At 37.0% G+C, this 207,916-nt stretch overlaps 9 protein-coding genes across 10 annotated transcripts; 4 read left to right on the forward strand and 5 right to left on the reverse strand.

The window, feature by feature from the left end:
• The first annotated feature begins 585 nt into the window (after positions 1 to 585).
• LOC139135787 (RNA polymerase II-associated protein 3-like) lies at positions 586 to 13,450 on the forward strand. The gene is made up of 12 exons (XM_070703487.1): positions 586 to 674; positions 4,197 to 4,391; positions 4,782 to 4,928; positions 5,880 to 6,008; positions 6,460 to 6,587; positions 7,198 to 7,319; positions 7,620 to 7,789; positions 8,813 to 9,075; positions 10,560 to 10,764; positions 12,026 to 12,123; positions 12,549 to 12,643; positions 13,147 to 13,450. Exons 2-12 carry the CDS (start codon positions 4,239 to 4,241, stop codon positions 13,233 to 13,235), a joined length of 1,599 nt encoding a protein of 532 aa, XP_070559588.1. The 5' UTR covers positions 586 to 674; positions 4,197 to 4,238; the 3' UTR covers positions 13,236 to 13,450.
• A 3,625-nt stretch (positions 13,451 to 17,075) lies between these two features.
• On the reverse strand, positions 17,076 to 64,582 carry LOC139135788 (general transcription factor 3C polypeptide 1-like). 2 transcript variants are annotated; one of them, XM_070703489.1, is made up of 35 exons: positions 64,442 to 64,582; positions 63,388 to 63,605; positions 61,932 to 62,074; positions 58,099 to 58,339; positions 57,335 to 57,508; positions 53,805 to 54,018; positions 53,257 to 53,354; positions 50,139 to 50,257; positions 49,720 to 49,868; positions 49,191 to 49,298; positions 48,338 to 48,489; positions 47,922 to 47,986; positions 47,198 to 47,282; positions 46,636 to 46,785; positions 45,986 to 46,210; positions 44,626 to 44,748; positions 44,068 to 44,577; positions 42,340 to 42,531; positions 39,923 to 40,097; positions 37,593 to 37,788; positions 36,770 to 36,915; positions 35,390 to 35,551; positions 34,372 to 34,457; positions 33,083 to 33,181; positions 32,821 to 32,934; positions 31,519 to 31,622; positions 30,845 to 31,007; positions 29,132 to 29,260; positions 28,666 to 28,825; positions 28,136 to 28,221; positions 24,159 to 25,216; positions 22,516 to 22,721; positions 21,107 to 21,299; positions 18,842 to 18,929; positions 17,076 to 17,883 (listed from the first exon to the last, which is right to left on the reverse strand). In XM_070703489.1, exons 1-31 carry the CDS (start codon positions 64,500 to 64,502, stop codon positions 24,197 to 24,199), a joined length of 5,667 nt encoding a protein of 1,888 aa, XP_070559590.1. In that variant the 5' UTR covers positions 64,503 to 64,582; the 3' UTR covers positions 17,076 to 17,883; positions 18,842 to 18,929; positions 21,107 to 21,299; positions 22,516 to 22,721; positions 24,159 to 24,196. The 2 variants fall into 2 exon arrangements, with proteins under 2 accessions (XP_070559590.1, XP_070559589.1); XM_070703488.1 differs by having other exon boundaries at positions 44,068 to 44,748.
• Positions 64,583 to 64,780: 198 nt separating this feature from the next.
• Positions 64,781 to 73,679, forward strand: LOC139135789 (transmembrane protein 115-like). Its single transcript, XM_070703490.1, has 4 exons — positions 64,781 to 65,423; positions 69,944 to 70,084; positions 70,378 to 70,501; positions 71,234 to 73,679. The coding sequence occupies exons 1-4, from the start codon at positions 64,817 to 64,819 to the stop codon at positions 71,472 to 71,474; spliced, it is 1,113 nt and encodes a 370-aa protein (XP_070559591.1). The 5' UTR covers positions 64,781 to 64,816; the 3' UTR covers positions 71,475 to 73,679.
• Positions 73,680 to 78,398: 4,719 nt separating this feature from the next.
• On the reverse strand, positions 78,399 to 89,306 carry LOC139135790 (inactive selenide, water dikinase-like protein). Its single transcript, XM_070703491.1, has 7 exons — positions 88,905 to 89,306; positions 87,150 to 87,253; positions 85,438 to 85,587; positions 84,621 to 84,733; positions 82,416 to 82,606; positions 79,465 to 79,677; positions 78,399 to 79,111 (listed from the first exon to the last, which is right to left on the reverse strand). The coding sequence occupies exons 1-7, from the start codon at positions 89,101 to 89,103 to the stop codon at positions 78,936 to 78,938; spliced, it is 1,146 nt and encodes a 381-aa protein (XP_070559592.1). The 5' UTR covers positions 89,104 to 89,306; the 3' UTR covers positions 78,399 to 78,935.
• A 3,606-nt stretch (positions 89,307 to 92,912) lies between these two features.
• On the reverse strand, positions 92,913 to 103,564 carry LOC139135791 (GATOR1 complex protein NPRL2-like). Its single transcript, XM_070703492.1, has 11 exons — positions 103,061 to 103,564; positions 101,803 to 101,894; positions 101,064 to 101,232; positions 99,944 to 100,052; positions 99,420 to 99,556; positions 96,468 to 96,565; positions 96,021 to 96,057; positions 95,343 to 95,436; positions 94,503 to 94,620; positions 94,076 to 94,186; positions 92,913 to 93,334 (listed from the first exon to the last, which is right to left on the reverse strand). The coding sequence occupies exons 1-11, from the start codon at positions 103,142 to 103,144 to the stop codon at positions 93,220 to 93,222; spliced, it is 1,164 nt and encodes a 387-aa protein (XP_070559593.1). The 5' UTR covers positions 103,145 to 103,564; the 3' UTR covers positions 92,913 to 93,219.
• On the forward strand, positions 102,702 to 108,104 carry LOC139135792 (transmembrane reductase CYB561D2-like). Its single transcript, XM_070703494.1, has 4 exons — positions 102,702 to 102,896; positions 103,560 to 103,760; positions 104,599 to 104,636; positions 105,111 to 108,104. Exons 2-4 carry the CDS (start codon positions 103,595 to 103,597, stop codon positions 105,627 to 105,629), a joined length of 723 nt encoding a protein of 240 aa, XP_070559595.1. The 5' UTR covers positions 102,702 to 102,896; positions 103,560 to 103,594; the 3' UTR covers positions 105,630 to 108,104.
• A 1,051-nt stretch (positions 108,105 to 109,155) lies between these two features.
• Positions 109,156 to 134,536, reverse strand: LOC139135793 (protein-glutamine gamma-glutamyltransferase K-like). The gene is made up of 14 exons (XM_070703495.1): positions 133,136 to 134,536; positions 126,611 to 126,820; positions 123,147 to 123,410; positions 122,440 to 122,558; positions 122,056 to 122,160; positions 120,218 to 120,392; positions 118,673 to 118,811; positions 116,737 to 116,846; positions 115,555 to 115,809; positions 114,443 to 114,730; positions 113,685 to 113,786; positions 113,200 to 113,363; positions 111,830 to 111,972; positions 109,156 to 111,533 (listed from the first exon to the last, which is right to left on the reverse strand). The coding sequence occupies exons 1-14, from the start codon at positions 134,340 to 134,342 to the stop codon at positions 111,392 to 111,394; spliced, it is 3,423 nt and encodes a 1,140-aa protein (XP_070559596.1). The 5' UTR covers positions 134,343 to 134,536; the 3' UTR covers positions 109,156 to 111,391.
• A 12,656-nt stretch (positions 134,537 to 147,192) lies between these two features.
• On the reverse strand, positions 147,193 to 166,626 carry LOC139135794 (protein-glutamine gamma-glutamyltransferase K-like). The gene is made up of 13 exons (XM_070703496.1): positions 166,225 to 166,626; positions 164,598 to 164,798; positions 163,538 to 163,798; positions 159,161 to 159,282; positions 158,480 to 158,584; positions 158,024 to 158,198; positions 157,443 to 157,581; positions 157,107 to 157,210; positions 156,396 to 156,650; positions 153,641 to 153,931; positions 152,206 to 152,372; positions 149,459 to 149,604; positions 147,193 to 149,117 (listed from the first exon to the last, which is right to left on the reverse strand). The coding sequence occupies exons 1-13, from the start codon at positions 166,463 to 166,465 to the stop codon at positions 148,976 to 148,978; spliced, it is 2,349 nt and encodes a 782-aa protein (XP_070559597.1). The 5' UTR covers positions 166,466 to 166,626; the 3' UTR covers positions 147,193 to 148,975.
• Positions 166,627 to 171,580: 4,954 nt separating this feature from the next.
• LOC139135795 (echinoidin-like) lies at positions 171,581 to 180,106 on the forward strand. The gene is made up of 5 exons (XM_070703497.1): positions 171,581 to 171,673; positions 172,877 to 172,936; positions 174,850 to 175,255; positions 175,584 to 175,663; positions 179,898 to 180,106. The coding sequence occupies exons 1-5, from the start codon at positions 171,616 to 171,618 to the stop codon at positions 179,921 to 179,923; spliced, it is 630 nt and encodes a 209-aa protein (XP_070559598.1). The 5' UTR covers positions 171,581 to 171,615; the 3' UTR covers positions 179,924 to 180,106.
• Positions 180,107 to 207,916: the final 27,810 nt, after the last annotated feature.

Here is a 207,916-nt window from a genome sequence, read left to right on the forward strand (position 1 = left end):
TCGGTAGCTCACTGCTCTCAGTTTTGCACACTTTGGTAAAATGTAGCTAGGAATTCACAATTTGTATACTCTCTCATGATTGTCATTTTGTGTGCTGTTCAGCTGGTGTCATTCACCTGCCCAGAGTTGGATAAACATAAGTCGGCTTAGACTGATAAATCCAAAAAGTCCACTGATGCATTAAAAATGAATCAATTTAAGAACTTGCCTTTAATTGGAATATGGCTCTACAACCTGCTGATAGGAGGTAGTGTTGAACATCTGCGTGCAGAAGTAGCTATACATGTTTATTTTTACCTTCGAGCATTCCTAATAAATATGCGGCTAGTATATGATAAGAATATTTTGGGGACCTTACACCTTGCAATTTTTGATCATGTAGACGGAGGGGACTTGAAAATTGTTTAGGGTGTTGAGGGGGAATCTGAAAAAACAATTATAAATTTCAATCGCAATTCCTTCCAGCCTCCCCCCCCCCCTCCTTTATATTTGCCTGGTCACTCCCGGAGCTCCCCGGTCTATGGCCAATCCGTATGCTTGGATACTTGTATGACCTTTGTTGACCTTCTCTCTGGCTGACTGCACAACTTGGAGGAAGTGCCAACGAACTACCAGACATATCAACATGGCCGCCTCCATGTTTTGACTGGCGACAATTGTTACTGGAATTTTCGGTAAGTATTACAACGTAAGAAATTCAATAGGGTTTCACCTGGTCATACGTAACAGTAAGAAAGCTCAAGTCTTTATTTGTTGACTCCTGATCCGCACTCAAGGCCCTTTTTATCTCATCATCCATCCACGCGCGCATCCATGCGACTGCCGCATGCAGTAGCTATTTCGCAGCCCTACCTAAGGCTAAGCCAAAATACTGTTGCTAGAACCACGATCGCCCCACAAACGTCAAAACTTTAGAGAACCCGGTACCATGACGTACCTTAAGCCCATTTTGAGCAAGTCAAACAGCTCATGAATATCGCCGATGTGTTTCCGACGATGATTGTGTTGATACATTACTTTGATTTCCGAACGCTATGCCGACCTAACCAAGCCATGCGGACCGGACAATTATGTGGCAGACCTAAATTACAGTTGTTTGTCAAGTGTGGTAACAACCGGTCCTACTAAAAACTGCCCGGCAATGCCCGGCACTGCCCGGCGACACACAGGGCACTGCCCGGCACGAAATAAGCGCGTCAGTTATCACAAGAAGTTTATATCTACATACCACAGACCACTAACTCTTATTAAAAACCTAAAAAACGATAGTTCAAGCCTCGAAAACGTCGATTTACTGGTTTATAGTTACGGCGTTCGTAACCCTACGCTGGGCCGGCCCTACGCAATCTTGTTTACAGAACCATACTATTTACTGAGAGAAGGGGTAGTAGCCTATCGAAATTTAAACCAAGCTTCGCCTTGTACTTTGAAGTCTTGCTGGATGGGGTGTCCGAAAGCAAGTGCTTGCATATTGCATTTGACAGTTCCACATTCCCGGTTCTTTTTTTTCCACTTTTGATGTTATCGATGTACAATTCATTATTCTGAGGGCCCAGCGTAAGGTTACAAACGCCGTAACTAAAGACCAGTAAATGCGACGTTTTTGAGGCTTGAACTATCGTTTTTTAGGTTTTTAATAAGAGTTAGTGGTCTGTGGTATGTAGATATAAACTTCTTGTGATAACTGACGCGCTTATTTCGTGCCGGGCAGTGCCCTGTTTGTCGCCGGGCAGTGCCGGGCATTGCCGGGCAGTTTTTAGTAGGACCCCTAACAACTAATCGTGGGGCGTTAGAACCAGTTGCGGGAAGCAGTTCACTTCGACCCCTGTACGTTTCCCACGCGAGTAAGTTAAACCCTGTCGTTGCTGGTTGTGGTCAACTCAACCCCGGTATCGGGTGTAGTCACTTTGAACTCGCCACTCTTGACAACACTTTGCTTGGAGAAATGATGTTTCTGTGAAAAAATCTTCTTCCAGTCAGCCATTTTTTAATATGCAAAAGGTGATTCATGCAACCATGGAAGTAGTTTCCATGATGCAACCAAAGCAGTTACTGTAGTGATTGAAAGTGCTGATGTCTTACCAATGCCTGTAGCCCAAACATTGGAGCACAGTGCTGTGTGTTCTCCATGTATACTTGCTTCACCGCACTATGAGCATCAAACAAAATTGGCGACTTGATCACAAGATAATGACATTTGATTTCCATTATACCATAGACTAAGGTCTAGGGTCTATATTAATACACAGACAGAAGAGGGGAAACCCGTTACTGTCTATGGCTAATACCAAAGGAAGGTATGAGGGGGTCAGAGTGACTTTGGTGGAAGAGTCAAGTTGACAAGGGGTGACTGGGATACATTTGACTAAGACTTGAATTCTCAGTCACGTACATTGACTCACTGGTTTCATAACTGTAAATTCTGCCCCTAATACATGTACTTCCATATTCACATTTTACAAGTGACTGACATTGACAATAGGGCCACTTAGGCTCCCTAACATGTGACTAACAGGTGTCAGGCTGTAATGGCAATACTGACCCGAAAGTACGTCAACTCACAGTCCCTGCCATAGATTCAGGCCCAAGTTGCTCACTTGGCTTTTCCTGGGCATATACAGCAGTTACTGGGCCAAGCGGCTATTTGGGCCGTCATGTTCACCCAACAATCTACACGATAGTCTGCCAAACTATATCACTTCAATTTTGTAATCGCCCTATCACTATTGCAACAGTGTGCTGAATTTAGTTCCTTCAATTTACCCTGTTTGGATGTAAATTGTATGCCCACAAACTTTGAACAAGTCTGTCCTTCCAACAGTGATGTAGTTGATGATAATGATATGAAAATAAATCAGCTGGAGAGAGAATAGAAATTACCAGTTATAATTGCCCACTGTCCTCAACAAAATGGAATGTGATTTAGGTACAAAACACATCCAAATGTTGTTGTCTCTGTTGACAGATAAACTAAACGTCAACTCACTGGCAATTTAAAATACTGGAATAAAATGTGAATTGCACAAGCAATGAGTTTGCCAAACAGCTTTGCTCTTGTTAAATTCATATATCAAATTAAACCTTGTGACATTAAAGCTGCATAGTCTTTGAGGTTTTGAGAATGACAAACTTAAGTGAACTCACAGGACTTTGCATTTATCTGATGCTAATGGAGGAACTGTAAAATTTTGGTTGATTCTCAATTTCTATAATTTATGTTTATTTTATGGCTGTCAAATATCAATGATATGAACAAGCAGACAAATAAATAAATAATATTGCCATTATTCATGGTTCAAAGACAGTTTTCTTACCTTAAATATCAAAAAACGAAAGAGTTGGTTCTTAATAATGGCAGAAAGCTAGAAAAAGTAGAATCTGTTACCATTGACAACCAACAGGTTGAAATAGTATCATCATTCCATATCTAGGGTCCATAGTAGACCAGAAGTTAAGTTTCAAAGAGAATACAGACGAAATTTATAAGAAAGCTCACCAACGAATATTCATTCTGAGGAAGCTAAAGAGTTTCAATGTTAGCAGTCACATCCTTGTTTCTGTATATCGTTGCTGTATGAAAGCATTCTAACTATAATATTGTCACATGGTTTGGTCATATTTCTGTTAAAGAGAGAATGCGATTAACGAAAATCGTAAACATATGTAGTCGACTTGTCGGGACAAAGTTAAAAGATCTTGGAGAACTGTATACTTGTGCTCTTCGTAGGAAAGGTTTATCCATTCTTGGTGATATATCTCACCCATTGAATGACAAGTTTCAATATCTGCCTTCGGGATGCCGTCTACTTGTGCCCAGGGCTAGGAAGAATCTTTTTAAGAGTCATTTATACCATCAGCAGTTGCTGTTTTAAATATGAATATGTCTGATTCCATCCGGAGAACCAGAGCAAACACCATTTTAAGTAGGAACTTTTAATATAGTGTTGTGTTTGTGTAACTGTTGTATTGTGTTGTATGGTGTTGTCCGTATTTGGTGTTTTTATAGCGGTCCTGATGTTTAAAGACAATTTTCCATGTTTTTATGGACAATAAAGTATATCTATCTATCTATTAAACTGATGTTATCATTATGGTATTTCATTACATCATATTCATTCCATTTTCACATGAATCACACAATATGATAATCTATTGAATTGTATTGTTTCCTTAAACTCCTCGTTCATACATAACAGATTTCCCAGAGCTGTAAATATCCCTACACTGATTTGACCAAAATGGAAAAAGCAATTCAGATGCAGAGCCAAGTCCGGCAAAATGCTGAAGAACTTAAGGATTTCATCAGGGATATTGATGCATGGACAGATTCTGTCAAAAAGAAAGATCAAAAACTGCTGGAACAGAAACATGGGACAGTTACAGAAGAAAAGGTGAGAATGTGGTTTATGTTTCTTTAGGAGTAATATGCCACTGGGTTGATACATGATGACATCACAGTTCAATCTTAATATTTAAAAACACATATTTGTTTAAAAATTGTGACAAGTCTTTTAGAAATAAATCTTACAGGAATTGTGGAAATGGTACTTCAATACCAACCACATTCCAGTTGAAACTATGAAAATTATATACCAAACGCGAGCAGTGTTAATATAGACAGGTGCACAAAGACAATCTTGTCAAAGTTCTTTCGGCAACATCAAAATGCCATATTTAGTAACAAACCTACAATCATGATCTGTGCCATTAGACTACCACTGTCTGATATATGTATACAATCTGTATGTGGCATTGAATGTGTCTCTTTGGACAATTACTAGGATCTTCCACCAGTCAGGAACTCTGCCCAAAGACCCAAGAAGAAAAAGAAGAAAGACAAAACGATAGATGTTCCTAAATCTGCAGATGTGAAGAAGAAGAAAAAACTCAAGGGATATGATTACAGAGCATGGGATAAATTTGATGTGGTAAGATTTTGCATTCATGAATTATAAAGCACTGTACCTTTATACACAAATATGTTTTCCTCAAAAACTTTGTTGTTGTTACTTTACTTTGAGATAGCTCTTTATTTCTCAATCAACATTGAGAAAGAACATCAGAAAATCATGATATTTGATGTGTTTAGCTGAACCATACTTTTCACTAGTATTCTGAATTCAGCAAATTTTCATGTTTGCCATTCAGATTTATGTTTTTGTCCAGCCTCAGTCTCATCATCTGCCTGACATCAGGTGTGTATTTCTTGTATTTTGCAATCATCCCTGTTCCCTAAACAACGACAGATAATATGTGTTCATTATTGTATTACATCAACCAAATTGACATCTAGTAGCATAAGAATGAAATAATGATAATAATAATAATGGGTTCTTATATACACACATATCCACAAGTACATGTGCTCAAGGTGCTTTTAATACAATTATTATTACCCCTGGTCACTGGACCTAATTTGATACCACTCAACTCACTGGGGAGCAAACAACAGCCCACATGTGCAGCCAATCAGCGCAGCAGAGCTAAACGCACATATTACAACCACTGTCCTACCAGGTACCCATCTCTCCTGGGTGGGGAGAAGACAGTGAGGAATAAAGTGCCTTGCTCAAGGACACAGCACCATGGCCATGCCGGGCTCGAACTCTCCATCCTGTGATCGTGCGTCCACTGCTCTAGCCACTGCCCATGATGCCTCCTCAGAATGCTGTTAAAGATAATAAAAAACTTGAGTGAAAAATTAATTCTTACAAGTGAACATTTATTTCTCTTCAGCAGCATTGATGTTATGGTTTTAAATCTACCATTTTAATCACAGTCCCCTGCACAGCTGGGATGAGCAGTTTCTAAGATTTTGCTGAAAGGTTACTGCCACTGTGATGTGTATAGCTTTTAGACACTTTGGATTGCTTTGACAGGAGAAAGAATGTGCTGCCTTAGATAGTGACAATGAAGAGAATGACAAAGACTCTGAATATGAAACAGACAGTGAAGCGGAGATGGAGGCAGAAAGGAAAAGACAAGAAGCTGCATTGGAAAAGGATAGGGTAGGTCAAGTGTAGTAAGCACTTTGATTAGTGTTTCCACCATAGTACAAGTACGGTACAATCTGTTGGTAGATCATTAGTTTGCAGGGCCAATACCTGTTTGCACTGAGTTGCCAAGTTTACATTTCTGCATATAATTCTTTATCATACAATTCCATTTATAGTAAACCTGGTCCATAAGACTTGAGAAGGACAAATGCATTGATCTGAGATTGGAATCTATTGTTATGGTCTTCTGATTTTCCTCATTCATGTTAAAGACACGTGTGTAACTATGGAATACTATTTGTTTGATAGAAGTTGACGTCTGTTTTTCTATTGAACATCACTTTGTTCCACGTAGATGATTTTATGCAATCTTGAAAATAGCAGAATAAAATTTTAACCCTACAAACTGAAACAGCAGCAAGGAAATATTCCAGATGCCGACTATATTGGTTTATCTTTTCAGGGCAATGCATTTTTCAAGCAAGGCAAATACCAAGAAGCTGTGCAGTGTTACACAACTGGTATTGAATGTGATCCATACAGTGCAATTCTTCCAGCAAACAGAGCAATGGCATATCTCAAGATGAAAAAGTGAGTATTGACAAAAAGCCAGATGGTAGCACCAACAGCTTCATCCCAGGCTATTGGCTAGAATAAAGTTTAACTTTCACAGTTGTTATAATGAGTGAAGGTCGTTATACTCATGTGAGTAGCTAAAGTATTAATCAGTGGTCCAAAGGTCAATATAAAGGATACCAGGAACAGATTTGAATCCTGTATTTATTGAATCATATTAACTTAGATGACTGTTGGCCATGTGTTAAATTCAAACTTATGATGAATAAGATGCACTGAGTATTTCTTCAGGGAATTCTGTGAAATTTTAATCAAGGTGAATTTTAATCCAGGTGAATGTTTCATTGGCAGTACAACATACATTTTGAAGCCTCACTCAAAATGCAATACCAACTTCAGTGCATAGAACTTTCTAATGTGTATAAATATAAATTTTGAAAATGTCAAGCTATCAACTGAATATGACTATCTTTATGTCTATTCTCCTAGTGTTTATTGTTTCTCTTCAAAGATCAAAGCTGACAATATGAACCAATGTACTGACAACATAAATACAATTCTTGGTGGTTTATCACCATTTTCAGAAATGTTAAAACGGACTGAAATTTTTCTTTGTTAATTATAGATATGAAAATGCTGAAACCGATTGCACTACAGCACTGTCTATCGACTACACTTATGTAAAAGCATATCATAGGAGAGGTACTGCCAGAATTGAATTAGACAGACTTGAAGATGCAAAAAAAGGTGAGAATTCTTTCTTGGTGAGATTTTTGTCCTTTTAGAACAAAACCTTTGACCTCATTTCCACAAGTTATATACTGTGATGTCTTCACTTTGTGGCTATATCCTGAATCTGGAATGGTGCCTCTTGAGTGGACAACATGTGCACAACAAGACTCAATATGGTGAGAAAAGATCTTAACGTCAGACAAAGGATACTTCTGCCATTTCAGTCTTTTGAATTCAGCAATATCTTTAAAAGGAAAATATTTAAAGCAAGTTTTGTTCCGCCTTCCTTAATATTTTGTACCTGATTTTATTTAGATTTTGAACAAGTTTTGAATTTAGAACCATCCAACAAACAAGCAGTGACAGAGTTAAAGAGGATACAAAAACTGACACTTATGAAAGAAGAAGAAGCAAGAAAGCAAGCTGAGAAAGATGCCTTGGCAATTGTAAAACCTGTAGAAAAGAAATCCCATGAAAGATCAAAGGTAACATAATGGACTACAAACCCGCAATTGTTTATGTTCTCTTCACTGACCACATAGTACATTAGTGTTGACAATATTCCAGTATATTTGTAATGATCAGTAGATATTCCCTATTATATCTGATCATACCAGTATATTGATGGTGCAAATGCTGCAATCTGATTGGTCGAGACACATAAAGAACCATGGTATATTGGGGATATTATACCACGGCTGGCATACGCGTGAGCTCTCAGCTTGAGCAAAAATCCTTTTATGACTTTCCATGCCAGAATTTCAATATACTGTTATGATATAATAGCAATAAATCACACCCAGCGACGGTATACCACTTGATTTTGACCAGTTCACTTCATATATGCACTCGCTATCCCTCATGCATATATGTCATTAGGGTCTATTCAAAAACAACCCTGACATTGGCGACAAAACTAAAACACAAAGACTCGACTTAGTTTGCCAAGCGGATGTATTCTGTGAGACTAATAATTATGACTGATGTTTATGAAATTTTCACATCAGACAAATTAATCATGGGAGCAATATGGGCCACCATGTAATTTGTTTACATCAATGAGCACATCAAAGATCAATGCAGATAAAGTTTTTACGTACCAAAATTGATGACACAGACTCTGTATAACCAGAGTATAAATCTGGTATTTTTTGTTCAGAGACAACAATCGTGGCTTGTAAATGTGGTTACAAGTTAAATGTATAATATATATAACTGAAACAATACTAGTACCGGTATATTCTGATATGCGTGGAGTACTGAGATACAAGTATCCTGAAAATCTTTCAAGTCTTTTGAACATTATGAAATCATAACCTTGACAACAAAAAAGTCTTTCATTGTAAGGTTTACTTTCTCAAGAAGATGCCAAATCAATAATTCAAAATAGAGTGTGAATTAACAAAATGGACAACTTTAAGAACATGGACAAAAAATTGCTACAAAACAGTATTAGACTACCTTGCCAATGGCCTTCAAATCTGTTTATCATTTCAATTCTTGTTTAGAAACCATTAAAAAGAATGGTCATTGAAGAAATAGGAGATGATGTTGTTCTTGTGGAAGAAGAAGAAGAAAGAAAACAAAATGCTGCAAACAAACAAACTCCCCCTGAAACTTCAGAAAAAGTAGCAACAAATTCGTCAGATTTAAGACCAGTTCAATTTTCCAGTCCAGCTGATATTTTAGCAGCGTCCAGTACAAATGCAGAGCCATGCGTTAATGGGAAGGTTCAGGAACTGCCGGAGAAAGACAGGAATAATGTCAGCAGGTGTGTAGGGTTCTTGTGTTTGGGTAATTGGGTGCAGTTCAACAGAATCAGAGAGACTTATGGGTCTTTTTCCTGAGTGTTGTAATTTTCACAATTACTGTCTGACTTAACCCCTTGACTACCAAGGCCAATGTATTCCTATATACCAGGCCCCCCTTATGTAAATATTGGATAAAATCTTGGTTGTGGTCATTGCATGAACACTGCTTAGAGTAAAAATTAAGTAAGTACCAATAAACCATATATTTTCTGAATCAGCATGAAATTTTCAACTTTTCATACATAAGTTTTGTATTTCCAGGTCACGTGACTGATCACATGACACATCACGTGACCAGAGTTAGCAAAGAATATGAATATTTGTAGCATCAGGACGTGTTTTGAACCCATAAAATGACGCAAATTTGAATACAGTTGCAATTTTCGTGGCATTGTCTTAACACATATGTAATATTAACTACCCTTTACTTTATTTATAGATGTACCTATTCAAGATTTTTCTCAAAAAAGGCAGAGTAAATGAACCACAAACATCAGCATCTGACATGATTCTGTATTTGAAAATCAACACATTTATATTTGTAAACACCTGCCTTATGTCTTCCTTCAGAAGCAATCATTTAAAATGGTTATTATTTATCGAAAAATAATTCATAATATTTAAAAATAACATTTTAGGGAACAACATATCAAATGACCAAACACATGACCAGTCATGTGACCAATCATATTGATAATATGGCTGCTATAAAAGTTCACTGGCTTATAGTAAAAATTGTATTTCCTCTAGTTTCATTCACGAATATTGCTGTTAACAGAACTATTTACATATAAATCATTTGTTTCCATAAATAAACATTTCATTTCATTAAAAAACTAACCATAAACATCTTCGCGATCGTCCGTACTTCTGAAAAGTGTAAACAATCAGCGCGACGCTTCTGTGATCAGTCTGACCTTTTAAGGTCGAGGTCATGGGTCACGACATTTGCTTCCGGATTTTGGCCATACTCGGACGTACGGGGGCGCAATCACATCAGGCCAGATCGGAATACATCAATCTATAGTTGCGCTGCGTGCCGACGCCAAATTACGGGATTTTTAGCGACAAAAACGTAGCAAATACGCCTATTTAACTGTGCCGGATATTTCCGGCACTCAAGGTATATGGTAATTCAATATGGCGCCGGATATATCCGGCGCCATAGGTAGTCAAGGGGTTAAGTAAATTGGCAGCTGTACCGCTTCCCAAACCTGCACAGTATATCACTGTAAATGTTGTCGATGAAATTTTTTTAAAAGTGAAATGTTCAAAACTTTAATTGATGTTTCTTAAATTGTAGATTCTGAAGGTTTTGTAGTGATTGGCCGTAAATTGAAACTTTCTGAATTCGTCAATTAAAATTTCCTGAAGCACAGTGTGTTGCACTTGTCCTTTACATATTGATGATTTATAATTTTAATTTGTACCTTTCCTCTTTCAGCACAGGCAATAAGACTGAAGATCTCGTTTCAACAGCAGAAGTTAAAACTTCAAAAGAAGACAGTAAAACAACACCACAAAATGTGCCAATTCCTGTCAGCAGCCAGATTCCAGCAATTCCTGATTGTCCAAGTACATCATATCAACTGCAGACAGATTGGAGAAAGTTACAAAACTATCCACTACAACTCTACCAGTATTTCAAGGTACTGTGACCCAGGAGATGGTGATACTTGACCAGAAAGTACATACACTGCAAACTTTTCACCAGTGAATTATGAAATCATAGAATTATGTCGCTAAAATTGCATTATTATCTTACAGTTGGTAATCTTGTGAATATGTACTCACTGTCATTTTACAGCTGTAACAATGGCAGAGTACTCGGTATGAGCAACAAGACTCATGACTGAAACAGCAAGATTTTCCATCCAAACAGCACAGACACTTTAAGAGCTCATTACAACAAATATTCAGGAGCAACCATAGACAATATTTGGTATCCTAAAGACATTTTCACTTCTTTTTGTGAAGAAATTGTCACTACTGTTAGTGAGTTAGTCTAAGTTAGTGAGGCAAGGATTCTCAGAAAGTAGATTAGTGAAATCATTTAAGAAGTTCTACGTAGATACGGAGATGTTATATCAAAATATGACCTGTCTGTTTCTCAAATGATGAGTGACAGCATACCAAATTTTGACTCACAAAAGTAATTTGGTGAATTCACCAAATAACAATGAATTTGTCACTTTGGGTCAATCTTGACGGGTGCGGCTAGCTGGCAGGGTACGCTTACCCATTCCGGACACCTGGTACCACCACTATTTCATGGTTCAAGATGGCCCCATTGCCTTTGTCATCATCTATATGTTCCTTGGACCTGGTAAATTTCATAGTTTACCTTGAATGATAACGATTATTGGACCTGATTTGATGTCTATTACCATTTTGGAGAACTCGCCATTAAGCCTCTCACAGTGTGTCGTTGCAATGCACATACATCAAAGACATTAAACCTCTCATAGTGTATCGATGCAGTGCATGTACATCAAAGTACACTAAAAGTAATAATATAGAACAGCATGAAAACACCTATAACCGGGTCTTTATTTTGGCTGTAGTGTCATTTTATTCCCCCACATTAATGTGCATTACTAGAATCACATCACTGTATCCCTCGGCCTTTGGCCTGTGGGAAAAATGAAGTATTTCTGGTAATGCTTTGACCCTCAGTGTAATAAGTGGGTAATATGTGTTCATAAGTTATTACAATATTCATCACACTGTATTTGGCACAAAGTGTCTAACATCATACAGAGACTCTCTCCTCATCCTGCAGAGCACAGTTGAACAGAAAAAAGTAGCGATAAAGATGGATCCTAGCCACTTAAAAAAACATTTGTATTGTCGGCAGTCTATTTAGGAAAGTCCTGTAAACAGCTGTAATGTTTCAATTTTGTTTTTCAGAGTATTCCACCAGCTAGTTACCCTAAGTTATTTCAGCAGTCACTAGATTCTGGAATGTTAAACAAGATTCTTTTGCTGTTGAGAGACAATTTTATTGTGTGAGTATCAGAAAAACTATACATTGTATCCTTGATATCATCTCTTACATTTTGAAGTCAAGTCTAGAACACTGCCAGAATATCACTGGTCATAACAAGGCATGTTTCCTTGGTTTGGAGAGATTGTGCTGCAGTAGTGTCGTAATGACAAACATCTGAAAATATATTTTTATCAAACTTTCTGATTATGTTGCACATCCTAGACATTCAATGGTAATTTTGTTTTTAATATTGTCACACTTTGCCATGTAGTAGTAAACTGTATCTTTGCAAAGAATAGTGTACATTGCCATGTATTGGTAGTATAATGTATCTTTGCAAAGGATGGTGTGTTGTGTATTTGTAACTTTCTGACAGGTCAATGCAACCTTTTGAGCACACTTTGTTTTAAGTTCTCATTGTTCACTTGATGTGTTTCCTTACAGAAATGAAGACCCAATCTTTGATATTCTCCATCATCTTTCTGAAGTCAAGCGGTTCAGCATGAATGTGATGTTTATGTCATCCACAGAAAAACAAGGTAAACGAAGTCCATCTTGGTTGTCTGGTCAGTTTTGTCAAAGAAATTATGAACTTTGGCCAGTAGGTGTTGTATGTGAAATAAACCATTAACTTCAACGAGTGGGAGTTGTCAGGTCTGCCAAGCCAACTTCACCAAGTGTTTGTTATCAATTTTGTCATAGAAACCATGAACTGCACTCTTAGGGCATTAAATGTCTGGTCTGTCAAGGAAACAGTGGTGTAAAACTATATAACAGTAATACAAATATAGCTGCTTTTGTCTCTTTGAAGCTTTCTGCATCGGCATAGAGCATGCTAACTGATATTTAATAAGACATGTATGAATCATAAGAATGATAAGACAATTCATGAGATAATCAGGTCATTTTATCTGTAACCTATCACTGTTCAAAATATTCTGCAACAGGTCACATCAGATGACATTGATCTTGTGAAATACAAGTACATGCTTCAAATCATTTTGATTGTGATGCATTTTCTTGCCTTATTTTTCTCTTCCAGTTGTCAATGATCTGTTTAGTTACATGGAGTCAAGACTACCTGATAAAGCTGCAGAAATTAAACTCCTGTCCAAGAAGTATGGCCTCTGATGATGTTTCCGTAGAAAGCAGTTTTGTGTTTTGAGAAAAGAATGAGATCCAATCACAGATATGCCTGATGCCTTACGAAGACTTTGTTAAAATCATGAACAGTTTATTCATATTTGCTTCATATAATTTCATAACTGATTATTCTGATGCATAGAAATCTTCCACTTTTGTTTTGTAAATATTGCAAATAAATCATGGCTACTTTGAATATCCAATTTGTTGCTTTTTTCTAAACGGGAACTTACAGGACCATGGGCGCACAATAGGGGGATTACTTATGAGGCAATCATTTGCATACACTGGGTGGGAGTTTTTGAATTCTCATAGCATCGCTTTGACCGTATGATAAATTTGAATAATCATGATGGGCACGTTCGTGACATATGCAAAGAGGGGTTAAATGGTCGTACAGGGAACACATTATGAAACATGTGTTCTCTGACAAAAATTGGAACATTTTTTCAGTTTATTTTTGACTCAAGTCACTATACCGGTATATTCACAGACAACATATGCAAGATTCAATGACAATGATTGCCTGAAGCAATGGCATAATTATGGGATTCTGGCACCAAACATGGCACGTCTGATCAGTAGCATGGCTTTTTGGCATTTGCATAGATTTACGATAATCCAGCTTTTATAGGGGAAGTTCCTGTTTAAACTGACAGGTTTTTGAAGGTTTCTGTCGTGTGAACGTATGTTACGCTGGTTATCTCATTGAATATAGTTGATTGATGTCTACACAGGAATTTATAGATGCCACTTTGTCCAGCTTCTATGGCAAGGAATTACTATGTGCTTATTTGTTCAATTCTGGACATTGATGTACCTAAAGCTGAGTTTCAGGGGCACCCAGTTTTGTTGCCGCATATATTTCAGTTTCTTCAGTTTTGCGTAAAATTGACTGAATGTCATTATTGTTCATGACTTTTGTTTTCATCATGCATGATTTTTAAATGTTACACTTTTTTTCATAGATCCTTTATCAATCTCCAGACAGAGATTGTAGCGGCGTGGAAAATTATAACATAGCTAGGGAGTCTCAGCAGTAGCCACACTAATCTCTGCCACAGGCGACGGTTTTCACCAACTTTTTGGGTATTGCGTGTTTTCCATGATATACATTTTCGAACCAAAAAAAATTAAATAAAAGAATAAATACACTAGTTTCAATATCGATCCTCGATTCCGTGAACACTTGCAAAACATAGACCTTGCTCTAGGTTACAGGGATGTAAATTGATGATTCAAAATGTATGCCCCGACGGCTGTCAGCTTTGCAGACGCGATTGCCAAAGTTTTAGCAGATTATTTATTATTTTTATTAGTGTATAATGTATTATTTTTGCCAGTGTGCGGAAAGTGCGATCTCTAGCTGGATTGCTCCCATCCGTTTAATATTTCCGCCACGTTTATTTAGCCAGTTGGGCGCGCGCAGGACTGAAGGAAGTCCGAGTTTGGAATATTTAAATTTGCCTGTAGCAGAGATTGGTGAAGGCGCGCGGTCAACGACTCGGAGACCCTCTAGCTTGGTTCGAATTATCCACGCTGCGCTGCTGCCCCACTGCGCTTCAATCTGTGTGTGGAGATTGATCCTTTATATCTCTTCAGAAATTTCAGTGTGAATTTGCCGTAGACAAAGTCTTTTTGAGTAGGGTTATTTCCAAGCCCAGTGCTTTCATTTAAATCCTTACAGAAATGTCAACATGTGCAATGTCAACCAGGGGCAAGTTTGATATATCTTCAGCAACGAAGCAAGGCAATCCTTCAGTTTCGGTCTCATGGACAAATTTAATAATATTCCAGATGTTGCTACCTTTATGTTTTTGTCTTTGAATGTGTCATGTTTGGTCATTTGAGCACAGACCATTTTAGCATGTTTAGTCTCTCCATTGCTGAACTGTTCTAAAAACACTTTAACAGTAGCGTACATCAGATTTAATTAAATCAATTTTGTCAACAGTATCGAACAATAGCTCATTAATGATGATAAGACTGGAAGCTAAGAGTGGGATGGTTCACCTTCATTTCTGCTAATGTGACTGTTACTTGCACTCCCCAAATCATTTCAGTTGGGCACAGATAAATCTCCCCTTGACAACAAGTTAATCTATGTGACGCTTCACCACGGTCTTCACTTTGCAGTGATGCATTGCATTCAATGAGAATCTAGGTAGCGCATTATGGAATGCTCTTCTTGCTGACCACCCCTGTCAGTCAGGAGAGGTGGTGGTTTAGCAACAAGGAAAGTGCTTCAATCTCATTTAATGCCACAACAAGCGACCTAGCGGCCGATATAGCTCCGCTGTGTTTATGTAGAGAATAACTATTTTTGACACATGTTGATGAAGAAGGTGGAAATCTTTGATAGCTCATTTCAATGGCCAGAAAAAAGTGGCTAAAATAGCTGCAAAAATACACAATTGAAAATTTCATCATAATTTGGATATATCACATTGGACCATCCCTGAGAACATGTCAACCAAAGCTATCTAACGAGTAGTTTTTTTTAAATGAAATTTTCTGACCAAAAATGGCAAAAATTGCCCCAAAAATAGAACTTGCAGATTTCACCATAATTTCAATATATCATATATTAAAATAATCCCTTGGAACCTGTATACCAAATATCAAAGCTATCGACTTGCAGTTTTTGAGAAATTTTTTGACCAAAAATGGCAAAAATTGCCCCAAAAATACAAAATTGCAGATGTCACCATAATTTCAATATATCACATTGAGTTCATTTGTAGGAACCTGCATATCAAATTTCAAAGCTATCGGACCAATACTTTTTGAGAAACATTTTTTGACCAAAAATGGAAAAAATTGCCCCAAAAATACAAAATTGCCGATTTCATCATAATTTCAATAAATATCATTAAGTTTATCTGTAGGAACCTGTGTACCAAATTTCAAAGCTATCAGATGGGTAGTTTTGGAAATACACATTTTTTGACCAAAAATGGCAAAAATTGCCCCAAAAATACAAAATTACAGATTTCATCAGAAAATCAATCTATATTAGTTAGTTCATCTATAGAAACCTGTATACCAAATTTCAAAGCTATCAGACCAGTACTTTTTGAGAAACACATTTTTTGACCAAAAATGGCAAAAATTGCCTTAAAAATGCAAATTTGCATATTTCTGCACAGTTTGAAGAAATCTGAAATAGATCATCCCTAGGGACATATGTACCAAATATCAAAGCTATCTGACTAGTAGTTTTGAAGAAGGAGATTTTTAAAGATTTTTTTACCAAAAATGACAAAAAATGCCTTAAAAATACAAATATGCAAATTTCACAACAATTTGAACAAATCTATCTGAGGTCACCCTAAGTAAACTGCATATCAAATTTCAAAGCAATCGGACTTGCGGTTTCAGAGAAGATTTTTTTACCAAAAATAGTAAAAAAAATGCCCCCAAAATACAAATATGCAAATTTCACCACGATTTGAACAAACTTAAGTGAGGTTACCCCAAGTGAACTGCATATGAAGTTTCAAAGCAATCGGACTTGCGGTTTCAGAGAAGAAGGCAATTGTTGACGGACGCTGGACGACGACGGAAAATCAACCTACTTGATAAGCTCCGCGCTAAAAAACACACCAAAAATGGGTGGGTGACTGTAAGAAATTCATGAACTTTTTCATGAACTATAATGCTACACACTGTTTCAAGTTCTTCATGAACTTTAATACTACAAATTTTGTTTCGAGTTCTTCGTAAAGTATAATACTGCAAGGTTTTTTCAAGTTCTACATGAACTATAATACAAGTAAGAAAGTGCACATGCAACGAAGTCTACAATACAGAAGCTGATACACAAAGTTTCTTAGCACTCCACTTTATTTCAATTATTTACAAAAGTTGAAAGGATGATATTACATTACTCTCCTTTACTCTGTAACACCAATATGAACTTGATGTGAGCGTTTCTGTGAATAATTTATTCCCTGTTCACAAGTACATTCCTTCAGAAAACTGGCAGTGACAGGCAGAACCCACTACTATCTGGAAGATGAAATCAACCACTAGGGCTTGACAGGATGGGAAATAAGACAAGACAGATATTTTCCCACATAAACTGCAGAGAATACATAGTCTTTGGTATCATCATTATCCCTATCATATTCCAGATATGAGAATGTTGTTTGTTTATGCAGCAAGAGGGCAAAATTGTTCCCGTGTTTTTTGTAACCCTTCTCCAAAGATCTTACAGTCTTTCCCATGGAATCTGAAGCACCTATCAAATTTCCCAAGATTCTGAATGTTGGAATTACTGATGCAGCATACTTGCCAAGTTTAGTTCCTTCCATCAGTCAACATGATAACGTTGGAGGAAACTGCACCTGATCATGGTGGCACTTTGTTGATGCCAAGATTCTTAAATACAAGAACTCTATACACCTGTACAGTAAGTATAGACATACATTTCAGCAAAAGTTACCCTGTCTGAAATTCACACTCAGATTGTATCTCAGCACATTTGGAAGAAGGCCTGCTCAGATCACAGAAAATATAACTTGAAGCAAAGGCCAACATCAGAACCATGCATGTGTTCACTGTTTTGCTGTTGCTAGTCTGAGAACACAGTCCACAGTTGGTTCATAGTAGTCCATTTTCTTTCCTCCAGTTTCTGAAAACAAATGACGAAACATTGCTTTAGATTATGAAGACCTTTTTACTCAATTTTATGAATATCTGATAAATTAAAGTAATTTGTTCTTTCTGGATATGAGTTGCACCTGAATGGTTGGTGTTTGGTTCAAATCCATATTCTTTTCCACTAAGATATATTCGATGCATCTTTCATCAAGTCAGTAGGGATGCAATAAAAAAATTCAGGGAGATACAATTTTCCTTCAGTGACCATATCTAATCCAGGGTCAATATACTAGAGTCACTTAAAATTCAAGGATTTTCTTTTCAGCAATTTTCAAGGACTTTTGAAATTCAAAGTACCATTTTAAAGATATCATTTTTACAATTTATCATTCTTATATATCATTTTACATATCATTTTTACAATATCACGACTGATCATCTAGTTAGTTTTGAAATTGTGGGTTGATTATCAATTTTCCAGAACTTTCCAGGACTCAATTTCATTTTCAAGGATTTTTCCAGGACTTTCCAGGAGGCTTTAAAATTCAAGGAGCATATTTACCCTGCAAAGCATGGACGTTGGTACATTTCATTTTCCTCTCGCTGGTAACTGTTCCAGCTTCAAATAACACTTTGGGGATTCAATTTTTAACATCACACATAAATGCTTTCTATCAAAGCATGTGAAGTGCCGTAGTTGAAACAAACACATATCTGATCCCAGTCACTATAATGCTCTGCTGTTTTCATATCAACAGTCAATGTATGCCAAAAATTTTCTTGAAGTATGCTTTTGTGCAATAAAGAGACGATACTTCAAAACTATTGCTTTGGTGACACACACATGGGAAAAGAAGGTTTTCAGTTTGCTTCATCAGAAAAGTTCTGTCAGGTATGAGGTGTATCTGTAATTCTGTGAACAGAGTTGCTGACTTGAGCTGTGTGTTGATATGTGAAAAATACCGGAGAGTAGGATTTATCATATGTACCTTCTGAACTCTTCCATGGATCTGAGAATAGTGAACACTTCCTCATAGTCCTTGTGAGTTTGGTGATGCATCCTAAATCCAGTAACATCTAGAGACAAATGAACAAAGAAGACAAAACTGAAGAGCAGGACTTTCAATGTTTTCCTTTGAACACTCTGCTAAAATGAGACCTTTGGTTTGCATACATGAATTAAAGCAAGTTTTCCACATATAGCTCAGATGATGAATAATAGCAAGAGTTCCACACACAGCTCAGATGATGAAGCTATGCTACGGGTAATGGTATACCATTGTTTACTATTATTATTGTTATAGTTTTCTATGAATCTTTGACATATGAAGGGGTGAGCATTACCAACAAGACTAAATGTCTCCCACCAAAATTTCATAAATATGACAGATTTCTCCAATAGCAGTCATTTTTTGGGACTACCATCTCTTATGGCTTCTATGTTTTTCCACACTGTATTTTTAAAACTGCTCTCGATATTACCCAAATTTTATTTTCTATATTTACTTTAATGACATGGCCTGTATGAAATCCTAACTCACAGATCTACCTACAATCATGGACTTGCTGAATGTTGAATAGGTTGTTTATCATGCCCTGTGATCATTCACCTCATTAGTAACATTGTTCTTTTTCTTGCTTTCTTGTGAACAAGTTCCAGAAAGTTGGATACAACTAATAATCAAAGTAATAAGGACAAACAAACATTCAAGAGTGAAACAAATATTAAGTTTATCGAGCTTGTGACTGTTCGTGCATTGACTACAGGACTACCAACCTGTAGAAGTTGTGACTGTGAATGCATTGACTACAGGACTACCAACCTGTAGAAGTTGTGACTGTGAATGCATTGACTACAGGACTACCAACCTGTAGAAGTTGTGACTGTGAATGCATTGACTACAGGACTACCAACCTGTAGAAGTTGTGACTGTGAATGCATTGACTACAGGACTACCAACCTGTAGAAGTTGTGACTGTGAATGCATTGACAAAAGGACTACCAACCTGTAGAAGTTGTGACTGTGAATGCATTGACTATAGGACTTCCGATCTGTAGATGTTGTGACTGTGAATGCATTGACTATAGGACTACCGATCTGTAGAATGATGTTGTGACTGTGAATGCATTGACTATAGGACTACAGATCTGTAGATGTTGTGGCTGTGAATGCATTGACTATAGGACTACCGACCTGTAGATGTTGTGGCTGTGAATGCATTGACTATAGAACTTCCGATCTGTAGATGTTGTGACTGCGAATGCATTGACTATAGGACTTCCAATCTCTAGATGTTGTGACTGTGAATGCATTGACAAAAGGACTACCAACCTGTACAAGTTGTGACTGTGAATGCATTGACTATAGGACTACCGACCTGTAGGTGTTGTGACTGTGAATGCATTGACTATAGGACTACCGACCTGTAGATGTTGTGACTGTGAATGCATTGACTATAGGACTACTGACCTGTAGATGTTGTGACTGTGAATGCATTGACTATATGGCTACTGACCTGTAGATGTTGTGACTGTGAACACATTGACTATAGGACTTCTGATCTGTAGATGTTGTGACTGTGAATGCATTGACTATAGGACTTCCGATCTGTAGATGTTGTGACTGTGAATGCATTGACAAAAGGACTACCAACTGGTACAAGTTGTGACTGTGAATGCATTGACTATAGGACTACCGACCTGTAGATGTTGTGACTGTGAATGCAATTGACAAAAGGACTACCAACCTGTAGATGTTGTGACTGTGAATGCATTGACTATAGGACTACTGACCTGTAGATGTTGTGACTGTGAATGCATTGACTATAGGACTACCGACCTGTAGATGTTGTGACTGTGAATGCATTGACTATAGGACTTCCGATCTGTAGATGTTGTGACTGTGAATGCATTGACAAAAGGACTACCAACCTGTACAAGTTGTGACTGTGAATGCATTGACTATAGGACTACCGACCTGTAGATGTTGTGGCTGTGAATGCATTGACTATAGGACTTCCGATCTGCAGATGTTGTGACTGTGAATGCATTGACTATAGGACTTCCGATCTGTAGATGTTGTGACTGTGAATGCATTGACTACAGGACTACCAACCTGTAGAAGTTGTGACTGTGAATGCATTGACTACAGGACTACCAACCTGTAGATGTCATGACTGTGAATGCATTGACTACAGGACTACCAACCTGTAGAAGTTGTGACTGTGAATGCATCGAGAAAAGGACTACCAACCTGTAGAAGTTGCTGTGTTGATACTGGATGAAGCACACTGTTGTATTTGTCAAGGATGTTGTTGTGACTGATTCCAGGTGAGTTCATTATGTAAAGCAACAATCCATTCAGCATTTTTCTGAGGGAAGTTGGATTTGGTTTGCCTTCCACTGTTAGCCATGGATGCGATACAAATTCTACTGGTTCAAAACAACTGCAAGGAATTTGATATTATAACTGGTACATTAGACTTGGTGAAATTGCTGCTCTCCTCTGCTGAAGGACATATATCAACAGGTCAAAGGAAACATCCTAAGTAAAACTGCTATGAGCAGTAGCTCGGAAGATCATACCTGATAGGAAGATTTTGGTTATTTAAAGCAAATGAAGGAGTATGAAACTAATGCTATTGAGCAGCTGATTGGCTATTTTGGATGATTCACTGGTGATGATCGGCTATTTTGGAATGATTCACTGATGATGGTTGGCTATTTTGGAATGATTCACTATTGATGATTGGCTATTTTGAAATGAACCACTGATAATGATTGGCTATTTTGGAATGATTTACTGACAATGATTGGCTATTTTGGAATGATTCACTATTGATATTTGGCTATTTTGAAATGAATCACTGACAATGATTGGCTATTTTGGAATGATTCACTACTGATATTGGCTATTTTGAAATGAATCACTGATAATGATTGGCTATTTTGAAATGATTCACTAATGATGATTGGCTATTTTGAAATGAATCACTGACAATGATTGGCTATTTTGGAATGATTCACTAATGATGATTGGCTATTTTGGAATGATTCACTGATGATGAATAGTCAGCCAACAAATAAGGTGCAATCTTCTGACATGCTGCTCATTGAAAAACAGAAAAAGATTTTGTAAGCAATGACTGGGATCTACTGATATCTGATTGAAAGTGGTTTGCCTTCACAGTGTCCTCTATGATTCACTAGCAAGAGTATTAACTTGACATCAATTCCAAAAAGACAGATTGATTGACTGGCATATCTCTGGGACATGAAGTCTGTCAAAGTTCAGTCAGTTTCCTTGGGTGGCAGAAGTCTGGATGTGTCCTATTCCCAGCGAAAAAGTGACAAATTGTTCATAAACATATCAGATACAGTTGAGCCAAGTCGGGGCTACAAAACTGGAGAACCAAGTTGGGGCTACAAAACTGGAGAAATCACAACTGGTTCATGGATAACAGAAGCAAACATTTCTGTAGTTACAGAATCATGAGGGGCATCTGGGACAGGCTTGATAAACGATGAGTACAATAAATTTACAAAATTATTTCAAAACTATATCTGATCTGATGCTATACAATCATGGCAGAAAATTGAGGTACAATGTCGACAGGACTTGAGATAGAATAAGAAATAAAAAACGACATGAGATGCACTTACTCCTCCTCATGTTTGTCTTGTTTGCTATCATCTATCTTATCTCTCCTCTCTCCACTGTCAGTGCGTGCCTTCTTCTTCTGATGTGATGTTCTATCACTCCCACTTCCAACTGAGGTAGCTTTGGAAATTTTCAATGAATGTATCAGCCATGGTGAGGCATACTCCTTAGCCACAAGGGTGGCTATACTTATGCCAACCTTAGTCACCTGTCAGAATGGTGAAATGGAAAACTTAGAGATGTGCATTTCACAAAGTTCTTTCTTAATTTAACCTAAATCATGAAGTGTAATATCATCATTGGAATAACTGTTTTGAGATTGCCATCATAGGTTTTGAAGATGAGAAATCAACATTAAAGATCTATCTTCCTTTTTTTTTACTTTATGCAGTCAGTGTAACTGAAAATGAAAAGTTGGTAGATTCTATTATGGACAAGTCATTTGCAATGATGTATGGTGCAACTGGATTCAAATGTAACCAAATGAACGTCAAAAACTATGTACAGTGTACTGATTATAATGTGTGATGTCACAGTGCATTATCATAAACAAACCTGGCCATGCTCAGTGGTATGGCATACAAAAAAATCAAAATATGACATAATGGTAGGTTGCTGTCCTCGCACACTAATTTTGAAATAATTCAGTTCAGATAATGCTGTGCTATTACTCTAGATATGTAAAAAATTGCAACAAAACAAAGCAAAATCAACATGCACCAGTATGTTTTAAAAAAGTTGGTTCTGGAATAGCGTGGTGATGGTAATGAATGTGTAAAATCATATTGTGATTCAAAGTAATTTGTATACATAAAACATGCAACATAGACTGATATCCTTGTACTAACTTTGAAAATATCAGTCAAGGGATATCTTAGTTCTGGCTATATGTAGACATGAAAGAATTGTAACAAAATGGCCGCCTGGCAACCATATTTGATCTTGCAGCGAAACAAGTTATTGCATATACATATGACATACACTTATATCTATGTACTAACTTTGAAAGAAATTGGTCTGCACATCTCTAATTAACGCTTATGGGTGGACAGATGGATAGACACACGGACCAACAGATGGATGTGAGCAAAAAATGCCTCTGTCTGACTTTGTCTGCAGGGACTAATAAAAATTGGGGTATGATATGGAATACTGCATTCTACGTGTATATTATATATTATTGCCTGGATACGTGGGTTTATGTGCCCGAGAGCAGGTGACAATTTGCCCAACGACAGGAGGGCAAATTGTCTCCTGCTGGGAGGGCACATAACCCATGTATTCAGGCAATACCGGTAATATTTTCATGACATGCTTCTTCACAGTTAATGCTATATAACATTTAGTTACATGCAAGGCATTTTCAAACAATTTTACCATTATAAACCAGCATCAAACATATTTTAACGAAGTCAAAATAGGAGTGCATGCATGGATATTTTACATCTAGCGTTAATTGTCTCCTTTGACGTCGAAAACGTCGAAGGGCTTCGCTGGACCAGGTAACCATGGAAACTGGTCAGTACATCATTCACCGGCCCGCTAAACTTCCCAGATGTTCCTATTCAAATCAATGCACTGATTTAGACTCATATAGAGGCATGTAATAAAAGAAAACAGAATATTGTCTGTGACTTGTACATACCAAAGAACTATTCAACAGTTCATTCACTGATTTATCCATCACATCTTCTGAAATGCCATATTTTGCTGCCACATGGTAAGATCAGATACTGGTACCCCAAACTCTTTCTTTTCCTCGATGAGCCCATAGACAATTTTCAATGCAACTGTTAGAGCTTCCTCATCCTTGTGACCTTTAACCTGTTTGATGACATCATCAAGTGTTGTAGCCTCAGTTTTGACCATGGTATCTTTGCAGTAATCTACAAGTTTTCTTGATGTTGGCAACTGTAAGATGTCTCCCACATCACCAGATGATTGAAGATCTTCTAGACAGCTCTGGTCCTTTTCAAACCTTATCCTAGCCTTGTTGTCTGATTCAGATGTTGCTATGGCAGTGGATACAGTACAAGAATTGACAACTATATTGTCTTGTGGGTTCAAGTTTCTCTGAGTGACGATCCCAGGGGCATACTGACCCCGATACAGAAGTAAGTTTGACCTTGAAGCCTGGCGTGGAGTCACATCAAATGTTATGTTTGGCAAACTTGACACATTGCTGGGTGTTTCCCTGCCTGAAGTGTTTGTTGGGGGTTCATAGTCCTTAGATGTGCTTGGCTGGGGATCTGAAGTGTTTGTTGGGGGTTCATAGTCCTTAGATGTGCTTGGCTGGGGATCTGAAGTGTTTGTTGGTGGTTCATAGTCCTTAGATGTGCTTGGCTGGGGATCTGAAGTGTTTGTTGGGGGTTCATAGTCCTTAGATGTGCTTGGCTGGGGATCGGATATCTTGGACACAGTTGCTGTTTTTGACAATTGGGCAGCTGGAGTGTCTGAATTGGTTGCAGAAGACACATAAGTTGCTTTTAAGGAACTCTTTGCTGCTGATGTACGAGCAGAGGCACGTGTTAACGTGATCAGTTCACTGATGTCGCTGTTACTAACCACACCATCACTGTCATCAGATGCACCTGCACTGGTAGTATTGCTGGCTGACTGTTTGCCACCAGCCACAACTTGGCTTTCCAATAATTCACTGTCAACCACAACAACTTGATCTGGAACAACTACATCCATGGCAAGCTGAAAAGACAACAAACATTTGAAAACAGCGTTTAATTTCAGATGAATGAACATCCTATTTAACAAGTCTTTGTAAATGACATATTCCCTGCTATTGACGGAAATCATGGTGAAGTGAAATTGATCAAAGCATATCCAGAAAATGGCTGAGAAACTATTATAGGGACAAAGTCGGCCATTTTTCATGAAGTTGGTTTGATACGAGACACTACTTATATTGTTTGGCATGTTGCAAGATACTGAATGAATGGGTGACCATGCATATCATTCGACCCCGGTTTTAGACACGATAAACGGACCCATCGTGAAAATGAATTAATGGTCATGACCATTAATTCATTTTCACAATGGTTTTATTTGTCTTAAACTGGGGTCGAAGTATCAAACAAAATTCATGAAAAATGGCTGACTTCGTCCCTTTAACCTTGTATTGGTATACCAGTACATGACATGTGCAATGTTGATAATACAAATGGAATTAGATTAGCTAACTTTGTGTAATAGTTGGGTAATAGATGTGGCTATATTTATAGTGAGTGTGAAACAGTCAGAACAAAATGGCTGCCATATAATACTGTATTGCAAAGAAATTTGGTCCAGATGTGAGTACTGGTTTTGGACAAGGAAAAATCAGAGCAAAATGACTGCCTAGCTACCATATTGAATCATATTGCTAAAAATATTAGACACACACATGTAGTATGTCATACCGTGTTGTCTTTGTGGCCAATTTGAAAGAAAACAGCTAAAACATGTCTGTGTAATGGCTAGAGACATGTAAAAATCAGAACAAAGTGGCCACTTGGCAAACATATTGGATCATACCATAAAATGATTCAATGTATACAAATGTATATATGAGTCACAGTGTATTGTTTTTATGCCAAGCTTGAAAGCAATCAGTTGAGGCATATCTGAGTAATGGCTTTAACCATGAAACATAGGGCCAAAGTCCCTGAAGCTACTATAGACATGGATACAAAATTAAGTATTTCCTGACTGTATGAAATTATCTCACTAAGGTCATCCTGGGGAACCAAATATTAAAGCTGTCTGACCAGCGGCTTTGAAAAAACAAGTGACTCAACAGTTGACAGAGCTCTGCTGTGTTATGTAGAGAATAACCTTTTGTGACACATGTATTGATGAAGAAGGTGGATATCTTTGATAGCTCATTTCAGGATGGCCTGACCAAAAATGGAAAAAAATTCCATAAAAATACAGATTTGCACATTTCATCAGACTATATTAGTCTATAATAGCAAATAAACGAGAGTTAATTACATTCTAATTGAAGTAAAAAAGGCTTGCTTAAATCAAGATTTACGTAATAAAAAAACAGCATATCTGTCAGGTTATAAAGACTCTTAAGCTGGTTATCTTTTAATATATTATTTTCATCCTATTAACCAAGCACATTTTAACTTTCACATTAACTTGTAAGTAAGTTCTGTTGAATAAGTTGAGACTGTACGTACTCAGAGAAAGCACACTGAAGAGACAAATGTTTGAAACTTAAGAAGTTCAAGGTCATCAAAAGCATTATAAGGAATCACGTTACACTTTCATTGCACTGTTTACACAGATTGCATAATTGCTATAAATAGCACATGAGGAATCTTACAGCCCAGCTTTACCATAAAAACCCTATCACTTTGACCACTCTTTTAATTGACCACTCTATTTTTTTCCTCAAAAAGTAATCTTATTTTATCCTTACCAAGTCAACCATAAATGGAAATTAGAACTTTCTTTATCTCTATTTATTTGACCACCCTATCATGACAAACTATTATGAGCAATTTCTTTTAGATAACATAAATGGTGGTTCAGAATATATCAAAGTTGGGATTCAGGAAAGTTGCCTTTACATGTTTAATCCTCCAAGATGGTAAGCATTTCACTATGAACTGTCAAATAAAAGTTGAACCTTCTGATAATTGCACACTAAAATTATTTTGGCTTTGATGATTTCCTAGTTAATTCAATTATTTTTCAATTATTTAAATCATATTAATTATTTTTTTCTTGGTGAATTGATAGGGTTTATACAGTACAAGAATTACATACAAATTTTGACCAAAAATGACAAAAAAATTCCTTAAAAATACACATTTGCATATTTCATCACAATTTGAACAAATCTAAGTTGGGTTATCCCTAGGGACCTGTATACCAAATAACAAAGCTGTCTGACCAGCGGTTATGAGAAGAAGATTTTTTACCAAAAACACCTTTTTTGGCATTAATTTGCCTACTTTCAACAATATCAAAAATAAAAAAAACCAGTTTCTCAAAATCATATTTTTAATCTACACAACAAATATCAAATCAGTAAGTCTGCGGTTCTCAAGATATTTGAGTGGACGGACGCCTCACAAACGGACATACATACATACATACATACATACATACATACAGACTGACGACTGACGCCGGACGGATACCCATCCAATAGCTTCTATAGACTATAGTCTACAGTAGCTAAAAACTGGAAACAAAATGGCCGCCTTATGGCCATATTGGATTGTATTGAAAAACAAATTGATGTGCATTATATTAAACTTTTTAAAGAAATCAGCCAGGGAATGTCTGAAATATATGTGTGGATGGACGCACACATGCACACAAACAGCTAATCTATAAGTGCCTACAGACTTTGTCTGCAAGGACTAATTAAGTCATAATGTACCACATTTTGTGAACTGGCATCTTCTACAGATTGGTTTCCAATTACAAGAATCTGATGTTGAGATGTAATCAGTGATGAGCATATCCCAAGAATAAGCACAAATGAATCCAATGTGTCTGTATTTGCAAGTATTTCACTGTCTGTCTTTTCGTAATACGCTACTCAGTCTCTACTATGGCATACATGTAAGACACTTTAGCTAAATATTAAAATTATGGTCTGTTCACCTTGTTCATGCTCATAAGTGTTGCAATACAGCAAACAGTGCCCCCGGTGGCCTGTGTTGGAAACTTCAACCACTGATTTGATTTGTCTGCAAGAAGTAAACACATGTTAACCCATGCGATAACATTCAAAAACTGAATCTCTGATGAATTTCTTCTTTTATGAATGACAGTCATACTGGACAACCACATGATAAATTTTGTGCAATGATTTTTTGCAATAAAATGAAATACATAAGAAGATGAAACAGGCCTAATTACTTTTGGTTAATGTAAATCATTACAAGACAAAAGGAATTCTTAATTGTAATGCATACATAGTAACTCCTGGGTATTCAAAACTTTTTGATAGGTAGGTAGGCAAGAAAAGAAAGGGTTTTACAGAAAGTGTATTATCCTCCATGGATGAGAAAACTTGGAAAGAGTTTGCCAACAGTGGAGAGTATCCAGTGTCTGGCTTACAAACTAACACTCACATTCAAAGTACACAGAAGTGAAATGTGAAAGAGATAATAAAAAAGCTGAAAACTCACCTGATGAGCCTTTAAGTAGTTCTTGAAAGAAATTGTTTGTTTCTTGGAATAAAGTGACTGGTGTAAGACTCAAAAAATACCTGTGGTATTTCACAGACAACTGGTAGGACATGGCAGCAAACGGTACATGACGAGTGGTCTTACAACCTTCAACAGGTCGCTGAAATAAAAATTCTGAGATTTATTTGTCATCACATGCATGATACGGAAGTCACAAAGCAGGTTATACCCAAAAGGCACTACTTTTGAAAATTTTATATGAATTACATTTTTTTCTTGGGTGTCTGACTTGGATTTTCCTTGTCATGAAATAGCATTACCTTAATGAATCTACACACTACAATCCTGATTGGATGACAAAACCAATGAATAATTGAATCAACCAATCATAATTTAGAAACAATGTCAAGTAGCACCTGTGAAGTAAACTGTATAGAACGTTTGGTAACAGTGTAGAGTAACTGACCTTTCTGTTGACAAGGCCTTTGTTCCGGAGTTCATTGAAAGCTGCTTCTAACTGTTCACTTGGATATTTCTCATAGACTTTAAAAACTTGGTGAGAATTGTATTCACTTGAGTCCATGGCCAGTGTTATCTGAAGTACAAATAAAGTTGGTGTGTGAAATATGGTAAAAAAAAATATACTGCAAAATATGAACAAGAGACCAAACCAATAATATGAGCATCGGTTGACTGTGCTCTGTTACAATGAATGTGTTTAAAACACTTGAGGGCCAGTGGCTGTAACTTTTGGGTTTTTTTTTTCACTATTATTGTTTCTTATGTCAACTATAAATTCTTGTTTTATTAACTAGAGTAGGTAGAGATACAGGTTATTCAGCATCAACTTAGTCTGTACATTATTGTTGACAAGTGAATTCTGGTCCAGACCATAATCAAAGAGCATTCTGCACTTATATATACTGTGTTGACAAGCTAAATGATTGGAGTTTTGGCATGCTTTTGGTAATAGAAATAGAACTTGCAGTTTAGATGCGAAACAAAAATTGTGTAAAAATCATTACAAATGCAATCCGAACTAATTTTGGAATATCCGATCAAATTTTGGAATTTCGTTTGAATTTCATATTTTCTCGACAGATATTAATGTTACCATAAAACTGAATATAATTGTACCATAACTTCCCAAATAAGAGATTTCACATCCCAAAAAATGACTTTTTAAAATTCATATTCACAAAACAATTCAGCTGAATTTTTGGATGAACATTTTCTTCAGTAAAAAAATTCAGCTGATTTTTCAGAAGGACACATTGTTAAGTAAAAAATCAGCTAAATTTTCAGAAAGACACATTGTTCAGTAAAAAATCAGCTAAATTTTTGAAAATTGGCTGAAATTTTCAAACAATATCTAAAAAATCAGCTAAATGTTTGTATAAAAACTAGATATGCGGCTGATTTTTCAGATAATATATAAAAATCCAGCTGATAATTCTGTTAACAAAGAAATATTCACCAGAATTTTTCAGCCGTTGCAAATCAGCTGAAAAATCAGCTGAATTTTTGACAGATTAATGTAATCCCAAGAAAATTCAGCTGAATCAAGAAAATTCAGCTGAATTTTTTGCTGATTACATACTTTTGGAACAGTGTGGCACAAAGTCTAGGATTACAAATTTAAATCTAGGGTCATATTTGTAAACCTTCTACCAACATAAACTCATGACATAATATGGATTCAAGTAAGAGTGGTATTATTTTTCAGACTTCGAAATTCCAAAATTAGTTTGGATTCTGTTTACAATGTATGGCTACTGAAGTAGTGTAGCATCAACAAATGATTATTTTGAGCGCTGTCACTTTCATTACGTTCGTCTAAGTCTCAGTCTCTAAATCATGTACCTCTTCCCTCGGTATTTGTGTTTCAGCAACATGATTTCAAGCACTATAGAAGTATCTGACTAGATCCAATGACCTTTCCAGGTCAAGTATCTGATGCAATTCTTGACTACACCCTATGACCTTTCTAGGTCAAGAACCTGATGCAATCATTGACAAGATCCTATGACCTTTTAGGTCAAGTATCTGATGCAATCATTGACAAGATCCTATGACCTTTTAGGTCAAGTATCTAATGCCATTCTTAACTAGACCCAATGATCTTGCCTGCTTGATCCAATGACCCTGTTTCAATCCAATCAATATCTAAACCACTGACCTGTATCAAATTCATCAACTGAGCCTTGATGATGTCATCTCTACTTTTCAAGGATATAGCGTCACTGGCTTCTGATGTAATACCTATGGGTACAACTTTGTAGCGCTTGTAGAGTTCATCTAAGGTATCTGGTATGGCAAAGCTTGCCCCTCCAGGCAGGGAACTGTCAGATAAATACAGAAAATCAGTTACAACATACAAGAACTGTCAATATGTTCAAATATACTAATGTGACTGATATCTTTTACAGTGCTCTGCCCCACACTCTGATATCTTTCAAAGTGCTCTGCCCCTCACTGTGATATCTTTCAAAGTGCTCTACCCCACACTGTGATATCTTTTACAGTGCTGTGCCCCACACTCTGATATATCTTTCAAAGTGCTCTGCCCCACATTGTCAAATCTTTCAAAGTGCTCTGCTCCACACTATGATATCTTTTAAAGTGCTCTGCCCCACATTCTGATATCTTTCAAAGTGTTCTGTCCCACACTGTCATCTAGTATTTCTTAATTCCTAACACTAAATTGCAGTAACATGTCACACAGTTATGACAAAAAAATGATGGAATCCTAACATTATAATAGTTGCTATAAAATTTCATTGTCTCTGCTGGCATAATCTATGAATGTACCACATCTTTTTCACAGTTGTGATATAACTTAGCCCACCGTACCTGAATTTTTCTCTCGTCTTTTCTACAAGGTCTTTGTATTCCGTTGCACATACCTCAGGGTTGTCATAGTCACCTTTGATTTCAGCTATGTCCAGTAGTAATTCCTATGAATTAAAGATTGAAATAACACATGGAGTTTATTTGTGTGTGAGGGACACTGGACATTGTGAGGGACAGAGTGTATGCCGTCGCCATATACATTGAAGTGTGAGGGACACTTTTCATGCTGTCTACACATACATATTTGTTCAAAAGGATTTATTTGAATAAACTGAGAGACTTAATCAAAGGCTGAAATATTTAAACCTACAAGTTGAAAATTGAAAATACATCATGAAATTCGAGACTCTTACTTATATTCATTGCAAATTTCTATCTTTTCGTTGACTGTGGTGGTATCTGTAGGAGAGCAGAGAAAGTCCCAGCGTTGCATTCTACCAAACAAACTATTAATTTCTACTGCTCTATTTGACTGCCGCTATCTCTTTTGAACAAAGATTTTACATTTTACCACTTATACTCCAAACACAGGCTGAAACAGGAATTTCTCTAATTTCAGTCAAGATGACCTGATGACTAAGCAATCCAAACGTCTAGTTAGTAAATGAACAATATTTCATTCAAATATTATGTTTACGTCAGACCACGGTCAGTCAAGTACAAATTTTGGTGGTGTTGAATTCCTATTAATTTGATGACTTTAAATCATAATTTATTTTTTCTGATCAAATTCTAAGAGTTTCCTGCTAATACGTTGACCCGTCCTAGGCGTTGACAGGCAATGAAAGTCCCTGTGTTGCATGCTAACACATTGACCCATCCTAGGCGTTCACAGGCAGTGAAAGTCCCTGTGTCGCATGCTAACACATTGACCCATCCTAGGCGTTGACAGGCAGTGAAAGTCCCTGGTCGCATGCTAACACATTGACCCATCCTAGGCGTTGACAGGCAGTGAAAGTCCCTGTGTCGCATGCTAACACATTGACCCATCCTAGGCGTTCACAGGCAGTGAAAGTCCCTGTGTCGCATGCTAACACATTGACCCGTCCTAGGCGTTGACAGGCAGTGAAAGTCCCTGTGTCGCATGCTAACACATTGACTTGTCCTCAAGACAAAAATACACCATTGCAGGCATGTTGGTAAACATAATTTGAAGTACGATGTATTTCTTTCTCTGTGCTTTGATCTTTCAGTATGTCTTATAATAAGTTCTAAAACCAAAAAATATAACAAATATCTGAACATGTTATTTCCAAAGTATTTCTCTTCACATTAAAGAAACTTCTGAGTCACTTTTCTCACCTTATCTTGATAAACTTCAGCAAGGCAGATTTTGAGATTCAGAGCTGTCTGTGGATTGTTAAGGATATACTTTGATCTTCTATTTACAGCTGCTGAAGTTTTGTCTTTGGAGCACTACATAACAAAATAAATTCAAATACATCAGAAAAACTATGCACTGCAAATATTGTAACTGAATCAAAAGCTGATCATCTGCATTGTTTATCTCTGGCACAAAAGAATGAATTGACAGAAAGTGAAAAGCTGAAGCAAATAATCTTACCTCATAGCTTTCATGTAGGATGTCTCGTACAACACTCCATGGAACAAACTCTTTCTTCTTTTTGCTGAGAAGAGTGGATGCCACTTTACAAAGTAACAGCTATGGAAAACAAAATGCAACAATCAGAATAGAAAAACAACTATACTGTAGTAAATAGTCAACAAATGCAATAAAAGCTAATAGACTGAATAAACAAACTGACTCATGAAAGAATTTGAGATTTTGGTTTCATTCACACAAGTCAATGCTCTCTAAAAAGGCACATACATTTTGACCGGTAGTAGTTTTCAGGGTCCATACACAATAAGTCACAATTCAAGAATTTTCAAGGACTTTTTCACCAATTTTGAAGGACTTCTTGAGGTCCAAACTGCCATTTTCTGGGAATCATTTTCACAATATCACTTTTTTTTATCATTTAACATATTATTTTTTATAATATCATGACCCAATCATTTCATAGTTTTCAATAATCGTGGATGACTGGTCAATTTCCGAGGATTTAAATTCACTCTTAAGGGACTTTTTAAGGACTTTCCAGAAGGACTTTCTAGGAGTGTATGGGCCCTGAATTTTACACAAGTCAATTAAACACTCTTCTTGATAGTCAAGCATTTTCAATTTAGATATTCTTAGGTTATCAACCAGACAGAAAAAACATTTTATGAACCTGGTGCAGGGATTTAGAAAATTTGGTTGCAGTAGCAAAATAAAAGTACAGACAGTTACAAGTATTGTGTAGACATATTCAATTTGTGCAAACTGTCTGAGATGTTTCAGTAAACTGATATTTTCACAGCCAGTAAATTTTAGTTGACTGACAATCACTTTTGCCAGCTGCATGGTATTTTCTACATCCCAGCTGGTGGCAGAGTTAACTCATCAACCAGCAATTCACTTTTTGAATCTCATTCCAATAGTATACAAGTGCTTTTATCAAAGATTGTTAATTTTAATCTTTCTGTTTTGAGTTTTAGGAAGAAATGCTGAAAGCATTTATTTTTCATATAATGTCCTCATTGTTCATCCCTTGTTTTGTCTATCTACTTTGTCTTGTTACCACTTTTTGTTTCTTTTTAATAAAGCCTCCTATTAGTGCAGATGTAGATATGGCATATCATATCTGTGTTGACGTTTAAAAAAAAATAATTAAACAAATAAATAAGTAACTACAGTCTTCTTGAGTTTGAAACAAACATACAAATGAATAAATAAATATAAAATAAATAAATAAATAAATAAATAAATTTTTAGACTACTGGTTGTATGGTATGCTACACATTGCTTACAAGGCTATCTTCCTGTGCTGTCCATCCCACTCTCTGCTTTGTCATCTTCGCCAATGCTTTCACATCTGTGGCATCCTTTGGTCCTCCTTGAAATCAAGTCCATGAAGTAATCAAGTCAGTAATATAGAAATAACTGGCGACGCGCTGACCATTAACGTTTATTTGTGGGCAAGGGCGAGAGAAAAGCCAAAAATTAACGGCGAGGCTTGCCGAGCCAGTTAATTTGGCTTTCCTCGAGCCCGCGCCCACAATAAAACGTCAATGGTCAGAGCGGAGTCTGTTATTTCCATTATATTATCAGCGAACACAAGAAAACCGTCAAAATTTGCGTCAGGAGCGAACGACAACTGGGCCCCAGAAACTGAGCAACACGCGACGCATTGTCACGCGCGCTGTAAAAAATTGGCAAATCCGGAGATGTTTTCAGAAAAAAGTATCTCAACTTGACCTACAAGTGCTCCATTTTATATGATTTACGTTGAGCTGTAAAAGTTACGATACTTTGAGTTGTCAATCTTATTATTCATTTCACAGGCATGTAAACAAACCATTACTGTGTATTTGTGGTCAGTCACGTGGTTCAGCTGGATCAATCAAAATGTGACGGACAGGGCATGGTAATATAATACATAATATGGCATTTTGCACCTGTATGCCTGATTTGCCTTTTGTGTTCAATCAATCAATCAAATAATTCTGAGTACTAATGTACCATGCATTCAAACTGCATGGTTTCATCAACATAAACTATTACTCTATAAAGAAGGTGGAGTTTTTAATATGAATCTGTTCTGGAATTTCTGATAGCATGCATTATCAAATAATGGCATCAAAGTTAACTCAAAATTCATGAATCAAATATTGCATTAGAACTGACCCACCATGACATGCGGATTTATTGAATTAACACTGATAAAATTAGAATCTTCGGTCCATATGAAAGAATAAGAAGTCTGACTGTATATAAACCTGGGTAGTATCCATATCACCTCAATAAGTTACATAAAAAAGCTCTCACTTGTTCTCTTTGAAAGTTTGGCTATCTTTGGTTTCTTTCTAAAGAGAGCTTTGCCAGATGCTACTGCTTTCTTCCTTTTCTTTCCCGGTTCACTGACTGCCTTCACAGTCCGTTTTCTTGGTTCAGATACTAATTGGATGAGGGCATCTGGAGTCAATTCACCTGTGAATTTCCACCAACATAAATGCAGACTCATTAATATAAAGAACTTGAGGTACAGTTGATCTCAAAGACCCTCATAACTGATACAACTTTGCAAGTTTCAAAACAGCATGTACACCAAATGTAACATCAAAAGATTTCATGATATCTTTGCCTGGCATTTGAATCAACCAATATTGCTTAAATTAAATACATGTGTGTGCATGTTCAGGTCCACATATGCAATTTTCAAATATGCATACAGGTAAAGCCGTGAGTTATACTGTTACACGACATCAGATAAAACATTGCCTTACTATGAAATCTCCAGGGGATTATATAAAGGAAAATTTTCCACAAGTTTTATGGTGTTAGTGCAAACTTTGGAACAGTTTCTCTTACATCAACATGAATAAAGGGTTCAAAATTTATTTGTTGTTAGTGGTCCATGTAGACTACCAGATTCCAATTTTTGTAGTTGATAGCAAATTTTTATAATAATAATAATAATAATAATAATAAAGTACATTTGTAATGCGCCTAGGCACAGAATGTAATTCTGCCTCAAATGGTTGAGGTCCATTGCTCAAAAGTGGGCCAATTACTTATTTTTGCACCATTTCACCCCATTTTTATATGTGTATATAATACACGCAGTATATGTATATATATGTTTCAATATATATAGTAGAATATATGTTGGAATCTCTCTCTAGAAGTCTATTACTTATACGTAGTGAGGCACTTTTGATGTCACAAAAATAAATTGAACATTTAAATTACGTCCTTCTATGTGAGCCCCAGCCTATATTTGAGTAAGGTTGGTTTCTAGCTCGGTATGTAGTTTACTGGTGCAACCGCCAAAACATGGTGTGGTCAATGCAGACAACCACAAATAGAAACTGTTGGTCAAAAACAGAAATTTGGTGATCATTTGACACATGACAACCTATTATTTTGAACCCTTGGATCACTATGAACATTTGTAAACAACCAAATTTCTATAGTTTTAACATCGGCATCAGCTAATCTATGCCTTCTGGGAAAGAGTGTTGATTTTTGTGGGTTTTTGGAAGAAATATTTCCTAAGTCTGTTCCTGATGCATTTATACGTAGACCCTTTCATCCCTCATCTACAGAACAATTGAAAACAGTGGAGTGAAACAAAAATGAAACCAATGACGGAACATTATACAATGTTCAGTACACAGCATATTTATATACTATACTCTCTCTTACCAGAAGTGGATGCTACGCCCTCCATCAAGACATCTCTCATGGCTTTTGATGATGGTGTTGCACTAAGTGAACTGCCAAATGTTGTAGCAGAGCGTGGGTGTTTGTCAATCTTTGGTACAATCCAGTGCCAATTTCTTTTCAGATGCCTAACAAAATCCACATGTACAAAATACAAGCAAAAATTCATACAAGCAAAAATTCACTAAGCATATCTTTTGTTTTAATTCCTCATAATATTCTGTTTGGAGTGAGAATGAACAAAAGGGCAAACAACTTACTTTACTTTCTGCCACAAATTTTTCACTTAAAGAGCCAATAATTCTTCCTTTTTTATGATTTTTTCGCTATTTTTGTTTTTAATGTCACCCATAATTTCTTGTTTTACTCCCCAAAGCATGTTGATATATACAGTATTCAGCTTCTAAACTCAGCCTGTACATGTGTAAACTGCATTGTTATTGTTGAAAATTGAGTTCTGGTCCAGACTAGAATTCAAATGTAAATAATAATGGTGCATTTTACACATATCGATGTTATGTTGACAAGCTATATAATGGGTGTTTCAACATTCTTTTGGGCATAGAATAAGAACTTACAATTGACATATAAGATATAAGTAATGAAAAAATTGTCAAAAGTTAGCGTTACTGGCCTCCTAAGAAGGTAAATGATGGAAAGAGCCGCTTGTTGAAAGTTTTCCACTGAGAAGTCACATTTGAACTCACGTTGCACAGACATTTTATTCTATTTAATGTTGCAGTATTGCAACTTGTCGACATAGTAACTTTAAAATACTGTCCAACTTAATGTTCAAATAACGTACGCATAGAAGCTGGAGTCCATGCCTCCTGCTCCTTGTCCATCTCCTGGAATGGTACCATTATCCTGTAGGGGTGGCCGGCTGATGTCATCTACTGATATCACTAAGTCTTTTATAGTGTTTGCCAATGCACCTCCAGCACTGCTTGTCTCAGGCTCTGTGTCATTAGCAGTTTTCTTTCTAGCCTTACGCACCACACCTGCCAAGTACATAGATGCAAACATGGTATACATAAGGAAAATATTCGTAATTCAAAAGAAATGTGCTTCTTGTACCACTGGATATTTTATATTTAGGGATTATGTGTGCCTTAACTTTTAGAGATCATGGTTTACAGAGAATTCCTTTATCCTCTATCCTGCCAAGCTATTACTTTCCCAGCTTGGCAAATCAGTAAAAAGTGTTACTTGGCTAAAAGCTATACATAATATATATTTTCACCTATTAGGTATGGTGTATCATGTCATCTCACGCACAATCCGAGTTTGTCCTCTCTTGACTAAAAAGATACCAGATTTATGGTCTGACTGTTCTATGTCACGACAACCTGCGTCCATATCATCAATTTTGCTGTGTTGAAACTTTTTGGAGTCGATCTTCTATGTGCTCATTGGTGAAGTCAAAGTTCTAGGTCTATGCTATCAAAGGTCTATGCTATCAAAGATATGTGTAGGCCAAACGATTGTTGACATTTGTCCCTACACATACATGTACATGAATTTATGTTCTTCCTTGCTCGCTTTGTTCCTACCGCAACCAATTCAAAATGATTGACAACTTGCTCACAGTGTATTGATATTATTCCTAATATTTAGAAGTTTAACATGGAATCCTGCAAGGAAACTATATTTATTTTGTAAAAAATAACAAAGTCATGGCTGGTGCATGTGATAAGTATATAATTCCCTGATATTTTCCTTCATTTAGTTAAGAAAATACTAATCATGTAATTACCATGTCGCTAGGAGTCACACAAGGTCATTACATCAATGGTATTTTCTTTGGCTGAAGGAAGGAAAATATTTAAAAAATAACGCACCCCTTGCTGGCCCACAATGGACTAAAACAAACTTTGCAAGACAAATGTGTCGTTCAGATTGACCACTTTGTGTCGGTGTAGCACCGGTGCTGGTCCTGGGCCGAACGTAAAATAACCAATGTGGACATGCTGAGTCGGCCTAGAAAAGGGGTTCAGGGCCCACACAAAATTTGTGCCGACGCAAATTGGTGTGTGTGGACAAGTTATGTCAGCCCCTGGTCCCAGTTGACCAGGCCTCCGCCATGGATTGAAGTTGAACTAGTCACCCCAATGTAGGGTACATATACCCTACGCTCATCCAATAAATAGTGAAGATCTCTCCGATGATTAAAATTGCTAGTGGTGGTCATATTTGCCCTTCTTGTGTGTAAAAAAAGCAGGAAAATCATGAACAGTAGAAACAGCGTGCCATTATTCAAATCCGCCATTTTAAACTTTGACAGGTCAGAGCTTTTGTGGAGGAACCGTGGTCAGAGGTCACAAAGGATGGTAAATTTACGTCGGCCCTAATTCTGGTACTGGTAAGTGTGGATAAGTGCGGACGCGGCCAAAATCTATTCCCAAAAGGACAATTATTTTACGTCGGTCAAAATTTCAGTTGGCTTGCAAATATGTACGAAGTAATAAATCTACCAGGCAAAAAATCAAGTACATTATGGAGTGCTATGTTACATGTAGCTTGAGTTCAGTATGGGCTGGCAGGGGGTACATTATTGCTATTATTTTACAGTTTTGGCACTATGTGTGAATTTTTAAATATATTAAACGTTTGGGGCCACAACATTGGATAATTGGATACATTATCAGTAATAATCTGGGGTATGACGTCAAAAAATTCACTGGTATTGACAAAGCTGTATAATAGGGCATAATACAGGTTTAGTACATAATAATCAATTGTTCACATTGTGTTTTCGTGGGGCTCTCAAATGTCCAGGTTTTTAATGAAATGCAACAAACCGGGTATGTGAGGCCTTACTGGTTTTAACCAACTTGACAGGGTACTGGTTTATGATGGAGCAAAGACTAATAGACAGGTTCTGCATAAGGAATGGGCACAAACACTCGGCATTTTCATGTCATTTATTGTTCAGAAAAGTATGCCAGACAGAAGATGTAACGTAGCAAAGAATAGGCTAGTCAAAGATAAAACATTGCATTTTATTAGAATATGAGAAAAAAGGCAATAAATATATCTCAGAATGAAGAAGTACTCAAAAGGACTATATTTCTGTAAATTTGTGCTCAGATGTATGGTTTTGAGAAATGGTTTGTGTTGATGGTGGGTGCTTACCTAATGGCGTGCTCAGACAGATACACTGCAAATCAAACCAGTACTGTTCTAGTTGCTTCTCCGTGTGAAACTGATAGGACTTCTTCTTGAATGGACCACCCATGGCTCGGTTGTAATGAGGAAGACAGGGTGCCGTGTCAACCACCATAGAATGCTGGCACACATAAATGAAAACCTAGCAAAAGATACAGTGTCATGTAGTTGGTCACAACTTGTTGGAAGATATTACATCATATCGGCAGCTCGATATCAGTGTCATGCATGTACATGTAAAACATAATTCTTCATGCTAATTCTGAAATTATTGATACATAGCCTTGGTAATATAACGTTATTCACAAAATACCAGAATTTATGTCTGAGTACATCACAGAGCAGAGGTATGTGGAGTATAGCCAGAAGAGTACAATGTACAAGGAAATCAACTGTCATATTTATTATTACAAACAGTTTAAAATCAAATTATACAAGCAAAGCCAAAATATAGTATATTATTATACACCTACTGCCGTAACCTATGGGAGTTTGACCGTCCAATAACTTTCCGTATTTTGTATAGTACGCGGGAGTCCCGAATACGGGAGACGCGCGACGCGCTGTTTGACCTTTGACCTAGCGATTATCGGATGTAAACAAACTATTTACGGTGAGTTATAGTATAATAACAACTTCCACCAAAATGTATTCGTAGTATAAGGTTTAAAACACGCTAAACACAAAACTGAGTCTAAATGCAATCGATTTTTATTTTAAAAAACTAATTAAATTGAAAACATTCAGCGAAGTTTGCTTGTACTGCACTGAAAATTAATTGGCTTCGTGCCAACGCAACAATCGCGCGCGTTTCACTCATATCGCGCGTGCCGCATCCCTCAAATTTTACCATAGAATTAGTTTATACGAACGATTAATGGAGCGAGGTGTATAATAATAGGGTTATACACAAAATACGGCCCTGTGTGGACTCGGCTCAGTGAGTGACGTATTGGACTCGCCTTCGGCTCGTCCAATACGTCACTCACTGAGCCCTCGTCCATACAGGGCCGTATTTTGTGAATAATAGTATTTCAGACTGCCCTATATGTACACTGGATCAGTTCAGTTCAGTTCAGTTCAGATCATATAGTATTTCAGACTGCCCTGTATGTACACTGGATCAGTTCAGTTCTGTTCAGTTCAGATCATATAGTATTTCAGACTGCCCTGTATGTACATACACTGGATCATATGATCACATCCTGACTAGGTATGCGGCCAGTGCATTACTTTAGCCTACAGAATAAAAAATTCCACCTATGCAATGAAGAAATCATAGTCCAGCAGAATGAATTCCTAAAACTTCATATTTTTAGACTGGTTTGCTGTCAGTGTGTAACTAAAAGTTATTATACACCTACTGCCGTAACCTATGGGAGTTTGACCGTCCAATAACTTTCCGTATTTTGTATAGTACGCGGAGTCCCGAATACGGGAGACGCGCGACGCGCTTGTTTGACCTTTGACCTAGCGATTATCGGATGTAAACAAACTCTATTACGGTGAGTTATAGACGTAATAACAACTTCCACCAAAATGTATTCGTAGTATAAGGTTTAAAACACGCTAAACACAAAACTGAGTCTAAATGCAATTGATTTTTATTTTAAAAAACTAATTAAATTGAAAACATTCAGCAAAGTTTGCTTGTACTGCACTGGAAATTAATTGGCTTTGTGCCAACGCAACAATCGCGCGCGTTCCACTCATATCGCGCGTGCCGCATCCCTCAAAATTTACCATAGAATTAGTTTATACGGACGATTAATGGAGGGAGGTGTATAATAATAGGGTTATACACAAAATACGGCCCTGTATGGACTCGGGCTCAGTGAGTGACGTATTGGACTCGCCTTCGGCTTGTCCAATACGTCACTCACTGAGCCCTCGTCCATACAGGGCCGTATTTTGTGAATAACCCTATATTATCATGAGATGTATATTTTTTAAACAGAGAGAATATCTGATTTCAGCTGTGTTTCGATAAGATGACTGTCAAATGTCAAAATATGGTCTCATAGCACACAAAGTTATTGGGTTGCATATTCATGTTGTTTTTCCACTGATACCGAAATTTACCGTACAATGGAGCCGATAGATTGCAGACCCACATGTATGAAAATCACATTTTGCTGTACCTTGTAGACAGACAGATTTTGCTGTACCTTGTAGACAGACAGATTTTGCTGTACCTTGTAGAGAGAAGACATGTCATATGAGGGCACCTCACGCTTAGAAGAAGACAGAATGGGAAATCCCTTAAGTGCTGACAGTGCCATTGTATGACAGATATCCTCTTCTATGCACCATGTGGCAGACAGAGAGAGCACTGACAGAATATGCAGAGCAGTATTGTTAGAGACTGAAACAGATCATATTACCTGGTCTTTGGTGTCACTTTTTTGAGGCCCATAGATCACTAATCCCATAGATGAAAGTCTTCTTAGATTCTCATCAAAGGTGAAGACATACTTGCGACGGTGTAACAACTGAATTCTCATGTTTCTAGGCAGATGACCAAGCAGGGTATGTCTCTTTCTTGGATGGTCTAAATATTCCTCCAGATTATCGACCTAAATCATTCATAGTAAAACTTTTCAGACACACAAACCTTTTTAATCTAATTGGTATCATACACGATAGATGTACAGAATGTACAGTCAGAATACTAATGCAGAAACCATCACCACTGAAGATTTCATTAAGGCACAATACATCTACAGGACACATCTTTTGGTTCTAAAAATCTTAAAATTCTTTGCTGATCTACAGCTTCTGCACACTCATTTCATATTTGATGAAGAACTTAATGTTCCGCTATCCTATTTTTATAGTTAAATCAGACTCCTAAATTTTCCCTGTAGAATTAAGTAGAGCATGTTGGTCATTTGGAATTTGAATAACATTTTTTATACCTTTCACTTCTCTGTCAATTATAATATGCTTAGCTGGAATCCGGCAATCTGATTGGCTGGAGCCGGGGTTTATATTCTCAACAAGAAGACCTGCGCGCCGCGTAACATTTTTGAGCTCGCACAAATTTCGAACGCCAACTTGAGAGCTCAACGCGCCATAATGTCGAACAAGTCTATGGCTTCAGATTGTTTTCCTTGTTAATTTTAGTCTAATGCAGCTTGTCGTGACGAACCAACAAATGAAGAGTTTCTGTAAGCAGCGGAGGCTATGTAACAACAACATAATTTTTAAAAGTTTTTTGAGCGTTTTTTTGAAGTAAAATTCTTCAATTTCGATGTCTAATCGCGATATCGATGCGTTTGCGTAACCGTATTTTATGAATTCAACTGTGCACGTGCGCGCGTTCTGAAATGTTCTATCTTAGAGTTTGTATGAGGCTGGGCGCTCCTGAACTCTCGTTCCAACTTCGGCCCTAAATAACGACATTGTCCACTTGTTTTTAACTTTAGCATATTATAATGAGGTTATAAACGGTGCGCTCGGGTATTTGGTTGCGGATATAAGACCTCTGGGGTGAAAATTAGATATTTGGGTGAAATAATATCACCTCGCTTTGCTCGGTGATTATTTCCCGCCAAATATGCTAATTTTCACCCCAGAGGTCTTATATCCGCAACCAAATACCCTCGCTTGCCGTTTTAACCTCTAAAAAATGTACATGTTGGTCAATGATTTTTGTTCTTGATGACGAAAGAGAATAGCCTTAAAGTTTCTTCAAGAAAAGTATGAGTTTCTAGGTGCAAGCAACAACTTTTAGACTGAACCTCATTACATTACTGGAGAAATTCATCACCATTTGACCTTGTTTTCTTTGAAATATGAAACCTTCTTATGCAAGATTTAAAATTATTTACAATAATTTAAATCCACATCCACAATCATAGTGAGTGGTAGAAGCCCTCCTTTAATAAGTGCATAATAAATGAGATCTGTGATATGGTTTTTTCTTGTCCTTGTTACCGCGTAACATTCCGGTTGTCTGACCAAATCATCAAAGAGCACCGGTACTGCCTGTGAATCCTGGATTTTTATCATAAAATAAAGTTTTCACAATCCCCTCAAAATAATATAAGTAACACTGCAATTACCATTAAAGTTTACAACAGAGTTAGTAATTGACATTTATTACTTACTTTATATGACAGCTGTACAATATTGCAAAATATTGACAGCGGCATCCATAACAGCAGATCGCTGACAAGACACCATCCTTTTCCACAGTCATTATATTTTGGCAAAGGTGGTAAAAATCTACGCCAGTCTTCTTCATCTACGTAAACTTTTGCTTTCATATTAGTTGTGTCTTGTTTGAATTGGTGTATGTCTGGTTGCCTGGCAGAGTCAGTTTGGGGATGTCTTTCGGTATCTGATACAAAAATTTTTTCTTTACCACCTTGAGATTCATCTTCGTCAGTTTCTTTAGCTTCCAGACTTTTCTTTTCTTCCTTGGCAACATCTTTGTTATTTCCTTTCTTTTCTAAAGACTGTTGTGAGTTTTCTTGTCCTGACATTCCTTCTGGAAATTTGGAATCACCTGTCTTGACACCACCACTACCCTTCACTGCATCACTGCTTACACCTTCCTTGTTTTCTGTTGTATTTCCCTCACCTGCTGCTTTCTGATCTTTAGGGTCAATGACCTCCTCAGTATCTTTAGGGTCAATGACCTCAGTATCTTTAGGGTCAATGACCTCAGTTTCTATGATTTTCCCCTTGTACCCGTAAACCAGATACCAGATGTACTGATGAATGACCTTTAACCTTGGCATCTTTGGAAGATACCCATACTTTCTTGCTTCAACTCCAATTGCGCCCTGTTTAGAAAAATAATCATGTTGATGTTTTAAAACAACTTCAACTTGTTCAGAAGAAACAGATGCTTGTGCAAAATAATTGATAAAATGGAAAGAAGTAAATCTTAACTCTGACACATGCTGGGAACAGTATTAAAAACAATAAAGTCAAGGTCATTGTGCTCACATTTGATCAGATGTGATAGGTAAAAATGTGGTGTCTTTAAACCCTAGTTACTTTAAACCATCCAATCTGGCAGTGCTAACAATGCTGCCATACCTACATAACAATAGTATGCACCATACTGCCTCCAAGTTATTTCACAAGGATTTCATCAAGCAAACTCAGAAAATGTCCACCACAAATGTATTTTACTTTACAAACCAAATTTCAATAAATCAAACAAAGGATGTGTGAATTTAAAAAATAGACAATTCGAAATATCAGCAAAAAAGTGACCAATACATATGAAGTCTACCTAAAGTACTTGCTTACAAATTTTCAAAGCAATCTGACCAGTAGTTATTGACTTTTAACCAATTTTACACTTTTGCTGCTCATTTGCATATTTATGGTAAGTGATGACCACATTTGAACAAGTTTCCATCTATACTCCACCATGCACCTAACACCAAATACCAGTACAAAGGTGAAACATGCAGCTGTTTTAAAGTTTTAGCAATTGGACTTGGAAATTATAAGAATGGCACAATTAGTATTTTTTTGACCAAAAACATTGCTCCAAAATACAATATTGCAGGCTTTTTTAACAATCTGAACAAAACATAACATGTCAACTGTATTTTGCTGGTTCATCAGTAATGAACTACATTTGGCAACAATGGTGACGTTAGCCCACAAATCACATTCAGCAAAGACATTGCAAGCAAAAATTTCCATTTTAAAGCGGTTAATTTTCAATGTAGGAAAGCATATCACACATGCAAACAATAGAACAGGAATTATGACCAACACAGACCCAGCTGAATTCACGGCGTGTTTTGGCCCCTGTGGCCCCACCCTGAAATTTGTTAGTGGGTTCCGACACGCTTGTAGCTTTCGAACCACTAACTCTTTGTTCAGTCCTTTCAAATAACCAAGAATTATTTTGGCACTCTTGGGTAGCCTGCTTGGCCAGGTCTGGTAAAGTGCCAGCAAACAAGTTCTTTGGGGCAAATGGAGCTAATCAAGCCTTCCCTTTTAACTCATTACTGTGAAAGATATAATCTTTTATTGATGCTAGGACTAGCAACTTACTGTGGTATTCTTGATTCTTTCCAACTTGACATGGTCATCATTTTCACAGCCACTGCTGACATCATCACTTTCATCCACCTCTTCTGAAGATTTCCTCTTCTTCATTTTACCAATTCTCAGTTTTGGTTTATCTTTCAAGCCTTTTCCCTTCTTTTCTACTTTCCCCTTCTTTCCGAGTTTCTTTGCTTTGATTGAAGATATCTTGGCTGACTTGGAATCAGCTGACTGAAAAAAGTAAATGCAAATGCAAGACAAAAGGCGAACCGAAGAATTTGGTGAAAACATGAGAGTTTTACATAAAATCTGGCCATGCTTTCAAATGAAATATGTTCTGAACTTAATAGACATTACTGGATCTTTTTATTTATTGCAGGATTAAAACTGTTTGGAGTGTGCAGTGATGACGTAACACTGTTACTTACAACATCAAATCAACTTGTGTGACACAAACAAATGTGTCATAATCTTCTTTATCACTGAAATCTGCAATATACTCCTGACAAAGATAAATTTTCATGAGTAACTGTGTGTGGACACTGAATTTTACATACACGTGTAACTGTCACTGCAAGAAGCTATCCTGTGTATAATTGTGAGTAAATTCTCACATCATGGAAAGAAGGAATGAATGATGATAGGCAGGTCCTTACGATTTGTCTGGCTTTCAAAGCCTTTTTCAGTCGTTCCATTTTTTCTTGTTTCTGTTTCAGTACATTCTCCATGTGAAATTTTATTTGTAAGGTTGCACTTTTCACTAATTCATCATTTGGCTTGATATTAACATCAGTAATGAACTCCACCTGTATTAGAGAGACAACTACAAGTCAGCATTCATATTAGAGAGTTACTGTTAATCTTTCGTTTGACACTTTCAATTTATGAACTGTTTCAATGCCATGTTGTGGTACTCTCCTCAAGTTTACACTGTATCTAGTCAGCAAATACATACAAATAAGGAAAAGTCTGGAATCAGGTGCTCAAGAACCAATGAAATGTAATAAAACTATGAAATCATACCACAGTCTATCACAGACACCTTCAGCTTAGGCATTTGCTTTTTATACGATGAAGTAAAGATTGTAGATGGAATAAATTTGGAATTTCCTGAATTTCAAGACACAGAGAAGAATCCGGGATAGACACAAAAAACTGAAAATAAAAGGGTTGCAACTTGTGAGCTAAACTGGGATGAAGTTTGCCTTGATTTCATACTTTTGTCCTGGCTGATCCATCATCTGTTTCTACCATTGTTGTAAACTGATTCATCAGTCCTTCCTTGACTAAAGCTTTCACAAGCCTGCAAATGAAAATTAAACTACAAGTTACCATACAGGTTCTACTACACCCTCTTTGATAAATTTATTTACCTTTCTGGATTTGGATTTGTAGAATAGAAAACATTATAATGCAGTGAAATGAAATCTTTCTTGTCAAAATCTGGGCGCTACATATTATGCCAGTAAACAAAATCCACCATGCATGATGCTGCATGCACTGAATTTAAAAGAGAAAATCTTACAACTTGCTAGCAGAATCATATTATTTAGAGTGATTTTAAATTCTCAAATACTGTTGCATAGGTTTCTGAAGAGTAGTGTAGCATTACATTTGCTGTTAGTAAAAGATGATTCTCAGAACGCTGCACTTAGTTGAGGCATATTTATTCCACTGAAAACAAAAATATTTAACCCTCTGAACGCTGCAATTTTTCCTACCAAAATTATTGTGTGCAACATTTTACCAATTTTGTGAATTTTTCTGTAATTTTTTGACAATTTTGGATCAAATGAACATCACATTTTATTGGCTTCAGATTTTTAGCAAAATTTTAGCAAAATTTAGGAAAAAGTTGACTGGTGTATATTTTGATATAGGCGACAAAAACTGACTTTGACGCTCAAAGGGTTAAAAATCTATTGATATTTTCACTTTGTACCTGATGATAGATTTCTTGTCACATCTGTAACTAAGGCCCTCTTCTCTTTCTGCATTCAACACAGCCTGAAAAATTTCAGAACAATTACGTATGACCTTTCGGTTCCAAGAAACTCTCTTTGCTATTATCAACACCTGACAATAACCAAGTTTTACCTGCTGCATTGGATACTGGCTAGACTGAAAGATCCCTCGCTCGAGGGCGCTCTCTACATTCCCCTTCAGATAGCACCCTCGAGAGACGGATCTTTTAGTCTAGGTGCTGGCATACTATTGAGGAAAGAGAGGGAATTGTAAAACTTTCACTTATAGGAACTCAACCAGTTGTGCAGTCTCTTCAATTTATCACAGACTGTCTGACATGATTATTGCAATCTGTTGCAAGGAGATCCGGGAAAACAAGCAACAAGTACAGACCTTGAGGAGTGAGAAGACACCTCGTACAACTTTACAAGTCCTGACAGTTTCAATGATAATGTTACGTCTCTTGAGCACTCTAGCAGTTAGCATCTTCCCACTGTGCCCTGGAATTACACTGTCATTCTCCTTAGCTACAATTTCTTTCTTTCCTGAAATTGGAAAGTTAGTCTTTAGTGAGTATATTTCATCCTTCTCTTGTATACTTTGTAAGCATTAAAGGTATACTGTCACCTGTTCCAATTTTGCTATAGTTACCATGGAAAGAGAAAATCTAACCAATCACAGATTTTAAGTGGATGGCAGCTTTTTAAAACAGCGCCCAAGGAATGCCCCTTTGACCACATATGGGCATACTTAGATTACACGTGACTGTATACCTTTAAAGTTGGTTTTTCAGTTTGTATTTGCACTATTAAAAATGCCAAGAAACGATAGACAGAATAGACTTTTCAGTTTTTGTGAAGGCATATAGACATATACTGAGTCCTCTTTCCCAAAGTTGCATCTCTATCACTTGTGTAGTACATGCACATGTGATATCTGTCAGTTCCGAATACTACAGGTGTGCTTGCATTCAAGTTCAAGTTCAACATCACTGCCCTCCGCTAAATGCATGAAAAACAGTCTGTAAATCATAATGATTATTCCAAACCTACACAAATATTCTGTTGGAAATAAAGCTCTTGCAAAATATAAAATAAAAAAAACCGAATGTATACACTCTTATTCAATATTATAGAAATTCTTTCTTTCTATAAATTGAGTGGCAATCTGGTTTTTGGTGAAAGAGTTTTGGAACTGTACAACATTTTCTATTACTGAGGAAACATGTCCAATATTTAATACTAACTTTCTACATCATCAGCGGGTTCTGGAGTACCAGCTCTTGATGGATGAGCTGACTGTACTGGTGATCCAGCTGGAGTCATTGATGGTGTTGTTGCCACACTACTGGCTCCTGTTTTGTAGAAACAAAAGAACAAACTAAAAATTTCAGCCCCTTTAATCTTGGTGCTGTACATTAAGAGATTAACATTTTATAATACACAAATTATGGCAAAGGAAAACTAACTCCAACTCAGTTCTGAGAGTACAATTTTGAATTCTCTACAGCACTTATTTCATTGAATGTGTTTGATATGTATGAAGGTTTACCTTCACTACATCAGAACTGTTTTCATAAAACCTGAGTTGCTGCTATAGCATGTAGAAGGCAGCAATACTATGACAAGTTTCTTATGCCAAGACATTTATACAAAGCAATAACTGCTGTAAAAGCCCACGAATACACAATTGTCCAGTTTCAGTTTTTATGTCAGTTCTTATTTGGTGGATGTAAAGTACTATACATGGCGGTCCAAATAAAAAACAGTCCTTACCTTGTTCAAGATCACCTGAGATGACTTCCTGAATTCCAGAAACTCCAGCTACCTTCTCTGTGGTTTTCTGTAGTTGTATACTTCTAATCTTTTCTTTTTCTAGATCTTTCTTCAGTTGACTGCCTTCGATGTGTTTCACAGAAACATACCTGGGGAATTCATTTTAGAGACATTGCAGAGAGTACTTTGTTATGCTCATTCTAGTCAGAATTTCAGATGCAAATTTCGAATTATCAAAATATCAGTAATATGTGATATTGATCAATGAATTCTAGCAGAGATTGTTCATTGGTTTGTCCATTTTTCTAGAAATGTACCAGTAGGGTTAGCTGAAGTTGTTTGAAGTTAAGTGGAAAACAGTAGTCTGACATCTAGTTGGAAATTTTTTAAATCCATCCATATCACACAATTTTCCTTACCTATATGTTCTCTGTCTTCCTTCATCATGCGGTATTTGTTGTACTGTTCCACTGCGTAGTAAGTTTTTACCCAACTGACGCAATTCCAGTCTGCCCAAGTTCAACATTTTTCTTATTTTCTGTTGGTTGAATGGAAGTTTTGATTCACTATCACAAAAAATTAAACTGTGGAGATTACAGTACACTGATGTAAATGAACATGTCAAGGCACAAGGGTCCTTGTCTTTTTGAATGTATTTGAACTTGTCAGATATATATATATTTTTGAAAATTTCAGCAGAAGCATAGTTTGTTATTTCAGTATTTGCAAAGACTTGTGTGAAAATTTGTTTTAGGGTGCTTGCTGTTAAAAAATGTAAACTTGATGGAGTAATTTCAAACAATGTTTAGTTAACAAGTCATTGACAATGACATGGTCCCCTTGTAATTGGGAATTTTTCACCCGAAGTGACTAAAAATTGAAGACGATGATGCGCATACCAGAAATGAGTGTACCAAAGCCCTGTCTGTGACTGATATCCATACTGGATTGGATTGTAAACAAGTAAACATTAGTAATTGTATAAATAACATAGGGTTATGTCCTTTTACCAAGTTGGACAGAATTAGGTATGTCATGCCCTGGCTCTTGAAATGTCCAAATTCAACTAATCTGAAAAAAACTTGTCCAGGCATGTCTGAGAAATGACTCTCGACATAAAAAAGTGAGAAGGTCAGATGTGAACAAAAAATGCCTACATGTACAGTACAGAAGAGACTTCCTATAATTAGCTATTGATACTGCGAAATGCCTTTCTTGGCTGGTAAATTTTTGTATGATTAACATCTGCAGCAAGTGTCATCACATTTAGTGCAGTCATTCACGATATAGATCTCTAATTACAAATATTGTTTCCCCGTTTAGCTAATCTGGGCTACCACTCTAAACACAAAAGATCATTAAATAAGTCAATTAATAATTCATCAACAGGATATCGCTATATACTTTTACACTACTGGAAGATCAATATCTGTACCATGTTTCATAAAATTTGATGCCATATTTCTGGACATATGACACTAATTAAGAAAGTTCATTAAATATGCAAATTAGAAATTAATGAACATGATACTGATAAACGTCATTATACACAGTTAAAGCAACATGAGCTCAACATCTACTGTATACCAAGTTTCAACAAATTCGATGAAGTATTTCTTGACATATCAGCCTAATTACAAAAATTCATTAAATATGCAAATACACAATTAATTGACATGATACAACTAAATGTCTTTGCATGCTACTACAACACTTTGAGATCAACATTGCTAAAAATTTTCTCCACTGTTACAACACTAACACTATGCGCTAAACATCTGTACCAAATTTCATCAAATTTGCTGTAGTATGTCTAGACATATTTCCTTAATTATAAAAATTCATCAAATATGCGAATTAGTAATTAAATTAAATGATTCTGCTAAATATTTTGTTCACAGTTTTAGTTTTGGTATATGAATATCTGTATCAAGTTTCATCAAATTTGAGTCAGTCCTTATTGAAATATTATCAGAATTATGAAAATTCTTTAAATATGCAAATTAGCAATTAAATGGCATGTTTCTTTGCACACTGGTACCGGTATATCAACAGCTGGACCAAAATCAAATTTGAGTTGGCATTTCTTGACATAACACCGTAATGAATCATAGCACCTCATCAAATATGCAAATTAGCTATTAATTTTCCTGCTAAATGTCTTTGCACAAAGTTACAGCTCTGGTATATAAACATCTGTAAGAAATTTCACCAAATTTGTGTACGTATTTATTGAAATATTACAGGAATTATGAAAATTCAAAACATATCCAAATTAGCAGCTAATTGACTAACAACTGACAAGTCTCTTTGTGTGTCTATAAGAGCTCTGTCTGACCAACATGTGTACTAAGTTTCACCAAATTTGGTGCAGTCTCTTAAGAACAGACCATTTTTTCCAAAAATCACTAATTATGCAAATTAGCACTAATTATGCATGCCACACCAAAAACAATGGACATGCATATGTATGCCATAGTGTATTATCCTTGTACCAAGTTTGAAAGAAATTGGCTCTGGCATGTCTGAGATATCTGCGTGGACAGACGCACAGACGGACGGTGCCCAAACCATAAATCCCTTGACTTCGTCGGGGGACTAATAAGTGTTATTAAAAACTATCTACTGTTGATTGACCAATCAGAGTGCTCAATTCAGGGTGTTTTATCTACTCGTAAAGCCTTGGTCACCAAATTCCAGAAACGAATGACAGCGCCGTAGTAAAGTACTGTCCAATCAAAAGTGAACATGTCATATTCTGTAGACATCTGGTAGGTTTTAATATTCAAATTTGGTAACACAGCGGAAACCAGCTGCAACACACAATCTGCTGTGGTACAAACATAAACTAATGTGCCCTAGGGCATTTATAGGATGTTCCATTACATTGGAAGGCTATTTCACAAATAAAAGTTTGAATTCATATCCTAAACATGTTACATTGACAAAGGGGACTGTTGATGTAAACACATTGAAAACGAAAATATATCAATTAGGGTTGATAGTTTTTAAGTTGGATAAAACCCTTGTAGTCGGGCTCTTCTGATATATAAAGCCCAACCCTACGATAAAATGTCTCGGCCTGCGGCCTCGACATTTTATCGTTAGGTTGGACTTTATATACCAGAAGAGCCCTCGTACTTGGGCTTTATCCTATACATAAATACTTTGGTTGCCAACATTTTGACTGAAAAATGTAATTTGAGTTTGAGATTGTTATTTGTACCGAGATTTTGGACTGTAGCTTGTCATTTCAAGAAAAATGTTTGGTTATTAAGCATCAGTAAGTTTTCTACAATGAGTAACTGAGTTTAACTGATCCTACCCAGCACAAAGTGAAACTTTTCTTTGATAGAATCATAAGACACATGCAATCATAAACCCAAAAAGTGGGCTTCTATATGTACTTTCCGATCATGTATGACAATAATATTCCTCAAAAATTACAAAAAATCAGTAATGCTTCCATCCTTGAAAACCATGCCACAACAGGTTTTCTACATTGTTTATACAGAAAAACCAACTGATGTGACTCACAGTGAGTGGAATGCCATCTGAACCATGTTGTTCAACAAGATTATACACTTGGTTTAATAGAGGCAATTCATGGACTCTTGGTACAGTAGGCAGTGTATCTGAAAATAAGCAATGACACTATTCGTGAAAACTTTCACATACACAACAATCTAACAATCTGTACTCTCAAATCATGCATCATTGCAAATATAGAAAGTCAGACATAGAAGATCAGTGTTTGTGTCAGTAAATTTCATGGAGTTCCTGAGTAATGTTTCTGAGGTTGTTGACCTATGGTTAATCAATACAAACACATTAGGTACCATATCCTGAACCATGTACTTACATGTATGTTCTTAAACCTTAGCAAAAACACTGCAATAAACTTAAGCTGAAAGGAAAAATTACCAGAAAGGGACAATTTCTTTGTAAGATAAACATGATTAAATTAATTGGAGCTTGAAAGTACGTTTTTTAATTTACTTGTGATTTATATCAGGGCATAAAGTTCATACTAACTGTACTTTGATTGAGAACTTTTCATATTTTGACAGAGGTTTTTCTCTCACCAGTACTTTCATCCTCATCTTCATCTTCTTCATCACCTGTCTCATCTTTCATGGCTGCGTAGCTTTTCTGCAACTTCATGTGCCAAACTGATTCCATTTTCTTTCCCTGCTTGCCCTTGAAGACTTCCCTCCTGGTGGAGTAGGTCTTCACCAAGTTCAACCCGATCACATGTTTTAACATTTTCTTGAATGTTTGACTGTCATCATCAAGACCCTTTGGGAAGACAGACAATAACATTCAAATTCGCCGACAAACATTTTCACACCACAACAGGGGTACTTCTCAAAGATAAATAAGAGGAAGTTAGATTAACATTATATAAATTTGGGTCAGTCACAATCAGGGTGGTGCGCTAGATGATTTTCATTTGTCATGGACATATATCTGCTATTCAGACAGATATTATATTGCTTATTTGTTTCTAATAAATAGTAATAGTTGTAATTAACTTGGTCACATAAAGAAATATTGCATATATTGTGCAGGTTTGGTTGTACATCCACAAAAATGCCTTTAAAAACTAAAAAGTGGCGTTACGCTGTTTCACTTCAAAATGTACTTAATTTCAAAATGTTTTTTGGAACACAGTGTTAAAATTGTGGAATTTTTAGCTTACAATGTTATTGCAGAATACCTAACCTTTCTTTCACAAGTTATTTCATGTGATTATGTGCATGGGAACAGAAACTGTGGTATTTTTACCAAAACTGTAACATCGTTATGACCATAAATACATATACCTTTAGTTTATATGTAGAAAATGGATAAAATATTGTAATATTGAATTTAATTCCAACTTCAACATCCATGGCAAGCATTTTATACACGAAAATTTAACTAAAATTGCATATTGTATTGTTTTGTGAATAAATGAAAACGGAGATCGTTGTGGTCGGAATTTCTTGTAGCGTCCGTGACACACTCATATCTTAAGGACAACAGGAGTTATAAAAGATCTGATGTCACAGGCCTAAGTGTCAATAGGTGCCTACCTTAAATAAACAAATTATATAATTACTGTCCCTTGCGTTCACTATTAATATTCCTAAAATATGGAAATGTAGCATCCGTGACGGTGTAGCATCCGGGACGGTGTTTACTACATAGTCATAATTAATAACTATTTAAAACATTTTAAAGCAGTTAATCCACTGAAACATATAAATACTAGTGTGTATTGTGTGTACATACATGGAGTTGGGTTACAAAATGTCTTCAAGGCATAAAATTGTAAATTTGCATAAAATTGATTTTTTTTAAAGTAATAAAACACTCAAAAAGTTATGTTGAGCCTCAACTGTAACACTTAAATTGGTGTTTTTAAAGAATGCAGTAATTATATTGAATATGTTATTAGAATTCTAGTGAAAAGAACAATGAATTCTGTGCTGTATATGCATTTATTATTGTGTATTCCATTTCAATTCATTATGTCACGGACAATAAAATGCAAACATTGTTTTTCAGATTATAAGCCAATCTAAATGTGAAATAACCACCATATTTCATTGTTTTGTTATCACATTTTGAATTTAAAAAAATCAAGGTGTAAGAAATGACATTTGTGTTAACTCTGTCTCCACCACTTTCACATATTTAGAAGGCAGAGAGTACAGATACATTATAGAACAGAGGTCAAAGGTTGGCAGACTACATCTCTGATCTCCAGCCTCACCTAGGTGTGTGTGCGCCCCATCCTGACAGGTGTTAGAACAGCTGCAAGCCATTTGGATTTCTGGGGTGGTGTGTCAGGTACATTGTAGCAAATTTTATTGTGGGACCACAGGTCAAAGTTTAACAACCTGTCGCTCTGGCCTGATCTAGGTGTCTTGTTTTATCTTGGTTTTACACTTTAAGGCACAAGCAATGTTAACTTCTGTGTTTTTTGACGTATTGAAAGTTTATTACTGGTATAGACATTTTTCACATACTCCAACTGATTTTTGCAGTAGTTGCTATAGCTTTCTTGTTCAATTTAAAGAAATTGTCAATGTTTTGACACAATTTTCACAATTTAAATGTTTGACAGAGAAAGGTTTTGGAGAAGGAAAAAACCAGATTGTTAATTGCTTTTTATATTTCAAATTGACCTAACTTTCAAGTTTGATTTTGGTAGCGTCCGTGACAAAATTACATGTCATACTAAACAGAAAATATTTTAGAAAGAAGTCCATTTTGATTATACTAAATGGTATTAATATTATTGCTATAGCATGGTTAATTCATGACAATAAAACTTTAAAGTACAGCATAGCAGCGGAAGGACATAGAGAAGTTGAAAGTCCTATTAAAAAATATGATCAATATTGTTGTATTTCTCACTAAACTTGAGGTTGTGTTTATTCATGGAAAAATTACGTAAATCATACCAAGTATAGCTTATTTTAATGCCAATATGCATATTTTATATTGTAATAACATAAGAAAGCATTAACAAATCATTGTTTAAAATTTTATTATGACATTTGTGTTTCATGTACAACATTTCTGTAGCGTCCGTGACACTGCGTCGACCATATAAAACAATGTGCACTGTGGTAATACCAGTGACGTTTGCTTCACCAAATTTTAGGAAGATATGCCCCATACCATAACCTTTCAACATATTATTTAACTGGACAGTTATCATGAACTTGAAATTTTGACCTAAGTGACACACTCTAGCGCACCCTGATTGTGACTGACCCGATTGTATGTCTTCAGCAGACAACAAATGTCAAATACAAGGACAGAAGCAGGGAACAGTGTCCAAAGTCAACTGAGAGTGCTTTATTTACTGCTTGGAGTTTTTCCTGAAAGCTCCACATTCCTTTGTGTTTGGTGTAAAAATGGGGTAGTCAAACTTATCTTCTTTGTGTATTGAGACTGCACTGGTGTTTGTCATCAACACAGTTCCAATACAGATCAAGCAAAAATTTACGGAACCCTACCTTGTGTAACTACGAATTAAAAATCTGAGCAATTTGACCAGTACTTTATGAGTTCTAGGCTTTTTACCATTTTCACCATTTTTCACCTCATTTGCATGTCTTGACACAAAAATGTTTATTTGAATAAAGTTATATCTCCACTCTATGATGCATTTGCATACCAAATATCAAGACAATAGGTGCTGCAGTTATGAAGTTTTTGATACATTACATACATACAGGTACATTACATACATACGAACATACGTATATATGTATTTATGTATGTATCAAAGACTTTATACAAACATAGATACATAGATAAATATATACATATATACATACATACATACATACATGCATACATACATACATACATACATACATACATACATGCATACATAAATACATACATACATACATACATACATAGATGATGCATGCATACAGACAGACAGACAGAAAGACAAGCAGCCAGACAGATGACAGACATTTTTCTAGCCAATAATTGTGATTATGGACATGTTCACAGGGAATTTGGAGTGTACTGTTTAATATAGAGGATTTATGAATACACAGTAAACCTTGGAAAGCGTGTCACTCCAGTGATAGATACATACCATTTCTTGTTTGACAGTGACAAACGTTGCTGTCTTGTCAGGTTGTGCAGAGAGTATGTTTGATAGCTTTTCAGCCAGCGTTTCATATTTACTGCGATAATCTACATGGAATCTCTTCAGAAGAAGTAAAACAGAGTTTTGTAATCTACCACTTGCTAATCTTATTGCATAATTCTGAAACAAAAAAACAGAACAGGGAAAAGAAAATTTTAATGCTACACCATTTTTTGGCTGAAGGCAGCAGGCAGCAAAATCTTTGCCTGTAGTCTGTAGTATTAGTTGAGATAATGGATCTTAGTGATCAAGTGAGTATATGTTGTGTTTAACATGTTGTGGAGGGGTTGTGTCCATTTTGTCCCACTTGATTGTAACACCACAAACAAGTGTGAAGCAAGATTACTCATACTAAATGGATCACCTCAACTACATGATGAGCAAAGTACTGATCTGTGTCATGAATGATTCTATTTCAATGTAATCCACCATCCAACAGGAAAAAAGGTCAGTAGACAGGATGAGGTACCCACAGTCAATTAACAATGACACAATGAGTAAAGTGCGGGATTTTCAACAGCACAATATTGCAAGTGAGTCTTGACCTCACCATCCTCCAACAGTGTGTCCACTACCGGTACCTTTGCTATACCTGGGTCTTGAACACACTGCTCTCTGGTAGTTTGTAGGCTCAGTCTGGTACCCCACCCATTGTCCCATGATGCCTTGCCACATATACCGTAAGTTATATGTTCATATTGATACCATACCTGGCTTGTAACATAGCTTTTAGCAAACAGCTTCTTCCTCTGATAGAACATATTCTTTGAATCAATGTTCAAGGAACTGCATATCTCAGTCTGTAACTGTCCAAGATATCGGGATTTTCCAAGTTTCTCCAGGATGACATAGTGTAAATCATTGAGTTCTATCTCCGGATCTGCTTCATTGCTGAGTAAAGCTCGGTTGCGGAGATACTGTGAAGCCACTAGGACAAGCTTGTCTCCCCATCTAAAATGACAACATCATCTTAAAGGTAAGCTTTTGCTGATTTGTATTATCAATGCATAGAATCTGTGGTTGACTGTTTTTTGTAAACACAGGGACCGCTTTAGAGGTCAAGGAATAAAACAAAGAAAAAGCTGACTTTGCCAGTCAAATGTCGTCACAAATACACTAAATTATTCACAGTCAATTACAAACACGATAAATTCACCACACCATCATTTTGTTAGCCTAGGATTGTTTAAGCAGTTTAATTTTGAAGAGTGCTAACAAACATCATGTCAGTAAGGCTGGGAAATTATCACTGTGGTTGCCTGTCACTGACAATGTACCTGGACTTGTAATCATGTACGTACAACTTCCATGATTTGCGAGAATAGTCAATCAAATCTTGCCCGTGCAAGTTTTAGTACCTTCTAAAAAAAAATTTACTGAAGTCTAAAGTTATGCTCAATAAACATGAATAAATTAGCATAAATTAGAACTGTCGGTGGAAAACATGGGGTAGTTAAATTTTAAGATCCCTCTTGTAATGACATCCATTTCATCTTGCAGACCCAGGTATTATACAACCATTTTCAGTAATAGAGCGCGAAGCCAATGCAGTGAACTGCAATAAAACTGCTCACACTAATTAGTTTCAGCTGTAGCCAGCTGGCAAAGATGACAACATTGTATCTCCCATGCAGACAGTTTGTCTGGGGAAGTTGAAATAAAAAAGATTTGTACATGGACCAGTGCATGGTATGGAAATCCGGTCACGACATGCGACATGCGACCTGCGACTTCAAAACTGCGACCTGCGTCCTGCGAGTTTGAAACATGCGACCTGCGACTTCGGCATTTAGACCTAGGTGTAACCTGCGACTTCACAACAGCGACCTGCGTCCTGCGTGTTTGTCAAACTGCGACCTGCGACTTCATAACTGCGGGTTTAACAACGGGGAATCTGAATTTTTTTAAATTTGTCTCCATTTTATTATGCCACAACTTACGTATAAAACCGAGATGCAATCGGTCATCGAATTGGTACTACAATCAACCAAACTGAAAAGATGAGCAATACAGAAAACATCATTTGGCAAAGAAAATCAAAAACTGAAAGAGCTGTCATATAAGTAATCAAAGTTGGCGGCATGAATTAAATAAACAAATACTCTCCTCAGACCAAACCAATTTCAAATGCCATTTACAGCAAATATTGTTAACGAAACCATGAAACCTGGGAATGGTTTAACACAGAGAAATAAGATTTATTTCTTGAAACAGCCTTTCACAACATGCTTTTCAAACACCGGAAAGCAGGCACCAATATCGACCCGAAATCTATTACAAAGTCCATGAAAAATTGACACAAAAAGTTCGGATAATTGATTTCAATGCCCAAAACAAACTTATCATTGTCAGATTAGTACAACATTTACAGTTAACATAACGAGCACTAGCAACGCTCAAAATATGCCCTAAAATAAAAATCCTTATAAGCGTCTAGAAACTCCGGTCGATGCTGGGTCATGTTAATCATAATATGACACCACACACCGGATCGCTCACTACAGAGTCAGTCAATAGTGGCTAACTCTCTCAATAACGAATCTGGCTTCTCCTCTTCGAGGACGAAGATGACTTCATCACACAACCAAGCGCAGGGGATACAAAACAAGAGAGCGACTGATGAAGGGACCCAATTTTTGGTTCCGAAACACCGTTATAATTAAGACGAATCACTCAATTAACAAACCGGTTTACCGGGGATCCAGATCACATGACTAGGGTCAAAGCACTATCGATTCACCGGTGTCTCGCCATGTATTCCACACAAAATAAATGCAATGATCCTTTTATTCACCATTTCGTAATATTAAACAAATTAAATTGGTAGAGCCGATGTGTGGAGTTGCCCTCATTTTCCTTTATATTTATAATGTCTAGGGCTGGGTGGGGTGCATGGTCACCGAATCGAAGTACAACAACCACAGAATACTTCTTTAGGCCTAAACTAGGTCATTTCGATCTGTGAAATAGCCACCACTTTAGGAAAAAACATATATAACAACATGCTTGTTGAAGTAGGCCTATCGAAACAAATTTTATTTATGAAAATCGGTGATCAGTTGAGCATTGTCCCTTTGAAACCGGACTTTGAAAGCAAGTGAACAACACGTAGGCCAACTCAGCTGTGTCATCGAAGCTCATCTCTTTCCTAAATGACACCACCTATCACTGATATTACTTGTGACTGCTTTTCATACTCTCAATAAACACCAAATACCTAAAATCATGGATCAGGTCGTGATCTCGCAGGTCGCAGTTTCAAACTCGCAGGTGGCAGCTATGCCAGAGCACCCGGAAGTCGCAGGTTGCAGTTTGACAAACACGCAGGAAGCAGGTCGCAGTTTGACAAACACGCAGGACGCAGGTCGCAGTTTTGAAGTCGCAGGTCGCATGTCGCATGTCGTGACCGGATTTCCATAGTTAACACATGGTAATGTTACATTGTATCTTAATCTTGAACACAGGGTACCAATAGTAAATCTCATTTACAGCCCGAGCCTCAGACAGAGCTAGTTTTGCCTTTGTACAAGCAGACTTTTTGTCTAATAGGTATCAAGTAGCCTTGTTCAACACCAAAGTGGCCACGGCTACAGCTGAAACTAATTAGTGTAAGCAGTTTTATTGCAGTTCACTGCAGTGGCTTCGCGTTCTATTACTGAAAATGGTTGTAATAGGACAAATATGGTACTGACAATGATGAGGAATAGTATTGATAATTGAGTTTCTCCTGTCAACGATCAGTTGAAGCCTTTTGTTCCTGAATGAATCAACAAATAAATTATAACAAAGAGCATCTTAAAGTTATGACTTAATTCACAAAGTTTTACTACAAATCTTGAGTACATAGAGTGGAACAAATATGTTGCATTAGGGAGCTATTGCATTTCTTTTATTTTTCTTTTGAAAGGAAAATTTATTCCAATATGATTTACAAAGTCAAATCTATACAACGATGAAAATGAATTGTTAGGTAAACAAACAAAAGTACAAAGTATTGGTATGAAAAAGTAGCCGTTTGCTTGAAAGATAAGGGAAAAAATATCTATTAAAAATAATAGAAATATATGAAAACATTCAAGAAGCACCCTTTACTTTCAATTCGAATACCGCTAAAAATTTTAATCATAAAGTTATCAACTTTGTTGATCATCTTGTAAGTAAAGTACAACATATTTATCCATAAAGACAGTTATGCTGAGTTCCATAACATAGGATTGAAGGGTAAATTTGATCTCATCACAAGTAACTTAATTTACTATATTCATATTACAGTTGGGAATATCTGATGTTGCATTGATGTCAGTTTAAATTCCTGATATTGCTAATCTTTTATAATTACTGTTGATTATGATATATATTATGTTTTCTGACATAATAAGAAATACATCACTGCCAATATTTCTTTCACATGTTTACATTCAGATAAGATGTCTTCCCCTTGCATCCATACTATGTCTGTGATGGAAGCGCCCTCGTGTGATGCATCTTGCCGTCCAGTGCATATATAGTTCAACTATTTCAAATATAAATGCTGCTGACTTACTTTTCCAATGCTTTTGACAATGTGTAGTCTTCAGATCTTAGTTCAGAGGTTAAATTCTTCCTGTGTTCATAATTTGCACAGAGTCCTCTGATGTTATTGTCTTTGTCATTAACAACTGCCGTCAACTCATTTGTTTTTGTTTGCTGTAAAATAAGAATTTATACAATTTTAACATTACCAAAGTAATAAACATTCACACTGCACAAAATCTTTGACACAAAGAGCTATGTCATGACTCAAATATCTCTTGATGGACTTCCTATTTTCTCCATCAGGCTCTTGAAAATTCAGATACTTGTGTCTAAAAATTGACCTAGAATGTCATAATCTATTTGTAACTTGTAAGTACAGACAGATAATAATTTATGTTTTGCCTATTCTCCCACATAAAGTTAAAATGTTTTGGGGGTTTGGGGGATTAAAAATGTTTTAGCTTAAGTATAGTGGTGAAACAGTAGATAAAATGCATGACTACAAAGATGTGGATAACGTTTCTCTTAGTTTACAAAATGTATCTACATAGCAAAAAAGCAACAGATACATCACATCTCTGTTCTTTAATTGCCGTAAAAGTGTTGACAAGTTTTTAAGAATCCACAAAGTTAGCTTTGTTTAGGAACAGTTTCTATGATACAGAGTAATATACTTTGTTTAATTTTAAGCTGTCAGGATGTTAAAAGTGTTTACAGGTCATATCCCTTACAATTCCAGCAAATGTTGAAAGTACAACACCAACCAAATGTCAACTACTGTGACAGAAGACTGGTTGGTGTTATTGCAATCACACATGCAATGAAAATTATAAAACAAATAAATGTATTTTGTATGTATTGCTTTATGGTTTTAAATTCTTATTTTATAAATTTTTGTAAATTTGATGAACATTTACAACAGTTAGGTCTAACAAAAAATAGTATTACATTTGTAAAACAACTTGCAAACGCACAGAATACAAGTACAAATACATGCATATTTAGGTATCTATTCATATTCGGGTGTAATTCATTCAGGCCTTTTCAGAGCCGTTGAATAATAATAACGAATCCGTGAAAGCTGGGCCTATGATACGGGATGGAAGATACTTTCCACAAATGCTGCCGTGGGTGGCACTTTGTAAATGCCTCAGTAGGGAGCAGCTCAAAAGACCACTGAAGGCAGTGATTCAACCATCAAAGGGTACATGCCTACAATTTTTTTGCAACCTTCTTTGAAGCAATTTTCCCCCACCTACAGACAATTGTTTTGCTTGTAAATGGCCAGCAACAATCTTTTTTCTCATAAATCCTCCAGTCCCCTACCCCCAGAAATCAAATTATGGTTCATCCTTAACTCTGTAGTTGCACTTCAAAGATTAAAGATTTTCTGAGGAGCAAATACTGCAGTTGAGTACACAATTAAAATTCAATTCAAAGCATAGGTATTGTGATTGGACATCACTATGATCTTTTTTTTTTACCTTAGGTAGGCCAATCTCCAAACCAAGCTCAGGGTCTCTAAGTCTGTATCTTGGCAATGTGTCAATTGGATCTGGGGATGTGGAGACTTCAAAACATTCTATCTGATCATGAGCAACAACACACTTCCACAGAAATTCTTTTGAGGAGTCATCAAGTTTGCCAGATGATTCAGAAATTCTCTGTTCCACTCTGATCCACAGCCCAGGTATGTTGATACCTGAAAGACATGAGGTACAGAAAATAAGCATACGGCCATTTTCACAATTGAATATTCTGTAACAGTAGATCATGTTCATAGAATTAAGTACCGAATTGCCACTGTAACTTTTTTCGAACAGAACATCGCACAATATTGCATATAGCTAAAAATTACAGGTTTTAAGATCATGTAGAGGTTGAAAAAAATGGCCTATTTGCCATTACGCAGATCAAGCTAAAATGGGAAATCTACATTACCTGTCCACAGACACACACACGCACATACACATATGCACCTGTAGGCACCCTCTCAGTTGGGTAAAATGCTTGATGCAAAAGTAACAATGCACATGAGTTTGAAAAGTGCAAATATAATCACTTCCAATCCCAAAGAATACTTCTTGTCTCCATCAGTAATTTTGCTGCAGTAAAGGATGCTTCTCTTTTCTTTCTCACTATACAGCTATCTGAAGTAGATGCTGTTTTCCTATAGCTCAATGTAAACTCTGTGCTGCTTTACATTTCTTTCCTTATTCAGTGTTGTCATGTCATATGGAAAAAGAATGTACAGCAAATATTGGCATTTTACGTGTACGTGTAAAAAAAATCCTCTGAGAGGAGAAGTGAAAAAATAAGATGTTAGAATTCATACAGTTGAAAAAAAAACTCCAGGTGAAGTAAGGAGAAAAAATAATAATGCTCCAGTAAATTTTACAACCCCCTCCCTCCGAATATCAAATGGTCCGCCCCTAAGTTATAATGATAGTTGATACAGTTCGCTCCGCAGTTGTGAGTAGAGTTGTTGAAAACAGGAAGGAAACAGTGCACAAGCAAAGCAATACACGATTGACATGCCTTCTAATCCCTCAAGAGCAATTTCATCCAGGGAACATTCCAAAATTTCACCAATTTCCATATTTAACTTCGATGTCGCGTACTACCTCTCAGTAGCTTTAGCTGGCAGCATGTTTATGAACACTTCGCCATCTTTGACCTAACCCCTGACCTTTTGCCTTTTGTCAAATTACCAAAATAATGACAATATGTTACAATAATTGCTGTGCTTACAGATGAATTAACATGGATTAATTTCAGGACTTATTCTTAGGTGAATGACTTATAAATGGGGTTCATTCTGATGAAATTCAAAGCATATTTCAGAATTTTTGCAACCCGATTTGTGGGGGCGCTGTAGCACCGTCGACGTCATCCTCAGCCACGACGATCAAAATGGCGAACACCATCAACATCTCCCAGGTTCAGAAGCAGATCACCGTTGTTTTAAGAAATTCCAGCGTTGTCGTGAAAGCCATTTTGATTTCAGTATGTCTTATGTATTTATTGTCGTTCCTAGGCGAACCAATATTGAATACTTTGTCTATAACTCCAGGATATGTCGTTCCTCCCAACTTCAGAATATGGACCTACATAACCCACGGTTTTCTGGAAACTCATCTTTGGAACGTTGTAGCTGATATTTTAATACTCGCTGTCGGTGGCAAGTTAATTGAACCGTTATGGGGCGCACTAGAGATGCTTTTGTTTTTCTTCATCGTAAATATTGGAGTTGGCCTGGTCTCCGCGGTGTGCTACCTTATTATATACGTGGCGACCTCCAACGTTGACTACTTGTTTGAAGTTCATATCTACGGACTCGCAGGTTACATTGCAGGCATTGCTGTTGCATTGAAACAAACGATGGGAGACTACGACATTGTGAATGTGTCTTTTATCGGGATGCGTGTAAAACAGTTACCGCTGGTCTTGATGATATGGTCCGTAGTGGTTGCACTTTTGGGCTTCGCGTGCGCTGTATACCCACTTATGACGTGTACAGGTACAGACATTATTTATGTTTTGTAGTAATAGTATGTGTATCAATGATACTATCATGTCCGCAAATATTTAAGCCACGGAATCAGTGCTTAAGAAAAAAACATACATCCATAAAGATGCCCTAGTGTCAAAATAACGTTGACCAGGCAAAATGAAAAGACTTGTCGACAAAATAATTAGTGGTCTAGCTCATGATACATACTTAAAACTAATCCAAGTGATTTGACATTGAATCTGATCAGATTTATTTATTGTACCTTAAAAAGATCCATTTACTGTCTTTATTGTCCACCTCAAAAAGCCAGGGAACATCTTTCATGATATCTGTGAAATGTATACTGGTACTGAATTGTCCTTTTTTCCCCTTTTAAACACTTTTTTCTGTGATTGTCCACTTTTTGCTATTCTGTATTGCATATTCTACGTGTCTTTTTCTACTTTCAGTTGCTATGTAAATGTATGTTGCAATTTGAGCTGGTGGTAAAATGCCATCTGATATAAAATTCTGTGAGTGACATTAATTGTCTATACAAGAGGGAGGGGGCAATGGACATTCCTCTTGAAAAATATCTTTCTTTAATATAAATTTTAAAAGTGCCACTTAATTATTCTGGGCTGTTGAAACAGTCTGTGCATACAGAATATGCTTTTCATAGTGGACTGGACACTTCTGTTACTATATTCATGCAATACTCATTCCAACCAAAGTAGCTTGGTACTTACTGGTAACTCACAACAGTTATGATGCTGTTAAGTCCTTTTCATGCTTTATCCGCTTGATTCACTGTAATGATTTAGTAGGTATAATCATACGTGTGGTCAAGCTGCTGTTCATATGCTTCAATATTAATATCATATGAATATGCTATTCATATTGATGGATGACTGACTGTTGGGCAATTCAATCACAGTAATGATATTGTTGAAGTGTATCAGTCAATGTGCAGATGTCAGTGTCTGACAGTGTTCATAAAACATAGCCAGTTATGTGCCTCATAATAAATGTCAGTGTGGTGCAACTGCACATTGCAAACAATGACAGCATCATGATACAGTCAGTGAGAAGGCAATTCAATAATCTAGGTATGAAGATTATAGAAATATCATGGGTAAGCAAATCCATTTTGAAACTGATTGTCCAAGGACAATATCAAAATATAGATCTAGGGATCCTGTCACTTTGTCTGCTGGTACTGCTTTCATTCTAAATAACTAAATCTAAAGTGAAACTTAGATTTAGTAAAACACAAAACTTGCAAAGTGTTTATTTAATTAGCATAGACGTAGAAAGCAGTTCCTTTACCACTCGACTCCTAAGGTGTACCCCTGTAAACATGAAAATGTCATTTGTAAGGCATGGGCCAGTAGAGAATTCAAAGCAAGGGTTGCAGCTTTCTGCTTTGTTTGCATGACAATGTCTTTTTATCCAGGTCATGCAGTAAAAATCTATCAAGCTTGCAGTAAGTATAAGTAGAATCATTGTTTTTAAAAGACTATTATCATTGTTTAGGAATATTAATATGGATGTACACACCAACAGCCACACCTATCTGTCTACGACTGTAGACTTTACAAATTTAAAACATACTACAAATCGTAAAGCTGGTATTTTCCTATCAATTGCAAGCTGTGCAAGGGATTTGCATATAGGCTTATAGTCTTACTGCTATCATAACAATGCTTTCAATGTGTGTATGGCAGCACACTGCATGATGAAAATAAAACATTTCTATTTCCATCTATCTCATTATCAACATGGATCACAGTTTGATGGGACAAGCCATTTGCAATTCAATCCTAGGAAAAAGCTGTCTCACTTTTCTCATAGTATTTACTCCAGAATAAATTTTGTTGCTGCGATCAACAACATCCATTTTGGAATTGAATCTTACAACATTTTAACAATCCTTATCCTACTAAGTTGAATTTTGTTGAGGTTGTCCAGCTTGTCTTTTCGACTATCAACTTTTCCAAGAATATGAGATGTTCAAATTGAGTCCACCTGCTGATTGTAAATGTGTTCATGATATTTCAAAATTAAACTTTCATGTTCAGACTTTTGATTGACAATGAATGGAGCATGACTTGAACATATCAAACAAAATGGAAATTATTTAAGATAGTTTGATCTGCAAGTTGATCAAAAATATGAGCGCATTTTCAACCAAATTTGGTCTAGTAATTCTGAAGCCCCAAGGGTGAAGCAAGATGAAATTCTTGCTAACCTTTTTTCCATTGAAGTGCATGCAAACGTCATTCTTAGTTTCCAATTTAAATGGATATAGTCGTCGGAACTGCGCCTGTGCGAGTTTCTTGTTTACAAACAATGTATTTCGTGCACGATATCAAGATGCACCTCATCATCATAGCTGCAACATTTAAATTATACGATGATAGATTATGACAGACATGTTTTAACTGTCATCAATCACCATTGTGCCTTGGATACATTGTTGCCATGGGTCGTATGGGTCCCATACGACCTTTGAGCGCAGTTCCGACGACTATATCCCTTTAACCCTTTCACCACCATGGTTTGTCCCAAATCCATTGTTTTCTATGGTAGAGTTGGACCTGTATACAGGGAACTGGGGGTGAAAGGGTTAAGATAGAATATACCTTAGTGACAGATATTAGAATACTGAAACTTTTGTGATACTAGTTTTGTTTACCACTTATGAGGGTTCAGTTTCAAGCTTTTGGAGTAAATATAGTTTTTACTGGTTTGTTTTTGAGGAAATTGCAAATGTGATTTTTCTTCATGACTTAAGAAATGGATGGCAGCCATTTTTAATTGCAATTGTCGGGAAATATCGGGGTTTTTTTTTCTGTAATACTACATTTTGCATAGTGACCCCTAATAAAAGGAATGATTTGTAGTTGCATTTTGTAAAGTTAGGGCAAAAGTTTAAGTCATAAGTTTCAAAAATGTCTACTGCCTTTTAATATACCGTATACATAGTTTGTCTAAGAGAGACAATGATGATATGTGGTACCATCTAGCATGTTAAAAGCTAAGTTTTATACCATTAATCAATTCAATCCCTGCAGCTGACTCTAATACATAATATATCAATGACTATATTTTGGATGCCAGATTTCCTCTCCAAGGACTCTGTCACAGATTTGGACACACTTGACACAATTTGTGCATGCACCTCTCTTGAGTACTTTCCCTTTTCAAATATTTGTCTTCATTGTCTGAGTACCAAATTTTATTTTTTTGCCATAAAAGACTTTCACAAATAACCTAATAAGCAAAATAATAAAAAGTTATATATATGGCCTCTTCAATTAGTTTGCCTTAAGGATCAAATGCAAATGTATGTCCTATAGATATTTGCTTGTTCATACTTTCAAAAACTTTGTTACAAAAAGATTCAAATAGTAGTATACTTATATTTGCCCAGTAATGCCCTGGAATAAATTTAATATTGTTAGAAACCTCCAAAAAAATCACGTAAGACTGATGTTACCACAAACTAACAATGTCCACAACTTTCAAATTAGTGAAGCAGTTTACTTTGTATAAGCAGGATGCTTAACTGTTAATAACATGATGACAAGTTACACTTCCTTTTGCATGATTAATACTTGTCATGTTGTAGAAACGGAAAGTGTTTTACGCTAGATAGTAAACCAGTGATCTTCATAAGAAAAATTGTTTTTGCTGTATATGGATTTCCAAGCTTCATAGTATTCAGTTCAGTTCAATATGTTTTATTATGTATATTTGCGTGATGTATGATCTGTTTATGCAGCATTTACACAGTGAACTTGCAAAGTGTTTTGTGCATTTGAAGGCATACTCAGTGTTTTTGCTAAGGTTGGGGAACACTGGTAAATGATTGGGGAACCCTGGTAACATTTCTGCTGTCTTCTATATGACTGCACTGGTATATCAAGGGGAACCCCAGTAAAATGACTGGACGACCCTGGTAACATGTACCTGCTTACCGCACCAAGCAAAAACATTGATACTTACCCAGACACTGAAAAATTGCCATGTTAAGATAGATTGAAAAATTGAGTTCAAACGTATAGTTTGTGATGCTGCATTTATTTTAGGCTAAAAAAGTTTAGTGTTATGAAACATCACATTTAGTCCTTTACCTGTCAAGTTCATATTTCACCATTAGGTCAAGTAGGTTAAAACTAGTGAAGCAAAACATGCCCCATATGGTGCATTTTAACAAAGACTTGAAGATTTTAAGGTCCCTGATGATAGAGATACTGTAAACATAATTTTTATAGACTAAAGCTACTACAACATACCAAGCCAAGTGGATGAAAAATACATATGGTTTTGGCTGAATACCACTTTTTACTGACTTGGCAGATGGGCAATTGGTACTGTCTGGCAGGTAAACTACTGGGTTTGATGCAAAATATGACAAATGGTATACCAATATTCACTCCAGGAAAAGTATCTGAAGTACCATATTGAATTATCCATGTGAAAACAAAATTAGCAGTTTAAGTTGCAATCTTCCCTAATCAGGTGTTATTTTTCCTTCACAGGAATATTCGTCAGTTGGACGTATCTTCGATTTTATCAAAAACAAAGCGACAACTCCAGGGGAGACATGTCTGATACCTTCACCTTTGCTAGTTTCTTTCCTGAAAAAATACAACCACCAATTGCTATTCTTGCTAATACAGGTAAGTATGCCCACTCTGAACAAAACAAAATTTAGTTAACGATTCCTTTTGACTGGACAATACTTCCTTACACAAGTGTCCTATCAGAAATCGTAAATCATACAACTACCGGTATTTCAATTGGACTCTGCAAAATATGAAAACGCAAGGCTTGTGTTCATTGACCATTACCACAGAGTAAGATTTGATAAATTTGGTAAAAATTCCATGAAAAGTGTGCAAGTGAAAGAAATGCTTGAACGATTTAAAAGGTATGTATTGACATATATTTGCTTTCTTGTTGTCTTTCTCAGTTCACAGTGGTCTTGTAAAAGCAAAGATTTGTAAGAAGCAAGTTCGAAAGTATGATGTTGGAGCACCATCATCCATAACGATAAGCTTGCCTGGAAGTGATCCAAATGATGCAGAAAGGCGAAGGTAAGAATTATGTTATATCCTGCCCATCCATGACCAGTAGGAACCAATAATCTTTCCCCCAATTATTGAGAATTTTGTTTGCTGAAGTTGGCCAAAGTGGAGACAGTTGCTTACATTTTCATTGCTGTAAAGGGGATTGAGTGGGTAGTTAAGTGTTTGGTCTATGTAATTTTGAATTGGTAGGTAATACCGGTAGATCTGAAGGTATGAAGATACATACTGCCCTCTGCAGTCAAGTTTCGTAATTTCATGATGCAACATGGTTGATGACTGTGGTAGTCCAGTCCACTGAAATCCAACCAAGGAGATAAGTTAAAACAATTATGATGTATTGCACCCAAAGTTTTTAAAGAACTGAAGAAATTGTCTTTAAAATCTGCATTTTACACTTTTGAAAATATCCCCTTCCACCTGAAAACAAGGACTCACGTTCCCAGGGGCAGAGTGTTATGAATATGTACATGAGGATGATAAATACCAGGGCACACTCACACCCTGGGGGTAAAAGTAGGTCCTTTTAGTAATTGACACACAGCCACAAGTCACATAACCCCTAAATCTCCCAACTCTAGTATGTGTTATCTATGGTCATATATCGAAAACAGAGTACTATGTAAATGAGCAACATTGTATTTCTATAATATCCTCTTCTTAGTGCCCTTGAATATTTTAGTTCCACAATATACATCAGAAATTATAAAAATAAAGCATTTCAATGTTCACCAATTTCAGGCAACTAGCCCTTAGGGCCCTGAATGAACGTCTGAGTCGTGTTGAAGAGCAGACTTCATGGCCAAGTATGGAAGACCAACCACCAACCCCTGGATCACCTTCAACTACACCTACCATGACAGAGAGCCAACCAGCTAAAAATAATGGTAAACTTACAGCAGACAATGGAAGACAAAATGGAGATGAAAGCCAGATCACGGTGGAGGATGAAACAGCTGAAGAAACTGGTGATAGTGACTGAAATCCTAGGTTGCAGTGAATAGGACCACTGGGATAGTCAAGGTGCTTTGTGCAAAGAAAGTTGGGATCATAAACAGTAGACTTTTTCACATCAAATACATACAGTGCTACTATGCTTTCTACAATCTGTTCAGGCACCATCACTAAGCCTAGCACCTCAGATAAAAAAAGAAATTTAATATATGGTAAAAGAGACAACCTTTTTGGTGTCACTTGTGCAAGTGAAGTTTAATGGGCGTTTCAGGAATGGAAATGGATTTACAGTTTAGCGATCAGGTCTGGGTGAGAAAAGCCTGAGAACCTTTTTGGTTACTGATACTTTAATCTAGCAAAGACTAGATATGAAATAGACAACTATTGTCAAAGGTACCAAGGCTTGTGTCGGGAACAGTTCCATTCTCTGCTACCTTTTCCATATTTTCTATTTATTTGTCAGTCGTTTGGAGGCATTTGTGCAAAACAACACAATTTAAACATTTTAATTTATGCTATTGTAATTAATGCAAGGATACAAGGTAAGCCATTGTAAATAGATACCCATGCCAAATGTGCTTGATAATCTAGAAGGATTTTCAAGATAGTGTTTGTGGTTAAATGAAATCAGGATACCAGTGTTTTCTTATGGCAGTGTGATTTTCCAAATGAGCAATGGTATATGTCCTTGGAAAATTGTACAGTGTGCACAAAATGCCCACTGCATGTGTAATCATTAACATGTGGCAAAGCAGTACAAGACAGTTTTCTGTTGTTTCAAATGATACTTTTGCTCAAGAAAAGATGAAAGTTTTTTGAGCTTCCAGACACACAAGTGAAATTTAACCTTGACATTTTGAAAGTAGAACTTGAACTATTGTATGAATGCTGTATCTCTGGAAAATTCCATCTTCAAACGCTTTTCTGACAAATGAATTGGCAATCATATACAAATGCTTGGTCACCATAATTTTAATGATTAACTTTTCAAAAACACCAAGATTTGCAACCCCACAAACCTTCAAATCCTTCTCATTTTGCTAAATTTCACAAAACAATGTCCCTTTTGCTGGACATTATGAGAGTTTGTAATAGTGAGACAATTCCAAAATAAATAACAGTATCACATTAAACTTTCTGTCAATTTTCAGTTCAACTGTACTCATGTTTGCATGCCAAGCACAATTTTTACCACTAGAGCATGATGTTAGTAGCTGTTCAAATGTATCGTAAAGTCTTTGTTTAAGTATTGACCCTTTGAGACACTTTTGTGAAGATTTTGTTTCTCTCATGACTGACAAAGTCACCTTGTATTGAAAGAATTTTGATGTTACTGCAGGGAGAATGAACACAATGCAAAAAAAGGCTGCTTCGAGAGTAGTGTCTCTTGTATAAAATGAAAACTGCCTTAGGGTTCAAGCATTTTGATATCAGCCGGGAGACTTGTCCAAAGATTCATTGATCATAAATATGTGACAATGCCAGTTGTTACACATAGAAGAAGTACAAGGTATCTTGTCTTTTGACACTTAAGACTGGTGAATTTCTCTTTCCAACATCAGAAATATAGGCATTGATTCCCATACTGATGTTGGCAAACATGAAATTTCATGAGTACTGCTGAGTCTTTAAAGCCATCGCTAATGACCCCAGTGTTTTGGGCTATTACCGTGGTCAGTTTATTCATTTCCAAAGTGGGCAGGGTTGGGGAGACATCATAAATTTTGTTACAGAACAGGTATTTTTGTAGAGGTTATTTTAAGGCAATACTTAACAAGAAATAAAACTGGTTTGATGAAATTCTTCATTCATGTCCCATGTTACAACTTCAAGAATGAACTTTTCTTGGGCTTGTAATATTACAAAAATACATATTAATTTTGCTTTTTTTTTGTAAAAGAATATGGTTTACTGCATGGAAATATTGTAGCTTTAGCATTTGTACATTTCTTTTCAGTCCATGTATTTTGTAAGTTTCCGCATATTTTTTTCATTTTAATTGTTAATTGTCACTCTTGAATTTGAGTTTTTTTCATCTTGTAAACTTATGGAGCTATTATCTATATGCTGGTAAAGGTCAATGTTGTCACACATCAGTGTGAGTGTAAATACTCTTAAGAGCATGTTTAATTTGGTATGTAATGTGATAGAGAGAAGGGCCAATTTCATAGTGAGGAGGGCTTATTGTGAGCAGAGAGAAGAATACATCAAGAAATAAATCCTTTCAAACAAATTTAATGATGTTCTGATTTGTCACACCTATTCACAAGTACTTGCCGTGGTCTAACCTTCAGTTTGTTCACCTTTTCTTCACTGTCAATTGATAAATCAGTCCCTTTCTTGAATGTGTTTTTGATTCTAAGAAGAGACAGTATGTGATATGATAATCCATGGCATTATTCGGGCAACCGTTTTTTCACACTGAAATCAAAAACTGACAGTCAAAATGTGGCAAATTTCATTATTTTATAGGTTGAAATGATCATTTACTCTAAAATCAGACTAAATATCAAACTTGATTGTGCTTTCTTGGTGCTGCATTTCTGAATCAAGAATAATACATTCAACATGGTATATTTATCGGCCAACCTTATTCCCAACCAATAAATAAAAGTAGAAATTATGAAGTATGTAAAATACTACATACAAATAAGGTGTTGGTTTCCCTTAGTACGCAGAACTACTGTAGTGAGAACAAGTCAACGCTAGTTGTGCTATGTTAACAGCAAATTGAAATTAGAAATTGGTACCACATGATTCCAACTTTTTCATACATTACTAAAGATGGATTTAGGGAGATGTATTTTACATAGGCTTGTGGAATTCTGGCAATAACAGTAAAGTTGAACAAAATGTATACACAACAATGAATCAGTGTACTTTCAATAGATAGAATACAAGTACAACATTAGCAGTTGACAATGTTTGTATAACTGTCATGGATTTCCGTATGAATATAACTGCAGCACTTGTTTATACAACAGTTACTGTGGCAGTTTACAAATTTTCTATAAACAGAACTACAGTTTTTGAAACAAACAAGAATAAAATGGTATGTACACTTCTGGTTATGACACATGCCTACAATTAATTGTTTGATTCTGACAAATTATTTTGAATGTCAAGTTCATGAATTTCAACTCCCTCTGTGGGGGTAGTGAACTTGACACTAAAAGTGACCCTTTGAATCAAGTGATTAATTTTAGGCAACTGTCATGTCTAGAAACAATCAACCAGCATAGACTTTTGTGTTGTCAAAATAAAACCATGTTCTATTTCTGTGATGTCATACACATTTCATTCAAAATTATTGCCATATAAATATTACCAAAAATATGACCCACCTAAGACTGTCTTGTTCAAAATTTGACACTCACCATAATACCCCTTATTTCTGCCCCATTAAAATGGAAGCTTCTCAAGTTGAAATCACAAGTGGCCAATTTCTGATTTCTATTTCAATTTGCTATTTCCCTTGCACAGCTAGAGCAGCTATTTGTACGCAGGAAAACCAACACCAATATAGGGTAAAATCATGGAGATACCAGATAGCATTTTACCCAATTCAACGAGTTATTCTTAATTCAGAAATATAGCACTAAGAGAGCACTTTCAAGATTTGAAATTTGGTCTAATTGAGTTGCGTAGGATGAAATCGTTAAAAAATGGAAAACATGTGCATTATAAGTCGCACCCCTTTTTCAGCACATCTGTCACACTACCGACCACCATTAGGGTTGGCTCTGTTCATCAAAATTTGAGTAAGACTATAATCACCCCCTCTTGTACTGCCAGTGTACACATACTAAATGGCCCTTTTCAGGGCCACCACATCCTCCCGAAGAAAACTACTGTAATCAAACTCATCTTTTGATTATCTTTTTAAAGTTAATATTTTAATAAAGCCAAACCCCCAAAAAAATAAAATGAGAATTTCCATGTTATCAGTGTCATGCCCACTTTAAAAAACATAAAAAGTACATATTATAAGTCGCACCCCATCTCTGCAGAAATAATTTGAGTTCAAAATTTGGATCATCATAAAAAAATACAAATCTCACATAATGACCAATGAGAGGACGAGTGATTTCAGAGGAAATTATTGACCAAAAATGGGAAAAATTGCACCAAAAATTACAAATATGAAAATTTCACCGCAATTTAAAGACACTCAACTAATATTTCCTTTAGGTACATGAATACCAAGTTTCAAAGCAATTAGAATAGTTAGTTCAGAGAAAATGATTTTTTGACCAAAAATGCAAAAAATTGCCCCAAAAATACAAATATATGAAAATTTCAGCACAATTTCAACAAATCTAACAGTAGACAACTCTAGGATCAAGAGTATCAAGTTACAAAGCAATCCAACAAGAACTTTTGGAGAAGATGATATTTTGACCAAAAATTGGAAAAATTGCCCCAAAAGTACAACTATAAAAATTTTACCATGATTTGAACAAATATAACTAAAGTCACCGTAAAGGAACCAGCATACCAAGTTTCAACCAAATCTGGCCTGTGGTTACAGAGTTTTAGCAATTTGCTGGATTTTCCCTTTTTAATGTCATTTGCATATTTTTGAGACTGACATGTTAATTTGAACAAATTCACATCTCCGTCCCTGCGTGCACCTGTACATCAAATACTAAGATGGTAGGTGCTGCGGGTTTGGAGTTTTTGATGTGGACGGACATCTGCACATACTAAGACATAAAGGCGCTACCGACCAACCATATACCGGTAAGCTCTCTTTGGTATATATACATACACAAAATGTGAGCTGAAGATGGAATGCTGGTTTGTAAATGGTATATTGTGATAAACAGACTATCCTGTGGCAGTGAAATTTAGTGTATGCCAACGTAAGCAAATTTTTCAATAAATTTGCAAGTTCCAGCATATTCAATGAGAAACAAAGGCTTACAAAATTGTTGCACATTGTCTATTGATTGGTAAACTGTTTCTTGCCATCCCCATGACTGATATCACTGATTCAATGGTTGGTATTTCATATCAGGAGGCATGTTCCTGTAAGGTAGCAGCTCGTGTTCATCGTCACTTACTTTCAATCCCACATTTTCACATGAAAGATGAGGTTGCATATCCAATATGTGCTACTTTTTGTTTAGCTCTATCATTGAAGAGCTTTAAAATTTTTACAAAATTGTGCAAATATGTTAGTTTTACTCAAAAATTCATGTTGTTTTAGTTTTTCATACAAAAAAGTTTCAGTTCAAATAGCCAATCAACCCAGATGATTTGTTTACAGTAGTCAACAGCAGGGTATACTGGTTAAAAAACTTGCCGTAGAATTTTGAAATTTGTGAAATTTGTTTTCACACAATGATCTTTCAGTGTGTCAGCTTGACAATTTTAGCATAAATTATCAGCTTTTGTCCAGATTTGTCAAGATATCTTCATTTCTTGGCACTTTACAGGCAATGTGAGACAGTCTTTCAGATATATTCATTCACTGTCTGCAGGTGAAGGATTGGGTAAATTTTTCTTGTTGCTGCCGCTATTGAAACAACATAGCCGTCCTACTTGCGCATTATTTCTGTGAAATTTATTCAACCAGAACTAAGATGAAATATTTAGTGTCAGTTTTGTGAATTTAGAACATATTTGGAATTGCAGATTGTGTAAAAAGCAAAATAATTTTAAATCGAAACTGCTATTGCTTGGCATAAGCATGGGATGTATTTACATAATAAAAGGGAAAGTGTATTTCATGGTCTTATCTTGTTAAACACAAGCATAAACTGTACACTGTTGTCTAAGGGTTGCAAACTGGTAATTAGAGTTCAAGGTCAGTATGAAGAATATCATAACTTGTGTACAGTAAAAGAGTCCATCAAATAATTTGTACTCCTATAAACCCGAAAAGCACAAACTTGCTTGCTGTTGTTGCATCGGGTGTATGCTTGTGAGCATGATGTTCAATTTCCCGTCTCACAATTGACAATTTATTCTGGTACCTCGTGGTGAAGACAATAACATAGATCATCGTATTGGATGGACGATGGTGTGTTTAAACCATAAAGAGTTGTGTGGCAACATGCGCAGACTTCTAGAACACTGTTCACTTTTTGGCATTACAAACTCAATGTATATGTAGTCAACAGCTTAACTTTCTTTAAAATGATATTTTCGGGACATTTTATACTGCTACAACTTTACTGGACGTCATTTACCGGTATTCACACGAGCTGTTTTAGTATGGACATGTTTTAGACTGTGAAGTACATAGTTTGTGTGATTCAAAAGGTAAATTCTCCACACTACCAGATTTCCCATCATACCATCCTACATAGTCACTGACAAGGATGCACCTGGCCTTGCTCTGTATAACTGTGAGTTGTAAACAAATAAACTCATGCCATGTTTGTGTTGATCAAGAACAGATAGTTTCCTTTCAGTGTCACGTTGAATGAACAACAACCTTCCTGTACTACAAATATATTTCCCATAGTTTTTATTTGTTCAGTGATTCCATATTTCCATGGCCCTGGTAATTTCACCCAACCATATGTTGCTGACTTTCATGCAAACAAGACATGATTTGCTAGTTTCCCATCCTAAGATGATGGAATTTTGTTCTCCTCCGCAGTGGCTTTCTTTTTCATTACGGTCAGTTCATCTTTTACATGCCAATATTACTGAAGTTTATTTTCACATCAAACCCCTGCAGTATCTCGTCACTGTCTGCATTTGCCAGACAGTGACAAGATGTAGGTTTACTATTCTTATAGATCAGTAAGTGGTAAAAATACTATCACCGGCACTGCTTACAGTGCTAAAAAGGTGTAATTTTAGAGGCAGTGAGAGAGCAATTGACAAATACATCCTATTGATGGAAAAGTGCACAACAACAATAGACCATACTATTTGTGTATTTTTGAAATTGTGTGAATATGAATTTAAAAAAGCAGCATGTAAAAACACAGAGTGATGAAAATATCCTTTAAAATCTTTATTTTTCTTTTCAATCTACAATATTCTTTGAAGAGGTACTTGGTAAAGCAATGGAAGTCTATTGAGATAACACACTTTCAGTTTGTAGACACTTCAAAAATCCACCATCCCTGGTCACCTATAGGTGCTTTGTCTGAGATAGTTTCACAAACAGTATCAACAAACGAGTAATGCATCTCAATTCCATGACAGGCTGGGACAGTGTACTCAATTTTAAGAAAGCTGCTCAATTCTTTCAGAAATTAAGTCACATTTCTTGTCCTGTCAATGTTGAAGGCTGCCAATGCTCTACAAAATACTTTCCTACCTCTACATGACAGAATCTATGTCAGTTTTCATAATTGGCAGTTGTGACACAAAGCTTAATTGGAAATGTACTCATCAGAAATCATCATTAGTATCAATGCTCTTTCGTAAAATTTCTGGCAATTCTGGTTTTTTTTTCAGCAACCACACCTTTGCTTAAACTTTGAATGTTGAGATGATAAAAGTTGGAAAGAGTTCTACACTTTTAGCCATTTGTCATCTTTGTTGTTACTTCAATGCATCTGGGTTTGTCGATGATGCGAGCTGTACGTGTTCCTTTCTCCACAATTCCAATGATCCATGCTGCGTGGCCATCTTTTTTCTCAATATCTTTACAGAAAGCAGCGGCTTGCTCTCTTGGCAGACAGATCAACAGACCACCTAGCAAAGGAGAAAGCATAAATCATATGTCAACCAGAACAAACATTCCTGTGTTGTGGAAAGTGAACATATGAACCACTAAAACAACTGTCAACTTTTGTTACTGTCCAGTGAATGATATTCACTGACCTTGTGCTTAATGCTAGTGTTTCCATCAAAAGACAGTTGTCAATAACTGGTAAAATTGATCAGTGCCAATTCACTCAGCATGAGAACAGGCGGCTTGGTGAGCTTTGTGTTAATTTTATTTTTCCTTCTGAATATTCATCATATTGTTACAGTCACTGGATGTGTTCATTATTGTGATTTAGGTTATGAACAGCACAAATCAAGCTTGACCATTACTATCATACCTGATGTCTCTGCTGACATTCCCTGCAGGAGACTAAACATGTTACCACATGCTTTTCCAACAGCTGACATCTTGGCGATGATCGGCAAATTGTGGATGACAAAGGACACCTCATTTTTCTGATTACGTGCCAAGTTCTTGGCATGACCAAGGATGCCAAAGCCTGTGATATCAGTAGCACAGTGGGCATTGTACTTGTGCATCAGATGGGCAGCTAAAAGATGAATAAAAGATTTGGTTTTGTTAAACAGGTACCAAGACCTTTTTAAACAATCTCCCGTTCACTGCCATTCTTAAAATGCCCATAAATTGAAGATCAATCAATCAATCAATCAAATTTATGATGCTCCAGTATCCAATAAAATTGTTAAATGGCACTGTACATAAAAAAAGGCATTGCAGTGCTTTAGGTTAAAATTTACACTCTACCACAGTTCATATGTTTGCAATAATAAGCTGTACTTGGCTATGGACTTATAATCTTATATCAATAGTTGTCACCACAGTAAGAGGTAAAAGGTTGTCTCAAAATCATTCAAAGATATTTGACACTTCAACATCCCCCCCCCCCCCACAACAAACACACACACACTCATCTATAACATAATGCAGAGATTTTCATCAAAACAGCTGCTTAGAATCAATTCTACAGTTATTGCTGAAACATACTGCATTTGTCTGAGTATAATCCCTAGTTCAGCAACACAAAAACTACAATTATACCACGGTAGGGCTGGGAAATTATCACAGAGTTTTGCTGTCTTTTGGCCATGGTTGTCTCTCAATACTAATGTGGATCTGGCATCACGGATTATGATATCATGAGAATACTCAATCAAATCTTGTCAGTAATCTTTTTTCATTTAAAATTTCTTTTGATATAAATAGATCTTAAAAATGATTGAAAGTTTGTGGGGTATTCCATAATCTTGCATAAATTAGCATTAATCAAGCACATGTGGCTCAAAACAGTGCATTGCTGGAGTGTAAACCCCTACCCCAGTATACAGTCTGTAATCAGTTTTTGTGTTGCTGAATTAGGGGTTATACTCAGACAAATACAGAATATTTCAGCAACAACTGTAGAGTAAATTCTTGGCAGCTGTTTGAATTATAAACATAGGGCCAAAGTCCCTGAAGCTACTATAGACATGGATACAAAATTAAGTATTTCCTGACTGTATGAAATTATCTCACTAAGGTCATCCTACGGACAAGTAAACTAAATATTAAAGCTGTCTGACCAGCGGTTTTGAAAGAACAAGCAACTCAACAGTTGACAGAGCTCTGTTGAGTTATGTAGAGAATAACCTTTTGTGACACATGTATTGATGAAGAAGGTGGATATCTTTGATTAACATTGTGAGTTCTGTTTAATAAGTTGAGACTGTACATACTCAGAGAAAGCACACTGAAGAGACAAAGGTTTGAAACTTAAGAAGTTCAAGGTCATCAAAAGCATTATAAGGAATCATGTTACACTTTCATTGCACTGTTTACACAGATTGCATAATTGCTATAAATAGCACATGAGGAATCTTTATACAGCCCAGCTTTACCATAAAAACCCTATCACTTTGACCACTCTATTTTTTTCCTCAAAAAGTAATTTTATTTTATCCTTACCAAGTCAACCATAAATGGAAATTAGAACTTTCTCTATCTCTATCTCTATCTCTATTGACTATTTTGAGCAATTTCTTTTAGATAACATACAGGGCACAATAAATGACGGTTCAGAATATGTCAAAGTTGGGATTCAGGAAAGTTGCCTTTACATGTTTTAATCCTCCAAGATGGTAAGCATTTCACTATGAACTGTCAAAAAAAGTTGAACTTTCTGATAATTCTACACTAAAATTATTTTGGCTTTGATGATTTCCTAATTAATTCAATTATTTAAAATCATATTAATTATTTTTTTCTGGGTGAATTGATAGGGTTTATACAGTACAAGAATTACATACAATGTAAGTCAAATTTTGACCAAAAATGACAAAAAAATTCCTTAAAAATACAGATTTGTATATTTCATCACAATTTGAACAAGTCTAAGTTGGGTTACCCCTAGGGACCTGTATACCAAATACAAAGCTGTCTGACCAGCGATTATGAAGAAGAAGATTTTTTACCAAAAACACCTTTTTTGGCATTAATTTGCCTATTTTCAACAATATCACAAATTAAAAAAAATAGTTTCTCAAAATCATATTTTTCATCTACACAACAAATATCAAATCAGTAATTACTGCAGTTCTCAAGATATTTGAGTGGACGGACGCCTCACAAACGGACATACAAACATACATACATACATACATACAGACTGACGACGGACGCCGGACGGATACCCATCCCAATAGCTTCTATAGACTATAGTCTATAGTATAAAAAGTAAACTTGGAACAAAGATGTCATGTATGCTGCTGATTGGGATTGATTAACAACATAATGTGAAAATGCATTGGCAGTACGTAAAGGCAACTGAACTTGCCAAGATCAAACGGTCAGCATCTTGTGAAAACAACAACCGTAGCAGTGAAATTTGTAATAGTCAGCAAAAAAACTATTTACATATGAAAAAAATAACTTTCAAACAAATAAAATTGCATGTTCAGAGGATGAAAAACAATATTATGGCAATCAATGGAAATGAAAAATGACAGGTGTGATGTCTTACGACATGTAGGAATGTTCTATTAGGTAACAGAGAACCACTGAGGGCTATCAGAATCATAAGGCACTGGAAACATGCCTTTTCCTTCCATTACCATTATGGGAAGTGTAATGTGACATTATTTACCACTGTTACCATTTTCTTTTCTAACCATTCCATGTTTGAGCTAAACTGGGGTAGGAGCTTACGGAATGTACAGCATTTTCCAAAGTTCTTCACAAGTAGTAGAGGGACTTCTGAACAAGCAGGGGGTTATACCAAGACAAGTACGGTACCTGTTCTATTGAGTCTTGCCATGTTATACATTGCCTCCTGGTATGCCCTTTCAACGTCTTCAGCTGTAACAACCAATCTAATGCGGTTCCATTTGTCAGGTATTTCCAACCACTGATGTGCATTCACTGCTACCTGCGTACCCAGGGGTTTTGTTAACACCAACACATCACCAAACACAGCACCATCAGGACTTAAAGAAAACAGTACATTTCACATATGAATATCACATACTGAATAAGCATAGAAACTTTTGCCCTTTTTAACAGCGCCCTCATGTTGTGAAACAACTGCATGTGTAATCTTAAAGCGCAGTGGTCGTCGCGCTGCGCATCCTCCTGAGGGGTCCCCCTCTGTTGTAAACAAATCCAAGAACGCCGCACATGTTACGGTTGATTGTAATGTTTGCGATATTGCCGCTTGTTAAAATGGCGGCTGATCTGTCACAAGCATACCAACTAACCAAATGTAACACGCAAAAAAAGGTCAATTAATCTAAGTTAAACATCTGCTGAGTATTGAACAATAATTGCACGCTGGATTGAGATCACATTTGCTCATGATTTTCTTGAATCAGTTGAATGGGGCTCGGCTACTGTTATCGCTCGAGCCATAGAGCTAGACGTACGCATGTACGCATGTATACGCCAACAGACTATCAACGACCGGGCTCTAGTTTTCGACATCGCTAGCAAGGACGAGAGCTTTCATTTCAAGAGGCCCGACAGGAGTACAACAAGTTGTACAAAGACAACAACTCAAACTACAGAAATCTACAGCTCGCAGAGCAATGCCCGCTGCAGCAAGAAGCATCTCTGCATCTGTTCCGTTCCGTGGTCTGTATGAACGTCCGTGTCAAACCGGGTATATGGCGCGCTACACTCGGCTGTGGAGAATCCAACTCAACTACAACAAAGTTTACCCCGTTTTGGGGTGCAAACGAGAATTCTGAGTACAGGTATCAAGTCAAGCGAAGGACCTTTCATAGGTCTTCTTGTTATGTGGGGGTTATCTCACTTGAAAGAGGATTCAGACCTACCCGGCAATCAGGAGGTACAACAACGAAGTTTGCCCAGCACCGGTAGGCCTACACCAGCTAGCGGTTGGATCACTGCAATGACCGTGCACAGGCCAGGGGCACAGATCTCTCGATACGTCTATGCACGGTGTAGCCGTGCAATTTTCCTGCCAAATGCCGCGAAAACCCGCTCGTTTTGTCTATTGTTTCCTGACATTTACTATTTCTTACCACGTAATACTAGGAGAAGTAAGACATGGTGATCAACAGTTGGTTGTGGGCCAAGTCGTCGCGGGCCGGCCGGTACGTTGTGGGACCGGATTCTCTATATCCGTGTACGTCAACGCGGTGACCGTCTCCCAACACATCTCCCGTGTCCTGCTCAGGCTAGCCGATCACGGTCTTGAGTGTAATTTTTGTGTTAGGCATTGTGCTTGTTGCTGGTCTACATATATAGGCAATGTTGATCATTTTAGTTATGTATTTTCACTGTACTGTACATAGCATTGTGTATAACCAGCGTGATCGCGCGCGATCAAAGCTTTTTGTTCACTGTGTCTGCGTACAGTGAACTCAGCGACATAATGTGCTGAGTGTAGTGTCCCAATGCACAGTTACGAGTGGAGTGATACATACCGGCCGCCGCGTACTATGCATATAACTTCTTATATGCATAGTACGCGGCGGCCGGTACGTATCACTCCACTCGTAACTGTGTCCCAATGTTCGTAGCTCTACACGAGTTTATACCACTGAAGTTCGTTTCCGATCTTAATATTTTACTATTGCATGATGTTGAGTCTTACAAAGGCCTTAACAAAGTGGGGGACTGCTCCCATCTCACTCTATTGAAGTTGAGAAGACTTATGTTTACAAAAATTTATGTTTATCAACAAAAAACCCACGCAAGCGCGGCGCGACGACCACTGCGCTTTAACAATTCTCTCTCATACATGCTATCAGCTTGACAGGTTTACCATCAGATAAAGCTGGTGAACAAACTTTGGCTATTCAGTAACAGTTGACTTTGTCAAGCTTTGATCTTCCAATTTTAGTTATGATCAAACACAACTATCAGCTGTGACAGTGTTTATGATGCAAAGCAACAATCAACTGTTCACCATGATTACATGACTAAAGCTGAAATATTCTGTGATGATTATGTATGAATAAAGGCAGGCATACTCACGAGATGAATTCATTGGGTTGGCACACTGTTGTTGCAACACCACCTAGCATGCACCATGGGCTGATCACAGTTTGTCCTCCAGTTACACTACTACCACCTTCTTCAGCTGCATCCTGAACACAGTGAAGACAGTACCAGGCATTAACAAATGTAGATTGATCAACTGCCATCAATCAAAGGTTTTTTTTGCACCACCACCAACTCTATTTTCTACTCTTTGTAATCAATCATTTGTTCAGTATCAGATGAGCACTGAGGTTTAACTCAACCGAGTGGTTACAGACTAGTCTCCAAGTCTTCTTCAGCCTCACTTTGAAGACACTAAAATACTTAAAGCATTTTAGTTTGATGATTTATACTGTAACAGTAATTGTTCCATGAACAACTCAAATGCACAGCTTATTCTCGTTGAAAATGAACAAAAAACAATTTTTAAAATAGAATAGAAATCCAGTTGAAAGCAGGTATGTATAAAGTGTTAATTTATCATACAATTATGTCAATGTAGATGTAATATGTCATGCAACTTTAAAATACTACAAGTCAAGAGGAGAAGCCTCAGGAAGATTGAGCTATTCCAACAAACCCTTTAAAGGTATACAGTCACCTGTAATCTACATATGCCCATATATGGTGAAAGGCGCGTTCCTTGGTATTCAAAATGCCCATGTGAGGGCGCTGTTTTTAAAAAGCGGCCACCCACTTAAAATCTGTGATTGGTTAGATTTTCTCTTTCCATGGTAACTGTGGCAAAATTGGAACAGGTGACAGTATAAACCCTTTAATATCCATAATTATCAGAGTGAAGATGTCTTACCTTAAAGCCTCTCATCATTAAGGGTACAACAACATCCCGCTCTTTTTCTGAAAACTTCTGGGGTATACCAAGCAACATCAGCATGTTGTCACATTCAGTGACACCCATTGCATACAGGTCACTCAAAACATTAGCTGCTGCAATCCTACCCTGTGGCATAAACAGGAGACAATTGTTCGGTTACTCCAGCAATACCACTCTATGGTATTTGGAAAATCATAAAATCAAATATCAGCACACTTATTGATATTTATGCTTGCATTATTTCAGCTATTGGAATGTCTTTGATATGTATTGTCTCAATATTTCCAGTCTCTCATTTTTTTTAGATTTTCATATATCTGTCTGTATCTTTGAAGTCTTTTGCAGTTTGACTTTTTTCACATATTTATCTTATCTCACAAAAATCATCTGTTGTCCCGCTTTTTTTGGTCAGCGGGACAAAATGTCTCACAATATTATATATATATATATATATATATATATATATATATATATATATATATATATATATATATATATATATATATATATATATATATATATATATATATATATATTATATAAACAGATTATCTTCAAGTACAAAGTAATGAAATCTATTACTTAAGTTTCATGCATCTTGCAATCCTCACATATATATATATATATATATATATATATATATATATATATATATATATATATATATATATATATATATATATATATATAATATATATACATATGTGTGTGAGTCTGTGTGTCTGTGTAATTACAACAAAGGAACAAAAAAGCTAAACACAAAGGCAATTGTATGAAACAACAGTGACCTGTGTCAGAGTCACACGCAAAAAAATTGATAAATATGTAGGCCATCTGATAACATAAGTGATAAATTACAGGACAATCTCTAGTTAATGCAAAATATTTTTAGTTTGCTCAGATAAATTCTGTAAATGTGTCCTATTATGTTCAAGATTTCCAGAAATTTCTATGTTCTGCTTATACATATCATAGAGAAACTTAAAGGGTAAAAGTTGCAATCTTTTCAAATTACTTGGTTACTTTTGTCATGATAGCAACTATTCATGTTTTTTTTGCTGACAGTATCAGTAAATGCTTTGATAATTTAAAGGCATGCATTGGCACCAGATTGTCTCATAAGAAAATTTACTCACAAGATTACAATTTCAATGTAAACAAAAGGCTATCACACCTCCATAATCCTCTTACAGACTAGAACAAAGGCGATCCCAGGGATCGCGAGCAGTGCCTATAAGTACATACCAGAAATATATCATCACCATAATTTACATGTTATGTGTCTATGCAAGGTATGAGTACAGCTCTGATGATTGATAGTTCAAGGTGTTTAAGTAAGCAGCATGACATACATGTACTGTATTTCTCTTATGAAATTAAAATAATTGATAAAGACTCCCCAGGGCAGTTTACCAATTCACTTTTTAGGTTTCTGAAATCTTTCAGTCTATTGAGAATATCTTGCATTTTTCTAAGTTGGCTCTACACCATTATTTAAAAATATTTCAGGGTCAAAGAGAATGCTCTTGTACCAGTGGCATACACAACAAGTTTGGATAAGTTTGGTTGAAATACAAGTGAGCACTGTTGCATGCAGGAAAGAATGATCTGGATCAGACTCAATCTGTAATAAGGTCATGCCTAGTTGGAGGCCAATTAGCTTACACAAACTGCAACAGGGAACCTACCATCATATACGGATCATCAACCAGCGGGTAAAAGAAGTCTGTTGTCTGCACTAGGGAAAGACCACCATGACGCAATGGAGTAACACTACAGTCCATGCCAATACCTGCAAAGCAATTCATATATTGTAGAATACTTTATTTTCACTTGGAATTCATTTTCACTGGACCCTTTTTCCGTTAAAATAGAATCAAAAGTGACAATTTTAATTTTCTATACTTTGCATGTAGTCAGACAAGACGAAGTGAAAATAAGATCATAGTGAAACATTGAAAATCTGTTTTCAGCTAAAATAAACAGTATAGTGGAATATCATTACTTAAAACACAGGTTTACACGTGAAGGAGTATTTACACACCAAAGAATGGCTTGTTTCTTCAATCAGTAACAGAAAGGACTCATAAAGTAACGCAGAAACAATCAATTCACATCACTAGGGGAGACATTTTGAGAAATAAATTGAGCACCTATATTTTTTTTACGCTCACACACCAATCTTTCGCCAAATCAAACATGGGTCAGTTTCAGTGCTTTATTGCTGTCTACACAAATTGATTCCACTCATCTAGCAGCTTCAGTGTCCCTGATACTGCATACCAAGTTTGGTATCAACAGTTGGAAATCAAGCTTGGTCCTAAAAAGCACTAACTCTTGAGAAAACGGAACCAAAATTGCATTTGGCTTCATTCTTCACACTGAAAGTGTTTATTGTCTAATGTAAAAGTAAAGTTTCAAAGTAAGATGTCGATGATCCTGTGAACAATACTGAAACACGAAAAAGCAAACACACTGTAACTTTTCGATTCTCTGCCACAATCTATCAGCCCGAAAAATAATGTTGGCTTGCGAGCAATGATGTATTTACAATGATCACAACATTAGTTTTTGTCACTTTTTATCAAACAAACTCAAAAAGCTAGATTTTCTGTAGCTCTCTCTCTCCATGTTGCTTGGTCGGAAGTATCTTGCATAATTAGTGTCGCCACCATCTTGCTCTTTTTTATAGCCTACCCACCCCTTTATGAAGTATCAATAATAATAAATAATAATCAGATAACTGTAAATATTCAAAATTTGTGAATACTGAATGACTTCGAACAGCAAATGTGCATTATGTACTCTGTTTTATCAGGTTTTCCCTTTTCATCCAGTTAGTTTCACTATTTAAATGATTTACCCAAATTCCTGAAATGATTTTTCGTTAGCATAGCATCCGCTGGATTACGAAATATTTCAACATCTTTCTTTGACTGGAATTACCGAAATATCAAATATGTATTGCATTCCCATTGCGTAACCATAACGCAACCTCTTAAATCTGAAAGGCTGTAAAATTCTCTATCACTCAAATGGTGCCATTGTAATGTGCGATGTTCATCTGTCTGTCCAGACGACGCCCTGCATAATTATGCAAATCAAATCCCAGGGATCAGACATTTACGCAGCTGGGTTGCCTTCCTGAGGCTGCCTAGGCGCCATTTTCTTTGTCTCACAACTCCGACTCCTCCATCACGTAAAAACAATCCTTTTCCCTTTGAAAATTCCAGGAATGTAGAAATGTTTAAAAAATTCTCAGAATTTTGAAACTTATATACCAAATTCTGACAAATTTTGTAAATATTAGCCAATTTTCAGGGTCTACCTGCGCCCACTCGCGCCACATGTTTACCGAGGACATCGCCTTCCCGGGTAAGCACAGGACCTCCCAAGACCAACACCATGAAGTCACTTTCCCGGTGGCACACTCTCACACTTACCGAGGCGTAAGGCAGCAGGACTTAGATATTGTTGGTGTTCATCAGGGACCTGTTCGTCCTGTGTAAGTCCCTCTAGGAGTTTGAGCAGTGCCTCCTGAGGAACTTTACACCCTCATCCTTTCAATTCGGCAAACTTCGTCAGTCGAAAATTCTTATCCAGCTCGTGGGCTTCAGGATCAAACGGGCGCCGCTGGGCCATCGTTGTGAACTTTTTGACTTGATCACGATATACCTTGGAAATCTACAAAGATCTGACGGGTGATCGGACGAAACAAATGGCGAAATGCGCCAAATTAAATGCTTTCAAAGTGTGCCACTTCGAAACTCACACTTCTGACGTTCTCTCGGTGGCACGTATTTTACCTCTTATCTCTGTACACATCATCGAACTTCCCACATTGCACTGCGTTACCGTCCTCGTTCAGGTTTTTGTAAGAGCATTAAAGAAAAGTCCCCGTTTGTAACAATATTAACCAAACGTGTGGAAATATTTCTTAATATTTCTATTTTAAAAGACAATTTTATTTATAACTTGCCTAATTACTGATTTAAGACTGTGAAATTAGCTCTACATTACAGTAACTGAGTGGCGATATTTTTATGGAACTTATGGGGTCATTTGTCTACATTTGCGGCCTAAGGGAGCTTTACCTCGTTCTCCAGAAACCTCGCTCAATTAAGTATCCGATTGGTTGACTAAGTTTACAACTGCAAGTAAATAAAAACTCGCGATGAGAATAAGGGAATTTAATTACTTCTTCTGTTCAGTTTTACATAAAGGGGCAAATAATTGTACAACTTTGAGTGGGTTTACAAGGACTAAACCGAACAAAGAAATTCAAGAGAAGCAAATATATGTACATTATGAAATTTGGAAGAACTATTGAAGTATTCCGTCCACGAAGGTAGTAATAGACTATTTGCTATATATGTATTGTACTATCATGATGGGCCACCGGCGTCAATTTTCGAAGATATTGAAAGTAACTCTCTCACTGATCTCATTAACAACTTTAAAATACAAACTTTGGGGACAAGAACAAGAAAATTCAAAGTAAATATGTTAACCCAAATTTATTACTCATGATAATTTTAGGTTTGAATAGCCTTAATACAATGAATTTAACAACTATTACGTGTATCAGTATAGGTGTTGAACGATAGAGAGTGATAACCCACACGTATTGGACCGGAATACTTCGTCTTAGGTTTGCTGCAAAGATTTAAGCGAGAAAACAAAGTAAAACAAATTACAACATACTTCGCTATGAGGGCGCACTCTGAGTTTCTTAAATTTTTTTCTGAGCTCACACTACTCACGCATAGCTGACGGCGACGCATACTTCAAAAGGTTGCTCGGTCAAAAGATAGAGCCTAGCGAGGAAGGGAAACTTTCATCAGAAGACATTTTTGATATGAAAGTAAATGTATTCTGACGTTTCAAGAAAAACGTCTAATCGTCACGCTGTTCACCAGCTGCTGTGGTAATTCTGTGCAGAGGAGCACACCAGATCCTGATACAGCAACAATATTTTTCACTCTTTCATATATAACCGTCCGTGGAAAAACATAAGAACAGAGGGATGATTTTGTTTTACTTCAAAGGTTAGTTATCCACGTAATGATTAGTAATGAAAGGACAATATACACGCCTAATGGAGGTTATTGATTAGCTAAAAAATTATAAACTTGACAAAATTTTGAAATGAAAATACAGGAGTTGCATCACGTAACAAGCACTAATGTTAATACCAGGGAACGAGGAAAGCCACTTTGAAAGACTTTCTTTCAAGGATATCAGTAACCAATACTCATGTAAAGTTGGCATTACTGATATGGCATTCATCAATACATACATATCAAGCATCACTGTATTGGAGTACGAATAGGTATTTGCCCCTCTGCCATACAAATAACCAATTACTTTGCCTAATTCACACCACAGGCTAAACCCAATCACAGAGCAGGTTACAAGCAACCAAGGAAATTTAACTTTTCAAACATCCATCAATATCTGCATGTTCAGATTAAATTGTTCTGTGACCTTCCCCTGTCAGTTCATAGGCCAAGAGGTGCACTGCGTTGCTGGGATGTGGCTAGTGGTGCTAGCTACCTTCTACCCACCTTTTTTCTGGTGTGGGGTTCCCCTCCTAGGTGACACATTCTTTTTTTCTCCATCTCCTTCTGTTTGTTCTTCTCTCTCTCTCTCTCTCTCTCTCTCTCTCTCCATACCCTTCCCTCTGGCCCCATCTCCGCCCCATTTCTCCATCCCCTGAGTATCCCTTTAAACTGTACATTGCCTAGGCCTCACCTTTCCTTTTGATGGACTGAACTTTGTGAAAACAAAATCAACTTGTAAAAAGGTATCATCTCATGCTATAATCTTGGATGTCAACTTTACAGTGTAAGCACTGCGATACGATGCTGAAGCTGCTATGCTGACAAAAAAAATTCTATAAAAATGTAAGTTTGGCCTATGCCACTAAAAACACATAAGCTGGACTATTGAGCCTGCCTGCATACCATTCTATGAAAGAGAATATACAGGCTACATGACATAAAAATTGGTATGTGTGTGAGTCCTACCCTTCCAAAAATTGCAGTTAAATGCCTCATAAACACACTGTAGATCAGGAGAAGAAAGAACTTGGGCCTTTCAATGGAACTTTCAGCCCTTTACAGTGGGACGAATGAGAAATTTTCAGTCTTTATCCAGATTGCTGTGAGTGAATAAGAAATACATTTCGTATTCACACAGCTGCGTAGCGAATAATTGGAATATTCAACAGTTTGGATAATATTTACAGATTCAACGTAAACACACATCTAATGCTATGACATTCATACCTCAATTTTTTGCATATGCAAATGAGCAGTTTACCAAGGTATCAATATTCTGTCAGATTCTGGTGTTGTTCACAGAAGTTGATACTTGAAGGCTAATGTTATGCACCTCTTGAATTAAACTTTTGCTAATAAGTGATATAAGTACAACTGAGTTGGCTGACTTGGCAATTGTAATGACTTTAGTGAAACTGTATTCACGAAATTTGAATTTTCAAGTAATTTCTTGTTGCAGTCAACCAAGCCACTGTCTGAAGTCTATGGTGAGTACTTGTACTGGTTTACCTACTATCAAGTCCTAAAATATCTTTGGTGAAAATTAAAAATAGCTACATTGACCTTGATGCAATTTTATATGAATTTGTACTTTTACAACCTTGTGCTGGCAGCTGCAAATGCATGTGGTGCAGTCAGTGTACAAATATGCATCATTGATGATACCGTAAAATCATTAATACCAATTAATTTGTATCCTTATAACCTTCAAAAGTGCACTTATCAAAAAAGAATTCTTGTGTCACATTTCAGGCATTGCATGTTGTCAGTGTTTGACAATGAAGACATTTAATTCTACCCTCATTATCTTGTATCTGCTTTCAAAAATATTAGAGTCAATCATAGGACAGTAGAAGCTATACGTCTACTCTCTATGGGTCAAGATATGTAAATTCCCATTGGGCACTATTGCTTTAGAAGAGAACCTTATACAGCTAGTATATGGCGCATTACATTGCAAAAACACATCAATGACAGCAAAGCTGCTTCAGTGACTGTGGATGTAGATATACATAAGCAGAATGAAATGTTAAGAAATCTAAATGTACAGTGATTGTTTCGTCATAGTTCTTTGACAGACAAAAATAACTGATTTGATACTGAAGCACATTTAACCTTTTTAGGCGTGACTTTCTTGTAACGCATATGCACCACGACTGATTCTAATAGCTTCCTTGGTACTTTGGAGCAAGAAATAATAAAAATCTTGACGATTTCTATATGTATTAGGGAGCTCTAAATAAATATATACACTGGTTTTGGTGGAAGAAATTAATATTGATGGAAATGCTGATGTAACATACTCGATTTTACGGAGGGACATGGGTACAAATAGACTAATAAAATAAATTGCTATCGAACTTGAAACAGCAAAAAGACAGCAAAATGCTCAGCATTCAAGTTATCTTTATTATCTTTTTTCATATGTCAAATGGAATACATGATGACCAAGATCAATTGACCTTGTATAACCAGCAATGCAATACTTAATTCAATCATAAATTCCTGGGACCATATTTTTTCATTGACTATGCTATGTTCAATACAGCTTTCTAAAAGAACAACATATCACTACTGCCATGGAAACTGTTTTCTGATTGGAAAGGCTACGACAATGACGACATGTAAGTATTGCTTTTGTCTTTGTGACAGCAATGTCTCTTTATTCCACATCACAGGGGGATATTTTTCCATTTCACTTCCAGCATATAACAATGCTGGGATGATTTTCAAGTCGTTCCTCCAACTCTTGATGGGTCATGCCAGTCTTACAGCAAATTTCATCATAATTATGTACACCATTCAGGTATCTAAGCAACAGACAAATGCAAACGACAAAATGGTTAATCACAAATTCTGATTAATCAAAAATGCTGGTATGGGATAATTAATTGTGTTCTCATTAGGCCAAAATAAGTAATTTCTTTGCTTTCATCCACTAAAAATTCTAAAAGGTTTGTGGGTAAGAGGGTAAAACACAAAAAACTTTAATACGAAATCAATTTGACTTTATTTGACACTTTTCTCATAAAATATGCACATTTCTGTACCTCTATATACCCACTGGTATTTCTAGAGATAACACATGGTTCAATATGACTGCCAAAACAACATTTTGTCACAATGTAACAGTCACGGCTTGGCTTTGAGACAGAATTTGACAGAAAATTCTGTGACAAAACTTTCTGGGGATTTTCCTAAAAAGTACAGAAAATCATTTATATTAAATTTATACAATTGTATGACATGATTTTGAAAGATGATGTAAAATTCAGAGATGTCATGCAGTGAAATACTGCAACCCTTCTGTGTTGAAATCTAACAATACTAACAGCTGTTGCATCGCGTCTGTTGTGGAGTTTACAATAATACCATTTCATTTTTTTACATCATTACTTCATCGTGCACCATTTCTCAACGTACAGTTTTCTTTTGACATTGCCAATCCTGGAAGCATTATTTCCTATGAAGTCTGTAAGTTGAGCATGCAGTCTGTATGGATAGGCACAGTCCCTCCACCCACAGAGGGACTGTGGGATAGGTTAACTTACCTAGTGAGGGGTCTCAATTTGCTTGAGTCGCCAGATGCACTTGGTAATTTAATTGGGTATTTGTGAAGACGTCTTATCAATCCTTTCATCACTCCAAACTGAATAAGTCTCCTGTAATTTTGAAACAAAAACTTTTGAATTGTAATGATGCAACATTTCTTTCTTTGATTCTTTACTGTCACTACCTTGTTTAATAGCATAGAGATATCACAGAAGTATGTGTTTGAAAAAGTAAAATAGTCAATTTTGACCAAAAATACACTTTTGGCAGCCTGTGACTCTTGCTCAAAGCAGGATGACAGAGAATGTTCTTACAAACATTTATTCAGAAACAAATCAAAACATGCCATGGCTTCTAAGGCATAAAAGACTGACATTGAGATGATTACTTGTTCAACTTTCGGAAAATATTTGGCGCTATCCTTACCTTTCATCAACATTGCAGTTTTGTGGATTGTGTCGTTCACAAAAGTTTGTCACTGTTATGCCTGACCCTAACCCACAATACAGTTTAAAAACGTCTCGAAACTTTGGTAGCTCATGATCTGAAATAAGGCAGATGATAAGTCCAATAACATCCAGTAGCAGTGTAACAGAAACCTGAAGAACAAAACAGCTATTTAGATATAATACAATATATTTGTTTTGGTTAAACTAACAACAAAATGACATTGATATCCACAACAAACAGTAGCTTTTCAATCTTCACAATGATTCAATTGTATGATAACCTAGATTGTAGTCATTGGTAACTTTTACACAGAATTTGTGCAAACAGGGCTTTTTGGTTGATATATTTTCATTTATTAGTTCAGATGACCAACAGGAGTGAATTCCAAATTACAAGTTCTGCAGAACATAGAAAATACAAGCAATTACACACAAACATACAATGGTGATAAAACAATGCCAATGACCACAAACCGTACTTGCTTACACCCTGTAATCTGTTACTAGTTTATGCCAAATCTGATTTCACAAAATTTGATGCATTAGTCCTCTTTGCATGACCTCATTTTTATTAAACAACCAAAGAATAGTAGAAACAGAAAAAAGCATAAACTCACTGGTACAAAAGTCATGAAAATTACATGTTGTCTTCTTTATGGCTGTAAACTGTTCTGTTCCCATCGCTACACACTAAGTAATGTTTCTGCAGCTGTTTGATTTCTGCATGATATATGCACTGCCGACAACTTCAATTAATTTTTTTCAAAGACAACATCCTACAAAAATTACATTCTAATTTATATCACATGACAAATACCTTTCCTCCTCACATAATGAATACATTCCTTTTGTAACTGTGGATTCTGCATGAGTTTGTTGATGTCTGGAGTAGGTGTGTAGACATTAGAGTACTGCAAAACAACAGAGTAAAGTGTCTTTAGAGGTCAAATAGATTTCCTGGTAATCTCTTCACTTACATATCTCTTAGAATTCTATGTATGTATATTTTCAATAGCGATGCTGATCTATTTTACTTACTACATCCTCCTGCCCATGTTCTGTCAAATGTATCTATACTAACATAAAGTAGGTACTAGGTATGGAAAGTGTAACCCTGAAGTTCCATCCATGGAGTACACTGTAAAAACTACCCCTTTAAGGTAGAATTGTATTAAATATGGTGATTTTGACAATTTAAATGCCTACGGTATATATTATGGAGACATAATGTCTAGACTCAACATTTTATTAAGACATGAACTGTGTGAGCAGTTTTTGATCGACAATATATAGTCAGGAAATTGATCAAAGTTGCATATCTATAATAGTGTGAGCAAGAAGAAAGTACTAAATTTTCAAATGTTGCATTTGGATGTTCAGCAATTTGCCGTTAATCAGATACAATACAAAAATACACTACCGGGAGAGAAGATTCACTATTATCAAACAATGAAGTTTCCACCAGCATGAGGGAAAATGTCAATCTATCACTTACCTGAAATATTGGCACCAGTGTTACAACACCTAAATACCTGATAAATGAAAAAATCACGATGGATAATGAACAAATGAATCATCATTCATAATATTTTGTTTCTGTACATTCAAACTGAGAAACAGTTACTTGTTCCTTTTAATTGAACATCCAAATTTCTATTACGATATTGTTACTTATGTAAAATTCAGGCTTTGTTGGTCATAGTAGTTTGAAGAATTTCCTGACATGAACAGTAACACTGTTTGACAATCCACTGAAGAGAGGACATCCAGATCATTTTCGTGACAAAAGAACTTCTGATACAATGGTTGGCAATGTAATTCTGATACAATGGTTGGCAATGTAATTCTGATACAATGGTTGGCAGTGTAATTCTGATACAATGGTTGGCAGTGTAATTCTGATACAATGGCAATTAAGTTGAAAAAGACTAACAAAACTTACACTAGATTCTGTACACACATTCTAACCAGATTCATGTGAACATCAGCCTCCACTGCAATGCGCTGAACATGATTAAAACCATCAATATACGGTATGATCTGAAATATTTAAAAAAGGAAATATTTATTTCCTAAACTGAAGCTTTTTGTATCAGAACAATTTTTTAACAAAAACAGGAAGCAGAAATATGGTAAGGTCTCCACTCTATTTATACACAGTTTTTTACATCAACTCATGCCGGTTTTACTCCAAATCCTATAGTGATATGGTGACCAGTCAGTATTCTAGAAATTGACACTCTTTTGATACAGTTTTACATCAAATCCTATAGTGATAGGATAACAAGTTAGAATTCTACGAAGTTTTGATTTCCACTCTTTACATACAGTTTTACTTCAAATCCTACAATTATATGATGACAAGTCATCATTCTAGAATTCTCCACTCTTTTCAAACAGGTTTACATCAAATCCTAACGGTACAGTGATAAGATGACAAGTTAGCGTTCTAGTAGTCCAGATCTCCACTCAAAACTGTTATATGAAACATGTTTGTTTATTTATAGTCCCCACGGACACCGTCCGGGGGGACTTATAGGTTTGGTCATGTCCGTGCGTGCGTGCGTCCGTCCGTCCGTCCGTTCACGCAGATATCTCAGAGACGCCTGGAGCGATTTCGTTCAAACTTGGTACAAGGATAGTACCCTACCTCATACAGATGCACGTCGATTTGTTTCACAATGCGATCAAATTTGGCGGTGTTAGAGGACTTTTTAGTTTTCACCTCCATAGACTCCCATGTATAAGGCAGTCAATCCATAGACTCCCATGTATAAGGCCGTCCATAGACTCCCATGTATAAGGCCGTCCATAGACTCCCATGTATAAGGCGGTCCATAGACTCCCATGTATAAGGCGGTCCATAGACTCCCATGTATAAGGCGGTCCATAGACTCCCATGTATAAGGAAGTCCATAGACTCCCATGTATAAGGCAGTCCATAGACTCCATGTATAAGGCGGTCTATAGACTCCCATGTATAAGGCAGTCCATAGACTCCCATGTATAAGGAAGTCCATAGACTCCCATGTATAAGGCAGTCCATAGACTCCCATGTATAAGGCCAAGAAAAATAAAAATTTAGTTTCTCATAGTATTCATATTGCAAAAAGGATGCAGTGACACAGTTTTTAGTCCCCACAGATAAAGTCCAGGGGGCTCATAGATTGGGTCATGTCAGTCCGTGAGTCCATCCGTTCACGCAGATATCTCAGACACTTTGACAAATGTCACGTGACCTTGGTGACCTTTGACCTCAAATATACATATTTGTCCATAACTCAGTAATCACTAATGCTACACCCTTCATATTTGGTATGATGGGACAGCTTATGACGCCACATATTGTTCCTCATTAATTATGTGCATATCTCATTTTGAGCGAGCCAATAGAGCCAGAGGTCTGATTTTTGGTTTGTAGGGATAACTTAGCAATACAATTTTTTGACAAAATGTCACGTGACCTTGGTGACCTTTGACCTCAAATATACATATTTGTGCATAACTCAGTAACCACAAGTGCTACACTCTTCATATTTGGTATGAAGGGACACCTTATGACGCCACATATTGTACCTCATTAATTATGCGCATATCTAATTTTGAGCGAGCCGATAGAGCTAGAGGTCTGATTTTTGGTATATATGGATAACTTAGCAATACAATTTTTTTGACAAAATGTCACGTGACCTTGGTGACCTTTGACCTCAAATATACATATTTGTCCATAACTCAGTAACCACAAGTGCAAGACCCTTCATATTTGGTATGATGGACAGCTTATGGCGCCACATATTGTTCCTCATTAATTATGCACATATCTAACTTTGAGCGAGCCAATAGAGCTAGAGGTATGATTTTTGGTATGTAGGGATAACTTAGCAATACAATTTTTTTGACAAAATGTCATGTGACCTCGGTGACCTTTGACCTCAAATATACATATTTGTCCATAACTCAGGAACCATTAATGCTACACCCTTCATATTTGGTATGATGGGACACCTTATGACGCCACATATTGTACCTCATTAATTATGTGCATATCTAATTTTGAGCAAGCCAATAGAGGTAAATGTACGATTTTTAGTATATAGGGATAGACTATAGGATAGACATTTTTTGACAAAATGTCATGTGACCTCTATAACCTTTTACCTACAATACACGATAATGTCAACAAATAAGTAACCACAAGTGCTATGTCCTTTATATTGAGTAGGATGGAAGACCTTATGACAAACATGCTTAACCTCGTTAATTATGCCCATATATAATTGTGGCCAAGCCAATAGAGCTGGAGGTCTGAATTTTGGCATATATGGATTAATTAGCAATACAATGTTTTTTTTTTTTTCAAAATGTCACGTGTCCTTGATGACCTTTGACCTTCAATATGCATATATGCATATCTCAGTAACCACAAGTTCTTTACGCTTTGATTTTGATAGGATAATAGACCTTAAGATGTCACATCTTGTACCTCATTTATTATGCACATATGTATTTCTTGGCTGGCCAATACAGCTAGAGGTTTGATCTTTTTTCCTGATTTAGAACCATAACTTATACATGCCTCTTGTTTCAAATTGGGAACAATGACATAGACCTATGTGTCCATAGATCTGAACATATACACTCCAGTGATACTTCTTAATGACCTCATTTCCCTGCCCCATCAAGACTAATACTCCTATTACAAGTGGGGACTATGTCATTGACAATGACTTGTTTATTTATGTTTATTATCTTTTCAAACAGGTTTACATCAAATCCTAACGGTACAGTGATAAGATGACAAGTTAGCGTTCTAGTAGTCCAGATCTCCACTCAAAACTGTTATATGAAACATGTTTGTTTATTTATGGTTTTTTTACAATCTATGGATACATACCTGTTGTGATGTAAGATCCCATGAACTTGTATTGAAGAGTCGCTTGTCTTCCACAAACATTGGTACATGATGTTCTAAAACCACAGGAGGATCTCCACCCATTGAGACTACTTTAAGATGGATGGTGTTGGCATCATCTGTGAGCAGCATAATCACAAAAATGAAGCCAGAGAGAGATCTGTTTTCATGGATATTAATATTCATTTCACAGCCAGATATTATTTCATTTGTAGGATGTAATTTTATCAATAGTCGGAAATCTTTTTCCATGCATCAATGTCCTCATCATTCCATCATATAAATCTCATCAGGCCACTGATTCTGAACACATGACAATTCAAGACTTAGAACATTCCAAGTTATGGGTAAATCATTTCATACTTATAAAACTCTGAGAAAGCTTGTACTTTTTCTAGGAGACTACACTGCTACAGCCATATCACATTTAGTCATTTATTAAAGTCAAACACTTTGTACAACTTTTGACACCAAAGAAAAGAGAAGTTTTGACATTGTTCACTTACTGACTGGTATTGAACATTTGCCATCTGTATTCAACTGCTCAATAAGTTTCGATAGGAGACTGGGTAATGTTGATTTGCTCTCTTCATTAGATAAGAACCCACTCTCCAACTGAGAAAGAAAGTGAAAGTGAGGGAAAGAAAGCACTCATATCAAACAGCAGGCATGACATCATCATCTGTTCATGACATCATCATCTGTGAATGATTTCATCACAAGTGCTGTGCTAAACATTTCGAATATTTGTGTTTTGTATTACAGTGAACCAAGAAATGTGCTTTTTGTCAAGGTAAATAAGTGATTCAAATTGGACAGTGACACATATCCAGAATTTGCAATGCTAGCCTTGGTGTTTGATTTTGTGTTTAAAAATCCCACACCAGTAATGTCATTGCAAAATAATTAAGATGTGAAGGAATTCATACCGTACATATCTTATATCAAATAGATGGTATTATCACTTCATATTTAAAGCTACTGGAAACAGTTAACAATGCCAATTTAATGAGCAAACACCAGCTTGCACTTTGCTATATAACACACATCCATCTTTCAAGGTAATTTCAGTCACTGAATAACATTGCCATTCCTCATTACCTAGTTCATTATACTGAAACCATTACATTGGACATACAAACATATGTATTGCATTACAAGGTTCACTGTATCTGAATAAATACTGAAAAAGAAAAACTGAATGAAAGAATAAGGTACCACATCCACTAAGAAATTCTACAAATACATTACATGCTTATGGGTAACAAATTCATATATTATTTGCTGGTCCTCAGACCATTATCAATATTAATCCACTAGATATAAGTTTAACATTCTAATCGTACTAACAATCATTACAGGTGCATCACTGGTCTGTCAGACCAGAGTAATAGTGTAGCATCACTGGTCTGTCAGACCAGAGTAATAGCGAATTCACCGATGTGAAATTTTGTCAGTCTTGACATCTGACTGCTGGATTTGCTCACAACTGATACTAGAGCTTGGTCTCAACTTCATGGTGTCACAAAAATGTTCAATATTATTGTGAAATAAAGTTGGATGTTCAGTTTTATCTTTACAGAAAAATGTAAACATTTTACAAAAGCTGCTTAAAGTCAAACTCACCTCTAATGTAATGAGATAGCTGGCTAGTTTCTTCACCACTGGTTCATAAGGTAATGTAGTTGAAGAGGAATCAAACACAAAACAGAGGTTGAACAATAATGCATTTCTTGAATATTTTGCGCTTTCAATACCAACGGGACATCCAATGATTTTTTGACCAACCGCATTGCTGAAATGAATATATGATAATTAGAAATTTAGCTTGCAAAATTGTTTTGTTGCAGAGTTTTGACATAAAACTGACACCAACAGAAATTCATCAGTGCCTCATGGTTATACTTTTGTAATTTGGTTTGATCAGTATCATGTGTGTACATGTACATTAAACAAGCAACCCTAATCAGCAAATACACAATGCAAAGTTTTAGTTTTAGGCGATTTAGTTTCACCAATCTGGCCATGTTGAATAAGAGTATACACAACAAATTTTAAAAACTGCAAAAATTCCGCTGTCATGTTCTGTGATGAATATCGGTCTGCTTAATAGAACGTAAGAAGTATATTCCTGATTACAACTTATACATCAATATGTTTTAATGACCAGAATTGTGAGGGCCCTGGGGAAGATAAGCATCTAAACATCTTTACTGAAGCTTACCAGGCTACCCTCGTAAACAAGGTGTAATAAAATAAAATAAAATAATAATAAATGGCTGCATACGACAGAATACACTAGCTCAGATGCTGTGGGCTCCACCTTAGAAAGACTTCATTCTGACAAATAGTAAAGAATACTCACACTGTGATGAGCTTATTGTGAAGTTGTGGCTTGGTAATGATGTAAACATGGAAAATATCAAATAATTCTTTTGATATGTAATCTTCAGGTACCTGAATAGAATGGGGGAAAATCAAAAGTAGGAAATATTGGCAGAGTTTCAATATCTGTATGTTCATTTATTGAGGTTCTTCACATCAAATTGAGCATTGATACTACAAAAATATTGGGTTTCAGTAATACACACAATTTCTTCTGCACTACAGTATGAGGTGCAATAATTGTAGCCCTATGTGTCTGTTGTCCTGTGGGGGGATAGGCTGGGGTGGGGGTGTAAGGGTGTTAGGCCACCAAGCATACCACGTCAACAGGGCTCACTGTTGCAGCTGCTGCAGTACTTAGCTAATCCACCTGTTTGCCATATCATTGGAGTCAAGAATATTTACTTTCTGTGTCTATCAGCCAAATTTGGATTATCCATGCTTGATAATTTCAGCAAGTTAACCTTGAGGCAAGGTCAGTTCTTTGAAGCTTGAAGTGCCAACACTAACATAAGATAGAATGGTTTTGCTTTCACTTTCATTGCCTTGTAAATCTACACATCAGTATAATAGCAGATACTAGTTATATGTATGCAGATACATCTGTTTAAGATTTGTTTTTGTACAGCACAAATTGAAATTTGAATGTAAGTATAAAGTCAGCCATGTATAGACATGTCGGTCATTACAGTGTGTTGCGTACATGTATTGTGGTACAGAATGAAAGTGATAATGTATTGACAGGAATAACTTCCAGCGAAACATTCTAAATCTTGCAATGATATCATCTACATCATTTCAGAAATAGTATCTGACTCAGAAACTTTTCCCTAACACAATCTGTTTGCAAGGTAAAATGAAAATGAAAGTCATTGTCATGTAAACAGAGGAGTGACTCTATTTTCAGAGAATTCTATTTTCTCATCGAGGTATTATTCTTAAAGTGGCATATTCTACAGATCATATTGATTGTCCGAATACATCATAGGAACAGAATAGCGGTAGGATATCTGCAGATCACTGGACAATCTGTTGCTGTGTGCCTGGGCAGCCTCTCTATCGGTAAACTTTGGGGTAGGTATGTCAATTGTGCATGTGGTAGAATCACATAACTGCCCTGATGCTGGTAACATTACTTTGAATCATCCCTCACAATATGCCAAAGACTGTATGCGGACAACACTTCCTTAACACAACTACATACGTGTTCAATCGGCGTCAAACTTATTGTTGCCTACCTGATAAGTGATCTTTGGTCCTGCAACAGGATGAAATTCACTGAAGAAAATGCAATTTATTTTGCTGCCTTTCTTGGTATTCATTGCGCTTGAATGATTACGTCATCTTTACCAAGAAGGACTGAGCACATGAATTATATGAAAGCTGACGAGTCTGTTTTTATGTCAAGTGAGCTGGATTAGCGTCAACGTTGTGTTAGTTTTACCTCACGGCACAACATTTCACAACGCTCCAGCCTTCAATGCTCCTTGGTCGACGCTCAGGTAGTAACCTTTCACCTCAGAGGCGAGGTCATCAGCTGACCTTTTGGATCATTTCACTGTTAAATGCAGTGGGGCGGTCCGTATCATGCGACGACTTGTAATGTTCTTATATCTTTATTTGCAATAATACTAGATACAGCTTTACTTAACTTTATTAGATCATTTCAATACTTGACAGCAAATTTCGATGAAATTTGTACTCAAACTTAGTTTCTATCGTCCCTCATTTCTTCAGGGAACAGCTCAACCCTACTGGCGTTCAGCTTTAGTATGATCTTCACTGCATGTATGGCGGACGACAATAACACGGATAAACCATCTCTGGTGAAGAATTCGTCCAGCTCAATCGGATTTTGTGGATTTTTAGGCATGGTTGCTCACTTGGTCTCAATTGTGTTTTGTGGTATCATTATATACCACGCATGGCCTGGTTCAAGTAAGTGTGATGGATAATCAGTAAATTGTACCGTAGCACAAGTAGGATAGTCGTTTTGACCGCAATGTGTACCAGTCGAGGCATGCACGACCTGTAATACGTAATTATCTCTGAATATTTTGAGTCAGGGGAGTACTTTCTTTCTTTCGGTTTCACTACCTTTGAGTTCGAAACGCATTTCTGCAAAAGACAGAGCTCAGTGTAGATTAGCAAAATTCATAAAATGTTCGTATTATGCCTCGCAGCTTAACAGTTGACCCATATCAAAATTCAATTTTCTACATCCATCCAATTATTAATAATGTATTAGGAAGTTCGTAATGTTTGAAATAGGAAAGCCAGTTACTCTCGGCAACTTAAACCACTGGGTGTCTTTTGTCAAAGAAGAACAGATTGCAGTGCAAATAAATGTGGACATAAAAGTCATTTGTCACCCACAAGTAGTGTAGTTGATCATCAATCAAATACAACTCTAGCAGTAACTGTTAGGTGTTCGGTACGTTGGTAATAGTAGTCTGTGCTAGCCTAGCCCTGCGTACGATGCTAGTGCTAGCAAAGTGTCTAGCACTAACCCCTTGAGCACTGTAATTTTTCCCCAAAACTATCAGGGCGACATTTTATCAATTTTTATGAATTTTTCTGTAATTTTTTTTCATGATTTTGGACCAAATGAACATAAATTTTTATGGGATGCACTTTTTGACCAAAATTTTGGGGAAAATCAGAAAAAAATTGTCAAGATCTGGGACAAATTGTTTGGCACTCAAAGGGTTAACATTTGACTTGAAATCATGAACTGCGTGTCATCAACAAGCTTATTGTTTTTCTATCTCTGTAGGCTTATTTTCATGGCATCCAACTTTAATGTGTGTTTCTGTAAGTATAAAAGATTAAAATGGCATATTTAAATATCCATTGTAGCAACTGTCTTCGCGGAGTGTTGTTTCATGAAGAGTTGTTTAGAGTTAAGATGTTTTGAGTGAAAATCAAAAAATGTGCAATGGAAAAAATACTGCAATATAAGTCCACATCTATTCTGTGAAAAGCACATCATGGAAATGAACTTTAAAGTTCAAAAATACTTCATCATTTGTTACTTAAGATAAATATGTTTTCATATTTGTGCAACACTTCCATTAGCCAGCATTGGTATGTTATCACAAGGTTTGGTTCAAGTTCATTGCTGCACTATGAGAACTCTTCATTTTTACTGAAAATCGAAAGCAAACAAATATACAAAGTTTCTCTTTCAGAAGGGAATATTAGTGTGGCAATTCTATATGGTATCAAGTCATATATATGGATGATGATACCAGTTCATGTATTAATTGCATTAATTAATATTTTCAGTTTGCATTTTTGATGGCGGAGGCAATCCTGTTCTTCTCACCTGAAAGCACACTACTGCCCAAGGCTATGAGGAAGACTAAAGTGAAATACCATTGGATTAACATGGTAACTGCAATAGCATGTGCAGTAGCTGGCCTGGTCATCATTTTCATCAACAAAAACATCCATGGAAAATCCCATTTTACAAGTTGGCATGGAATCCTAGGGCTCATCACTGTGATTTATTCCTGCCTACAGTCGACAGGTGGCACATTGCTTTTGTATCCTAAAGTGGTCTCTGGTATGGTCAAACTGGCAGACCTCAAGTTATACCATGCTACCTCCGGTCTTCTACTTTTCACTCTAGCATGTACCACTCTAATACTGGGGCTCTATTCCAACTGGTTTGTATCCCAGGTCAGTGACACTGTCTGGTACATAAGCTTCTTGTGTCCTGGCTTGATAGGTCTTGTGGTGATGAACCAAGTCACTACTGCATATCTACCAAAGGCTTTCAAAAAACCATCACAGCAAATATGAAAGTATTTTCTGTATTTACAAAGGTATGGTAGAGATTGTCATTTTGGCAAAATATAAAGGCAGTTGAAAACCCTTTGGACTTATTTTACCATGGACAAACCGTGATGCAGTTGAAAAAACTTGTAATATGATGAGATAATGATCACTTTTGTAGTTAGCAAATTTATGAATAGTTATTTTGCTCATAATTAGGCAGGTCTATGAAGTCTACAGTCAGTGCCTGCACTTTCTTACTTTGTAGCATCACAGCACATGTTTGTCTTACGTACAGTATAAGATATTTGTATGACATCTAAGCATCTATAAGTGTTTTTGCTGAGGTCTGGGAAAAACGATAAATGTATAAGTACTCTGGTAATATTTCCACTGTTAACCAACATTACTTCTTTGCTTTCAATTGATTACAAAAATAGTTGTCTCTGCTGAGCATTGACATATCATGTGAAACTCTAGTGACATTTACAGGCATACTGCCCTCAACAAAAACACTTACTGGTAACTTAGGCAAGAAAAGACTACTTTCTCTTTCTCATCATTACATCCAACGATCTAAACAAACCACGCCAGTCTTTTTTTAATGATCACTTGTAAAACGTATATAAAAAAAGACAGTATTTTTTATTGCAGTAGATGCAATATTATTATCTTTAGGATCACATGCTCCCAATGTACAGTTCTTAACAGTCAAGTTTTCACCATTACAATGCTTGATGTCCGAATTATCATTACGTCTAAACATTTCAGATTGTTTTGCATGTTGGGAGCTGGATCTTATGAGGTGGAAAAAGAATGAGAATAAAAAATCATGTCGCCACATCATTTTTGTATGGGACCTTAGATGAGAAACAAACCTATTATTATTTTTGGCCTAAGTAACTATTCCAAATATGTAGCTATGTACTGTGACTTTAGAATGATAATGTGATATGTATGACTGCTGTTATCTTGTACCTCCATGACAAGGACAGCAGTTTCTTTGTAAAATATAGATATTTGATCTTCCAAGCATCAGTGCACCCTCCAGTGTGCAATATTTCTTTTAGAATGCCTAAGGGATATGTGCATCAGCCATTAATTGAATATATAATATAGAAACTTCATGAAAGCTTGACATACATGTAGGTGAATCAAAATAACACTCACATCAGTTGGACATTACAATTGGTGTAAAGAACACACTAAGTGGAACTTTCCAATGTGGAAAATGGAAAATAGATGAATTTATTCTTGAACGATTTGACAAACATACATGTTTTTCTGTAATTTAGTATGTCCATATTAAATCATTCTATTAAAAAATGTTCATATGAACTTAACAGTGACCCACATCCAATGATACTACTTGCTGCTAGTTTGTGTCATAAGGTTTAATAAGTCAAGCAAGTGTTCATAGCAATGTAAAAATTCTGTGCATTGGACATTGACCCTCATTTGTCTGCAGGCCATTTCATATCATTGTGTGAATGAAACTAAATGGGAACATAGGTCAGTGGGTTGAATTTTGTCCAATATTTCTGTTGTCCTCTGCTGCGATTGATGGCCTGCACCGAGGGGGATGCAGATAACATGAAATGAGAACATTTATTAACTTGGTACTTTAATATTGGCTTACTGCCATTAGGAAAAATTGCACTATTTCTTCAACCAAATACACTGCAAACAATCCCATGCATTTGATCTGAATATGTCATGGCCCTACAAGTTTTGACACTTTCATCCCATGTTTCAGTAAGTTTCTCAAGTCAGCAAGTTAAAGGGTGATAGGAATTCTTTGCTTTGCTTGTGTTTTCCCATATTTCTATTCTGTCTGTAAAATATTACTTGTTTTGCATTCAAGAACAAAAAATATTTCTTGTTCTATGCCCAAGAACATAAAAGATATGTTCTAGGCCCAAAAACGTAAAAGATTTCTTATTCTAGGCCAAAGAACATAAAATATTTCTTGTTCTATGCCCAAAATGTAAAATATTTCTTGTTCTACCCCCCAAAAAAGTAAAATATTTCTTGTTTTACACCCGAGAATGTAAAATATTTATTGTTTTGCTCAAAAACTTGCCAGAATGTTTTGTAGTGGACAGCTTGTCAATACAGCCACTGTTTGTCCAGAGTTTATTTGTTCAGTGTCTAACATTATTGTCACAATTGGTATCTTGACTGTTATTCATTTGTCAAAATAAACATTGCATATTTTACACAATGGGCGGTGTTTGCAATTTTTGCAAGTACTGTGTATTTTATCATGCTTTAGAGGGAAGTAGAAGAAAATAAATGTACTCATTTTCTTGATTAGATGTATTGAAAATATTCCCAATAGCTATAGCTATTGTTTCTAAGTCCTTGTGAATAAATACACATTGTCCTAGGCTTTACAGCATGTATGTTTCATTTTATGTAGTAGCCTTGTACTACCAGATATTGATGGCTTTGTAAACTTTCAGCCACCAATTTGAAATAAAATGTATAATTATACACCTACCATTGAGAACAATAGAATTCTGTGTGTGCTTAAAAAGCTGTAGGAATGCCCATTCCATACTATTTACTGTTTCCAGGTGTCCCCCCCCCCCCCATGTACAGTGCATTAATGCAGTTGCATCTGCGTGGCCACTTTTGAATGGTTTCAAGGGACCCCAATGGACAATTGCCAGAATTCATGTCTGGCGTTCTATGCTCTGTACTATTACATGTAGTAGATAAGCAATTCAGAAGTGCGTCCAAGACAGAATTCCATACCTTTGCTATAATTCAGAAGAAAATTGTGGACGTTGTACAAAAAGGTCGATACTCTGTCCATTGGGCACGCGCCATCCCAGTCACCAATGCAAGGTGTTATATATAAAGTTATTATGGAAATACCGCCAGTGATGCACAAAGACATTGGTGCTGAATATTGCCCACTGCTTCCCATCGGACAATACCCTGCACCAATGTCACCACGTTTCCTTTGCAGTATTTTCATAATAGCCTTATACTGTAATCTTGTGTCTGACAAGTACTCTTCTGTTACTGTATGTGTCAAAAACACATTTTAAGTTCCTATAGTATATTTCCCATGTACAAAGTTCAAAGTTCACCTTTTAGAAAACAATTTCTGAATGAAAAATGTGGAGGCAAATGATAGGTTAGGGCCACTTTTGAAGCTTATGAAAACCTTCGATAATTATGATGTCAGACTTGTTCATTTTCTGTATGTTAGAATTCAAAGAATTGCAGCAATTGTTTTGTTCATGAATCCTCCCACATTTTATGAATTCATCAAAAAACACCATTTGGATTTTTCTTTCTTTCAAGTCTTCGAAAAATTGTAAAATGTAACTAAACATTAAGAAACAATTTGATGAAATGGCAGTTTAATACAACTTTGATACTTGTATGCACTGGCAGCTTCATTTGGATTTGAAAATGGATGACTGCATCTTGTATCTGCAGAAATTCAAACTTTATCATCTAGATAGTTCTTGATTGTGTTTGTTTTTGTTGTTAGATATGTTTCAACAATCCAAAAGATAACAGAACACCTCAGCACTGTTGCAGAAAAAAGCTTTTTTATTTCCAATCACATCCATGGCAGTACAGGAAGCTATATCCTAATAAAAAGTTTTAAAAAACTCAGATTAAAAATTCTACACTAGTTTTTAACATGTGCTAAAAACAAAAAGTTGACAAGATCCCCGAATAAGCTAGACAAAAATTATACTATTTGAACATACATGTATCAGATGACTTATCAATAAACTGGAAGCATTGTTAAACCATATGATGCCCCAAGTAATGATTAAACTAAAAGGTCAAGGGTGAACAGGGATTGCACGCAGTGTTTACACTGGTTAGCAGGCATACTAGCATCAGTTAGCAATACATCTGAAACCCACCACTGAGAAAATGATTAGTTTTACTTGTAATCCAAGTAATAATTTCCATGTATCGCTGTTTAACTTTGTTCACTTGATATTCACTTTTTATCTTAGTATTAAATTTAGACAACTGTAGGATGTAAAATACTCTATATTTTGTTCATTTCAGTGTTTTAATGTTTAAAAATCAAAATTGGAAGAGCTAACTTTTCACATATTTGTTCCTCTCTGGCATTCTGTCCAAGAATGCATTGACAATGCGTTGTACATACGATGGTTTGATTGAGCAGCTAGTACGCCCATAGAAATGTCAGACATTTGAAGCTCCTTGCAGTTTCAGCAAAGATATACACAAATCAAACTTTGATTTTCTAATAATCAGGACAGAAAATACCAAGCAGTAATAGATCAAAAACTCAGCCATTAACATGAATGTTTTCAAAAGGAATTAATAACTCAGCACATAGGAACTGTGAAAGTGCATAGCTAAAATTATTTTTTTACAAAAAATTACTAAGGGGCACTCCAGCCATCACAAAGTTGAGATGGTAACACTGGAGAAAACTTGGCCCATGATATGCTGTAGTAGAATTTCATATTATCTTAGGGGTTCTGTATGTATTCATTCACCATTAAAGGCATCCTCAGACAGGCAGTGACTCTCTACAATCAGGATGTGGCACTGTATTCTCCCAGGGTACCATGGCAATAGTAAAACTATTCAGGTTCATTGGAGCCAATATGAAACAGTATGGCTTCAGAGATCAAAGATTTCAAATGATATTGTACACTGAACTTACTTTATGATACTTTTAGATAAAAAAATTCTAACTAGCCGTGGGATGGCAAGAAATGGAACATCCTTATTAGCTATTCAACCTTGGTTTGAATAGGGCATGGATTGGCCTTTTTGTTATGTTATTGTACAGTATATCTCCTATCCACCTCTAGCTACAATTATCTTAACTTACAAAGAATAGAAAGACCACAACTATCAAGCTTCTGTGTCAAAAAGTATATGTGAATAAACATGTTGAACCATGTTTAGTACGTCTTTCGTTTCTCCTTGTGTTGCATTCTTTGGTTTAAAAAATGCACCAATTCCTAAAACACAATTGAAGCTATACACGAACAAGTAATACATTTAATACTATTCTGATTGTAGTTGTTTCTTAGGAATATGAACTAAGTACATTACATTTAACGATTGTGTGTTTTCAACTGCACAATACATTTACAATAACTAATACTAGCAGCTGACACATACTGTGACCCTCCTATCTGCTAACACTCTTCTGGACATTTAACTGTCAAATGAAAACAAATCCTGACATATTTTTACACTGGCCTTGTTACACCAAAATTACAATTAAGAAATTGCATAGTAAAGTGCAAAACTTCACGATCATCAATACACAACTGTTTTTTACTTTTTGCAAGTTTATCATTGTAGAAGTACTTTTTCCTTATAATGAGTTGATTTTTCTTATTTAGAAAAAAGTTCAGTACTTTCTTTCAGCTCATATGTTGATGAGCAATTACTCTTCAGTAACTGCGTATATGCTGTTCATTTGTCAGTTTCATTAACAATTAAACCAGACATTTTAGAGTCTTTCACTGTATTTCTGACAAAACTCTGACAAAACTTGATTTACCTCCTGTTTCTGCTTGTACAGCAGGAACATAAATTCAAATTTTTTTTCAGATTTTCTTTTCAAACCTTGGAACCTGCTTCAGTAGTGTCCTTTTCCAATATGATTCTATTAAAGCCACTTTTTCCTGATCATTTCTAGCAAATCTAACTCAACAAACTATTTTAATAATGTGATACTTTGATATAAGTTACTATCTGGTGCAGACATAAATACATAAGACTAGCAGAGTATTTTGTCCTTGAGGTAGAAAGATTTAGAGTTGTATTTCCAACTGTATAGCTCCACTGACTCCGTGCAACTCTTTGGATTCTAAATTGGCCACCAAAACTTTTCTTCCGGCCAGTTTGGGCGTTAGGTTGAAATTCACTTTGATATCATTCTCTGGACCGATATCTCTGTGAAAATTAAAAGAGTTACAGCATCTGTAAATATTCGTAGTATTAATAGATTCACTTCTTTGTATGATATTATGCACAAGTGAAGAATATTATGTGGTAAGGGAAGCAAGATCTTGACTGATAACCAGCAAATGAGATCTTGCATTCTAACATACCACTGGAAGATCTCACTGGGAATTTAGCTAGAGTATCAATATCAGTGTTTCTTCAGATCTTAAAGAAACGTAACAAAATTTGGAGCTTCTGGAAGTCATAATCATATGCAACATGTAGACTGTGTTAGATATCCTCACCCGTGTTGAATAGTTTTTGTTTGTTGGAATCGAAGACCTTCAAGTGTGAATCTGACATCAGTCAGATAAATTGGAAGTGGATTGGTAAAAGAGATCTCCATAGTGAATTCTTCATCTCTCTTCAATTTGGAAGGATCAGCTACCTGCAAGAAAGCAATCATTTCAACGATAATCTTTATACAAATAAAGATTAGACGATTAAAATGGCAACTAATCATACAAGATAAACAATATTGAAATGGACACAACGATACACTGTTGGGAAAATTCTACATAAACAACAAACTCTTTCATTTAAATCCCTGACTGCAGAAGGAATAAATGAAAACTGTTGATTAGACCTGCAAAACTGCAATCTAATTTGTCAATTATTTATAATCGGAACGAATTTCAATTCTTTATGTAAAGACGATCCTTTGATGTTCAAATAGAATGAGCTTTTCTCAGAAATTATTATAAAATATTGATCACTGTTTTTTGCTCTATTGATAACTTTAGAAGATGATTGTTTTCTCTTGTGAATTCCTGTTGTGTTGTACTGACAGATTTGGCAATATCCTGTTAAAGAGAAAGTCAATCATGACACTTTCAAGAGTGAGGATCTCAGTATTAAACCTGTAAGGAATGCAATTATTTCAGTAATACAAATGTTGCCAGTCTTTCGTCAGAAGTAAATCAGTGTTATGATTCCATTTTAATTTTCTATAAGAGATTGTATTGAGATAAAAACAAGGATTATTCCAAGGAGAGCTGAAAACGTGTCAGTCATAATTTAATGGTAGAGTAATTTGCAGTGACAAGCGAGAAGACTGCCGTTAGACAAAGACAGTCACTGTAAAATAGCAGCATGAAACAACAAACAGAGTAACAGACTGAGGATACAATGCTTTTTTGCTTGATTTCTGGTATTTTCTGGGTATTATAGACCTCATACTACACATTTACAAGTTGGAAATGATCTCAAAGCACCAAAAGATGATTGAAACTATAAAGGACTCAAAGATGAAAGATCCAACTTGAGCATTTACTTTTGCCATGTTTTAATCAAATGTTTGGGTGAAAGTGATGATTGCATGTCCAGGGAAAATTCTCTGTGCCACAAGTATTTTAAACAAAATTAGTATTACACCTTACACCTCGTGCAAGAGCTATAAAAATAGTTCAAATAATCATGGTTCTGCCTGAAGCACTGATAGCCTGCCAGTTCCATAAAAGTTGCATATATAAGCTTACCTAACAACAACAATAACAACACAACGAATTTTGATATTTCCATCGAACCATTACAAAACTTGCATATGAAGATTTAATTTATATCTACCGACATCAACAATCACTAGTGAAAATTTCTGAAAAAGGAATGTCCTTACCGTCATCTTTAAAGTTGGTGTTTGCAACATGATTTCATCTTGAAGGGCGATTTCATGACGTTGTGGGGTTTTTCTAACAGCAACGATGAAGAACTTCAACGCAGTATGATCTCGGATAAACGACTTGTAATCCTCAAAGTAGACTGCCATGGGAACATCGACAACTGGAAATAAAGTTGTAAGAATTCTCAGTAAAATTTGCAAAGTTTTAGCATAGACCTTAAACCTTAAAAACCGTTTTTATGGTCTATGGTTTTAGCAATTCAGAGAAAGGCAATGAATCCAATAGGAAACAACGCCCTCGGCGGCCGTACATCGAGTAATATTTCTACATCGACATATGCTGGAACTGAGACGGAAAACGAAAAAACTCAGGGAAATTAAACAATTAAATAACGTTGACACCGTATTCTCAATTCCATGATTGACTTCATTGTCTTAATGGTTGCAATTCGTGAAGAAAAATAATTTAATACAATACTAACTTCCGATAGGGTCCGGTGCGGGTTGTGTTGTTCGTCGCAGACTGCCAACTGCGGTCACAACGCCAGAGACAATCTTATCCTTAGGACTCACTTTGTTCTTTGCTAGAAGACAAAGATCGCATACATTATACGTAATAGGGGTGGCATGGGGTGGGTGGAAAGACAGTAAAAGGTTTTAGAAGACTTAAAAATGAGTCTGAATATCCAAGTTATGGATTTTTGTACATGTTTGTTATTGATTTGTAGATAGATAGATAGATAGATAGATAGATAGATAGATAGATAGATAGATAGATAGATAGATAGATAGATAGATAGTTGGATAGATAGATAGATGAATAAATGATGAGGTTGCACTTCTTTGAGTATATGCTTTTGGAGGTTTTCACGAAAAACCTATGTAGAATTATTTGATAAGGACTTCACCGCCTCCTACGCTTTTATGCCTACAAATTTTATTTAGAAAATGAGTAAGATCTCCAGAAAGCGCCTGCAGAATGTCACATTTTAGTGTAAACCATGATCTGTTGATTCTTTAATGGGCATTCATGATAGAATAAATCGAGCAAATTAAAAACTTACTCAGCAGTGTAAGATTTTCTTTGTGCTTTGAACCACTTACTGAACAAAGATTTAAGTAGACTCAAAATAAGCAATGTATTTACTCTGGCCTTAGATATTTATACTGTGATGGAAATTTTACCAAAATTATGCAACCCTAAGAAAAATATGATAATATGATAAGAGTAGATTCTTACCTTTGTGTCCAGGGGGCAGAGTTGCTTCCAGTTTCTCTTTCTTGCACAGGTCTTGCAACACTCCCGTGTAGTAGGCACCGTAACACTCAACGTAAATGTCCACGAGTTGCTCCACGTCTGTTCTGTTTCGGAGGTGTATCTTCAGGTTCAGATCATCACCAATCTTCACATTGGCCGGGAATTTTATCTTCATGTCGAAGTCCTTAGCCTTGACCGTTTCGAAGTACTTCTTGTGGACGGTGCCAGAAGCGCTAGCACTGGATACGGCGCGACGTTCCTCTTTGGAACCTAGTAAGGGTTTAAACAGACAGTTGTATGATGATATTCTCGTATTCGGCAGAGAGGAGGCTTATTACGAAAAATCAATTAGGAAAGGCACTTTCTCGAAGGAATATCAAGAAGATGTTGTTTCACAGGGCGTGGAATTAGTGTTATAGCAATAATTAGTCTGGATCGACGTAAAATCTCAGCAGCAAGACTAGTTTCAAATACAGTGACATGGCGGTGCTTTGGACGGAATGTTCTGCAGCTCACACCTTACGGATTCGGAACTCGACGCTCGAAGCTCCATTGGTGACATATAGTACTGTCTGGGAAAATGGGTAAAGTTATCAAGTTGCATGCTCCAGGCTGTAATGAAGGTAAGCTGGTACAGACAGCAACAGAAGACTACATTGATTTAAAGACAAACTCATTGCCCTATACAACACTGGCACGATTGTGTCTTTTCGATAATCTCACCCACTCCTATATTTATTAATAGATTGGCTTTTTTCTGTTTATTTCCCTATTTTTCTTATAATACGGGTGCCTTTCAGTTGAAAAATTCCTGCCAAGGAGTGTTTTAAAATTTTGCGAAACAAAAGCATTGGTACCTAGCCTCTCCAGTGAGCAATACACTATGCCATCATCGGGCTCGAAGCTTAATATTCGCTGGTTCGTTTGACCGACGGCATTGTCGGATTGATTTAATGTTAACAGGCTTTACAAAGTACATCACTAAAAATCAGGTTAAGCAACTATTACATGAAGTACAGTCTCGACAGTCGAAAGTAATAAAACTCCTCTCTTGTTGTAAGGGCGATGTAACTGAAATTATTACTTTCACTAACCTTCCGGGTGTTTATACAGTGACGTCACATTATCGATATCATCACTACCGATCGCCTTTGTTACTATTCTTCGCCCGATGCTGCTTGGCTCTTTGTGCAATATTCTCTTGTCAAATATCTTGCCGCCACTTTCCTGTATCATCCAATGGACGCGATCGGCGTTCACCATGGCGAATGAATACTCCGTGTCGTACTTTACGGAAACATTGCCCCGTTTGATGGCGTTCACGGGTGCAGGACCGGTTTGGAAGATCCCTGTCAAGTAATATGTAGGAAGAAATTTCACTGCGATCAAATAAAAAAGACTAGCAGCACTAAATAATGATATGGAAAATTCGGGGTATTTTTACCACGGTGAGAGTTTTGTAAGCCGATATTACAAGGGTGTCCACAAATTTAGAGTTATGTCTTAGAAATGACGGATATGTCAGTAAAAATGAAAGTGTAAAGGCTTTTCAACCATTGTGTGTACGATTTACATCCGCCGAAATTTGTACGAAGTTTGCCCCGATAACATAACGAGAACAATAGAGGGCGCTGTACTGATAACGAGACAGAACAAAGAAAAGAACAGACGGGAATCATCCTGAATGCATTCATATGATGATCTTTGTAATCAAATAGCTAATTATTTGTTTTTTCACACAAGACGCATTGTAATTTTAACGCATTCACAGTTATGTAGATTTGTTTTATTTGTGACTATGTTGAAATAAATTTATCTTTTTTAAAAAAAAAGAAAAAAAGAAAAGAACAGACGGGAATCATCCTGAATGCATTCATATGATGATCTTTGTAATCAAATAGCTAATTATTTGTTTTTTCACACAAGACGCATTGTAATTTTAACGCATTCACAGTTATGTAGATTTGTTTTATTTGTGACTATGTTGAAATAAATTTATCTTTTAAAAAAGAAAAAAGAAAAAAAGAAAAGAACAAAGTCATTTAAACAATATTCATGAAGAATATCGAAAGATCGGATGTGACATGAAGAAGAGAGGTGTTTGAGTGATATGACGGCCAGTGTAAGACATGATTTAAGGGTAACTCGAGCGATACAAGCGAAATGCTATCCGATGACGAATTTCTAAATATGCTCACAATATGATATTGACATGGAAGATGCGTGTGTGGCAATGGTTGGACCTCAGCTAACGTACGCACTTTAAATATGCTTACCGTCACTGCGTTCAGCAGGTGTGCCGTCGATCACCTGCCAACCTCGGAACTTCTTGCCCTTATGTAGGTCAGGACGCGCCATGTAACATTCATTGTACACATGATGAACCCTTGAAGAGGAGAGACAAATATATTTCATCAAAGTTTTAGATGGAAACAAGATAGAGGGGGGGGAGCGCAGGGCGTGTCCGTAGTACGGAGTTGCATTCACTATCGCTACGAGTACAATGTATATGATGAAGTGATGTCGAAATGACGGTCAGGGCAAGGGTTTGTAACATATCTTATCGACTGAAGAGAAACTCGGATACTTCTTGACATATTCCTGTCCACTGAGTTTCTAATACCAAAATTCGAGTCTTGAGTTACAGCAGCCTTGCCTTCTGGCTCATAAATCTGAATGAAGGGCAGGATTGAGAGAAATATGATCGTGCACCTGTTATGGTTCGGTTTTTGAACTCTACATGAACTTATATTTTGTTTTTCTGATAGTGTGATGAAGGAATGGCCTGTTTGGAATGTCCGCCATGCCATTGGGTCAAAGTGTCACAATTGTGGGCTATATGGTCATTGAATTGACAGAGAAGTATACTGGCTTCTGTCAGTGTCCCTGTCACCTCAGGTTAATGACCTGCAGTCAGCAATTTCGAAAAGCCCATCAAAACATAAAAACTGTTGATAATTTAGTGCGGAAGAAAGGACCGGTAGAACTATACTGACATTATATTTTTGGAGTAGTAAATATTAAGTTGTCGACAGCCCTGTTCCGACCCCATGCTGACTAGCTTGCACTGAGCTCATGATATGATTGGCGCATGTAGTAAAAACGCTTTCAGTATATGCAAATTTTATCTACCCGTACCTGAATGACACCATTAACTCGCTTGCTTCCCTAGGTTTGTGAAATTAAAGGCCAAAGTGCACATCTAAGCAGTTTTGCAGTGAACAATAAGCATACCATGTTATTTTTTTCATCTTTTCGAGTCAGTTTTCATTGAAATAATTTATTGCTCTGGCAAGGAGAACGTTGCCTCACGTACGAACGCGTTAATTAGAACACTTATTTTTAAACATGACTAAACGAATTCTTGAACAACACAAACGTCACGTTTACGGAACGAGCATGACGAATCACTCATTATGTCATTGCTAAGATTTCATCAAATTATTGACGATCCGAAAATACCACTCACAAGTTTATGGAATCTTCACACATGGATTAGTATGGAATTTTTTGAACAGCCCGGTGTTGTGAAATATGAGTGTTGTGAAAGAACTGCTTTTTAAGAGGTGAATCATTCGTTCTAAGGAAGGTATGGTAAGGATTAGAATCTACATACATATTCCTTTCAACTTCGGTACACAGTTGGAGGGAGAGAACATGCATAGACTTACTCCCTGGTACATTAAATACCTTTTGCTCAATGATATGGTCGAAATGCTTGAAAAGAATTTTTCACATCGGAAATTTTGAACACCCCTCTGAAGAGCTTATGGTTCACCCTTTACCGTGATTGCGCTAGCCTTCTCAAGATCCCCCCCCCCTCTCGGGAATATCGCTAACGCCTGCTTTATTTCAAATACTAGTATGGTGGGGAACTCGGGATTTGTTTTTTGTTTTCGATGCGGATAAACTGAAGGATACTATTGTGTATTTGTTCGCGTTATTTCAATATTGTTTTCGACGTACTCAACATATTACATCAAAAACAAAAAATTCTAGGTTCCAATGTTATGTTGACGAGAATGCCTTCATCTGCAAAGTTTAACGCGTTGGAACCGTTATCCTTGCTTGTTGTATTGCTTCTGACCTAGATAGCAATAGGTCAGGTGCCATATGTCAACGCAACCCAGTAAAAAGGCGGGAAGAGAGGCCAGTTTGGCTGATGGGGTCGTGAACGTATCCACGAATGACGTCATTATCACCACAACTTACCAGACAGTATCAGTGTTGTACTTAGCGTAAGGCTGATAGTTCTGATCCCAGTGTACATCCACTGTCATGCTGCCGTCTGTATCTTGGGCTGCACTGTAAGCTGTCACGCTGCGTGTTGGTATGCCAAGACATCTTAAAACTGCGAATAAAATTGTTGAAGATCATTCATCATAGATACCTACTTCACCGTCGCCAGATACTGTGTTAACAGGGCAAACCGCGACATAGAAAGTGCATTGAGTCTTCTCCAATCATCGCACCAATGGGTCATTCGGGTCAACCCAAATCACTCTAAATCAGTTCTTATTACAAACTCCATTAGTTGTGGCACAGCCTATCAAAATGGTATGTGTGTACAGTCATTTTTCACAACGTTTCATCAGCAAGGGCATCTGTTGAATTTTAAAGCCCCATTAACTTTATCTTTTAGCATTTTTTCGATGAGATGGTTTGAAACCCAAAAAGCAACTTATGTAAAAACGCTTACCGAAGTGTGACCACAGAACGTCTTTCAGACGAACGTACAACTTAGATTTACATGTAACAGCCGAATAATTTTCGACTTGCAAGTCATGTATGGCTGGCGAGAACGAGTACACATAAACTGTGACCGAATCTATCGCCAAGGATTGAAACTGTGACATTTTCAAGCCGTAGTAAAGGGAGTCTGAAACATCTCTGGAAACATTGGCTATTTTTTAAATGCAAAATGTAAAAAGATACTGCTGATGGGGCTTTAACTTGTATGTTGATCTAATATAGAGGCGACTTGAAAAAAATCAGTTTAATATAGTAATCATCGCTCGTGAAGTCGACCAATCAAGATTTTACTCAATCGTTACTTTTATTGTACATTTTTATTGTTGTCATTTTCATTTTCATTGTCATTTTCTAAAGTGCATTTAGATATTTCAATATGTAAAGCGCGATGTAAGAGATGATGATGATGATAATGATGATGATGATGGTGGTGGTGTTGGTGGTGATGATGATGATGATGATGATTATCACCAGTATGAGGGCTCATCCGATCCTAGTTGTTACAACCACTTCAAAATTAAAGGTTAAAATTTCTCCTTCACATTCTGCATGATTTACAATTAAAACACTTCATTGTATTCGAGTCAAGGCTTGCATAAAGGTTTATTTTCTCCTGTATTTCCCGTAATCAGGGCTTCGTTTTTGTTTATAAATCCCAGACAATGGGTGTTTTGAGATTTTGCGAAACAAAAACGGGTACCCAACATTTCCTGTGAGTGCTATTATTTCATCAAATGCGGGCTTACTCCTTGCTAGTCGCCTGAATATAGATGGAATATTCTACGTCCATTCAAATCATTTACCCCGGGACTGTTAGACCTTTAGAGCTGTTGACTTCTTCAAAGCACAGCAGCACAAATAAAAAGAAATTCTTTTTGTCTGTGACTGCAGGGAGTTGTTTGTCTGGCAGCCCAAGGTCTCCCAAGATCAAAGGGCACTATGCAAACACCACTCGATTTGAGAGGGGGGATTCCGAGGTGTTGGAATTAGAAAAGGGAATCCTACCTGATGTAAGTACACCCGAATATTCAGCACACTGGGCATATCCGACGGGTCTCTCTGACGTCTTATAGGTCGATAGTATTTCCACACTGCCGGCCCATTCAGACGGTGCTTTACCCTTACTGTAGTCACCAGACCAATTTCCGATGAGCACACCATCGTTGTCCTCGGCGTTGACCTTCAAAAGGGAAAATTACACATTAAAATCATGATTGCAGTGAAAACCACTGCACAGACTTTATAATTCGGCACCCAAAAGATTTTGTGTACAACATGAAGTTTCGTATGGATCGTTTGTGGAACCCTTAAAGATCAAGGCCTCACTGATCGGCTGTATCCTGTTTTCAGGCTGTACCCTTCCCAAATTGTTGTAATAGCTTCGATTTCCATCAATTACTTGAAACTTGTTGCCATAGTGCTAACGAAGAAATCTTTATTTCTCTGTCATATGAAATTCCACAAGTAGTAAATTTGAATGTGGAAATAAGGGTGTAGCCCTAAATATGACCGCTTACAAGCTAAGCAAAGCTTCTGACTATACGAGCATTTTCAGTGAAAATATTAATATTAACTCTCCTTCTGCATCTAAACAAACCGAGTGGAAAATCATATATATATATTACACTGACTGATGGCTTAATTAAAGATTAATTTTTTTATTGAAAATTTGAAATCATTGACTCGTCAACGTCGACGCATTGAGCAAAGTGAATTTAAAAAGTGAGAGTGAAATTGAATAGCCGTGAAATTAATGATATAAAAAGATGCAGGCAATATCGGGGTTTTAATCTGTCCAATCCCTCCTGACAGACTCTACATTTTACAGTTTTTACTTACTATTATGCAATGTTTTGTCCTTGGACGAAAACATTCAGAGTGTAAAAATTACTCAACGATGAAGAGCCAACAATAGGCACAGATGTGCAATATAATAAAGCGATACATGACAGGCTGGAGTTGTCATACCCCTATTTTTTACGCCTCGTACAGTGAGCTTAGTATTTAACTCCACAAATGATGAATGAGGAGCTGCAAAACATCAGAACCGAGTACATGACACTCCCTAGTTTATTTAGGAGACGATAATCAGTTTTATTCAACATCTACAGCTTTCGTATTTCAGAGTTTTGCTCCATCCAACGATGGATGACTTGTGGTAAAATAAAAACAAAGATTTTATCCTATGCTTAACAAATAGTGGCTATCTTTTGAATGAATACCATTAAATTATTTGCTATAATGGTTGTCGTGAAAACAGCAGTTGCCTCATAGATAAATATAGACACCGCCTCGGGCATGATGCATATGGGACATCCAAGGCAGGATAGCAACACCATGCACCAGCGAAGCGGGTGATCACTTCAAATATTTATTTGACCATACGCGATATTCAAAAATCACAGAAGCGAAATTGTCAAGTTTATTTGTACAAATGGATCAAATTCTCTCACAGCCACTGTAAAAGTACAATAATATAGACCATTTTAAATCAATAACTTACTGTCGTGTTTATTAACACAAAGCATTATTGTATTTTTATTTTATTTTCCGTTACTTAGTCAACACTGAATCCCAGACATTATTTAATTATTGGCACCTAATATTTGCTTGTCTATATTACTTCATTTGTTTGACGATCTATAAATCGATCGGGTTAAAATTAACAATTGGCCATGGAAATAAAGATCAAAGTTCAGAGGTCATACACGAAATGGATATCATTCAAACCCACAAATGTTCATAAAATATTCTATGCCTGGAATCAATAAAATCTAAACGTTCCAAAACGTAGAGATTAAAAGGAGCAAAGTGATTCAGCTCTGACATCTGACAAACCTTACCATAGCTGACATGGTTCGTGCCACTTTGGCTGAACTGGAGCGGGCCGGCATGGGCAAGCCTGTTTCTAATAAGTGGAACGTCGCTAAAACAACAAAAGTATCAAACTGAAATCGAAATAACATAAATGTTATGTTAAATTATGTCATATGATTCATGGTTGGCGTAATTACTTTCAAATCAATTTACACGGAGAGTGTTGTATTTCATTAGAGTATTCATCACATCACTTAAGACATGCAGATTCGAAGGACCCTGCTGCAAAGATTGAAACAAGAGCAAGTGAAGAGATATTTACTTCTGATAATACGAATACAATATAGCAGCATCGCAAGAAAAAGTAAGCAGTCCATGTGAAGACATTTTGTATTTTCATGACTTCTCACCTGTCCAAAATTCCATGGACGTTTTTTCGGGTTGCTATGTGAACCCTCAAAGAGAATGCCACCATCGTTTAGCACGTATTCCTGCCTTGCATCATCGTTGTCAAGGAACACTGTGTCATCTGTAGCGACAAAGGTCATGACATTGGATGGATGTTAAATACACGGTTCACTTTCTTGAAATTGTCGGTTCAGAGTTACTGAAGCGTAAAATTTATTCAGCAAATAACATATTTCAAATTGCCCCTGTTACTGTCTATGGCTCATGTCGATAATATAGTTCAATTTCGAAAGTTTCGAAAGTTTTGAGTTTTCTGTTCATAACATCGGGGAAAGACAGACAGTTTATTTTGAGCAGTAATAGATGAAAGAATGTTAAACAATCTTTCTGTGACGATTATTAATGCTGCTGTTTTGAAGTAACATGAATAAACACAATACTATTCACATAAGACTTCTTTTAGGTAAATGGATCTGAGCTTTGACAGTTAACTCCGGCACCCCTGTCACGAAATTACATAAAAACAACTGAGACTGTATTCCAATTGAAATTAGATAGGCGATCAAAGGCATAAAGCATATTTTTAGAGAAAGGTTACCCGTGAAATATATCATCACGCAACGATGGATTGGCGTCCCATGAGGCATCGCATATTTTGTTTCTGATATTAACGGAATAATTACAGGTCATCTTTGACCTATGACCTTACCTCGACACCAGGGGTTGAACAGCAGATACAGGTGTTCATCATGTTCATACAGATTCACATACTTCCATTGTAGCGGATCGTCTGACGGTTTCAGCATGGCGCCTATTCCGATGTTTAATTTGCCCACTGGAGCATCTGATGGGGACTGTATGCGAAGCGACATTTCCTCCTCTTTAACCCCGATCACATCGACTCGCCATCTTTTCACGGTGGTTCCAACGGGAATGTTGATTCGTGTATCATCGGTTACTTTCGGAGATTCACCTGTTTTCAAAATTAGCAAGGGACAAAAAAGATAAACAATATGAAGCGTTTACAGCACATTGAGATATTTTTTATATATTTATTATTGCTGCGGTTTCAACTCTATTTTATTTTATTCCCTGCTAGGGAGCCGTCATTTTTTATGGGTGGGGCGGTGGAAATAGGGGGGCAGGGGTTGAGTTTTACAAAACGGTTATGGAAGGGTCAAATTTTAAATATACAGTTTGAGTGAGTATATCTCACAAAACTTTTGCATGAAACTACGACATTACCAAAATAGAATCGAAAACTCAAAAAAAAACTGGAAAAGGATATGGTTTATTCCGTAAGAAGTCTGGGAACAATATAAATAGGATGCTATCAGCAACAGTGCTGGTTGTAATGGTAAACAAGCAACAAACTGCATAAAGTCAGGATCTGGGATCGTAAATATTGGCTTCTTGTGTTACTATGACACTTATGGCCAGAAAAACGGGTAAAGAGCCTACTACAATCTGCATATTAAAATCAAGTAAGTTTGAAAACATCATGATTCTTAGCAGTTTACAATCTCGTTACAGATAGTGTCCATAGAGCAAAGTTATGCATTCAAGTACCACATCTTAATGGCACATCATGGCGACATTATAATATTTTAAGAAGCTAATGAGATAAATAATTTTGACAGGGGATCACGTGCACATTTTACTATTGATGAATTGAGGAGTCATACTTTCGAATGTATACTAAGAGGGAGGTCAACTTTTACATTCCTAACGTTTCTTAAATTCCACCCCTCCTTCCCGATCCCTCCTTCCCGATAAAAAATGAAGGCTCCCATAAAGCAACCCCTACATCTGACTTCGTCAACGGAATCAGTGACAAATATAATTACGTGTTGCAAAGAAATGCCATTTGATATCCTTGGACGACGTCTACAGTTACATCGCGGTCGTTGAGTTACAGATCTCAGACACTATTAAGTTGTAAAGTAACAAGGAGAACTTAGACAACATGGAAGAGTTTTCATAAAACCCTTCAATTTTCCAATCCCTCATTTTGAGTGAAAGTCCACTAGACATGAGAGAAATTCACCTTTCATTTTATGTACTGCTTTCAAACGAACTAATGTGCCTCCTCCAAAGGCGAAACATTTATTTTACATTCAACAATTTCAGCATGACAGTCTTTCCCTCGGCATATCCGCTTCGGTATTATGAGGACTTTAGGAAAGGCGGTGAAACATTGAAAGTAAATGAGCATGTCAAAAACGCACACGAACCTTTCACTCCAGGGGAGTGTGAAATTGATTTAAACCAACAAGACACATATAGGTCAGTGTGAAGATAGCAAAGCCTAAATGTGGAAAGCATCTGCATTCCAGTGCCGACGTCAATATTCTCAAAATGTCTCCTTCAAAGTGGGTCAAGGTAGCTGCACGGAATTTTAATCTGACATACTGATAACCTTAGAAGCAATTGCTGTCACTAATACAAACCATACACCATCAGTCTCTCAACACTATGGGTGGATACCAATGTGGTCGAAGTTGTCCGAATGGGTGGATACCAATATTGTGACATCGCAGTTGTCCGAAGTCATAGTGAAGTTTGAATTACGTTCAAATGTGTCGGCTTAGCGCTTCAAAACAAGTAAAAATTGACAAAACATATTTGAAAAAAATTGTATGAACGGAAATCAGAACCATCTTGAATAATCGTTTGCGACACGATTCTTTCAGTCGTTAACTTTGGATGATTATGGTATCAAAGCTGTGCATATAGGACAGTTCTGGACATATAGGACAAAGTTAATCGACGCGTTCGAGAAACTTGACCAATAGATGGGCGAAACCGAGAAGAACCAGTGTCACTACGCCGTAAACACCCAAATAACTTGGCCTACTGATCCTAAACAACTTACAGCCGTTAGGTCACTTAAGGCGCCACTTGCCGTAAAATTCCTATCCCTGGAAAAATGTCAGTCTATCTCCGATAAAAAGTCAAAAGTTATCAGAAATGACCTGCTAGCACTTTCCTAGTAAACGTGTGCGCCACCTGTGGTAGACTCGGTACGTACTGACATGGTCAAAACAAGGAATGTCCGCGGGTAAATCTTCTGATTTTTGACATGAAACTTTTGAAATGGATAAAACCATATCAAATTCTGCAATTTGTCGGTGAAAGTAAAAGGCATGTAGGGTTAGCACTAGGAGAGTTCAAATAATGTGCAAAGGGAGATAACTATACTTTCCACGGGGATTGCATTATTGTCGGATTCAATTTTTAGTGAATAAAATTTCAGTATCTCTTACTCTTTAGAGTAAGAAAAATTTCGAATGTCTTTAGTTTTTTTGCCGAAAGGAGAGGATGGGAATATTGCCTTGCGATTGGCTAGATTTGTGTCTATTTTTATTGAATATTAAAATGACACGTGAAAGGAAATCTGAACATATTTCCTCATATTACTACCATGGACCTGGCGCCCATCGATCAACCCAAGTCGACACAGTCCTATTGAGAAGTTTTAGTCAAACCGGTCATATTATCCTGCGATCTCACGACATTAATATTGAATTGGCTTTAGGCTTACTGAATTAAAACGCTGATTGCAAACTTGAGAACTATTGCTATCATTTTATCGATGCATATTGCGATCCTCATGTACGTATGTCTGGCTGTAGGGCTATCTATCTGTCTGTCTGTCGGTCTGTCTGTCTGTCTGTCTGCCTGCCTGTCTGCCTGCCTGTCTGTCAGTTTGTATGTATGTATGTATGTATGTATGTATGTATGTATGTATGTATGTATGTATGTATGTATGTATGTATGTATGTATGTATGTATGTATGTATGTATGTATGTATGTATGTATGTATGTATGTATGTATGTATGTATGTATGTATACACCTGAACCAGGTAAGTGGACTGAATACCTGCAAAAATTGGTGTCATTTTGTGACAAGATCTGCAATCTGTCTGAAGATTACAGGATGCATGAATAGATATTATTACTTTGTACATGAAGTAGTTTGTGTTTTTATTATATATATATATATATATATATATATATATATATATATATATATATATATATATATATACACATACATACATATATATATATATATATATATATATATATATATATATATATAGTGTGAGTGTGAGTGTGTGTGTGTGTGTGTGTGTGTGTGTATAATATTATCGAAATTTGTACTTACCAAGACATATTACTAAATATATCTCATTCTCGTCGAGTTTAATCGCGTGTTCGAAACCAACTTTGACTTCAAATTGTTGTCCACGACGGAGAACCACGTTGTAGACGTCATAGTCGTCAGTATGGTGAGCTTTCTGGTTGCTATAGGAACGCAAATCGATGCTCTTTACCTTCAATTTATTCTTCAAAGCTTCGATGTCTTCATCGACCACTGAAACAATTGAAGAAAGATGATTGAGCCCTGGTTGCCAATGTTCTGGTCTTTAAAATTCCTAAATCACGCAGGTAGTGAAATTGTAATTTATCATTTTCGGGATGCTAGACCTTGATTTGCATACTCTGATGCAGCAGTTATTCTCAAAGAGTGCATAGCAATGGCATTGGCAACGCGGACTGCTTAACACGAAGCGAGAAAACCAAATGTATAATTTATCTTTTTTCCGTTGAACAATTTTTAGTCATTAAAAATTGCAGCTAAATTCAAGCATTCAATTCGTCAGCATAATATATTTCCGTTTGTTTTTGTTTAATAAAGTTTTCAGCAGAATCCAAACAGCTTTCAAAGTGTTCACGATTATGTAGCTTTTAAAGTAAACATTTCCTTGTCAACTTTGGCTTTCAATAGTGTAAAATACGGTCATGTACACTATCCAATGTATCAATTCGCTGCGGATTCAACCACCAGGGATTCACGCGTTTTGAACTTTGACCTCTTGACGGGAATAAATGTGATGAATGGCTTGAATGCAGTTATTTTGCTAAGAATGGCGTTTATAGCGACCTAAGGTCGCAGCGACGTTCCTGACGACTTGCATCTAGGCACACATGACTTGAGCTTTTTTTCAAAAGGAAGAATGACAAGCTTATCTTGCATTGCAAAGTAATGATAGTGAATAGAGTGAATAGACAAGCCTGCAAATAAGAAGTTATCATTGTCATTGAACAATGGATGATGGTCTGTAGAATGACGCTTTACTCTCTCGCTAAACCTAGACAGGCAATACAGGCAATTGTCGTGCATTAAGACGCCTTTCAAGAAAACTGAATGTATATATTGTTCATTTCGACGGAGTTGGTGATAAAGGACAGAATCTTGAATCACAGTTCATTTGCAATTTCGAAATCATGACAAATGCTAAATTGTGAGTGAAAGAGTATCGCTTGTAAGTGGCCGTGTAAATAAGGCTGCGTGTCTCTTATTCCTGCCTATTCTGATATTATTGCATAAATTTGATCAATAATTTGAATATTTGTTCTTTGAAATTAAGTTTTATCAAGGTAGCCTACACAGAGGCGCATCGACCGACAAATAGGCACAAGAATACAATGCAAAACAAAAACAAGAGGCGTGGATGAAGATTCTTCAATTTGTGAGGAATAATAACCTTGACAAGGAGAAACAATAGCGTGCCATTTGGGTCAAGTTGATACTTGTCACAGATAAAGTGACATCAACCTTGCATCATGAGGTTTTCTTGACATTGCCATGTTACAATATAGATCACAGGCGCTAGGCAAGGTTAGTTACTATTTTAGCCCAGACGATGATTTCGCGTGAGCCGTTGCTGCCAATTCTTTTGCTCTCAAGATCGGATTACGCGTGAACTGGTAGTACTGCAGCTAAGAGGAAATAGCATATCGACTAATTCTAGTCTTCGTTTATATTAAAGTTGGTGACGAGAGACAGAACATTGAATCTCCGCCTACAGATCGCTTAATATATCGATATGAAAACACACGTGATAGTGTGTTACAAATTATAATACTGTCTTCCTTTAGCACTCATGCAAGACGATTTTGTGATTTAGATGTAACAAGGAGAAAAATACGCGAATTTTACTATAATATAATTGTCAAATCGTAGAACCTTCTCTTTCAACAAGAAAAATGTATTGTGATCCATTGTGCTGTAGCATTCATTAAAACGTTATTACGTTTACCGTAACGTTGTCGAAAGATTGAGCGCAGTGACGATAACTAACAGTAAGTAACACAAATAGGAGTGATCCAAGGCTTTTATCTGAAAAGCATCTCCCGTTGATAAGCTCATACATATGGAAGGTACACTATCCACAACAGAAGACATTATCGAGACGATTATCTTATATCTCGGAGATCTCGGCGCATCAATTGAAGTCAGTAAGCTCGCTTTCTGAGGGTAGAAGCATGAAGCTTACTAAAAAAGTATCAGGTAGCTACAAATTGTATACACAAACACACTAAAGAGGGTAAGTTTTCTGTCTTTTTTGGTCTATTTAGAATGAGAAGGGGTTCATTACTTCTGCTGATCCTAGCAAATGAAATTATCATTTACAGAAAAATATTTGTTTCTGTAACAAAACCCACATTCAAAATATACCACTCCCTTATATTTTTTTCCGGATGTAAACAACATTTCATATTTTTATTGTGTTGCAGCCGCCACCCCACCCCCAAAATCAAATTACAATCGAACGCTCTAAGTCCTTGCTCGGCAACCTAAACCAGAAGCCACGTTATATGTAGGAAACATGTTTTGATTTTGGCCTAATTGTGGCTCTACTGTGTCCACGATGCTCATGAAAACAAGCAAGCTAAAATGTGGTAATTTTTATTTAATGCAGATTTGTTATACAAACCACACTGTCTAATTTAAAAACTGACTGACTGACTCTTCAGTACTCTTATATAAGCTCAATGTTGGCCTAAACATGTGACTGAAAAATGATGGCAAAATACTCCAAACAGAATGATATTTGTGACAGGGCGCCTTATTAGCTCGTAAAAATCATGCATTGACCTAAGTGAGATTTCTACACACACGATAGCATGGTGATCTCAGTGAGATTTCTACAAACACGATAGCATGGTGAGCTGACCTCAGTGAGATTTCTACAAACACGATAGCATGGTGATCTCAGTGAGATTTCTACAAACACGTTAGCATGGTGAGCTGACCTCAGTGAGATTTCTACAAACACGATAGTATGGTGAGCTGACAGACGAGAGTAAAATCAACGCAGATGCTACTTTTTCAAACATGCATTATGCACGTTGTAAATGCTTGATTAATTCTATTATTTCAAAATATGCAATTACCCCCCCCCCCCGAGACTTTCCTGACTAATTTTCGCACTCTATGTCTCGTAAACACAATTTTGTTTCTAATAGCAGAGCAAAACACTTGCACTTTCATTACCCTGGCATGTAAATCTTTTAAGTTGTTTCCAACTCTGTGTGATATGGCATCGGCTGTCACAATAGCATAATCAAACTGCCGAACCTAATGGCTTGTCTAACCGTCTAGCTGACGGGTTGTACATCGGCGTTGGACATGTGATCAGCCAATTTGAGTGGGGATTTGGGTTGCATTATTCATGACATTGCTTAAATGCCATTATTAGTCTGGGGGAATCGCCGAATGTGATGAATATCGTCAATTGCTAGGAGTCTGAAGGCGATGACGACGGAGAGGTTGCTGAGTTTACTAGCGCCATGTGTCAGTGCAGAACAATCAGTCGATACTAATGCTCCCTTTAATAGGTTGAAAATTTTTAAAAAAGGTATGAATCGTTGAAACTTACTCTTCTAAATACTGTTGAATGCAAGACATTCATGGGTTGACAAAGGATAAAGTAAATCAAGGCAAAGTTCAAAGAATTCGTCGAAAATATGAATGAGGAATGTTTTATGTCAATGTTATTGATCTGTGTCATATATCTCAGAATAGTCGTGATCTTCATTTTTTATGCAAATCAAGCGAAGATGTTGTTCGTGTAACAACCAAGTGTCATTAATGATGGCATTCGCCTCCGTTAATAATTAATATGCACGATACGATAATGTAGCTGACACGGAATAGCTCGATGAGACCACGTATGCGCATAGAAATAAACACTGCAGTTGTTTGGCCATGGTAGCCTAAGATGTCTCAGATGGTTTGAAATAGAGTTGGATAGCATTACAGACAAAGACAGTATTTTATAAAGAGATCGCTAAATTTATCTCGAGGATATGATCAGTTTTTCGCGTCATAGATGATCCTAAATTGTGACATTTCAATTCAAGTATACTACTGAACATTTTCTACCAACATCCAGTTCCTATTATTGTTGAACTGAGACCAGCCGTATATAAATTTGATGACCCTACTTAAATAGGTAAATATAGTAGTCAGTGTATTAGTTATTCTACTTTGTAATGAGGACTAGAGATGAAATCAGGATGCAACTTTTATGCGATGAATTTGTTTGTTATTTTCATACTACTGACGGTATAACATATATATCTGAAACACTTCGATCTGGACCAGTAACTTTTTAGGGTAGTGTGCACCTCGAAAGTGAAAGACTTAAACTTTTGCTCAAACGGTCCTGAATGAAACTTTCAACTCTTTTTCTTACCAAATAAACAGCAATAATCGGGGGTCCCTGTGCAAAGTTTGGAACGAGCGAATCAAATTACCCGACATTTTGCAATTTGAAATTCAAAATGGCCGCCGTCCCTTGTTAATTCTATGGGGGGAAATTAAATTTCCAATTTTCGAAAAACTAAGACGGTGAAAGTTTTTCGTCTCTTCAACAGCTTTAAAATGATTCCCCATTAATGGTTGATCAGAAAAGACTTATAGAAATTTGAGAGTCCGAATATCTGTCCGCGAGGTGCGTTCTACCTTGAATGAACTCACCATGATAAGGCATTCCAAGACATTTCCTGATGTTTTCAATATCGGGATTTATAAGCATTGGCAAAGCTTTTGAAACGTTAATCGCAAAACGTACTCTTTTTCGTTCATAAAAGGGTGGTTCAAATGTTCAAATGTCCCTTGTCGCTTCCATAGGTAATTACTAACCTAATTATTTATTTTGCAAATGAAATAAAATGTGATCCATGAATGATTACGTAATGCAAAAATAACGATGGTACGCCAGCTGCCATTTCACTCAATATAAATACGGTAGCTAGCCGCATTTTCTGTTTGGGTGGGCGGTGCTTCTACTGGCATTCCAACAAAGAATTCTTGGATAGAGATTCTTAAATTTTATATTGGTGTAATCGAGAGGCAATGATGGAATAGAGGTCGGTACTCAAATTTCGTTCCATGACTCCTTGCAGTTGGAATGACAAGACAACGGAGAATACCCTGTTTGTAGCCTCATCGTTGTAGGCTGCACTAGATTGTCCTAATTGGATAGCACTCGAGCCCTTATCAAAGCTTTGGCAAGCTCCAACAAACACAGCTTTTTCTGTCGGACTCATTTCATCGTATTATCTTATCGCTAATTTGACAACTGGAAGCAGTCAGTTGTTAATCTCTTCTCTCGTCTTCTATGATAGCAGAAAAAATATTAGTTGTAAAAGAAGAGAGAAAGTTTAGTGTCCGTGGAAGAAAATGCCGAAGTCCCCAAGGGTCAGTTGAATGGAAATTTTCACATTAAATGGAAATTGAAGAGAGTCGGTGTCAAAGTGCATCTATGTTACAAAATGTTGACACAACTCAAGGGTATTGCTTGTATGTTAGACAATGACCTCTATGATATTTTGAATGTTATTTATAGATGAGTATGTTAATAAATACAATTTCGAATTCCACACTTCAGCAAAATACCATACCCGTAGGTCTGTGCCTATTTTCTAGCTCGTAAAGTTGTACGTGCGTAACGAGCTTAAAGCATCGAGAATACACTGAAAAATGTTCCATTTCTTGAGAGAAAAACATAAACTTGTTAAAGTTGGCAAGACAGAGAAATTGAACGCCTAATTTCGGTTACATGACATGAATATATTAAACATGAGCAAACATGTTGTCAACTTGCAAAAGCTCATTAGAGTTCATGAGTTCGTCAGGGGAAACGCTCAAAGGGAGCGTGATCGCTTACAAGAAAATATCATTCGATATGCGTCGCTTCTACTGGGGGATGCAGGTTGCCACTGGCAACGAGTTAGCCTTGGCGTGGGTACAGAGATCACGATACTCGTAAATTAAGAGTTCGAATTCTTTTGAAATGCAAAATTTTCGAATTTACTATCATGGTTATAGTTCTTTAAAATGCCCGGGCCGTCCCTCTAACGGTTCCTTGGAAAGCTGCATATTTGAGGACCGCCTGGTCTCCGCATGAACAACTGCGAAACATAAAGGCTTTGCTGATGACGCCGATGTATTTTTAGTTGAAAGATAAGCTGAGCAGACTGGAGAGGCCATTGATGATAAATGCATGCTAAAAATATTTGAAGCGTTCATCGACTTACGTGTGTTTACAAGACTAGCGGTGCATATATTCTCAAAAATATTTCATAACGATGAACGTTATAACGTGAGTTATATGACCATATGGTTACTTTGGTAATGCACTGGATGTTTAATGAACTAAACAATAACGATTTAGCTAGTGATTGATCGATTTATCTCACCAGCTATGCCCATGCAGGTTCCAGACTGCAAAATGACATTCTACCAGTTAATGTACCAATCAATTTGACGGATATTTTTAGCAATCGAAAATGTGCATCTGTGTGTTACGCCTACGTGAATCAGGATACCACTTACCTTCATCACCGCTGTCTGGTTTTTGTTTGTCTGCTTCTTCCTTCGGAATTGTTCGCCGTCCAGCTGTGTATATTTGACGCTTGGCTGGTTTCTTCGTCACAGTTGTAGTAACAGTTGTCGTTTCGATGACTGTTGTAGGCGTTTCTGTCTCAACTTCTGTTGTTATTACCTCATCACTTGGCTTTTCCTCTTCATCCTTATCGCTATCCTTGACATCTTTCTCATCTTCTGGTTCAGTTTTCTGTTCCTCCAATGTACCTGATTCTCCTGGTGCCGTCGGTTCCTCGCTGATGGCATCTCCTCCCAAATCAGCATCCTCCTTTGCTTCACTTTCATCAGGGGGACTTTCACTTTCCACGTTCTCATCTTCAGGTTCAGTTTCTTCGTATTGTTTGACAGTTTTTAAGATTTCTTCTTCCACTGGAATAGTTTCTGCCTGCTTCTCATTCTCCGATTCCACTATTTCGTTTTGTTCCTCTTGTGGTTCTTCAATGGCCAACTGACTGCTATCTCTGATTTCTTTGAGAATATGGTCGATTTCTTCAGTCGTACCTTCCACGACCTTGGTAGTCTTCACGACTGTGATGGTTTCCTTGACTGTCATTGTACCCTCTCCGCCGTCTTCCCCTTCCATTTGTATCGTCTCAACTGTGGTCGTCGTTGTTGTGGTAGTTTCACTCTCTTCACCTGTTTTCACACCTTCGGCTTCCGCAGTGGTTTCATCTTTTTCCTCCCCTTCAACAGAAGCGTCCCCGATGGCGACTTCCCCCTGCTTCGCATCGCCCACATCATTTTCCCCGTCTGTCTTATCGACGCCTGCATCACTCTCGCCTTCTGGCTCTGTTTTATCGGCAGCTGCACCACTTTCTCCGTCTGCAGGCTTCGCTTCGCCCTCATCATTCTCCCTTTCTGGCTTCGCTTCAACTGCATCACTTTCCCCGTTCACAGGTTGTTCTTCAAGAATCGGTTCCTCGGTTGCTCCTTCATCAGCCTTGGACGGTGCACTTTCACCTTCGGCATCCGGCTGATCGCTTTCAGCGGCCTGAGCTTCACCTTCTGCGGGACTTTGTTGGCTTTCTTTCAGATTGGGCGTATCACCACTCTCGACCTTGAGTGCCGCATCTTCTGCAGACACTGCACCGCCATTAGGTACAGCGTCATCGGCTGCCTTTCCACTCACAACTTCAGATACTTCTTCAGCACTCATCTTTGGCTCAATATGCTCCTAATCCGTTCAAGTAAAAAAATCCCACTATTTTGTACGACACTTCAGACCAGCTTACACACAAAACATGACACAGTTAAAGCGGTTCCACTCCAGCGCGCTGACTGTCCCGGCCTAAATTAATGCCAAACGTTTGTGTACAACGACCATAATAAATTGGCGCTCCCTAGCTTTGCGGTGATTGGTTGATATGCTAGATAGGTTCAGCATGCGTTGTGTCTCGTGTGACATACCCAGGGATATCGGTTCCATTCGCGTTCCTTTCCAAAGTAAATGTTTTGCTCCCATCAGCAAGCTTCAGTGAACAGTTTTCGACTTTTTTGTCAATATCTCGGAATGAAGAATTCTCAGAAACTCTTCAAACTACCATTTAATGTCAAGCGTGACGCAATCACAAGTCAAATAGTCACACAATCCTTAATACAGAAGCTTTAATAGTCTTTCATGATTTGCTGTATATCGAGATGGTCAATAGCTGATGAAGGCATCGTTAGGGTCGCGCATGCTCAGTGACCCATAGCCATTCATCACAGATTTTCAGTCCCCAATGAAGACACATGTACCGCCCACAGCTGATGCTTAAGTTATGTCAACTGGGACAAATATAAAATGAGATACACTCGTAGTTCATTGTCAACCTCTGATGATTTGCCGGATGAAATTTCACCAGGCCTATGCACAATTTTTTTTTTCAGATTTTCAGGAAAATAGTCACCCTGGAATGCCAGAACTTAAAAGTGATCTTTCAGTTGTTGTGCATCAACGGGTTTGTGAAGATTAAAAAGCGGTTTGAAATAAAAACTGAACACGGACGAAATTTGTACGATCGATGACAGCCAAAATACACTTGTTTTGCACGTTACAGACCAAACGAAACGTAATTCCAAAGGACATTTCGTAAATATTTATGATTGGATAAAGTCAACGACCAGAGCTGAGTCATCTGTCCTCGTTGAAAAATATATTCGACAACGTTTCTTGAATAAATAATTTTATGTCGAATCAAATTCTGGCTGTTTAAGAAATACTAACATCGATGTTGGTTCTTGTAGCAAATGATGACCGAACTGTTTGTATTCGAATGAAAATGCACACGCTTTACTGTGCTTTTGTCTGGATTAAAATTCAGAGTATAGCGGGCCATTTATCAAATGCGTTCTCATTAAGTCAGACAAAGACTGTCATATGTAATCATATTCAGTAACCTAAGGAGACAATCAATGCATAATGAATATAAAATTTTATTTTGCTATGGAATTTTTGTTCCAGTGACCTGACAAATATTAGTCGCCAGGAAACTCTATGTAGCTGACTCTTCCTGATTTGGTTTTGTGCAAGATGAAAATTTAACAATTTAAAATAGAATATCAAGATAACTTGATCAGATTATTTAACGAAGGTAAGAGAAAATGCGCTAATTCCAATCAATATATCGCTTTTCAAGGTAATTTAAGGTTCAATTTACGCGCAACGACAAGCATCGTTTAAATCATAGACAGTCGAGAAAGTTTCTCGACTGTCTATGTTTAAATGCGCTTTATGCCCTCAGTCAATTTTTAGGAAGCATGTATCTGTTATGTATCCTTTTTTATAGACTAAGCCGACTAAGCCTAAGCCGACTTAAGCTGAATACCTATCTTCCCAAGTATTTTGGCACTTCAGTACGATAAAGTACACATACGCCACCAAACTCCATAGACTGTAAGCAGTTTCATTGACGGAGAATTTCAAACATTAGATCACCGAACATATCTGAATATATCTATAAAGAGCAGATTATCAAAAAATAGCTAAGTTCTTAGGTAGGTCATTTTCTTAATTCTTCTCTGTCTTTGTCTAAACCTTCCTCGACACTTCTCTGCTATTTATAATGATTAAATGCGACAATTTCCATAAGTCACGTGACGGAGATGCAAATTTCAGTTTATTCTGCTACCGTAGAATGACCCTCGGAGACAGATGTTCCAACTCTCAATGGTTATTTTTTTAATACTTCTGTTGTCTACCGCTTGTTTGGACTAATGCAACTTTGAATTTGAAATATCGGTAATTGTTAGACAAGTTGTTTCTCTAGAACCACACTTTGAAATATCGGTAATTGTTAGACAAGTTGTTTCTCTAGAACCACACTTTGAAAAGTGGCCCCTGGAACTTATCACTGATTTAAGGTAGTATGCACCTCGAAAGTGAAAGACTTCAACTTTTGCTAAAACTTTCCTGAATGAATCTTTCAACCATCCTCTTACCAAATCAACAATAAAAATCGGGGTTCACCGTGCAATGTTTGGAACTAGCGAAACGAATTGCCCAACATTTTGCGATATTTGAAATTCAAAATGGCCGCCATTCCTGTGTTATCTCTTGGAGGAAAAAGTTAAACTTTAGATTTTCGAAATTTCTCCAAGATCTTTAAAAAGAGCCGCCACAAGTGGTAGATCAGAAGAAAATTGTAGAAATTGGAGAGTCCGACTATCTGTCCCCGAGGCGCGTTCTACCTTAATAAGAGAATGGTTGAAAGTTTCATTGGGGAAAGTTTGAGCATAAGTTTAAGTCTTTCATTATCGAGGTGAGCTCCGCCTTGTTAACAGAATCAACTTTTTAAAAGACTCATCCCCGATGACCTGAAACATAAATCGGGTTTTCGGTATAATTAAATTGAAAAGCAAAACAGAGGCATGGAAAGATTGAGTTGGATTGTTACTTAAATTAAACGATATTTGCAATGAATGTCTCCTTAAATCAAAAACACAACTATATCCATTGCTCATTGAATAGGTTTTGTTTCTCTTTGTCATACTTGAGATTTACAGGTAACCAGTATTTTTAAACTATCACTGATGAATGATTTCTTCCGATGGGTGATAACTGTTGCAGGTTTATGAAAGTCGTGCAATTCTGATCGTAGCGACACGACCTTCATAAACTCATTTGCATTCAAAATGTTACCAACCCTTTAAATTTACTCTATCCGGAATCTCCAGAGCTGTGATGCACGCCAATTTCACACTTGTTATCGTCAATGTTTATGAAGAAATTTGCTCACTGTATATCTGAACCATTGTATGTCGGTGATAAAATATAACTGACTGGCACCAACCACCATCGGGTACGTCAAAAGTCTAAGGAAAATCAAATGGCGAAGGCTTTAACTTCCATCTCCAATTGTCAACGAATCGTTGGCATGGAATAATCTTTAAAATACTTGTATTCTTTCGCAGTAGGAGGGATGTTAAACGTCAACAGTATATTTGAGACGATGGTCAACTGAAGTATTACGTGAATGCAACGTACACCAGATGAAAACACATGGAGTCGGACAGATCGGGTGTCCAGTTCAATGACTTCCCAAGCTCCGAGAAACCAGGGAACCTGTATAGCATTGCTTATTTCCATTAATTTCACACAGTGGAGATTTGTGGCCCCTTGGCTTTCGACTGGTCGCTATTTTAAATTATTTTCTCGACCATAAATCTTTATGATATACCTTTAGCAATTCAAAAGATGTCCGTCACCAGTGCGGAATATTGCGAGAAAATAGACAAAAATGGACATTTTCTCGCACTCAATCTAGAGAAAAAGGAGGATTTACATTTTCTCGCTCTAAATCTGCGAGAATAAGGTTTTTCGCATTGAATTTACGATTAAAATGCAATTTTCTCACCTCCTAGTTTGAAAAATTATGTTTGACTCAAAAAAATCATGCAGGTTGGTAAAACATTTTGTCTGAATGGGTTGTAATTTTCTATCTAAGCCATTCTTATCAAACCGTTTGTGAAAAAATCCCTTCCGGTGAACAATAACCGTTTTTGCATAATTTTTAGGAATTTTACAGGTTTTCCAGAATTTTGAAAACACTTTGTGCATTATTATTCGACCTACTGACACTGTACCGATAATAATGTTGATGTGATTTGTTTGAGCATTAGTGCTTTGAGAAAGAAACTTATTGAGACTGATTTAATTATCTATACCAATAATTTCGATGTAATTTGTTTCACCGAAACTTTGGCACAGAATCCATTGCAATTTTGTTCACCAGGTTTCACCTCAATCAATATTGCTAGGAAAAAACAACTAAAGTTGGTAGATATTCTGGTGGATTTGAATATTTCCGAAAACTTGTCCTTGACGAGTTCAAAAATCTCCCGAGTATATTTATTGGGGTTTCACAAGGCTTTAGACATTAAAAGAGTTCAAAGTTTATTCTGTAAATATATATTACAAGTAAGCAATGCCGCCTGTAATTCTGCTGTACTTTGGGAACTCGACATCCTTTATACGCATTAATAGATTTCATCGTATTATCAAACATTGGTTTTGGTGTTGTTTTGGGAACACAAAATGTAGGTGATAAAAATAAGTTCTTATTGATATTTAAACAAAGGACACTGGATATTAGATGTCAATAGTGGTCAGCAAGTCTTGTTGAATTGTGAAAGATAGAAACATACCGTTTATAAAAACTTAATTTAATGCTGAAGAAATATTTGACTGTACTTGGCATTCGAATATTTAGAAGAGTTTTATATGTTTAGAATATCTAGTCACAAACTGCTAGTAGCATATGAAAGATCTGAAAAGATATGTCTGGTGAGAAGAATATGTCACTGTTAAAATCATGAAACAAGTTGAAAATGAATTTCATTCTGTCTTGTAAGCTTATATCCTGTGTATGATGAACTGAGAAAGACATCTTTTCCGTCACACTGTCAGGAATTCCCATTATCGATAAGATGAATTTTCAAGTCACAAAATCCCTGATACCTTATTTAACCTGAGACGTTTATGTTCTACGTTTTAAAACTTAGGGAAAGATTGCTAAAAATATATAAACAATCTGAATTTGTCCTATTTGAACTATTTGAGTTGCCAGCTATTTGCACAATGCCCTCACGCATGATTCTGTATTCAACTGTATTTACCCACAATGTATCAGAGGCTGGGGGCCAAGCGTACTGATAAACTAACATAGTCCGCACATTGGTGGCAACCCTCGGCCAACAAAAAGTGGTCGGCGGAAAGGATTACTGCCGTGACAAACAGAAAGAGCTCTATAGATATAGCATAAAGGCCTATTCGAAGGCGGTAAGTCGACCGTCTTCTCAATTTGTAGATGTGCAAAGTTCGTCTTACGATACATTTTATAGTGTAGAGCAAGGCTCGCTTAATACCAAATAATAGTATAATTAATTATGTAAATTTAATCTCTATTCATATTTTTGGCCACAGAGTAGACTAGTGATTACAAGTGGTCGTTATCTCATCGGAAAGAGATGTAATGACGAACACGCCACCACAAGACAATAAACTGTCACATCCTTCCTCAATTTTTTTAAGACGCGAGAAAGAGCTTCTCAATCGTAGGTTCTCATAGTTTGGAAATAGGTCCCTTGTCTTTGCGTGAGCTTCTACACAAGCTATGGAATAAATATCACATGGACGTTGATGACGTTGTAGAAGCGGATCACTCTCTGTTTTGAGTTTATGGACATAGTAAAACTCGGAGCACGTTGCATCATCAATCACCAAGAGGTCATTCTAGGTCTTATGTATTCTGGTACCTTTGTTTGTATAACAAAACCTATCAAATAATGTCTCCACTTGCCTCCCACGGATCTGACAGAGCTCTCACACAGCCGCTCGCTATTCATTCAGGGCTAAAGACAACTATATGCATATCTAAGCAATGTTGACAGACATTATAAATAAATATTCAAGACACAAACCATCAAGGTCGATGTTTCAGTTGTATCATTTGTTGTGACAGTCATTGTCGCACTTGAATCAAGCGGATTCCACTTTTACAACATGCTCATGGAGATAAATTAACCACACATAAAAACGTCTGCAGAACCATCGTTGTGTGAGGAACACGTAAACATTAAAAATATCCTTCAATCGTGAAATTACCACCAACTGCATCACTTTCCAAAAACAAAATTCCACGACATGGGAAGGAGGTCAGCAAAGGTAAAAGTATAGAATTAGGTCATCAAGAGATGATCTGAAGTGAATGGCCAGCGTTTTGACTGGTAGCTGCCAGTTGTCATGGAGGTTCAGTTAAAGTAGCGAAAGAGAGAAAGTAATTTCTTACCATGGTTTTATCTGTAACCAAATTAATTCTATAGCTTCATTGTTTTTATTTATTTACACGTTTAAAAATCGAGCATTTAATAAAGTGAATTATTTCTGCCAGGGTCACCTAATAGATAACCATTAATATAAGTCGGCAAAAAATGATAACCAATGTATTTCCGATCAGTTGTCTGAAACATTGTCACTGATAAAACATTAAATTGTGTTACGGACATTAAATTCTCAAAATTTCCTATTTTATCACTCACTGTCCAGGTCTGCATACGACGCGCCTTTGCAATGACGCGAACTCTCGTTTTTCGGAATTTGTTTGAAGAAGTTGAGTTTCCCGAGGCAAAATATATTCTAAAGCAACAAAGAAACCGTGATGATATGTTGTGAGAGCTGGCACTGAGCACACCGATGTTTTGTTGATCCTAATCTTACTCTGATTCCGCAAATTACTTATCTCTGGGAATCACTTATCCCTGAGCATAATCTATTCAATCATTGCATTCCGCTAGAATCACACTCTACAATCATCGTCGTAACCTCCACTTACACCCTACGACCATCATCTCAACCCCCTCTTCATCATTATCCATCCTTGTCAACCTTTAGAACACAGTTTCTGTCTATCACCATCCTTGTCAACCTTTATAGGACACTGTTTCTCTTTGCATCAATCCTAACCACTCATTATGTCCTTTCCATAATGGATTTCTTAAATGATTGACATGAGCATTTTGTTGATTTCCTGGGCAATTTAACTTTTCATTTCATCATTTAATTGCTCCGCAAAGAACTATAGTCTCACATTGTCTATATACCATGCCTTAGCTGTTTTCGGTGAGATTTGTCACTAGCTCACTGTTGTCACACGAATGTCACTGCCCCAAAGCCAGAATGATTTTATACTACCTATTTCTGCAGCTTTTTGCTGTGATACTATGAACTTTGATTTGATCTGCTTGTAATATTTTATCCTCGGTTTATTTAACCATGCATGGTGTAACTTTGAACCCAGCCCTTCTTCAGTTTTTTTTTAACTTCTGTACAACTTTTACTTCACAGATTGTTTAGTCATCACAGTAATGTTCATCACATCCACTGCGATTTTACTTTTTCCAAGGTAACCTGTGGGTTGCTGCAACGTCGGTACTTTTTAAATAGTTTAGAAGTTAGAGTTCCTTATTAAAGCTGCTTTGTTTCACACACTGTTATATTAAAGATAACATTCAATTATCGTGGAAACAGATGTGTTGTTGACTTGTTCGGTAGCCTTGTATGTGAGATCGAGGATAGCGCTTTAAACAGTTATCATTAATTGTAATATCGTAGATAAATAAATGACGAAAAACAATGACAGTTCACACTACATGTTTTGTATAGATAAAGCATCTATCATGTCGAGTGGGTTTGATGTCGAGTGAGTTCAAACTTATGGAGGGGCTTGATGACGGAAAATTGAGGCCGTTTGGTCGCAGTTATTCCTGGTATGCGATGTTTGTAGGTTTATGTGCCAATAAACTGTTCCAAATGGACACTGCCACAGTAGACTGACCTCGTGTTATCTTCTATCATCAGAGCACAAGGAGTAAATCAATGCGAAGTTGACATCTGTGACATACATAAAGTTGGCTCCAGTGAAGTGCAAAGACAGTCAGTCGTTGCCACGCTACCGAGATACACGGAGGGACACCTCAAAGAATGGCTTAGTACGTGTAAATAGGGGGCTGGTATTTCCGAGGTTCGTTATACAAGTGAGTTCAACTTTTTCAGCTAAACGGAATCGTCTAATCCATGTAATCACATAACTCGTCTCACGAGGGAATTCTATGCCGGTGAAATGAAGCGACATGAACGAGTGAATAGAAAATTTAGTAATTAATTCATTACGTAAGTAGATGATACGTGATTACTGTAGGAGAGAGCTAAACATTCAGAAGTACCGGAATGGCTTGCACGTACTCATGGAAAGCCCTAATGACATGCATAGCTGATTTTACGGAACTCAAGTACACTTTCGGACAATATTACTGTCCGAGACGGACTATTTACTTGTATGACCGAGAGTTCTGCCATGCATATGGTCCCTGTGACCGACCAAATTTATTTACTGGATTATTTCGTTGGCCCCTTGTGTAACAACCAGTCTGTTACTTCATAATAACAATCTGATATAATCGTATCTTGAACAACATATGCAATCGGCTCATCTCATGCGGTTTTCGTCATTTTAAACGAATTTGAAATCATTCTTGAAAGCAGAAATGTATTAGTTTAATCTGAGTTTTTGGCAACGAGGTTTAGACTTGGTTGATAAAAAACATCACCGACGACGCTGACGGGAATTTTTTGAACGTCTAGCGCTACCGTAATGGTGTTTTTACAGCCAATTGCCGACCGACTACAACCCTTCCACTAAATGGTCATTTTCAATGGAAATCAGTTATCTATTGGCATGTACAATGATAGTTACACTTTCTGTACTGGTAACCGGTGTTATTCTTTCTGACAGCACGATGCAAGACAGCTTCGACCCACTAGTACATAGGCTCTGTTTCGAAACTCGTAGAATGCAATCGACAACGTCTGAAAATGGACTTCGACTAAGCTATAGCTGGGCAAAATACGGAACCAGTGAAGACTCTCTCGACCGCGTCGATAACTAAACCATACACTAGTTATGTATGGTAACTATACGCTTTTTCCAGCAATTACTACGCCTGAGCGGTGACATAGAATCTAACCCAGGCCAAAACCAGCTAAAGCATGTCAAACAAACGAAAATAAAGGATGCCCCTGTTGGTACTAGGGTATGAGAACTTCGAAGTCTTTCTGTGTCACTAGAAGGACTACATGCTGACTGTAGTAAAATGTAGGTGATAGAAGTTTTTTAACCTTCGGTAATATCATTGATACCATGACTGAACTTGGTAGCATGTCGTCCCTCTCCAACCAAATAAAATCTCTCGCTGACGAATGAAACGCTAAATAAAATAAGAGAACTTGACGCTGATATTAATAGATATGAAAAAAAAAGCTACAACGAGCTACAAGAACACGTGACTGTTACCGTGATACTGAATGGTAGTGAGCGGAAGAGAAGAGCTCCCGATTTTTTACACTTTGTCACAAATGTTAAAGGTTTTCCTTTCTCTGAGTGCCGCTACTGATTGAATGGTGTATTCTCAACAATGGGTTTTGATTTGGAAATTGGGAGAGCTGTAATTGGTAGTTTTCCAAACCGAAAAATTGGCGACCTGTAGAAGTGGACTCGTACACACCAGATACAACGTGGTTAGCCCGCACAAAACTTGGTTGCAGGTTGGCATGCTGCTTCATTGTTACGTACTCATATTTTGTGCTGCCTGTGGTCTCACTGCGTAGAATGTTGGCAACATGCGTTAGAAAGTTACGGAGGATTGGCTTATGGAACATCATGCACAACCGAAACGAATGAGTTTTATGCCATCTCTTTTGGGCCTCTACGACAGCAATTTGTCGTGAGGGAAACGCTGGTCACACCTGTCGAGGTGTACACAGGTTAGATAACGAGTATGCATCCCACTCCTCAACAAACTACCATGCCTGTTGACTCTAACGTTTGCTTTCTATCATGCATAGCCTAAATTACAGGCGTTTTCTTTATGCATGGCCTAAATGACAGGCATTTTCTTTATGCTATCAATAGAAATCCTTTTCAGTAAAGGAACAATAACTATTACTTTTGATAGAATGCTCATTATTTTTCATTCTCGAAAACACTTATGTCTTCTTCTTTAAAAATGTGTTGACTGAAAGGTGTTGACCAAGCTCGGTGGGCAAATAAATATCAAAAAAGAGTAAATTGAGGTAAACTTCAGAAGACTGTAGCGTTAGCGGTGAGAGGACTGCGAAATTGAAGCAACATACTTTGGCAGACTGTCGAGAAGATCGTGATGTGCACGCCATTGCTTTGGCCAGCAATTATTAAATTTAAAAAAAAAAACTTCAAAAACTACTTCTACATACTCTAGCCTCGATTGCAGTTAGGCGGTAAAACCGTCGTACAAGTCCGTATGAGGATTAGATACTTGTTACGTTCGATGTTATTCAGAAATACTTATTTTAGATTTACTATCAAATGTCATGATTCAGAAGTAAGACTTTTGTTACTGCATTCAAGATATATGTTTTTCCTTACTGTACGTTTTCAAAAAAGATATTCCTGAAACGATATACGAAGTTGATGCGCTTGTTGCCTATCAGGTAACTTTGGTAATAGTGGCCCATAGAAATAATAAATAGAGAATATTTTTGTCTCCTTCACTGACACTGGCCAAAGAAATTAAAAAATGAAGTAAATGTTCATCTTCAAATTTCTTCAACATATTTTACCAGACGGAGCAGAGTCGACTCGCATTTATTTGCGATGAAAGTTTCATAATACTGCATTATTAAAGAAAAGACCAGTTCAAAGATTACGACGGTGTAGTGATAAGTCTCTCTCTCTCTCTCTCTCTCTCTCTCTCTCTCTCTCTCTCTCTCTCTCTCTCTCCTCTCTCTCTCTCTCTCTCTCTCTCTCTCTCTCTCTCTCTCTCTCTCTCTCTCCATACCCTTCCCTCTCTCTCTCTCTCTCGTTAATTCATTGAGATCTCTGTCCTGTCGGCGACTATTCTGTGTAGGTAGTGCATAGAGGTAGCATACCAGACTGCCTCAAAGTCAATGGTCGGTGTAGCTGTTTAAAACGCAAGTTTGCACATTTGATTACTATACAGTCGGAGCACTGTGTATGTTGTGTGTGTGTGTGTGTGTGTGTGTGTGTGTGTGTGTGTGTGTGTGTGGTGTGTGTGTGTGTCCCCGAACCGGACAAGAATACATTTTTCACTCGTTTTATTATAAATTGTGTACGATTGTGAGCCGGGTAAGGCATGCATACTATGCAATTCGGCATTATATATCATAAACTTTTATAAATTGAAGATGCCATTTCAAACAAAGATATAAATAAATGAGCAAGGTTTGCATTACTAGGGCTTCAATATCCAGTTTTGACTTGCCTCAAAGATGGTCTGTGACAAGTCACAGAAACATCGACTTTGCTGTTTTATCACAATTTCACAGAAATGCTTTAACAAAGCCATGTCCGCTTTTGTCACGCACGTCATAGAAAAGAATTAATGCATCCGCTACTATCATCAGAGTAAGAAGTTAACAAGACAGAAATTTATCTGTGCATTTATTTCCAAAGGATAGAAGTTTTCCAGTTGTGTGTACGAATACCTTGCGGCGTAATATCGAGAGCGCTATCAAAATTGATTTCTCAATTAGTGAAAAACAACTTCGCGCATTACATAACACGTGTTCACCAGACCAAATTAATACTTTAAAAGTACAATGGAACGGGCTTTATCGAATATTTTTGTTTAATTCAGTAATTGGGAGATAGGTTCCTCTACGTGGATATCCAACTCTCAAAGAACATAGATATTTTGATTTTCACGAACTCTATTTTTTTCCTCACGATTCCAGGGCATGTTAACTATTTTTCCATGCCATTTCTTGTTCCACAGATTTGATTTCCATCCGACAGAGCACCGACCTTCTAATAATTTTATGAATTAATTTTTTATGAATTTGTAAGTACGGCTCGTCAATGTCAGCGTGAAAATGCCATGTCGTCTGCTCGTCAGCGCTGGCGACATGACGAGGGTTTTCGCAGTACTTCAATGATCATGATTATTCCATTTTTCCATTTAGGCGAAACATTAAAACTTATTCGTGTAATACGAAAGGCAAACGTATGCGACTCCATGAACGGACAGTGTAGACAGATTGTAAGCTTACCTTTACGACACGATAACCATCAAATGTGATCCTTACAGACGGGTTCAATGACCCCGAGGAGTGCTATTAAAAAGAAACCAGAATATAATTACATCTACATCGATTAATAGCTTTCCCCATAAATTAGACACTCAACATTTTGAGACTTGCCTCACTTAATAAGCTTCGCGAGTCACAGGTAGACCGCTGCATCATATACATTCATCGCTCTGGAAAAAAGTCATCGGGGTTGGAGTGCAAACTTGCATTAGATCATTGACAATACCATATAATTGGTCATGACAGTAAGTGAGCGATTTGAAATATATTCTGAAGACGTAAATTCCACACAATAAGAAGATACATTGATCAGATGGAGTAATCAGTCACAGCATGCAGTGTTAATCTCCAGAGGGCGCACGTCTCTGTACCCGTTTGGCAAGGTGGCCGCCACCATAGGGGTCGCCTACATGTCCGTCCCCAGGGGTGGGTAGGTATTTTGTTGTATTCTACCAACTTTGACAATCTTGCGTAAACGTTTTATCACCATGCTGCATCTATTATCTGAAGAGTTTGATTGCCCAATCAAAAAGCAAGTAGGTGTAAATCAATAATCTGTGGACGCTGTCACCAGTTTACCTCTGGATTAACTTTGACAAAGTCAACAACGAAAGCGCCAGCAAGGTATACTGCTTGTGCGTTCGTTGTTGACTTTGTCAAGCTTAATCCGGTGATAATCTGGTGACAGCGTCCACAGATTAGTAATTTACCTTGCTGACTTTGGCGAATTAGGCAATCAAACTCTTCAGATAATAGACGCAACACAGTGACAAAACTTCGCGTAAGATTGTCAAACGACAAATAGGTGGCACGGCGAAGGAGAAAAAGAAATCGTTACAAAACTAGTGCTAACATACGACAAAGACAGAAAAGCTGTAAAGAAAGGTTGGCAGTATAAATCTTTATTAGCAATACATATCATAGTCAAACGTATTAAAATAAAATAAACCATAGCAAGAAGAAAGCTTGTGCTGAGACCAAGACACCCCCAGCCCCTGGGGACAGACTTTTGTGCAATCCCCCATGCCGCCACTGAACATTCCTTTATAGATTTGTTTACTTAACTCATTTACAGTTATGTAGACATGATGATAGACGTATCTACTATCAAAGTATTGTTTGTGAACAAATTTAACCTTCCTTAGAAAATGAATTTAAGAAAACATTATTGATTGTCATTTCCCAGGAAAGAGGTCCTCTGCGGATTTCCTCTCAGTTTAAACGACACTTTAAGATGGAAGCATACATTCTATGTCAAGCCTTTGGTTTTTCATCGATCCAGATATAGTGAAAGCCGCAAAGAGGGAAAGGGCGTTATCCAGGAGGCCATTTATGCAAATTTATGAATATTATACTAAATCGATTGTTTGTGTGGGGATTGAGCAACTTTGCACACAAAGTTCGTCGACAGAGGGCCCAATTTATCCAATAAATACATAGGAATGATGATAAATTATGTTAACACATAGGGGCCTGACTAGACTTGGTTCAAGTCGGTGAATTAAAAAAACAATTCATTTGTAATAGTGTCTCTTGTGTCTCTCCTATTTCATACAAACCTATTTGGAATTTAGCAGCCCAGGCCTCAGGCCAGGTTTTCTTTGCGATTAATTGAACGCGTTACCTTTGAGTCTGCGCAGTAGTGATTTAGTTCCGGGTGAAACTCCCCGGTATAGCGTTCACCCCACTCGTCGCGTTCACCCCACTCACGCGTTTCACATGAAAACAGAACACAGATCATCGCGTTCACCCCACTCAAACATTCACAGACAATCACAGACTTGAATCAAGTCTAGGGCTAGGCTGAACGGTGACACCTGTGAAAAACTTACCAGCATTCAATTTAGCGAACCAAAAATGTAACATTAGGCACAACGGAACAGAAAGTTGACAAAGGTTTCTTCATTCTGATCTATCATGAATCATACATACAAACTTAATTGGTTTTGAAACAATATGTTAAAATATGTTTAAAATAAAATAAATGTCTTTGCTTCGTAAGGCGATGACGTAAAACTTTTCTGAAGAAAAATCTCTGATATACTTTTTATCTACAGTATTTACCTGTGACGTCATGGTAATAAACCGGTGTTTTTTCTACGTCTTGTTTTCTCTATATTTTGATACCAACTCTTTAATTTAATCGAATGGAGACTAAATAGATCGACCGAAAATTCCGATTATAACAATTATTCACACATGAGAGAAACCGACAAAAACGTTACATCACTGGTACTTGGGCGCCATTTTAAAACCAACAGAATAAACAACAACAACAACAAACACGTGTAAGTGTGACACACATAAGCTTATTCGCAGTTCAAAGAAAAGTTTTAGGGTCAGGTATCCTTGTTGCACGCGACATGCGTAAGTTATTTCAAAAATATGTATGGAGTACGATAGGTGAGATTCGAACTCGTTCAAACGATTCTACGTCGCAAGCGAAGGTGGATTTGCTGTACATAATGGTTTAGCACCATGTTTCTTTGACAGAGAAATGCATACATTTGAAACTCGCTTGGAATATAACGTGAATGGCTCTCGAATCGCTGGGCGAAAATATGGCCACTTACACGTAACTGAATATATGTATCGAATGCTCGATTTTAAAACACTAAATATGAATAATCGCAACGATGTTCACATTAAATGACGATGTCTGTCTTGATTTATGGCTGGACGTCAAATTCTAGATAGCCAGTGACACCTTGCAATTCTCTACAGTGCATCGTTGCAACAAGTTTTCTTGCTCCGCTGGTCCTCGGTGTGAATGGAATGTTGTATCTTACTTTTTGTTTTGCTGGTTGATTCCTGAGAAAGAAAAACACTCTACAAGTTTAGATACGTTGAAGCCTTCGTTGATCAGAACAGTTCTAGAGGTAGACAAACATGGACAGACAGGTAGACCTTGAAGAATATGAAGGAAGATGCCTCATAAATTTTGCTGAAAATCATGCTCCAAGATTCACTACGATAACTATAATTGGACAGTTTACACAGTCCATACATCAGGTTGCTTATGGTACGAAAATATACTTTCATACTTAAAAATGAATTACGATCTAACCACCAATGACAATACAACTTAAATACGTTTTCTGTGCATCTTTGCATTTACCTAGACTTTTAAAAAGTTTAATAAAAGCTCTTACCGAAACGAAAATGACTTTGGTTTCTGCAACTTGGGAGACTCAAGGAATATTTGTACATCAGTGAGACGGTTGTGGAGCGGATTAATGAAGTCAATAGCCAAAGTAAATTCCTCTCCAAGTTTCGGATTCGACGAACCATTTTTTGCCTTTACATGGATATATCAGTTATATGGTGAGTCGACAGATAGACATATAGATAAACAGATAATGATAGACAAACAGACAGACGGGTACACAGTGACAAATATAAACGGGTAGACAGTTGAGTTTTGGTCATTAAGTTTTGTTTTAGCGGTTGATTGAATGCACAAATGAACTTACGAGAGGAAGAGTGGGATTTTCTGTTGATGCTTATTAAATGAATGCATTAATTGATAATGTTAGAAAGTCAATCAAAAAGTAATGAAAAGCCAGACGAATTAATATAAATATAAATGTGAGTAGAAGATAGAGGAAATCCAAAGTAAAGAAATGGACAAAACTGGAATACACTGAGATAACGAGTTCAGTATCACCGATGTGCAGGAAAGCAACGTACCTTCCCATAGTTAATTTACGTTTCATGTTGATATCAATAAGTGCGCATGTCACCGAAAATGAGTAACTACTAGCTCTGCATGGAAGGGCTGTAAGTTACTGGCTGTGCGCCTCCTAGCACAGCCCTGCTGACTGCCACAGCTTAAACCGCCGCTGACTCTACATCAGTTACGTGGAGGGAGACTTTCCTGCTAAAGACAACCGATTTTGACTCCAAAACTTGTGTCATAATCCTAAAAATTTAATATTTCACGCTCTTGATACATAACATCTTTGGATGCGAGCCGCAATTCCACTCGATAATACTGGCGCCACGAAATACCAGCACGAAATCATGAACATGGCCTAACCAGTCCGGGTCAGCTCCAAAATTGGAGACTCATTATGATAATGTATTCCGGCATTCAGCCAATCATCGACCAGATTACATCATTAATAAAGTACAGGTCACGCTGGGTCACAAATTACCAACCAAGTGTGATCGGCAGTTTTGGGCCGCTTATTAAGCCCCTGTCTTGTGAATTTCGACGAATTTCGACAGTCAATATAATCCACGTGTTCTGCAGAATTAAGGTCATGTCCAACAAGGAGTCCGATTAGTGAACAAATATTCGAAATATTGACGATTCATTTCTACCCCCAGTTTATCGATTTCGCTCAGGTACCGAGAATCATTTTGTGGATGTTCGTCATCTCTATTAGAAATACTGTTATAAAGGTTATTTGTGTAGGTACGCGTATAACATTTTGCAAGAAAGAAGAGCAATGTCAGAGCTTTAAAACGATACCTGTTTTGTAGTTGTCAAACGCAGACTAAAAATGGTACGCGATTTTGAAAATGTGTTGACAGAGTGGCCACACAACTGTTCCCATACGGTAGAATTTGTATCGCTGAAATCTCCGATACAAATGGGGTATTCTGAACGATCTGTGTAGGTACACGATTTATATTTCGCAGGACTTCAAGCCAGAGTCTAGGAATCACAGCGATATATGGGGTTTGGTTGTCTTAGCCAGAATAAAACTGGTACGCGATTTTGAAATTGTGTTTTGACAGAGTGGCCACACAACTGTTCGACATTATGACAGAATACGGCGCGGGAGTTCGACACAGTATGGCGTACGTAACGAAGGACGCATGTGGAGGTTGCCAGGAAATACAATTTTTACTGATGGCGCGCTGGCCGCTGATTGGCTAATGAGAGGGGGGAAATATTATGGTATAGCGTCTCCAATTTTGGAGCTGACCCGGACTGCTAACTCGTTTATATATTTAAAAATCCACCCAGTAACTTATCCTTCTCATGGAGGTATTCTGCCTACTACCTCAATATTGTAATGTTTGCAACTACTTGTCATATTGAGCTATTATCATTCGGATCTATTCTTAGCGTGGGTTTGAAACAATTGTAGTATGCCATACACGGGCAAGTGATAATTTTATCTCTTCAAATGTAGAGGTACGTGCGTCGGGAGGCGAAGCCGGTAACTTATAACAATGCAATGCAGAGCTGGGCGTAGCGTCACAGACAAACATAGACACAGACTTATAACGGGTATTGTTTAAGGCGTGAAGCGGTTACGTATTACCTATCCATGTTCGCCTCGCCTCAGGTGGCTCTCGCGCCTCTCCATGTTCCGAAGAGTGCCGACCATGCATCATTCGGTAATTTTCGGGTTTTCGCCAATTGTCAACCACAAACAAAGCCTGCAAAAAGTGTAACACCTTTGAAGCTCATTTTAATATGAAAAGCAAATAGTCTACCGAGACGACCATGGAACAAAAGGCATACCGCGTTACAAGTCTGTCTATATTTGTCTGTGGTAGCGTTAACATACATCCCTGCCACAGTTACGAGTGTAGTGATACATAGCGACCGCCGCGTAGTATGCATAGAATATTATTCTATGCATACTACGCGGCGGCCGCTATGTATCACTACACTCGTAACTGTGATCCCTGCCATGCAGAGCAAGGCACAGTCACTTGTGAACAGATACACGAGTATGCACTGGAAAAGTACAGTGGCCGTCGTGTATCGGTTCACAAGCGACTGTAGAGCAAAGAGTAGCCGCTAATATACATCCTTGTCCCTGTGTAGCCATCCTTGTGTAGCCGTCGTAAACTACCTGCTAATTAAATATTTACAACGATAATGTTTCCAGCTATAGCAACATCCAATCGGCCCCCTTGAGACAGCAAAACTTGCCTTAATCATCATATTCAGGTCAGGAGACGCCAGGGCAAAGTTGTCCTCTTCTGCAAAGATTTCATTGGTCTCCTTGATCTGGCCCATCACATCGAGTTTCATTGCACCGTGTTCGACTAGAACGTCGGCATAGTCTGTAAATGCTACCTCCATTGAAGTTTCGGTTGCTGTTAGGATACAATAATTAATAATAATAATAAGAAGAAGAAGAAGAAGAAGAATATTATTATTATTATTATTATCATCATCACCATCATCGTCATCATTACTTGCTCGTAAATACATGATTTATATTATATTTTGTAGCAATAAACGTGTTAAAAATAACTATATTTTAAATAACTATATTTTTCTGATATATATATATATATATATATATATATATATATATATATAAGTGTATACATTGTAAAATGTAGTCTATAAGTTGTACATTAAATGACAAGTCTTGCTTTCACAGTAGAAAAATTGGCTGATTTTGATGTGTTTCAACTAGAAGTTTTTTTGTTGAGAAAGTCGTTTCTTTGAACTTCATACTTTGGTAGACCATTGAAAAGTGCATTTCATCTTCAATACTATTAATGTTACATTGGGTACGGTGTCTTTCAGTAATCGGAATAGCATGTCTGTTTTTTTCAGTTGCTAAGGTCATTATTACTTAAGCGTATACATAGCTTGGTGAGTACTATCTTTTTTTCCCTTGTCAAGTAAGCTTATGGCATAAGTTGAGTAACTTTTAAGGGAATTCAGTCATCCGTAGGTAAAAGAAGCCAAAACATACAGGTTTTCCTTTTGTTGGCCGTACAAGGAAGTAAGCCACCATTAAAGGGAAGCGCTACTTTAATACCTGCTTTGAGTAAACATAGATGGAATACCTCTCTCACCATATGTGGACAAAGTGCAAATCGTGGTGACCGAATAAATCCAACAAAAGTTGTGTCACTGTCAAAAGACGATGTACGAGTCACACTGACATAAAAACAACCGTTGTATTGTGATAAAAGAATGGAACATTGAAACTTCGAATCTCCCGGTAATGAATATATCTTTATACAGAATAATAAAATGATTAGAGATATCAACTACGATGAGACTTGTTTATTTCTATCAAGTTTGTTTGATGCCGTAAACAACATCAGTACTGTGGCATAAACTTGGTAGCGAATGAACATAGATCCTGAAATTGTCCAACAATGTGTATCTGCCAACGTCTGCCCGAATGACCAACGATCATCACCGTTTTGATGCAGAGGCATCACAGTATACATGTTAAGACGTAGAAACTGAAGGTTGTCGCCTTTATCGAATCAAATCTCGCGATGGGTTTAGGCAAGTTGAACAATTCCCAACTTGTAAACTGTGGAAGAACGGGAAATAACCCTCTGAAATAACCCTCTTTCGGTGAAAAAATCTGTAATCCTCAGAATATACTCACTTTCGTTAGGTTGGATGGTAATGTCATTTATTACGACATTTCTGCATTTTCTTGCAACAACTCCAGTGTAGTAACATGCGTGACATGAAATAAACATTTTGCTGACTGTACACGATTCTTTGCCCTTATTTGTCAGTTTCACGGTGACGTCAAAGTCATCCCCGATGGAAATGTCTGGCCTAACGGATATCTCACACTCAAAATCTACTTCTCTTTCCCTGGAAACATATGTATCTGGTCGGCTACCATGACTACATGCATGTTGGACAGCAAGTCTTTCCTTTTCTGTTCCTAAGCGTAAGAACATCAGTAAGAAAGAGTCATAAAAAACGAATTTTATCTGTCTACAAATATGTTAAATATTAAGGAAGCATTAAAAATCGACGAACATTGCAAGAAATGTGGCTTTTCGTTTAATCGAGAGATTGCAGCATAGATACATACATAGATGGTTACATAGATACATAAGCTTACATACATACATACATACATACATACATACATACATACATTCATTCATTCATTCATTCATTGTGAGTTCGAACCCCATTGGAAACACCATATTCAGCATATTTATCCCATGGACATGCCCGAATCACCACCTTGGTGACGTAGAACAGAAGGGATGAAAATCCGAATTACCCCTTTTCTACGTCATCAACTGGAACCTATTCATACGTGCACGCCGCGGCGCTCTTCATGCTGTATGCCACGCATCTATCGTAAGGTACGCTGAATACCTCCATGAAAAGGACAAGTTACTTGCTGAATGTAAACGAGTAAGACCATGTTGTCGATATCGTGCTGGTATTTCGTGACACCAGTATTGTTATTAGCTGCAATAATTGTAGCCTTTGTTGGCCGTGGGGCTTGGGCTTCTGTCACGCGGCTCGCGCCTTTCCCCATCCAAGGCGCGAGCCGCACGACAGAAGCCTGAGCCCCACGGCCAACCAAGGCTACAATTATTGCAGCTATATTGTTATAGTCCAAATGCAATGGAATTGCGCGGGATTCATCGCATCCATGGACGCCAATGTATCTAAAGAGCGAAATATTAATTAATTTTCTTTGCGCCAATTTGGAAGATTGTGACAAATCCCAAAGGTCATTCACCTAAATACTGGTGTTTCAGCCTGTTTTCGAATGAACAATTTTGAGATTTACCACAAAAGCCGGCCCGGTTAACCAACGTGACGTAGAGCAAGACTGATTTATACCTGGAAGCTGGCGCGCACGGACCCATCTGTCCCGATCGATGCCGTGCTCTCATAATAATACCTTCGAGAGGGAGACGCGATAAATTTAGACGTAGTAACATAGATGGCATGTCTAACGAAGTTTCGAATCGCTAAAGCTTTAAAGCTTTTCCAAATAATCGATTGGGGTGCTGTCGATCGATCGATAGCTTAGTGACGTCGCGACTCCATCCATTCGTATGGCTCAATGTTACATGTGATGCGGACGTCGTTCCTGGCGATGAACGCGAAAGCTACATCTCAACGTAATAATAAGTGCCGTATGACCCTCGGGAAAGCGTTATTGAAGGCACAAAACATCAAGGCATTCGACGAAAAACGATAAATTTTCTTCATACAAAAGGTCTTGATTGGAATCGAGCTTTGCTGCGGATCCGTAGCTCTGCCACTCCCTGACTGTTTGTATGGGGGAGTGGGGATCAGCAGCAACGTCAATTTTAGTTGGAACTCTGCAGTCCAGTGATGTATTCCCGGGATGTGTTATAGAAAGTCGATAACAAAACACAGTTTCCGTCAAGTGACAAAAGTTTGGAGGTGTAAAGTACGAGATATATGTCACTGAAAACATCAAAGTCCGTAAGACGTAAAAATTTACGACCGGATCGAATCGGGACTGACGAATTTACATCGGCCGAGACCGGTGACGGCAGCGTGGATCGTAGCGTGGATCGTAAGCTTGTAATAATTTTGAAAAATCACGACACTTCCTAGAATAACAACTACAGTTTTAATCTTGTTGTTGCATTTTCTATACAAAATATTTCAAAATATTCAAAATGACTGCCAGGAGCTGGCGCATTTAAATCTCCCTATCACTCCAAGCTGACGGCTGACTTGCTTTATTTTCGCCATGGAGTAGGGGCAGCGCGAGACGATGATTGTCAAGTTTACGAGACCGAATCCGTATGTCTAATCGGTAAAGGTGGACATTTGGTGTATCAAATTTTAACTTGATCGGATTTCTGAATGAACGTACCTTGTAAATCATTTGTATAGCTCCATCAAAAGAAAAATAAGAAGACTGTTCATGTGATAAACGAATAATCCCATGGAATTTTTCTGTTTGACATCATCGCAAACTTGTGTATTTCTCAGGGCCGCACTTCTCTCCTTCGGCTCGGAGTTGTACGGCTCCGAGAAAAAACCTCGTATACGATGTCAAACAGAAATGTTCCAAGGGATATTATACAAACATACATACATTCACACGCCACATACATACACATTGCTTGTAATGTCAAGCTATTCTCTTGCCTGTCAAATACCAAAATAACTAGTGAATATTTTCGGACTAAATTTAAACAGTTTTGTTTCAAAACTGTTCCGTGTGAGTTCTGTAGATAAGGTCATTGTGTTTTCCATTGTGTCCACTTCATCGAATTTTTTTCCATGTCGTATGGTCTTTTAAAGCATTTTCTCTGCATTTACCATATTCCTCGTTGGTTTGAAGATGAACTAAAATAATGTAATCATAAACAATCAACTCCTGATGTACTAACCCTCTCGAAATTTGTACAGAGATGTAATATTTTCAGCTTTGTTCTTGCCCACAGCCTTGGTCAAGATCATCTTGCCGATTGACTTGGTGCAGGTACGCAGTTTCTTTCTGGTGACAATCTTCCCGTTAACAAACGAAACTGACCAATTTATGACGTCAGCGTTAACTTCGGCGAAAGCAAACTCTGTGTCATAGCCGTAGTATACGTGTCCCGTCTTGATAGCCATCAAAGATGCAGGGCCAGTTTGATATACGCCTAAAACAATCGACAAATACTACTGATGATTTTAATGTATCAGCGTTTCACCTTTGAGACTTTTGTGAGTAAATCAGACAAGATAGCAAGACAGAACGATTGTCACATTTGTTCTGTGAAACAGATCGCAGAAGAAAATACATGTAATTGTTTAGACAGTCAAAGAAGAGCAAATTTAGTCCCGCTTTTTATTTTTAATCAAAATTAGATTTCGAGGAGGGTCTCAGAGGTCAAAAATCCGAAAGTTCGGTGTGAAATTAACTGATTATGAGAGTTGTGCTTGGAGGAAACGGTAATTTTTGAAGCATGACTTGATGAATAACTCTGAACGGTCGTTATTTATGACTGCAGTTTAAACATTTTTTATCTCTGAGATTCGTGCTAGATTTTATATACTGGTGCAAAATTGACGTACAATTACTTTGTTGGGTAGTGGTTAACCAGTAAGGTGCCTACCGTCACTTGTTTCTTGTGGTGTTCCATCGACAAGCTGCCACCCTCCGTATCCATCTGGCAAGTCAGATCTACTCATCCAACATTCGTTCCAAACGTGAAAATTCCTTAAAGCAAAACACACACTTAGGCCTCAATTTGGAGAGAAAATGTGACTAAAACTACGGGGACGGTTTCCAATTTTCTCTTGATATATTTTTGATAACGAAAGGGGCTTCAATAACTGCAACAGCTGGAAAATAAAATCACCGTGCAACCCTTCCTTGCAATTTGCTCTATTTCAAAACTTTTAAGTTTTTTTAAAAGCGTGGTAATCTGTTACGCAATCTAAGAATTTACCAGACAGAATCCTTGTTCTCACTGGCGACTGTTTCACCGTCTTCATTGAAGTACTTGTCGATAGTCATACTACAGTCGGTGTCATGGGCTGAATTATAATTCGTGACGCTTCGAGTTGGTATACCGAGGCACCGCAATACTGAAAGTAAAGGCATGTATGAATAAAACTCATAGACATCTCCGAAGGGAAGAAAAGTTTATCACAACACTAAAAGTTACAAGTCCGGTGGTCAAAGTCGGACAGAGCCCATAAGCCTGTACAAATTTGTTTCTGGGTAGGTAGGTAGGTAGGTGGGAGGTAGGTAGGTAGGTTGGTAGGTAGGTATGTGAAATCATGTAAGCTCGGGTCCGGGATGGATCTGTCTTCGGCTTCGATGCAATGATATCTACCTAAAAGCGTCCATATTTTCACAGCTGTATCGTAAAGAGTGAGGCCGCGGCTTTTGAATTCTGAAAAAGGTGGAATCAAAGTCTTCGAAAACAATATCGTTACCGAAAACTTGAGCATTTCAAAGCATAGCTAAATATGCAGGTTATATCGAGCAAAATATGTACAGCTACAATAATTCGCCGATACTTACACGTTGTGGTCACTCCTGAGAACACCCAGCACTGTCCATAGCGAACTGGTTTCAAAGATTGCATGTACTCTCTCAGAATAGCTGCGCTTCCCGTCCAGTCACCAGGTGGCGTCCCTTTAGAGTAGTCGTCCGACCAGTTACCGACAAGCACACCATCGTCATCGTTGCTATTGACCTTAAGTTTTATGAGGCATTAAAATGACGGCAATGTACATTCGGGTCTGTTAATTTTGAGCTAATCGTCAAAACGCTGTACAATTTAAACTCTTCTTGAGCGTTTAGGACGAGGAAGTTGAGTTAAAACGAATCACTTTCATAAAAATAGAAAATTGCTACCTTGCTTCAAGCTACATTTATTATTTTGTACGTTATTCTGTGTGTTTAATATTGCAAACAGTCTTAATTTATTTTAAATAATCGATTTATTTCTGGATAGAACGCATCTATATCTCTTACCACTGCCGACATGCGCCGAGTGACTTTTACCGGATTTCCGCGTCCTTGGGTAGACAGTCCCAATTCTAACAGATGGATAGCTGCTTCCAGTATACCTTCTTCAAACTGAAATAAAGAATTAGGTTACTTAGAGAATAATCAAACACATACCAACGCATGCCTCTTTTTGAAACGGATACAACTTTCGTAACCTCAGATGCTGTTATTCTAGAAAAAGATGATGTACTGGGCTTTCGAAGGGTGTGCATCGTGCCAACTGGTCTTTAGATATTGGTAAAAACCCAGACATTTCGCCCGTGTATTTTTCGCAGCCTTGCTTACACTTGGTGCCTGAAAGGACAACGCAATCGATGGGAATTACTCTATAAGCCTGGCGCTGCCGTATTGGTGTATTTAAGGTAGTATGCACCTCGAAAGTTTCGCTCAAACTTTCCTCAATGAAACTTTCGAACATTCTCTTACCAAAGCAAGAATGAAAAGGCGAAGTCGAACAAACAGACCAGTCCCTTAGAAATGACAACATTATGTGACATGCAATCAGCCAAACTATATCTTCTGGAATATATTGATATGTTTCTGACAAGTAACACATTATACCATGTGCCGCTTTCCAGTCTTTGCAATTATACTGGTGTTAATAAACATACAGTACAATGGGTATTTGGAATCACGTTAACTTACCTGACCGAACACCCAGGGTCGAAGACGCACACGATTCCTGACACGAGAGGTACATATCAGACCAGTATCACTTAAAATATATTCTTCACGCAGTTTCTGATCGTCCAAGTATACTGCGTCGTCTGTTGTGTGTGTGTGTGTGTGTGTGAGAGAGAGAGAGAGAGAGAGAGAGAGAGAGAGAGAGAGAGAGAGAGAGAGAGAGAGAGAGAGAGAGAGACTCTGAGAGGGTGTGAAGGAGGCAGTCTTGCTTCTCAACTGTTTTCCTATTGTGACAAAGTTCTCACAAGATTTTTGTAAGATTTATCTCAGGAAAAATTATTTTCAAAACCAGAAAAAAAGGATAACATGGGTGAGTTTTGAATGGAGCGTAGGATAGTTTAGGTATAGTAGTCTAAGAACATTAAATGGTATATGAGATCGGATATAGACTGTCGACGGTCCGTTGTGCCTTTCCTTTTCAACTATTGGTATAGTCTGTCACAAACGGGAATAGGTATATATGGACGCGTAATTAGAGAGGTTGTAGGACTATTAAGATTTCATACGGAAACGGAACGTAAATTGAACGTCATCACTTTCTGCTCGCCCTTGTCATGTTCTGATGATGTCACTCGTTCGCTTGTCGTTTGACAGTCGTTTCCGACGTGAAACAGCCCCTTTTCACGTACACCTTGTTGTTCAATACTGGCATTCCTTTCGTTTTGTACTGTTGCTTTTGGTTTTATCGATTGCTGGATATTTTAGGTATCAAAAAGGATACAAAGTTGCGCTAAACAAAGCAAAAGTATCAGACGACCACGCTCGACTGACGTCACGAAATTACACTCCATTTCGAATGACAGACGCACTATTTGGTAATGATACAGGGGAAATTATTTATTTGAAGTAAGAAATAGCCATAAGGCTGCGTTCACAAAATATGGTTGGGGATGGGGCTGGAGGAATTCAGAGGGTATTCGAAAATTTTTGGGGTAGTAGAGAGAGGACTTGAAAATTTTGTTCTGCCTGTAGGGGGACTTGAAAATTTTGTGGTTGCATTTTACCTTTTACAATTCCAAATTTTTGTAAGTAATTGAATGAAAAATGAATACCATTTTTGTAATAGTTTAACAAAATCTAGAACCATTTTGTCACATTTCATGACCTTTATCTTGAAAAAATCTAAACATGTGATTTGTAAAAAACAAACTTGAGCCTAGTAACAGGGCAGAAGCTGCAACTGTTGATGATTTTTGCAATATTTCTGTGCAATATATCGGTAACAGTTTCTTGCTGTTTCCCTACAGCATCCTAAAACACACAATATTCAGTTTGTCGACAAAGCCTGTATATACAAATATGTATTAGATGATAATTTAAAGCCCCAATAGCTGCGAATTTTATGCATTATTTTCATGATTTTATTTTCAAACCAAAGTTGTTCGTGTAAATGTTCTAACTGAAGAACATGTATAGAAGTATATCACTGCTAGCTGATTTGGACCATGCCTACACGTTTTAACGGGCTGAATAATAAACAGGTGCTGCACTCATAAAATCGCGCCCTCACGGAAAAGTACAAAAAAAACCAACAGTATCTCCTTGCACATACACATCGTTATCATACCAGAAACAAGCATGAAGCCATTTATTTGAATGCACAACACACGATGGCTAACATTTTTGTAGTAAATCTTTATTTTGTCTGTCATATGATTAGTTAGTTTTTGAAAATGGCGGGAAATCCAAAATGATGTTAAAACGTTTGAATTTACATGTCACTTTCGGCACTTATGACAGTGTTATACACTCTTTCAGTCTTTAACGGGTCTCATTCAAAGAAAACTCTTAGAAAACTGAGGATATTTTGAGATAGGTTTATTACACATTCACAGCTATTGGGGCTTTAATTAGAGTCCAGACTGACGGTCAGTTGTCAGTGATACAAATGCATGGTACACATACACAGCCTGTGTTAGCAAGCTGAACAGTTCAACATGCTGCATGGAGTAGAACAAGAACACAGTTGTATAAACTGAACAAAAATATTGTCAAAATTATCATACCTGCACACCTGAGCAGTGATAGAGATAGCTCTGACTCTAATGTACATGGTAGTAGAAGAAGAGTTTGGGTCAAATGACGCTCATGACAGTTAAACATACTTGTACACAAGATCAGGCCACAGAGGAACACATGGAAGACAAGGAGACTTTAACAGTTATTGGGGATTTTGAGAATTATCAAATATTAAAGAAAAAAGATAGGATCACCATGCTTGATTTTCTAAATTTTCACATTCTCATCATAAAATAATACAAGAGCAAAGCTTGGAACAGTAAAGACTAAATGAAAAAATATGTGACTAAATGGAATTATTCATTTTTTAACCACGTTTGTCATTATTACAACCAAAATTTCAGAGATGAAAACATTTATTTGATGGAATATTTTAACCTTCCAGTATTGTCAATTTTGAGTAGCATCTAATTCATATATGTCTTGTACGTTTGAAGGTCACTGTGCACAATTTTTTGGTAGGTCACTGTGCTCAGTTTTTTACAATCGGACAATTAGCCAGAATTCACGATTTGCCCACTCTCTCATTATCGTCATTTTGTGTGCTCTTCGGCAGGAGCAATTGACCTTGCCAGAGTTGGATTAACTCAAGTTGGCTTAGACTGATAAATCCAAAAAGTTCACTGATGCGTTTAAAAATGAATCAATTTAAGAACTTGACTTAGGAATATTACTTTACAAACTGCCAATAACAGGTAGTGTTGAACATCTGCTAGCGGAACGGCGCGGTACGTGTTTACTTTTTCTGAGCGCATATCCTTTACTGATATACGGGTTTGTGATAGTTGGTGGGAACTTGAAAAATTTTGATCATAAGGAGGAGGAATTTGAAATATTTTAGAGTATTGAGCTGGGGGTCTGAGAAAAATAAGATTTCAATCGCGATTCCTCCAGCCCCCCCCCCCCCAAAAAAAAGTTATTTGTGAACGCAGCCTAACTATTGGTTTTGTGGGTAAATAAGCCTTTACATTGTAGATTTCCCAAAAGGTCTGGTTCGGTGTCCACCCTGGACTTTCTTATAAGTAAGAGTGTGTGTACAACTATTCATACTATGAATAGTTATACACATGAATCATAGTACCCAAATTCGTCAGAGGGTGGGGTCGCAAGCTTGCCGAAGACGCGAGCTGGGAATGCTGCAGGCATGACCGCGAGTGCCACAGCACTCGAGTCGAGGAACTGATGCTGCACCCTCGCCGCCGACGGGATCGGACCTGCGCCATCTTGCACGGTGTTTGTCTGAAAGAATCTGAGAGGACGTTCAAACAAATCAGAGAGGAAATGTTCATTTTTTACTGAATTTAATGCATAAATGTGTGGATACAGCGCGTCTAACGGCTACTGTTATCAAACTAAAGACAAGACGACACTATGACATACTATGAACTCGGCTGTCTTCGTCAGCAAATCATTCAATTGAAAATAGTCGCTTGTGCCCAGATATCGCCCCACGACTCAGCCGTGTCCAGTGTTACTGCAGCGATGAAAATGGCGCAAAAGACTGTCGACAGTCTACGTCAAGTAAACAGCTAGCATCTAACCTAGAGTATTTATAGTTGCCGCACGTCGGAATCGTTGAAGATCAAACGCTATTCGGGGGGGGGGGTATTCCCATAGAAAGGGTATACGGGTATGTGCCGCCCGAATGGGTCACTTTTTCAAGAAAAAATCCATAAACAAGGGTCGACTTTTCATCCGAAAAGAACCCTAAACATGGGTCAATTATAATAATGATAATTATTATTATTTCTTGAAAAAACGCCTTCCATGTAAAAACAACATCTCAAGGCGCAGAACAAACCAAGCCAAAGTAAAAAAGTAACAAATTTAAAATATACTAGTAAAAATATTCTTTATAAAGGTAAGTTTTAACGTGATATTTAAAAACATTATAGTCGTTAAAACAGCGGAACTCAGCCTAATAAGGAGGAGGCTTATTCCACAATCGTGGAGCTGAAATAGCAAATGATCTATAGCCATAAAAAGAGGTTTTACCGATTGGCTGATGCAAACTTAGTGCACCCTCAGCAGTTGACCGAAGGGTGCGTCCAGGAACACGGATTTTTAAAAGTTCAAATACAGAGGAGCAATAAATATAATAAAGCAAATGTCCCATACTTCAGGCCAACCTTCACATGGAACAGAATTAAGGTGAAAATTCGCCAAATTAGTCAAGCAATTTCCCAACAATGGGTCTTATTTCTGGAATATATATGGGTTGGTGTTTTCGACTTGGGCTGCACATCCCGTATAAAAATATCAGGAGTACCCCTTGCGGGCAGCTAAATTACGAAGAAGCGAGTCTGTGTGTTGACTCACCTTTACACCATGGGTTAAACAACAAGTAGACCGGCTCGGATCTCCATAGCAACACTGCCTTGTCTACTCTCCAGGACCATCGGCTTTCTACATCGATAGAGACACCCAGATGACAACGACCAACCACAGCAGTTGGTGGAGAACAAACAGTTAGGAAAAGAGTGGCAAGTTCCTGCTTTTGAATCTTAACTATCCATCCACACTCTTCGCCATCAATGGGAACTCGCAATAACGTGTTCCTATGCAAGGCAGGCTTTTCTCCTGGTTAAAACAATAGGAATTCAACATAGAATTATCAATCGCTCAATCAATCAATCAACTAACCAACCAATGAATCGATAGATAGATTCATTAAATAAATAAAGAAAGAAATAACAACAGTAAATTTAGAATGAATTAACTTATCAATCAATGAATCAATTTATTTATTAATTAATCTTATTAATTTTTTCTGATTAGCTAGCTCAATGACGCAGACTGATTTTCAGGAGCACCAGACGGGTGAACAATGAAAAAGGTAAAGAACAATAAAGCAAACAAGTATAACAACAAAATTGAAATTACAACAAACTTCTACAATAACCAAAAAACTGAAAGTAAAAATGAAAAGCATAATTTATTTACCAGGCAAAGGCAAAAGGAGACAACACAGCAGAGTATTACTCAAAGAAGCATGCAAGATGCTTCCTGAGTAAAGCTTAAAATGGGATGAAGTACTGAGTTCTTTGGAATTAGCGGAATGACTGTTAAAATAGCTGATTATGTACTGTATGAAAATGATTACGGGCTTTACATATTTTAAATGGCGGGAAAGTAAAATTGTAAACATTTCTTGTATATTAATACTGGGTTGGTTTGTATTGTTCAAACTTATCGTCCAAGCAACAAGGAACAATATTATCTTGGCAGGATGTCAAACACTTAAACATCATATATTATCGTGGTAATAGCCAGAAGGTTTGTAGCTTTCATCCATGTTACTGCAAACGGTTAACAGTGTCTTGATCATCGTAGTGTACCACAAACCCTATTTCGACGGCTGCAGCCTGTATATACGTACCAAGATGAACTTCCAAATATATTTGTTGTTCATGGAGATCAGGAATTTGATCGAACTCCACAACAACGTCGAATGGCTGACCTCTTCTGAAAATCAGATCAACTGCGTAGTCAGATGTGTTGTGAGCTTTGCGATTTTCGGCCACCCTAAAATCCACTGTTTTCACACCGATTCCCGCATAGTGACGACTTTCCTCGAGGTCTGCAACACAAAAATCTTACCCCTGTTGCGCACATGTATGAAAAACCAAACATTGACCGACAAGGGCCATTCAATGCACATTTTATCACAGGGGGCTCGTACTTGTTTATTTGTTTTGTGTTTGTTTGTTTGTGTGTATGTGTTTGTGTTTGTTTATTTGTTATTTTAATAAATAACAGCTAAAAGCTATTTTGTCAATATTTGTCAATAAAGAGCAGTTTATTTGTTTGTTTGTTTGTTGATACGTATTTCCGATGGTTAGGGTTAGGGTTAGGGTTAGGCTTAAGTTAGGGTTAGGGTTAGGTTTAGACTGATTGATTGGTTTACAATGTATTTGCTTCTTGGCGGGTTTTGGTGACCAAGGTAGCCAAGGATGTAATTTCTGCCTACCATTCAACGATATGTAACAAAGAAATTTAGCAGAAACATTCTAGATTGAGACCTACTTGTGGTTTATTTTTGACATCTAATGTCACAGTTACGAAAATCCACCTGTTCCTTATTATAAGACGACGGCAAGATCCGAACAAAGTGTTATGTTTGTCACTTTTATCGCAATCAGTTTATGCTGTTGACGCTAAATATAGTCTAGGGTGTCGTTAATCAAAATGTGTGCTGTGAAAACTCATGGATCGTTTTCAGAGAGTGAAATATTCGGAGGCAAGTGTTCAGTATCTTTGTATGATCTTGAAACATTGCAATTTTGATAAATTGATCTCGTTACAGAGACAGTTACTAAAAATGGACAACTTATGGCTCGAGGAATTTTATTTTAAAGGGAGATTGATCAGTTATTACGTTTTCACTTGATAATGTAACCGTAATTTTCGGTCAAAACGTGTGTGAAAATCGTTTTTAGAGACTGAGTTGAAAATTGAATTGATAAGAAACTGCGCAAAAATCTTATCAAAGAAAGAGCACAGATTAATTATTTCATTTTGTACTCCAAGTGCAATTTCTTCACTTAATCTCAAGGTCGATAGCTGTAAATTTTGATATTATTATTATTGTCATAATTTTTGTTCCGAAAAATAAGCCCATTTTATATTCTCCCTGAAGTCTGCCAGCATAGAGCATTTTTGTCTTGCTAACGCTATGAATAGTAATCAATATTGACTGTTAGTTACAACAATCGAATCTCAAATGTCATCGAGGGCGTTGGACGCTGTACGTGTGTAGGCTGTTGACAAATTTAACCGTGTTATTATATGATTTCGGGAGTAAAATAAGAGATTTTTTGTCACAAACAGAACAAATATGAAGAGTTGAATATAATGAAGTTGTAATTTCGACTTTGACGATACTATAACTTACTAAGTTGTACAAGGATACTATATGCAATTTTGTACTGCATTTAACGTTACAGTTCAGTCGAACTTAAATTCCATACCAGCACAACTGCTGAATATCCACAGTATCTCCTTACCCCTATTGTTGTTCTCGGAAGTCCATCCAAACCACTGGAAAAGTGACCGGGCAACTCCACCGAATAAGTCTGACAAAATCACAGGTATCATTAGCTTTCTCGATTCAACAACGGTACTTTTATACCCCTCATCTTCAATTCTGCGCCCAGGGGCGGGTATAGCCCGGTCGACTGTTGCTTCTCTCGGGGTTCTCACCGACAGAACTCCTGGCAATGGTTTTAGAACTCCAGTGGTAGCCATGTTTGCGTTAAAACGGAATTTTCCGTTGGCAAGTATGTGAAAATAGATTTGAGTACCAAACAGCACGTGTAAATTTTACATATGCTTGACATTTTTACAACCCGGCATATTTTCACTGGGACCTTAATATGTAAATAAAGACTGTTGCCGTTGGCTTGAAATACTAGGTGTTTCAACCTTAGTTCATCAAGGTTCAAATGAGTTACTTTTTATAACATTTGCAAAGTTTGTGAATTTATTAATTGTGTAGATTAACGTTATGTCAGACCAGCAGAAAATCAATTCGCTAGATTTGTCTGTTAAAATAAACTTGTTTATCATCGGCTGTATAGAAGTCTGATCATAGGCATACATACGTATATTACACAAGCACGCACCCAATCTCCACACAGAGATTAAAGCAATGCGGCGTGGATAATTTTCTAACCAAGCTAGAAGGTCTCCGAGTCGTTGACCCCACCTGCTACTGCTGAGACTCCCTGAGCTAGATTATAATTATCCACGCCGAGCAACAATATCTTAATGGAGATTTGCTCGCACCCACACACAAACAAACAGATTCAAAAAAACGCTGATATTGATGAACAGAACGTGACAAAAATTAAGCTCACAAATAGGCTAAGTAGACCTACATTTGATGTTGAAAGCGAACTGAACAAACAGCACTCAAAAGTTTTGCGTCATTTACCTCATTCATGCACACACATTTCTAAACAAACCAGATGTCCATACCATTAAATACATTTCCCGTTTGAATACTCACATTCAGTGGAAGAATCAGAACAGATGGCCACCCGTATGTTGCTAAAAGAATACATCTCTATATGTTTTCAAACATAGCTAACGCTGAAAATATCGTGTCACAGTGATTTCTTTCCAAACGAAAGGAAAAATACAAATCAGAAAACCTACTGAGTGACTATCGAAGATTTGAAACAGGAATTAATTCCCCGATTTAATGTGCACAAGAGTATTGCTCAGACCCACAAATAGATCTGAGATTATTGTTATAAGCTAAGTTTTAGGATTGCTATGAAATGAGAAGGACAGAAAGCATTCAACCCTTCAACAATCTCGACAAACGTTGACTGACGTCCTAGGGTAGGCAAGTTCCATGTGCTGTCAACGAGACATCACCATTGCGTTTTTTCTTGTCATTCACACACACTCTGCAAGTGAATAAACACTTGCATCATTGTATGCAGATGATCATACATCGATGATCATATCCAAGGTTTACATGTATTTAGGATTGAACTATTTGATATACTGCGGGGGGGGGCCTTGGACGAATTTGGAAAAACAAGATTCAAAGAGGCTGCCGTCGGAAAAAATCCAGCAAGAAAAAAATAGCTTGCCTCAGAAGTAAAAAGTAATCCATTGCATTGAAAGTTACTTTCAGCCATTACTTTTCATTTTCATAACATCTTTCATTTTGGCACGCCCTTTGGGCGCTATATTTTGATAATACCATTATTCTCTGGGCCCTACATTCACGTCTCTCTTTTTGGGCACACCCTCGAGTAACCACATTTATTATAACACCTGATTTCATTTTACTAATGCCCTGTTATGATTATTATTTTAATTCGCATCTTGCTTTAAAATTTGCTTAATATGTTCTAAGTTTATCACTTTGATGAATTATAAAATAAATTTTACTTGTTCTGGTTTCTCACTTTTGCTCTTGAAAACACCTGGAATACTCAATGCTCAATTCATCCAATCCACATTGCCTGCACCTGATATCTGATGTCCATTTTTGTTCTAACAAGTATGTGCGAGGCTTATCATGACTTGTCAACAAAGAAGCCCCATTGAATGTTTCCAGAGCTTCTTTTTTTCATTTCCGACAAATTTTAGCCCATCATTACATCATTTGCAATGCAAGTTGAGGAGGGTTAAACAAAGGCTCAAGAATTCGCCTACTTAAATGTCTCTGTTCATGTGCATCGTGCTCGGAAGGTTATATCTGATTGGGCGATTGTCACTATTCACAGCAACTTAGGGAGTCTATTCGTATTATTCAATTATAACGGTCACAATCAGCCAATTAACCAATGTCTTATTATGCTAATGATTTATTTTGTCTCTCAAAGCATGTAATAGAATACACCTGTTATTATTCAAATAGAAACTGCCTTCCAACATAAATAGCTATACCGTAAAATTGAACCTGCGTCTCACATTAACTTTTAAAACATTACAAATCCAAAGAACGTTGCCTATCGATACGCAGAAGGTGCATTTTAATTTTTTTTGGCATTAACAAACGATGCTGAATAAGTTTCCTTGTCTCAATAGAATTTTTTTTCCTTTTGGGGATATGCACTTATCTCTGTCGATAAAGAAATGATGGATAATCATTCTGTGTCAAAGATAATTTTGAGAGATCTGTTTTTAAAACAGTCAAAATGGCCACCATATGACTCTTGTTTGATTTGCAATATTCAAACTGTTCTCTGTGTGTGTGCGGGGGGGGGGTACCCCTCCTAACTTCCCCCTCCTAACTGGAGTAATGATGTCACTTCAGATTATATCTGTACACTCCGTACTTGCATTGTGTGTTCTTTCATGTTCTAATTGGGTTTGTGCTACATGAATTTAGCATACTGCCGAGAATAAATTTAACCACCGACAGCGGTAATGTTATTTTACAGATTAAGTTCCAGATGACTTCCTTTTTCCCCGTCTGTAATCTTATTGCTCTTGCATAATTTGCTTCAATTCTCTTTCCAAGTTTCCATCTTCCTGACACATATGCTGTATGCCTATATTCAGTTCCATATCAACTTGTAATGCTGTACATATCTGTCCAAATTCACTTAAGTCATATAAAGTACGGGGCTGGAAGAGGAAGAAAAACATCTTAACAGAAAGAAGAGGAAATACTGACTGTTTAGAGCATACGTGTGTGCCAAAACAGATTCCTCTGAGAGGAGGAATGAAAAAAATGTTGCCAGAGTTCGCACAGTTGAAAACAAAATAATTCTGAGTGAAGTAAGGAGAATGCAAATAATGCTCCACAAACAATCTCCCAACAAGTTGTTTACATGATTGAACCACGTATGTCATAAACATTCTCAATGACATCAATGCATTAACGCCGGTCACATATGCCGTGGGTAAAACTTGAACACTGAAAATACTCGACTTGTATTTTTGCATGATTTACTACCATTTCTTGTGCGATTTTTTGAAATGTTTACGTCATGTTTTCGGTTACATCGTAAGGTAATGTTATATAGTAGTATCTATACTTTAGCACGGTTTGGTTTACACATTTCACCATGTTTAAAGATGAAACTCTGACAAGTTTCACTCGATTTGAGTCGCATTTGACGTAAATGATCAATTATGACATGTATCAGCATTCGTGTCGTTTGTGCTATGTCGGACACTCGACTTTGTCTCGTGTCTGACGCAGCACAAATGACACGAATGCTGATACGCCAAAGGAACAGACGACATTTTGTAATAACTTCCAAGTATCATTGCATGTCAACGTAGACACATGTACTTGCGTATCATAGTAGACATGCATATCACTCCGTTTTTTGTGTGTGTGTGTGTGTGTGTGTGTGTGTGTGTGTGTGAGTCTGCGTGTCTGTGTGTCTGTGTGTGCGTGTGCTTCATCACATCTTAGATTTGCCTGTACCGATTTTATTCAACGATGGCAGAGAGATAATATATTACTGCAAATGTGTGTGTGTGTGTGTGTGTGTGTGTGTGTGTGTGTGTGTGTGTGTGTGTGTCAATCCTTCAGGATTGTTTTAAGCTCTGTACAAACACACACGAATGCATATCAAGTTTAATGAAACTGTAATAAAAAATAACTGCCCAGCTTCATTTATCAGAATTTTCCGTTTTAGATCAGTACTCAGGCGCATGTGCACCTAGAATGCATTTCGTTTTAACTTAGTTTAAGGCAAAAGACCAACATACCGGTTCAAGTAAATTTGTCACTCAGGTAGCTAGGTGGAAATTGTTAGGTAGTATTTTCAAGTTTTTATCCCTTAGGCCAAGAAAATAAAAATTTGGTTCTCATCCTCGTGCGCGTCAATTCGGACCCGCCGCGTCAACCTTTTTTCTGCTCATGAGGAAATAAAATGACGATAGCACATAACACAGTGCTGTATAAAACAGAACTGTAAACAAAATAACTGACACTAACACTCCATTCAGAACTGTACACATGTTATATTAAGCTGTCATAACTGCAATACTGCACTAAAAGTCAAACCACAGAACTGTTGCTATACAAAAATACAAAAGCAATACTGCTGCCTGTGTATTTATCTCTAAGTTCATTCCTATGTTGTTTTCATGTTATTTGAGCGTTCTTGTTGGTTGAAGAATGAAAAAAATGAGAGAAAAAAATCGCGTCACCGCATCATTTTTGCGATATGTCTAGGATGAGAAACAAACTTTTTACTTTTCTGAATCTTAATCTTATTTTTCATAATTGCAAAGGGCAGTTGAAAACTAGGGCACACGTTGCCAAAAGTTAATTTCCCTTTCAAAATATGGAAGACATTTACTTCACATCTGGTTTCCATTTCGGTAAATAGAGAGTTTTAGAATTGACAACTACATTAAACAGCCGAAACATACACTGCGACAGGCAATTTTGTTTGCGTACATTAAGTTACATTTTACGAGTAAGTATTCTTTTCATTCATAAGCGTCGTAAAGTTTTCAACAAACATAGTGCTCCAAAATGATTCGCATACGTGTAAAATGCACTATTATATTAGTCGTATGGGTTTTGAGCAAGCTATCACCATTAGCCATATGTCTCACACGGATCAGAACCGTCAATCAGGTTTTATTTAGGCGGGAAAACAATACATCACAGACTGTTCGGGCTTGAAGCATTGATTCGAACGGATGGCTATGTCATTTCATTTCAAAGATGACACGAGAATATGTCACCAAAGTTGTTGAATAAAAGCTTTCACTTCAAAGAACCGTCAAATGTACAATGTGTCAAAACAGTCAAGTAGTCCTTTCCGGTGGGGACCAACTCAGCGCAATTTTTTTCCAGAATACCTCTAAAACTGTTTCCTCTTAGGAAAATATGTTTATGGGTTGCAGCTCCCCCGGACAGAGCCACATCGATATAATCAGGCACATTTCCATCAAAAGATATGATTTCCCTTGGAAGACAACGAAGCAATCGCAGGTATTTTTGGAATCTCGAAGTACGTAAGTATTTGACACATTTATTCTCCCATTTAAAGAAAAGGAGTTCTCTGAAAAATTTCTGCCGAGAAATTTCAGTGCAATCGCGACATTGATGGCAATTTGTTGAGAAAAATCAAAGTCTGGGGCTGAAACTTCCCATCTATGTACACGAGACGAGACATTTTCACTGCAAGAATTGTTGTTACTTACATTTACAGCACACAGGAGCTGGTCTGATATGAAATGTTATGGTCTAAATGAGAGTCTCCGTCCCTTGCCTGACAGTCAATAACACTGAATTAGATCACAAACTTTGCTATTATAAGTTCATCAGTGAAAAAATGTTAAAAAGTACGTTAAATTGTCTTGGCTTTCGTAATAACTTATTTTATAGTACCATGCTACTCAAATATCACTGTCCTAGCATTCGAAACGAACATTATATACAAAGGTGTGCATGTTTAATATTTTATTACATATGTAATTAAGAATAGCGATTAACAGATCTCGACGGAATGTTGGCGTCAAATATTGTTGCAATATTATTCAAAACAGGAAAACCAATGTACAGAAATGCTTTCACATTTGATGACAATCCAGAAACAATGTGACACCGATATCTATATACTTTCTTTTTCACAATTCTTAACGTGCAAATCGATTGAAATCGATGCACCATTTTGTATCTTTGGCAATATAATCGGTACATTTTGTCCACCGAAAAGCATCCACAAATGCCACATTAAGGTGTACAGAAACGTTGAATTTTAAAATGTTTTCGCTAAAATCTAAAGAAGTCACGAATTTTAAAACTAATAGTTTAATTATTTTTCTGATTGACTTTCTATAAAACACGATTGGAACTAATTTGGGTGAATAGGATACTGTATTATCTTAATATAATCAGCAAATTTAAGCTCATATACTTTTCATTTTTCTTACAGTTCAATTTTTATGGGTAATTTATAATATTGCAACTTTCAGCAGTAGGACTTCTGACACTTTTGATATATTTGAACAACTTAAAGATCCCTTTTCCGCCAAATTACTTCCGATCGTTTCATAGTACAATCATTCTCGAAAAGATCAACTCACTGCTTGTCTAGGACAACTCTGGGGGAACTAATTTATAATCTCTATCAAATGTAGTTTTTTCGCAACATCATGTGACCAAATTTAACCTTACAATCGGTGTTGACTTCTTTGTATTTTTTTCTATTACAGTTAACGATGACCAAATCATTGATTATTTTCATCTGCCTGGTGGCTTATGCGTCATGTTATGTGAGTAAACACCCATTTCATACGTTAAATATCTGTATCATATTACCTAGCTGTCCAACCTTTTAAATTGTCCATATTAGTAGAGGAATGGAATTTCCCTGTCCGTTTATTTATTTATTTATCTGACTCTTTCTTACATCTCTGGATTAGTTTTGTATTTGCCACTTTTTATATTTTATATTGCTTTTTTATAGGTTGACACATTGTGTCAACCACATATGTATAGCAATGTTTGGTAAAAAAAAATATCAAAATTTGTGAAAAAAACTTAGTAAGAATTTTGTAACTAGAGTGATGAAGGCTAAGAAGGAAAAAGAGACACATCAATAAAGTACCTGAAGATAACTTTTATAACAATGTTCTTGGTTTCATCAAAGTTGTATTACTATTCATCTCATATAATATTTGTATACCACTGTAATAATGTGTCAGACAGCCAATCTGTCGGCATATCTTGAGAGTGCAGACGTCTTTATCCATTCTCTGCTTAGAATTACCATAAGCTTGCTATCGAAGTTCTCGAAAATCCAAAGCGAATCAGATTTGGTTGTGACACAGTATTGTAACAAGAGCATTATAGGTACCAGGAATATTTTCAACAGTAAAACAAATCTGCCAACACATTAAATGAATGGACGATTGGTTTATATATAGTATACGTAATCCAGTAAATTTGTAAAATTGTATAGGTCTGGAAGATTCTTAGCTTCGATTCCGCCATCTTGTTTCATCAATGTGTGCTTGGTGGGAAGGTTTTGCTGAGTGCGATTTCTTATGTAAATAAATGTAGAAAAATTGGCCAGTTATCCAATTTAACGTTGAATGTGATATTTATTTTCAAAACTTGCTTAATGGAAACGTAACACTGCAGGAGCTTGGCGGTGAGTGTCTTTTTACATTTATCATCCTACCTGCCGGTTTGTCACATTGTCTGTTTAGGTAGAATGCACGGTTATACACCTCCTAGACTGATGATCAGACTCAATTTACCGGTCTCCGCTTTTGTAAGTTCATTTTGACGCTGTTGGAGTACATAAAGCTTTCATTTTCTTATTTTTTCGAGAAAAAAATATTTTCCCTATAGGATTAAAATAGGGATGGCGGCCATTTCGAATTTCAAGTATCTGTAAACGTTAGGTAGCCCCGATTTTGTTATTGATTTGGAAAGGGGATGGTTGAAAGACTCTCTGGCGAGGGTTTGCGCTCAAGTTCAGGTCTCTCAGTTTCGCTACCTTACTGCACTCTTGTATAAATGTGTCTTGTTGATAATCTCTGACTAATCTATGACTAAGACGACATCCTTTGCAATGACGGTAATAATGAAGACAACTACGATGACGGTGAAGACAATGACAATGACAGTGACAATGAGAATGAGACGATTGAATTCCGTACGTTGTAGTGAACTCTCTTGCATCGAAATACTTCGAGAAGTAATACCTAGCAAACTGTTTATTCGTTTATGAAATTTTGAAATATGATGTTCTGTAGTTTTTCCACTCTCACTTTCAAAGGATATAACTGAAGCCCGCTAGCCCTTATAGGTAAATTTTGACTTTGTATTTCGCAGTATTGCTTTAATCAATAATACTATATTGAGTAAATAAGACCTAAAATGTTTACAACTTATGGCATCATGAATCCTTGAGATGCAGTGCAATGACAGTCCCCAAGATCATTACTAATTATACAATGGAGAGAGTAATTGTGAAAATGTGCTTCTGTCAAACTAAACTCAGACAAATGCGTTGTCAACTCAAAGAGGTGAGGAATCATAGTGATGGAGGTCTAGTGTATGAACATTTTGTAGTGGCATACTAGACATGGCGTCCTCGACAGAGCGTTTTAGAAAAGCAGGGAAGTGTCCTGTACATTCAGATACAGAGTACGCCATATTTCCAATATTTTCGCAGGCAAATTCACAGTAGACGAAGACGGCACAGGTTGTATGTGCACATCGTACGAAGTATACTGCCAGCAACCGAAGAATGACCGTCCTTACCAACGAAATGCAGCTGCGTTCTGCGCAACCCGATCAGTACAGCACTATGGTCCAACAGGTCGTCTTGCTGTTTTAAGAACAAGCAGCATTGACCAACGGGTCCGAGAATTCATCATGGAAAGCAACTTGGATGAAAGGGGTTGCATTACAAGGTTTGGATTTTGGATCGGTCTAAGCGATCAAGCTGAAGAAGGTGAATACACTTGGAGTGATGGCGAAGGTTTCTGTGGAACCGATTACCGTAACTGGGCGGCAGGAGAGCCTAACAATAACGATAGAAGGAGCAAAACAACGGGACAAGACTGTGTCCAACTATGGTAGGGAAATATTAAGTAATTACTTCTCTGCAGTTTTTCTCTGTAAAAGCAAAATGAGCGAAAATGAGCCAAAGTGAAATAGAATAACTGACTCTGAAACAATTTCATCAAACGCAAAAAGTTCAAGTCAATGCTACAAAAGCCGGACCAAATAGCTAATCATTGAAATTATCAGCTCCTCAGACATTGTGAGAGTTGTCATTGCTGTGAAAGGTAAAAAACAATAATCTGCTTTTTGTCAATTGTAAAATAAACTTCAAAAGAGTATCGGTTTTACGTGTCTTAGCGTCTAAAACATTATTGTACGAATCCCATGCAATTCTTGCAGGTTCAGATTTGGACACAATGGGCTATGGGACGATGAATACTGTGATTTCCGTCAAAAAGGATTCATCTGTCAAATCCCAGGTATGTCTTTTATTTTATTTACTCTTTTCAAGCCATGGTCTTCACATCGATATCTTTAAGGTTTGTTCTCTCAGTTGAACGGAAGCCTTGCAAATAGTCTCTTTGCCCTAGGTCACAGTGTATTTGTCACTCTCTTTAAGAACGCAGTGTGTGTGACTTGATGTACGAATCTCTGCTGATGTGCAGCATGCTAATAAGGTTATCTCTGATTGTCACTATTCACAGCGACTTAGGGAGTCTATTTGTATTGTTTTAATTATATTGATAAGATTAAGCTACTCAATTGGATAACAGCTTCTTCAATGCTGCACATTACCCCACAAGTCTACACATACATACATACATACATACATACATACATACATGACGACTATGATGTCTATAAATCTCATGTTAAAACTTACCTTTTCTAACAATGTTTTTACTAGTATTTTAATTTGCAACTTTTTTACTTTGGCTTGGTATGTTCTGCGCCTTGAGATGTTGTTTTTACATGGAAGGCGTTTTTTTAAAGAAATAAATATTATTATTATTATTATTATTATTATTATTATTATTATACATACATACACATACATACATACATACATACATACATACATACATACATACATACATACATACATACATAATACATACATACATACATACATACATACATACATACATACATACATACATACATACATACATACATACATACATACATACATACATACATACATACATACATACATACATACATACATAGAAGCTTACAGGCGAACAGGCCCTTAAACTTTGTATGAAGTTCATCCTTGACTCCATACATAGGTAAATGTGTGCTGGTCGAACTAAGTTCTATGCTGTACTAAATAGGAGAAAGGGGTCGATTGCTGATAAAATTTGGTCGAATTAGACCTCAAAACAGGTCAAATAATCAGTATCGTTAGAGTTAAATTAGTAGTTTGCCATGTCCAAGGAACAAATAGAAAACCTCAGTGGTGCTATCAACTGTCCGGTATGGGTAATGGTATGGGTAAGAAAAAATCGTAGAGCGACGCTAACCTGACGTACCGTCTCGTCGCAGTCGTCGGCCCTCTCACTCGTATGCCGATATCGTTACCGATGTGCGGTTAAAGGGACAAAGTCAGCCATTCTTCATGAATTTTGTTTGATACGAGATACTACTTATTGTTTGACATATTGAAAGATAATGAATGGGTGACCATGCATATATATTCGACTCCGATTTTAGACACGCTACATGAAACGATCGCGAAAATGAATTAATGGTCATGACCTCATGCGATGAGGTCTTTCGCGATGGTTTCATTTAATTTGTCTAAAACTGGGATCAAATATATGCATGGTCACCCATTTATTTAGCATCTTTCAACGTGTCAAACAATATAAGTAGAATCTTGCATCAAACAAAATTCTTGAAAAATGGCCGACTTTGTCCCTTCAGCATAAGTTGTTATATTCGCTACTTTTTACCTAAATTTATTTAAATTAAACAAATCCTAACAAAGCTAGGTCCTGCTCCTCGGCAATTTCGTCAGGCTACAGCTCTGAATATACTTAAAATGGTGCTGACAATAGATTTTGTCCCTACTTAGAATCCTATCGGCTGTATCTTTTTTTTGCATTTTCTCCAATAATTTGAAACAAAAGAACTAATTGCAGAAAAATGCTTACCGAAGTGTGACCATGCACTGAACGTTCATATAAGCTTATTTGTGACGAACGTACAACTTGATAATTTTCAACTTGCAAGACACCCACACGCACAGCACTTGCAAATATACGCATAAGCGCCTGAATTTGCATGTAATACATAACATCTATCCCAAGACTGAATAAATAACACAGCTAACGGGACTTAAATTCCTAAAAAGTTTATTCAAACCACAGTCTCTGCCAACCTAGAACAGGTGACATTTTCAATCACAGTGTTCATAACATCATAAAAGTTGTTACACCGATTCATTTTAGTTGCAGAAACAAACTGTTCCTACAACCGTAACCAAAGCTTTCCTATAATCTGTGAAAACTTAGTACTAGTAATATGACATTATTCTTTCTTATATCTGTAATATTCAATTCATCCTTTTTTTTTCTGAAACCAAACTGACAGAGAGAAATGAGTAAAATAATGTCAAGATTGTCATGCAACGTGTATTTGAAATTGATGTGATAGCTAGAGGCATATTGTATGACGGATGTTGACCTTCATCTGGTATTAATGGAAACCCTGCCGACAATAGCAGCGTGGTATTATTTTTTCATGAATTTTGTTTGTTATAGAAAGTAGTTTGTGTTGTTTGACTTCTTGAAACATGTTGAAATACTGGTCTACTGCGCATAACCTCAACTCGGCTTGCAGCCAGACAAGATTTAACATAAAGAGAAACATTTCATGGTCTGTAAAATTGTCAAGTTCCGTACACGAATGAAGCCCTGAACGTACATTGTTACATAAAGTTTGGACGTCATGCAAGCATTTGTAATGAAATGTTAATTGGCTGTGCCTTTCATATAGATATACGGGAAAGCAAGTGGGATTTTAAAAAAATCCGTTTTGTCTATAGATCCAAAAAGAAATCATTCGCTAAGCCTTGCATTATAGCAAATGGTAATTTTTTGACACTGCTGCAGTTATATATCGTCGTCGTTTTTCACACAAGTATTCCATATTTTGTTTTCTTAATATCAAAAACAGAGACTTTTGATCGAAAAAAGTGACTTTTGTCACTTTAACATCTGAACAGTATATGTGAGTTTAGTGCAAATAGTATGTGATTGTTAGGTACGTGAGCGATAAGCTTGTCACGTTGTGAATTGTTTTATCTACTACGAATATTGAATACAACTCATGCCGACAACACGAAGACACACACACACACACACACACACACACACACACACACACACTATATATATATATATATATATATATATATATATATATATATATATATATATATATATATAATATATATATATATATATATATAGTGTACAAGTACAAAGTACAAAGTACAAAGTAATAGTATTTGTTACTTAAGTTTCCTGCATCCTGCAATCTTCAGACAGAAGTGAAAGGATTCTTAGCAACACTCTCATTTATATGTTTTGGATGTACCATTCTATTTGTAGACGGTGATAAAATTTGATAAACAATATTTTTTCGTGGAGACATTTTGAAATCAACTCGGAGCGTTTGTTTAACAGCGTAGATTTGTCATCATTGATAAGGTGCAGCTTTTCTGATATACAAAGATTGCTTCGCTTGCTTTTTCTGCACTATTTCTGTATTTGTTGCTACGGAACTTGCATGTGGTTAGCGAAGCGCGTCTCGAAGGTGTTATCAGTGAGGCCGATATAAACCTTCTCGGTGTTGCCTCCGTTGATACTTTGGCCTTGTAAACCACGACCTTGACTTGACAGTTAAGGTGTGGGTAGACTTTTCCCAGCAATTACAATCAGTTGTTTGATCCTTACGCTGATCTTCGGCGATTACCCTCATATTCCTCACACAGCTATAACTCACTGTAGTTGTGTTCCTAATGAAGATCTTGTGCAGTTTAGATCCCTTTGGAAAGTGTTTGTAAACAAGTTGAAGAAATTCCTTGCCGATATTACTTTCCACGTTCTTGCTGAAAGGGGGTTGAACCACGTGATGTTACGTTTCCTGATATTGTGTCTCCTCGCTGATTGGTTGGTCTTGACATATTCAGTTTGTTCGGTGATCCACTTGTCTTCTTCAGCACCGTCTAGTGACCTTTGTATTTATCGAAGATGCCCTTATCACTGGATATTGTTGAGATGCATTTGCTTATTGCGTCAGGTATGTGTTGAATTATAGCTGGCGGGTGACTAGACTGCTTGTGGACATTCATTGTTTGGTCGTTTGGTTTATGATACGGATAGAATGACGGCAAGAATGGTACGTCTCAAACATATAAATGAGAGTGTACAGCTAAGAATCCTTTCACATCTGTCTGAAGATTGCAAGATGCATAAAGCGTAAGTAACAGATATTATTACTTTGTACTTGAAGTCTTTGTGTTATTATTTATAACGCTCTGCTTTCCGCATCGAGCACTGTAATTTCCCACGAGGACATTTGTAGACTTCGAGGATCACTTACCAGAACCATTAGCAGAATATATCGTTTTAAAGTATGCAGTATGTTAATTCAAGAGATGTACACTTCTGATAACGTCTTAATTTTGTTCCTTTACGATAGATCCAAAGTGTCATTCAAAGGTTTAAAGGAAGTGCCCGGATGACAACGGTTTCACATGGTCTTACATAAATATGTACATGTTAACATTAGTACCTATCTAATGGAAGCTGAACACAGAATATTACCTTTGGTTTGAAGTTTCAAATTTTCTTCTGAGTTGTACCCTTCTTATGGCAGCGCATTTTGTTCAATAAAGATGCTTGAACCCATGTTTTGCGAGATATTTTGAATTTTTAAAGGAAATACATTTTTGTCTAACAAAAGAGAAAAGATAATATAACAATTATATATATATATATATATATATATATATATATATATATATATACACACACATAAATTTCAAGTACTAGCACAAGTACAAAGCAATGCTATCTCTTATGTAAGTTTCATGCATCATGCGATCCTCAGACAGACAGATCTAAATTTCCGATAGGTCTTCACTCTCATTTATATGGGTGGGACGTACCATTTGGTCCCCATTAATTATGGGAAGATGCTCGATCGTTTTGTAGCTGAACGTCTTCTAAAAGAAATACATTAAAGGTCACCTACCTGTTGATGCCTTTCATTCAATTCTTGACCTAAGTGGTTTTATGTCGGAAAAAGGTCAAACATACGCTTGTAAATAAGCTTGATATGGAAAGGAAGTTTACGCAAAGGAGAAAATTCGGCCGTTTTGAGACTGTTTACTCCCTCAAGTGAGCCTTATTCTTTTTTCTTTTTTTTTTCAGTGGATCCTTATTTTTTGTCGGGGGGTACCCAAAAACGCCCTCACACGGCCGAGTTAACGCATCTGCTTTCTTTAGAGGGACAACAGTTTCTGACACTAACTCCTCGCCTCACTTTACACATCCGTAGGAGAATGAAGGGGCTTTTTCCGAAAACTAGAACTCAGGTACAACTTACCCTTCCCACTATGGATAACCAAAGGACTCCCAATGACAGTGAAATTACTAATCTGAACAAAGTTTCCACCGACATTAAATATGATTTTTTGAGCTAAAACCTTTCAAATCTGAAGCTCAAGTTAGTCGTGTTAGGCAAGAGTAACACAAGATTTACTCAAGAGTTACGCTGGAGTAAAGGAGTTATCGGCATTCAAGAGTAACAACTCAAACTTAGGCACTATTTTGTTTACGGTCTATCTTGCTGGGTAACCAAAGCACTCCGCATGACAGTGAACTCACTCAATTATACAAAAGATCCACTCATACTACAAAAAGTTCAGTCAGGTCACAAAAGAAGGAACAAAACAGAAATTTCTTCACTTTGGGTTGACATTGAATCACTCAGGTCATTAACCCTATAGGTACGCTGGAGTAAAGGAGTTATCGGCATTCAATTCTTCGCCCTTATCGTGCCCAATAATTAGGGGAAGATGCCCGATTGTTTTGCAGCTGAATGTCTTCTAAAATTAAATCAACACTCTAAATGGTACCATTTTACAAGTGGTATAGCCACAAACTGAGGACATCAAATCGCCGAACACAAAACACAGGCGCCTTGTAATTATGGCACTGTTTATTAAGTACGGCGGTTTGAAGTCATCAGTTTGTGGCTATACCACTTGTAAAATGCTGCCCTCTAAATTTTTGACAGCATTAAGGAATACCTAACTGTGGACTCTTTTCATCCAAATATTGACCCATAATAGGTCAAATATAACCTTCAATATAACCTTGACATGAAACGAAAATTTACTTATTTGAATTTCGGTGGAAAAAAGGGCAAAATCCGGCAGAGCCTTATTTTTTGCCTGTGGTACCCCAAAACGCCCTCACACGGCCGAGTTCACGCTTCTTCTTCCTCGAGAGCGAGCGACTCCTCACCTCAATCTACACATCCATAGTATAACGAAGTGGATTTTTATCACGTTTCTTTCACGTATTAATCTTAAGTTAAACGAGAATTTCTGCATGTCGGAAAACTAAAACTCAGGTACAACTTACCCTGCCCACTATGGATAAGCAAAGTACTTCGCAGTACAGTGAAATAACTAATCTCCACAAAGTTTCCACCGACATGAAATATTTTTATATGATTTTTTGAGCTAAAACCGATTTCTCACCAACCTTTCAAATCTGAAGCTCAATTTAGTCCAGTAAAGCACGAGTAATGTTTAAGTTAAAGACAATTCAAAATCAGGCATTACGGTTTATCTTGGTTGGCACCCAAAGCACTCCACATGACAGTGAACTCACTCATCTATACAAAAGATCCACCTATACTGCAAAACGTTCAGACAGGCCACAAAAACAAGCAACAAAACAGACAATTTTGTGCACTTTGGACTGACATTGAGTCACTCAGAGTCATTAAAGTTTCGTAGCTAAATATCTTCTGAAAGGAATGCAACACTCTAAGCTCTTGACTGCCTTAAAGCTTACCTACCTGTGAAGGCCTTTCATCCAAATATTGACCAAGTAAGTGGATTTATGACGGTAAAAATGTCAAATATCTGCTAGAATATAAGCTTGCCATACTTAGAAAGTGGACTTTTTAAATTTTCGACAGAAAAAAGAGGAAAAGTCGGCCATTTGGGAACTGTTTACCCGCTCCGGTGGAGACTTATATTTTGCCCAGGGTACCCAAAACGCCCTCACACGGCCGTGTACTCGCCTCTCCTTTCTTGAGAGGCACAAGTTTCTGACACGAACTCCTCAGCTCACTTTACACATGCGTAGGACCATTAGGCGGCTTTTTATCACGTGTCAGCCGCATGTTAATCTCAGTTAAAAGAATTTCGGACACAACCTTCTTTCTGGACTACCTTTCTTGGGTAACCAACTCACTCCGCCTGACAGTCAACTCTCTCATCTATACAAAGGATCCAACCATACTGGAAAAAGTTCAGACTGGACACAGAAGGAAGCAATGAATGAGGCAGACAATGTTCTACACTTGGGATTGACATGTAGGGTCACTCGCTTCCATTGACCTTACATGTACACTGGAATAAAGCAGTTTATATTCTTCGCCCTTTCGCTCCCCATTAATGAGGGCAAGATGCCCAGTGGTTTTGTAGCTAAATATCTTCTAAAAGGAATGCAACACTCTACTCTTGACTGCCTTAAAGCTTTAATACCTAGCTTTGAAGGCCTTTCTTCCAAATATTGACCTAGTAAGTGGATTTATGTCGGGGAAAAGGTCAAATATCTGCCAGAATATAAGCTTGCCATGCTGAGAAAGTGGACTTTATAAATTTCGACAGAAAAAACGGGAAAATTCGGCCTTTTGGGGACTGTTTACCCGCTCTTTTGGAGCCTTATTTTTTGCCAAGGGTACCCAAAACGCCCTCACACGGCCGTGTACTCGCCTCCCCTTGCAATATTTGAATGTTGATGTGCATTACCTTCATTGCAATGGTCAACCTTTGACTTTCTCCCTTTTTAGCTCACAATTGGTATATGCATATATACAAAAGGGAGCTTTTATGGTAAGTCGGCTGCATTTGTATGTCTTATGTATGTATGTATGTATGTATATATGTACTAGTATGTATATGTATGTATGTATATATGTATGTATGTATGTATGTATGTATGTATGTATGTATGTATGTATGTATGTATGTATGTACGTATGTATGTATGTATGTATGTTAGTATGTGCTGATGTATGTCCATCCACATTCAAAACTCCAAACCGCAGCACCAACCATCTTAGTATTTGGTGTGCAGGTGCACACAAGGATGGAGATGTGGATTTGTTCAAATGAACTTGTCAGTGTCAAAAATATAAAAATGAGGTAAATCTTCTCTGAAAAAGCTTGTCACATTGCCTTTAAACTTGGTATGCATGATCCTTGGAATAGCCTGTGTCAGATTTGTTCAAATTGTGATGAAATTTTCATATTTGTATTTTGGGGGATTTTTTCCATTTTTGGTCACATGTCACTTTCTCTAAAAGTACTTCATGGATTACTTTCAAACTTAATACTCTTAATCCTTGGGTTGTCTTTTGTCGGATTCCTAAAAACTGTGGTGAAATGTTCATATTTCTATTATAGGGGCAATTTTTCCCATTTTTGGTCAAAAAATCATTTTCTCTGAATTAACTATTTTGATTGCTTTGACGCTTGGTATGCATGTTCCCAGGGGTAAACTTTGTGAAGTATATCCTCTCTGGCCTGCGTCATCAAACCAAATAATAAGCCAAGTGTCATTGATGCTATGTTTTATTTGACAAATGTGCTTGATATGAAAAAGTACTACTTCAAGAAGGGTATATGTCGTGAGATGAAGGGTGGAGATGGGTGCAAGTAGCTGATGTGCTGGAGCTGCATGAACGAGTTGTGCAGGCGAAACCGCACTGGGCTCTGGAAGGGGTGGCATGAAGGCTTGCCTGAAGTGGGTGGGTATTTGGAACTTGCTTTCTCTGTGTAGGGGGTGCGGGTATGACAGCGAAAAAGTGAAAGCTTGACAGAGGAAAACAAAGTGAGATATATGATGAGATAGAGAAAACGGGATATGATGGCTTGGAAGAACGAGTTGCTATTTTGGGTGAGTTATGAGACTTCCTAACCTCCGTTTTCTTATAAATTATATTGCCTATAAGTATACAAACCACTATGGCTGATAACTTAAGGATCTGCAGGTCTGGGGACAGCCAAGCCTTCCATCGCACTTGTCATGCAACGGAAAAGCTCTTGTGGAGCTGGATGGATGTTGCAAAAAGGCATCCTCTCGGAGGAGATCTCCATGCTTTCTTTAGACGGTGTACCATTAAATGGTATACAATTACTTGAGTTTTGTTCATGTGTAAATTGTTATATTGTAAATGGAAGATTATACCATGATAAGAGGGTTGGTAACTTTACATATATTGCAAGTACTGGAACCTGTGTTTTTTCTAAATTTGGTGACTTTGGAGTAAATAGCCGAATTGAATCGGAACATATGCCTTTAGAGTTTACGTTAACAGTTCAAGGCAGCAGAGATAACTTTTATCCAAATATACAAGCTCAGAATTCAAATTGTTTTCGGTTGAAATGGAATCCTGAGAAAAAGGAGCATTACCACCAAACTTTCAACTCAGAAGCTATTGATAATTTGCGTTTTACCTTTCATGAGAATATTGCCCATAGTCAGCTTGAAGATGCAGCAAACTGTCCTTTAAATATTGTTCACTCATGTTGTAGTGAAATGAAAATGGAGATAAAATACAATACAAGTAATAGACAGAATCCATGGTTTGATAATGATTGTCTTATGACAAACAGAGAAGTTTATAGATCATATAATCATTTCAGAAATTTTCGTAATCAAAAGAACTTAGATTACTACATTCACATTAAAAATATAAAAATTTAATAAGGAGAAAAAAGTTGTGAATCAGAAACAATAACTCGAAGAGCTTGAACAGTTAGCGACCAAACCAAATTCAAAGTTATTCTTCACAAAGGCTATTTCAATGATTTGGTGGAAGCAGAGGACATGGAAGATTTTTATTCAGAATTTTGTTGATAAATTGGACTGGGAAGATTTGGATAGTTCTGATATTGACTGTTCAACTCTGAATTGTCCCATTTCCATGGTAGAAATAAAAAATAGTATTCATAGATTAAAATTAATAATAAGGCTCATGGAGAAGATGGGATTCCAGCAGAATTTTGGAAATATGCACTCACGGAAATTTATGACTTGTTACATACGGTATTTTATTTATTGAAATATTTCATAGTGGTAGTTTTCCTGAACAATGGGCATCAGGTTTGATAAATCCAGTGTACAAGGAGAGAAATAGAGACCTTCCGGGTAACTATCGTAGTATCATGCTACTTAATGTTATAAGTAAAATTTACACAAATATTATATCTGACAGGCTTGGTAAGTGGTTTGATGAGCACAATTTGATAGTTGAAGCACAATGTGGATTCAGGAAAAAAGAGAAGCACTCTTGATCATGTTTTTATTTTGCGCACCCTTATTGAAAAATATGTATTCCATTTAAAGATTCACTTGTATTGCGATTTTATAGACTTTAAAAAAGCATTTGACAGGATTCACCATTATTCATTAAATTATATAAAATTGCTAAAACTGGTACAAGGTTGAAATTTTTATCTTCTCTGTTTCATACGTATTCACCCAAGGCATCACAGATTATTTTGACATTACTATTGGCGTACAACAAGGATCTGTAATCTTTTGCTCTGTTTTTATATAAATGACCTTGAGGAGGCACTGAAACAAGGTACAGAAACAGTGGTGTATTCTAGTATGTTAAAACTATTGAATCTTTAATATGCAGATGATTTGGTTTTATTTAGTAGTACCCCATTGGTTTGCAACGTCTGCTCAATCGCTTAGCTGGATATTGTAAAGAAAGTGAATCTTGCCAAAACTAAAATTATTGTGTTCCGCAAAGCAGGGGGGTTGAAGAAAACCGAGAAATGGTTCCGGCAAGGCCAAAGAATTGAAGTTGTTCCAAAATATAATTACTTGGGTGTTATATTTTCTAGTTCTGGTACTTGGTATCAAGCACAAAAATATATTGCTGTTCAAGCTAGGAAAGCTCTATTCAGAAAAAAAAAAAAAAACATTTTACAAATACAATGGAGTTCAACCCGATTTAGCATTTCATGTTTTTGATTGTAAGATTCTTCCTGTTCTCCTATATGGCAGTGCTATGTATGAAACCCATGATTGTGTAGAAATTGAGAAAATACATCATAAATTCTGTGAGTTTATTTTGGGGGTTAATATGAATACTACAAATTCGGCTGTAAGGGAGGAGCTGGGAAGATCCTATCAGAGTTCATATAGACATGCAAATTTTACATTTCTGGTTTAAGTGTACACAGGTTGACTGCCCTGAAATAGTGAAAGATTGTTATGAATAATATCAATATGATAGAGCACAGAAAGTTTTTAACTGCTGGGCATTATGTGTCAAAAACTTGCTTTGTAACTTTAGATTTGGTGAGGTTTGGTTGAACCAACATGTGATTAATAATGGTGTCTTTCTTCAACAATCTAAACATATTGCGATGCAAGAATGGCACTCTGAGATATGTCAAAGTCCAAAGTTATGTACTTACTCTAAATTTAAACTTCACTTGACATGTGAAAAGTATCTTAAATGTATCCCAAATATTATATACCGAAATGCATTATCGCGTCTAAGATTATCATCATTGAGAAGGGTAGAGAACTTGGCAAACTACTTGAACAGAGATTTTGTCCATTTGGTTGCAATTGTATCGAGGATGAATATCACTTTACTCTTGTATGTCCAAAATATGAGAATATTAGATCTAGATTTATTTGTCAATTTTATCAATTTGATTTATTTGTCAATTGCAAAAATAATAATAATAATATTTAATTCCTAAAAAAACGCACTCCACAAACGTCTCAGTGCGCTGTACACAACTGTTAAAAAGATACAAGAAGACAGCTAAAAACTTGAAAAACTACAATTACGAGTAAAATTTAGTAAAAAGGTGGGTCTTTAAAAAACGTTTAAAAGATGCAATATTTCTGGCGCAACGAATTTCCGAAGGCAGTGCATTCCATAGCAAAGGAGCACATACCGAAAAAGCTCTCTGACCGTAGGACTTATTAAAATAGCCGCGTGGAGAAGTCACACGCAATTTCTCAGAAGATCGTAGATCTCTTGCCGGTACATACAGGTCAATTAAATCAGTCAAATAAGAGGTGCATCACATCTGACAATCTTAAAAGTAGTTAGTAAAATCTTGAAAAATATTGGAGCTTTCACAGGTAGCCAGTGTAAATCAATTAAAACGGGAGTGATGTGGTCATATTTGCGTGTACCTGTGACTAGACGGGCTGCCGCATTCTGAACAGACTGCAGATGATTTGTTGGTCATTTGAAATGCCATAAAACAGACTGTTGCAATATTCAAGTCTGTAGGTAACGAATGCATGGATGAGTTTCTCTGTAGCGGGCTTGTCCAGTAGTTTACGAATTTTACCTATTTTTGACAAAGAGAAATATGCGTTCCTACATTGCTGACTGATATGGTCACACATAAAGCCATCCCTGTTGAGAATAACACCAAGATTCCGAACGAAAGAGAGTGATGTTAAGTTCACCAATCCTGAGGCTATTCAGTTCTGCTGCATCTTTTTTAAGCGTGACGAAAAATGAATAACTTCAGTCTTGTTATCATTCAGCAACAGCATGTTACTTCTCATCCATCCACAAATATCATCAACACGAGTTTAAACTCCGGCACTTACTTCGTCAGGTTTATTACAGATAATGTACATCTGTGTGTCATCAGCATACATCATGTAGTCAAGATTATGGCCTACTAAAATATCCTCTAGTGGTGCTGTGTAGAGCGTGAATAAAATTGGCCCGAGAACGGATCCCTGTGGAACGCCATACTTCACTTGCGAATGATGAGAAAATACAGTTCCAACCTTCACACGATGACTGCGAACAGCAAGAAATGATCGAAAACATGAAAGTACTGTACCAGTAAATCACCTATCTCTCCATCGACGGCCTGCCAGAGAAAAGACAACCCTGGCAGACGGAAACCTACACAACGGTCAATTGGAGAGAGAAGCGTTACGCCATACAGTTTCCGATCGAGTCTCTCGGTAATCTTGACCCGGTTTCTATCAGGGCACTAGAAAGCACCGTCGGAGAAGTTGCAAGGTTCATCTACTATGGTAAGCCGAGTCCACTCCCTCCCGATGTAAAAGCTACTCCATGGTGGAAACTACCACAGCCAATACTTCCTCCAGGTCCTCCAGGGGTAGGACAATCCTTACATTCTGATAAGAAGGGGGGCGATGAGAGGGAGGAGGAGAAGAAGAAAAAGAAGAAGAAGAAGGGCAACAAAAAGTCGAAAATAAACAGCAGCAGAAAAAGAGACGAAAAAACCAGTAAAACCTGCACTGTCTAGCCGTTAGCGAGACGGACTATGATTTTTTTTTTTTCATTCATTCATTCATTCATTCATTCATTCATTCATTCATTCATTCATTCATTCATTCATTCATACTTTATTCACTTTACACTAAATTGTTAGAAGACAAAATACAACAGAAAATATAATGACAAAGCGAATAGGAGGCTGGAAAATAGTGTAAAAACACTAGTCAAGTCCACCCCCTTCTCTAGTTGGAGAAAAATTACATTATAGTAGTTGGGCACTTATTATTAACAATCAATAAGAACTCAATTCAATCATGTTCTAAAAATACTTCATTTGCTTTTTAAATTAAATTCTAGAACTTATAACACGTATATTTTCAGGAAGATTGTTCCAAGCTTTACTCCAGCATATCTTAAAGGGATATAGTCGTCGGAACTGCGCCTGTGCGAGTTTCTTGTTTACAAACAATGTATTTCGTGAACGATATCAAGATGCACCTCATCATCATAGCTGCAACATTTAGATTATACGATGATAGATTATGACAGACATGTTTTAACTGTCATCAATCACCATTGTGCCTTGGATAAATTGTTGCTATGGGTCGTATGGGTCCCATACGACCTTTGAGCGCAGTTCCGACGACTATATCCCTTTAAGGAATGCTTGCCCGCATTTGTATTGTATTTTGGAATAAGAAGGTTACCCTTTCTTTCGATCTGGTACGATAAGAATGCTGCACTGAAGAGAAAAACTGTGAAGTTCCAGATGGTAACTTGCCATTTAAAGCATCATGTACAAACAAAGAGAGTTGCAAGTCACGTTGTTTATAGACATTCAAATATGCAATTTTCTAAACAGTGGTGAGGTATGTGCCAGACGGTCTGATCCGGCCAGTATACGTACAATCCTTTTTTGCGTAAGTAATATTGGTGTCAAAAAAGATGAATAAGTATTCCCCCAAGTTTCTATTGCATAAGAAATATGGGGGTGGATAAAACAGTTGTACAAAAGTACTAGGATACAGGGTGGAACAATATCTCTTAACTTATAAAGAATACCAGTCTTCGAACTTATCACTTTGTTAACTTTTCTAATTTGGTGTTTCCATTCTAATCTATTGTCTATTTCTACGCCAATGTACCTAGATGCTTGCACTTCATTTATTGTTACTCCTTTAACATGTTGATTCCACTGACATATTTTTGCCTCGAAATATAAGGTATTCAGTTTTTGCTGAATTAACAGTTAATTTATTGGCATCACACCAATCTATGACGTTCTTCAAGTTGGAATTTACTTCTAAAAGATCTATTTTCTTTTGCAAGTTAAACGTATGAAATAGACTTGTGTCATCTGCAAATAGACGGGTGTCAAAGTACTTTGTTGCATGTGCTATATCATTTACATATAGGAGAAAAAGTGTTGGACCCAGCACAGAACCTTGTGGAACTCCACATGTTATTTTTAACTCATCTGATTTCATCCCATTGATATTAACATATTGTCTCCTGTTTGTTAAGTAGCTTTTGATAAGATTTCCGGCAGGGCCCCTTATACCATAATTAACCAATTTGCCCATCAAAATATCATGGTCAACCGTGTCAAATGCCTTTTTTAAGTCAAGAAAGATCCCAACGACCCTGTTCCCCTTATCAATGTTTTCCAGAATTTTCTGTGTTAGTTCCGCAATTGCCAAATTAGTGCTATAATTCTCCCTAAAACCATATTGATAACAATAAAACAGATCAAATTTTTTGAAAAAAGCAATCACTTGTTTGTTAATTACTTTTTCAAATATTTTGCTAATTTGTGGCAGTACTGACACTGGTCTGTAGTTTCCTGGGTCATTCGGTTCCCCCTTTTTGAAGATTGGAGTCACCTTTGCTATTTTTAAAGAATTTGGGAATATTCCTGTTGTCAATGTCAAATTAATGATATGAGTAAGTGGTCGTGAAATGTACATAGCACCATGAATTAACAATTTTGGACTTATGTAGTCATATCCCACTGCCTTTTCCTTGTCTAATATTCTAAGTAATTGAAAAATATCTTGTTCAGAAACTGCATGCAGAAATAACGAGTTTGATAAAGGATTTTGTAAATATGACATATAACTTCTATTAGAATAAGTAATATTGTTAGCAAGTGATTCTCCTACTGAGACAAAAAACTCATTAAATCCATTGACAATATCACATTGAGTAACAAGCGTAGTCTTCTGACCATCAGAGGATACCTGTAGAGCACTTGGTATATTTACATGTTTGGCAGCACCTCTGAGAAAATCATTAATAACTTTCCAAGTCTTTCTACTATCTCCCTGGTAACATGTGAACTGATCAGAATAGTAATTCTGCTTAGCTTTTTTAAGAATTTGTAAGCACGTTCCGATAACGTTTATATTTTGCAAAGATGTTAGGCCGATAATTGCTTTTAGAACCTCAGAATAAAGCGTATGTTTCCGATTGATTGACTTTTTAATTCCAGTAGTTATCCATGGTCTAGATCGGAGGCGATGTAACAAGATATCATGGTCGATCGTATCAAATGCGGCGGACAAATCAAGCATGACGAGAATAACATCCTTCTTTTGATTCAGGGCAAGCATAATGTCGTTATGGACGCGTAGTATAGCAGTCTCAGTGCTATGGTTGCCACGATAAGGACTCTGACATCCTGTGAACAGCTGATACCTGTTGAATGAAAAATGAATCCATGGTCATGACATTAATTCATTTTCGCGATGGTTTCAAATAATTTGTCTAAAATTGGGGTTGAATATATGCATCGTCACCCATTTATTCAGTATCTTTCAACATGTCGTAATATAAGAAGTATCTTGCATCAAACAAAATTCATGAAAAATGGCCTACTCTGTCTCTTTAACCGCTTGCTCAAGACAGGGGGAGAAGGAAAGTCTGGTTTAGGAATATAGGGAAAGGAGGCGTACAGAATCCAAAATTCATTCGACTGTGTTCACAACACTTCGAAAGAAGACTTGGTGGTTAGTACCCGATCAAGACGACCAGAAAAAATAATAAATCATCGAATTAATTAGAAATTATTACTGTCGAAATAATTTTGTGGTCACTGGTCAAATTAATTGAAAGGACGATAATGAAATTATCGCGAGACATGTTTGTTATGTGCAGATTGCTTCAATGCATGGACAGTGACATTTTGCAAGGTCGACAAATTCGTCATTCGGCAGTTCTTTGCTGTACGTTACAAATTAAAAAACACAGGGCCAATGTCCCTGAAGCTACTATACACATGGATACAAAATTATGTATTTCCTGACTGTATGAAATTATCTCACTAAGGTCATCCTAGGGACCTGTATACATAATATTAAAGCTGTCTGACCAGCGGTTTTGAAAAAAACAAGCAACCTAACAGTCGGCAGAGCTCCGCTGTATTATGTAGAATAACTTTTTGTGACACATGTATTGATGAAGAAGGTGGATATCTTTGATAACTCATTTCAGGATGGCCTGACCAAAAATGGCAAACTAGCTGCAAAATACAAAATGGAAGATTTCATCATAACTTCAATATACTATATCAAGATAAACCCTAGGAACCTGTATACCAAATATCAAAGCTATCAGATGAGTAACTTTTGAGAAACAAAGATTTTGACCAAAAATGGCAAAAATTGACCCCAAAATAAAAAAAATTGTCAATATATCACACTAAGACAACCCCCATGAACCTATATACCGAATATCAAAGGTATCAGACAAGTAGTTTTTGAGAAACAAACTTTTTGACCAGAAATGGCAAAAATTGCGCTAAAAATACAAAATTGCAGACTTCATCATCAAATTAATATCTCATATTTAGTTCATCGGTAGGAACCTGTATGCAAATATCAAAGCCATCAGACAAGTTCTTTTTGAGAAATAATTTTTTTGACCAAAAAGGCAAAAATTGCCCCAAAAATACCAAATTGTAGATTCATCATAATTTGAATATATTATATTTTGATCATCCTTATAAACCTGTATACCAAATATCCAAGCTGTTAGACAAGCAGTTTTGGTGAAATAAATTTTTGACCAACAATGACAAAAAATTCCTTAAAAATACAAATTTGCATATTTCATCACAGTTTGAACAAATCTAAGTTGGGTCATCCCTAGGGACCCGTATACCAAATATAAAAGCTGTTTGACTAGCGGTTATGAAGAAGAAGATTTTTTACCAAAAACACCTTTTTTGCACTAATTTGCATATTTTCAAAAGACAGTTCCTACACATCTACACAACAAATATCAAATCTGTAATTACTGCGGTTCTCAAGACATTTGAGTGGACGGACATCCTCACAAACGGACATACATACGGACATACATACATACGTACATACATACATACATACATACATACATACATACATACACACATACATACATACATACATACATACATACATACAGACTGACGACGGACGCCGGACGGATACCCATCCCAATAGCGTCTATAGACTATATAGTCTAAAAAACTAGAAAAATCGCACTCGGGTATCATGTCTTCAAATCAAAGCGACTGCGATTACAGACGGAGCCATCAGTGACACTTCACAACTGGCCACTCCTGCCACTCGATTGACGACATTTAAGTGCACACAGTCATATCCGAAAGACAATGATCAGTTTTCGACAGCGTAAATCTCTCTCTCTCTCTCTCTCTCTCTCTCTCTCTCTCTCTCTCTCTCTGGCATGTCGTTTTATTTTGTCGCAGTTTATATGACGGTTTTAGGTCACTTCTCAATGCAACGTTGGTGTCTTTTTCCCGTAACGGGTATGGTCTCTGTCGTCAGTCTAATATTAGTTTTTTCCTGCCATATTAAATATCAGACTCAAAAACAATGCGAACGACGCCGATACTATATTGCATCTTTCGTATCGAAAGCCGGTAAAGTTCGTAACTGGTGAGTGACATGTCACGGCCTGGAGCAAGTTATGGCACCATCGAATCATCGAATGTCTGTAAACGTTTTAAATTTGTTCCAAATGGACACATTGAAATGCACAGACAACTTCTTGCGTACAATATTGTAAGGGCAATTGTATGAATTTCACCGTTGTGAAAGATTATAACTTTTAAACTGTCCATACAACCAATAATAAACATTGCGGGCAATGATACCGACTTCAGAGACTCCGCGATTTTTTTTCATTGCGAAAGCCGGTGAGAAATTTTACCCTCTGGATATACATATTACTGGCTATATATATATTCTAAGAACAGCGTGCGATGTACTGCATAGTGCTCATGCTCCCTTGGGCCGTGGACTATCGCCGTCTCCCCTCTACATCGTCTATTTCCTAACCAAACAATCACAAGATAGTTCAGTGACATGTCTTCAAATATTTATACATTAATCTACCAATCATCAACCATGGAACGCATCAGAAACAATGGTCGCAGGCCCCGGGTTTAAGGTCGTTCACGACAAGACATATCAATGCCTGGCGCGCAGAATTGTTTTGAGTAGTTTCGAGAACTTTTAAAATTACTTCAGGTTGTCATCTGTGCACCTTCGGACATCGAACCAATATTGTATGCCTATAGCACCTTACAAGTTAATGTCTTTCATTGTAGAGTTATTTTTATACGAAACACATTTCCAGAAGAGTCCCACACAGCAGTCTAAATTTTGATACATTTATTGATTCATATACCAATCCTTATACTCAACCACGGAATGCATTACCGTACTCGTCCGAGGAAAGACCCTGGCTGGGTTCGGCAACGCAAAACTGCAGTTATACTTTGGAAGGAGCTTAGGGATGGACCATTAGACCTTGGGAGGGGGGGGGTGGTCACAATGAATTGTGAAAATTTTTTTTTACTATTGTAAATTTCTGAAATTTTTTTTTTCCAATTGAGATTAGCTGTGCCAAATTTTTTTTTTCATAGTAAATTTTCAGATTTATAATTTTTTTTTAGTTCGTCGCTGTCTGAAGATAAAGAGGGCAAAGATGTGGTGCCAAGCCCCACAGGCGGCCACGCAAGCGGTCACGGGGGGGGGGGGGGCGAGGTCAGGAGAGGGGTGTCCCCCTGCTGCTGTTGGAGCTTTTGAAAATAGAGATTAAAATGGTGTTATTTGGTGGCACTTTTTGCGGGGGAGGTCAGGAGGGGGTGTCCCCCTCCTGCCGTTGGAGCTTTTGAAAAATAGAGAAAAATGGTGTTATTTGGTGGCACTTTGGGAGCATTTTTTTCGGATTACACATCTTCCTCTGAAACATGGTCTTCTTGCTCCTCAGTAGCTTCCTATAGTTTTGAAAATTGATTATTTTCGTTTCCTGGCTTCCCTTTCTACTGCGTGGTGAAATGCCTACATTCACCCCACCAAACATCATGCATATCTCATGATTTACAATTGATTTTGACAAGCTGAGAACCTAAATAAGCTAAATAATATAGCTAAATTTGCATATTTGTGTTTTTAGAGCAATTGTTGCCCTTTTTTGATCAAAACATCTATTTCTCTGTAGCAGCATGTCAAATTGATTGGATGTGTATAGATGTGTTGAAATTTCAATATTTGTCTTTTTAGGGCAATTTATGCCATTCATGGTCAAAAAATTTGTATTCTCTGAAGGGCTTGTCCAATTTCTTTGAAATTTGCAACACAAAAACGATTATTCATGCAGATTTATTCAGTATTTGCTATCGAGAAACTTTCAAAGTTCAACCCTTTTGTGTGTTTTTGTGTTGGGATTTGTTTTATAGATGGCATTCTACGTAGTGTATTGTTGAATGTTAAAACATATGTTGCTGTTGTTTTTTGAGGCTGTAAAAGAATTGAAAATGCCTTTTTAAAAGCAAAATAATACATAATGACTTGATATGTTGATTTATCATTATTGACGTGTTTCTACTTGTTCACCCATTCTTGCATTCATCATTGCAATAAAATGCTGTGAAAAAATGAAACTGATGTGGCCTGCATCTGTTTACCTTGATCTTAAAAGGCAAATACAACTTTCTGTCCTGACAACCATACCATAGTTTCAATGTTTTACCTAGTGTACCTGCTTGGTTTGTACGCACGAAACAAGTAGAAAACAGGCTCTATAATTTCATAATATTCAAGTGATCAGAATACAAAAGTCATGAAAGATAAGATAATCACAACTTCCAGTATAAGGGATACAGTCACTCTAAATGTATAAATTAAAATTAAAAATGTGCCGGGAGGATGTACTAAAAAATACAGAAAGTTGCTTTCTGTCGGTAAAATCTTAAAAAATTCAAAATTTTAAAGACTTTTGCAGATTTTTTTTTACGCCTTTGTCTTCTTATTTATTTTTTTTTTATTTTGCAAACTAGTTTGAAGATTTTTTTTTTCCTAACTTTCTGCTCTGAAAATTTTTTTTTTCTGTTTTTGACCACCCCCCTCCCAAGATCTAATGGTCCGTCCCTTATGCTCTGGCAATCCCCATGTCACCCGCCTTATGCCAATTTGTGCACGATTATTTAACACCACTCGAACTTTCAATCGTTTTCAAAAAATCGACGTAGATCAAGAGTAATTGCAGAGGACAAAAAAATTACTAGATTATATATTCTCATGATCTTCATGAACTCACATGCCACAATCAAACCATGGCCAAAAGACAGCAAAACTCAGCGATTTCTTAGATTACCGACACAGTATTTTTTATCTTTTTATCACTGTTTCAAATCAAACTGACTACATATTTCATTAATACAAGATTGATAATTTGGTGAAATTCTGCCCGAGTCATATCTCGAAATAAAACACGGACATCATGTATGCTGCTTTTATTAAATTATCAACAGCGTCGCGTGAACTGTGAACGGATTGCATTGGCTGCACGTAAAAGCAAATCAACTTTGCAATATTAATGGTCCCCATCTGTAAAAACAACAACGTGTCAGTGAAGAATGTAATAGTCACATTAATGCTCTTCGCAAATGAAGCTTCTCCTTTGATATCCGCCTCAGCTAAACATCTCGTTTTTTGTTCGGTATAAAGACTGACATCGATGTCTCCCCTACGCATAGAGTGTGGCCGTGATCACAGTTACGAGTGGAGTGATACGTACCGGCCGCCGCGTACTATGCATCTTATATGCATAGTACGCGGCGGCCGGTACGTATCACTCCACTCGTAGAGTGTGGCCGTGATACCAATATTTCTTCACCGTTTCGCACAACATCTCGTCATCTGGGTGCATGGTCGGGCAACGTCTTTGTACGTTGGTCAGGAACTAATAACAGTATACGTCAGGATATCACATCGGTCAAAATAATATGGGTTTTTAAAGACGAAAATACTTTCATCGATTGACAAAAAATCTAAGGAATGAGTCAATAAATATCGAATCATAGACAGGAGACTGGTCACGATTAATCAACTTGAAACAAAAATATATTACGATTGACAAAATACAACTACAGAATGCATATTATTCAGCTTTAAAAAAATAATCGCCTTTCCTAATAACACCCATTTGCGTTTAGATCTACTCTGTCCCCATGAACGTCCGGGTTTCGCCTGGGCCGTTCTGACTGATACATGATTATTTCTTCAGAATGTTTTCATCATTTCGCAAATGATACAGCCAACTATCTCTTTTAGTGCACACGGCACGTCTACGTTTGCAAGGAACCAGTTACAGGTTAGGATATGATATAGGTGAAATTAGACGGAATATTGAATATGAAAATAGTTTTATCCATAGACCGAATCGAGATTGTCTATAATTTATTAATAAGGAACAAAAATATTCGATTGATTCACAAACACAGCCAGAAAGAGAATTTTCATTAACTTTAAAAAATAATACATGTATCTTTGTTGTGCTGGATTCACAGAGAGAAAGAGAAGCAGTCAGTAAATTTCAATCCACACAGGGTGGAAAGAATTCGGAAAAGACGATGAGAAAGACATAAAGTAGGTAATTTATTTAGATTTTCTTCGCTATTAAGGTTGGAAAATAATTTCAAACCAGAGACTAAAGAGTTTGTACTTCACACATGCTGAAACTTCACGCATATTTCTTAAGTGAAGACTGGTATCGAGCTTACCAACATCCGTAAGATTGTTTCCCATTCGGCGAAAATGATCGTGTCCCAGTGGAAACGCGGAGTGAAAACCAATCTTAAAGCCGTTTACAAAGCCCTTTGCGGTTCAACATTTATATACCTTTATGTCTCTGACCGTGGTGACGCAAATTATTACTCTCTCTGCATAGTCAATGATGGATCATTATGTATCAAGCGGTCTTGTTCTTGTGCAACTTTAAGATGTTAGAAAAACTGTCTCTCGTTTTTATACAACATATTCGGACAGCTCAAGACACTGTGATCTTGAAAGTATGCATGTCATCACTTATTGGTTATACATCCGTAGGTGCAGTCATTATGCCGTGTCCATCAAAGAAACTCTTTTAACCCTTTCACCCCCAGTTCCCTGTGTACAGGTCCAACTTTGCCATAGAAAACAATGGATTTGGGACAAACCATGGTGGTGAAAGGGTTAAGTCAATCAATGATCAGAACATCTGCCAGTCAAAAATGTCCTTTTCTTCCCTGCGGGTTTGCTAAAATTTTGTGTCCGTTATAACTGCAAATTTAAATGCACAAGTAAAAAAAATAAGCTGGTGATCCTGCTAATTTTTTTAGAGACAGTCTTTTTTTAAAACACTGCCGATGATCGTTATTTTGTGATCTGGATAAATTTCATTGCGTGACTGTGCTCAAAATTGTCCCTGTTGCATCAGTGAAATACGGTGGCCCCTACACGCCACGGAACTCTATTACTTTTGAATATAAACTCTAATTTTTCTTGACAATATCTTTAATATTTGTAAGAGATTTTGTTTCTCCAACGCAAACTTTTAATTTTGTATGGGCAACTTTATCTTAACATTATCTTAACTTTAACTTCTCGAAAGTAGTTTTAGTTTTAACCATAAACAAATATGTTTCTCAAAAGTATTTTTTATTTTGTAAAACAAAAGTAAAAATTTTTCAAGATGACAAACTCCCCTACACGTCATGGAAATTTATTACTTTTGAACATAAACTCATATTTCTTGACAATATATTTAATATTTGTAAGAAATTTTATTTCTTCACAGCAAACTTTTATTTCTGAACGCGGAAACTTTATTTTTGGGGTAAACTGTTTTTAAAAACTTTTAACAAAAAAAACTTTAACTTTTAAAAAATAACTTTAACTTTGAACAAAATATTTGTTTCTCAAAAGCGTTTTTTATTCGAAAAGAAGTAAAAATTGTTCACAGCAAGAGTTTAAGATTTTTGCTGAGCGCGAACTGAGTTACTTAAATGACATAACCTTATGTCTTTAGAGCAGAAAACTTAAATTCTTAAAGAAAAGTTTTGTTTTTCCAAGAGTAAATTAATTTCTTTATGGAAAAAGATTTTCTCAGAGCAGCAAATTGAAATACAGAGAATAAAACTTTTTCTCAATGGCGAGAAATTATTTTCTGACGACAACAAAACAAATTCTTTCAAGATATATTTTCCACATATGAGTGTGGTTTAAGAATTTGGTAAAACTGAACTGAAAAAGAACGAAAAAGGAAGGATGAAAAAGTCAAACTTACTTTTCTTCAGAGCAAAATTTATTCCTGAGAGGAGAAATATTTCATGTGAGGGCGCAATTACCTATAATGCATAGCAAACTCTTTCTAGAGAGAGTAAACATATTTTTGGGAAGAGTAAAACATTTTTCCGACGAGCAAAACTTTATTTTAACGGCGGCGGAAGTTAAAGTATCCCACCATGCAACACCCAAGTTTGATGATCCAGAGTCTCCGAGACAACCATGACTGACTTCATCGGCGATACAGGCACGCTAGCCCGGCCCAGCTGCAGTACAGTACCTCGAGGTTTTACCTAGGTATTTGGGTCGGACGGTTTGCCGTACTGTACTGCAGCTAGCCTGGCCCTACCCTGCCTGCGTACGATGCTGTGTGTTGGGGCCGTATAACGCCGGGAACACACAGCATCGTACGCAGGGCTATGGGCACGGGCACGCAAACGAGTCAGTTCAACAGTTGCCACTTGTCTGAGTCCCTGAAGAACGGTTTTGTGTTTGAGTGATTCGTTGTGCGACGGGATGGACCGCATTGGATTCCTTCATTAGCTGTGCATGGACTGTGTGTTACCGGCGTTATACGGCCTTCCACCACATAACGCCGGTAACACACAGCCCTGCCATCCAGAGCTATTCCTTCATCAGTTGCTGTGTTGTGAAATGTTATGTTGTGTGATAGTCATCTTTTCTATAAGCCAGATTCGTAATTGATAGAGTCTTCGACTGAAACTGAACCTGGCCCGCCAGATTTGACCACAGTCGAGTGTGGTTCAAAACAGTAGTTGTGGGTCCACAGCTGTGGTGTTTTCGGACGGGATATGCCTTTTACGGGCTGGTAGACTTTCACGTATTTGACCCCGCAAACCACACGTACGTGAAAGTCAAAACCAGTCCGCGACTGTGGTCAAATCTGGCGGGCTCGGTTCAGTTTCAGTTTCTATAAATTACGAATCTGGCTTCTCCTCTTAAGATGAATATCACACACATTGGCTGTGTGTGCTGTGTGTTACCGGTGTTATGTGGTGGGAGACTGTATAACGCCGGTAACACACAGCCCTGCCATGCATAGCCCTGCGTACAGGTCTGTGTGTAATTACGTGTAACTAAACCTCTCTAATAACGTATAATAACGCCGGGAACACACAGACCTGTTCGCAGGGCTATGTCATGCAGAGCTAATGAAGAACCCCAATGCGGTCCCGTCGCACACTGTCTGCCGTCAGGACGAATCACTCAAACATAAAACCGTTCTTCGGGGACTCAGACAAGTGGCAACTGACCCGCTTGCTGCGGATCCGTAGCCCTACCACTCCCTGTGCTGGTTAACATACCAGCACAGGGAATGGTAGGGCTATGGATCCGCAGCAACTGACCCGCGTGCCCGTAGCCCTGTGTACGATGTTGTGAGTTCCCGGCGTTATACGGCCCCAACACACAGCATCGTACGCAGGCAGGGTAGGGCCGGGCAGCCGTGCCCGTATCGCCTATGAAGTCAGTCATGGTTGTCTCGGAGAGCAGATCGTCCATGTAGCCGACATGAACACGAACTGTCTGATACCGGCTACCAACTCGGAGACTCTGGGTCATCAAACGTGGGTGTTGCATGGTGGGATACTTTAACTTCCGCCGCCGTTAAAATAGTTTTGCTCGTCGGAAAAATGTTTTACTCTTCCCAAAAATGTGTTTACTCTCGCTAGAAAGAGTTTGCTATGCATTATAGGTAATTGCGCCCTCACATGAATATTTCTCCTCTCAGAAATAATTTCGCTCTGAAGAAAAGTAAGTTTGACTTTTTCATCCCTTTTTCGTTCTCTCTCAGTTCAGTTTTACCAAATTCTTAAACCACACTCATATGTGGAAAATATATCTTGAAGGAATTAGTTTTGTTGTCTTCAGAAAATAATTTCTCTCCATTGAGAAAGAAAATTTATTCACTATATTTCAATTTGCTGCTCTGAGAAAATCTTTTTCCATAAAGAAATTAATTTTACTCTTGAAAAATAAAACTTTTCTTTAAGAATTTAAGTTTTCTGCTCTAAGGACATAAGGTTATGTCATTTAAGTAACTCTGTTCGCGCTCAGCAAATATCTTCAACTCTTGCTGTGAACAATTTTTACTTCTTTTCGAATAAAAAACGTTTTTGAGAAACAAATATTTTGTTCAAAGTTAATGTTATTTTTTAAAAGTTAAAGTGTTTTTGTTAAAAGTTTTTAAAAACAGTTTACCCCAAAAATAAAGTTTCTGCATTCAGAAATAAAAGTTTGCTGTGTGAGAAATAAAATTTCTTACAAATATTAAATATGTTGCCAAGAAATATGAGTTTATGTTCAAAAGTAATAAATTTCCATGACGTGAAGGGGAGTCTGTTATCTTGAAAAAAATTTACGTTTGTTTTACAAAATAAAAAATACTTTTGAGAAACATATTTTGTTTATTGTTAAAACTAAAGCTACTTTCGAGAAGTTAAAGTTAAGATAATGTTAAGATAAAGTTGCCCGTACAAAATTAAAAGTTTGCGGTGGAGAAATAAAATCTCTCACAAATATTAAAGATATTGTCAAGAAAAATTAGAGTTTATATTCAAAAGTAATAGAGTTCCGTGGCGTGTAGGGGCCACCGTAGTGAAAACTATCAGTATCCACATTGTTACTCTACCCCACTATATTCATAACAATATCGCTGATCGCAATGACGTCACATTTTCTCTCAATAATAAGCATAAAATTAATATTTGTCCGCATTTTCAGCATAAACGACGAAAAGATGACCTGCTAGTGTTACAATGGCTACGAAATGTCAAACTGATTCGTGTAAATTTATCGTTTTGACGACAAGCTACAACAGCCGCGCATACAACAACAAAATTTGTCCGAATTTCAGGCAGCGGCGTTGTCCGAAGTCGCGCGCGTGCAGCTATATTTAGTAACAAACCTGAAATCGCGACAGTTTGTTGTGACATACTAGGAAGGAAACCCATTAAGGTTAGCAAATTCACTGAAAAATTCAATCTATAGATCATCCGACTCCAAATCTGTGATCGACCAACTGCGATATCCGGCTATTAAACTTTTATGCCATAGAATCTCGCCTCCACGCACCGACAACCACTTTGACTTTGCGGTACGTCTTTCAACTACAATCCAGACATCTTTGATTTCTTCTCTACCGTGGCCGAAAACGACAATTCTCCGCGCTGTTGGAAATTTAGTGAAATGTTCATTCGCATTGTGTACAAAGGAGCTCAATCCAGAATAAAATATAATTGTGTACAATAACAATACAATGTATAATGGCTGTAACTCTTGGTGTCTCCACATTGCAAAACAACAAACTACATATTGTGAACAAAAATACTTAATTAAATCAGCAAATGTTGCGGTTACTTCCTTTAACATTTACATGTAATCACTTAGTTATGTTAAAGTATGTATATCTTTGCACATGCACATCACTGACTTTATTTCAAAGTTACACAACCTTTAGTGATAAATCCAGAGATACATTGTTTATGATTAATGTCTCTTCTACTTGATGTATAATAGCACATGGCATGAGGGGATTGTCCTTTACAATGCTGTTAGCTGGCCCCTGCCTTCTCAGGTATTTTCAATCTATAATCAATCATGGCATATACTATGGTATAGTAGAGCTTAATTTCGTAGTGAAATTCAAATTACTGCGCTTGGCCTCAAAACACGGCCTATTTCTTCAAGACGATGCGAGTAACACGTTCATCGGCATGATTTTTGTATACAATGCAAGACCCGAGGTACATGAATATTCCACATTGATTACGGGTCATTAGCATAGAATTTTAATACCGAAACAATGCTCATTAATGTAATCTGCATATTTGAATATCATTATACCTCGCATCTTGCACTAATAGGATTTTTGAGGAGATGGTTAAATTTGTGATCCAACTAGGTATATGGGAGTCTAGTTCTGAATGTTTTGTGTGAGCGCACGGCCAGTCGACAAATCGGGTGGTGCATTTTTTGAGTGATTCTGTTGCACACCTTGTGAGTATTTAGGTTGCAGTGGCAGGCATATCGACTACGGGATCGATAGATCGAGCGGAAAATCGATCAATTTAGCAGACTACCAAGCTAAGGAGTGCCTGTGACATACACATAGGATATTAGGATACGCTGTTTAATACATGTACTCACGATCAATTTTCTGAGCCGATATTGTAAAACAGACACACGGAAATTTAATTTAAAAATGCAGTGAACACATTAAATATCTAGCCGTCCTTCACTTTTAGACTCTGCGAAAACGAAAACTGAATTTATGAGCCGATCTATAGCTACCTCTGCTCGTTTCTTGCTGCTAGTGAGCTGTGTAGAGCTGTTTCGAGCTGCAATCGAGCTGTGACAAGCGTGTCAACAAAGTTTTACCTCGAATGATTTTGTGCTGCATAACAGCTGTTGATCGATCAGCCAAGAGCTTCACAAGTTGTCGTCTTCCAGAGACACTCAAATCTGCAGCAGACAAATGACAGCTCCAAACGCAGATCTGTGCAGATCTGCATTTGAGCTGCTTTCAGCTGCCACAGATCTGAAACCGATCTGTGGCAGCGCAGTGCAGATATGCAAGTTTGCTACGGGATGACAGCCATTATTGCAAATGTAGACAACAGAGTTATGAAAACTCAGCATACGACACTCCTTGTGTGTAAATACTTTATTGCAAATCTCTTGGTAGTGCAAGGTAAAAATCATTTGATAACACTGAACAGGATAAGTACATTACATTATGAAAAAATACTGCCAATGACACTGGGCTCACATTTATTTTGATGTGGCAGGCCAGAGTGAGTATACTTAACTAAATTTACCTCTGGGAACATGCATACCAAGTATAAAAGCAATCGGACAAGCGATTTCAGAGCAAATTATTTTTTGACCAAAAATTCACATCTCCATCCCTGGATGCGCCTGTGCACCAAATACTGGGATGGCAGGTTCTGCAGTGTAGGAGTTTTGATGTCGATGGACATACATCCACACAAACTAACATACATACATCACATATACAGACGCCGCCGACCTACCATATAAGCTCTTTTTGGTATATATACTATACCAAATGTGAGCTAAAAAAATTAAACAGTACTGCATTTGATGAACAAATAATGAAAAGCTAACTTGGCGATAGGATTGTCACTTTCATATGACCCTGTTTCTCCTTCCATAAGAAGTGTTATTGCCATCAAGTTCATGACTGCTTGTTCTGAATGCATGTAAAAAGTTAAATATTTCTGTGCTACATAAATTCACTGATTATCAGAGAACTCGCTCACTTTGTACAAAATCAGACAAAATTTCCTGCTGAACTTGTTGTGCAAGACCTGACACAAAGTGTGTTTTTTGTACAAGGCGGTGACTGTGGGAGGATTTCAGTTATATTATACACTGCTGAATTCATCCTTACCTCCCAGTGTCAGAGCACAACCAGATGCTCCAGTCATTGGTTTTACTTTATCACAATGCAAGACACACACATAAGAGATGGTGTAGGACTCAGAACTTCCAGTAAACACCATCATGTCTATTTTACTGTAGATGCAAAAAAATGATTTTAATTGACCATTTTGAAAACATATAGTACAACCTTTTAGAGAATATGCTTTGTTGCCACATTATTAAACAATGGACACTCCTTTGTAAATTCTTAATGAAACTGAACGCATTAGGGAGCGTTCAGTTTTTACGGCCTGGGGGGGGGCGGCAAAATCTTGTCGCCGGCGTTCAAAAAAATATAGACCCCCCTGCATTTTTTGTGAAAAAAGATGAAAACCCCCCCCCTTTGTCAGACGAAAAAGATTGATGACCCCCCCCCCCCCCCCGGCTGAAAAATAACCAAAACCCATATGTCAAATTTACCCGCATGGTTTGGATTTGAACTCCGGTACGCGGCGCACTTTATTCGTGTAGCAGAGATGCCAGTGCACAAACTTCTCAGCCACATCCATTGAAACGTCTGTTAATTAGGACGACTGTAAGGCAATTTTTAACTTCATTTCCATAGACAACTCATGTCCATGGACATTGTATAAAGTAAACTTTATTGGAGTGGTTCGCCAAAGGCAGCCCTCCAGTTAAGAGGGTCATGGGCCATTACGTAAAGTAAACTTTATTCTAGTGGGCCACCAAAAGTGCCATGCCGGTAAAGAGGGTCGAACATGGCTATTGCATAAAGTAGACTTTACTGGACAGGGCCGCTGAAGGCGCAAGGCCATTACCATTATTCAGTGCGTGATCCCAGGGGTCCCTCAAAAATGTTTCTAATACAAGCTGCGGCTTCAATTGGGAATTTTTATGGTAAGATTGCCGTGGCGTATTACATAAAGTCAATTTATTGTAGTGGGCCGCCACAGGCGGCCTGCCGGTAAAGGGGGTCAACCATGGCCATTGCATGAAGTAAACCTAATTGGAGTGGGCCGCCAAAGGTGTCTGCCCGTTCATAGGGTCATGGGTAATGCATAATGTATACTTATTGTAGTGGGCCGCCGAAGGCGGCCTGCCAGTAAAGAGGGTCGATCATGGCCATGCATAAAGTGAACCTAATTGGAGCGGGCCACCAAAGGTGTCTGCCCGTTAAGAGGGTCATGGGTAATACATAATGTATATTTATTGTAGTGGGCTGCCAAGGCGGCCTGCCAGTAAAGAGGGTCGATCATGGCCATGGCATAAAGTGAACTTTATTGTTGGTATTATGTTTTTGAAAATGTGGTGACCCCCCCTTTCCTACCAGTGAAAAAGCGATGACTCCCCCTTTGCGGATTCAAAATTACGATGACCCCCTGGATTTTGCCCCCCCCCCCCCCCCCGGCTGTAAAAACTGAACGGTCCCTTAATGGAGAAAATGGCTCTCAAAGGGTTTCATTTTCAATACAATCAATTGTAAATACCTGTGTACACTTTCTGTTTGTGAATGTTGTGCACTGTATCCTCTTTGCCAAAGATTAACCAATGCGAGTATCAACTACAGATCACTCTTTTTTTATGATTTTCATGTATTTGTCTTTAAAATTGCATTTAATTTTCGTCCACACAAACAAATTTTTCAAGGATAAAATTTATATTTGTGTCTTTTGGAAAGTCACAAATCAGCCCTTGATATTAACTTTCCTTGTGAAGACCAAAAATTCTCCCCTTCTTTATCTCGTAAAACATTTTTGGTCCAGAATCCCAGGTTTGTTGTAGTACTCAAAAGGAAACTAGCTGTAACATTTGATAATATTGTTACTGATTTGTTGTAGCTTGTTTCCTTCTTCCTCTTCTGTTTACCTCTTACATATGTTGAAATACAAATCATTTACCTTGCAAACACAATACATTGCATACAATGTACAATTTATTTGTGTGGACTAGTTTTTTGGTAGTCTACAATAACGTTAGATATTATTCCGTTACAGGCTTGTTGAAAACGAAAGGGTGGAATAAGAAACTTATCTTTTACAAACTGAACCAAAATACTCCTAGATGCATTAGAAGTTACAGCTATTTGAGATTTGAACCACAGTTGTTACTATTGTTGTGATGTTTTCAGGCTTAAACATGACTGCACATAAAATAAAATAACACACTGCCAATTTTGACTTGGACATCATGGTATGGTAATAAGAAGTTAACACAATCAAGTACACAAGAAGTTCAAGATTCACCAAGTTGGTTGCAATCACCATTGGTAAGGACAGCCCTTTGGTCGTCCACCAGATGGCAGATCAGTGTCCCAACACCTGGTCTGAATTACAGATATTAAAAACTGGAAGTTTACCATTAATACAAAATCAGATAAGCTATTATTACTTACTAATACTTACTTTATTGTTAATTTTTCTTTTTTTTTTCAATTATTAGAAAGTGGATACTTTCCGTTTATCAAATCTCAGAAAGTTGGTATCTAGTAACCACCAGGAATCATAAGTTCCATGATAATTTACAAAACTAGGTTTTTTCTCTTTTCTTTTGTTTTTTTCTTTTTTTTTAAATTTAATGTGTAGAGACACCAATCAGTATAGATGTATCAGTCAGGCCAGTAGTTGTTTTGAGTTTGGTACGTGCAGTTCCAGTTTGAAAAATTGTAACAACTATAGCTTAGTTATTGAACCATTCCTTTTAAGGGTGGGGATTTAGCCAGATGGTTTTGACTGTGATGTCTTCGCCAGGTGACTGGGTGCCATATGTTGTGACTTCAAATCCTATTGAGAATTTACTGAATTCTTTACTTTTAATGTAAATGTTAGGGCCATCTCTGCTTATGTCAACTGCCCAATCCAGTTTAGCTTTTGTTGTCATTATTTAAATATTAAAAACTGACGATAATTCTAATCTGCAAATTGGGCAGGAATATCTACATCTTTCTTCATTACTCAAAGAGTACTGACTTGATCATTCTTCTGTATCATTTCAGACCTGCATGGGTTGATTTGCCAAACCAATTTGCAACTTGGTATCATATTTACTGTAAAATACAATAGAAAATTGTTCCCTTCCAGAAATCCAATTTTTTTCCCACTCTAGAAATCAGCTTCC

The sequence above is a fragment of the Ptychodera flava genome, chromosome 6, assembly GCF_041260155.1.
Source record: "Ptychodera flava strain L36383 chromosome 6, AS_Pfla_20210202, whole genome shotgun sequence".
NCBI classification, from domain to species: Eukaryota; Metazoa; Hemichordata; class Enteropneusta; family Ptychoderidae; genus Ptychodera; species Ptychodera flava.

Excerpts from the sequence above, each read along its gene's own strand:
- LOC139135787 (XM_070703487.1), top strand. The coding sequence starts at position 4,239 with ATGGAAAAAGCAATTCAGATGCAGAGCCAAGTCCGGCAAAATGCTGAA. Across the intron at positions 6,588-7,197 it reads GCATATCTCAAGATGAAAAA|ATATGAAAATGCTGAAACCG; the intron begins GTGAGTATTGAC and ends TGTTAATTATAG. Across the intron at positions 7,790-8,812 it reads AATCCCATGAAAGATCAAAG|AAACCATTAAAAAGAATGGT; the intron begins GTAACATAATGG and ends ATTCTTGTTTAG.
- LOC139135788 (XM_070703488.1), bottom strand. The coding sequence starts at position 64,502 with ATGGAAATTGGTGAAATTTTGGAATGTTCCCTGGATGAAATTGCTCTT. Across the intron at positions 42,532-44,067 it reads TTGTACAGCTGTCATATAAA|GTCGATAATCTGGAGGAATA; the intron begins GTAAGTAATAAA and ends TGAATGATTTAG. Across the intron at positions 34,458-35,389 it reads CAAACTTTCAAAGAGAACAA|GAGGACCAAAGGATGCCACA; the intron begins GTGAGAGCTTTT and ends CTTGATTTCAAG.
- LOC139135789 (XM_070703490.1), top strand. The coding sequence starts at position 64,817 with ATGGCGAACACCATCAACATCTCCCAGGTTCAGAAGCAGATCACCGTT. Across the intron at positions 70,085-70,377 it reads TGCTATTCTTGCTAATACAG|TTCACAGTGGTCTTGTAAAA; the intron begins GTAAGTATGCCC and ends TGTCTTTCTCAG. Across the intron at positions 70,502-71,233 it reads AATGATGCAGAAAGGCGAAG|GCAACTAGCCCTTAGGGCCC; the intron begins GTAAGAATTATG and ends CACCAATTTCAG.
- LOC139135791 (XM_070703492.1), bottom strand. The coding sequence starts at position 103,144 with ATGAATACCAAGAAAGGCAGCAAAATAAATTGCATTTTCTTCAGTGAA. Across the intron at positions 99,557-99,943 it reads CAAATGTTCAATACCAGTCA|ATGATGCCAACACCATCCAT; the intron begins GTAAGTGAACAA and ends TGCTGCTCACAG. Across the intron at positions 96,058-96,467 it reads ATGTGTGTACAGAATCTAGT|GTATTTAGGTGTTGTAACAC; the intron begins GTAAGTTTTGTT and ends TTCATTTATCAG.
- LOC139135792 (XM_070703494.1), top strand. The coding sequence starts at position 103,595 with ATGATCTTCACTGCATGTATGGCGGACGACAATAACACGGATAAACCA. Across the intron at positions 103,761-104,598 it reads CCACGCATGGCCTGGTTCAA|GCTTATTTTCATGGCATCCA; the intron begins GTAAGTGTGATG and ends CTATCTCTGTAG. Across the intron at positions 104,637-105,110 it reads CAACTTTAATGTGTGTTTCT|TTTGCATTTTTGATGGCGGA; the intron begins GTAAGTATAAAA and ends TAATATTTTCAG.
- LOC139135793 (XM_070703495.1), bottom strand. The coding sequence starts at position 134,342 with ATGAGTGCTGAAGAAGTATCTGAAGTTGTGAGTGGAAAGGCAGCCGAT. Across the intron at positions 113,787-114,442 it reads TCTGCCCCCTGGACACAAAG|CAAAGAACAAAGTGAGTCCT; the intron begins GTAAGAATCTAC and ends TTTGTCTTCTAG. Across the intron at positions 111,973-113,199 it reads CACCAACTTTAAAGATGACG|GTAGCTGATCCTTCCAAATT; the intron begins GTAAGGACATTC and ends GCTTTCTTGCAG.
- LOC139135794 (XM_070703496.1), bottom strand. The coding sequence starts at position 166,465 with ATGGCTACCACTGGAGTTCTAAAACCATTGCCAGGAGTTCTGTCGGTG. Across the intron at positions 152,373-153,640 it reads TACCATCCAACCTAACGAAA|CAACCGAAACTTCAATGGAG; the intron begins GTGAGTATATTC and ends GTATCCTAACAG. Across the intron at positions 149,118-149,458 it reads CCAAAGTCATTTTCGTTTCG|GAATCAACCAGCAAAACAAA; the intron begins GTAAGAGCTTTT and ends TTTCTTTCTCAG.
- LOC139135795 (XM_070703497.1), top strand. The coding sequence starts at position 171,616 with ATGATTTCCCTTGGAAGACAACGAAGCAATCGCAGGTATTTTTGGAAT. Across the intron at positions 171,674-172,876 it reads TTTTTGGAATCTCGAAGTAC|TTAACGATGACCAAATCATT; the intron begins GTAAGTATTTGA and ends TTTCTATTACAG. Across the intron at positions 175,664-179,897 it reads ATTCATCTGTCAAATCCCAG|ATCCAAAGTGTCATTCAAAG; the intron begins GTATGTCTTTTA and ends CCTTTACGATAG.